We start from the raw sequence: 288,358 nt of genomic DNA on the forward strand, positions 1-288,358 counted from the left end.
TTTGCATGGGCAAAGAAAGGGTCTCACTTGAAGCTTCCATCAAAAGACAGAACCCTCAAACTATCTGAGCATGAAATTGATACAAATCTTCTATATACATGTGGAAGGTTTACTTATATACTTTTAAAGAGTATGTGAAAGATAACAGAATTAGGTTACTTTATTTATCCCTTGGATCAACTAGATGAGATGTCTTTCCATAGCAGTGATGAGCAAAACCTTAAACTGGGTATTTAGAGACGCAGATTACTGGAGGTGAACTTGATCCCGTCATCCACATCATCAATAAAGATATTAAACAGGACTGGCACAAATACTAGGCCCTGGTGAACCCTGCTAGTGCCTGTAAATAAACAAACAAAACAAAACAAACCAAAACAAAAAAAAACAACCCAACCCAAGCCAACAAAAAAATAAACAAAAACCCAAACAACAACCAAAAAAACCCCACAAAACCCAAAAACCCAAACAAAGCAAAAAATCCTACACCCAAAGAGCAGTTTTATCAGGAGCAGTTCCTGCACTAAAGAAGACTTAAGAAATCCAAACTGGAAAACATTTCTGCATAAGAATGCTGTACATCTTTCTTCCTATTCTCTTTATTACTATAAAAGGAAGACTCTTGGACAAAAGGCATATGCTGATGATTCACATGTGTCTAGGAATGGTAAGGGCCTATTTTCACTGATTAGAATCAATTATTGAAGCAGAGAGATGGAACTGTCCACAATAAATCAGAAATGAATACTGTAGTGCAGCTCCTAAAAGATGCTGTGTATCATCTAACTGCCTCTGTAGCATAACTGAGGCATTGGTACCTCCAAAGCAAGCTTCATAGAACATATTAGACATCTCTCAGTGATGGATGGCTATTTCAGTGATTTCATAATGCAAAGACAAGCCACAGAGGCTCATGTATATTAATCTCCTTAGCAAAAGCAATGCCATCATCAGTAGATGTCATTATCATCAGAAGAAAGGACAGCAAATCCATCAGCTGGTTACACCAAAGTAAAAATAGTAGGTAAGAAAACAGAAACCTGATAGCTGAAGTATGAAATGGGGAAAAAAAAAAGATAGCTCTTTAATGGTATCAAAGATATCAAGATTTAAAATTGATTTACTGTCAAATGAGGTACATGTTTCTTGCAGTGCTTTGTACCTAAATGATTATTTATGAGTCCAAGCCATGTTGCAAATAAGCACATATTTTTTGAATACACGACAAGTGTGGTGCTGTGATCCTGCTTCTAGTACAGTCAAAAAGATTATGTTTAATGGTTTCATGCAAACATGACAGTGTTTCATTTATTTAAAAACAATAGAGATAGAAACCTAAAACAAAAACTAGCAGATGATAAATTCAAAACAAGGAAAATAAAACAAGTTTTTGTCTCTGTATGTAGGTAAGGCAAGGAAATCCTTCCTGAAGGAGTGTTACATATTTTCAAGACTTCAAAAATCAGCTAAAGTTTGCTGAAGAAAATCCACACCAGACCTCTAAATACAAAAATATGACCTCTGATTTATGGAATCTTTGAACTGCAGATGGATGTAACCCAGGATGCTGTCCTCACCAGAGAACTGATATTTCTGCCTACCTGCTCATAATGCCTTCTGCAAGTTTCTGCTACTGCTATGATCAAAAAATGAATATTATATCTGATAGGCTTTTCACCTGATTTAATGAAACTGGTTTCAAATTTCTCTATAATATAAGTGATACCTTCCAAAACATACCAATACTTTAAGACTCTATTAATATAGTCTGTAGTGGACAAAAAAAAATATTCCAATTTGCAGTAAGGACATGGATATATGAAGCAATTCTCTGAAGTACTAAGAACTTTCCATAGTTAAGCAACTCACCCCATAAATTAACTGTTTTAATACTGTCTATAATTGCAGCAGCACCAAGACCATGCTTGATAGTAATATTAACTATGGAATATGGTATCACACAATTAACTCTGGAGAGCAATAAATGACAAGAGAAATTTTGCTGGTAGAAGTCCTTCATAGAGAAAAAGAATAAGGACTTTCCAGGGCAAAGATCCTACAGAGATTATTTAGACAGTTTCTCAGTTTATTTTGATAGCAGAGCAGACCCTGTGGCTTTTTCCTCAGCAATAGGCTAAAAGAGATTACATTTCCCCTCTTTTTTTTCCCTCTGAGATTCAAAGCTTTCTTTTGAAAAAAGTCAGTTCTGGTTGATTTTCTGGTGATGTCCTGTGCTTGAATTATCCAAAAGAGGCAATATCTAGGAGGCAGTAGCAAGCTGAATATGGCATAGAATTAGTTACAATTTTTTTAACAAAAAACACTTTCAGTTACAATTGTTCATACCAAGAGAGGCTCCTACTGTTACAGCAGATCTAGCATAGTGTGAACATCTGAATTTACTCTTTCCTAATGCTTTGGTAATTGCTATTGTATATCTGATAAATCTTGTACAAACTGTGAGACCTTGAACAGAGAAATCAGCAGAGTTATAAGAATCTACCTAACTGAAATTAATGCTCTAGCTAACTCCATGTTGCTCTGTGACCAGTCATGCATTCTAACCAGACGTCTGCCAGAGCCATATGTCCTATCATTTGTATTAATTTTCCTTAATTGGTCATAATATTAACTTACAAGTACCTGCTGTAGGTGATGCTGAGGGTAGAGTGTCCTATAACATAAAGTATTAACCTTCACTCTTGTCAGAGAGAATATGTGGCCTAAAATCCCTTCCCTTTATTTGGACTCCCAGAAAATCCATGCATATCGTTTTAAAATGACAGTTTTTAACCGTTTCATTTGAATTTAAATTCAAATGGAAAATGGAAGTGCACCTTTTGCTTTTCTTTGTAACCTTAATAATCAAGACAAATAACAGTGCTCATGTCACACATTTCAGTTAAAACCTTCAGGACATTACCAGAATTCAATCTCAGGATTCCACTTTTGTTTCTAGAGTAATAGCACCATGTAAACTACATAGAGTTTCAGGTTGTATCTGTACAGTATTCAATCATTGGATTTGTATTTCTGAGAGGCAGTTTCTTTCTCATACTTTTTCTTGTGTTTCTTAGTACCAAATTCACCCACAAACTTGCTCGTAGCAGTTCTTTGTCTTTGAAAGCATAACCTGGAAAAGTATTACTGTATCTGTTCAATTAATTTTATGAGCTATATGTGATTTAGAAAGGAGAAGGTTTTTGGACTCTTCAAAATGTCCTTGATAATATGAATCTTACATGACTGCTTTTAAGTCAGTTTTTCAGCACTATGAATGTATCAAAGCACTTAATGCTGGTACTGTGAAGATGATGTTATCACCTAGGATTTTGATAACAGAAAAGCATATTCTAGGGGGTTTGGAAAGTATTTTACACTCTGGGAAACTTTGTAATAAAGATGATGGCCAATTTACAGCTATGAACTTGCCTTGGAGGAAAGATGGCTAGCAAAACTGAATTTGATTAAAGAATGACCTGCCAAGATATTGTTTGGTCGTTAGGAAGCAAAAGACCTATTCTACATCTGGTAAAATATGCAGATATGGATCTACATAGTATATTACTTGCTTAGCAAGCAAGAAGTAGTAATTACTCTGCCGGTGAACTTATTATTCTGTGTCTTCAACAGTTATTCAAGTTACAAATATTCTTACCCTGTAGTCTATAATTAGTAAAATCAAAATGTAATAAAAACACCAAACAAAACACCCAGGACTACAGTATTTGCATAGTTAATTGAAGCATGCATATTTAGTGGCATAATATGATTAGTGAGTGAAGGAAACTAATATTATACTCAGAATATATCACCTTGACTTTTAACTGAGAATTTTTAAAGCAAAGTAGAGGCTATAGGAATGCCAGCAGTTTATCTCCTCAAAGTAGTTTTAGCTTTAGAGAGAAACTGGTGCTGAAAAGTTTCTTTTGAGTCTGTAACATAAAAATTACTATCTTTTAATGACTAATTTAGACTATCTGTCTTGAAATGAAGAAAAAAGTTTAGGATTCTAAAAATATACATGCATGTATTAAAGCATGTGAGAGTACATAACTAGAATCCGAGACATTTGTATGCAATATACCAATTACAGTATAGTGAGAGAAGTCTGATAGTCTTACATTTGTGGGGATGAGAGTGTTTGTGGGACCATGTTGCAACCCAGCACTGTAGGAAGGCTTGGGGAAATGTTGATGTGCTCCTTCAGCCTTTCTACCTTCCTCAACAGGGTGTAAAGGATCAATGGGTTGCCCCAGGCACACTCCAGGTGTGGAAAGTTGGGGATTTGGCACTCTGGGGCTTGCCAAGAGACCCTGGGGCCTTTCAACTGCTTGAAATCCTGCTTTCCCAGTAGAAGTATTCACGTGGCTATAAAGAAGAAACTCTGTTCAACTCCTACTGAAAAAAAAAACAACCCAAAACATTTATCCAGAGTAATTTTCATTCAGCCTGTATTGCTTGCACTTAGCAATAATAATGACTAGCAAGAATGAGTTTTCAAGCTTTGGTGGAACAGTTAAGGATATTAAAATATATTAATCTGTAAACCACTATAAAAGTATTCCTTTGTAAGTCCCTCTAAAAGAGAGAGAGAGAATTTCAGTTAAAAAAGGGATGTTGAATTTACCTGAAAAAGCCAAGGATTTGGTGTGAAATGGATAATGGGTTCAACTGGATAATTCATTTTTTTCCTATGAGCTATCTTGAAATATTGAAGTTAAATATTAATCAGGATTCAATCTTCAGTGTGGTTTTACTTTGATGGGGCACTTGAATACACGGTAAATGCAAAATTATTGAAACAATAGAAAACAGCCTCTGCTTATTGCTCTCTGATATTTTTTGGGGAATATTATGGAAAACCAGCAACTTCTTGCAGTCCTTTCTTAACTTTATTTAAAGCTGCATATCTAGCCAGAACTAAATATTTCCTTGTGAAACTTTCTTAAAGTATAACAGAAATAATTCTCAGAGCTTCATGACAGAGAAGGGGAAGGCAAAGCTATAACAGCTGTGTGCATGGTTGATAGATTCTTGATCATTATTTAATTTGACTTGCAGTTCCCAAAAGGCAGATCACTCCGTTTATTTGGAAAAGTCAAAATAGCCCTACTTGTCACCAAAATCTTTGTGTTTAGATGTAGATATTTATATTTGAGTAGGTTTTTATAAAGTAAGCATATTTTTAATATATTTATATATAATCCAGCACCCGAGAGTACATATGAATATACATAAGTCTGTATACAACCATTGCACTAAAACAGAATCACAAAAATGTCATGATTCATATCTCACTTAGACTCTACTCAAGTTTAAAATACTGTTTAAATCAGTTTTGACTCTTCTTAATGCCATTCCTGACTGGTGCTGTGACAGAGCAGAGAAAAACAGAGAACTCTACCAGATAAATTTACTATATTTTTAAAATCTTAGAAAACAGGTGCATTAAGTTTTGGGTGATGTTTTTTATAACTGGTTATCTCCACTCAACAAAAGCCCTAGCTGATATGACTTTTATATTAGCTGTGATTAGGACTCCTTCATTACTTCATTATTATATTCCTTGTTCCCTTTTCATAACTTAAGAGCCAGTTCATAAAGGGCAAGTAATGTACCAATGCACAGCTAACATCACTGAATTTTTAGGTGCTACTGCCTACTGGAAATGACAACTCAAGTCCTAGACAGATAAGGTAGGTGGAGAGCATGGAAAAAAGGCATCATGTCTATTGGAAAAGTGACCCAGCTGCAGTTATTGATAATGAATAATTGTTTAAAAAATGTTTTAAATTTCTGTAGAATATGAAATGTTTTCATATTGAGGTGTGGATAGAACTGTTACCAAACAGATTTGTGTAGAGGTGGGTTTTCAAGTTTGCTCTGATAGAACATAGAGTCCGCAAACCCCACAAAAAAAAGTTCTATGGACTGTGGTCTGTGGTAGTCTACTGGAGGGACGAGGAGGCTCAAACCTGAGAAAATTGTTTTTATGTGTGTTACCCTGTGTGGAGCAGCTGAAAGTGAGAGGATCCAATGGCTAGTTACTCAGTAGACTGGGTGCCTAAGGCCAGTTAGCCAAGGTGTCTCTATTATATAGTTGTACATGTTTCCCACTAACAGGTCTTATCATGACCAGCGAGAGAGGGGGCCAGGATGATGCTTGTTGGTGTTGTTGGCATTAGCCCAAATGCTGAGAGTGTGTGTGTTGATCATCCTGTTGGTCTCTTGCACCTGTGCTGTTTAGGTTGCTTTTTTATGAATGTTTATTGGCAATTCCTGCTCAGATGTACGACTGGCTGGATTTTGGGATGTCAGGTTATGGCAGTCCTGCCTCTATGAGGGTACCAGATTCAGCAACTCCTAACACTTAGTACTTCACGGGAGCCTTGGGGAAAATAAAAATATTAAACTGTGAGGTATTTTACTTATATCAAATCTGAGGGAAAATGACAGGGTTTCTGACATGTTCATATCAGTGCAATCAAAAGTGAGCAAAGCTTTTGACATCATTGCACTTTATATTGTATTAGATCTCTTCTATCTGAACATCAGTTTCAAGTTTATTCCATATCAATAAAGTCAAACTGATCTTATGTGTGTCTGTTTAATTCATGGCTCAGTGAGATGGAAGCAGAAAGTGTGACAGGTCTGTTGTTTAACACTCCAGTGTTTCAAATGACAGCAAGTTGGATGCAGAGTATTGTACTTGACTACCTGGACTATACCAGATGAAATCTGAGAAATAGGCTTGCAGATATGACCATCTGCTCCCTCATCTACCTCTCAAGGTCAAATCTGCAGGATCATCTTATAGTTGCATCTGTAGGGACAAGAGCACCTCAGTTCCTCAAATCTCAGATGCTGACTAATATGCCGGAGTCCTGGAATTCCTGAACAAAGGAAAAGGACACTTTGGATGTCAGCTGACAAAGAAAAGCAGCATAAAAATGCATATACAATTCCCATGCACGGCAAGGCATTCAATAGAATTATGGTCTGATCCACCCCCATCCAGTTGTGTAAAATCCACATGCATTAGTAAGAATCCAGACAATCCATACCAAGTAAGATCATTTAGGTTCTAAATGACATTTAAGATCATTGAGTTCAGTTGTTTACCCAGCACTGCCAAATGCACTAAATCACATCCCCAAATGTCACATCTACATGTCTTTTAAATACTTCCAAAATTGTGATGCAAAAACTTTTCCTTGGCAGCCTGTACCAATACATGACAACCCTTTTAACATCACCACTCTCATGACCATCCAGCCAATTTTTTACCCACCTTGCAGTACACCCATTCAAGCCATGACCAGCCAGTTTCTCCAAGAGAATTCTGTGGGAAATTGTCTCAATGGCTTTACAAAAGTCCAGGTAGATTCCATCCACAACCTTACCCTCATCCACATGTAGCTGGACTATGTGTATGCAGGCTCCCCAAAAAAGATAGGATGTCTCTGCCTAGATGAGATAAGTAGAGAATACTTAACCTAATGAGCAAATTATGGCCATAAGACAGATGAAGATTGTTTGGTTTATAAATATTTTCTTATTAGATGCATAACTAAGTTACTTTGGCAGAATTATGTAGTTCTCTGTGCGCTTACCTGGAGAATTCAAAAAGACCCATGACACAAGGTTTCTTAAAAAGTGTTGTAAAACAACTTAGTTTTGAGAGAACATCAAAGATTCATACCTCAAGGTTAAGATGAATGATCAGTGTCATCCAGCACCAGGGGACAGATGTATAACACAGAAAACAGGTTTCTTTATCCAACCAGTCTTCTGCTCCTTCCTAAATGTTAATATTTGCTGGAGGACTGATTCTCACTCTTGAAAATTTTAATGAGCTAATTCCCCTATGAGAGAGGGAGGGAGGGAATTTATTTTAATTAAATATCATATACATTGAAACTATAAGATCACAAGGAACCAGATGCTCTGTTCATTCCAATTAATTATGCTTTGGGATTTCTGATATGCAGAAAGGACCTTGAATAGATCATCCTTAATTATAAACTTACATTGCTAATGGTGAAAAGAATGAAGAGAGTGGTCCAGAGATGCAAACAGTTGCTGAGAGTATGGTGTCCTTCTACAGTTTATTAATGACAGAAAAGTAGAGTAACAATGTTTCTCGAAGTTCATTGCCTACAGCTATTGATATGACATTTAAAGATTATGGCAGGTGTTGGGAAATTATTATTTTCAATTACTAGTTCCTCGTTTTTCTCATAACATCTCCAAAGATATAAGATAACCTTGATGAACAAGAAACAAAGTACAAATATAACAAATGTTATATTACTTGTATACATAACTAATTGAGAAATATGCTTAAGAGAACAACAAGCTGAAATATAGTTTATTAGTCATTACAAAATAAAAAAGTAATTACTCTGTATTGCAATCTGGGACAGCTTTCTGCAATAGAGGGATTTGGTGATTCATGTTTTAATGATTGACACCATGTCTATTATGCTTCCTAGGACCTTCATTTCTTTTTTTCAGGGTAAATATAAAGTGATTCCCAGCTATTCTATGGCTGTCATTGTCTGTGCACGAGCATTTTTACAGCCATCTAAAAAAACAGATAGAGACACTATACTCAAAAGCATCACCTATTGTATTCCTTGATATTTATTAATCTGAATCAGATTCTCACTTATTAACAATCAGAATTTCTTCAAAATTGCAAATGTATTTACAATTTTGGAAATTGATAGCAGAAAGAATAAAAAAGTTACAGTATCAACATGTAAAATTTTTCCAGCCTCTTCCTAAGTAATCCTTAGAGAGCACTGAAAAATATGGTCTGGCAAGAAGTATCTCACTCATATTTTGCAACACATATCAGACAGAAAGTGTATTAGGCCAAATGATGTTTTATGAATACATCACCTGCCTATGTCAATGTGGAATTTGTATACTGTTTTTCTTAATCTGTGTACACTAAAATTACACTTGTCAGATATAGCCTGGCGTTTATCAGATAGAAAAACACAATATTAATGTATTTCTCTTTATCCAGCATTTTCATTATGATTAGAATAGTTTCCTCTAATAGCTATAATCTGACTTTCTACCTTAATCTGAGTAGTACTCTACTAAAAAAATGGACCTAAATGTAATCAATATTACTGATATTTCTTAAGAAAACTTCATATATAATCTGTTACAGATGTTATTGCTTCATGGAGAACAGAATTGAGTGGTGTCAGTACCAGGCAGGTAACGTGTGAAGACAACTTTGTTCTAAGTTGAGTGAAGTGAGCTGAACTTCACTTTTAATGTCCACCAAGGACGAAGAGGTTAAAAAAGAGGAGGGAAGGACTTATGTTCCTTGTTCTTTCTGTTGTAAACTGTGTTTAGGAAGAAATAGCATTAGCATCAGCCTTTGTAAGACTGAGATATGCTACTCCTAGGTGTCACTCCTTTTTTTTCCTTTTTAAATCTGTTTAAGAGCCTAGTTTTTGGAAATAATATAATAGATATGACCAAAACTTTACTGATTTGAAATAAAATGGATTCGCAACAATGGTTTATGGGCAAATGAATAAATATCAATGATGTTGCATTACAATAAAATAAGCAAGAATTCAGGTTGAAAACATTTTCTCAGATTTTATGTGTATATATGTGCGTTCATTTCAGTAATTCTATTCTGATTTTTGAATATTAGGCTTTTAAAAATGATTGTGGAGTAATTAGTCTCTCTCTTTCTGCTCATATCCTTGTGATTCCAGAAAATACAGTAATAATTCCTTCTCAAGATAGCTGGACCTTTTAATTCTCAGTATTGCTCCAGTGCTTGAAGATACTTAGGAAAGATATTTCTCCACTTAATTTATTCAGTGAAAATGTGATTTAAAGCTGGAGAAGTTAATTCTTCAATCACTTATTGCTGAAAGGTCATTCAATTAACACCACATTATGGTTGTTAACTGTCAGTGTAAAACTGACATCATTACCTAGACATGAAAATTGGAAGATAGATATTATAAGAATATCCTCTGTTCAATTAGAAGCACACACATGGCTAGAGCTGCTTTTGTAGTTTTAATGACTAGAACAATGAAATGAGCAGACTACTACATCATTCTTCTTACTAATGTTTGCAACAAAGAGAACACATCTTCTCGTTTAAAAGGTTAAAGAAAAACACCTTGCTATTCCTATTTTCCTGTTATCCAAGCAAACACATTCTTTATTGCTTATGGATGATAGTCCTAAAGGAATTAATGTTAGTCAAGCATATAGACACTGTTTTCTATTTGCATCTAAGCCCAGACTTTTTATACTCCAGTTATATATATTAGAGTGGTATCACTGTAAACTCTAACAAATATTGATTTTTTTAATTTCAAAATTTTGGATGAAATGGTTACTAAAGTAAGGATACAAGAAGAGTCTTCAGCTCTGGGTTCTATTTTTTTTTTGTGTGTTCTTTTTTTGGTTTTTTTTTTGGTTTTTTGAGTGTGTGTGTGTTTTGTTTTGGGGTTTTCTTGTGTTGTTTGTTTGGTTTTTTTGTTGTTTGTTTGGGTTATTTTTGTTTTGTTTTGATTTCAATTTTTCTCACAATCTTTAGTGAGTCCTATAAAATCTGTACCAATGAAGACATAAGTATACTGGACTGAGATCTACACAAACATGCATGTTGAAACTCATGGGGATGGTATCTTTTCAATTGTATTCAGTCATTCTCTTAGCAGAGCATTCAGGATGTAGAAAACGGCAATTTATCTTCCTTTGCTTCCTGAAGAGATTCAAAACTGACCTTTCCAAACCTCTCAATTCTGGATAAATATGTTTGAGCAACTAAAGGAACAGGTACTAGAATTTATAAACAGTCCACATTCTCCCAGGCCTCTCTTTGTTATTCCATTGGATTCCTTTAGAAATTCTGATTCTCCAATAACAGAAGTAGGAAAAGATTGTACTTGAAAAAAATTTGCTCAGTGTGGCAGTTGCACATACATTTGAATCATAATTAAAGCATCGGAATATCAGAAGGCTGGATTACAAATGATGAGAATTTAATAAGATAAAGTTTCATTTATTTACCTTCAAGTTTCTTCATTTCAAGATCTTGTTTGCGGGCAGGAAGATGGAAATCTATCTCTCAAAAATAATTTCTACTATTTTCAGTGATCAAAAAAACTTAGATACTGATTTTTAAGAGGCATAAAACAAATTCTAAATAAAATACTGTGAGAGAAATGCTAAAAATCTCAAACCTGATGGCTTTTTTTTTATTCAGAGGCCAGGAATTATCTGTGGAATCAGAAACGGTGTCATCCATTTTAGAGTTATTACTTTACGATTTGGAGCAATTTCATTCATTTTATATAATTTGGTAACTGTCATGTAAAAAATACCCTTAAAAGGGTTTTTTTCATATAATCTGTGTTAAATATTATTGCATCATATAAAATTGCCACATTTTCTTTCAATTATAATTTTAAGCTCTTCCTAGGACTTCAGTAACCACTCTCCTCAATTTATTGTCTGAAATAATTCCATAACTTCCATTTTCTTTAGTAGAAAAGTAATCTCTAAGTGTAAATAAATCTCTTAAATACAATCCTTTAAACAGACAATTTTTTCTAGAATTTATTTTCTTTTTCATAAAGCATAGATTTCTACTCAATATGATGGTTTTCCTCAAGCGAGAAATTTTTATTTCTCCCTAGACTCTTAATTTTTGTTTCATTCTAAGAATATTTTGTAACCATGCTCTTTGTTTTGACTACATAAAGTAAAATCAATCTCATCTATCTTCTGTTCTACAAAATTTAAGTTTTTTGTCTTTATTAGTGAAATGGAATTGTCAAGATATTTTGAAAAAGAATGGAACACATGTGTCCTTTTCTTGATTTATTTCAGAGAATATAGACAATTACCCAGACTAGACGTCTAACTTCTAAACAAGTGTACTTTGGTGGCATGAATCCCTTCTCAAGTATGATTACAACTTCTGGGCACTTCCTAAAAATATGGGTTCAAAATTCTTTCAATGCCTGTAACCATGATATGGAAAATAAGTAATTTCAACCTGCTCTTTCAAGTGCTAAAATCCACATCCAAAACCACAGTGATCACAGAAGTCTAGGACATATACTTTTCACTGTGTTATTTATATGTCATATATTTTTGGTAAATGACAATGTCGGAAGAAAGTAGCCTGGGCTTGTTTTTGTTCTATTAAAATTAATTAATTTAATCTGATCTATAATCAGAAAAGGAACTACAGGATTGAAATAGACCCAAAATTTTCATTGCTGACCATTCATTCTTGTGATCAGTTCTTTGGGGTTTTATGGGTGCTTTTGCAGAATTTGGATTGGTTATCTCCTGAGATTTCTGCCAGACTGAACAATTACTATGCCGCTTACTGAAATATGAATTATTTATATATAAGAGTATCTTGAGTTCAGCTTTCCACAATAATTGCCTTAACAAATTAAAAGTTTAGGCAATCACCAACCATATAAAGATTAACAAGAGGAAGCTCTGGATTCTGCACTTGGGATGGAGCAACCCCGGATGTACAGACAGACTGTGGAACAAGAGGCTGGAGACTGGCACTATGAAAGGGACCTGGGCATCCTGGTCAATGGAAAGTTAATTATGAGCCAGAAGTGCCCTGGCAGCCAGGAGGGCCAACCTTGTCCTGGGGGCATCAGGCACAGCATCACCAGCCAGGCAAGGGAGGGGATTGTCCTGCTCTGCTCTGAGCTGGGGCAGCCTCACCTCCAGTGCTGGGGTCAGCTTTGGGTGCCACAATATAAAAAAGACATTAAACTATAGGAGAATGTCCATAGAAGGGCAACAAAGATGGTGAAGGGTCTGGAGGGGAAGCTGTATGAGGAGCTGCTGAGGACACTTGGTCTGTTCAGCCTGGAGGAGACTGAGGGGAGCCCTCACTGCAGTCACAGCTTCCTCATGAGGGGAAGCAGAGTAGTAGGCACTAATGTTTTCCCTCTCATAATCCATGACAGATCTCAAAGGAATGGCATGAAGCTGTCAGGGGAGGTTTAGGTTGGCTATCAGGAAAAGATTTTTCATCCAGAGCATGGTTGGGCACTGGAGCAGGCTACCCAGGGAAGTGGTCACAGCATCAAGTCTGACAGTATTTAAAAAGCCTTTGGACAATGCCCTCAGGCACAAGGTTGTAGCGACACATATTGAGAAAGCAAGAAAATTACAGCCTCAAAAATATTCCAGGCCGGAGCTTTTCAGCTCTGTTCTCAGCTGATAAGCTGGTCCAGCTGAAAGTTAGGGAGAATTTCTCCCAGGGTGATAATTTGGTCAAAATAAAAAGGAATTAATAACAAAGATAGAACACCTGTTGTGGTGTGTGACCAGGCCCTGGGAATGGGGTGCCTTCTCTCTGAACCAATCACCTTTTCTCTACTCTTGGAATTGCGAGTCATGCTATAAAACCAAATGTGTTCCTGAATAAACTTGTCTCTTTCTATCATGAAAGGTGACCATGTAGCTGTGCATCTTATTTCTGCCACCCTTAAAGGGTTAAAACCCCTTTCCACGGCTACATTTAGAGGCCTCCACCGAGCTACACATGGTGAGACTTTTTGGGATGGTTCTGTGCAGGAACAGGAGTTGGATTTCATTATCCTTGTGGGTTCCTTCCAACTCAGCATATTATGTGATCCCATGATAACTGTAGAATTAGAATCCTACCTCTTAAAGCTATTAAGAATATATTGTAATTGATATAAAACTGATTAGTTACACCTTTCTGGGAGACACTACTGGGACTCATCCATTGCAGTTAGTCTTGGAAATAAAAGCAATAAAGGTTAAGCTATATCTGTGAATTCTTTTCAGTAAGGTAAGAATTATTGTGATGGAGCTCTGCTAAACTCTAAACTATGTCTTATCACTAGTGAACAGGTTAAGCCAAAGGGGAAGATGGTGCACTTGATCAATTGCCTGAAGATCTTTGTATAATACTTTCTCACATATGTGATGTAAAATAGAAAATGAAAAGAAAATAAAATTGTGATACTAAATCTTTTCATATGAACTTTTTCTTTTTTTTTCTGATCCAGAACATTTTTTCCTGGGCTTGTTTATTTCCTTAACTTCATTTAAAGACATAAGCCACCACCCTACTTTTTATACTTGTATCTTTTAAAGGAGTTTTAGCTCATGAAATCTGGGTTCTATATGAAAATCAGGGATTCATTTTTCCCGTCTTGTCATGCTGCTAAGACATGTGCTCCTCTAAGGGTCTTGTAGCTTGACAACCTTTAGATCAGTTGTACTGTTGCAAACTCAGGTTTACTACGATTTTCCATTATGCTTATGGGCTTACACTTATGCTATTATGACTCAATAACCAAATTTCATAATCCTCTATTGTGCTTTTTCATAATCTAGATTGTGGGTTTTTTTTACCTTCTTTCATTGTACTGCAGAACTTTTCACAATGTTTTCTACATTGTGAAAGCTAGTAGAGAGAATTTCTCTGGGACAGAACAAACTCAGGATAGGTTTTTGCAGACTGTTGTTTTTCTACTTTGTATAAGAAACATATGACTTTCAGGACTGGTAGTCACCTGTCATCTCCTTAACAATAATATTGTGAGAGAGTTACTGAAAATTCATGCATGCATTGATTTGACAAGGTATCAAAGTGAGAGCGTGAATTTCCCTGAGCTGAAGAACAAATTAAACACATGCCCTATGGGCTCACATCTCAGATTTCCTTGGCATTGATGCTAATGATATCGTAGTTGTAGCTGGCTGTTGTGGATTTTTGTGTTAGGTAATGTATAAGTTTTATTTCTCTTGTAAATTGTCTGACATATGAGTGTTTTCATCCATCCTTTTTTACAAAACTTGTAGTTTTATTGTCAATAAGGCTTCTATCCAGTTGCCCCATTTGGCTGAAATGCACCAATAGATTAACATGTTAAGAGAATGAGTCAAGATTTTACACATATGTAAGATAATTACATACATTTCGCTTCCATGAGAAACCAGGATCAAATTGTCTCACTTTCCTAAGTAAATAAAAAAATATAATTAAATTTTAAACATAATTGCAACCTTTGATATGTTTAATAAAAATAGCTTAACAATAAAAGGATCAAGAATTTTCAGATTAAAACCTGGGCATTTATTTATACATGTACTACTGAAATCTACTGGTAAATATTCAGAAATATCTCTTATGAATTGTTTTCTAAGAAAAAACTGAAAAAATCCCTATTCCAGATTTTTACATAAAAATTATAGCTTTCTATACCACTTGTCTGGCAAAGCCAAGGTTCAGGAAAGTAGACAGCTTTGTGAATTATATTTATTTTGCATATTTTAGAATTATGATGTCAAAGGAATGGTCAAGTATGCAGGTGCAGATTACTATAACCACAAGACACTTGCCTGATGAATAGGCTAATTAGTCGAGATGTAGAAAAATTAGGACATTGCAGTACTCGTAATGTAAAAATCTAGTGCTCAAACCAGCATGAGACTGGCTGTTCTAATGGCAAAATCATCCAGGAATAATAGAACTATTTTCACCTCCTCCCTGATTTTCAAAAGCAGTGTTTTATACAAAGTACCATAGCTGGCTCTCCAAAGACAGTTTATATTTAAGCTTCTGTGGGATTCCTAAGGCTTTTTCCCTGTTTTGTGATTAAAAGTTGTTGTTGAAGCATTTTCAAAATATTGTAATTAATTTAATTTGTCTACATGACTAGAGTAGGTAGTGCAGCCAATTAAGACCTAGTATTTTGGCCCTAGGGCTTCAGTCTGAAACATTGTTTAGACAGGAACTAATGCAATTATCCTTATCTGAATGCTCTGAAGGAGATAGGAAGCAAATGCCAATTTGATTTCTTTACATGGCAAAGAAACACTTCTCAACACGTAATCAAAGTGGAAACATTTTCAATAATACATGCAGCCTAATTAAAACAGTTGAAACAACTATAAGGATCTTTATAGATGAACTTTATGAAAGACTATTTTTGCTGATAAAGTTTAGCACTCAGAGAAATGTTATAAAATTATAACATTTATGCATAAATCCCTTTTTCTTTTAACTTGAAGCTGCTCAGTCTTACTGCTTTATTTTAAAAAAATGATTGCATTAGGGAAACTATCTTCTTTTTAATCCTAGTACTTCTTTCCACATGGCTGTTTTAAAATTACTCTGAAGAGGTTTCTTAGGCATTCTTATATTTTACAAACTATCAAAGTATTCTACACTGGCACTAAGTTAAATCTTCATTTCTTCAGCCTTCAATTGTTACTGAAATCAGTCCAACGTGTTTTTCCAAGGTTATTGGACTGACAGTTAGCACCATATTATCTTAGACTGTCTAACCAATGCTGTTCTAAGGTATTGTTCTGGATTTTCAGGACTATTTTAGGTCCTCATTTCTTTTAATTAATAGTCGGAAATTGACTTTATGCAGTACCTCCAGTTTTAGGGAAGGAAAGCAAAGTTTGGTTGTTCTGTACTGACCTTAGTTTTCAGATTCCAAAATTCAATACTCAAGATCATATCAGAAGTATATCAAGTTCTTTAAAATTATTGCAATGGCCTGGATAATACTGAGGTGTTTTTACTTAAAGGCACAAACACGTCCCAAATAACCATGAGAAACATAAGAATATTCATCCTTCTCCGTTCAGTATCGTTTAGTTCCAAAATGACATTTGTTTGAACTTTACTGATCAAGAAGTGGTTAAGAACAAATCTGATTCATCAGAAGAACTTGTTAGCTCAGAAACAAGCGAAAAATATGTCCAAATGTTTTACTGTTCTGTCAGTCTGGGGCATTGGGAATAATTTCATATGTTTTGCAGTTTTTAAATCAACTAATTTAGACAGATTATCCAACTAACCTTTTTATTTTTTTTTAATATGAAGGACAGATTACCTTGGAGGACAGTAGGAGAAATTATAATCATTGACGTTTTTCCATCAAATATGAATAAGTGTGATTTGCTGTACTTTGGACTACCTCTGGATTCAGGGCCAAACCTCAAGATAATTTTCTTTCACTTTTATTTTTGCAGTGGTTTATAATTCCACTGCCTTGTAGTGGTCTGTTTACTCTGAGCAGAAATAAACTGCAAAATTTAACTTTAACAGTTCCATGTACATAAAAGCTTAGTTTAAGATATTGCAGTCTTTCCTGAAAGGTCTTCATTCCTTTGAGTGGTCTGAAAAACTGGGGACATCTAGGAAAGTCAGAGGTTGGACTCAAACCTCTCCACAGCTTTACCCCTTGTTTTTTTCAGGCAGAATTAATTTTTTGACTAAAAACAGGGCTATTGATGTTCAGTGTTTATAACCTCAACCTTTGAGCCTTAAGCCCTGCAGTAAAAAGCATTTGTTAAGCAGGTATGGATTTATAAGTTAAGCTAAAAAGGGTCATGGTTGAGTGCTGCCAAATAAATTACACAAGTTCATGAAGACAAGGTATGGAAGAGGACATTCTGTCAATCCTATGGACAGTTTTATTGCACTTGCATTGGCTAAGATGAGTGTCTATTATTTACACTTGTTTCTTTCCCTGTGCAAACTTAAAAGATCATTAAGGTCAGACAGACCCTTTAAATACAGTACAGAATCAGGTGGTCTGGGGAAGCCTTATGAAATCTTCAACACAAAGGTATTTTCCTGAGCACAGTTTCAGACTTCTTACATCAGCATTTAATTACCAGACATTCTAAAGTTGGTCAATACAGCATTATTACTTGGCTGTGAGAAAGTACAAACACAATGTCTGAACTTTCACTGTCATATCTACTTTGGTTTTTGAATGATGATTTGGACAAGATAATTATGAGAAAATTTTTTCCCTAGTTTGTCATATTCAATTCCTTATATGATAATAATTGCACTATTTATATATGGAAATGTCAAGTTTCTTTCACTTTTTCCTAGATAAAGTGTCTGGTTTCATCCTTTTTATCCAGATGAGAAAAACATGAAACAAACTTATAAGATTTTTTGGTGAGTAGAACAACTAATAGCATAGTTACAAACAGAATTAAAGAAGCCCACTTTTTCAGTATCATGGAATGATAAAAAGTTCGTCTTGGAGGCAACCTTGCAGATCATCTAGCTCCAATCCCTCTGCCATTAGACTTGGCTGCTCAGGACCCCATTCAACCTGGCCTTGAACACTTTCAGGGATGAGGCCTCTACAATTTCCCTGGGCCTCCAGTGCCTCACCACTCTCACAGTAAATAATTTCTTCCTAGTATGCAATCTAAACCTACTCTCAGCTTAAAGTAATTTCCCTTTATCCTGCCACTATCTACCTTTATTAAAAGTCCCTCTCCAGATTTCTTATGGGCTCCCTTCAGGTACCAGAAAGCCCCAGTATGGTCTCCCAAAATCTCCTCTTCTTCAGGCTGAGCAACTCCAATTCTCTCTGCTTTTCATCATAAGAAAGATGCTCCATTCTTCTATTCACCTTGGTGTCCCTCCCCTGCACCCACTTCAGTAAGTCCCTGTCCTCCCTGTGCTGGGACCCCAGAGCTGATGCAGCACTGCAGGTGGGCTCTCACCAGAGCAGAGCAGAGAGGCAGAATCCCCTCCCTGCCCTGCTGCCCACTCTGCTTTGGATGCAGCCCAGGACACGTTTGGTTTCTGGGCTCTCAGTGCCCATGGCTGGGTCATGTCCAGCCTCTCATCCACCAGCACCCCCAAGTCCTTCTGGGCAGGGCTGCTCTGGATCTGTTCATCCTCCAGCCTGTGCTGGTACTTGGGGTTACCCTGACCCAGGTGCAGCACCTTGCACTTGGTCTTGTTAAACCTCGTGAGATTCCCATGGGCCCTCCTTGAGCTTGTCCAGGTCCCTCTGATGGCATCCCATCCTTCAGGTGTTTCAGCCACACCACTCAGCTTAGTGTCATCTGCCAATTTGCAGAGGGTATACTTCCTTGTGTTAGAAAAATATCCATTTCACACTTTATATTGTTTTTTCTTTCTTATTCTTTTCTGCTCTTAATCCACTTGTTCATTTTGGCACTTTACCCACGTTCTGGGATTTCCTTATAACTTTTTTGTGCAATTATTTTTCTGTTCCTTCCATTGTTTTTACTAATTCTTTTTATCTCCTTTTAATCTGGAAATATGTTCATGATCTCTCTCGTTCATGCTTTTCCTTCTTGAAACTAAAACATGTTAATTATTTTTTCAGCACAGTGATATCTCCAAGAGGAGAGGCTGGAGATGTTTTTGTTATATTGTATAATTTGAGAGTATCCATTAACACTTTGAGTACATACCTTGCAAAACAGAATCCCATAATAATATGAGGAAGAGAAACAGGTAGTTTGGGGATCCAACACAAGATCACTGATGAATTGGTCTGCTAAGCACTACTTAAGCCTTGAGGTTTCTCTGAAGACTGCTAAAGAAAGCTCTGAACAGTTTCGACATAAAATGGAGCAAGATACCAATAAGGGGTTCTGCACTTACATGGTTATTTAAATGTGAGGATTTGTTTCAAGTAAACTTAAGAATAGACACCAACTGTTCTAGAATTTAAAGATTTAATTCTGAAAATCCCCATATTAGTTTTAGATTCCTTATTATGGTGCTACATTTGCAGCCATTTGAGCAATTATGTGGAAACAATGACCCTCTTTTGATAAATGAGCTTAAGGTGTGAGTCAAAACACAAACACATCTGGCTTGCACAGGCAAGGTCTTTCCTGAGACAAGGAGAGACTAAATATTAATTCCTAAGCTGATATTCAGCAGAATGTGCTCAGTAAAATCAATGAAAATTGGCTATATAATACCAGTTTAAGATTTTTTGCTTATCTGATCTATTTTTATTGCTATTTTTGCTGTTGTTATTATTACTACTATTGTTATTATGTCCATGTGATATATAAAGCATACCAAACCATTTATAGGCTATTTCAATGGGTTTACATTTTGGCACTTTAATACTTTGAGTTTACAGATGTACATATTTTCCCCTGGCAATTTCCTTTTTTGGAATTTCCCATTCACATATTATATTTTACATAAAACAGAATCCTTAAAGCTACCTTTTAGGATCTATTACAAGCAGTCTACAGTTCCACTGGATTCTGACCACGAGTTGAAAATGGAAATACTAGCAATACTTTTGGCTATGTTAAAATACCTAATTACACACATGAAACTGGAAGCAGCAAAACTTAAAATAGTGTCCATCTTACACTATTTTATCCATTGGCACAGTTAGTGGTACCTGATATTTTTTCTGTGTCAGTACAGACTTATCAACATTCAGCCCTTGTAACAATAGTTTCCTGGGGATTGTTTGTTTGGTGTGGTGTTTGGTGTGGTGTTTTAGGTTTGTTTTTTTTTTTTTAGATGAAGGGTCTAGATGCTACTAGATGCTAGGTCATCTAGATGCTACTTCTGCCAAGAAATCCCCTATGCTGGCTAGAGCACTATACCATAATCACAGATACGTTAAGTTGAAAGATACAGATCTGATTGACTTATGGTGGTTGGGAAAAAAAAATTGATTTTTTAAAGGAAGGTCTCAGAAAACAGGAATTTCCAGTGCTGTCTGCTTACAAGAATAGGTGTGGATGATCTGATTACACCATGGCTAGACATTTATCAGGCTTCACAGGGACACACAAGTAATTCTCTCCATCTGAACTCAAAGCTATTCAGCTCTTCAGTATGAGTCTGTGTCATATGAAGATACCAGACTTACACCACACAAACTCTATTAGAGTCTACTATTTAGGTTCTGGGTAATATTACTTAGTAAATAAGTGTGTTAAGAATGGAGTTTCTCAACCCCCAGTAGTAAATTTACACTGCCAGTGGGCTCTTTACATGACCTTTGAAATTAACAGCAAGGTTTCTGATTATTGTTTATTGGAAAAGAGATGTCCAGTGTTTAATGGCTTTGCTTTATTTACAGTTAGTAGGGTTCAAGAGAGTGTAAATTGTCTCTAAATAGAAGCTTCCTTTTCCTGCCATGTTTCTTCTACAGGAGCTTCTGTCATTTGTGCTAAACATGCCACTACCGATGGTTCTTTAACTCCCCACTACAAGAAAGAGACACTAGTTCTCCTCAATGACCTCCTGGCTGAATATTCAGTCATTGGTATTAACAGTGAGATGGGATAGTTTCCTACTAATGGAAAACTGTGGATAATCGTGGGTCTTGGCGCTGGAAGGCTTCTTGATGGATACAATGTACTTTTGCTGGTAGAAATAGATATGCTTAGCATGAAACGAGCTACTCTTCTCTGAGGCAGAATTGCACCGTCTTTCTTTTAGATGTGTACTGTATTATCTAAGACACATTAAAGCTGTTTTTTTTTTTTTTTTTTTTAAACCACCCTATTACAGCTATGAGAGAAATGTGCATTTTTTCTTACACAGACACACAGCTACCATTTGGATCCATCCCTGAAGAATTATGGGTGATTACCATTCATAGATATTTGCACACAAATTACAACTGATAGATCAGAAAAGCCCCCAAACCTGGATTAAAAATGTCTACAGAATTTTGGACTCTTGTTTCAGATACTTGGGGTTCTCTTTCTGTACTTCATCTGTTAGATTACAGAGGCATGCTATCTTTAGTACAAAAGGACAATTGTTTATCATGAAGCTGGAAGGGCTGGAGGTGTGGCTTTCCTGGGGTAGAGTGGGAAGAGAAAGGAAATATCATTGGTGCTCAACACCTGAGTTTCTGTTGAGCTGAAACATAGCTGGCTGCTGCTGCACAGAATTGAAAAGCTTAATTAGTTTTCAGCTGCTTTCTGAATCAGGTTGGACTAGAGTAGAAACTCATTTTTTTCCATGCTCTTCTCAGGTTTGCTAGGCATGACTCCAGAGTATGTGGAGTATAAGGCTGCAGCACTGGCTGAAATTTAAGGTATTTTTGACTTCATTTATGAAGAATGGACCAGGAAAAAAAGACACATAATGCACTACAAGGATGTTACTGAGCGGATATGGATATTTGCAGACTCACTGTTGGTCATACAAAACCTACAGAAAGATTGGACTATTGTATGCATAGAGCCAGATTTTCAGTTTGCCAGCCACTAACAGTCTGAATGTAAGTGGAATTGTGGGTGTTCAATATCCTTGCAAATTAGTTCCAGATGTTTCTAGTTTGATATGTAAATATGAAGGCAATAAATACAGTGAGTATTTGGATCTATAATTTAATATATCCTCTTCCATCAATCTTGTAGACCTGGAAGCTCTTCTTTATATAATTTTTGAATGGGCCACAAGAAAATTTCTAAACTGGCTAATGTCATTGTGAAAAGTGAGTATATCACATGAAACGCAAATTAAAGAAGCAGATGAGATTTTTTTACAATATTTTAAAACCTACTTTATTGTGAAGTTAAAGCTTTATATTTCATAATATATTACATACTACTCTATGAAACATATACATGCTTTATTTGAAAGCAGGGTGGGAAGTGTGGTATTATGCATAAAGCAAGTGCAGTGACCCTAGAAGAGACCTATCAGGTTCAGTAAGACTTTTAAAATGTGTTATTTAAGTATGAGTCATTGTCATTATCATGCATTCTCTACAAGGTGACCTGGGAAATACTAGGGGGTTTATTTACCGTTAATGTCAGGTGCGCTTGCTAAGTGTGCGTCAAGCTAAAATTTAATCTCAAAGCTAAAACCAAGAATTGAAATCAGGGGAGAATTTAAATTCAAGGCTTTAGGAAGGTCGTGAGCAAGGTTTGAATAAGCAAATTCAGACATACACAGAGGGCACTTTTCATCAACTGAATGAGACAATTATGAGGATGCCTTCAGCTCTTGAATATAAATCTGAGGAAAGAGAGCTATATGTATAGGTAGGTTTTTCAGCATCAGGACCACGGATTGAACACTACTTTTTATAGGATGTGGTACTGCTCAGATGTGTCTGATTAACCTTTATAGTAATTTTTTTTTCACATTGGAAATTTCAGGATAGCTGTCTAGCATTCAAGATATCAACGGTGATTCTTACCTCTCCTGATCTCCATGGTAGGTTTTATTCCAGCTGGAATATCTGCCCTAGACTGACACCAGTGTAAATTTTCACAGATCTTCTGAACAATATTGGGTAATACCTGGACTGTTAAATTCTGATGTCAAATTAATATGGGTTGCTTTCTTAAAGTCAACAAGCAATCTCTATCAGTGTGCATAGAAAGCATAAGTCTCTATCAAGATTACAGTTCAATGAATACAAAACCAACTGATTTATAAATACAATTATGCATTTTTTTACAATCCATCATCTACTTCATATACTTCTTATGTATGTCCCAGAAGATTAATATAGATATGTAAATTAAATTGCATTCTAAAGTTTATTTTGTTTTCTTTTTGGTTTGCTTTACTAAATTTGTATTGCAGTCTTTTTCAGCAGATGGTTAGTTCTAGTCCCTTTCATGTTCCCATTCTGCTATGTTTGTAAAAGACCCAGCTGCCAAATGATAATATTTTACTGCTGAATTTATCACGTGTGATATAATTGCTCATTATGTGCTTTGCAATAAAGTTAAAGAACTATCAACACAGTTGTTTCTAACTCCAAACAAGTTTAAAAAATAGTTATTTTTAATATCCATAATTCTCAGCTGATGCTTAGTTATTTTAGAAGTCTACTTTTTGCAACAGATTCTCCTATTTTGTCAGGTCTTGATTTTGAAAAGTTCCATATTCAAGAAAAGCAATGAGAATTATCTCTGGTATTAAACATATTGTTAAGTCTGAAGGACCTGTTTTCACATACTTGCACCTTAGATAGAGTAACACAATCTGAACTTTTGCATGAAGGTTTTATTTAGGAATAATACTCAATAGTCAAAGATTTCTAACTGTATTACATAGTCTAATGCATATCCAGAAAAAATTATGGGCTGTCATCACAGCAACAATGAATCACTGGATGCTAATTCTCTTTTTTTTTTTTTTTAAGATTCTGAAACATTTTAAAAGGCAACCAGAATGTAATAAATATATATCCTTACAAAATGATATTACTATTTTCAGTAAAATGTAGGGTATATTACACTGCATATGATGACTAAGGAAGTCCTTGCTAATGTTTTCTGGAATTCTGTGGGTGGAGAACTTGTCTACAAGCCTAATAAAATTGTCATGATTTGTCAGCAATATCTCGGGGTTTTTGGAGACTGCAGTAAAAGAAGTGATATATTTCCCAAAGAACTCTGCATCAATTATGTATATACAGGAACTTTAACCACAAAATCAGAAACAAAAATCTGAAATTAAAAATGGAAAGGAACTGTCAATCAATAAGCCCTGCAATTTCAAAGATGTTTCAATATATTTTCAAAGATAAGAGAACACGTACTTCTAAATTTGAATCTTTAGTCAGCTTCATTATTCCTGACAAGAGAAGTTCATAACCTTTGTGATTTCTCTTTATGCAAGTCTCTGTTGGGTAAAAAGGCCTCACACTTTTGTTTACCAGTGTATAGATAATAAGCTAACCCATGTTAAATGCTAATTCTGTGTCAGTTTTAAGTGATCTAGCAAAAGACTTCTTTCCCTCAAGGAAGCATATTTAGGGATTTAGAAAAAATGTTCAGTACCCTTCTCCATTCTTGCTTCTAACAATAGATGAAGGCTAATATGAGCTCATAAAAGTATAAAGTAGTCCAAGCTATCTAATAATAAACTTGAACTCCATATCAAATGCTCAAAGCATTTATTGAAAAACTCATGTTTTCTTTGCCCCTTTTTCATTACACTGAGACTTTGTTCAGAAAAAGCAGTCCAGCATATTTAATAAGGGACATTTCCTGCTCACTTAATCTTGCTTTACACTGGTATATGCACATTTCCATCAGCTTTCAAAATCTGTACCTTTTTTTAATGGGTCAAAGCACCAAGACCCCCTATGGACAATATGACTTTTATATTACTTTTCCTTGGTAGGTTTACAGCTTTCACTCTTAGGTCAGTCATAACATTTTAAGCTCTTCCAAAGCACAGACAAAAGGAAAATGTTTCATCGTACTGCAAGTAAGATATTTTATTTTTTATTTGTGTTTCTTGACTCTGTTTTTTAAATTCATCCTGTTGTACATTCAGATTGTCGACATATCAAATGAGATGATTTTAGAATTTTGTATGTAATTATAAAAGAATTGATAAGCCTGTATTAACCATGATTGTATATTAAATGTTGGTTGTCTTCTGTTAATAACGTTAAGGGATAAAATCATGTAGGTCATTATGAATATTCAGAAAATAATACAGCTTGGTTAACAATACTTACAGTAACTGTGAAATTCTAAATAAATTTTCCCTGAATAAATTTTACCCTTTCAGGGCATCATAGTAGGTTATATAAACTAATAAAGAAATAATTATCTAACATCAAATTGTGACAAAAGAGCAGAACATTTTCTATGGACCATGTAGAATTTTGCATGTCTTTTGCCAAACAGAAAGCATTCCTGTTCTTATTACAATGCTGGATATTTATTTCTGTGCATATGAGGCTAAAAAGTTGGCATAAATATATGGGAAATAATGTTCTAGAAGTATTTCCACCTTCTTAATGGCTCAATCAACACTATAAAAACATGTGAGCTAGAAAGGAAAAGGTAATTAAAATTTTGCTGGAGTGGGCCTGGCTTTAGGGGGGATAAATTCTTCCATTTGCTCTTTCAGAAAAAAACCCAAACAAACAAACAAAACAAGAAATTGTCAACATCTGATTTAAGGAAGGCAAGAACACACATCAAAGTACAGGGTTAACAGGCTTATTATTCATCGAATTCTGTATACAGAAATATAGCCCTTACATGTTTAATGATTTATGTGATTTTCTGGAAAAAGAAAAATCACTTTTAGAAGGTTATTTTGCATCAATGCTCCTTCTCTATTTTGACAAACCACCAAAATGGCTTCAAAGAAACTTCCTTTTGAAAATCCAAGGTGACCTCTAGAAAAAAAAAATGTAGTCTTGGTGTTCTGACAGTTATTTTGGTTGTAAGCTATTACTAAGGGTCAAAGACCATGACATGCATATAATTACATGAAAATTTAAGCAATTGGTGATTATAATTGCATATACAAATAAGTGTTTTGAATATGAAAACACAAAGATGCCTTTCATACCAAAGCATTTCAGTCCAAAACAGTTTTTCAATGATTATAACAGGTAGTTTGTCAGGACTTAATAGATGTGAAGAACCCAATTTTTCTATTTGTGCAAGATGACACAAATGTGACTGCTGCTGCATGGTCTATATTAGATTTCTCACTGCAGAACAACACTGTGAACTTTTGCCCTTTTGATTAATTATTCTTAAAGGAAGAGTACTTTCAGTGAAGATTATGGCCTACATTTTCCCCCTACATATTCCCCAATATGTGTATACATATGAATATAGCTGTAAATAAAATATTAAAGATAAAAATTGGCAAGTGAAATATGATCTTTAGTGGGTTAGGATGCAAAGAAGATAAAATTACAATTATTTAGGCTTATCTTTCTTATTTTTAAGTGCCTCCAGTACCATGTATACAAATATGGTCAGAAGTAAACTATACATCTGTCATGTTGACATCAGTTGATCTCATCATGACCATTCATGATAAAAGTCTTATTTTAAGCTTCAACCACAAATATATAAATCTCTTAGGTACAAATATAACTGTGTTACCAAAACTGTCCAGAATGTTGAATCAGAATGAATCACAATCTTTTAGTTGTGTAAACCATCACTATGCCAGTATAATGTGAACATGAGATTATGAAATTCTCACTGACAGAGGAAAATCAAAAAACATTATAATGTAGTTAATGAGATCAATATGAAAATTATATTTGAATGTATCAAAAGCATCTGCAAGTCATATGTGAGACAGTAGACATTTTTAATATTGGAGTTTGAAATTCAATCTTTATTAATATACCTAAACCCCAAAGAAAACTGTTTTTGTGTATTCTATCCAACTTCTCTGTTAAAATATCATACCACTCATTGAGGATTTTACTTCTCATTTAGAAGCAATCTCAGAGAAATCTGGAGGCACCAGCTTTGCCTCTTTCAGCTGTTAAGCTCATTCCAAAAAGGTTTCTATCATAGTATGCAACGTACATAGCTTAAGACATTATATTTAGTGGGAAGGGAAAAAGGATGTTCCTTAAGAATGTCAAATGCCATCTATTCCTCAAGGTGGAAGGTATTGAAAGATGTGAGCACAGGAACAACCTCCAGATATTAACATAAGCAAGAGGAGATATCTGTTGGAATGGAGTTGGGATAGAGAAACTAGAATGCAGACAACTGTATACCAGAACTGTTACTAATTGTCAGATGTTTCTAGTACTCCCTAGACATTAATTTGACTGTGGAGAACATATTGCTTGTCAGTGTCCAGAGTTTTCTTAATACTGCTGGATGCAGCACTCCAGTTGGGGTTTCAGCAGAGAAGAACAGAGCAGAGAAGAGAGGCAGAATTCCCTACCACATTCTACTGGTCATGCTGCTTTGGATGCAGCCCAGGACACGTTTGGTTTCTGGGCTCTCAGTGCCCATGGCTGGGTCATGCCCAGCCTCTCATCCACCAGCACCCCCAAGTCCTTCTGGGCAGGGCTGCTCTGGATTTGTTCACTCTCCAGTCTGTGCTGGTACTGGGGGTTGCCCAGACCCAGGTGCAGCACCTTGCACTTGGTCTTATTAAATCTCATGAGATTCCCGTGGGCTCACTTCTCAAGCTATGTCCTTGTATACAAAGTTTCTTGTGTGTCATCCCATCCTTCAGGTGTGGCAGCTGCGCCATTCAGCTTGATGTCATCTGCAAATTTATTGCAGGTGTTAAACCTAGTATGGAGAATAAGACAACGTAAAACAGACTTCTTACCATGTCAGTATTAGAAAAATAACTAAAATAAGCTGAGATAAGCATTAAAACTGAAATCCACTTTTTAAAGTACATCTTCACTTCTCCCAAGTAACAGGATGAGAGGAAGCAATCTCAAATTGTGCCAATGGAGATTTAGATTCAGTATTATGAAAAATGTCTTGCTGAAAGAGCAGTCAGACTTTGAAGCAAGGAAGAAACTGAATCACCAACTCTGGAAGCTTTCAAAAGATGTGTGAATGAGGCACTTAAAGACATGGTTTAGCCGTGAACACAACACTGCTGTTTTAAAGGTTGGATTTGATGATCCTAGAGGTCTTTTCCAACCTGGATGTGTCTATGATTCTGTGATTGAAATACAGAAACTTTAGATAAAATATTGATACTGTGAAGCTTTAGATACTCTAGAGAAGGGCTAGAAGTAGAGTTTGAGGAATTTGAGAGCATTTAAAGCAAAAATAATAATAATAATAAAAGAGTTAGATATCAGTTTTGATGGAAGATGAGTAAACTTTTTGACAACCAGAGTCTGGGACTGCAAGCTAGGTGAAGTAAGCATATCAGTCTTTTTGTGGCAATCAGCCTAGCTGCAGTAATCTATACAGTGTGTTTAAGCATATTATTATTTCAGGCTAAAATTCAAACTTTCAACATTATTTTTAATTGTCAAAAGACTGAGGGCATTAATAATTTTAAAAGTAAATGAGCAGAAACCAGAACAAAAGAGAAGACTAAATTAATGAAGAAAGTAATTTCCGCCCCCTTCTTAGACATTTGTCTTGAACAAGATTTTTCTTAAATTTGTTTTGCAGCTATGTCAGTATGTTAATGTTTTTCACATGTACCTAAAAAACGTTGGTGAGACTAGAAGTCATGTGCACATGTGATGTACTCATCAGAGAACCAAAATGAATCTGATCCTAAGAACTGTGAATTTTCACTTGATTTGGTGGTGCTATATGGAGGCACAGAAGACACAAAAGGAGCTTGTGGCAAGCACTGGGGAATAGAAATGTAACTTGATAAGTGCAGGTGAGGCAGGGAAATGAATTTGGCTCATTTTCCTGGCTATCTAGGAGATGGACGTTCATAGAAATTCAGCAAAAATTACTAAAATTTTATCTGTAGTTGCCCTCTTCACACTAATATATTTGCTGGCTGCTACTATAGTACAAATCAAAACCAATAATCACAGTTAAGCTGTCTTTACATATCCTATGAGGCCACAATATGATGCAGTCTTTTTTAAAGGTTTATTGGTTGGTTTTTTAACTTTAGAGACAATAATGATATATAGAAAAATGTATACTGGCTAAAGAAACAAATCAGAATCCATCATCCAACGATTCAGGACATATTTGCAGATGCAAATGGAGAACTAATGAAAGACCTGTAGAAAAAGAATCTTACAGCAAAAGGTCATAAATAAATCTTGTATATAACAAGACCTGGCAAGAACATAATTTCTTACCAGTTCGACTGCTAAATGTAATACTGAGGGAGCTCATAGCTTATAGCTGGCACATCTATGCATCCCTCGTCCCCAAAACTGCAATCTAGAGACAAAAAAATAATGGGAAGACACTCACTTTGGAGATCATCTTCTATTTAGGGAATAATGCCATGTTGTGTTAAATTGTGTTTGTTTTAAAAAATACATTTGTGTTGACTCATTTATGTAACAAACATTGCTAGAGGCTGGTGTTGCTCTGACTTTTACAACTATCCAACCTAATTACCTAATGAACTGAAAGAAAACCTTCCAGGACACAGAGAATTTTGATATAATGATTGGCAAGACAAAGCAACGTCAAGTAAATTATTTATAGCGTGCTTTTTAACCGCATATAAACCTAGCTGGACAATACATAACAAAACACAACAAGGGTATTCAAAAATAAACATCTAAATAAGACCACTGAAAGAGTCATTAGAGTGGTTGTAGTTTCTGCAGGGCAGAATTTACCTTGCTTTCTACGTGCTTCATCTCTCTTTCACAGCAGTTAAAGTGGAAGTATGAAAGGGGAATAGCTAGAGTCAAGGTGATATAGGATTTTTTATGTGTTTTCATCCAACCTTAACCTGAGAAGTAACCCAGGTATACTTCCTGGAATCTGGTAAATATCTCATCCTGCACTGCAGGTAACAATTATGGCCTTGATAGATGTATTTAAGCATGTGCATCTACATCGTGCCCTATGAAGATGAACATTTTCAAACTAACCCTAACAGCTCTGACCATATATATGACCACTGGAAGTAAACTAGAGAGCTTCTTTAGTGAAAACCAAAACATTTGCATGACTTTTTTTTTTTTTTACTGTGAGGGAGTTATTTTTCCTGTAGACTATGCATGATATATTGTCTTGGTAATGAAAAAGAGATTTTTCTTGCTATTCATGTCAGTCATGACTAGACCCTGCTCTTAAATCTCAATTTCAATTTGCATATTAAGTTGACTTTAAATTATTATTTTATAGGCACTAAAAGCAGTAAGCTAAAAGTTTTTACATTTTCAAAAAATGCTTTAAAAATGTTTAAATGGAAATTTACAGTGTTGCAGCTATTTTTTTTAACCTTAGAAGTCTCTTTTTCATTAAATGTTATCATCTAAGAGACACTTTCAAGGCACTTGATTTCATGGGATTTCTCTCCTTTCATTCTTGTTTGAAACTTAGTAATAGTGAGCTAAATATTTTGACAATAAATTCATCCATTTGAGATGAGGAAGTTATTAACCTCCCTTCTGAGAGAGAATTGGAATTTATTTAATGAAGATTTATCAGCTTTTCAGACTAACACAGACATTTGACTTTCAGACATTTTATAAAACTTAGTAGTTCATTGCATAAAATGATGTCTCTCAAGAAGATAATTGCTCAGAAATTATCCAAGAAGAGATTTTTGACAATATTTATTCTTATCAGGGAATGTTCTCATCACCATTTTGTATTAGAAACATTACAGAAGCATAAAGGTGCTGTTACTAAATTGCTGGAAATATTTGATTTTAATCCTTAGTATCTAACTTTTCTTGGAATTTGATTAGAAAATAGCACTTATATAGCTATTCTACTTTAAAAAGATATTTTTTCCCTCTTTTCCCATTTATTCCCATTTTTCTCTTTCTTAATATTGTCTCAGTCTGGTAAGTAGCTCTTGGTGATTTTATTAAGTTTATGTCCAGTTACACTTTGAGGAATTTTCTTTAGAGGGTTGCATTTATATAAAATATATCATATGTAATCTATATAATTTACTTCTAGAAGTTATCTAGCTCTTCAAATAAAATTATTCAATGCTCCTTTATCAAGGTAAAAAGCATAACCGTACAAACGTATGAATGTAGAGTATCTTCCTCAGTATAAGTCAACTTCTCTTAATACTATTTCCAACATATCAGGTCATTGATGAACAAAATTATATTTTAGAAGACTGTGTGTCAAGGAAACCTTTCTGTCACTGAAAGATTTTGTAGAAGAAAGACCAGATACACAGAGAGAACTCACCTAACCTCATTGATTCCAAACACTGTCAATAATTCACACAGGCATTCAGAGATGAACACTGTGAAACAGAGAACATTGCAGCTTTTCAAGAAATACTTTTTATAACCCTTATACAAGTGTTCTGAGTCTCTAATATCATATCTTCAAACAATCTTCATGTTGACTGATAATATATTATGGGTGGGTTTGGCTCTGTTTTCAATTTCCTTTTAATACGAGTCTTCGTTTTAATAGGATTTCTACTCCAGAAAATACACATCCTTTTATATATTATTTGAAAGAAAATATTATGTTAGAAATTCATAATGATAACTCACTAAACAGAAATATCTACACATCCAAACCACATGCTTTGAGGATTTGGTACTCCTGGATTTTTTTCCCCTCTAATTTATTTGTCAATGTTAATATACAGAGCTGTTTTTTCATACTTTTTAATTTCTTTTTAAAATTTTTTTTTTCTAAGGCAGAAGAATATCCCCCCTCATGTCAGACATCAGTTACATTTCTGGAAGGTTAAATCATGAGGTCTTTCAAATCACCAGAAATATGTTTGAAGTTTTAAAAAAATATATATTTTGTCTAAACTTTGATTTTCTTAGATTCTTTAATTAGATTTGAGGATATTCTCATCAGACACCATTCTAAAAAAGGGTCAGGAGAAGGAGACCTGCGCCATTCCTATTTTAGCAGACTATAAAACAGTGTGGAGTATTATGGAGAGTTTCCTGTGTATCTCAGTTTCTTTAGTATATTTCCCTTGAAAAAAATCCCTAAAATTAGATATTTTGTCTGAGATGGAAATTACAGTGTTGTTTTGGGCAAAGTTCTACATAATATGCAAAGCAGAAGGTTCAAATTCTCTAGCAAGATTTATTCCAGCTTCACCTCTCTAGCACAGTTAGTTGAAAATTTCCAGAGAGGTGACTTAAAGTGAAAAGCAACTTTTTTTTAATGATAACATTGCCAAATTAATGGCAATAAGGCAGAAGATTTAATATTTATGAAGAAGACATTCATAAGAGAACTATTTGTTGTAAAGTCGTTAAAGCCTGAGTATTCACTTTTAGTTCTCCTTTCTAGCCTTCAGGTGAACCTGCTCCTGTCCTGACCTACTTAAATGTGTATTTACATACTCTCTTCTAAGGTGAAAAAAACACAGTTCACCTTCTTTTACATTTTTAAGATTGTGGCTACAGTAATTGTGAAACTCTAAATAGCGAATATGACAAACCTCTTACCACATAATTGAGTAGTCTCACCCGTTTCTGCCAATGTGGTCATTTCCACTTATGTTCAGATATACCTACAAAAAGCAAATGTTAAAAACTGTTTATGGAGTAAAGGATTATTGCAACTATGTTTTGCAGGTATTGAGAGGAGTAAAGTAATTGTATAGGTACAAAAGAACTAGGAGGCTCTGAATTTTCTCATAGCATGGTTTCTTTGGCATTGTGTTCTCCCCTGCATATCCATTATTGACCATCAGCATCTCCAGGCTGGACTACATGGTGGTTTTTAAATGAACTGGCATGTCTGCCAATAAAATGAAAGGAAAAATAGACAAGAAAGAACAAACCTCAGAAGCTCCTGTTAATCTGTTTAAGACTCCTGCTTCATTTTCCACAAGCAAAGAATAGGTAAACACAGTTGTGCAGCCTTGTAGCAGAAACATGGCAGGGGTTACACGACAGCTTTGTCAATACCCAGTTTGCATTACTCACCAGTCCTTCTATTTTTGCTGCCTTTCCTTGATCTAAGACCACAGCAAAGATTGACTCGGGCTGATTTCTGAGCAGTCACAATGTGAAGCTCAAGCTGCCTGCTGATGTGCTGCAGTCATTTCGGTTCTCATGAGCTGAAATCTCGGCTAATCATCTGACTTGGCCAATAACTCATGAAAGAAATTCATTATGATATGGCATAGAGTACAAATGTGCCCACATGCAAATAGCAAAAAAGTTTTGCCAGTTAAGAATGTCTCTCAATTTTCCACAGAGTACTGTCGAGTCATACTTTTCTCCAATCTGAAAGGTAAAATTTGAAATTTTCTGTTTCCTAAACATGGAGGCTTTATAACTTTTGCAATACTTATTTATTAAATATTCTAGTTCAGAACAGTAAATATGGGTCTTTTTAATTTTAATGTCTCGACAAACTTTGTTTAGTTTGTTTACTGATCTTATCTAGTCTTACTGGAGATTTTGCATATCCTCTAAGCTATTAGAAGGGAAAAAGAAAGGGAAAAGGAAATTATGCACTCCTGTGGTCCTTTATACGGTCCTAATGATCAAAGTAACTCAATGCCTGGCTTTCTTTAATCGTTTTAGCTTATAACTCTTTTCAAAATCCAGAAAACTGCTTTTTTTTTTTTTTTTTTTTTTTTACCTGTAGGGTAACATATATGACTTGTCTTAAATCACACAAGAAAGTTGTCATTGAAAAGTCAACTGTATTTGACCAGACAACCTGAGGCAAACACATGAAACATTTCCTATTGTCTCTGAAGCTAAAAAACTAGATGGGCATTATTTCAGAGCATGTTCTAATCTAAAAATATCTAATGTGACTATTGTGACTCTTAAAACATTCTCTTAATAAACGTCTAAGGATGGTGATGCTGAAGAATTGTAAATTCATCCAAGAAAGTAAAAATATAAGCTATGTCAATTTGTCTTCATCTTTGGTATACATCATATGTTCAAAATTAATGAAATATTCCCCTCTGGTTTTAAAAATCAAAGTAATACATTTACAGATGGGATGTTGAAAAAACTTCTTTCCTGGTTGTTGATGAAAAACTGAGATTACTGAGGTGTTTTTCACAAGGTAAAATTTCTTCTAAGATATCTATAGACACATTCAAATTCTTTAAAACAAAAAAAAAGTAATAAAAAAAATAGAATTAAATAAAAACCTCAAAATGCATTACTCTTTAAAAATGTAGAGATACTGCTAAAATAACAATTCATAAGCAAGAGAGATTTCTAATCCATGTTAGAAATGTAAAAATCCTTCAGATGTCCACTCATATATTCTGTAATGCTGCAAAGAGCTGACAGTTCTGACTTCAGCACTACACAACATTCAAAATATTAATAAAACACCAAAACAGTCAATTAACTCATGCCTGGAAAATGAGGCTTAAATAAAAGTATGTCCAATTGGTACAACTCCCTCAGCCTAACCTTCTCTTTAGCAGATTCTCACCATAGACAGACATGGAAAGTTACCTCAGAGCTATACATAATAGAAAATCAAGGGTCACAAAGTGAAGGAAGAAAATATAAGCCACAACATGCAATGGAAGCTATGAAATGAATGACAGTGTAATTAACATAACAGAGAGAAGATGGAACCTTGTCAGAAATTGCTGCATGGCTGCTCAGGTTTGATAGGAGTGTGGAATTGATTTCTTCACACAATCTCTTAGAAAAAAGATTTCAATCAAGAAGTGAGGGAATGAAACTTGTGTGTATATACACTTCTCTCTGTGCTTGTTTATGTATGTGTGAGTCCTCGTATGTGAGTTGATAGCAGAGCAAGGAGCTCAGCAAAGCTGTTAGATCATGCAGACAGTGGGAAAATGACCCACAGTTGAGACCATGAGAGGCAATAATTAAAGGAAAGCACTTATGAGGACTTTGCACTGGCTTTTGGCCATTGGAGAAAGACTTTAATGTTATTATAAAGAAGTTAGACAATTATTCCGAAGAAAACAGGATAAATGTGTTAAATTTTTTAGCTGAAACTAAAACTGAACCTTATCAGCAACAATTCACTCTGTGTCTGCTGTGAAGAAACTAGGACTAAGTAGATCCCATAAGAATGGAGATGGGAAGTTGTTTTTGCCTGTGCTGTGAATCTGAATTCAGATGTTAGCCACTCTGCTCAAAAGCTCTCTTGCAAAAGAAATTAAGTCTCTGTACTTTCCATCAAGAAAAGCACTATTCATAGCTCTCCAGAAATGACTGTTGGAAGCCTTGAGGGAAATACACAGCAAAAAACCTTTAACTGAGCAATGGCAGACATTTGGACATCTCTCCCAAAGTTCCATCAGGCATAACATGCAAATTAAAAGAAAGGGGGGAAAATTGCTCAAAGAACTTACCTTTATGAACTGAACTACTGCTTCAATCTCTAACAGTTCAGACAGAATATGTAAGGGGCAAAGTGTGCTGGAGTAAAAATCTCTCTCATTATCCAACCTAGAAGAGAACTAATGAGTATTTTAGTTTCTGATGAGCTGTAACAACAACTATGTTGGAAAGTATCAACTTGTTATTGTCTAATCTGTACCAGGTTGGCTGTAGAACAGAAGATGACAGACATACTATCTGAAAGTGTCTGGTCACTGAAAGAAAAGGACCAATCAATAGATTAGAAAATACTGATCCCAATAGTTCTTTGCTGAATCTGCTGTTTAATGCTTAGAGCTGAAGGAGAGGGAAAAAGGGAGAGAAAGGAACGTAGGATTTAATTATGTATTTCTACTTTTAATCTTGGTTCAGGGATGTTCACTGCTTCCACATAAAAGCTGAAGGCATAGGTACGTTTTCCAGATTTTGAAAACTACCCTAACTAAAGACTGGAGATACAGATCAGCTGGTGTTATCAGATCTCCATTTTGTCCTATGATGACATTTGACAATACTTGCTTAAGAGATTGCAAACATAATTAAATTTAAGTGATTGAGAGAATTTTTTTATTTAACAAAAAAAATGGAAGCAGGAAAGGAAGGAAGGAAGGAAGGAAGGAAGGAAGGAAGGAAGGAAGGAAGGAAGGAAGGAAGGAAGGAAGGAAGGAAGGAAGGAAGAAAGAAAGAAAGAAAGAAAGAAAGAAAGAAAGAAAGAAAGAAAGAAAGAAAGAAAGAAAGAAAGAAAGAAAGAAAGAAAGAAAGAAAGAAAGAAAGAAAGAAAGAAAGAAAGAAAGAAAGAAAGAAAGAAAGAAAGAAGATGGTCCTCACATTAAGATGCAAATATAATGGTCAGGTAACAGCATATTTTTGTTTAAATTTGACTCAGTACAGCCTTAACATTTGCTGGGTTATTTTTGTTTCTCTTTCCACGCTTGTTTCCAAAGCATTGTGGTTTTGGTTTTTGTGGGGTTTTTACGTAGCAGAAAATACATGTGATGCTGTGTTATGCTATATGCCATTATAGTATATAATGTATAGTTGTATGTAACTATATATATATGTATGTAGAGTTCAACTCCATATAAATGGCATCAGGTTTCAACAAATTAAATAAATTGTTGTTTCTTCTGTTCTTTTCAGGAGCCAGTAGGGAGCTATTGAATTTCTTGCTTATACGTTTTGAATCAGGTGACATGCTCACAGTATGTTCCTTGGTTATTATAAATTTTGCAGAAAATGCACTTTTGCACTGAAATGTTCACATTTCCTGGGCACACTTCATTGTGCTTTGTAAGTTGTGTCTGCCTTCAAACTCAGAGTTTTCAAGGCTAAATTGTACTCTGCATTAGATTTTAGTGATGATTCGAGACTAACAAGCTGGCTTAGCCATCTTATAAACTCAAAAACTCAGTATATTTGCCCAGCCTTACAAAAAGCAGTAGATGCAGTTCCTGCACCACAGTTGTACACCAAGTAACTGTGAACCATTCTCTGAATCAAAATCTTCTGACACTTCAATGGAAAAGGAAAAAAATATGCTCACGTCACTGCTGCTATTTAGAAAAAGAGTTCTAAGTCATTGTTTCCAAATGTAAATCTCTGCATCCTCAGCAGACTCAGAGAAAATATATTCCAAAATGAAGAAGTGCAGAAGGAATACTTCTGCTCTCATTTTCATCATTGAAAAAAAAAAAAAAAAACAAACCAAAAAAACAAAAAAAAAAAAACAAACCAAACCACTAAAAAACCTGCTTTATTAAGTCTTGCAAATCTGAACTCTGGTCTAAGATATATCAATCTCTTATATTGCTCTATCTTCTTTTTTGGATCATCTGCTATTCTAAGTGAGGTCAAGAATGATCTGAGCATCAGAGTATTCCATGTAACCTTTGACATAGTGTTCCCAAGTCAACTTTTACAAGCCAAAGATGTGGCATGATTAGATGTCATACGTGAAAATGTGGTGTGAAGACTACCTAGGATTATTGTGCTATGCTTCTCAACTTTTGGATGCAGGCCTCCAGCTGATGTCCAGTTGATTAAAAGTTGTCTTAAGACCAGCTGTGCTCAAAAGATGTAGATTTTATTATCAACTTTAAGTGTATTTTCTCAGTGAAGTCTTGGATATTTTTTCAACTGAAATGTTACATTCACATCAAGATGGTTATGATCAGAAGCAGGGAAAATCGTGTTTCCAACTACCACCCTTTTTCCCACTAGATGTCATTAAAAATATAAGTATTAATTAAACATCCCTCCTCTTATGCAGCTGCTCATATACTGCCTCGATGGAAACACCAAAGATGCTAAGTCTTCCTTTTTGCCAACTGCCGTGTGGCACAGAGAGACTGACGAGCAGAACTGCACACCATCTTTTTTCTTATCTACCAGATCTTGGTAGCCAATCCCACCATGGCTTCTCTCTTTAGATGACAGAAGAGGAAAGTCTGAGAGCAATACTCAGCATCAGATCTAGTTTGAAAGACACAGAGAATATCCCCAGCTGATGAAAGGCTCCAAATGACTGGAGACAATCTCATTTTTGCATCTCTAGCACCTTGTAAGGCCCTTTCAGGGTATCAGGGTAACAACTGCAGGCCACTGCTCAGTGCATTTTGAGGAATTCTTCATCACTGGGGTGGTGTACCCTGCTCTCTCCAAGTCTTTTCTCTTCCATATGTACTTTAGAAAAATTTTAAGGAAGCATTTGACTTCCAAGATGTAAAGGGTATTTTTTATATGATAAGTACAGGAGTCATTTGAGCAATAACAACTGCAGGAAAGATTTTTCAGATAAATGAAATGCATTTCCTGTCTCTTAGTCTATTGTTTTGACTGTCTAGCCTAAGGTCATGTGATCTTATAGGCTGTAATATGGTGGTGGATAGTAATTCAGTCTAAGGTTTAAACAATAAATTAAACCTCAATTGCTGAAGAATATAAAAAATAAGATTTTTTTTCATCAGACATATATGTGTTTTATTTTTGACTAATATAACCAACTGAAAAATCCCTTGCTTTTTCTTTAAATGAAATTTCTGTGAAGGAACTGATTGCTAAAAGAAAAGTCCCCTTCAGCCATATATTGATTTTAAGTGTCTGGATTCAAACTTGTTATACAACATCTTTTGGAAAGATGAGGCTAACATAACTTTTCAAAGAATAAATCTTTACAATTGTTCTTGACAATTAGCAAGAAATAGTGATCAATTTTATTGGATAAAAAGCAAACAAATCCAAAGCAAGTATTCTGAGTAGCTGGAATTTTGCAAAATTGCAAAAAGTAACATATGTTTATTTCTCTGGAAATGAAATTAAAATTTTATACCCCTTTTTCTGTTCCTTAAGACTGTATCTCTAGCAGCAAATAAGGGAGGTTAAAAATTGGTAATATAATTTTAAAATGCAGATTAATGTTGATATGTGAATAGCAGAATTTTTCCAAGGAAAATTTCATTTGAAAGTTTACCTGCAAAACTCAGATTGATGTTCATTGGAGCTTTATATTGAAAACCTCCTGAGAAAACCCAGACCCAGTATTTTGGCAATTTGCAGAAAATTGTTTTTTAAACATGACAAATAAAGTGAATGCCAGATGTTTTAAAACAATTAATTTTTAATACTTTTTTTTCTATAAGAAGAATACTTCAGAGAGTAAAAGAACTTCATATTTCCTTATCTGTCAAGGTACTTTTATTTCACTACACTTTAAATAATAAGTAGTAATTAGAAGTCCTTAAATTCTCCTGTGTATTATTTGAATGCTACATAACAGTTCATCATTTCATGTGAATGAATTGTGTGTCTGCATTGCACTTTCACTTTCCAACACAAGCAAATGTGAAGCAATAGAAAATCAATACTTTAGAGGAGTAAATGGTAAATGAAACCAACAGACCAATGACTCTTTCTGACTTTTTCTACTTAGAAGCTCCAATCTGTGAGCTGATGATTTACAGAACCTGAAAGTAACCTCACATGTTGTTATAACTTCTTTTAGGACAGCATCCTCCTTTACTCAGTGGTTCCAAATCATAGGTTTAGTCCTAGGCAGAAGCAGATGTCATCTCTTTCAGATGTAACTGTAACTGTAATTAAGTCTTTATCAGACCCATTTTAGGTTCTTTATATTGTAAATGAGCTTCTTAATCCATTAGGCTGATTATGCAAAGCATAATCCAGGGCCAGTCTTTCAAAGTTCATTTTATAAATGGAACATGGCTATCTCACTTTTAAAGATTTCTGAAAAACGATTGCCAATTCCACACATTTGGGTGGAACTCTGATGGGAAATGTAAATGGAGTTGATAATGATTGCAGAATGTCGGGAACTGCATGAAGTTTTTATTAACTTTGACAAGTTATACAATATGCAGATGGGCAGTCTGCTAGTTCCATCCTTTTTAACCTTGGAAAAGAATAAGAAGCTCTTTGACACAAGTCACATGGACAGATCTTTCCTTAACCATAAAACATCCAATAAATCAAAACAACCCCTACAAAAAACCCCAAAACATCAACCCCCCAAAAACCCAGCTTCTCTCAGGATTCCATTTTTGCTCTTTTCACATTTTCTCTCCGTGAAGACAACTTTCAGAGGAGTACTGGTGACAGTAATCTTTCACCATGCCAAATCTTCTGACAAGTATATTTGGAAGAGCTGGGATAAAATATACTCACGCATACATTTATCAGATCACAAGTACAGATATTTCAGGAATCAAGTGATATTTTCCCGGGCTGCTGTGCAATTTATAAAGTCATGCAAATGGGACTAATTCAGCTACTCAAGGTCAGATGGCATTATTAGTTCACGTGGGATATTGGGATAAAAATGCTTCCATTGCTCCCACTAGTGTGTCTGCATGAACAAGGATAACAGTTGACACAGAGAGATGCCCAAGGGATTACCTATGTGACACCAGGTTTTGTGCTTCTGCAGCAGAGTTAGAATGTAAGTTATCTAGGTGCTGTATCACACCAATGAAATGGAGGAAATTATACTTATAAGAAAACTTTTTTGCTAACCTATCACAAAATTAATAATAAGAAACTTATGCTTTTAAGCAGAAAACATGTATATTTATATTTTTATTTTTATTTTTATATTTACATTTACATTTATATTTATTTATTAATTTCATTTATATTTTGATTTTGATTTCGATTTTGGTTTATATATATATGATTGTATACAGTAACCTTTATTACTACATGAAATCACTTTTCGATTAACTAGAAAGTGCTGCTCAACTTTCTCCTCTTACCACTGCATTTAAAATACATAGTACAAAATTAAGGTAGAGAATAAGAAGTTCTATGAAGGTAACACAATTGGAAACAAGCTCATAAAGAAATACACACAGATAAGTACAGCTTTGTAGTTATTCAGCTACCATTTCTCAGATTTTGTTTCTAGTCAGCTAACATAACAATAATTTAAAAATATCCATGGAAGTGAACAGTTTAAATGAATAGGAGGAAAGTAAACTCCATTTTTCCTTAAAACACTGATCAGTGGTTATGGACTTATGGCAGCATGTCTTAAAATGATCATTGAGTCCATAAGTAAAGCATTGACAACATTGACTGTATTGCTTTTATGTATTCTTCTTGTAAAAACAAATATGAAAATTTTGTATAACACTGGCATACAAAATCTGACAGCTAAATAATTAGAAAATTACTTTTTTAAAGGCCAACAATTATAGAGTTATGACAGTGAGTTCTATGAATTTCATGTTTTATATACCCATGTATAATAATAGATATATATATATATATAGTGTATTAATCAATTTCAAAGAAATTTCCTTTGTAAGGAAATCAACACTGCACAACAAACAAAGTTCTGCATTTTCTGTAGTATTTCCATGCATACTTTTGTTTACCACAAGTGCAACACATCAACCTGGATGATTGGAATGATCCATAGCTCAAGGTGATATCTGTGCTAGGGTAATGGAAGTAAAAATCAATTTTTTCCTCCTTGATTAAAGTCTACTAAAATATTATTTTTTAATGAAAAATAAATTTAAGCTAGGATCATCAACAACCAAATATTAAAAAAATGGTCTGCATTACTCACTTGGCTGGGCAGACGTGTGTGTATTTGGATGTGAAGAGGATCTCAAGCACTAGGCTGAAATAGAGGAGAGGGGGTGAAATTATAATTCGTTACTGTACACAATTTTTTACATTTTAGAACTGCTAAGATTTTCATCATCTTTCACTCCATCCCAAGCTAAAAATAATAAATAATACTAGAAATTCATTATATTCTTTACATTTCGCCTTGATCATTTTCATGAAAAGAAGAGTCAGGTCACACATTTAGATTTGAAGGGATACAATCAGAGAAATTTTGGAAGATCTCACATCTTTCCAAGACACTAGGCCAGGTCATGCTATTTTTACTAGTCACATATAAAATTACACCTTATCACAGAATACAGTAATATTGTCCACTTGTTTGTATCACTCTCTTATGCTTTGTTCCATACTTTTTATCTGCATGTAAAAAAGACCGAAGATCTAATAATCTGCACCACAGCTTTGTAAAGTCATATAGTAATAATTACACCTGCAATGCAGAAATGTCTTACTATTATTATTGCTGTTATTTTTAGCTTAATATTCATCATTATTGTTATTGATGTTGTTATTATTAATTCAAATTTTGTCAGAATTCATCTATGCTTTGCCATTATTTGTTGAAGGTCTTTTTAAATCCATCAGACCTGACTGTTATGATGTAGAGTTATGCAGGTATTTTATGGTTTTGTTTGTACTTGTAGGCTTGGACACGACTGACAGCCTTGGCTCCTGAATAGGAAGAGTTTGGCTCCACTATCCATACAAACTGCCTGTCTTTCTTTCTTTCTTTCTTTCTTTCTTTCTTTCTTTCTTTCTTTCTTTCTTTCTTTCTTTCTTTCTTTCTTTCTTTCTTTCTTTCTTTCTTTCTTTCTTTCTTTCTTTCTTTCTTTCTTTCTTTCTTTCTTTCTTTCTTTCTTTCTTTCTTTCTTTCTTTCTTTCTTTCTTTCTTTCTTTCTTTCTTTCTTTCTTTCTTTCTTTCTTTCTTTCTTTCTTTCTTTCTTTCTTTCTTTCTTTCTTTCTTTCTTTCTTTCTTTCTTTCTTTCTTTCTTTCTTTCTTTCTTTCTTTCTTTCTTTCTTTCTTTCTTTCTTTTTCTCTCTTTCTTTCTCTCTTTCTCTCTCTCTTTCTCTCTCTCTCTTTCTCTCTTTCTTTCTTTTCTTCTTTCTCTCTCCCAAATGGGAAATAAAATAGAGCAACATACTCAAAAGTGTCCCTGATACTGTTTTTTAATTTAATTTGTATCCATTGCATATCTGTGGCTGAAAGACCTTCATCACTTTCTGAATATATTTGTTTGTTTGTTTGTGTCTGGGTTGTTGTTTGTTTGTGTTTTTTTTTTTTTTTTTTCCCAAAAAGACCTCTTCAGCAGCCTCAGATACACGGCTAGTGCAAGATCAGGCAGTCCTAGATCTTTCTTTCCCCTCAGGAAGCTTCTGCTTCTTTCCTGGCCGTTTTGATTACTGTTGAATTTAATATTTGTAAGTGCAAGAGCGTGTGAATGACTTGCTATGCCTCCTAACTTTCCTGTTTGTTGAGTTAGTTTGCTAGCCTTCGAGCTATATGACCTTCATATTTTGTCTGGAAGAAAAATTTTGGGGATAGGATACAGGATATACATACAGACCAGGCTCCTATTGGTAGTTCAGAGTCCTTTAGTTCTATATTAAAGACAATTTTTCTCTGTAATAATGCATATATTCCTACTGAAGTGATTCAGTCCCATCATAGAATCCTGGGGTCACTAACACCTGGGAAATTATGAAAACAGAAAATTTTCTTGACTAACAACCTCCAACTTAGCTTCAAACCTATGGCTTGTTAACCATTTGTGTCACTGCCTAGTTCTTCAGTGAGGAAGATGTAAAAGTAACTCCATTTATTTAGCCATTGTGCAATCTGACTTTCTCAGAGACATAATTTTCCTCTGTATAGCACCAAGATCCTCTTTTTCCTCAAACAATGAGCCTTTTGAACAGTGGTTAAAAAGGTGTTTTGGAAAGTTGGGCTTTTGAAGGGCAAGACATTTCAGTGAAATATGCCAATTTAATGCAGGCTCCAAGAGCTCCATGACACAGCTCCATGTGTCTATTTTTGCAAACAGACAGCTCAACCACGGTACTACTGATAGAACCAATGGAGGTATTCCTTGACTGCATCCTCCCTCTTTTTGAACCCACAACATTTAAAACTTTTAGAGGAAATGTCCATGGATGGTTTGGGAGATGTCTAGTTCAGAGACCAATACAACAGATGGTATGGACAAGTTTTAACATTTATATTGTTCTCCAATTTGTGTGGCACTCCATCACTATTCCATAATATATTTTTGAGATTCAAGCATAATTTTTGAATGCCCCAAGGCATGCAATGTGGATTAATGCTGTAAAACCCCAGACCCACTCCTCTCCAGGGGCAGCAGTGCAGCTAGCATTATTTCATACAGTAATAAATTTAAAAATTTCCTCTCCCTGCCCCATTTCCTTGGGTAACTACTTGTGCTCTAGGGGTAATCCAACAGCAAGACTTAGGTAGCCTGAATCCAGTTAGCATGAGACCCTGTAAACTCAATGCTATGAAAAATTTCCTGACTCTCTATGTTTTAAGATCTTTATGTGTATGTAATTAGGGTCAGAGTTTAGGTCCTCAGATCAGAGCTCTGAGAAAGGACATGGCTGTTTTCAGGCTTTTCAAGATTTCCATTAAAGATCTGGAAAACAGTAAAGGCTTTCTGGCCTTCTGATCTCCATGCCACAAAGGAAATGCAGACAAATTGAAACCTTTGTTTTACTGAAATATTTTTAAAATTAGAATAATCTATTATTTCCTCTCTTCAGGAACTTCTCAAATTTGGCATTACATTCCAAAATGGGTCATTTTTTGCCCCAAAAATTTCTTAGTTCTAAGGAGTCTGTGTAGCTTATTACACAAGTATACTAGGACTGGGCATTTTGTCTTTGCATTTTTGTTCCTTTTTCACTCTTTGTCTTTTCTTTTATGTTCCAAAAGGTATACATTTATTTCTATACAACCTAAAGTCAGTTTTAAATGGGTAACAACAAGGCATATTTCACTGTGTACTTATAATGCTACTCATTATTCTTCACTGATCACACCTATATTTCTATTTATTATGGGTTATCAATATATTCCTAAGTCGTGACACCCAGAATCCTTATAACATGTGCCATAGAATCATTTCCATTCCAATGTTTCCCCCTTTTTTTCCATTAACTTAAAATGCAAACATTTCCTAATATTTCTTTGAGTAAAAATGATTTATGCAAGACTTCAACGCTGGTGACTAAACAACGTAGTGCAGCTGTTCAAACTTCCACTGTAAATTTTTCAACTCAAGGGCATAAACGTGGCCTCTATCATCTTGCTTGCACATTATGCTGTTGCACTTCTACAGTGTTCATCGTGCAACCCTTTTCAGCAATTTGTCAGCACAGGCCACTGTGGAGATTGTAGACAAACGCTCATTTGGAGAACATTGTAGACCATCTGCAAGGTTTAAATCACAGCACATCAGGGACTAGAAACACACAGCACAGGGGGACAACAAACAATCAAGCAAAATTATGAACGATTATTCCTGGGTAGCTACTCCTGACCAGGTGTTGGTAGTAGGTACCCAGCAAGATGCAATGATGGGACCCAGCCCTGGTGGCTGGGAGGGAGCTGGGTGGGAGTAAACGCCTCTCTGGCTCAGGGATGCTGAAGCTCAGACCTTGGTCATGTCCAGCACTGCTTGCCAGGCTCAGTGTAACAGGGCTGTAGCCTGAGGGTAAATGCCTCACTTCATCCTTAAGAAATAATAAAGTCATGAAAGAATGAGTATCGCTAAGGAAATGCATTTTAAATTCTTCATGTAGCATCATTGATTTCTGTGATTCAGTGATTTCTTAACATTTGCCATCTCAGATGTTAGTGTGTCCCAAAAAAGGCAGAGTAAATTTACTGTAGTCCACGAAACAGAATATAAAGCTTTTTCCTCCCTTTATTCACATTCATGTTAAAAAATTTTCACTTTTTCTTTGCATAGAACTTATATAGTTTCAGAAGTGATTCAGTCTACCCCTCCTTATTTTATGGGAAGGATAACTATATTCCTGTTTGTTTCAATCTGGTTTATAATCCTTTTGACAGGTTTTTTTAGTACTCCTAGACCTTCTAAACCAATGCTTCATTTTCATTAGCTTGGTTTTGCTTTTCTGTCTTCCTACTCAGAATATTAGCACACTAAACATTCCAAGATATGAATATTCTAAATTTTCCTACTGTTCCACCATTTTCTCATAATATTGGGATTTTAATTATTGCATCCTACCCCAACACAAACTCTTAACTTTCTTCGATCTTTTCCTCTATAAATGGTTTTTACCATTTTGCTCTTATGATATTTACTTAGCTTGGCTAAACAATTCCTTTACTATTCCCCACTAATCTCTCATTATAAGACTCTTAGTGTTATTCTCCTTCACTTTTTAAAAAGGTACATAGATTGTACAATGGACACAGATGGACACAGCTAACAGCAGATAATCACCCAAAGTAGAGGACAATTTTATTTTTTTAATATTTTACCCTTTTCTTCTCTCAGGTGAAGTCAACCAGTTCCAGGATGCAAAAATATACCCTTTTTTTTACCCATTTTATTTTCAGTTTCACTGTGATTTACTTTTGTCTGAATGTAGAGTAGGAGCGAATTTTTTTTTACTGTATGTTTTTCTTTTAAATTTGTATATTGCATAAAAGCTGTGGAACCCCTATATTGACTGTGTAGATTTGAATTTTTGTCATAAGAGATGTCCCAACACATAATCTGGCATTTCAAATGCTCTCTGCATGGACATGGGGAGTTATGGTCCCTGTAGAAACTTTCTGAAACAAGTCCCAGAGCCCGTGTCTCTCCTGAGATTTAGGAGTGCAGATACATCACAGTATTTGAAATCTCATAAGAAAAGACAAAATGCAAAAATACCACAGTAAAGCAGGATATCTAGGAAAGAAGAAAAAGAAAAAACCCAAACCAAACAAAATAATCCCCAACAACCCACCTCCCAAATATTTAAAAAATGATTTTCCGCTTCTCAAAAAGTAGCAATGGTAATTTAATATCAACATGAATCAGGCTATGAAGGGTTTATTGACAGAGTAATACAAAATATATTTGAACCATGTGGTTTTTCATTTATTCTAGGTTCTTTCATATCTGCATTCAAATTAGGTTATGACTTCATATGTCTGTTGAACAGGGATAGATGCACCAGTCACTCCAGTAAGTACCTACACAACAAAGGATAATGCAGTACAGCACAGGACAGCCTGCAATACCAGAACTCTACTCAGAGTCACTCAGAAATCCTCATGTGTGCATAATCTTGCATGACTTTTGTAATTTTCAGAGATATGTTTTTCATTGGTGCACTGCAATTATTCAGGGTAAGCACAATTTCTGTAATATTTTTTAAATTTAACATATTACAGAAAACATGGATTTCTCCCCAAAATAATCTGAAAAAATAAGTCTGTATGCTCAATTGATTTCATTATAATGTTAACTGGAGAAACAGATACTCTTATCTGCAGGATTTAAAATATACCTTGATGACCTGACTTTTCTCACACTCGAAGAACCTTTTTTTTTCCCTCTTTATTTCTCTCCTATCACCCATAACTTAAAGTATAATTTTTATTACTGAGCTGGTATTTTAAATGCACCACCGGCATCAGCAAAATTTGAAATTTCCTCATCTTCAGCTGTTGAGTTTTAGCCAGTTTGTTTGCCCAAATGCTGCATAGCAGAATTATGACTCAGTAACTGATAATCTCTAAACAGGAATCTAGTGCAAGGCAGATACTAGTTCTCTCTGATATGTCAAAGGCATTGATGACTAGAACTGATTGAATTTTTTTCCAACATACTTATTATTCAGTATCCATATAATTCTAGTTTTCATCAATTTGCATGCTTACTAAATTTTTGTCACTCTTTAGTCAACTTATTTATAGAATAGTCAATCAATAACTCTTCTAATGACTAAAATTATCTGTAAACTACTTGTAAAAGTAACATACCTTCATGTTCAGTGACTGTTAGAGTGTCCTGCTAGACTGTTTATAACAACTTCCTATCTTTGATTGCTCCATTTGAAGCAAAGCCCCAAAATGTCAAGCATAGATGTTTAGCAGACCTTCCAGAAGTCCCTTATAATAGAGATTTAATACATATAGTAAGATTCTAAACAAGAACCAGGGGGATCACTATAAAAACAGAAGTCCTAGCTGATGAGAACCCAAAAACATGGCTTGTGGGAATCACTGCAGCAGAATGGAGAATGAATTGTGACTGGTGGATTCAGTGTACCTACAGTTTGTTGCATGAAATTCCAAGGAAGAGGAACCAAGCCTGTATCTGGTAAAATGTACTTCTAAATACACTGTGACCTAGACATAGCTTTGAATTGCTTAGGAAAACATACATGCACACATGCACACTCCTCTAGGATTTAGCATTTTTAAGAGTGCAGAGTAAAAGAGGATTTGTTTAGTCTTACAGACCCAGCTTTGTGTTTCCCTTACACATCTGACAATAAAAATTAGAAATTCAGATGAAACATGAAAGGAGGAAACAATTTTGGCAAGCTGACCCTTTTAACCATGAAGAAAAAAGGGAAAAGAACACATTCAGTTGCTCTCACTGACAAGAGGATTAAATACCCAGCCAGAACAAGCAAAGGCAAAAATTGCTGCTGGACCTAAGGAATCATCTGCCAATTTGTTGATTCCTGAAGGTACTGCAGAGCAGGAGGGAGAAAGTTTCTAACTGTGACCAGACCTATCACCTTGCATTTCTAGATTCACACCTGGGAAAGGATTTGGAAACAATTCACCTGGTGTGCACTGATAAGTAGTTTGTCCTTAGGAGAAAAGAAAATGCAACTATATCTAGAATAAGGTACAGAACTGTCTGGTGGGTTTTGTTCCTGCTGAAGATAGCAATCTGAGTCTTCATTTCAAATCATTAAAACAGTTCAGTGAAACTCCTAGCACCACTTACTGGATTAAAGGAATCCTAAAGATACTTATACCATTTTTAAGGCATACACTTTATTTATATAGTCAAATAGAAAAACACAGCTCCTCTGCCCTTGGAACCAGATGCACTAATCACCTCCCTAAAAAAATAATATTTATGTATGTGCTCAACTATCTCCATGTCATGGTCCAAATGCTCTGATACTTAAAATAGCATAAATTCCTCTGGCAATATCAAAAGTAACTGTCAGGCACTACAAAGCTAATTTCAGACAGCAATAAAATTTGGAGAGTGGTGGATATATCCAGACCTGGAGCTGGACAAACCTGGCTTTATGGGCAATCTTCTTAAATTCAGAGATGATGAATGACCCAATATACTGATAATTTACTGCAACACTCCTCCTCCCCCACCACCTTCTTCTTCAATCAGATGAAACCACTGGCCTCAGGAACCAAAGCAGGGGAAGGGTGGACACCATCCCAGGAAAGATACAGAAACCAAAAAGTATGGATGTAACAACCTAAACATCTTATTCTTATTGAGATTTTTCCTGTATGAAAGCATTCTAACTGTAGAATTCTATTTTTTACAGCAACTAATAGACAATTTGTCTAGACAAATAATGATTAGAATTTGATTAGGATTTTAAGACTTCAATTATAGTGACATTACATTCTTGACTTTATGTGTATGTATATATTTATACCATAAATAAATAAATAAATAAATAAATGTGTGTATATATATATATGATGTTCTTCATCTTTGCTCATCAAGACATTGCTACACCATAAGATAAGGGTTGAATGTGGAGTTTTGCAGGAACATAAACTCTTAGACTATGAAGAGAGTTTCTCTAAGGCAAGTAGTCTATTTAAGAAAAGAAAAACCTACAAGTGTTTTCCTGCTAACATGAAATATGGGCACTCTACTAAAGCTAATAATTTCTGACCCTCTGGGTGGTGATTCTGTGACTCAGATCTTTTATTCCATGCACTCTTTAAATATTGTCTCCAGCTTTTACAAGGTATTATAAAATATGTAAATGTAAATGGTGCTACATAATTTCATCTTATATATACCAACAAAAGGAATCCTCAGACTCTTGTTTTGACAGATATCACAGAAGATTATTTGTTCTTACCACACAAAGAAGCAACAGAAACAGCTGGAGGATGCTAGTTTAATCAGATTGACATTAAATGCAGGAAACCAAAACTTTTTTTTTTCAAGCTGAGGGAGAACATCCTCACCTAGTGATAAAGAGCTAGATGACATGAAGACTCTTATTACTTTGGATGTGCTATGTTTTGAAACTCTAAGCAGATAATTTCACCCGCTTGATACTCTGTTCCTCTCCTACTTACTTAAATATTTTGTTCACTTCAATTATAGGTTTTTAAGGCCATGACTGTCTCTCATTATTTGCATTTGATGCTAGTAAAGTATAAAGTTAATAGATTCCTAATCTGGATTGAGGTATCTTGCTGTGACCATGGCACACAATGACAAGAAAGCTTCTGTGAGGAGGCAAGAAGGTTTTCCAGTGAATAAAAAAAAAGATACTTTTCTTTTTTTTAATAAGGAAGAATAAACTAAGTATCAGAAACACATAGGCAGCTTTATTTAATATTTAATATATCTGCAGGCAAAAGTACCAGCTCAAGTACACATAATGCATTTAAGATGCTGCTCTGGGGTGATGCTGATAGTTTGTAACTATTTTATCTTCAGATAGAGAAGAGCAGTTTCAGATCAAGTCTTTACCTACTGACACTGAGCAAATGCTGGATTGCTTTCTCTGCTGTGTCACTTGTAATGAGTGACTTTAATATCTATGCTAATAAAGCTTGCTGCATCTCCTGTATAAGCTTGACACAGGCCCCAGTGGCAAAGAAGGAACAGGTATCTAAATTAAACTGAATATGTCTTGATTGAAAATGAAGGAAATTATATTAACCCGTCACCTGTGGGTACATGTTATATGCTACCCTGTGCTGAGTTTGCTGGTATGAGTGTCTGGCGTACAAATTCATGTCAAGTTTTGACAAAGCAGATAAGGAGCATCTCTGTCACTGAGAGGAGACAGACTGGCACTCCATCTTTAGCAGTTCACTAAAATCTTTCTTTTGCTGCTAGCAATTTGCTTTGCTGCAGACCTTTTGTCTGACATGAGATGGGGCTCATCCAATCATTTTCTACAAACAGCACTAAAGTTCATGACAGATATAATCCTCAGATAACATATGAAATTGGTTCCAACCAGAGGCAGAGTAAAGTACTGAAGAGGCTTAGAGGTGGCTTGAGTTAGGCAAACCCAGGTTTTACTAAATTAGAATCTTTATTTACATGTAGAGAAATAATTGGGTGATAATTCTGTAAGAATTATATACCAGTGTCTTATGTCTTCATAGTGCCATAAATGGGTTTTTAAGAGTGCCCAGATGCCTTAATTACAGAGTAGGATAAAAGCATTGTTTAGTTGTAAAATACAGCATAATAAGGTCAACATATGCAGGTGGCCCAGGAGACAAGAAACACAAAAGGACAAATACTCTAATTCTCTTTTTCAGCCATGAAATTCGTCTTCTGCCTGATATTTTTCCTGCCATAATTTCTTTCTAGAGTTGTAGACAAGAACTGAATTTATTTTCCCGATAGAGTATTACAAAACCATAAGATAAAGTAATGATGGAATGGATTGGGCCACATATTATATCTCAAACTTTTCCCAAACTATATCCCAAACAAGTTGAATCTGACCAGCTACAATTTTGTGCTGAGCAGAGATGCTCCTGGAATAGGGGACACACCACAGTGAAATGGTTCAAATAGAAGTATCTGGCTGTGTAAACCTATTTTTTACTCTGTCTTCTTCAGGTTGTCTTCTCTTTAGTGGGATTAGTCAGGCTTTAAGTGAATATGGGAATTACATCCAAGAAGGGCAATGATTTGGGATGCTGCTGCATTGTAAGGCAGACCAGTGCCAAGATGGGTGAGAGGGATAGAAAAGACAGACATTAGAATCTACTTTAAACAGACATAGCAAAAGGTTCTCAGGCAAAGAAAATCTAGTACACGTTCAACCTCTTATCAGTAGTCTGAAGAAAATTAGTCTCTTCACTATGGCATAGAAAGAAATATTAATTTCTAGCTCTTTGTCTATAGTTATTCAGCCAGAAACTTTAGAGAGAATAAGAAAAATCTTGCTTAATTATATAGAAAAAATGATGATGCATTGCATTCTTATGGAACTTCTTTAGTCCTGTGCTACCTTTATCATATCTTGTGGTATAACGTTTACATCCCACAGCATATTAGTTTTCTTTAGGAATATTGTTGCATTTCAAATAAAGCAATAGGAAAAGAGTAAGGGAAGATTTATTTTTATTAGTAACCCAGAGTTTGTTTTTAAAACATTATGATCCTTCAAAGCAGGACATTTTAGAGTTTATTATAATCTAGTATGCAGTTCAATTTTTCTAAATTGAACTATACAAACTATTATAATTGGCAAAAACAACTAATCATGGAATTATTCCAAAAAACTCAGCTAGATCTGAATTCAGATTATAATGTTTATGAAACCTCATAGAAAATCTTACCAGGAAGGAGAAAGTCATTGGAAATGAATTAATTTGAAAGTATAGGATAAAATGAACATAAAGATTCCTGGAATCATCAGGGTAATGCAATATGTGCTCATGAGGAAACCAACATTCAATGCAAATTGTAAATGTACACTTAATAGATGACTTATCATAGGTACATACTTTATTAAACCTCCAACTTATGACTTGGGTTATTTCTTACAAATTAATGTTGAGATTTGCTTCTGAACAGGTGAAAGTCATTTTTTAAATACTTTGAAGTGTTCTAAATTGACAAAAAACATTTGCAGTATAAAATGATAAAGATGTGCTTCAGCATCAAAATAGATTTTTAAGTGAGAATCAAGTTTAGAATCTATCTTTGTCCTGTGTTTACCTCTGTGCATTTTTGTCAGAACGAGAACTTTTAACTTTTTGCTCTGTGTTGCAAAAAGTGATTGCAATTCTTGAAAAATAATTTTAATGTTTATGCAATTTCCTTATCTTCTAGGCTTCCTGATCTTTGTATTGCCCTGCTCACTAGCACAGAATCCCAGAACTGCTGAGGTTGAAAAAGAATTACAAAGCCATCAAGCCCAGCCTGTGACCAATCCCCACTTTTTTTAACCACACCAGACCACTGAGTGCCACGTCCAGTCCTTCCTTGGACACCTCTGGGGATGGAGACCCTGTCACCTTCCTGTGAAGCCCTTTCCAGTGCCTGATCACCCTTTCCATGAAAAAATTCCTCCAAGTGTCCAACCTAACACAAAGCAGAGAGGCGCTCCCAGCCAGCATTCAATATATTTTTTTCTAAAGAAGCCTTCTAAAAGTTTGTTTTTTGGTAGATACTAGTTCTGCAATCAAATGCAGGCTCATGCATTTTATGTTAGACCAAGTGCTCATTTGAAGTAGGATGTCTGCCAGGATATTGCATAGGGTTAAACTGGAAACTAATGCAAGGCAAGTGCAGGTAGGGATTTAGAGAGCCTGAGTTCTGGCAATAGTCCGTGCCTTCTTGCTGAGTTTACTCATTTCTCACTAACTGAAACTCCTCATTATTTCACTTAGAGTAAGGCTGTATCCATGAGTTATCTTACCCCATGATAATTTAGTCCATATAGCTCTCAGTCTGTCTTATACAACATATATAAACAAGATATATATATAAACAAGAATCTTCAGACACAATTGTGCCCACAAAATAGATGATATTAAGGCCACATTAATAATTAGATAAAAACTTGGTGTTCTTCCTCAAAATCGGATTAATTTTTATTTATATTTTTCCTAACATTAGGAACAAAACACTTCTCCAAAATAATCTGAATTTATCTTCATATCTTATAGTCTGAACACACTTGTAAACAAGTTTATAAACATGTTCTGAAATTCATTAAATGATATTAGGCTAGAAATCCCTGGAGTCAGAATAAGGAAACTGAGTAGAGAGGACTGCCTAGCTGAAAAGCAGTGAAAGCAGGCCCACTTGTATAATGCTTGTTTCTGTAATAAAATTTTCTTCTAAACTCTGTTGCTTACGTGGTGAAAATCTTGGTTTAGGGCATGGGGGAAATGAAGAGAGTTAGTACAAACAGAGGGGGATATTATCTTTAATAAAGCACGTAGTAGAACAACAGTATTTCTTGTACCTTCCTTTGAGTACTTAGAGGTATTACAACCATCCAGTTCATCATATTTACAATAGTACGCTTTGCTGCAATGATTGAATTTTTCCAATTTTCCTGTCTTTGTAATCTATTTCAGGATGCATTTGTGTCTGTTTCACGCTGCAAATATCACATTTATCACATTTAGCATTACAGTGGAAAATAAAGGCACAGATTAAATTCTGGGAAGATACCAAACACAGGTCAGAAGTACTGACAAAATAGCAAAGCCAGATTTAATATGCTCTAGTGATTTAGAAGTGTTTACAGAAACTACCCAGTTTCCTGGCCCCATGTAGTCAGCTGCTCTCATGATCAGAAGGACCTACTGGAACACAGTAAAACATGATGGATGAATATTTGTTTTTCAGCAGAGAAGAGGGACACCTGTTTGGAAGGGACTCTGATGACAGGATGCAGGGTGTGGTTCCAACAAATTGTTCTTGACAGCTTCGATGTACTTAACTTCAGTAATAAAAAAAGATGGTCAATCGTATCTGACAAGCTCTTGACATTAAGGTCATTCTTCGATGAGATTTTCATTCTATTCTTGTTTCTGTTGATCATTTGACACTGTAAGAGTAATTTCAGAAATAATCGTCTGAGTGATGTATGTTATGAAACCTCTCTTTTTCTTTTTTTTATTTTTTCCCTCTTTTTTGGATGGAAAATAGGATTGTATTATTTTTATTTCTGTTTTCTATTAAAACATGCCAATATTCTAAAAATTAGTTACAAATAGAAAAGATATAAACCAAATAGTACAGTAACTCCAAAATGTGGGGATTAAACAAGATACATGGTATAAACTAATGTGGGTTGAATAACAGGTGTTTCAAAGACCTATGGTGTTGCCAGCAGTCTCAGCAGAGTATGTCAACAGAGAGTCTGACAGCAAAGCTATATCAGAGGTGTTTTTATGTCTCCTTTTAAAGGAATAGTGTTTTTCCATTTCACTGCCAAGAGATGCAAAATATCCCTCCTGTAAATACAGGTTGTTTGGAGTAGTTATTACCTATGTTCCTGCTGAGTAACTGGGTTAGGATGTTTGTGTGCTTGCTTGTTTTGAGTTGTTACATACCTGGAATTTTACTTTTTGCAGTTGCAACCACAGTATTATCTCATGATTGTGCCTGTGTTGGCTTTAATTGTGTTGGGATCTGGAGCCAGCCTTGTGTGATGCATCATGAGCAAGGTGCATTCAGTTTTTTTCCTGAGCTTTGCAACAACCTATCCATTCCTCATTTCATAAAAACATAGGAATTGTACCCATCTGTGTTATACTGAATGACAGCAAAGGTAGTCCCGAGAATTATAATACATGCATTAGAGTTGATCTATCCTTCACATACAACTCTTTTAAGCTGCTAATTTCTGGTAGCTCAGGGACCAACCTTTTTCATGGGCTTTCGACATTTTATTAACAATGTTCAGAGAATGCTTTCTACTGCCTAAGTGCTTGGAAAATGTTTTAATATCATAGGCATCTGTTAATCCGAATACTTTTTTTCATATTTTGTCTTTCTGTGAAATGGTGCAAGGGAAAATGCTAAAGAAATTTCACTTCTGGGATTCTGTATTACTTTCACATCAGACCTTTGTCATTTTGTGGTCTTGCACTGCAGACTTCTCAGTACAGAGTGCATCAAGTTGTCAGAAATGTCCTCTAAGGAGCAGTGATCTTCTCCAGCTTGTACTTGGTGTCCGAGCAAGATGTACACTGTATACTCATGAGACTTCTGTAACTGTGGCAAATACTGCTTTTTTGCTCTCAGTTTAATTTCATTTCACTACTGTCATTGATATTGAGGTCAGCTGGTCTCTGTCCCCCAATAACTCTTGTGTTGCTTTATTGTCATCTGATTTTAAAGTGACAGTTCCTGTTGAGGGGGAACTAAACTGATGCTACACTGTTTCTTGCTTCTGCTTTTTCAACTCCAGAAACATCACATAATTTGTCTAATCTCAGTATTGATCTTGATTAAATCACATCCATCATGCATGTTAATGTTTTTGGGTTTTTTTTGAGAAAAGTTTTTAAATTGTTTGGATGTTTCACTTCATTCAGGTCATATCTGATGCCTTCTGGCTTTAGTAGGTGACCAGTGGGACTTGCTCAATACAAACTTCCAGCCTGTTGTGAATCAATCTCTGTCTCTGCTGCTTTAGTTCTCCTATTAGGAACCTTTTTCTTAAAAGTTTATTTTTATCCAAATCAATTTCAATTGAAAAAAAAAGTTAAGAAAAAAAAAACATGACTCTGTGGATATTATATATACTGCATAGTGACAGTCTAGTCTTCCCACTAGGATTTAAAATATTTTGCAAAGAATATAGAGATTATTTCCAACTTTACTGCAGTCACATAATAGAAGATTGATATAAAATAACTACTGGAAGAAGTGCTGGGGAAACTTTTAAAAAGTATGCTTTTAAGTTATTTACTTTGCATAGGGTGCATTCCAACATAACTAACCATCAAAAAAGAAGGAAAAAAGACTGGTGGGAGTGTTTTTATATTAGATTAAAAAAAAATTAATTTCTTAAATCATATGGTGAGGTAAAATGTGGCTCACTTCTATGCTTTCAGTGGAAAAAAAAGAGACAGTATTTTAAAGCATACTCTGAGTAAAGGAGTTATTTCTGTTAAACCTTTCTCTCTAAAGTAATTTTTCTGTGGTCTAAGAACTAGACTGCCTTTAGCAGAAAGCTTTATTTGTTATCACAACAGCATTTCTTTCTTTATATAGTTTCAACAGAGCTTCTCTTATATGTTTTTTATAGAACATAACACTCTATAGCAGAGAAAGCACCCCTCTTGGAATCTATGATCAGAAATTTCTATTTAAATGTATTTTTTTTTTCAGTGGACTTCTCCACACAATTCTGTTTTATATATACCCATGTACTCAAATACGTAGGAAAAAACAAGGATTTTACGTTTATTTTTCTGCTTACACTTGAAAAAATGTGGTTGAATCTCCACGTAAAAGCTTTTTATGCCACTGGTAGTGTCAGTAATGTGTTCCCTAATAGAACACAGATATTTTCAAGCATATGTTTTGAACATTCAAATGCTACATCTCTAATCTGAGTATATATAGCAGATACTTTTTTTCTGTGAACCAAAGCATTCAACAAAATGCCTAACTCACTTTCACGTTTTCAAGTGACTGCTAAAAATAAACAAAAGGAAAAGAAATCTTTCTTTTTAGAAAATAAAATTATATTAAAAAAAACCTAGTTAGTATGATGTTACAGAGAAAATCAGAACATAATTCACAGGAGAAATTATTTGGATTTTCTCATGTAAAATTATGGAGGTACAAAAGTCAGAGATCAAGTGAGAAATAGCTGTGCAAAGCAATTGAAATCCTAATGGCCATTCTCTACGTCTTGTAAAGATGGAAATGAGAGAAAGAATAACAGTTTAAATCTGCAGCTGTGATTACTGAATGTACTGGTGTTAATTCTGGAGAGAGGTTTCCTGATATGTTTGGGGCTTTTTACCCCCTTGGATTTTACATTCCCTTAAGGAATTTCCTTATGTTGTTTCCGCAGCATGGCTGTGGATCAGTTTAAGATGACCTAAAGAAAGTAGAAACTGCCTTTTGTTGTTTCTCTTATACCAGGGAATTGAGTAGCTGGCAAATGGCAATAATGATATGTTTCCTTGTGAATTTTCCTGCAGTGTCTGTATGGTTTTAATTTTGCTCCCTTTCCTTCATTATATCACATAGTATTCATGCATTTTAACTATCTCCTGCAGAACACATTTTTTTTCAGGTGATTAGAAGTTGTTGCCTTTCCTCAGAAGCAGTGCAACTGACATAATCTGTATTAGACCATTCAATGACAGAAAAAGAGAATATTTTCTGCATCTATAAAGACCTTGTTTTGCAAAGCCTACTTTTGGCATGTTGAGTTTGAATATATGCAGCTATGAAAAACAATAAGTAGGGAAATACTCAATGGAAAAACACTTTCTACTGTGTCATATTTCAGTTACACAATCCTTAACCAGTGTTCATATGTGCAAAGCATATTTTTCCTTCTGAATCAGGTGCTCAAGTGGCAAAACGACATGTGTTAGCTTCCTGTGTGAAACATTTTTTTGCTTAGGTATGTTAGGTGTATGCATTCCCATTTTTGATGCAAGGTATGTAAGCCTCAAATTTTACAGTCTAATGCACTCTAAAATATGTTAAGGTCACACCAATGTGTTCATTAATTACACCTTCTTGGACAGTTTTCTTCCAAAGAAAGCAAATAATTTCATTTCTTTGTATCATTAAGAGCTTTAAAATGACCCCTCATGTACACAACACAGTTTTACTCTGCTAGAAATTTTGAATTGTTACAATCAACAGTAACTTAACAGAACAAACAAATGAATTTTTCCATTTCTTAAAGCAATTTTTGAGCATAAAATTCAGATTAACCAGATAATAATCTCCATTACTTGGCCTTTTCTCTCTTTCCAATAAATATCAACAGTGAAGTACTTGCCTTAGCAGCAGGTGTGTTCTTTCTTTTCAATGACCATTCAAAAGGTAGCCTAAATGAAATATTTATCTGTCAAAATAATTTCTGTTCTATAGTTGCAGTCAGTTTTCTAAAAAACGTACGAGTAAAATGTGTAATGATTAAACACCAATTATGGTGAAGAGCAAAGATGAGGATTTTTTTTCCTTTTTGTTAATGATAGTGTCACAAACGAAAAGTCTGACAGACAAAAGTCAGAGACACTATGAAATTCTTCACTCAATTTGTCTGCTTCACTGGGCCTGATTCAAAATCTCTGAACAATATTGCTAGTTGTGGGCAGCAAACCCCAGGAATCAGGAAACAAATCCTTAAAATTATTCCTGTACTGAATCACTATAACAAAGGTATTCTATTTCCACACTGGAATGTCAGTTCTCTGGAAAGTAGCCAGAAACTTTACCAGATTCAAGAGCTAATTACAGTTGCTTTTATAGCTGGTTTCAAAAAAGTAAAATAACACAGACTTATGTTTTTCATTAATTATGTATGGCGGTTTTAACACCAGCTGGAAATAAACTCCAAATAGGCCACTTCTCTCCCCCTATCCCTTCCCATAAGAGGAAAGGGACAAAAACATGGACTATGAGTTGAAATAACTACTTACTGAAAGCACAAAGTAATGGAAGAAGAATTGCGCAGTGACAATATTAATAACCAAAGTGTACAAAAAATGAAGGTGTTTTACCCACAGAAATATTTTCACCACCTCGAATAATTAGAAAATTAGGAAATTTCTCATATCTTTCAGCTACTAAGGTGCTTCTCTTAATTTTAATAATTCATTGCTATTTCCATTTTTATTGCAGATTTTCATTTTTATCCACTCATTTCTCTAGTAAGGAAAGGTTTCATTTTGGAAAAGGTTCACAAAAACGCACTGGCTGTTTTTATATTGGTACAGTTTTTCTTTAAGTTTCTATTTTTGAGGTGTGCCTCTCCTGAATATAGTTTCAAACAGTATAGCAAATCACATCAATAATGAGCTAGCTCATGTGCAACATACAGTCGACTTGGTTCACACAAGTATTTTCTGGGCAGTCACACAAAGCAGTTTCACAAATATTTGTGGCTTGAATATTCAGCTTCATACTCAGTATAGGTTTCAAGGGGTTTTTTGGGTTTCCATAAGCTCTGTTTTAAGTCTCTTACAAACCGATTTGCATGAGCACTTTACTGCCTCACTGTCCATTATTATATTTATTTTGTGAACAAGATAAAAATGGGTCATAAACCTTCCATTGCTCTTGTTAACTTAGAGCATCTGCTCTAGTAATAGGCACTTGGTTGGATAACGTTGACATCTGTGAATCTCTCAGTTGATAGACTTGCCCTTACTGAGTATGCCAGAAGAGGTGATGAAAACATTATTAGATCTATTTCACAGACTTTTTTTTAGTAGTCGTATATACCTTTGCCAAAGTTCAAGTCTGGTTGTGTGGCACATTATTTCTTATTTTTACAGATCTAAGTTTTATTTTGTAGCACCTACCAAAACCAGATACATACCTCTGATGTTTTCATGAAAAGCCATAAAGAATATATTTGCTAGTGATACACAGGTTTCAAGGAACTGGAATACAAGGAGACTTTGACAGGCAGCTGAACAGCAGTGCTCTTTAATTATGCATTATGCTCCTGATAAACGTGAGTGCCAAAAGGTTTGTAGCACCATACTGACAAGTAACACTTGAAGGACTACATGCCTTTAATGAAAAAAAGCAGAGTGGAAGCTCACAGGTTTCAAACAAAACTATGTCACAGGATTTAGGGACAGCTTCAGATAATTATGATTTTTGTCCAGAAAATATGCAAAAAAGAAAGAAACAGTAGAAGTAATAAAGCTTTATCCCCTGCCAGAATTCTTTGTTTGTTTTGATAATATCATCTCTCATTTATCTACAAACATTTGCAAACCAGTTTGAAAAGATAAAAAGCAGACAAGCTATATTACAGTTGTCACTTCTGGGAATTTTTATTCTTCCCTGAGACAAAGACCCTCTTCTACATGTAATTTTGAATCAGTGAAGTGAGCAGATATGTAATCTTTGATTACAGCTATAATTTAAATGTGTGTATATGTACATGTGTTTTGAGTGAGTGTGTGAGGGAGTTTCGTGTGCTCCTACCTATACCTGTCTTAATATGTTTATGTAGAGAAATACAATGCCAACTTCCACATTGAACCAAGTCAAGACACAATATTTTGGTTTGTGATCTCCAGGTAAAATACTTATTCTCTGCAACTAATTTTTAATAATATTTTTTCATCCTCTGGTTAGTTTCTCTTTAAATTTTTTGCCTTTAGGCAAAGGATTCATCTCTCAGACTGATATACTCTGAGTGTAATGCCAATGTAATCTTTTTTTAATTCTGTGAAAATTAAAGTTCTTGTTCTACAATTAATTCAAGTTTTGCATGATCTTGCTGCTTGTCTTACAAGTTAAAGTCCAAGCATTTCTAAATAGTATACCAATGAAATGTAAAATGCAATATGTTTTTTGTATACTCCATTGTAAGTTTTTTACTCAGTTTTGTCTACCTGACTATTGTGATGACAGAGAGCAGATATCAAAACTTGGTGGATTTTGACTACTTTAGATAGTCAGCTTACTTTGATTTTTCCATTAGATGGCTTATCTCAGAAAAGATTAATCCACTAGCTACTTTTTTAAAGGATATGATGTGAATTTAATGCACGGAAATGTTGTGATGGAACAAATACCGCTCAGAATGAAGCCAACATTTCTGACTTTGGAGTTGTATATATCAACATGTCCCAAAGGAATTTAAAAGTAGCTGGATTGCAAGGGCAATGCCTTGCTTTTTCTTTTATTATTCCTGAAGCTCTCTACCTAATGCTTTCATATCTTGGGTTATAAATACAAAACCATTACATAAAAGGTCTTCTGACATGCTTTTAAGAAATTATTCTCCCAAATTTGTGGGCAAAGTTCAATTGATTAAGTATGCTGAAGGGAGATATTGAAGGATAGATCCCACATTTTAAAGGACTTGCTTTTGAAGATTAGTATCAAAATAGGAATTCATTGTGTCTATTATTCAAAAACTGCCTAACTAAAAGTTAAATTTTGGAGGTGTCTCATTATCTGACAAACTGCTACTGATAACTACTGAAGTCAGTACAGAAAAACAGACCTTCCAGAGTTGTACTCCCTCTCAGCAGGAATTCTACAAGCAAAAGCACAGTCACCCAATGGAAATTGTTCTTTTTTCTCTATTAACTCAAGAAAATTGTAGCAGACTAGACAGCACTTGAATTTTTAGAATAGAGAAGATCCATCCACTTGTCATTTGTACCATGTAAGGATTTGGTTCTGAATTTTTAATCAGAGCAAGATTTTTTCACTCTTGACTTTTCTTCAGACATTTTACACTTTTAAGCTGATGAGTATTCGCCAACATTTATAACATGAAAATAGTCTATATCCAAACCCAAGCAAACAAACCCACCCACCTGAATGATTATCATAAGTTCCAATTATTTAATGGCAGTAAATAAAAACACAAAATTCAATGAGAGAGGGAAATGAAGATTGCCTAGATTTGTTTAAAAAAATTAATTAATGATTTCATACCCAAACACTGTTACACAGACTCATGCATTACTTTCACGTAATACTTTACTCAAAGAAAGTAAATGTCAATATACCAACTTTAATTATTCTACATGGAAGGTTTGTTTTGTTGTTTTGTTTGGTTTTTTTGCAAACCAGCCACATATATTTCAGGTACTGTACAAAATCATACACAACGTAGCAGTTAAAATGGTAGTATTATTCTTGAATAAATACATTTTTTTCAAGCCATTTAAGAAAAGGAAATTATTAGGAGAAGCAATTGCTTATCATATAGTCAACTGACAGAGTACACACTCATGAATTAACCCTTTAATTAAAGGTATTAATTCACCCATAAAGGAGCTTTCACTCTTTCACATTCCTTTACCATCAGTACTTCCAAAGGAATATTATCAATACAATTTTAAACCCTGTTAAAATGTTTCAGAATGTTCCATTTAGCCTTTTCATGCATTAATAAATGTGCCAATATTATATTTATGCATACTATACAGTATATGGTGTATTTGATTAGATATTTGCATATTTTCCTATACTTTGAGCTATGCTGAACAAAGATTGTCCTAATCAAACAAAAATCAAATATGACATACAGTGAGTTTCATTCTAAAATACAGATTGATAGGGAAAAAAATTGCTTCCTATAGCAGCCTAGTAGCAGGTGTATTTTCAGCAATAAGATTATAATTGTATTTTCATGTTTATTTGTATTATTATCTGCAGAAAACAAAAAACAATCAACCAAAGAAAATGTAGCTAAATCTAAATAACTAAGAAGAGAGAAATCACTGCAATCTAACCATCAAATTATCCTGCAAGATGTGATTGGTGATGATTCTGTGATACAGAATCTAAATTCTCTTGAAGTGCTAAATGAGAACTTGCACATATCACACTAAAGTATCTTTGGGATTTCACCTTTATTTATTGTATACAGCTGATTTCTCATATTTAAGAGACTCTCAGTTCTAAACAATCTTATTCTCACACGTATCAGGAGAAAGTTAACTACAGATTGACATAAGGTAGGAGGGAGGAATGCATTATGTATTCGCTTTTCAGCAAACAATTAGTTAGCAATGTAGCCGTAGGCTAGGAACTACACCTAAGGCTGCCTTATCAATGCCTTTATATTTCAGAAATGAATGCTGAAACTCTTAAGAGTTCTATACAACAAAATTCAAACAGAAACATCAATGCCTGAGTGATTAAATAAGTTTAAACCAGCAGCATTCTTTATGGGCCCCCTTATCCTGACAAGTTCATTGAAAGTTGAAATTATTGAAGCATATAGATGTGAGGAATCTCACTGAAAGTGTGTACTACTGGGGGGTACTCAGAATGTCTGAACCAGAAATGGGAAAATAGAAAAATAAAATACTGGAAAGAACATGAGGATTTAAAAATAGGAGACAAAAGGTGAAGCCTTTTTTTTTGATTCATGCATTTTATGAAAATTCCATATATTTTTTCATGTGGAATGAAATTATTTTAAAAATTCCCAGAAGACAAGCAGAATAAAAACAAAAACACAAAGCATCACAAAATGTATAAATGTTCTGCCAATAAATTTAAAATATAAGGTATTTTACAGCAAATGCATTAGATGCATTTTGCAAATAACTGTTTGAAAATAATTTGAGCATGAAAATTGCATTAATATATCTTTATAATAATTTAGATTCTGTCTGTTTCTAGCTGCTTTTATTTCGTCCCAACACACAACACTTTGAGCTGAAATACACCCTGAAATGTACATCAGGCACCATGAAATAGCAATCTACTTAACCAGGACTTATGTGTAACAAGAACAGAATACTGCTTTTTAAACTGGTCTTCTCACATTTTTTCCTTTAAATTGACTATATTTTCATTATTTCATCTATTCATTCTTTAATATATTCATTCTTACACACATTTCCAATTTTCATTGTGGCACAGACCAAAACAGAAGTCAGTAACTGCCAGGTGTAAACAGAGCAGACACCATGGGCAGTGCGAGTGTGCTGTGTCAGAGAGCATTTGACCATTATTCATACAAAGCCAAGCAGGAGGATACAAGTCAATTCTTGCTACGTTTCATAGCCTATATCTTGGCATAACGGCCTCTGCTCTGATCAATACTTTCAATTGTACTAGGCTCCTATAGGTGACATTAAAGTGAATGAGGATTATTTTGGGATATAACCATATTGACCAAACAATTATCTTGTGGAAACAGTGAATCATTACGACCACTTTCCTTCCTAAATAACTAATTCAGCACTTGAAACATGGTCCTACTTCAGTGTCTTGCTACAATGGCCTCCAAGCTCTCTACAAATCATTTTCGTAGAACCACTTTTTCTTTTGCTTATGAAAGAAAAATTTGAAATGTGTAAATTGCATTGTCATTTTCCTACTGTTTTGTTACATTTGCAATTAATTTACTTTTTAAATTGCTTACTAATTTTATATCAAAATTACCTTTTCAGTTGCATCTTAAATTTGTCTTAAATTTGGTTTTATTCTGGAGTCAGATTAGTGAATCATAGAATCATTAAGGCTGGAAAAGACCTCTAAGATCATGAAGTCCAACTGCTGATCAAGAATAAAGCTACAGGAAAAAGTTTACATTCTTCTTCAGCTTTTAGCCACATTATTATGAGGCTTATCTGAATTACTAACTCATATTTCACAATGAATATTTTCAAAGCTGCATATCTAAAAACTTTGATCATTCCTTTTCATTGCAGAGCTGAAAAACCAATGCATTTTTCTACTTACTGAAGACAATGAGAAGTTAAAATGTTTGATTCATCTGAAATGCAGGCTTTTGAAAGGCTGAAATACAGTTTTAGGATCCTAAAGCAAACTCTGACAACTTTTACTACGCAGATTGAGGCTCTACATGAAGATGTGCAATTTGAGAGTACGAATCAATTGGTTTGTTTTTTGGCTAATATACACAGACAGCAACTAGAGCTGATTAACTACCAGCTGAAGCATAAATATTCTCACCCCTCCCAGACACAAAAAGTCTTTGTTGGTCAGACAGCCCTTGAGGATCAGAAATGTGATTTTTGTTGTACCTTGAAGTTGGCTCATCCTCAGTGTTGCTGAGTTGCAACCTTCTGATTCTGATTTTCTTGTGTCAGAAATTTTTTCCTCCAGAATCCTTAGCTGCCCCCATGACAATCTCAACAATTACACTCAATAATTACAATCTCAACTGTTATGAGTTTTCACAGCATAACCGAATTGAACCAACACCTGGAACACAGAAACACCAGGCTGAAGGCCACGTTAACAACCTCTAGCTGGTTGGAAGATAAACTGAGTATCCATCCTATCTAGAGGCTTAAATTAAATGTCAGTGTGGTTGTGGGAGGGGTGTGGAGAAAAAGTAAATTGGGTCCTGCTAGGAAGAAGCCTAGTTGTCATTCGAGGCTCCTGGTTTCTGTGAGCCTGCAGGAGAATATGTTTGCCATTTCTGATGGGGACATCCCAGCTTCCCATTTACACTGGACATCTCTCCCTTAAGTCCATTCTTATATATATATATATAAAACTCCTATATATATAATCCATTCCTGTATCTGTGCATAAACACAGATGCAGTAACGTAGGTTTAGAGTTTTCCAGATTTTGTTTTAAACATTTTATTTCTACTTTTATATAGATGCAATTCAAAATTTATATTCATTTTCAAAAAAATGATATTATGACAAGAAGAAATTATTATTTCTGAGATTTGGAAAAACAAAACCTGTTACTAAAATTCAAAACTATTTATTGAGAAGAACCCATACCTTTTATTACCAGAGTCTGAACTTACTTTATGCACTGATTTTAGTCAAGATTTATTAGTGAAAGGATCTGTGCTTGGTCGTGGAAACAAAAAGGGTTATGGTAGGGTCTTAGTGCAAGGACTTGTTCAGTGGTTCAAGTAGAAAGTGGTTCAGCCTGAAGAGAGAGACCTACTTCATCATATCTTTTGTTGCCTTGAGAAACACCTCTTTCTTCTAGAAAATTTCTCACTTAGAGAGGAACTTTGAAATGCCCGAGTTTGTTGTAAACTGAAACAACATTTTCCAACATACTCTGCTGATAATAGGTTCTGTATTCATATGCTGACAGATATATTTTCTTGCAGTCACTTCATAATAATTTTAAGCATTATAAGCATGACAATGACACTGATCTAATGAGAGAGGTGGAAAAGAAGAGCAGGGATGAAATGCACAAATTAAGGAAGATTAAATATTGATGCCATTAAAAGTTTAAAGTAGCATTTTCACTCTTTCAGATAGAAATATGTGTTTTAAGATTTCCATGGAAAATTTACCTTTCTGATTAAATGTTACAAGTAATGAGAAAGAGAACCATCTAACACTAAGGAACATTTAAATCAAATATCTTAGTTTTTTCAATTGCTACTAACATATTATAAAATGACTATATTTGTGCTTGTGTGGCATATATATATATATATATACATATATAATAGCTTTTATAATCAGATTCAAAGTGTTTTCTCATTAGTAGCTGACGGATCACTATTTCTAAACTGCTATTTCTTTAAAATAGATTATGAATTTAGTTCTATTATGTCATCTTCCCACAGAATTTCCAAACGCTGGAAAACTGGAATAGATAATAGAAATAATATTGTGGCCTTCAAATATCATTTAAATAAACAATTGTTTTAATAATCAAATAATGATTTGCTTACATATATAGATATATTAAAATATATATGTATATTTAGATACAGGTATACAGGCACATAAATTGAATACATATCTATGTGAGTATGTTTTTTTGTTTATTTTTTAAATCCCCTTTTGTCTCAAAGAAGTTTTGAAGATAATGGAAAAGTTACTTTCTTATTTCTTCCTTTAAGCCTGTTTAATCTATTTCTTGACAATGCTCAGTCTTCATCAGTTATTTTTCATCCATTTTCTAGCACTTATACCTGATGCTATTGCTGGGAAATGATGCAGTCAGTGTTTCTTGTCAATGTAAAGTAGAAGTGCCTGACGTGCACTTTCAATTGCTGGTACCTATAAATGGCCTCATATCTCCCAGTAGTTTAAAAACTAGGGAGGGCAACTTGGCACCATGGGACTCTGCAGAATAAATTGCTAGGAAATAAATGAATGTGATTGAATCCAACATCATTGATGTCTGCATCTATTTCTGGCCACCAACATGCCAATCCTTTGTCTGCCACAGTAAATATCCCGGAGATTCTGGACTGCAGCCGTGGGTAGGGCAATATGGTAATAACCCTTTGTTAATTTTTCGTAGTGTCTGATCCATCCATGTAATCTATCTAACGCATCTATTCTGTAATCCTTTACAAATTCATGAGTATCCATGTACGTTTATATGCTTTGACACTACACAGCAGGGAGACAGGTAGTTTAGCTAATCAATCAGTTGATCATGGGAAAAAACATATCTGTGTTCAAAAAGCATAAGAACTAATCCCCTGATGAGTGCTAGATTTCAGTGAGATACAAATATTAAAAAAAAGGAAGCTGCGTCTCCTTTCTCATATGCAATGAGTTCTGTAACATGATACTGCATAAATCTGAAATAAGGAAGTAATGCTCAAATTGCAATCATTTATTAAAAATTGAAAGAGGAAAAAAAAATCCAACAGTCAGACAAGACTTGGTAGTACTTTTAAAAAGTACTGTGAACTAATGAGTTGTAGTCCTTTCTGTGAATTGAACTGCTATTTCTAAGATATATTGGTCTTTCCTGAAATGAATGTAAATGATTTATAGTTGAATGACCTGGACATGTCATGCCTGAGTTGGCTGCTGCTGCTATCTCTGGCATGGCTGAACTTGAGTCTGAGTAGTCTTGTGCAGTTTATCTAATTGTATACCTGATATTTTTGCTTTGTCATCTTTGAGAAATATCTTTGTAGAAGTACATTATTTTTTAGACACTTTTCAAGGAGAATTTTGGACTAAGAAATGTGTTAATCTATTTTTGGTATATGCAGTGTCACAAAATAAAAATCACGACAGAAAATAGTGTTTACTCTTGAAATTAATCATACTTTCTGTTCCTTTTGTAAGGACTTAAAGAGTAGTTGCCTGTCTCAAATACAATCAAGACCACAGAAGGAATTTTCTGTAAGATAAGGAGAAATTTGTGAAAAGGTGGTGCTAATTCCAGGTGTGATGGAGGTGAAATTTGATCAGCAAACCCTGTTTAATATACACAGACAAAAATTTTCACTGTGAAAAAGGAAGCAATTGCTCATGCACATACCACTCCAAGTTACAAAAGTGGCACCCATGACCATGCAGAATTTGGATTATATAAAGGTGTTACTCCCAGAAGAATGACTCAGGGAACCCACCCACCCACCATTGAGAAGCCCAGGGTGAAGGACCAACAGGATGCCGCTGGCTCCACAGGTGGGGACTGTCTTCTGCTTGATCTCTCTTTCCTTCTCTCCCCCCTCCCTCTCTCTTCTACTGTTTTCTCTCTCTACCCCGCATTTACTATTAAATAAAATCCATACTATTGACTTCAGCATATGGTCTTGTTTGTACTTTAATTCAGGCAGAGACATCTCTTATAATCAGATTTGAACACCTTCTCCTGGTAAAACTACAACCCGTGGTGCTGGGAGGATTAATCCATTGGCAAATGAGGTTGATGGTGTCACCACAGAGTTTCTTCTAAAAAACTTTTATCTTGGGAAGCAGCTATTATTAAACTAGTGCAAACCAGCCATAATAAGATTCCCTTTACTTTTTATCTAGACACTATATGAGCAAAGAACATTCAGAAAAAAATCAAGAAATGACTTTTTAATTTCTACAGCTACTGTCAACAAAATAAAACAAAAAAGAATCCTTGTTTGCAACCAAGTCCCAATGCCTACAATCGATATGCATTGTTTGGAACAAAATGTCTGTCGTCCTAATCAGCTTTCTTTTCCAGCTCAGGTTAACCATTCAAAGGATTCCTCATGCCTTTTCAGCGTGCTACTCAAAGGTTGAGAATTGCTCATTTATGGTTCTGTGGCATCAGGAAGTCACTGTGGTGGTAGTCTATCAAGAAAGTAGATGTAATTTATGGGTGAAGTGAGCTCTGAATGTTATCTCAGTATTTGTTGTTAAAAAGAATAATGTATAACTGAAGATATTGGAGGGACAAGCAACCTTAATGAGCTCTTAGACATACTGTCACAAGAAAGTGGTCATAGGCTGCTAATTATCAATGGCTATATTCCTCCAGAACTTCTAATGCATCATGTAATTTACTCCTCACCTTTTCTAAAAGCTCTTCAGAGATGATTAGGAGTTCAGCCTTCGGAGTTCAGTTTTCACAAAAGTGCCTGGTACTAGGCAGCAGGTTTGAAAACATCAGCAAAAAATTGTTCTTCAGTGTATTTTCATGTTAAATAAATGTTCTTATTGGAAATAAATTTCCCATTGCCAGTTTAATTTGTCTCTCCCTTATCTTCAATCTCAGAAATTATGAGAAAGTATCTGATGTGAGAAACTCTTAGAATATTTTTATATCTACTTTGGAAAAGCATGTTTTCTTTTTGTTTTCCTTTATTTTTCTCTCAGAAAGTGATAAAATACTCTACATCATATTAGTAGTGTGAGTCATTTGAATAGATGAAAAAGACTGTTCTGTTAGCCAGTGACCCCGACCTACAACTCTCCCCTCCTCACAGGCATGTGTACTTTCTTCCCACACCCTCAGTAGTTTTAGTGCAAGCAGAGGATATTTACTAGCTATGTCTAACCACTGGGCACATACTGCAATTGTTGGGGTAAGTTGAAATAAAAGAATAGATGACCAAGGCTTAAAGCCATGGGAAAACCCTTGCAGTAAGAGTGAGTGAAAAATCACCCCTAGAATCCTCCTGTTCAGTATGTTAATCATTGCCAGAAAGTTCCCCATTCTCCTTGTTGTCATTGGTTCTTTCTTGGTGCAAAAGTTTTAATCTTCCTAATCACCCTTCCCTATTGGATCCCCTCCCTAAACTCCACCATACCTTCTCTCCTCCTCCAAATTTATTAATACCCTTTTTTTGCCCTTGCCCTTGCTTTTGCCATCACCCTAGTGTATGAAATTGACCTCCCTGTACCACCTTTCTCAGTTCATTCAATAAAAACTGTTTGGATTACAGTTTGTTGGTTTTGTATTACTAATGCTTTTTAGTTCTAGAACAATTGGGTCAGGTTTTCTTTCTGCACAAAGTCACTGAGTTCCATGAAGCCACTGTTCCCAATATCCAGGCTAGGATAGGCTGCTGCTTCATGCCATCCCAAAAAAAAGCAGTCCTGATCAATGAGTATTGAGGTCCAGCAGTTCATTAGCCTGTGCCTAATTTCTCAAGGTTTGAAGTCAGAAGAACTGAGCAGCCGATTTGATCAGTAGCCACAGACGTGCAAATCTCTGGGAAACCCAGACTGGAGTGTCTACTTGCTGCATTTCCAAATGTTGTCCTATGAGCAATAGGATGAGAGAAATGCAGAGCAGTCCCTCTCTGAGACCAAAACCAAAACTCCCATTGACTTCCCAGAGCATGATCTTTTTGAGAGAGAGAGAGACCGATTTTCCTGAAGCAAAAATCTTTCTCTTTCAGATTTAAAAACAATAAAGAAGCTTTGGAGGCTTCAGATCAAATGAAAGAACACCACACGAAGAAGTTTCAGAGTTGGAAGGGTCAGTGAATCTATATTCTGCAGCTGTTCTTTAATTCTGTACTGTGAAAAGCTCTTCAGGTCATGCAAAACTGGTCACACACACTTCCATGTTACACACAGAATGAGTAAAAAAGTATTTTCAGATGCCTAAAAACATCACTGTCATCTCTCAATAGATGTTCCCTCTTAACTGAAAAATGTAGCCTTCACTAGTGGATAAGCCAGTGTTTAAAAGTTCTTTAAATGATTGTTGTAGATCACTGAAGCCCAACTTTCTTCTTTATAGGAAGGCACTCTTCCATGAACAATTTGTGATGCAGTGCTGAGGAGGCTCATATGCAAAACTACATCATCCAATTCACTACCACAAAGTGGAAGATGGCAAAGGAAAACAGAAAAATGTCTTTAAATCAGTGACAATGTCTAAAAAAGTATTTATTTAGGAGAAAAGGACCATTGTTGTTCAATTGTTAATTGAATTTGTTGTTTATCCTTTGAGCAGTGCTGGCAGTTAAAACAAATATATCATGAACATTAAAGAAAATGAGGATCTAAATTGGGGTAGTTCTAACGAAGTTAATGGTTCTTGGTCAGTTACAACTATAAACAATTTAAATTTTCAACCAATTTCACCACGTTTTACAATTTTAATTATACAACGTAATCTTTGCCTGTCAAATTGACTATATAATGGTTGAGATCCCAAGTATTATATTTTCCCTCCTGTACTCTAATATGTTTTATTGATTTAGAATCATAGAATCATTTAGTTATTAAAATACCTTTAAAATCATCAAGTCCAACCAGAAAACTCTTAATCCTTGACCAAGTTAACCCTTGCATATCTACCTGCTGAATTAAATTATTTATCACCAAATTCTGTTAAAAAATTTCAAAAATGTCATTTGGCTAGGAGCTTAATTTCTCTGATTCAATTTAGCAGGACTCTATGAACATAGAGTCATGAACTCACAGACATTAATTCTAGGAGAAACTGCATTATTATCTTATCTGATATCATTCTCTCATCATCAAGACAAAGTATTTCATTAAAGAGCACTTTTCAGAAAGCATCTTAGCCAGTGCAGGGTATTTTTCACTGATGATGTTGTAAAAACATTATAATTAAGTTGATTTTTTAGCTCCATTTAGGATAGATTAAGTACATTTAGGCTTAAAGATTTTTCTTCATCAGGCATTTTCTTCAACCCCTTATTCACATCTGGGTCTTTTCTCTCTAGTGTCTCCAAATATTCAGTTCTTTGTTTAAAAGGGAGACAGTAAAACTGAAATGAGTTTTTCCACATATTTTTCACCAGTATTGTATTCAGAGATAACTTTAAATGCACTAGTTTTGTATTTACTGCAGTGGGTTTCATTTTGAGTTGTTTAATAAGTTCATGTGTTCATGGATAACCTCTAAAGTGACTGCCCAAGGACCAATCTTTCACAATCCATGGCAAACCCATGTGCCTCACCAAAGTTTAAGAAAAGTGACCTGACTTCCATTTTCCCCAAACCAAGAAAGTCTTTGCCTTTGTGAATTGCAAGGACTCCAGCTTCTATTTAAATCACAAATCAGCAGTAGAATCTAGCTTTTTTTTAAAATAACAAGACTGATTCCCAAACACTATATCTCACTGGGCAAAATATTAGACAAACTTGCTCATAGTGAGCAGGGCTGAATTTGTCACAAAACCAATACCATATTGTATGCAGCTAGGAGACATGGATTTTCAAAAATGCAGTAGCATTTCCTCATAAGATCAGCAAAGTTTGATAAAGAGGGCCTGAAAACCCTGTCTTGAAGAAATTAAGATAGCTCAATACCGGGTAAGGAGTGAAGATAATGAGTAGAAGCTAGCTCTAGTTATGGACTTGAGACCTGACTACTTCTAGGTGGCACCCAGACACTTTCCCATTCAGGCTGTAGAGATGTAGGAATCGGATCTGGGAGCCTCTGTGCTGTCTAATCTGCATGTAGAGACAGAGTTTATTAAACCTTAATCCTATTCAAAGTATTCCCTGCTGTAGCCCCCTATTCTATCACAAAAGCCTTCTCTCTTTGTTTTCACATTTCTTTTGCAATTGCCTTTATAATTCATTTTCATATGAACTGAATATATTTTAGAAATTGTTCATATTTTATTCTGTTCTTGTTCTGTCCTCATTATTACTATCCTTCTGCTAAATCGTATATAATCCACACACATCATCTTGAGATACATATTTACAAACAGATGCCTACATGTAATTTCCTAAATTTCCATCATGTTTCAAATAAATTTTACTGATTTTTGAAATGCTTTAGACAGAAATATCTACTTAACAAAAATGTACACACAATACATATATACATACAAACATGCATGCTTCATTTCATGTATGCATGTATGTATATGTTAGTTAAGTAGTTGAGTTAGAAGGTAAAAATTATATTTAGACATGTTAAATATTTAGTGAGAAAGAAAAAAATCATTAATTATAGAAACATTGTACATAATTCTAACCATAATTTATTGAGAAAAAATAAATCAGCTTTGATGAGCATTCTATGCAAGAAATAATCTTTCAGATTAGTGTTTGCATTCAACAAACAGCAAGTGAGTTAAAATCAGAGCCCCAAATTATAGTAGAATCAAAAACATTGTCAAATTTTTGCAATCCTCCTAAAGATATATTACTCAAGACAGGCAGCCACTTTTCTGAGTGGTATCAACTGCTTAGCAAAAAGCAGATCAACTAAAGGATCAATTAATTAAATTTTTCACTTTATTCCTGGAAAACATATTGTGATATTGTCAACAGTATCCACAGGATCTGACTTCAGAAGAGGAGACGTAATACTGGTGCCATAGGGATTTCTGAGTTCAGTTAGCATTTGGATATTATCTTTCAAACAACCCCAGAAGTAATAGCCCCTGAACATAAGATGCAAAAGTCTTTTGTAAACTCAATTAATAAAAGGAATGGTGAAACTCTATTCTGGAAATACAACAGAAACGATCCCATGTCTAAGGTGCAATTAATTGTTCTAAAAGAGGGTCTGCAGATACCTTATAAGAATAACAGAAGAGAGAGTAAGAGCTCCCATAGGTATAAAGGGTGAAGCAATGAGACAGGGCTAGGGCCAGCCAAGCATAAAGATAAAAACTAGGAGCCTGCAGAAAACACCCATCCAGTGGTTAGAAAAATCAACAAATTCACAAGTGGGGTGTCAGCAGCTATAGCATGTTCAGTAACACCACTCTCAGCAACGTGAATCTGATTGTTTCCTGTGGTATTAATTTTGTGGCTATCTTACATCCTCTTTCTTTTTGACTCAGGTTAGGCAGAAAAAGAAAAGTTCAGCTGGTTTTATCTGTGGAAGCAGTCAGAGCCCTGTTAGGGTTAAACTCAACAACAGCAGTATTTTGCCAACTTTTTTATCCCGTGTTGAAGCCAAACTTAGTGTAATGCCTGCTATAAAGCTTTGCATGCATATGTTATACGACAGAGGTCAGATCCAAGTTCTGATCAATAAGTCAGGTTAGGTAATCCCTACCCTATGTCTCAATATATTTCAAATATTTTAAAATAGATGTTAGAGGAAATTGAGTTAACATTAATATTTCAAGCATCCAACTGCAAGCATAAGTTTATGTACTAATTCATGTGTTTGACAAAAGACCAACTTCTGATGAGAGTGTTATCAAGGAAGGAGGATGTATGAATAGTTTCCATTTTATTTATTACCTCTATCTTATTTATCTATACCCAGCAGTTCTATCTAGATAGCGGGCTCTATCTCTGACTGCAGAGATAAAAGTCTGAGATGCAGGTCCTTGTGTAGGTTTAATATGAAAAGGATATATTCCCAATGTGTCCTGGAAATTATATGGGCCACATGTTCCTTTTGTGCCTTAGAATGAACTCAGTTGACTCGAGTGGAGCTCTCCTTTGCTTGTCAATTTGCTTATGATAATGCATTCATGAAGGTACACTATGGCATGGAAGTAAAACTGTGAGAAAAAATACTGGGGAATTTTTTTAATCAGGTGGTCCATAACAAAGATGCATATTTCACATATGATACTGGAAGTGAGTTGTCTCCTTACCTCTTCTACATATGGTGTAAAATAAAAGTTATCTTGAAAAAAAGCTCTAATAAATTCCATCTGAAAGTACTGTTCAATTTAAAAAAAAATTGGTTTTAAATATATGAAAACTGACATGTGTGAGTAGAAATAAAGGAAAGTGTAAATTGAACAGCTCTGTTTGTTACATAAAAAGGACCAATTTAACCGCCTTGTTTTTTCTGGATCTATTTTAATAAACGACATGTATGATGACTTTTAACTAAAAATTTTATTTGTTTGTAACCAAAACTCTCTAAAAAGTTATTTGGATAAGCTGAAAATCAGAAAAGCTTTTTGCAGCTTCAAGTCAATGAGATTATCCAGAGTACAATTCTAGTCAATTGTAGATAACTGAAGGAGTTGCTAAGTTCAGCTTTCCATATATTTTTCCTGTTTCTCTTTAAATGGGTGTCGCTAAGTTCCTCAAATGTGTTTGTGTGCTTCTCAATGTTCAACCATCTAATTTTGTTATTTGGAAGTCGGGGAAACAGGTCTTTTTAGATTCAGGAGCAGTTGGATAAATACTTTTTTGAGTGCAACATCTGAATTCATCTGTCTGCAACCTCTTCAAAAACTGGCTACATATTGACTTAACTGAACAGCAATATTTGTACTACATGCTTCATACTGTGCCAAGGAAGTCACCAAGGCACTCAGTACAAGTTTTGCTGTCCACACATCTGTTGTTTGCCATAGCAAGTTTGACATTAACACACCCAGGAGTCCTCAGTGGAGCTGTGAAGCAGATTGTGCCATACTGAGAACACAAAGGAATGTCAGATGATTGGCAAGTCTTTAACACCTTTTTCAAAATTCAGAGATTGTTGGAGGGTGTGTCTAAAAGTTCCCTAAAGATTTCCAGTTTAGAAATTGATTCTGATCATAATTATAGGAATTTCACATGGATACAGCTCCATTTGGTTTGAAGGAATTACTCATCACTGTGAGTGCTGTAAAGAACAGAGCTCAAAGAGAGTCAAGTGATTATGGTGGAACAGTTCTGAAGGGATGAATTTGAAGAAGTTGTCCATATTAAGCTGTATCTGTATCCAGATTCTAGCTTAAGTTCAGCAGATGACGCTGAGAAGATTGTAGAAACTCGTTACAAAAAGACAGAGGTGAAATTCTCTTGTAAATATAAAACACATGACTGACATATGGTAAAAGTGACAAAAGATTATACTATTATAACTAATCAATCTCTGTTTTAAATAAGATTAAGATAAATTTCAATTTTATATCAACTGCTTTTTAAAAAATTTTTCCCAAACACTTTACAAAAACTGGGTAAGAAAAATTTAGAGCAAAACATCCTTGTTGGTTTTCATCTGACCAAATTGCTCTTTTCTCAAACCTTGGAAACATGTGTACATTAATTTTGACAGAATATGATACTTCTCTAAAATAATAGAAAATAATATTTTAGGCATGATTTCCAATTTTGATATTATGATTTTCTGTTTGGAAACCATTTTCCTTTGCAACGTGCAGTTACTTTAAAAGAGAGAATTTGCATCCTCTGACTTCTTCTGCCCTGTCAGCAGAGACATACTTTCATAAATTTTTGTAATGGTCACACAGACTAGGGGACTTTTGTAATCAGATTACATAGTGCCAGGATAGCATTAACACACAAGAGTATTGTGATGCAACATTACATGAGGCCACTGGACTCCCAACACTCATTTCCAAGTCTGCTCAAGCCTTATGAATGGCTTGGTGTGGACACCCTCAGCAGAGATTCCCTGGTGTGTCCTCAAGACATAATTCCACTCTTCACTTTGATTATGATGAAGATGTTTAGTTCAAAACTGGAATATAAGATGAAGAATTTCTTCTTAAAGTGGGAAGGATATATGTCTGGTGCCCTAAGGAAATACTTCTGAGTCATTCTGCTTTTCATTTTGGTAATATTGTCTTCCCTGCTACTAAATAAATACAGAGTGCCTAGAATTTCCCTTAATATGAGAAACCATCTTGGTGTTCCTGGGTTGTTTTCTTTTATTGATTTTTAATCTGGAAAATAGATTGATCCTCCCTTAAAGTAGCATGACCCTGTCCACCTGAGAAAAAGGAGGGTTTTAAAATTATTAAATCGCAAAAGCTACACATCTGCTGGAATGTGAATCTATTCACATGTTCTTTGTGATTAATGACAAGCTATAAGTAGAGTTTTAGAAACCATTTGCAGAATAGTAAAAAGAAAATGGGGTAATTTGTATTAGCATTCCAGATATGGTATGCTACAACGTGATATATAGGTTTCTTAGGTAAGACTGAGAAATAGTGCTTAAGTGCTAAAACAATGACTCTGCGAGATTAATTGCCAGTTTTGAATGTTCAGAGAGTTATCTCTACTTTTACCATTGATTAAAAAAAATTCCCATAATTCTTTGTAATATAAAGGTAGCTATGCATCACAGAAAAAGTACCAGAAGTTTTGTGTCTGCATTAAGAGGAGCCCAAGTACAGAGAAGGATGCTGGCATTCCTGTTGTGCCTCTAGATTTAATATGCACAAAATTTCCTCAACTGGTAGGGAGTGGAAGCTTTGCTTTCAAAGATGTTATGAGGTCAATTTGAAAACAGATCCAAAAAGAATGTTGTTGGAGTGCATGCTGTGTATATATGCACTGTTCATGGATATTTTTGATGCCTCTTCTGTGCAGATGTGTCCAGATGGGAGTACCTAATTTCTGAGGTTTCAGGATATGTCAGAGCAGCCTGCATGTAAGGATTTACTCAGGTCCATCCAGCTCCAATCAGCTTTATTTTCCAAAAGTTAGAACCTCAATGCCATATTTTGATCTCAAGTACTATATAATGTTGCAGTTATTGGAGGGCATTATGAAGGGTTCAAATGGAAGCTGGGTAAGATATTAAAGTGCAAATTATTTTTTTCACTTACTTGCTTCCCATTATAGAAACTTGTTTTCTTCCAAATCTATTTTGTGAGGTCTGGGTTAGGCTTGCCTAGGCTCCTATGAAATAGTTTTAAATATTCGATTCTTTCCATTTTTTATTATTGTTTATATTCCTGTTATGCAGACTCTAGACTTATTTTTTCATGATAAAATCTTTGCACAATGTTTCTTGGATTCAAAATGATATCAAGGAATGTCATAAAGCACCTGAGGGAAAAATACCCAAAATTCTTGCCAATCAAAATTGCAATAAATCTATAGGTATCACCTCTAACAAGATGCAGTTTCTAGTGTAAAAAGTCATAAATTCTTGTTAACGCAGATAATAAATATATCAAGACATCAACAGATTGGCAGAAAAAATTAAGACTGACATTTAAGAGTGATATTACTAAATGTCTTTTAATCTGTAACTCTATCAAGAATGGTCGATAAGGGAAATAAGAATATTATTTTAAAGCAAAATTCAGCTATTACTTTCAATTGAAATATCATAATGTGATAGAGTTTGCATGTATATGTGTATAGATAAATATGTATGTTGTAATGTGCAAAAGTGTCCTGTGTGTGACTTGTGGATATACACAAAGGTCACACATTGAACAGTGGGAATGTTAGCCATACCAAATTAACAGTAGTGTTCTAAAATTGATTAATTTCATTTATTCATAATCTAACCCATATATATAATATGCTTTTATAACAGTGTGTCTCAGTGGCCTGTTAAACTGTGGAGTGATTGCAAAGATTATCTTATATTAGAAAGTTCCCACTCTCACTAACCAAGCCATAATCAATTGGTGTTTGTACCAATTGATTGCTTGAGGTTAATTGTATTATACAGGGATTTAATTAAAAGACAACTGAATATAAATATAATTAGAATCCTAAGGTATTGAGTAAAATTCTATTACATAATTTCTCTGACATCAAGAGCCCAATTCAGAACCCAAAGGCTCTGAAGACAATACTTTTAAAAGTTTTCGACACTTTCAATTACCCTTAAAAAGATTTATCAATCTAAAGTATTCATGTCCTCACAGACTTAATTAAACACCACTATCCAGCATAAGACTTTCACATAGTTTAACAATATGAAGGCGTATAAAAAATATTTTCCTAATTTCCTAGAGTGACTCCCAAATTTGCCATAAACCAGGACACTTAATCACATAGAAGTGAAAATAAGAATGATGATGAAGTGGGTTATAGCATCAACTTGCGTTTCAGAAAAAACTATGTTTCAATCTCTCTTCTGTCATATGTTTCTTTTAAGGGCCAGAACCATGACAGCACTTAAATTGAAATTTTTAACCTTTACATGTCTGGTCCTCAGAGCAGAAGGCACTGCAGTTTCTAGTCATCCCTTTTATATTATCTTTAAAAGTTCAGGAACAGTCTTATGTTTTGGGTGTTTTTTAATGTTATAATAAAATTAAAGAGAGAAAATTAGGATTCTTTTTCATTCCCTTCTGTACTGAAAAATAATACTGTTTCAACAAAGGTAAAATGTTGTCCTTCCCTTCATGATTTATAAGCCTTATTTATAATGGAGAAATATCTCACATGAAAAGCTTATAGAGCTATTCCAGTTGCTATTTTTTTACTCCAGTCACAAGATGTTCAACTAAAGATTAACCTCCCCCTTCTAAGTATTCACATCTCACTCTCCTTTATCTTCAGTACAACACTGGCCATGAGAAGAGGCTGCACATATGGCTAGGGAAAGGGAATTTTTGTTGAAGAGGCATATAAGCTCTAACTTATATGCAGCAAAGAGAAGGATGCAGGGCTTCCTGGTTGATGTTGCTTATAAGTGTGCATTAGTGTCCACGGAATTTAAGACAGAGCCATATCTTGAAGGCAATTATAAAGCAGCTAAACAAATCTATAGAGTAGAGTAGATCTTCTAAAAAGAGATGCCATTGATTTTGAACTTCCCTTTCAAGTGCTGGTTGCTTTCTGAGTCCATGTGAAAGAAGGCATGACTAAGCAAGAATAAGTATTTAAAAACAAAAAAAAGTGGTTCTTTGATTAATGTTCTTTGTGCTTTACTTTTGACAAGTATACTAAAAAAATTGAAAAAAAATTTGCTAAATCCAGATTTCCATTTATGTGGAAAACCCACACTTCCTGACATGAGCTTTGCACTTGCATTTTCTTTCAAAAAATTTAGTATCTCTAAACTGGGATGACATTTATGAAAAAATCAATACACTATGAAAGAGAATTCTCAAAATTTCCCCACCTAGAATTTATGAAACAGCACAGCTGGGTTTCTCTCTCAGCAAGGCCATCAGGTTTTCATTCCATAAGAACACTGAAATCATTGCTAATTTCCTTCATTATGTCTCCTTTATAAATTGGGAACTATTTCTAATGAAGGTAGTCAGTAAGTATGAATATTTCTTGTAAGGAGATTATATATAAAATATTGGAGTTTTTTCTACTTTTTTTGTTTGTTTGTTTGTTTCAGATAATTAAAATTAAGTTGCTAAACAATATTGTTCAGAATTCAGTATACTTTCACTATTCACTTCTACATACTAGGAGGAAAGCTGAGTGACAATTTAATGTGATTTGACTTTGTCTCATGAGAAATGTCCGCAATGATATCACCCCCCAAAAAAGGGGAGGGAGGAAAGTGCAAAAAGTAAGGCTTAGAAGTCGTCCTCTGCTCTTTCAGCCACCAGTTCATGGGACATACATAGGAACAATGATTACAGGAATAACATGCATGTTCTTCCCTTCTAAGTACATTGCCTTGGCTAATCAGTTTAGTCTGGACATTTTTACACTGCAGAACTTGTCTCTCCCTTTTGGTGTATATCATTAATAATCTCTTGATTTCTATATAACTTCAGCAGAATTTTCTAAATATCTTTTCTCATGTCTAACCCATGGGAAAACAGAATCCTGTAATTTGTGGCTAAGACATGCCATGAAAGTGATTAAACTCCTGTGAAGAAGCATAAAATGTAGTTCAAATGTAAAATTTGAAATTCAGAAGAGAAATTGAATATATTTTAATTGCCTGAATGTTTTGTATGGTTGTATTAATTCTGTCAAGTGTTCAGATAAAACCTGTGACTGTAACCTGTTAAATGAAGATTGACCTTAGAATGCTCAGACGACTTATCATTACATTGAACTTTCTAACATATAGAGATCAAACTCTGAATTTCAGGATAAAACAAATACAGGATAGATAATACTGATTGCTTATTGATTGTCTTACAGGTACGAACAAGAACTGAGTATTTGTGGCTTCTTATCTCTAGAAACCCTTTCAGTGTTTGTGAAACAGATGAGTCAATAAGAAAAGGGGAATGAGTTTTTTTGACTTGCTTTGGACTAATCATGCAACTTTTTACTTTAGTGCACTTGGGTACCATGTTTATTAGAAGTCATTTACCTGTGACTTCTGTCCTCCAGTGAACTTCTGCAGTGACAAATTTTTTCCTGAAAGCCTTAGTCTTCCAGTTTACTTGCTTATCTTCAATGGGTAAAGATGGAAGAATAAGATTCTTAGAAACAATCAAATTTCACTACTAGTGTCTTTGTGAAGATTAAATATCTACTAAATATATTTATATTATCCCAAATACATTTTTAATGTTCTGATGACCCTACCCTGAAAAGATGGAGGGCTTTTCTTGCCAAACAGGAACTAAGAGAGGAGAAAAAAAAAAAAAAAAAAAAAAAAAAAAAAAAAAAAAAAAAAAGACAACTTAGAACTTAGTAAGACTACATTTTGCCAGAAAGTGAGTAGCATATAATTTCAGTAATAGAGGGTCATATACTGCCACTGTCTCCTTCTGAACTGTTTTTCCATAGTGAAATACCTCACATTCATCCATAAAACTTATTTCTCTACGTGCTCTGTGCCCAACTCTGTTTTAATTCATTCACATTGGAAGTGTCATAACTGCCCTCTAGAACAGTTCATTCTGCTCTGAGTCTCAGGCAGATTATTCCACTACAGGCAATCCCTCCCAACTGTTCTGCATTTGCATTTCATTCAGCCTGTCTGGGTACCTGCTTCTGCAGCTTTGCAGTCATCTTGATTACATGACACTTTAAAAGCTCTGACAGGCAGGATCCTTTTGTTACTCCTTTTGTAGAAAATCACATACCTTTGAAAAAATAGCCATATTTAGTTCCATTTGTAAATGGCAGTAAAATTCCTTTCCCTCTCAGTATTTTTAACTCAGCTGTTCTAATTGTGATATTTTATCCTTTCCTCTTTCCTTCTTAACCCTTCTTTTTAACCTCTGTAAAAGCTGGGATATATTCTTACATCCCCAAGAGCTGAATGTTTAAATTAAATATCAGGTATCACAAGACTCATGATATAATCACCTCATAAGGGTGAAAAGCACCATGGAATTCAAGACAGTATATACTTTAGTCATCAGAGCAAACTAAAGTCATATTCACCTCAAGGTAGATCTGCAATATGATGCATGGCCTAAAGAAACCCTAACAAAAAAAAATTAATCATTTGCAGGAAGATGTTGAATTTTATCAAATTTTTGCATTTGCATTTTTACATTTTTATATATTTAGCATGAATGACTAATTTTCTAAAATGAATGAAAGACGTGTATTCATTAAAGCACAGTCAGGATGATTTTCTCTTCTCTCTGTCTCCTTTCTTCATTTTCAGAGTATACATAAACAGATATACTTTTTTCCCATGGCATTTAACCTTGATATTCTGAAGACACCAATGAGAACTGGTGAGTTTTTTTAGAACTGCAGATGGACTTGAATGGAGACATCTACTTGGATGCCAAAAAAGTATATTTTTAATTTAAATTTTGCCAAATTCGTAAAAATATATGTGTATTTGCTCTGATTTTCCTTTATTCTTGGCTTGTTCTGGCCCCATAGACTGAAGAAGATGAGAAAAAATTTCTTCTGCCATAATATATGTAGAAAAAAATGCCTGAACATGCCAGAGAATGCTAATATCTTATAAGATTCCATATATTTCATGTGATTATATTTTCTAAATATTTCAGATTGTCAATGATATTGCTTCAATGGTCATTGTTCTGAAGGATGGCTTACTGAACTATATTCTTTAATTGAAAGACAGGGCATAGAGACAGAGCTATAATTAAAATCACAGACCACCAAAATTCTAGGGCAAAGACCTGTTTTATGATTAGGGCAGCTAGAAGTTACTTGGCATCCTGTGGAGTTCTGCAGTATCAGTGGTTATTATCACTTGACATGCTCCGTTTTTTCATCCATAAAAAATTAATCATAGTGAAAAAATTAAAACATAAGATCTCTTTCCTGGTAAGAATTTTTAGAAGTTCTCATGGCAGTGTCTAAAAAGACTAAAGAGTTGTCTAAACAGACTTTGAAAGCCAATAACACTAAGAAACTAAACTACCTTTTCTTTTCAAAAATGAAATCCATGCCTCTTCTTACACAATTAACCAGAATAAAAATCCAAAAGTCCAGGAGCATAAATAGTAAGTCCATATCTTGCAATTACACATGCTTAGCATTTTACTCTGTCTATTGAGATTGCTTTAAAACTTGCATGAAGGATCAAAAATAATGAATCAACTGTCCAAAATATGAGCCTTCTAATTCTACATATTTTTAATTTTATGTATGGTATTATTTTTGTTTGATTGTTTTTTTCTAGAAATGTCAAAGTCCTTTTAAAACTTCTCTTTACAATCAGGAGGTCCACAAGGTGATGTTAAACAGAAAGACAGATGCATTTGTTTTGTTTAAATGCCTAGAAATTAAAGTATTAATAGGATACAAAGAAGAGAATGAAGTGGAAAGAAATATTAATTGTAGTAATTTATATGTCTTATAACTTAAAATGGAGATGTACAGAAAGGCTTCATTATAAGTCTATCTTTTTTCTCATCAAGCATTGATATTTATATTTAACTCTCAACATGTGCCAATGCTACATGTGTTTTGCAAATATTTATCTACAGAAGAGATACTATATATTGAAACTTATCTTAAAATCATATGTAATATACAAAACATTCCTCATCCACCAGAATAAATAGGACCAATTGATGAATTTTTTGTTCCAGTGTCTCAAAAGTAATTTTGGGTAAATGATTAAAGTATTTCTTCTAATTTTCTACTTTTGAGATATTTGAGTTATTTTCCTACTGCAACTTTTTTTTTTTTTTTTTTTGCTGTTTTTCATCATTCTTCTTTGCACCCCTTTCTTCTGCTTCTACATTTTATTATTTTTCCTTGGTTTATCTGTTGTGCCTTCATTTCCCTGCATATTCTCAGCCTGAACTACTTCCTTCTCAATAGAGTACTATTTGGTAGATTCTGGTCCAAGTTTTTTTCCCCACCCCTCTATCAGAGGATGATTTACTGAGGATCACTTTTGTTGTAGTTCTGTTACTGTCCACAGACGGTTTCCCCTGTTCTTACTTTTTTCCTACACACAGGCACATGTTCTGCCTGCAGTCACTGTATTTTATGGCCAAACTACTTTACTACAGTTGCCAAATACTTTCTTTTCCTCCCAGTATAAAGAAACAAAAGACCACCCAACAAGGTTTTGGTCAGGAATTTTGTTTGTTTGTTTGTTTTGGTTTTTTTGTTTTGTTTTTTGGGTTTTTTGTTTGTTTGGTTTGTTGTTTTTTTTTTAATTTGTTTACTTTTGTTGTTGTTGTTGTTGCTGTTGTTGCTTACTTTTTTCCCAAAGAGGAAAAAAAAATTTGATTCCCAAAACAATAGCTGAATAAATTCTAGTTTTATTAGGAGAATAGAAACGGAAAAAAGGTTGCAAGCTTAGCACAAGATATATTAATCGATACTGGATTGTCCATGGATTTTTCACATCCTGTACATGTGAAAACGGAAAAATAAATCTCAAAAAAAGTTTAAACACTGAGAAAAAATATTTATGAAGTCATGAGAAGCTTCATGGTCTTTCATTCTGACTTTGAATTGCTTCATAAGCATGATTATTTTTTTCTACAGAAATAAATGTAGTTTCTTTTTTCAGTGCCCAAGATCCATGCACTAGTTAACTATATAGAATAATTCTCATTGGTTAGACTAGAAACTGAAGAACAGGGATCATAAGCTAAAAAATAGCAATAATTATTTTAATAGTCCTGTTGTTTCCTTACTAGAAAAGTTTAAAAACCATGAATGTGTACCTGTAGTACCAGTATTATCAATACGAAACATATTTATCACAGGGGAAAAAAATACATTCAGATTTTTCTAAAGAAATCCTGCATTTCATTATCAGCACATTTTTATCAATTTATCAATTTTATCATATTTTTATCAATTTTATTATACCAAGGCCTATTTTCCAGTTTCTATAATTTTGTTTATTTGTTTTGTTTAAGACATACTTGAAATAATGGTTACCTCCTCTGCTTATTGGACATGTAACTCATTATTTAACTAATAAAATATTTTTTGTGAGAAGGCAGTTTGCTTCGGCTTTGTAAAATCTGAGTTCAAATTGCTTCCAATCTGCAATGAAGGTAAATAGGATAGAAAAAGGAAGAAAGACTGAATCCTGGATTTAGACAGTGGATGCTTATAGTTCAGATTCTCACCTTTTATTTTATTACATTTTTATTCATCATGTGACCTCAATAACACTGACAATTAACAAAATCTGTAACTATCTGTTTATCATCCATATTGAGTGATCTTACTGTGACTATATGTGCATATAATTCTTATGCCAATAACTTTTATTTTAGGCATGTCTAAACAAACGTCTTCACTTTAAATGGATTGAACTGCAAATGAGCCAATTAATTTCTGAGAAATAAGTTAGAAAAGCTCATTTAAAACAAAATGAAAATCAAACTCAAGCCTTGGAACACAGAGCCCTGGATTTCATTGATTTGTGTTCTGCTTATAAATCAGACCAGTAATTTTTTTATAGTGTAAAAAAGACAAACCCCTAAAACCTGTCACTTAAAATTCTGGACAGATATGTCTGTGATATAAACCCTCCCTCGAGCCAAACCAGGAATTAATAAATAAAATATAACTGAAAATGCCTTTAGATGCCATCATATATCTGTGCTTGTTAAAACCCAGACTCTGAAAAGATCACTTTTTATATGCAACTTTCAGGCTGTAGTAATTAAAAATCTTGTTATATCACTGCCACTGAAAAGATAGTGTGATCCATGCTTCTGTGTATAGGTCTGCACATTCTATAATATTCTGACATCTCTCACACTACTTTTTGCGTCTAAGAAAAATAATGCACCTTACCTGATACTAATCTCACATGACAATACGAATCAGTAGGAGCATAGGTGTATGAAGAACAGTAGAAAATGAAAATGCTGCGTGTTAAGGATTCTAAAAAAGCTGTTTTCATTCAGTTCTATTCCTAGTCCCTTTCATGATATCCTCAAATCTTTGCACACCCAGAAGTATGACCTCAACGATAGCCTTTTGTGGTTGTACTTACATGAAGCATTTTCATGTATTGAATGATGTCTTTAAGCTGTAGAATGGAATAATAAGCCATTCATCTTTGCTTTGTTTTCCACTCTAACTTCTTAAAGTGAACCTGGCATACTAGGGCTTTTCTTAGCCCTAAATGGAAGCTGTCATATACACAGCATAATGCAGATAACAGATGTCAAGTTTTAGTGAACATAAACATTTAATATTTTGAAAAGCACAAATATTTTTCTCAACAGTTTAGCCCACAAATATTGCAAACAACAACAAACTTTTGGTGATTTATTTCTTCATGGACTTATTGCTGGACATAGAAATCCAATTTTGAACTCAATTATGTTCAAGTTGAAAAAAACAAACAACTCCTCATACCACTGATATTTCTCCAGAATTGAAGGACTGCTATTGAAAAATTAGTTTCGCCTGCAGCAGATTTCTACCTTGAAGTAAGGATGTTCAACTACTAATGATGTTTTTGTATGAATTATCTTTTTATTTAACTATGTAAGTTTATGATACAGAATAATTATCAATATAACACACAGTTTTCTGCAGTGAAAGACATATCTTTCTAGCAAGACTGTACCTGACTGTTTTTCATCACTTTCCAATCTCTGCATTACAGCTACTCTCTTGCATTTTACAGAAGAGAAAGTGAATTTGTTTCTGGTCCTCAAACATTTATTTCTTCATGCTGGTGTCTTCTAAATGATACTCTTGAAAATAGGAACAGGAACAGTGCAGCAATCAACCTGAAAAGCATGTACAATCACTTGAAGTGTCTGAACCCAGACCTAAAAAGAAGGGCTCAAACCCATTTCTTCAGCAGATGTGCCATTTTTCTTTTTTTTTTCTTGGGGTTGAAGAAACATATTAAAAACATATTTATATGAACATTTATCAATGCAAACAGCATTATTTATCAAAAACATTATCTGCTTTACCTACATAGAGAAGCTTTGTTTCCCTTTCCTAAAGACAGTGAAAATTTTTGGACAGGAAACTGAAAAGGCTTGGGCACAGCAGTAACTGTGCTGAAGCACAACTATGTTACTGGGGTGACCACTCATACAGACCAACCCATCAGTAATCAGGAGTTTAACTAGTGAAGTCTCTAGAAACTGGATCTCTGTCTTGGATAGAATAAAAGTTTCATGAAGCTTCTCCTTCTTCACAGACTTTTGCCCAGAACTGTCCAGAACTATATAGCTGAAGTATAAAAATTCCTTCAATGTAACAAATTGGATCAGTACTACAAGAACATTTTAATGGAGCTCATTCATAAGCCTGCACTGTTATGTGATAATTTTCACATCAGTGACACCACTTACAATAACTTTCAGGAAGGGTTTTAATACATAAATCCCTATGATGTATTGTTATAATAACACAGGCAAAATATCAGAATGTATGCCCAGACCTTTGTAAGGAGAATAAAGGCATATCTATTCCAGCTTTCACATATTCCAGTTCTTATTCCTCACAGAAGCCTTCCTGCACATTTTTAGTGAAATGGAATTCTTCTGAATTAAGTGGTCAAGAAAATAAGAAGTGAACGTCTGTATGTCCATTTTCTGTCCTAAGCAGAATATTTACCTAAAATGATGAAGATCTGCAGGACAGTACCCTGCACAGCCAGCTGATCCTTCTTTGCTGTGCAGAAGACCAACACGAGTTTAGACCTGTAAGTGGTGCCAGATTTGAAAAGCATTAACCTCTACCTTGTTCAAGTGAAATAATTCTAGGTCACACAGCCCACACCTTCAATTGTTAAGGAATGTGCTATTTTTGTCCCTCAGCATGGCTGCTGACCGCCTTCCTCCTGACAGCCTGCCCAGAGTGACATCGGCAGCAGCATAGGCTGCGAGCTTCCCATGCTATCCACACCAGGCACAATTCCCTCATACATCTCTACTCCTGGTGGAGCCAAGGTGCCACACAACTCTTACATTCCACAGGCATTTGCATGGTTGGCTGCTGCTGCCAGATGAGCCAGGGTCCCACTCACCCCAATCATAAGTGGAGTGTTGACATCACTTATGGTTCCATGTTTGCTGTAGGTGGTTGAGTGGGCACGCTGTTACTCTTCTTTCTTTTTGTATTACTAAAACTTTGTTTTATAATGTATTGTCACTTACAGACCTTACACTTCAGACCACATTTGCTCAATCAGCCTGGTAAAAGCACACCAGCACATACCATAAGGAACTCCAGTATCTTTGCATCCTTCTCTACCATTTCTGCTGCAGTCACAAATGCATTTGTTAAATGATGTTTACCAGATTAAAAAAGACAAATGAAGAAAGAAGTTTTTCGTCAGCTAAGGAAAAAATTGCTGCAACAGTTGTATTGAATTTGTCAAAGCTGTTTCATGAAACTTGCTTTGTAGTGGATTTCACTAGAAGCTAAGGCATTAGGAACATAAGTTTCATAGGACAAAAAAAAGTCATTCTTGTATAGTGAAATGTCACTACAAGAAAGCTAAGAAAAGTGAATGGATTCTTTAAGATATCATAGAATTTATTGGGGATTTTTGAGATCAAATCTCTTGGCATCTGAATTGTTGCTTTATCTATTTCCAGACATACACTGGGAAATCAGTGCTTGTTTTCCTTTTGCTAAGTAGATACCATGTATGAAAAGAGATAGTGTTTGGCAATTGCTCAGTTAACACAAAGAAATTTACCACTGTGATGTCATAGAACAAAAAACAGCCACTTTTTTATTTTTTTTATGTTTTTTTCTTTGGAGGGGGGAGTTGGGTAGGTTTTATTGTGGGCTATTTTTTTCCCTGATGCTCTGTTCAGAAATACCTACAGTAGCTTGTCATACAGAAATTCAGCTTTGAGGGATGGAAGGTACTTCAGGGCATTTTTTCAGACTAGATGTAATTACATTTTTATGAATTCATCTTTCCTTGACAGAAAGATTTAGATGTACTTGATTTTTGATTGTGCTGTAGATTGTGGTATAAGTTCACGGAATATTAAGAAACCAGCTGAGAGACAAACCTCACAAAAAAGCTCAGTCAAAGTGAACTGAGATGAAAAAAGAGAAGGGTGAGAAAAAATCATGCAAAAAATCTGATGATTGGGAGAGCGAACTCATTTGCTTGTTAAATCTGAATGATCCCATCCAACTGTACTTTGGAAAAGTAAGGAATTAATTCCATTTGATATTGAATTTTTTCCTTTCTTTTCCCCAAAATATGGTGTACCTGAGAGATGCACTATTCATTTGTATATCTGAGTTTTTCAGCTTTGGGCTAGCTGAACAAACCACAAGGGACTGAAAAAAAAATCAGTTTTACTTAATGATACAGAATGTCTGGCAGTAAATAGAATACCAGATTCATGGAGCAAGCAGTGCAAAAAAATTGAAACAAAGTATTGGTTTTGGTTCACTAGTGAAGATACACTTTAAAATTACCCTGGTTACAATTCTTTTGGGACAAACAGAAACAACATTTCAGCTTTCCCACAGGAAGAAAAAATTGAAAGAAATTTGCTCTTGACCATGCAATAGTGAACTGAACTAAAAGATTTTAGTTTGTTATCGAGGAACCTTTTATTTTCAGATGGAAGAAAAAAGTAAAATTAGTTATGTTTTCAATCTAAATTTAGTCAACTAAATAATAATAATTTAAAAAAACCCTAAACATATTGCAAATAATAAGGCTAAATAATGACAACAAACTTAAATTGGTATTGCAAATATGAAGTAACTTACTTTCATTTTCCCCCTAGGATTATATTGATTGAAATAATCTTACAAATTAAACTCAAATTCTTTAACACTCTTTATTGCCCAAAAAAGCATTTTATAGCCAAAAAAAAAAAAAAAATCTGTCACCTGCTAACTGCTACCCATTCTCTTCAAAAAAATGCTTTTAAAATAGCCTTATCCAGCAATACATAACATTAATTGCAAGACCAAGCACATGGCAGCTTCTAATTGATACTTCTGATCCTCTAAATTTATCCAAGTCTCTTGATCAACTAATCTGTTCTTTGCAGCTTGTATTTGTCTCCTCCATTTTCTTTTGCCTTAGGATAATATACTCCCTGAGAATGCTTGTTCAGTACTTACCCAACCTGGCCCTTCCTGGCAGAAGAACCTGCCACAAATTCTGCTTATGGCAGAATTTACCCTCTGTTTAGAGGGTAAATAATGGAACAATAACAGTGGCGATGTACTATGAACAAAGAATTTGTCATGATTTTAAATAATTTCTTGCTACAGTCATGTAAAAAGAGAGTCTACAGCTTCATTTGAAAAGAGAGTTTGGAACTTTTCTTGCATTCATGAATGGTATTTTTTTGGATTGGAAACTAGTGTCCTCTGCCTGTCTGAACATCTTCAATTACTTTACTGTCAATTATGGTCACAGTAGAAGTAAACACCTTCAGCAAGAAGTTCCTGCAGACTGACAGCATCTTAAATGTCCTGGTTGAAGGACAGAAACATAATAAAATCCTGAACACTGATTGAAAATCTTAACAGTGTAGATGAAAGCCTAGAAGATCCAAATAAGTAGTTTGGATTTATATGCTTTACTGTTTAATATGAGATTAATTCTTGCCCTTGCCAGAGAATGAGTTTACAGAGAGAATCCTAACTGTTAAAGCAATTGCAATAGAAAACAAACATTTAATTGTATCCTAAATGTTATTCAAAATGCTTGTTTTTATTACTGGAAGACTGTTGATCTGCACATAGGGTTTAGAATACCTAATACTGAAGCTCTTATACACTGGACAAGGGTGAAAGGGAAGGAGAAAGTACCTTAATTTGACATTATATAATTTTTGAATACTAATAGTTTTTCTGATGATTGCCAAGTTGGGATCCACTTGAAACTCCTCAGCATTTTTATAATGCCTTGCTAACCTTGTTTGCTGAGATTGTGTGGCTGGCCAAATTAGATATAATGGTAAAACTTTCTTTGGGGACTGTAGATGTGCTGGAATATGTACATTTACTGCAGTTTAATGAAAATAATGAATATTCTTTTCTTATAAACAACACCCTCAGATGAGAGCTCCTAGAGGATGTCAGGAAAATGAGCCTTTTTGAACAATTTCTGCATTTTATGCTTCCCAGTACAAATATAAATCTCCTTGAGAATGAGACATCTAACATTCCTTGTACTACCAAGTTTCTGACTATGAGAAACTCTGAGGACTTTTGGTTTTGTTGCTAAAGATCAGTTCATTTTTGCCCCTCATTAGACATCCAGTTCAAATTTTTTAGTGCATGTGTCAATGCAAAGCACTAAAATTCTATCATAAATAAATTATAGAACTCTGTGTATATCTTCAGATCTCACAGCAATTAAGTAACAAAAGATCAAACTATCATAGTTTGTAGCTGAAAAGTAGCATCTCATCCAGCAGGAGCCTCCAAAAAAAAAAAAAAAAAAAAAGCTAGAATGAAAGTATAGTAGCCCTCATAGCCCTCATCTTTGATGGATTTATCTTGTGACAGCACTTAAAGGGAGTGATTCACTGCAATATTACCTTAGTAGTTGTTTTTTTCCCCAGATAATTAGAAATATTTTCCTTTTTGTTTTTTGGTTGTTTTTTTTTTTTTTTTTTCTCCTTAGAAAGGGACTTAAATCCTCCTGCCGTCTATTCATCGTGCAAGTACTTCATCGTTACATCACAATGTGTGTTCAAATAGGGGAGGGAAAGAAGTCTTAGTAAAAGATGATATTACAAAAGTGCATTTTTGAAAAAAGCTACCTTGTAAAACAGACACACATTTATTTTAGCCGAAATACTATCTTCTTCATTTTTAACACATTAGATAGCTTATCATTGCCTGAAGTTGGTGTTAAATTTCAACATTGACTATTGGAATTCACAGAAAGTATCTGGAGACAATCTCTATAAGGAAGATTATTGGCATAAATAACTAATTACAATCACTAATGGAGACACGGAATTCTGATACACAATTGTATAAATATGCCTAGACAAGATTTTTCAGCAAGAACTGTTTTGCAGAGTTTTCCATCTCTTCAAATTTTCCATGCAAAATTGCATTGGCACTGAGTCTCCAGCCACAGCCAGCAAACATTCACTAGAGTTAATTTAAGAGGACTGTAAAGGTGACTTTTAGACCCTGCTGCATCTCTCCTGCAGTTCTGCCCTGTCTGGCAGCTCTTACTCACGCTTGTTGCCAGTGTGACAAAAATGTTGTTAAAAATCAGGGATCACAGTGCATAAAGAGAGTCTTTGTCCTGCCATGTTCTGGGGATTTGGGCAATGTGGAAACAAGTATTTCTAAAACACACTTGTGGCAAAAAGTTTTCTTTGACAGTCACTGGTGAAATTTAGGAAATTTGACTTTTCTGTCACCCCACACCTGCAAAGCATATTTTCTTGTACAGGACAAGCTAAGTTGTGTGTTAATTCTACTTTTCAGGTAGTATCACTTAATTTTCTTTCATTTCTAGAAATCCATTAAAATTACAGCTTAGGCTTCCCTTTTTGTCTATACAGTGTTGAACCAGATTTCCTAGCTGGTCCTCAAAGGAAGATAACTGCACCAGTCCAATAAAACAGCACCACTACAATACAACTCTCTAGTAACACCTACCTGAATATTAGTGGAATATAAAATATCAATGGCCAATTCTGCCTACTTGCTTAGGAAGGAGAGGGACACTTGTGCAGGTCAGTGAGATCTGTTACAGTCTTACATACTCAATCTAGAGGCAGCCTCACCAATACTACCAGATACTGTCAACTTTGATGATTCCATGTAGAAAAAATTAGTGATCTCTGAACAAGTTTAACAGCTTTTCCCACAGTTTTTTCTTTTATTATTACTATTATTATTATTATTATTATTATTATTATTATTTTAAAATAAGGCAGCAATTTAGTGGACTATATGTGAATGTATACTTTTGCCAACTATCCATTCCCTGAAGTTTCTATTTCAGATCTTGACAAAATGTATTTTCATATCCAATTTTTGAATCATACATCAGGTTATTTCTTTTTTTTTTCAGGTGAAAATTTATATTATTGGGAAATATAGTGAGGTACTTAAACTGACTTGCTTGTTTTTAGCCTATAGAAGACTAGTAAATGATTTATTATGAAAACCTAAAAACAATTCTATGAAATCAGTGTGTTTGAATTCTTTTCCCTTAAACAAAAAAATGGGGTAGATATGAATGAAAATATTCTCCTCTCTCAAGATATCGATATTCAATTCATTAACAGCCAGCTGGCTAAACAATAAACATGAAGAATCTACAAATTTTATATTACACAGGGTATGTGTAGACAATGTCTAGATCATATGTGCTATCTGCAGCTGGGAATATAACCCTATTGCTGGACCTCAGTGTCTCCTGTGGCTTCATCTCTTTTTCTCTTGGTATGAATCCCCAGTATACACAAATATTTGTGCTAGCACAAAAGAAGATATAAGTGGATGGAAGGCAGGACTGTGTCTATTTATCTATGTTACCTTAGTTCCTACAGTATGAAATTGTTCATGCTACTGAACAAACATACAGTATGAGGAGAGACCTTGCCACAAAGAGATGGCAAGTGGATGCATCATTGTCACACAAGGAAAATGTAAAAACTCATGTTAGAGAATGAACACATGCTCTAAATATGCTAAGCAAAACAAACAAACAAAAAAAAAGCAAAGGAAAATAGTTGTTCAAATTGCTATGGAGTCCGGTCACTCTATTCATTACATTATATGGTGCTAAAAAAGAAGTTTTGCATTTGAGAAAAAAGGGTTAAGTCCCCTCTTCTGTGATACCAGCTGGTAGTACTGAACTCTTTTATCTTAGAAATAAAGTATCAAATCACTTCAACATTGAACATTTGGCCTTAGAAAATCCAGTGATCATTTTGAAGTCCTTAGATATTTCTGAACTAGACATATAGACTTTATTTCTCATTAATAATCTCATTTGTATGTTCCCCTTTTATTTATTTCATCCCATAATTTTGCCTATTACTCTCAACAAAACCGAAAATAAAGCCTCACTAACTTTCAGTATTCATATGCATTTAAAAAGTGGTATTTCAGTTTTAACACCGACACTTATTAGGATCTTTTCAATGAAATCTGAGTGTTTCACCTGAGAACTCTAAAGTACAATAATATTGTTTTGTACATGAAGGCAGCTTTGGCATATTTGAAAAATAGGCTTGAATAAAATATACTCCGCTGTTGGTTTGTGTGTAAAAGTAGTGTAAATCTGGATATTTGTTGCAATGTTTTACTGGGGAGAGAATATTTTCTCCTTTATGACTGTTTTTTAAACTTCCCATATCTTTTTTTTTTGTGTGAAATCTATCTCTGCTGACCGTATAGTTATTATAGACTAGGTTTTTCTTGTCCTATTATTGCATGACACCTAGGAATAACAAGTGGTCAATTATCTTTTACTGAGCACCATCAGAAAGGAAATTCAATTTGCCTGCATCTTCTCTCATCACAGTACAAAGAACATTTCCTAACCTCAACGACACTTTAATTAGCATGATGCTGGTAAGAGGTATTTTCCGTCATTAGGTGGTTTAAGGATTTTAGTGTATAAATCATAGTTTTCTATTACAGTTTGAATGGGTTAGATAATATTCTTCCCATGATGCAATGAAGCAGACAGTTTTCATCTCTCACAAGTTTGAATCCCATAACTGAAATGTGCACTAGAAAAGACATATTTGCCCATGTCATTTCAAGTTAATTCTATTTTAAACTGCATAATTTAGTAGTATTTAGAGTCTCAGAATGCAGATATTCAAGAGACTGTCTCATGTTTCAAATGTGGACAAAATAGTGATGTAAAATCTGTTCAAAACACTGGTTGTTGTTGGCTTTACTTTGTGGCATCTTATTATGCATCTTTCTTTTTAATTTTCAAAATTGTTTACACCCTGTGATCAGTATTTTGTGATGTACATCTCATTCAAAATGTATAAAAGAGGAAAAGAAACCGTTTTGACTGCTTGGGCTTTACAGTTAAGGAAAAGCAGATTCTCAGACCTACCTTGCAGACAAGACATACAAGAAGAGAGCCCAAGACAGAAAATGAGAGCTGGGAAAACCAATTCGAAAGATGAATCGATACACAAACAGTGCTGGTAGAGTTGTTATTTCTTATGCAGCCTCATTACTTTCACTTGCAAGAACATTTCAAGGCAGATATTTTTAGGAAATTAGAAGTAGTTCTGACAAGCATGTTTAAAAGATTGATAGTTCATGCCTGTTTTGAACCTCAAGACCACTTTACTGTATCAATATTCAGTAAGAATACACATTGACAGTTGCTACCAATCATTATCACTATGTACCCAGAACAATTTGTCCTTAACAAATCCATCCTAAATCTGCAGTTAGTACACAGTCACAGAACTCCCTTGTAGTTAGCATTGATGTGCATCATCTGTGATGGTCCTTAGTTGATGAGATCAAGTGTACCAGGCTTGTGACTTCATGAAATAGGAAAACCAGGGCCTGAGTGGCTGCGACCTTTCTTCTCTTTCTGTCCTCACTTATTGTTGATGTTTTGTGCTGCTCTGAACAAAGTGCTAAAAAAGGTAGGGTGTTATTTGATAATACAAAATTAGGCTCAGATAAATATCTAATTACATTTTATTTCATGAAGAGACAGGCATTCTGATAATAAGTCATGCTAAACTTTTCATGAAGGACAGAAATTATTCCAAAAGGTTTCAGTCTAAGAGTCTTTCCATCCCTCTTGCCTCAGGTAATGATTAATAGTGTCTGAAACCCCTGAACGCCCTTTTCCATTGTCTGCTAAAAATACCCATATGAAAGACGCGTTCTGTGAAACTCTATTACAGCTCTGAATTAGCTGCTAGATTGGGCAATTCATGAATGCTCCCGTTCTTTCTGTCTGAATGTTTCTTCAGTGGTTCAAAGTTTTGTATATAAATACAGTGATCATACCAAGTAGACATATGAGACAACTATAAATCTTCATGTCCACTTCATGTCAACATCAGGAGATGTGATGTATTGGCATTGGTTGGCTCTGGTGACACTGAAAAATGCATGTTAAAGTCAATTTAAATAGTGTTTTGTTAATAAATAGACTATTTCTAAATGTGTCTCCCTTTTCTAAGCCATCTTTCTTAGACATTTGTGAAACAGTGTAATGCTGTGCTATCCTGTAAGGATGGAGCACAGAAAGGGAAGAAAGGACAGGAGAAAAAAATCAGCCTTGGGAAATCTCGGGTTCCTGTATAGTTCTGATCAATCAACCTGGACATGCGTTCAGAGTCTCCAAATCCCAGCTGTGGAAGCTACCCAGAAACACAATCAGTCTGCATCAGTCAACTATAAAGAAATAGGCAGCAGTACTACACTTTTTCTTGTGTTTTCTCTTGATGACATACAGAAGCATTATTTCTTTTTAGAAAATGGGAAACTGAGGTGGAAGACAAGTTCAGTGATTTCCACATGAGTGCATTCAAAGGTTATAATTAAACAGGGAAGTGAGTCTGGAGCTCTAAATTTCTAGTTTAGTGCTTTTAAGACCTTACAGTGGACCCATTTCTTTGTTTGTTCATTAGTCCTACTGTAATTATATTTTTTCAATAACATATTAAAAACCCAATGAGAATGGCCATGCTGTTCAGATCATGATTAACCATAATGGACATACACAGAGAATAATGAGAACAGTGCAAGTATATTTCCTGCCTAGTTGCTGCTCAGCCACTAACCACTATCTGCATGGTTTCTGATCAAGACATCTTGATTCAGGTATGGCCTGTCAGCTTAGCAATCCTTACATGTGTTTCTGCTATGTACTTGCTCAGTCTGCTCTTGTAAAAGATGAGTTTCTAATGTTCATCTAGCTCCCTGGAAATGAAGCTACTAGCCATTATGAAGAGAAATACCTCCTGTAATTTTCATTTTTAGGCTAAAGGCAACTAGAAACAAGGCATCATCTAAGCCATGACTTTGCTGATAGTCAAAGGAGAATTAGACAAGCTAATTTAAAATTAAGTTTTGTTTTCTCTAACATCTCCTCTATTTTTTTTTAATTCAGTAACTATTTTGCATTGATCTAACTGTTTTCTCAAGGTCTAAGGTACCTGAGACATAATATTGAGTCTGAGTTGGTTTTTCCTTTAATTTCTAATGGTCTTTTATTTGCCAATTTTTGTGCATCACTAGGTAGAAAAATATCAGTTAAGTATGGAAATAAAACCAGTAAAAACACAATGGCCTTCAAAACTTATTTCAAACTACAAATGTAGAGATTAATCTCTATTTGGTATAAACTGATGAAGGTCCTTAAAAAGAAATGAAACAGACATTTTAACAAAAACTGAGGTTCTCACTCTATGCCTATAGATATCAGACAAATTCTTTTGTCTTGAATTGTTTTATTCAGCATCATCCCAGTTGTCTGGCTGAACAAGAAATTTAACTCTGTTAAGATAAACATGTTTTTTTCCTCTATCTTGGTGAAAACTAATTCATAAGAATTGTGGGAGCTCTGACCAGTTCTTAGATCTCTTTAACATTCTCATTTTACTAGTTGTTGAATTTAAATGCCTTTAAAATAATTGTATGACTTACATTTAGTAGGAATTCTAAGAATAGATCACATGATGATTTTTCTCTTTGAAATGGCAATTTTATTGATTTTTTTTAAAAAACAAATTGGCTTATATTTCAGTTCAGTTCTTCTGTGAATTGAGACATAGCCTTCACTTAACACTTTAGATGAGTAGTGGCTTCTACCTATAATGAAAATTTCCGATCTATTTCGTCAGGCAGTTTTTCACCAAAAATTGAGCTGTAGCCCAATAAATAAACTGTAGAATCTGTAGAAACCAATATAACATTTGAATGTACTAGCAACACTCCAGAAAGGTCTGGAAATTAAATGTTTTAAATAGAACAGAATTCAAAGCTGACATCTCACCATCTTACCGACCAATTAAATGAACAGAGAAATCCATCCAAAATAGAATTCATCATCATTCACATGATGACCCTCAAACCACTAACAACCCAGTCTTCATCCATGCTCAGTGGATATTAAAGGTGATTCCAAGAAATCATGCTAGAAAACCTTAACCTTCAAAACTTTAACCTGCAGAGAGATGTCTAAAATTAAGGAACAAGTTGATATCTGGAGGTTTTATCTCTCTCTGAGGTAGTGTTTAAGGTAGATTAATTACAAATTTTTGTATTGTACATGGGGGAATATGATATGTCACACAGTTTTATTCAATTGTTGTGGACTAGGATGGGAAAAGTGACAGACCTGGCATGCTACACAGACCTTCACTTTCACAGATTTATGAAGGTGAAGCCGAATTCTTGAAGAAGGGAAAATGATGCAATGATATGTTGTAAGTGGTAGATATTATGGCAGTGGCTGAAGAATTGTAGAGCAAACTTACAAGACTATTGCTGTGGCAGGGAAATGGAAAGGGAAACTTACAGTAGGTGAAGGTCAAGAAATGAAACTAAGGAAAAAATTATGCAGGAAGTGGTGAATCTTAAAATGGTAATTGCCATTCTGGAATTATATCTTAGTGTTAGCACAGTCTGCCACCTGAAAATATCTTCAATAGAACTTAGTAGGTTTGAAAAACAAGCACTCCAGATGATAAGAAGTATTAAAAAACAAACAGAAAATAAAACAGAATAATTATTCTACTGAATAATCCATGGCAAATCAAAAAACCTACTCCTTTGATACTCTGTCTCTGTAGTCCTCTGATCTAATAGAAAGGAGATAGCAGGAATTGGAAAGATTCAGGGGAAAAGAAAGATTACGAAACTTAAAATTGCTTTCATGTGAGAAACAATTGATGATGAAAGGACCATTTCACCTGGGGGAAAAAAACCAACAAAAACAAACAACAACCAACCAACCAACCAAAAACAAACTCAAAACAAAAAAAAAAAAATCACACTAATGTCATGTTCCATACTCAAGGAATTACGTGATCTTGATGGACACTGATCAGCTGTTAAAATCTAGAAGTGAAACTATTAGCCTAAAAGAGTCATTATCAATTTAGAACATTTGACTTCATTTTTTTTTTCAAGCAAACTTCAAATAAGGTTAGAATATTCTTTCTAAAATAAGAAACAGTTATTCATAGCCATATTTCATTGGGTGAAATACTGATAGAAAAGCTGAAGTCATATGAACAGAAACAGTATTATTTCTTCTTCTTTCCCTTCTGGGGAGTTAAAATGGATTGTCAATGAAAAGTCAGGCAGACACAAGGTGAGCTTTTCATGTAAGTGCTCATCATGTTACATATGTAATTAAAATGACATTGTATTATAATTGCTTAGGCTTAAACAACTTAGCAAATGCCTTAATTCTATCATGAAGAGATCCACTCTCTTGCATAGATTATGGCTTGTGCAAAACTACAAAAGCAGCGTTTACTGGTATCTATTTAAACTAATAACATCAAAATTAAAGCAGTTATAAAATGGTCCCAAAAGTGATAGTATCTGGATTTTTCAAACAACATTTTAATAGGAAATAAATCAATAAATAAATGAGACAATTGCTGTTTCCTTTAGTGCAGTAGTAACCATAGAAACCAAACCCAGGGGTTATTTTCATTTACAAAACATTTTTGTGTCAAAGCTAGGAATTCTCTGAACAAATTGGCGGGTTTGATCCTGCAAGGTGCAGATGCAGTGTTCCAGATGCAGTGACCAGGGTACTTGCCAGTGCTGCCCAGCTATCAAACAACCACTGGAGGAAAAAGGGGAAGGCAAGGGGTGTCCAGGTCATCCACTGATGAGGTAGATGGTACTGTGGGTGTGGTGGAGTTTCCCAGATCTGGGTTCAGTGCCAGGCAAGATCCTGTCCCTGCTGAGGACAGTTCCAACCTGCAGCTCACACCAGTTTTATGGGAGCTGCTGTCTGTCCCACCTCTGCCTCCAGGGATAGAAGAAACAAATGGCCACGGTCACTGATGTCAAGCTATCCTTGGTGCAACAAAGCCATGCCTTCCCAAACAACGTGGATTTCTTGACTACAGTCCCTCCTGCAGCTGGAAGCAAATGACTCCATTACTTCCAGAAGATTGCAGCAAAGTGGGGGTCAGCCTCTTCTCTCAGGCAACTGTTCCTCTTGTCCTGACACTGGGACAAAAGGAAATGGCCTCAAGGTTTGCCACAGGAGTTTCTAGTTGAACATCAGGAAGAATTTTTTCATTGAAAGAGTGATTAAACATAGGAATAGGATGTCCAAAGAGCTGGTGGAGTCATCATCCCTGGAATTATGCTAGAAACAGGGACGTGGCATTTGTTGCTTTGGTTTAGTTGTCAAGGTGGTGGTCATTTAAAGGTTGGGTCAGTTATGTTGGATGTCTTTTTCAACTTTAATGATTCTATGATTCTACAAATAAAACAGGTCCAGAACTGTCTAGAAAGGGACAATCTTCTAAAAGTTACTTGGCATGGAGTATGACCTAAACTACTCTGAAATGCTGAAATATAGAGCTGATTTATAATGGTTTATTCACAATATAGGAAAAATATTGCAATTAAACACTGGATCGGAAAACAAGAAATCAGTGCAAATATTTGTGTTTGGAATTTATTTTCTTTTTATTTCTTAGGGAAGAAAGTTCTAAGTTTATGATTTTGAGTTTGATGTTTATAAAAAGAGGAATGGTTCTTCTCCCTGTGGTTTTAAGCAAAATAAGAGTTATGGTTTATCGGGAACATATGTAGGCTGAGTGCATTCGTGGAGCTTTTTGGTTCTTTTGCAATGCACATACTAAACAATGTTTTAAATATTTAATATGTTTTAAAATAGCATGTTGAATGCCAATATTTTTGCTTCATTAGCTGAAACAAAATGTTCATGTGTCTCCATACATAGTCATGCTGTGCCAAAATAAATTGCAGGAAAATAAAATCAATGAAAATCACAGTCCAGTGGACTGAAAATGCCATCATTTCTGCTTTCCCCCTTTTCCAGTTCCTAAGACTACGATTGGCTGGGGTATCAATGGGATAATGAGATATTACACACTAATTCAATTTTATATGTGTATATATGTTTATTATCAGAGATGCAGGAATTACCACAAAATCTAAAAATGCATGACTTATTTAAACTGATCTTCCATGCCACATAAGGATGTAATTTATTCCTTGTTGCATACTGACTTTTTCCTTTTTATTATAGTCATGTATGCATCAAAATACCTCTCTCATCACAGAATCTTGAGAATATCAATCCTTTTTATGCCCATGCCTAAAGCTGATGCATAGACAGAAAAGATATGGAAAACTGTGGGTTTGACTATGAACTGTGGTCATGCAATTCTTTAGTTAGAATTGCTTGAGTTGGACTTGAATGCAATAAGGATTATGCAGTGCCAACTAATTTTAGCATTGTAGAAATTCATAATTAATTAGCTGAAAGTCTTCTCTTATAAAACATAAAGCCTCTCCAATTCTGTTTTATATAGTGAATAAAACATTGTTCCATCAATTTCTTTTTGATCTCTTGAAAGATGAAAAATTGTTCATTAGATCATAAAAATATCGATGAGTTTTGTCCTAAAATCTACAATCCACATCATTATGGATTCAGGCATTAACTGATGCTTTCATTACATTCCTGTGAGATTACAATCAGAACTGCAGTCCTGTACCCATCGATTTATTACATCCACTTTGACTATTTGAAAAATATTTCGTTCAATCAGCCTCTGAATGTCACTACTTGTTAATTACTAGTTTTGATGACTAAATATATTCTAACAACAAAGAATTCTATGCATAGAGTATTAGAGGAGGTAAAAATAAATATAGTTTACTTATAATTTTATAAACTATTTCACAAAAATATATGGCTACTTAATAGAAAATGTAGCAAATTATAATATAACGTGCTTTGAAACCTTATGAAATTATACTTTACTCTCAGGAATAAAGAAGACAATTTTTTTTTCATCTATCTATGAATAGATAATTTTTGGAGTTTTTTCCAAATCCGCTTTACTTATAGTAATTTTATTAATTAATTATTAATTATTAAATTTTATTAGCACCTCTTAGTAATTAATCTATCTTTTTCTGTTAAATGTTTCAGAAAATAATTTATTTAAACTGAAAATCCCCTAAACTCACACATTGAATACTTGTAATTAAATATTTTAAGGAAGTTTGTAGTAGAAAGGAAAAAATTGGCAGTCACAATGTTCTGTAGTATTAATGGAAGGAAAATGGAACCAAATATGTTTTAATCCTAAGGACATCTTGAATAAATAGAAAAAAAAAATAAAGTAGTCAAAAACTGAAGCATGCACCTGAACAGCTTTGATGGAAAACAGCACTACCTCCCCAAGGTAGTCTGTGATGATGGCTTGAAAATGTGATAAATCCATATTTAGGATACATGGTAGCATATGGTCCAACAGTCCAACAGCCACATGACATTGAATGAAGTTTATCTGCACTCTTTTTTGCAACTTTTAATAAAAAAAAAAGCTTTTCTCTTACCATCCCTATGTCTCTGTCTCACTCAATAAGTGATCAGATACTACAAGATACCCTGAGGGACCTAAACACTGAATTCTATGTGTTTTAGTTAAACAAACATATATTTAATGTTGACATATCACATCCAGATTTAGGGTAGGCCTCAGTGGGGACATGTACCCCACAGATCTGACAAGAACTATTATGGAACCACAGAAAACCAATCTGAGGGTGGCAACATACTTCAATGATCCTAGCTAAGCTCCAGTGAAGACAGCTACCTGCCAGATATCACAGAATTGAATGATATGACATGATATGACAGTGGAGTAAGTGAACTAAAACACACAGATTATTAAAACTCAGGTGACTTATATCCAGTGTGATGTTAGAACAAAACCATAATTGTATAAATTGATGGGATACTTCAAGCCTTAAATGCCGCTTAAGTCATTACAGGATTTTTTTTTTTTGTTGGATGCAGGTGAGTTTGAGACAAAACAGCTAAATTCTGAATGAAATGCAGTTTTATTTAAACCTATGTAAATTCTACACCTCCAGTATGCCAGACTGAAATGCAGAATTGCAGGCAATTTCTGTTTATAAAATACATCCTGTTGTCTCTCTTGAACTCATAGGCAAAATGACAACAGACTTCAGCAGAACCAATGTTTTTTTCACACTATCCCATAATTTACCCCTTAGCTTTGTACATTGCTGAAATTTTTAAGGACAAATTCTTGACTTGGGAAATATAATGACAGAACTCACATAAACCTAAATAAATCTAAGATTTAATCCTAAAAGTTCAAGCAGAAAATTCTGGGTGATGCATCAGTGAATGTCAGACCAATTATAGGCTTGGGCAGATATGTTGCTTGTTACTTTTGGTGACTATTGGCAAGTAGAGGCTATAAAAAAAAAAACAAACAAAACTAATTACAAGTTTAATTAGCTCAAATAACACAGCAGAATAGTGGCAAAATAATTTGAATGGGTTTTTTTTTCCCCTAGAATTGCACTCTCAGAATAGTATACTTTCAAATCTCCTGTACCAGTCATTCTGTATTTATCTGTGGGAGGAAACATGTACTTAGAACAGCATACACAGTGCACTTTCATTTACTAAGTATAACATTGCAAAATAATATCTATCTGCTTTTCATACAAAGTTGATATTTGAAAGAGAGCTACTGAGTAGATTTCTCATCATTAGAAAGCTATAGTAGCCCAGACTTCTTCAGGAAGTGGCTGATCTGTTTACCAAGTCACATGTAAAAAAAAAAAAAAAAAAAAAGGAAAGCTGAGAAACAAGTGGAAAAAAATAGTGCATACTGGGAACTGAAATAACTAGATTAAACATTGAACAAACCTGTGTTATGGGAGAGGTAGCTCAGATAAGACTGGTGTAAGCCCTGGTCCTGCAGAAATGTCAAAACCCTCATTATTTTTTTAAAAAGTGACAGTTTCACATCAGATTTTATCAACAAAGCAGGGCTAGAATATAGTTCTGACTTTCAAAATAACCCAATGGAATGAGAGACAAATATAACCTGGACCTTGTACCCAATCTGCTAAATTCACATGAGATGTGAAGAAAGGGTCAGTGTTCTGGTCATGAACATATATTTGCTGTTATGAAGACAATGTTTGGGGTTTGAACAACCTTGTAAAAGAGTTAAGCAAATATATCTACTTTCAGAAGCTTCTTGTTTGCTCAAATTTTCATTGCATCTGCAGTTAACTAGGGCTGCCCTGCAATGTCAGTCCAGAACATACTGCACTGTGCAATGTCTTTGGTGTTATCTTTGACTTGAACTCAGCCTTTGTAATATAGTGTATGCTCCAGGTGCTAAGTTAACAGATAACCTTTTCAGGTGCTACACACTTAGATTTGTAGTTGGTATTATTCAAGTTTATTGCTTTAAATTAATCCTGTGCATTCCAGCAGATTTACTAGGATTATTTTTGAATTCTGTTTTCATTTCTCTTTTTCTCTTTTCTCCATTTATTTTTTTGTAGACTTGCACTAGTGATATAGGAATAAATTACTCAAATTTTAATCCCAGCTATTTTAATATTAAAATAATTATTTTTCTCTTGTATTACACTTTACTGGGGAACTCTAACTTGTCTTAGTTCCCAGGCAGACATTTAAGGAAATCTTATTATTCTTAAGGTTTAAAGTGCAGATAGATGAGTGGAGCCCCATATTGTTTAAGATGTTTAATTTGAAAAACAAAACAAAACAAAACCAAAAACAAAAAACATACCAAAACCTAAATCTTTTATGCCAGTTCTGAAAAATGCAGAATTGATTGTGTCACTTGTTATCAAATACGGTAAGATAATCCCCAGTGATATTAAACTTTGTAACCTTACAACCTGCATTACTTATAAAACAGATGTTTAAACTTCTTGATGCACACAAGTGTGTGTAGAGTCACACCATTTTAAATCCAATTAGTGTTTAATAAGCCATTGGAAATATTGTCATTCAGCTCTTACAAATTAATCCTGATCTCTTAACGCATGCTGATATTTTGAACCAGTAATTATTACAAAACAAAAAAGGAGCCTGGGTTAATCTGAATTAACATAAACAGCTCCCATGATTATTTTATGTGCTTCCAGCAGAGAGGTGTTAATAGTCTTCTCATGGTTTGACAGGGAAAACGCTGTAACAGTGGGTTTGAAAATCATTTTGCATGATGGTCAGCACAACTAATAGAGATCAGACCAGAAGAAAGAACCACAGAGCTTTTAGAATGGCAGTCTGAGCTACAGTGATGCACCTTTTTTGCTAGTAAATTATATGCAAACTGAACCTGGAATCTGCTAATAAATCTGGGTTCTTTCCAGCTCACATATTGGCAATTAAGATTCCATGCTGGAAACAATTGACAATTCTGTCAGTAATGCCTGTATGAAAGGGAAAGTCAGTCAGTTTTCCAGAGCTGGACTCTGTATGTACTACTAAGAAGAGCAATAATTATTCACACTCGGAGATATATATGAATAGATACACACTTAAAAACATTTCAATGTATATATGCATATGCATATACATATATATAATTATATAAAAACTCATGTAGGAGTAATCTAGAAAGAAGCTGGAATACAATTGACAGGTATCTATGTGTCAAGGTTTTGGAGCAATTAGCTGCAAACAGAACATAAAACTTGCTCGTGTGCAACAGCCCTGTTCTCACCACAGGCTTGGAAAGTGAAAAGACTTCACAGATGTGCTGTCTCAGTCCTGATTTCCTTTAAAACAGTGAGGGGAATGGCTAGAATGAGGACAATAAATTAAACTCAATAGTCACCATCAAATAGTAAGCACAATAATTTTCAATATTACTTCACTGACATCAGCAAAATTATAATTTTTCTTTCAATTCTTTGCATGATTCTGGAAAAAGATGAGGAAATGACAATATTGGTATTTGATGTCTAATTTTGAATAATAAATGAAGGTTTCTTCAAACTAATTGTTGAAACGCATAAGAAACAAAATTAATCTACTCATGGCAGATGACTTTAGCAGCTCACAAGAAAGAAAAATTGTGAGGCTCAAAGGATTGGGAAACTCTGAGAAAAATCTGTGACCCACAAAGCTTTGAGTCAAATATATACTTTGAGTCAAATTTTCTTTTTTCAATTAAAATTTGATTGCTATCTAATAACTGCATAGTAGTTTGTCCTCTTTCATTGCCTTCCCAATAAGGTGGAACACAGGATAAAATGAGCTGGAGCAACAAAACTAAGCTCCCATGCCAAAAGATCAGAAACAGATGGCAAGAGATTTTGTGTGTGCAGATTCAGAGGAGGCCTAGTTATACAGAACATATGAACACTAGAAAACGAGCAGCTGATCCAAACTTCATTGAAGACTGAGTTGTCAGTGACAGACAGATTCGACCAGGGCATGAGTACAGCTGCCAGTACTGCTTGGTTTCCTCGTCACTTTTAAATGATCTTACAAAAAATCTATCTTATAATAAGATTTTGGAAGTTAAGTAATTCCAGAATGTACAGCTGTTGCAGTCTATGGACTAGTGGAGAAAATGTGTCAGAACCTGGTTTTAATTTTTCCCAACGTAGTTTCCATCAGTATTACCTTAATGGACTTTTATCTACCAAGTAGCTGTTTCCAGCCAAGGAAGTTTGCCAGAAGAAAGAATCACTTTGGATTTCTAAGATACAAAGCTGCTTACCTCAAAAGGATTGAGGCACTATTGAAACAAGAATTGCTTAGCCTTTTGTGTAACACATGACAGCACTGCACATCTAAAAGTTTGAACAGATGCTGCCACACTTGATTGGAATCAGAGCACACCCATGGATCTCCTGAGCAGTAGAGACCAAGAGCTCTAGTTCTGAACTACCAGTGCGTTGGCTTCAATTCTGATGAGTAAAGGAAGCCAAAGGATCTAAATTAAGGGAAGTTAAAAATGATCCAGTGGTTGACCCAGGAGCATCTTTCTACACTTTTTTCTTTACATTTTTTACACTTTCTTATTTACATTTTTTACACTTTCATGAAGACATAATACTGATTTCACTACTTAATTGCATTAAAACTCATCTATCTGACCACTGTGTAAGCTCCAGTGGTAACAGAAAGAGTAAATACAGTTCATGAAAAAAGGTTCATCACACCCCTCTTTCTGTTAGAGGTCTTCAGTGGCCTCTTCTAAAAGGTAAGTCTGAAATGTGCAACTTGTCTTTCTCTTCTATTCCCTCATTTCTTGAAATAAAATGTTATTGCATCAAGAAACAGATGTGAAAGGTTACAAAAGGAAAACATTTTTCAAATATTTGGCAGTAGATAAAGAAGTTAATCATATGCACTACTGATTTGAGGCATGTAAGAGGAGCTCTAATATCTAGATATTTACAGAGAAGCAAAGTGATACTTGAACAGACCAAGCAACTGAGAAATTAGGAGAAGAGTTGAAATGAATGATTTAAATCCACCTGTATCAATCCTGAGCAGGAGTTACTGAAGCTCCCTGACATCTGTGAAATGAGTAATGGTTTTGTTTCATTTGCCAGAACACCAGAATAATAGTTTTCAGCCAATAAAGAAAAAAAAATAATCTGTGTGCAGAATCACTGTAAACCCCATAGCAGCTGGTTTGGGTTTTCTTTTGTGTAGTTTAAGCATGCAGTGCAATGTCAAGTTTAAGCCACTGTTGCTCTGAGGCAAAATGAAGTTAAAGAGAAAGTTATCATTCAGTATGCATGAGGGCTACTCACGAGATTAATTAATAAAGGTCTTGTGGCTCTTGCCTGGGATTTCAGTATCCTTTGATTATTTTTAAATTAAGATTAACGATTGCAATATATAATCTTTTCTGATCAATTAAATTTACTTTAAATTCATGTAAATATCAGCATTTATTCTCATTACAATTGTCAGTGCATTCATTCATCCATGGCAGCACTGCTCATAAACATATTTGACAACATTCCATTCCATTTTGAGTGAGCACTAAGAGTAACACTGAGTACCAAACAGTGCTGGAGGGAATTCAGCTTTCTGCTTGCATCTGTTGCTGAACCAAAAAAAGCTTCTGAACTCTTCATTCAGTAAATAATAGTGACTGGGAACTCCAGGTGAAAAAAAATACTATTTCTGACTGTAGACTGTGAATGCAAAGTTCAGTGAGTAACTGGAAGTAATAATAAGAGTGCACCATGTATGTAGATGTTGATGGAATCCTGCTGTAACATTTGGATTTTTCATAGCCCTTCATTCAAGTTCAGAATTGGTGTAAAGGAGAGTACCTTAGTAAGAAGTGTATCAATGGTTCTGAATAAACCTTTTGCAGAAGAAAACCCCAGTGTATTACTCAGAAAAATGTGATTTTGCATGTCTTTTTAGTGAAGTAAGGCATCAGAGGGTAGTTTAGTCATGGCACTCCTCAAGTCTCAGTTCTGAAAAAAGTATGATTTAATATTTTCTTCAAAGAGAGATGTACAAAGAGATAAATATACTGGTGACATTTTAAATACTGATTTGAGAAGATTTGAGAAACATCATCCATAGCATGAAAAATCAGGACATTTATACAGATTAACCAGACAACTGAAATGGTTTTAATAGCAGAAGCAGGAAAACTTTGTCAGGTCAAAGTTCAAAAACATGAGGTTGAAGGCTAATAATAGTAATTTTTCATGCAATTTGGGGATATGTAGTAGGAGTAGCAGCAAAGAAGATTTTGTATGCACTAGATGATCAGAAGATGAAAACAATTCCCATATAATCTACCAACAGGAAGATAAATTAGAGAAAAAAGTAAGACATTGTACTTGTTACTGGTATTTTTTATATATTAAATATTCCATACAATTCTCATAATTCCTATAGAAAGAATTCAAAACTAAATAAAGTCATCATTGTTTCCTGTCAGTAGAAAAGACTGTTAGTAGGTTATGTCTGTACTCTGCTTATCGGATTAGCCACACTAGTAAAAAAAAACATAGCTTTTCTTATTTAACAGTTTAACAGGATTAAAGAGTCAAAATGGACAAATGTGTTTCATTTGGAAAGAAGATAATGGAAAGAAAATATCCTCTAAATCTTGTGCACACAGTGGGTAGTGTCTGTTGAAGCATATAAATCTGCTTATGTGATAGTGAAGGCCAGAGTTAGGTTTTTGTTAAAAAATTCTGTTAACAATATCAAGTATTAACCTCTTAAAAATCTTTTTTCTGGAGGTGTAACCCTTTTCTGAAGGATATATACCTTCATCTATATATTCACCTGCTCACTTTTCTTTCTACAGATAAGAAAAACTGTGACTGAGGTTTCAAAATGTTTTAAGCTTCTTGAACTCGTAATAGTCTGATTAGTCAAGATTCCTTTGGGAATCTTGTCTAAAACTCTGGCAGTCTGAAAGGTGCACAGTGTACTGCGGTTTGATAAGCTTTTCAAAAGTGACCATTGATCCAGTATTTTAAGCAGTTTTCCCATTTATTTAGAATGACCTACATTTACTTATGGGTGCAATGGCTTGCCTGTAAATTGATTTAGGGAAGAAAAATGACTCCTTAAAGGAAACTAAAAATAGATAATAAGAGTAGTGATTAGGTACTACATGGATTCCCAGTCTACTGCTAATTGAAAAAGAAAAAATCTAATTAAAAGATTTTCCTTGGTATTTTATTGAATTTTAAATTCTTACAGTGCTCAATACATGGAATAATTAACAGCATCTCTTATTTGATGAGGGAAGGAGAAAACACTTCTTAGTTCAATCCCAGGACGCAATTCACAAGGAGGATTCCCTAGTTGTCCCCTCACATATAATTCTGTTTTGTAATTAACCTACTGCTTAATTAACAGAGCTTAGAAAATAGCTGTTGAATAATTTATTTGATGAATTTAGCTTTTTTTTTTCCTTTTCATAAACTGAATCAGAAGAGAATGGAAATTTTCTGAAGATATATTTTATTAGTCAATGTTTACAGACAACCATGTTAAATAATTCTAGGTTTGTGGTTAATATTACTTAAGTAAATGCTAGTATTTCTAATAACTTAGGTATCTGCTTTAACAAGTTTATTTTTTAAAAATGTAAGTGACCATGGTGTATATAGCTAAAACCAACAGACTGATAGTTTGAGGGTTTTTTCTAAGTTGTAATATTCATAGTTTATAATACAAATTGTCTTGTAATTAGTTCACCAATTAAGTGAGAAGCAGCAAAATAATAAATAACAATCATAGTTACAAGGTAAAAATTCTGAATAATTAACAGTCAAATAATTTGAAATATATGATGCAACATATCTATATGTAACACACTATCCATACATGCACTTTTTTACTCCTTGAAAGCATATGTGGGACCATCAACATGATAGAAAAGAAACATTTAAAACTCTTTTAATTGGTCTATAATCTGAAGTGTATTTTACCCATGAGCTCAGTAATGCATAGTATCACTGCATCCAAAGCCTGCTGAAGTCTTTGGAGAAACCTCCACTGGCTTCAGTCTTGTTTGGCTTACACTATTAAACTGGAAGTATCATCTTCCTGATTTAGAGGCAGTGGAAAGATATATTCTCATAATATGGAACTCAATAATAATGAATAGATGTGTGACTTCAACAGGACTGCACTTTGATCCTGTGTTAATGATTCACTGCCTACTTCCTCTCTAAACTGTAGATGAAAATTCACTCTCTCTCCAAGTGGTGAGTCAATTCCCAGTGTTCAGAACTACATGGGAGACTGTTTATGCCTGAAGATGTCATTGACGTGTGCCCAAACCACATGTTCAGCAGGAGAAGTGAAGATTGTCAAGCCTCGGAAGGAAGGAAGGAAGGAAGGAAGGAAGGAAGGAAGGAAGGAAGGAAGGAAGGAAGGTAGGAACTCAGTCCTTGGGTTTCTAGTACCTAACAAGAATGAGAAAAAAATATACAAACTTTGGAGTACTGGAAAAGTCATCAGATAGGTACTTCAGTTGTCATGGGGAGCAGATAGGCTAAGTTAGAAGTATGTCTGTGGTCTGATTTTTAAGAAACAATCTTGCTTTAATCTGACTTTTTGAATCATAATTATTTTTTCCTGAGTTATCTTATGACTCACCCATATTGGTTGGAGATGGATATTATGTGAAATATGACTCACAGAAATTCCTATTCTACAGTTTATGTCAGATCTTTCAGCTGCAATGGATTTGCTCTGGAAAAACAATTAAATCTCTTAAATCCATAGCTGATGTGATTATTAATTATACAGCTCTGTGATAGAGCTGCATCTATTTGGGTTTGCCTATCACATTTTTTTTCCTTATAGAAGAAGACGTGTAGCTGTCAGTTAGGGTATTTAACCCTTTAGATGTGGCGAAAATAAAACACAGCTACATGGTCCCTCTCAGGATAGGAAAGAGAGACAACTTTATTCAGAAACACACTTGCTTAAGTAGAATGACTTGCAACTCCAAGAACAGAATACAGATGATTGATTCAGAGAAAGGAACACCTCTTTCCCAGGCCTGGTCACTCACAGAAACAGGTGTTCATCTGATGTTGTTAATTCCATTCTATTTTGACCATATTATCATCCTGGGAGAAAATCTCCCAAACTGAAGCTGAACATGCTATCAGCCTGGGAACGGAGCTAAGAGAGCAGGAGAAGCTCCAGCCTGAGAGTGATTTTCCAGGCTGTAATTTTCCCAGCTCTCTAACAACGTGTCCACAAAGACGTACTTGATATTTTGTCTGCTCTAGGTATCTACCAAATGTCCTGAGTTCCAGGAGAAAGACCATCCTGTACCTGCAGAACAACTTAAAACCCGGCGTTCTGGGAACCCTGACTCTTCCATACACATTACATTATAAATCAAATGTATCAGAATCCATTATCAATGACACAAGACCTTTTTCTCATATTTATAGCACTAATTTCAGCAATGTTTTATGTACAAGTTCCCCAGAAGTATTTTATTTGTCAGTTGCTTATTCATTGATATATCTAAAATCTAGAGTCAGCAAAGCTTCTGCTGATAGCTTTCCCTGTGCATCCTGTCATGCACTGGTCATGTCCTGGTAAGAGAATCTTCTTTTCAATTGTCTGCATTTGCATCTGATCTAGGTGCTACAAAGCCTGGTTTTATGCTGGAGCTAGTTTCTAGCAAAGAGACGAGGATAACTGAAAGTTTCTTGTACAATCCCTTAAGCATAGCTGCATTTCCTTGCTACTGTCAAAGTAGAGATCTGATGGATGCATTTATTCCCTATTCCTCTTTGCAGATAGATATCTTCTTTCTTAAGTTAAATTCTGGGAATCGTTTCCACTTACCTAAAGCTATGTTCCCCTTCATGCCCAGAAACAGTGCTTTTTTCATCTAAATGATTAATTCTTCCTCAGACATGACTGAGATTCACACCATAAGATTACCTGCAGGCTCCAAATCTGTGTACCTTCTCACTGCTGACTCTCTTGAGTTTGGCTTTGCCTGTGATAAATTATAGTGCTGTTTCATCCAACACTGTGGTTTGAGAACTCATTAGCAGGAGGGGATCCAATTCACTTCTTTCTACTTTAGCTATTCTTCTACCTTCCTGAGAAATATCCTCCCTGTCTGTCTATAAACAACCCTAGGGAGGTCCCTTAGTCCTTTCCCATATTCCTGGATTAAGATGTTATCACATATAATTAAAATTTAATATTAAAATGTAATAGGTTCAAATGCCCTAAAGAAGAAGATGACTAGACCTCAGGTCTGTTGCTGACAAATGTTTACTGTTAACTTTGTGTTAACTATGAAGCTGCTTAGGAAATTATCTAATTTCTCTGCTGCGTCAGAGTGTATGGAGGGGACATACATTGAGACCTAAGAGCTCAGAATCATGAAATCTCATCTGAGGTAAGTGCCTTTTTGAGACCTAAGGTAATGTTCTTATGCTTTTGAACACATTTTGCATATTTTTCAAGCCAATTTTTCCTCTAGGCCTTTAACTGACTCCCCGTTTAGTTCCTTGATCCTGTTTGACACCTGGAAATATTCCTCTCTGTTATGCAGAGAATCACAACGCAGACCCAGAGGCTGGACTCACAGCTTGATGTTTTAAAGATGCAATATTCTGTATTGAACCCCTCAGCTTTTGACAGAACTAGCCCAGCGGCTCTGTTTTGTGTCTGTATCATTACTCCACAGCAGTTGTTCAGCACAGTATTTTCCCAGTGCTGGGATTTCATACTACATTAGAAATGCACTTTGCAGTAGGTGCCAAGTAGCAGGGATCCAAACTCTCATACTCAATTGTCCAAAACCTGTCCCAGGACACTTAGATGCCCCCAGGGGAATGCTCTCAGAACCCTAACGTGTAATATTCTGCATATTGCCATGCATGGTGTCACAGTTAAAAAGAGAAAGCGGTGGACTTTTTTGGTGCTGGCTACTCAATATCACCTAGATCACAGCTAGGGACATGATTCTTCATCAGGAAAGGCTGGGGTACCCAGCCAAAAGTGCACCATTTCTTTTTGCCTCACTTGTTCCAGCAGAGGGACCTGCAGATCCCATCCCCTCCTCCCCATCAGTCCCTGCTCCTCCTTACACTCCCCGGCACAGTGGACTGGTGGTAACTGAACTCAGCAGAGACAAAAACATTCTGTCTTTTGTCCCACCCTTTTTTTTTTTTTTTTTTTTTTTTTTTTTTTTTTTTTTTTTTAATATTGTTGTGTTTACTACAATGTCTTCAATAAACTGTGATCCCAGTCTATAATCTCTCTCAGTATTTTTTCCCTTGGGGGATGTTTGAGTCCTAATTTCCCTGCTGATTTTTAAAACCAGCATAATGTCTTAAAAGACTTGCAGTCGTTTCCTATATCTGTCATATAACCACAAGCCACGGGAACAACTAAAATAAGAAACAGACAGAGACTGAGGAAAAGAGGACAAAAAGGGAGACAATTTGAAATCTGAAGTAAAAAAATCAGATGCATTTTATTGTTATTGCCAAGAGTCGTCTGAATTTAATAGCAAAATCTTACCAGACTTTTGAATTGCTGAGATCCTTTGGAAACTGCATGTAAAGTCGAGTGTATTGAAATTAATTTAAAATGTGGATGTAAATGTAGGAGAAATTAATGTCGTTTTAATTAGTACCATTGACACTAATGTACTTGTAGGCATCTCTATCTGCAAGAGAAATAAATACATATAAACAAGTCCTTCCTTTCAATAACGTTTAAAAAAAACCACACAGAAACTCAGTGAAAGATAATAATAGTGGTGGAACATTCCTAGTAGGGGTTTTATATTCAAAAGCATTTCAAAGATAAATTTTCTAAAGCAGGCAGTAGCCCTGAGACATGAAGAACTAAATTTTTTGAAATCTGCGCATAGTGTAAAGATTATCAGAAAACAAGCATGAGGTGGAAGTTTTTTTCCCAACTGTGGTTAAAGAATAGACCTTTCTGTAAACCTTCTATGAGAGAAGAAAATGATAATTTTGTTGCAAGCACTTGTTAAAAACATTCATATTTATGTTTTGGTCTGGAAATCAATATTATCTTGCTTTTCACTGCAGAGATTTCACTAAGCAAAAGAGCATGCATACCCAATGACATTGTTTTGTGTACCATTTATATATGTTAAATGGGGCTGGCCCCAGTAGCACATTTTATAATAATTAATAATTAATTATAATTAATATTTCCAGGTAGTTCTCATTACAAAACACATCTACAAATTACAAATGTTTTATTTTCTGAGCATTTTTGTTGTCCTCTACTCTTGGTTCCCTGTGTGTTTTGGAACAAACATCGAGTTCTATCCAATGCATGTACCATATTTTACCTGCATTCTTCCTATGGTTCAAGGTGCACATATACCCTCTGAAATATTTATCTTTGTAAGGAGAGATAAGAGGAATGGATGGGGCTGAGATTATCCTTGTAGTACCTGGAAATTCCAGGGTTTCATCCATTGTCATCTGAATCTTCGTCTGTAATTGATGGTTATATCTGTTTTTCTGCTCCAAAGGACCACTGTGCAGTGGTAGTTACACTAAGATTGAGGAGTGCTAGAGCAGCCGATAAAAATCAGTGTAATTCAGGGTGTAGTGGAGAATATTGAAGTTAGGTGTCACACTGGTGGTTTTAGTGGGAAGTATGGATAACAGGGTAGGATGTATTCCCAAGGGAGTCTGGAAAGATGATCCTCATGGTGGTCTTAAGTCTGTAGGCTATGCTTAATGTTAGGGACAAGGAATTAAGGGAAGCTGGAGATAACACTACTTAGGTCAATTCTTTGTATGATCTTCTGTTGTAAACATGGGTGAGTCATCACACCCTGCTTGGGTACTGGTCTAGAGAAAATCCTAAAAACCAGCAACCTTGACCCAGAAAATCTCTTAGCTATAGCCCTAGCCTGGAGAGCATGGTGTGTAGACAAGAAAATGGGTTTTCATGCACCTTCCCTAATTTCATTGCTAATTTTACTTCCTTTGGAAGGGTAAGTTGGTTTTATCTTACTGTCATGAAGTTTTTGAGTTATAAGCAACTACATTTAATTACCAGCCCACAAAATTTGATTAATCATTTAATGTCAGTATTTGACCCTAAACTAGGACACATAACAGGGAAAGTTGATTTTGCTTTGATTTTCCAAATCAAGAACAGTTTGCTTTAAAAGCTTCCAAAAAAGAGTGACTGAGTAATCTTGGCCTATTACACAATTTCTATTTATAATACATTTTATTTGCTATGAAGTTCAAGGTTAACTGTTTCATATAGAATCATCTAGACCATAGGTCATATATTACTGATGGCAATGTAATTTTTTCATTCAGAGATATTTTCTTACAGGTGTCATAAGGTCTCTGAATCAAAACAATGTTATAATATAGCTAAAAAAATAAAATTAAAAAAATTGCTGATACACTCTTATGCTTAAATACTATCATTAGAATCACCTGCATCTCAGTTTACATTCGTCAGAAAAACTCACAAAATGTGTTGACTAATTAACAGAAGAAATAGCACTAGAAAATTTTATGACTGCATTCAACAGGCAGATCTGACAAAAGAAAAAATAATTTGAAAATGTGGAATTTATACCTCTAATACAGAAAATTACAATCCATGAAATTCAGTAGACATCATCTGGAGGTTTAATTGTCTTTGGATTTAAAGAAGTGGGTTTCCAGAGACCTATTGTCAGTTTGTGAAAGTGCTGAAAATTCAGCTTGGAGGGGTACACTGGGATCATGCACATAGTTGTTTATGGCTTTTTCCTTCAGCAATTTCATCCATAAACTTTACCTGCTGTTCAGTTATATAGGCAGCAGGGGTTTTGAAAGACTATCTATATATAAATATTGGTGGGAGAATTGGACATATATCTTAAAAGTAAATTCTTGTTTTGAAAATGGGTAAAAGTTTAAGAAGTGTTACATGAAATACAGTGGAAAATTGATGATGAAAATGAATAGTTATTTTGGTGCTTTTTAAAAGGAAAATATATAGTTATCTTAAATATCACAGAAAAGACCTAAAGAGCCGGGCAAGACTTAGTAGAAACCTCCTATTCACTAGAAATGTATTTCATATTATATTAGTTGGATTATGTCTATTTTGACTGTTAAAAAAGGTCACAAAATATGGAAAAAATATTTCATTCTATATGAAAAATATCTTTTAGATATTTTAGATATTTTTTATATTATAGGGATTTAATATTGAAAATCTGATAACCTTTCTTGGTTATTTATGCAACATAAAAACGTATAAATGCCTCCTATTCCTACCAAGTATCTCAAAACCATTTCTGATTGAGTAAACCATACGGTATATCAGAAAACAGTTTTTTAATGTAGATTTTACTTGGCTTGTAGAATAAGGTTTTTAACTAAAAAAAAATTATAAGGATACCATATCCTGGTGAAAATCATGAAGATGGAGAATGCAATAGATGATAATTTCACTGTAGCTGTTGCTGTCAACTGTAAATTTCCTTTGTTTCAGGTAGGCTGCCAAACCTCATTTATTGAGTCTCAAAATAGCTAGTAGAATTGGTGCATTTAAAATGAATTCAAAGCCTTTCAAGATCCTAGGTCCAAAGTAAGTGATCTGGGTATGATGAATAGAACTGAATTCCTCTGCTTAAGAAGTAACTTTTAGATATTATCCCCACAACCCTTCTGAGTTGTGCATTTGCATTTTGCTGTATGGTTCGCATTGAGATATAGATGATATTTGCTGGACCTAGTGCTTGCTGTCCCTACAAAGTCATGCTATCAGCATTTCACATGCCTCTGCTATTTACCAACTCATTCTTTATGCTGAGTAAACTGATATAAGACTCCATGAGCTTCATCTTCAGTACTCTGCCCTGTCTCTCTTCCCTAGGCTACCTCCAGGACTGGGTGGCCTGGGATGCTGATGGTGTTGAGCCTTCCTAGATCTAAAGCAATTAATACAGACAAAACCTGTCCCTTATGGCCTGTTTTCTGGCCATTGCTGATCTTTGTGTTCTATCTTTTAAAAGTGCAGGGAGGTAAATAAGAACAATAGCTATGAAAGTGATAAGAACACAGACAGGAATTTTCTGTCCATAGATAGCAATCTAAATTCCATCTTTTCTTGAAAATAGATAGCAAAGACATTCTTTCAGAGACCCATTTCAGTTTTGTGGCAGTTCCTGCCACAAAAATAAATCAAGAGCTATTCTGCTTCTATCATTCCGTCCAAACACTGCCCTCAGTTTGCTATGACTTGATGCTGCTACACTCCATATACCCTGAAAGTGGGTAGAATACAACAATCCTTTTTCTGCTTATGCTAACTTGCAATAGCACCACTTTCTGGGATGTTAACCATCCAATTTACATTTTGTTTCTCAGCCTATTAACAGCAGCTGTTTGCTGGGTCTCAGAAAAAGTATATTTTTTTTTCTAAGAGCAACAATGAGAGCAGCAGTGTGAATGTCAAACAGATGAAAAAGATCTTTACTTAAAACTCCCACCAGAAATCTTAGAGATCTTAAATTATTTGGATTATTAATTTACTTAATGGGTTTGCCATTCTAATCATCGGTCAACAAATATTTCTGTCTTGCAGGAAATCTCAGAGAAAGAAAATTGTTTTCAATCCCTGAATTTTAATTAATCTTAGCTTACATGCATAACAAATCTCTATTTTGTTGCATAAAAAATGTATTTTGAAAGTGTTGTTGTTCCAATTCCGTCTATTGATGACTGAAAGAGAGGTTTTTTCCAAGGAAAATGTACGTACCTATTTGTGTATTTACGGCATTTTTAGAAATCTCTTTCACTGATAAACCAACAATGATTTATGCACTGTGTTTCAGAGTATTTATAAATAATGGCATGAGATGGGAGACTTAAAAGGAGCAGGTGTTCAAGCTCTTAAAGCTGTTAGAATGCATATGAGCATAGATCTTTCCTGGAAAAAGGGACTTGGAGAGTTATAAAACTAGAGCTGTGTAAGCTTGGGACTACCTGCTCTTCTATCAAGTTCAGAAAACTGACAAGGAATCTGCCAAGCTTGACAAGTGTGCTGTGACTCAAAGGAAGTTAGATAGTATTTTTTAATTGCCCACAAGGTTATTTAGAGGGTTGAATACATTAGGAAAGTGAGTTATCTTATTATACTGTAAGATGACACAAAAATACATTCTGTCTCTACTTACACCAATGTTTCTTGTTTGCTTGCTCATTCTCCTGGATACATACACACACATGAGAGTATAAATATCATATTCAAACCATAGGAAAAGGTGATATGGAAGGGAATATGCCTGAAAAGTATAAAAGCGCATTGGAACAAACAGAAAATTGCAAAATTTAATTTTTTTTTAGTATAAATTATTTTGTTCTGGCAATGCATGTTTAGTTAGATATTTGAGTCAAAGATTCATATGGTTGCCATTCCTTGGCTTGCACAGTAAGAGATGTGGCTGACAGCCACACCCTAGTGACAGCCTCAGGCCATCACCTACACAAATGAACTACAGTGGCAAACTCTTGCGTTCCTGTAGGTGGGGAAAAGAGATGGTTGACACTGGGTATTGCAGTACCCAATGCTTCCACTCTGTACATTTCACCTACCAGCAGACAGTGACTATTACTCTCTCTTTATCAAAATAATATTTTTTTATAAATTTGATGAATTAGTAATAAAACTTTTTAATCTAGTGCTAGATTATTTTGAATACTTATAGTAGTTAGGAATTCATGCATCTACCTGATGCTATAGGTATTTTATTGTATGGAGATACAGAAGGTTAATTTAATAATTTAAATAAACAAGTAAACTTGTTTAAACATAATATTAGCATAGACAAAAAATTATTTACTAGAACTTCCCAGATTCAGCAGTTGTTAACAAAAGTCAGCTACCTTAGACATGAGTTTCTAAGCACTTTCATGCAAACTTGAACTAGAGAATCTAAATTAATACTTCAAGGTATGACTTCATTTAGAATTAAAATTCCAGCAGTTGTTTGTTGCTATATTCCTAGTTTGTTCAAAAATTACATCAGAGTAAAAAAAAAAAAAAAAAAGAAAACATTAAAGTCTTTTAGACATACCTCAGCAACAGCTTTACATCACTTCAGTAGTAACACGTAAGGAAGGTGGTAGAGCATTAGGATTTCTACATGGATTACAAAAATGCTTCTCAAAGACTGATTGAATCTACTCTGGAAGGGTCCTTTCACAGTTAGTAAGAGGTTATTGGAAATTGTTTCTATAAAAAAGCTGCATGAAGTCGTTAAGTCCTTTATCTTTTAAGTCCTTTGAGACCTGGAGCTATCATGAACAAATAATGTAACTTTCAGGAAGTACAGCATGAAAAGAAAGTGAATTAGATGCTAAGAGCTTGGGGACTCTGAAAACAACTGTAATTTGTGTCTGGAAGCACTGAGTTGATAAAAAGAATTGACTTGGCATTGGTTATACCTTTGCTTTGAGTCTGGAAAAAAATCCAGAAAAAAAAAATAAACCAGTGGAAAAAAAATTAAAAAGCCAGGGTACTCTATGAAAATCAATGGCAGTTTTGTCTCTTGCTTCATTGTACCGTCTTTCTCCACAGATGATTTGTCAGGTATAGGTGGAAAAATCACCACAAATTTTTGTTGTGGATCCATAGACAATAAAGTGAAACACAGTTGTTGATGTAATACACCACCTGAAAAGCCAGCTCTTGACAGATGTACCTTGAATAAAATTTTTTCCAGGTGCTATGCCAATGATTTCTCTGATAATATTTCACTGTGTAACATAAATAGAAATATTGATTAAAATAGTGGCATACAGAACTAACATATAAATAGCTGTAAACTTGCCCTTTCCTTAATTTCCCTTCCTCATTAGTTCAGAAATATTTTTCATGTTGCTGTCATTACCAGAAGCTATTTCTTATAATACACCATCTTTCACCAGAAACTACAGCTGAACAAACCTTGCATGTTGCTCCATTGCTTTGAAATTTGTATACTTTTCTCTAGAGAAAAGGACTTTGTAAGTTTGTAAGAAAACAATCAATGATTCAACAATATAGGAGGAGAAATACATGAATGTTCCCTGAAACTTGAAACCTCTCTTTATTTCATATGGTTGGAAAAAGATCAAAAGCTGAGTTTCATGTAAAGGTATACTGGGATAAAACTGTTAAAGGTCATTGGAATTTTAAAAACAGAAATTATTTATTTATGACAGGATCACACTTAAAGAGATTGTCTGTTTCTATCTGCATGTAAAAATATGTGGTTTAAGTGCAGTTGTAAGAAATTTTATTGATTTTTTTCCTAAGACAACTTCATCTATTTATCTATATGTGATATATTTTCATAAGGTTTTATAATTTCATGCCTTATGAATGATTTTGTAATACATTATTCTGTAATGTATGAGAGTGTAAAAACATCTTTGTGATACTAGATCTTCCAGCAAAAATCACACCACAGATTTAATTAAACATTATACTTTCAAATAAGTCACCAAAATGTCAAAATTGGAGTATAGATTTAGCTGCAAGATCAAGATAATGTAAAATTTTCTTCAGGTAATTAGCTGGTGGGATCCTTGTTATACTTTTCAAAAAAGCCTGCTTTAGAAGAAAAAGGAATAACATTCTTTCTGCTTAAAAAAAGTTATGGAAACATGTAAAACTCTCTTTCCTCACCAAAGCAAATTATCGTAGAGGTATCAGTCTTTGAGTTCCTTGCACACCTATGAAAGCAACTCATTCTTAACCCCAGTGAAAATAACAAAGGAATTTTTTCTGGGCTGGTGTGATCTTGAAAAGCCAGGATTTATTTCACTTAATATGCAATATTTTTTAAGCAGCAGAAGATACAACCTTAGATGTTTTTACTCTTATGGAAAAAGAGGAAGTGTGACAGTAAAAGCAAAGTAACATTGAAACATTAAAAACCAAGCAAACCATTTAACTTCATGCATTTTATAAAAACTGACATAACAATCTATCAACGATGTTATTTGTTAATTTTAGTTATAATTTCACTACCCTGGTTTTCATTGTACAACCCTTCGTAATTTTTAACAAGGATAATGCATCTTCTTTTCTTGATATAGAAGGATATAGAAACCTAACTTTCATGATCAGTTACTCTTCTGAAATGAATTCAAGGGAAATAATTTTGTTATATGTCATAAGTACATTTCTAAGGACTTTTTCCCTTTCTTTGAATATAGTAAAACTTTGAACCAATGAAGCCTTATACCCTATTGAATGATGTTTTTTTCTACTAATTGAGGTACAAAATGCCTGAATACAAAACATCTGATATATCATAGCTTGAGCAAAAGATTATTCATCCTGTATCACTTTTTCCTAAGCAAATTATCTGCTTTTCTGAGGATGGGCCAGAAGAAGTAAGAATTAAGGGTAAAAAAACAACAGAAAGCAGGAAGAAACAAATATGAACATTAATATATTATGAGAGAGAAAACTGTTGTGCTGCAAAATATTCCTTCTACACTTTGGGGTCTTCTACCTTCTTTCTACCTAGACAAAGAATAGCTAACATTTGTTTAACTACTTCCATATCAGCTTTTGTGTGTTGCTACAGAATATTGCAGCACGCATGTTTGTCTGCAGAGTAGTTTTGCCAGCAGTAATTTTCATTTCTAAAAATTCTGTATCTGCTGTTTCTTCAGTTGAATAGTATGTGGTTACACTGAATTTTTCAGGTACCAGTTTAGTCTCACAAGAACAATAAGTACCTGAGCCCTAGGCATTTTGAAAATATCCTCCCTGGATCCTACAGAGATTTCAAGAGAAAAAAAAGTCTTAGGATCACAGACTCCACTCATGTTCTGTAGGTCTATGCTTCTAGTTGCTTCTATATTTTCAAAAATCAATTTTTCAGCATAAAATATCACAGCTATCTGACATGTCAAAAGAATTTAATGAAAAGAGCTATAAGCTTCAGGAAAAAAAATTATGCATAAGCAATGTTTTTTCTTGAACTTATTTTGTTTATATTTTATCATGTTGGTAACACACCCATTTTTCTGTATCTCTAACACATCTCATTGCAACACAATATATATTTAAAAAGAAGGGAGTAGTCAGAAAAAAAGTGTATTCATTGACATCGCATTTCAGAGTTTTTGCTACAAATCAAGTACCAAAGCTATACCAAGTAACTTCCATCAACATTTGAATTTTCTATAAAGTGTATTCTTTTCATACATTAACTCCAGGGACATATGACCCAATTTTATATATCTGAGAAGGAAGATCATGTCCTTCCCCCAAATTTACTATATCTCCCACTAGATAGCAGTCTACATTAGTTATGTGTTTAGAAAGGTCTTCTGAAATCAGTAATTTTGTGTGAATTTATCCTCTGCTAAAGTTGTGTCACTAAATAATTAATTTCTGAAGTGCCATGATGTATTAAAATTTCAATATTATAAATAGTTTGCTTTGACCAATAAGTATGATGAAAAAGGGAAGAGTCAAAACCTAATAGGTTAAAAGGAAAGAATTGGGCTGTCATCTGAATAAGGGTTTCTTGTTCCCTATTGTGATGATAGATTTAAGTGAAAACTATAGGTGGAAACTAAAATTTTAATGTTGAAACTTATACATAATCTTTCACAAAGTTTTCTTGGTGTTAAGAAAAAAAAAAGTATCTTTATTTTGTTTGTTTGTTTTTACATCTCAACCACAAAGACTTATCTTTCTTATATACAACAAAGAGGCTTTTTTTAACATAAAAATCTTGTTACTCTTGAAACAGAGAAACCAAAACTTTGCATGGAGAAAATAATGATTTGCAGAAGACAATAAATATTGATAGGGGTAGATGTTGCTTTTTTGTTTGCAGTTTTTTGATTAAGGATGAAGAAATGTTAGCCGTATGCTGATTCCATATCTGTCACAGATATGCTAACAAAATGCTGAAATAATTGAGTTAAACTAATATTAAACACAGTTTCTTCAAAGGATAAATGGGGGAAAAGCTTTTTTCTGAAGTTTCAGAGTAGTTATGTAAGAATCTTATACTTATTACACTATTTACAACATTTTGAAAGTGAGTTTAAAAAACTTCAGTTAATAGCTCTTAGAGGGATACTAACCTGGGGTGGACTTTAATGGCCTATTGTGTTGTTTTCACAAGAACACAATTCGGCAGGATAACTTTGATATGCCAAATGCCTTTTTGCATTTATTGTTTGTAGTACAATTTTTGAACCAAAGGCACTTCTGTTATAGGCCTACTTTTTCTAAAAATACTTCCATTTGAATTAAAGTAAGAGCACATTTACACAAAAAAAACCCCATGTGCTCATGTTTGTGATGTTGAAATAAAGCTCCTTTTCTCATCCTGGGAAACTGTAATCTAGTTTTATTTTCTGCAATAACACCAAGTCTCTTTCATGTGTCCTTCTTAGCCTAAAACAAGGCCTGGATTCTTTTATGAAATCAGCCCACTTTACCCTATTGTTGTTCATTCAGCACTAATATGACTACAGCCATTAGCTCAAACTTTGTGATTTATGTTCAATATATACTGTATGACAAAGTACTTTTGGGGAACCTTACTGGTTTTGAAGCTTATGCAAATCCTGTGGGCTAATAGAGCTTGAAAAATCTTTAAAAATATGTATTTGCCTAAGTGTGAATACGCAAAAAAAAGTCAAGCATATTATTCAAGAAGTATTTAAGGTTTGTCTTCAGAAGGCAGTAATAAGGCTCTTACCTTTCTTAGTTATAAAAGCTTCTCATGTTCTGGGACTTTCAATGTATGTTCTGGCATACAAGTGAGATTCAATCAGTCAAGAGTTTTGACAGAGCTCACAGGTTTAACTTTTTTTTTTCATTACAAACCAATAGTGAACAATTAAATCTAATGTCTTCTGCTATCTTCCGTGTGATACAATAAGATCTGATAACTTTTATACATCCAAGGTGATACACCTTTCATCTTGTTGGGTATCCATGTCCTTGGCCTTGTAAACATCTCTATTTACAATGCTTTGGTGTTTACTTTTGTAGAGCTTGCTTGAAGAAAAAAATACCTGTCTGGCTTTCATTTTGGCCCTGACACTACTCTAGTTTGCCCCAGTTTCTGAAGTGGGAGCAGCTTTCTGGATGAAGTCTCTTTCTTCTTCATCTCATTACCTTGTTTCTAAATGCCAGAAATTAAAACTTCTTTAGGTAATGTGCTCTTACATCTTGGGGCTTATCCATGGAAATAAATACTTTTATTCCACTAAAGGAACTCTTTGTACTTGTCAAGATGGTGCCAAAGACTCGTTAGCCAAGAACTTTTAAGAGAGGACCAGAAAGCAATTTTTAATATTGATGCCTTCTTTTCATTTTCTAACGTCTACAGAATTTCTATTTTTGAACACATTTGAAGTTCTCCAAGTTTTCTTTTTTCCTGTGGAAGCTCAGGTAGAAATTAAATTAGCTATAAGATAGTCTACAATAAAGTTTTCTCTATCCAGTACTAGATCTTCCCCATTTGTGATACTGTGTAAGGCTGGTTTTGCACATTCCCTGATTTTCTACTGTATATCTCATTGGATTTCCAGCCTCTTTAGTTTTATATACTGCACCTATATAACATCGTTAACCCCTATGGCCTGTTGGGCAGTAAGTTGTGAAAGATATATAACAAAGGGTAAGTGAGAAAATGGAGTTCAATATTTCAGAATTTTATCTGAATATATTAAAAACATCATTCTTTGTACTGTAGAAAAAGCCTGTTTAAATTAATACTTAGTATATTGCATCTAATTTTTTAAAATTTAATTTCCCTTGGTCAGTAATCTTGCTATTTATTATTTTAAAGTTTGAAGTAAAGAGGCATTGATCTAAAAAATTTAGGTTAAATATCATCATTAAACAGGAACAAAAAGGATACAAATGTTATTAAATAAGATCACCAATTTAGCATGCATTTGTTACAAGGCTTAAATATAATATGTGTTTAAATGTCATCCCTCCACCTCTTCATTAGCTTTTAAATGGATTTTTCATAATGGGTGCTAAGATTCAGGAGGAAATATTGCACCTCAGCATTCAATAATTAATTTATAGGTGTTAGTTCAAACACATTATGGCATGATATCAGATGCTATACCAAACATCTAACATCAGAGATACCTAATAACCAGAAAGGGACCAAGAGTATGTTTTAATCTGCCCCTGAGGGTGAGGTCAGCTCATGTTCTTGTTTATAGATCCACTGGGACAGGTTAGAGTGAAATGAACCTGAATGGTTGATATTTTGGTTGTTATTATATTTAGTAACATAGCAATTCAAAGACATAAAGAATAACACTGAAGAAAATGTATAAGGAGAAGAAAGAAAAACAATGGATAAGAGTAGAAAGGTATGACCATCTATAGATCTCATAACAAGACTTGCTTGTTGCAATTCAGATGTCCTTTGGTCAAAATGGGAAAGAAGGACAGTAAAGGGTGACTGACACAAGGAAGAAAAAAGGCTATAAAGAAGTACACATCAAGTCAGAAATAAGTTTCTAATCATCACAACAGTGAGGGTTTAGGACAGCTTTCCAGTAGTGTTTGTGCAAGTAAGAGTTTATTAACATTTAGATGGTCCTGATGCTGTGTATGAGAAAAATTTTATGACTGATTGACTGTGATTAAAATCTTCTAGCCTATACTTTTTATCCGCCTTTTGGAATCTGGAATCTGCTGGCAAAAAAAATACACTGTTAAAAAGGTAAAAGTTATACTTTCAAAAGTCACTTTCTCAAAAACCAGTTTATTTTATTTCCACAGGCACTATAAAACACTTATTTGGCAGGAAAGATGAGGGTAAATAGAAAGGGCTTTGCCAAATTAAAGTGCAAGAGAGCTAACATTCAAAAAGACATGACCTATATGCACATCCTGGGTTGCAGTTTCTGGGTAGGTAACTAGGACGCTGGTGTCCAGATAACAAGAGAGGAAGACAATTTCTGAATGATGAGTTCAGAAATCCCAGCTGGTCTTAATTTAGATTATATTTTAGTTTCATGGGCTTTCCAACGTTCCATTATCCCAGACCTTCAATATAAACTTCTGAGGGAATTAAATATTGTGTGGCAAATCCCCTTATCATGGCTTTGAAATCCTTTAGAGATGTCAAATTTCAAATACCATTAAAAAGATCAGATTATTTTCCTGAACCCCTGTAAGATCACAATTAATATAAAAGTGACATTTCTAAATGTATTCATTTCCTGATGCCAATTACATATTTGAAAGGGGCCAACTCCATTCTAGTTAGCATGGTTTTATGCATGTAGAGTGACTTCTTTGTTTAACACAATTTGCTATAGATTTATTTTCGTGAACGAAACAAATGACATATCTAATATACTAGTTTGCTTTCTGTGCTCAGAATTGGAGTCCCATTTAGAAGTCAAGAAAGAGAGTTTATGTATATTTTTTTTCCTGGCTCCAAGATCCATCAAGACCTGCTTTGTCTTGGTCAAAAATTCTTTTCCCATATGTGAATCGAATTGAGATTATGTTTTGCTCTGAGTTACAATTAACTCCCTCTAATGTCAACATCTTCTATTCATGATTACATTGGTATAAAATGAGTAAAAATTCACTTAAGTGAATGCAGTTCTGTGCTGCCTTGCTCAAAGTAATAAAAAGTGACTATGTTTTGACTGTCCATTGCAGTTCTGCTTTAGCTCAGACAGAAATGATTAAACACAACAAAAAAACTGATACTGAGGATCCCAAGGCTGATAAAATTTTCTTTAAGAATATAATTCACTTTGGGTTTTCAGTCACTCACATTTAACTATTTAGTGCTATTTCTGATGACTAGGGTATTTCACCTGGAATCTAACCAGTGGTTAGGAAAGATGTAATATATTTTGTTGCAGTTCTTTGTGGATGTCTTATGTCTCCTTATTATCTTTTTATCAATTTTTACCAATTTTTTATCATGTGTGAAACAGCATCAGGCCATGTATTTGTGTAAGATAATATTCTACATTAAGAAAGAAAAAATGTCAAAGGAAAATCTGTTGTGGATTGAATACAATAATGCAGCAAAAATAAGCTGCAGCTCAGAAAGCATTTAATGTTTTCATTAAAAGTGTGTGGGGTGGGAAATAGCTACAGGAATACTTGAAGATTTAAAATGGTCACTTAAGGTACATAGATGGAGATGGACTGCGGATAGTATGGGTAACAGCACTGCACAGAAGATCCTTTTAATAATTTTCATTGCTAATATAATCTTTATTCAAGCAATAGAATATATCTTGAACTTGAGTCTGCTTTCCATTGCATGCAGTAGCTAACTCTATTTAAGTAATTTGGGATTCTACTAACATAAAATTGATGCAAAAATTTAATCAGGACTATTACATCCTCTGGCTGTAAACCAAATATGCCTTTAGATTTTCTTGTTGGAATTCCAGGAGGACTATCATTAACAGCAAACAAACAAACAAACCTCCAGAACTATTCCCCCCAAAAAGCCCTTCCAAACCCACCCCCACACATAATGAACTATGGAGATTAATCAAAATCCTGTAGCATCTTTTCATTCTCTCTCTGTTCAGTCTGTTTTCAGATGTAGAAAACTCAATAATAAATTAATTTCTTTTTGTTTAGTCAATTGAATATAATCTTGCACTCCTGAATTAATATTCCAGTAGTCAAGCTGCTCAAAGATTTGAGATTTTAGATAGCTTACACACAAAAGAAAACATATGAAACAACCTGCAAAGATAAAAGTAGAAATACATTATCAGATTCAGTCTTAACTGTACTTAATAAGGAAAAGTCTGGGTAGATCACTGTTGTATGTCTAAAATCCACAGCTATTTTATGTCTCTTAGGAAACTTCCAGGAATTTTCTTTTTCATTTCTATTGCTCTTAGAACTTTCCAGAGGCAACTAGAACTTTATATAAGTTTACAGCAGGATTTTATGCTCTGTGAAAATTAGTGCCAGTCATTTGTTGTATTGAAGCAGCACTGTGCTATGCACTGCCAAAACACAGTGGGGTACAAACCTCATATATAAACGTCTTTTGGGCTAGGCAAGCAAGACAAAGGCAAAATGCGAGAAGATTAACAGCACTGAAAAGGTAAATCATTTGCATGCAGCCAGGACTGTGGCAGAGGCTTTGAAAAAAAATCCAAACGTCCCTGAGGATACCTGAGACTGTGGGACTAGCTCTGTCTCTCTCTTCTGCTCATTCTTCTTAGCAGATCAGCTGTGAAATTTTTAACAGATCTCTGGTAGACACTTTTCCAGCAACCATGGGTGCTGACAACAGTTCTCAGCTCTTCTATGCCTCTTCAAACATTTTTCCCAAATGTATTGTTTTTTCTTCTAATGTTTCTTTTTTGTACAATCATTTCCATGCTGAGATAAATTTTGTAAATCTGTTAAGAACAAAATCTGAGTCTTCTGACTGATCCCTAAGTGTCCTGCTCAGTAAAGCAGTTCTTTAATTTAACCTCCACACTTGAATTATTTCATGGGAAATAGCTCTTTGCAAATCAACGTTGTAAATTGATACTCACATGGGAAGCCAGTCTCGCTCCTCCAGTGTTTGCCAGTTCAAGTGCATTGAGGCAGATTTGCTTCACGATCATATAGGTTGGATCTCCTGCAGGAAGCAAATTGCCTTTGTGCTTGGCAATCTCAGGAGGATGGTGCCATCTGACTTTCTCTAGGATTTTTTGGGAACTGGACTTAATCTTATTTAATTGAGTGTTTCAATTCTGTTTCTTTTGTTTCTAATTTTTTAAATGAATTTTAATGCCAATGTTTTTTTCTCCAGATCACAAGTCTTTTAGAGCACAACTATCACTATCTCAACTATTTCATGTCTATCTTTGCTTTTACATTTGTAATCTCTCATCTACTAACATCCCTCTATCTGAAGGGTGGGTATCAAGAGGATAGATCCAGGCTTTTCTCAGTGGTGCCCAGCAGTAGGACAAGAGGTAACAGGCAGAAACTGATGCACACTAAACTCTACCTGAACATGAGGAAGAACTTCATTCCTGTGCAGGTGACTGAGAACTGGAATAGGTCGCTCAGAGAGGCTGTGGATTCTCCCTCACAGGAAATATTCAAAAACTGTCAGAGACAATTCTGTGTTCTGGGATGACCAGAATCATTAGGTAGGGAGATTGGACCATACAACCCACTAGTCCCTTCCAACCTGACCCATTCCGTGATTCTGTGAAACTCTTACAAATCAGTATTACACTTCAGAAAGGCTAAATGAAGGTCAGATAGCTGTGTCACATAAAACTGGCTGCGTTACACCAAGTTGTTGCACAGCAAAGCTTAGGATACCATAACCTTTATTTTCACTGTTTGTAGGCAAGATTCATTCCATCTCCTTTAGCCAAATAAATTCAAAGATCAATTACGTGGAGTGTGATGTCCCATCCTTAAGGAGAGGAAGTGCCTAAAACTCATAAATGCTTGTGTCTGAAAGGAAGGACAAAGTCAGAGGATCCAAAAACAATAGGAGAGTTTTTTAGTAAATTGAACACTTGGCATGGAAATTACTGTGTTTGCCTCTGCCACATATATGAACACACAGCAGTGGGTTTTGGATAAAAATGTAGTGTGAAATGGAAGACAGAAAGGAAAAGATGAACTAAAGAGGGAGAGCGAAAAAGAGAAAGTGAGAAAAAGAGAGAAAAAGAGATCACCAATCCTGGTTCCAGTGTCGATCTAGCTGATGGGATGTCAGTCCTGGCTTCAGTGTCAATCCAGCTAATTGGATGACAATCCTGGCTCCAGCATGGATCCAGCTGCATCAGTCCCACTGATGGGATGTGCAGGGTCCTGGGGCCACCACCCAGGCTTGGTGGGGTACATTTTCATGAGTAGGTTTCTCTGCCTTGAAGACAGGCTTCTTGCTTTCTATGCAAATTAGTTATCATTGAAAGTTCATTGTTTCAGAGAGTTCTGGAAGTGAGTAAGAGGGCTTTGGGATTCTTGGGTATTCTTGATATTCCCCCTACAGTCTGTTCCCACTTCTTGGCCTCATTCCTACACTTCTACTGTCTTGTTTTTTGTTGTCTCTCTTGGACTAGAACAAGAATGTTTGTCCCAGAATAGTGCTGCTCTATCTCTGCATGACCCGCCCCCCTTCTCCAGCCACACTTGTTCTTTCTCACATCATGTTAATTTTAACAGTCCTTTCTTATTGCTAACAATTCTTGTCTGTCATTAACAACAGTCTTTGGTTGACTCCACAGTCATCTGGCTGTGGGCGTTTGAGACATAAAAATTAGGCTCTCATCTTCTGTGATTGTACATGGAGTGAGAAGGGTGTTCTCCTGAAAGTAATTCATCCTGACAAAAGATGGTTTTCCAAGCAAAGTGAGATGAATCAGACCCAGAGCTTCTGTTATCACTTCATTGATTTTGAAAGGAGTCTAAGTTACTGGTTTTGGCCAAAAAGTTACCTGCTTTGGGGTTGGAGGAAGGATGTTAGAGATAATTATCATTCTGCGATCAGAAAGATTTTGTTGTTGTTATGAAGAAATGGAAATACAGCAAATCGAAAATAGCTGCATTGCTACCTCTGATAATTCGAAAAGGAACAACTTATAAAAACAACTTATGAAATAAACCAAGAATCAAGCTTTTTTATTCTGAATACCTTTCCCCCCCTTCTTTCTCTCATGCCTACAGGTCTACTTTTTAAAAAGTATTTTCAAAAAAATGAAATCAAATATCTTACTTAATCTATGTTCATTTATATGACATTTAGGAAAGCACAAGCCAATAATTTATCTGACTATAAAAGTGGATGACAAAGAGAGGATGACAAGTGAAGAATTAGATCAGCAGATTGAAAAGTGTTTGGATGCCATCTCATTTACTCCAAAGATCTAATTGAATCAAAAAAAACCTCTACAAAAGAACATTTATGAAGTTGATCAATAGAGTTTATTTAAAATCAAGGATTAATTATTTGAACTGGACTAGAAAGACTCCTTTGAAAATAGATAACATTCACCTCTCAAAATTGGATTTACTTGCAGATGATGACTAATTAAAAGTAAAGAATGTCTCTTTGCACTGCAGACCAAAAAAAACCATTCCTCTAATACATATTGAAAGCCAAAGTGCTCCTGACAACAACACAGAGTGAAACCACTATGTGATAGTGCTGCAGTATGCCCTGTCCTGTAGAGAGCTGAGTTCATGATCAAACAGGAATTTTGCTTTGTAGACTGATGGAGGTTGGGAGGCTGTTGAGATGTAATGAAAAGATTTTCCTCTGGGAGGTTGCTGCTCATGTGCAGATGTCTATCACCCACTGTGAGATAATTCAGAGTGACATGAATCAATAACTTCACATCATAGAGACTTTGTGCTACTTGGTGAGCACTGGTGGTGGAGCATTGTAAAAGAGGTATCAACTCACTATACAATGGGATGTAAAAATGGCTTCTCTTAAGAAGGGGCATAATTGCATATAACTGTAACCTAAAGAAAAAATAAAGTATGAAAAGCAACTAGTAATGGAAAAAAAATATTCCCATTTAGTAGGTACTCTTATACACATTTCTCATGCTTCTAATAGGTGAGTGAATCACCTATTTTTGCTACATGGCAATCTGTAAATAATGTGTCCATAGGAAAAAATGCAGAAACTTTACTCAAAGGAAACAAAAAGCTGCAAGTCATGTGGTGTGGTATAGCAAGCTATTCTCAGTATCTATTCAGTAATTCTCCTTAAAGATGATATGTTGGAACAATTAAATTTTGATCTAATCAAATTTCCTAACTCTGCATCACATCCCAAAAATACTGGTAGTGTAAGCTACATCTGTGATATGAGGATTTGCACTATAGGTAAGATTAAGAGTTAATGTTGAATGTTAAAATATAACATTAAAGAGCTGGTCTGACATAACTTTAAATGCCTTTGAGCCAGGTGATATTTGCTACTGTGAAAACCTCTTGACTCTATTCAGTCAAAAGGAGACAAATTGAGAGGCGTTTATTAACTTACATTACTAAAGTTACATAATTGACCAAAAAACATACTTCTAACATGCTAGTAGCCTTCCTGAAGGTTTTATGGGAGCTAGAAATTATATAGGCCTTGTAAGAGAAGAAAGCTGTGACTTCTTGTTTTCCTGTTTAGCACTTTTCCTCTCCTTAAACATGGAGCTGCTCCTACCATCCCGGAATAGACAATGAGTATAGCAAGGGCAGGGATGAATATCAGTGTCCCAAAACCTGGTTGACACACTAGAAAACAACCCAGTTTATTTCCTTGTTCTAGGATGCTTTATTTATCTGCTTTATACAAGTCAGTTGTTGACTGGGGTATCTTAGCTCCTTTTTCCATTGTGTTCTCCCCTTCTTCCCTATTCTCTTCTCAGCTTTTCACTTCCAGTATAGCAGAATCAACCTCATTCTTTCCAAGGCAGATGTTCCAAATATTGTGTCCAAATAGGCTACAAAGGCATAGCCCTTTGTTCTGACCTTGCTTACTATTTTCAATTAATTCTCTAAAGCAACTTAGCTTTAAAAAGAGCAACTGGCCTACTCATCAAATGGTTACTCTGCATGGTTTCAGTTAACACCTCAATTATATCTCAAAAAAGAGCCATCCCAGGAATTCCATGCTTTTGCACTTTCTGTACATAGCCATTTTGTCAACCATCTTAATCCCAGCCCTTTTTTCTTTTCTTCCCGCAGTTCAATTACACGTGTCATTCTCCAACAGTCACACCAGGCCAGGAATGGTGGCTGGGATGAGAAAGCAAGTCTCAAAGAAAGTTATGTTTCAAAAAAAGAACACTTTCATGCCCTGAACACTAGCCCAATTATGTATTTTTCAGATTTTGAAATGCTATAATAGCACTTCAGAGGTTTTGCCGTCACCAACCTCACGTTTGTGAGGCAAGTGGTATGATAAAAGCTCTCTAAAACATTTAACTGAGAAATTATTTAATGTTTGAATAGAAATATTACTAACCCAAATTAGCTGGCCTGATTTGCTGGCTTAACCCACTCACTACTACTAATGATAACACCTTCTGCCAAAATGGCGAAAAATATTTGGTCTTTTTAGGTTTCTTTTCATCTACTTCCAGAGTTCACTCTGTAATGGGAAATTTAGGTTTCTCTTTGCAGAGCTTAAGTGTTAAGACCTTCCCCACCTTTTACATTATACTGTCATTTTTAAAGCTGCTGAAGGGGGAGGTGATACAGGATGCTCCAATCTAGCTCTTTAATTAGAAATTAAATTTTATAACATCTTAGTTACCTGAGTTTACTGTGCACAACAGAAGGATCTTGGAATCTGGATGATTTTGCTTTAAAAATTCTCTGTCTATTACAGTGTAAATTGTTTAGAAATGATGGAAAGAGCTTATTTTTGTATCTCTTCTATGTATTTCCCTGTTTCATTTCCATAACACTCGCAAGAAATACATCCTGAGATCCACATTATGTAGCAGGGAAATTTCATTGCTCCTGTGTTTCATAGAAGAATTGAACTCCTGTTCTAGCATTAATTTCTTACCTATGGTTTATATGTTATATTTTCTATCACAAGTATTGCTATGGGCATGAATCTGCAAAAGTCATTTAGAAACTTAGTATTTGGCAAACATTCGCTTGGGTTTCAGGATACCAGGCTTCAGTTCCCAGTTCTGTTGCTGTTTTTTTGGATAAACGCATTCATCTCTTTCTGCACCCTAATTCCACATTTGTGAAATGAAGATGGTCACTGAACCACAGCTGTAGAGGAGGCTAAGACAACAGAAAATAAATATGTTTATTAAGATTAACATATCTTAATATTTGATTAGATATACCTTTGGCCTGGATAAGATATTACTTCAAACCTAAGAGAGATCCCCTCTTAAGAAGAGGGGGGGGTTCAGCTCTTTTTGTGTTTTGTCTGTGATTCAAAGACCCCACGAGGAACAAAGAATGATTGGGTGGACACTGACTCATAAAAACAAAACCAAAACCCATGAAGCCCTGTCACACATGAGTGTTTTCCACTGCTTAAAGAATCATCAAATCTTTTGTCAAGAAACAGGTTTTAGTATGAAGTTAGTGTGAATTTGTGACTATAACAAAGTTATCTTTCTCTGCCAGTGTGTTCCCAATCAATTCATCCCCTAGCCTGAGCTGATACTGGGGATGGCCCTGATCCAGATGCAGCAGTTTATCATAGTGTCATTTGCAAACTTGCTAAGGATGAAGAATTTTACTAAAAATGCCATTGATGAAGACTTTATATAATATTCATTCCAGTATGGACCTTTGAAAGATATTCCCTTATCCCTGTGCTCTGTGAACTTCATCAAAAATTCCAAGATAATCTGTTCCATAATCTTGCCAGGCAGAGATTAAGACGGCAGTTCCCAGAGTATTTTTTACTATCTTTTTTGATATTGGTTATAATATCCTCTTTTCTCCCAGTCACCAGGGACTTCACCTGACTGCCACAACTTTCCAAATGTGATAGAGTAGCTTAATGACGACATCTGTCAATTTTCCTGAGACCTTGGGATTCATCTTGTCAAGTCCCATGGACTTGTGTGTGTTCAGGTTTCTCAGGTTATATTGAAACTGCTCTTCTTCTATTACCAGAGATTTAGAGACATGAGAAGAGTGATTGCCAGTAAAATCTCAGGCAACAAAAATTGAATACTTATATTGCTGTATAAAGATAGAACAGATTTCACTGAATCCTGTGTCACACAAAGAAGTAGAAATCTGAAATTAGAAGCAAGTTGACTTTTTAGTGTATGAAGTACACAACAATAATGAAAAACAAATTAGAGTGTTTGTTGAGAAATATATTTCAAAATATACATGAGCAGAGTGGCATAATATTTATGAAGTGCAGAAAAAGAATTTTGTCACCCTCTGCATGAGAAGTCTATATCTAGACATTTAAATAGTTTCATAAATCAGTTTTTCAAAATAATCCTCTTGATTTCAACATTAGCAAAATAAAATTATGATTGTCATAAGTTTATAAAAGTCTGAGTTAAATCCAGCTCTTTCCAGTTTCCATACAGCAAAGGTGCAACTATCTCATGGTCAGAGGTCTAGCTTCTCACATAGGGACACTCAACTTTCTGAGAATTAATCAATTTCTCTTGTGTTCTAGTTTAACTTCAGGTGGCAAGCACACCCCATGCAGCTGCTCATTCACTCCCCCACCAGTGGAATGGAGAGAGAATCAGAAGAGTAAAAGTGAGACAATTTGGGAGTTGAGATTAAAAACCCCTTTTAATGGGGAAAGAAAAAGCTGACCATGCAAGCAAAGTAAAACAAAGAATTCATTCACCACTTCCCAGAGGCAGGAAAGTTTTCTGCTATCCCTAGGGACTCTGATCCATTATGTGTAACAAAGTCACATGCCATCACTCTAAACATCTACCTCACTCTTCCCCCATCTTTTATTTGCTGCAGACAACATCATATGACATGGAACATTCCTTAGGTCAGTTGGAGCATTCTGTGTTCCCTCCCAACTACTTGGGCACACAGAGCTTAGTCTCTGCTGGGGTGGTGTCAGAGGCAGAAAAGACCTCGAGTCTCTGTAAGCTCTGCTCAGCTGTAACAAGAACATCTCTGTGTCACCAATTCTCTTTCCAGAACATGCCCAAAAGATGACCGCATATCAGTTAGTATGAAGAAAAATTATATCCACCTTGGCCAAAACTAGTATATCTTGAAAGTTTGTGTTTGCTGGATTTAAAATACAAATAAGACCCTGCAAATAAGAACCAAAATTCAGTTAAAAGGACACTCTGTAAACCACAAAAAACCAAAACTAATAGCTTTGAGACATCTAAGTGCCTTTACTTCTCTCAGCAGAGGGCTAATTTGGGAAAATATGTATGTTTATTCAAGCTTGTCACTGGTCACCACAGCATTTCTTCTCATGACCAGGGACTGTGTCTATTATCAGCTAGTTGTTATTCTCCTCTATGTACAAAAAAGACTGCAAATGGTCCTTACCTGAAATAAATAAATAAATATTTCTTCTTTGCCCTGGCATATTCGACAGTGCAATTATATAGCACTTCAACCAAATATAGGAAATGTGAGGAGCCTATGTCCTTGGCACTATGTAAGTCAGAAGAAGAAATAAAAAGGCCAAACCAAAGCAATAATATTAAACTTCCTCATTTGGATAGAAAAGACAAAAGGGACATAATAATCTGTCTAAGGGAGAGGCTTGGATTGTTTTTTTATTTTGGAGCAATAGTTGTCCTGCAACCACACATGTAGCTTGGTACAGCTGAATGCCTCTATCTCTTCTTTGTGAATTTCTGACCCATTGAAGATAAGCAGAATTTTATTAAAGATCCAAACCCCTGTTTTGATGAAATCCTAAAAGTGCTTTCACTTTTGGGGTTTTCTCTCACCGGCTTTGTCTGAATTTCCTGGCAACTTTGTGTAAGAGAGTTCTGGACTTGGATATGATACATCAGCATTATTTGGCAGAGGGTTAGCACCCAATGCTTAACATAAAGAAGATGTGACCAGCTATAGAGGACCAGCATCTGGTACCAGCTCTGCTAATGGATGTCTGAAGGACAATCAGGACAATCTGCTAGAACCAGGTTCCATGTACACTCTAAGTGTATTTTACCTGCTTTCAGACTCAAGCCTTCAACCTTGTTATCTTCTACATTATATAAGTATTGTTACTGAACTCAATGAAACTAGAAAAAAAATCAAAAAATAATGAAATTAAGTATCATACTGTACTGCGGGGAAAGTGTTGTCAAGGAATTTCTTTTAAAAAGAAATCTCATTATAATTGTACCTTTGGATATCAAGACAGTGGTTCATCATGATCAGCTTAGCAGCGCAAATGCATATAGGACACTCATGATAAAAAATGGAATTGAAAGAGAGAATGATTGCTTGCAACTACAAGTTCTACATGACCTTGAAAATGGAAGATCACAAAGAATTCTAATATATGATGCAACATAGAAAAGATTTAAAATACTCTTAAAAGAAACAGCTGTAGCAAGATGAGAAGAAAACAGATAATTGACACCAGATGTCCCTCTCAGACAGTGATGAAAGAGTAATTACAGAGGGAGAGATAGCATCCTGCAGAGAGCAGATGAGCTTTACCAGCAGCTCTACAAGAATACATAGAGACAAACATGACAAGTTTCACCACCTCCTATGACATAAAGAGACATGAAGAAAAAAAATCTTATCTTATGCCTTCAAAAAGAAGATAAAGTTGTGAAATCTTAAAGAGGAAAAATACCTGGAACAGATGGCATCACTAGTAATATCATAAAAGTTGGAGGGAAACCAGTAACCCAGCCAGAAAAGCTAATCAACTTGAACTATAGTGAACAAAGTGTCAAAGGACTGGAATTATATTATAATCACTCTTCTGCACTGTAAAAATGCCAAAGGTGTTAAGAGACATGCATTCTTCTTATAGACTTCCAGCCATTTCTTATATTGTTGAGCACATTAGCTGAGCAATTGACTTTTGTAACAGCTACAGTTCAACTACCCTAAAATAGATAAAAATACTTAATAAAGCATATTTTATATTCATCTAGTAAACTCCTAAATACACATCATTTCATGAGATAAATACTCTCTGTCAGACTGTCTACACGCCTAAGTAATGATATAGCAATGTGTGAAAAATAAATTCCTCCAAATCAAACTCTAACAAAATGACTCAGTGCTCTACACACACTCCCTAGGGAGAGAATGAGAGGGATCATGAACTATATGTGACAGATGTTATCAGAGTGCTTAAAGCTCTACTGGAAAGCGATTGCATTATAGTGATCAGGGTGACTTGAGAATCTACAGAGAGGAGAAAATTATGAGCAAAAATAACCTCTGAATATGTCTACATATACCTTCTGCATAAATTTTAATATTGATAAGAACGTTTTCAATATATAACAGACATTGTAAAATTTAAGCCTAATATTTTTAAAAGAATTTTTGAAGTTACTTTAGAGAAAGTGTTCAGAACCAATTATTAGATTTGTTCAGTACCTGAAATTATATAAAGATCCTTAATTCTTAGACACTTAACAACATGCATCTTTAATAAACTCATCTGTATTTCATAGTTGCTGATTAATACTGCTACCCTATCATGTGTCTGTATCTTATATTACTTTTTGGATACTGAAGAAAACAGCTTTCAAATGAGCTTTTACATTATGATTTTTTTCCTAATTTGATTCTAATCTGCTAACACTGTGTTAGTCCAAAAACTCAATAAATTATTTAGTTGTTCTAAAAACCAGAATTAGTTTTGAATAATATGTTCATGACAAATACGATCTTCTATTTCCTTGGAATGTTTTAGCTAAGTTTTTTTTAATCAGCTAATATATTTTGGAACATAGAAAGGTTAAAGCATGCTTGAGCTTTTTTGTTACACTGTCAAAATACTTCCCGAGGAACTCTAATGTTAACACTATATTTCTAAGATACTCTGGTAAGAATAGTGACAGGACAGTGAGTGAAGAATTTAAATGTAGCTTCAGGTTAACTTCCTAATAGATTAGAAATATGGGAAATTTTCCCTCATGGGAAAGTTGAAACATTATAAAATTACACAAAGGAATGATTCAGTCCTCACTAAGAGTGCATTTATGCTTTAATATTAAATTATTGTGTTCAGAAATAAATCTTAATTGGAGGGAGAATGCCTTATCAGTACAGATAACATATTTGTTGGTAGATGAAGGCATAATTGTATCTATTCAATGAACTTTGGATTAGAGCCATGGCTCTAGTATGTACCAAGTAGGTACAAGTACATTGGTTCTTATTAACTGGTTTCTTAAAAAACACTGGTAAAATAATTTACGTGTCAGTTTAACACTTATAATTTCTTGAAAAATTGAATTGATAAGGCGCTTCTGCACTCAAGAAAAGCTTGATACTATTGCTATATTTGTGGTTTCCAGCGGTGGAAATTTCAAAGGGAAAATTAAAAACCTACAAAATATGTTTTCAATGAAGGCATGAATGTTTCACATAGGGAGCTTATGGGCTTGAATAACACCATTGGGTGCACTCCATCAAGACAACTGGCAGTCCAAACAAAGAACATTACCAAACACGTGAAATTATAATTATGCAACTGTCAATAGTCAAAACAGCAGGTGGTGGAAGAAAACTCTAAGTGACAGATGGAAACATTCTTTTTCTTTTCCTTTCTCCATTTCCATTTCCTTCCCTCTCTCTGCCTAGATGAGACATTTTGTATATTAGAATTTCCTGGGAAAGTAGGGCATTAAAAATAAAGATTAATCACTTTCTCTTAACTTGAATTTTGAACTGCTTTGTGAATTTGTCCAAAACAGGTAAATAATGAACAATATTGTTCTCTGATGGACTCTGTTTTCCTCTGTTCAGAGTAAATATACATGAAATCATTCTATGTCAGGTTTTGCGTAGAGAAAGACAAAAGTAATTGTAGAAATAGAACCAAGCAGCATTTTCTGTAGGGAGTTATATGATTATATGAAAGGGACTAATGTCTTTCTGAAGTAAAAATCTCTGCTGAGATTACTCCCTAGCTAGTTTACAATTGTATTTCCTTTTAATAATGTAACTCATTCCTCTAGAAAGCAATAATGCTTTCAATGGAACTATTTACATTTAAGCACAAGTTTTTAGGTGTTTTCCCAGATCAGGACCTCATAATATTATCAATTCTCTCTTAGTTACCACAATAGATAGGAGAAATTATAAGACTTGAGTGAATAGTCTCTAGAAAATCATAAAAACATAAAGCAAACCTTTTCAAAGTTTGCTGTTCCCAAAAGGATTAAACTATCAAAGCAGTTTTTGAAATTCTGGTTTTGGTATATACTTGATCCAACAGAATTGTAAACTATTAGATTGCTAGGAATCCAAAGGAAAATAAAGAAATTCAAAATGTCTGAGGGTTTTTTATAATACGTGGCCCATTTTCCAAACACAGTAATCTTCATATAAACTCCAACAGATTTAGAAATTTTTTTCTATATTAAAATTAAAACTCAAACTGTTAATTATCACAACTCACTCCCAGTGTTTCCACTTGAGTCCATTACAAAAATCAATATTAAAGTGTGCCAGTATAAGCTTTATGGAATTCTCCCCTGCTCTATTACACACTCATAAACTAGGGGCAGAAACCTGAGAAATGTATTTATTTGATTTTCTAATATTTTCATGTTTTTAAAGGTAAAGAGAGAAGCAAAAGATGCTCAGCAGAAATAATAAGTATGTAAGTAAATAATATGTAGATGAAAATCACACCACTAGAAAGATTTTCTTTTCATTCAGAAAAGAATCATTATATAGAATATTATATATTATATAGAATCATTGAGTTATACAATAGTTTGATTTGTAAGGGATCTTTTGAAGGTCATCCAGTCCAATCCTCCGGCAATGAATAGGGACATCTTCAAATAGATCACGTTGCTCAGAGTCTCATTCAACTTGACCTTGAATGGTCCAGAGTTGGGGCATCCACCACCTCCCTGAGCAACTTGTTTCATTGTTTCACCATAGTCATAAAAAAAAAATCTTTCTTAATTTAATTATATGTTCACTCAGATTAAAAACTTTCCCACTATTCCGATCACAACAGGACTTGCTAAAAAGTTTGTCTCATCTTTCCTCTAGGCTCCCATCAAGTACTGAAAATTCTCAGTAAGAGCTATTCTTCTTCTCTTCTCTCTTCTCTTCTCTTCTCTTCTCTTCTCTTCTCTTCTCTTCTCTTCTCTTCTCTTCTCTTCTCTTCTCTTCTCTTCTCTTCTCTTCCTGCTGCTGGCCACACTACTTTGAATGCAGCCCAGGACACAATTGGCTTTCTGGACTGTAAATGCACATTGTTGGGTCACGTACAGCCTCTCATCCACTGGCTGTCTCACGGCCTTCTCAGCAAGGATGCTCTGAATCCCTTCATCCCACAGTCTGGGTTGATAATGGGGTCTCCCTGACGCAGGTGCAGCACCTGGCACCATGGCCCCACAAATTAAGCTTGTCCCGTCCACATCACGCTGTCCTTCAGGAGTGTCAGATGCACTTCTCAGCCTGGTGTTGTCTGCAAACTCAAAACTCAGTCACTTTTCTGTGTCTGACATTACGGAGCACTGTTCCCAATACGGATCCTTGAGGGTCAGCACTTGCCAGCAGTGTCCATCGGGACACTTAGCCATTGCCCAATATCTTCTGGTGTGACTGTCCAATCAATATGCAGCCAAATAGGGTGAGGCACTTGGATTACCTCTGAAGGTCATCTGGTCCAACTCCATTGAAGGCCTTGTCCTTTCCAGGATTACTAACCCAGATTCAGTGACTGAAGTTCCAAGGGAGGTAATGGAAAATTTTTCATTGATTTCAATATGTCCTTCACACCTCTCAGAAAGCATGATTTGAAGTCAGTGTGAGAACAGTAAGTGTTAAAGAAGTTTTGATGAGAGAAGTTTTGGTGAGCTGTGGAAACATTCAAAACCAGGACCATTTTCAGGGGGCTTCCTATAAATTTTCATTTAATTTTGGCCAAGTTTTATTGATGTATCCTTCTCAAAACTTAGATTTTTGTTAATACTTCTTTTTCTTAGAAACTCATCAAAAAAATCACTGTATAGCTGATTTTTAAAATCTGTCTTCTGTGGGTAGATACAAGAGCACAAAACCAAATCTATATGGTGAATACGAAGGAGATAGTATAATTTTCATTGTTACCTCTATGTAGCATTATGGAAATAATAGCTATAGATTTATTTTCCACCTCTTCCTTCCCCACTTAAAAAAGCACATATGTGCCTACAGGCAGGGACATTAGCAACAGAGATCAGAAATTTGATTTTTCTTTTTCAATGTCTACATATATTGGAGACATTCATGCATTGATACAACATTAATTTTTAGCTATTATTAAACATACTGCTTCTTATTCACTCTTAAGTTTTGTGGGAAAGGAACATGAATGTTTATTCCAATCTAAAAATACCCACAGCATGCAGTTGTTTCAGATTGCAATAATTACTTTCTAATGCTTCTTTTATGTTGCTTGCTGATATCTAGAAGCTGTATACTTATTTAGGATCAGTACTCATCTAAGGGACTGAAATGGAGAGGTGACAGTATTTTTGATATAAAAATGTAATGATGACTCAATTTTTAAAATAGTCTTTATAGGCTATACTTTAAGACAAAAAATATTAGTAAAGTACTCAACATTAAACATAAAAAGCAAATATATTACTTTTTAAAATTATAATTGCTGCTCCATATTTTTCTAAATATATAAATATACTTGTAGCAGAATAAACATATTTTCTAAGATAGCTCTGAATATTAGATCAAATAATGTTTCAGGAAACATAACTGATCTCTGTATCACAGCAGTATGGTGTTATACATCTTATTTCTTTATTCATGTTCATAAACTAATGAAGTAGGAGGAAAATTACTGGATGACTTGCCTGAATATTTGGCTGAATCGACCTATGGCTGATTGGAGAGGTGGATTTATTGATTTTTTTTTGTCATTTCAGACACCTCAGAGAGCTGCTAAAGATGACATTAGATCTCAGAGTGTCAGGACAAAAATTAGAGCTGACAGAGTGATCTATCTCCTGCCCTGATTTATGTACTGAAATTTTCAAATAGATTAAGAACAATATTAAGAAATTGTTGCAATTTTGGTTTGCATTACTTCAGTTAGTTTCTTAGCAGGTTACCTAGAATTTTAGTATGATTTAATTATTAGTTTATTGCCACACATTTTTTACATACCTAAGTATAAAACAGCAGTAAGCATCTTCCTGAACATTTAGATGTCTTCTCAGTGAATCAACCCAATATTTCATTTATCCATTATAAAATTATATTCCAAATTATTTTATATCTTCCTTTTCATGAGTTTATTTTGGAGTCAAGTCAGTTTCTTATACAACACGAGTGTTTTATTTTAAGTTTATATATAGTTCCTTTGATAACTGAGGTGTAGAATGCCTACTAAACCTAACATATTATGTGTGGTTTAGGTCATAGTCTTGTTGTAAAAAATACTCTTTGAATCATTTTTGACAGTTTTATAAGCCTTCTTATATCAAAGCCATCAATGAAGCACGCCTCATTAATTGTGTGAACATCTATTGCCCTTCATGTATAATTTTCAAAGTTAGAATTCAGGTTTTTCCTTCCTGCAGTGGCATGAAGGTACTTGTCTTTCTAGCAAGTGATGCTCCAAAGGAAAATGATTCATAGCTTTTCCACAGCTTTCTGAGAAGTTACTTTTACATCATTTTAAAAAATGCAATTGACTTATGCAGTTAAGAAGGAAAATTGTGAAAAATAATTGCCCATTATTCACCAATTGAAAAAGAAAAGCTGAAGTGCATCCCAGAGTGCAGGCCTAACTTTGGAATGTCAGCTAAACTTCATCCTCCTGTGGGGATAAGACAACATGGCTGTAGACCCCAAAGCTGAGAAGCCCTGTTACATCCCATAGTCAAGGCTGGGAAGACATCAGGAGTAGAATAATTCTAGGAATGAAGAATCCATCCCACTAAATATTTGAAACACTCTTAGAGCTAGAAAATTAAAGAGCAAGTTGTCTCAGTAGTGATTGCAAATTATGCTCTTTCTTAAGAAATAACTAAGAATAGGTAAAAATACAGTGTAGTATAAATCAATGTAATATAGCATAAATATAGGTAGGATGAGAAAATTGGGAAGAAGATACTATCAGTTTAATCAGGCACTTTAAAAGAGATTTGAAATATCTAAAATTATAGATTCATACCTATTTTTAATAAAATATCTGATAGCTTAAACTGAGAGGAATAACTAGTAAACACTATTACTTTCTAAATGCAACCAAAACCTCAAATTCCTTTAAATTACAGCAAATTGCATAGAAATAGCAAATAGTGACAGCAATAATTATTGAATTTCTATATTCATAGAAAATGGGGACTTCATAAATATCAAATAATTTCCTAAACCATATACAACCACAGTGTATGCCAGTTTTCAATAGCTATAAATTCAACAATTATATCCACTTATCCTTTTTTTAACCTTTGTCATTATAAATAAACAGAAAAGCAGAAAACATATATTAGAGTTGAAAAAATGCTGAAAACCTACCATTTATTTATAAAGAAGGAGTTGAACAGATTATACTGCACCCTTTGCTTCTTCAGATAGATACCTCGATTCTTTTTCCTCATATATTTGAGACAGGACATAAAAACATTTCTGCCTTTAGTGAAACTGTATGCACTAAATTCCACAATTATTTCACGTCTCAGAGTGGTTTAATTGAAATGAATCTACATATAAAAGCATGAGATAATCATTACTATCTTCAGTGGAATTAAAAAATATTCAGATCTGGTTCAAAATATAAATACTGTTGGTATTTCTGAACAAATATAAGAAAATGTATGAGTCATTTGATGTTCAGAATAAATTAAATAAAGGAGAATCATAAAATTGTGGGAAACAAAACATAGGCTAACATAACATGCAGGGCAAAAGGCTGCAATTTCTGTAAGTTACTTATCATGTCTTTTTAATTAATATAGCTTGTTTACCATGATAAATGTAATATAAGGTTTGAAGCTTTTCCCAACCTTTTAAAAAATGAGACAGAAGGCTGTGGCCATTTATAGCTGTTTCACAACTAGATAACCAATAAGTTTTACACTTAGCTTGACTGTATGGAAGATCTGTCTTCCTCCATGCTTCCAAAAAATTTGCCACCAAACTCAAGCAAATAGACATCCAGGTGATGTGCTCAGAGGAGACCCAAAGCCTGCCCTGCAATGTGCTGTTCTGACCATTTGGAGATAATGACATTCCCTTTTGGAGATCTGACTCGAGTAAAAGATGCTGCCTAAAGATGTTACAGGTTTGAATAGTCAAAATTGGGAGGCATGACATAGAGTGCTGAGACCTTTGATACAATTGTCTCTGGATAGAAGGGCTATTCTCTCTCTCGGGGTTCAATTTGAGAGGGGAAGTCTCTTAGAAACCAGTATAACTGCATCTTGTCCTTATTGCAGTAATGAAAACTAATTTCTTCTTTAAATAAGCCTTGAGAAAATGTCAGTCTTCATCTAGTAAACAAATTATTGAATTATTTATTATTATTTTTGTCTGTTTTGTCTGGTTGGTTGGTTGGGTTTTTTTGGTTTTTTTTTTTGTTTTTTTTTTTTGTTTGTTTGTTTGTTTGTTTGTTTTATTTGCTTTGCTTTCTTTTGTTGTTTGCTTGTTTTGCTTGTTTCTTTTTGCTTTTTTTTTTTTTTTGGCAATATTTATTTCATTAAAGAACTTTTCCATTTTGTTTGTGCGTAAAGAAAATAGTCATTTGGCAGAAAATAAGCCTACTGAATCACCAGGGAAATGCAGAAAGGATTTATGCTGTCTAAATCACACACTCTCAGTCAAAAGGTATGAATATGAATGCAGCTTGTAAAACACCAAGTGGAACTTGGGAAGTAAATGCATATTGAAGGCTAGTGGAGTCAAAGGCTAACACTATTAAAACAGATGTTTAGAGCTGATTTTTTTAAAGGTTTTAGTAGTGTAAATATTTTTTATACCTGTAAAGAATATGGTGGTAGCATCTTACTCCTCAAAGGAATGACTGACAGATGTAATAAAACACCGTAAGTGAAGAAAACTTTCTGTTAGCACTATGGAAGCATACTTTAGAAAATCAAAAACAGTACTTGTTCATATGGCACTTTGCTTGACCTCTGGTAGCTTCACTTCTCTTATAGAGTGCTCTCTCAGTCTATGTAAAGGGGATTTCTATCTATGAAAAAAGGATTCCTTTCCCCCCATAGAAGGCTGCAAGTCTATTCTGATTTAATGGCAAAGAGAAGTGAGATAAACGATTTTGCTCTCACAGTGGATGCTGGCTTGACATTCTCCCAGGGCTTTGTTTCAGCCTAAAAAAAGCAGTATTCAAGAAAGGAATGCTTTTTATAAAATGCCCCCATATTTTACCAAGATGATTCAAACTAGGAAAACAAGAAGATTGGTGTTGAGAATACAGAATGAGTATTGCTCTGAACACTGATTTTTTTTCTATGATATTATTTTTCTTATAATTACTTTGGAGTTTCCAACTATTGAGTAATGTCCAATTTCCACAGTAATCCTGGCTAACCTAACATTTTAGCTTGCTTAGTGCATAGAGTGAAAGTCTAGAGCTGTATTAAATTTGATGGAAGGAAAAGGTGCTTTCAAGAGAAAATAGTTTGAACTCCGTCATGAGAAACAGGAAAAACAGAGATGCTCTTACTTTAAATCAATGGCTCAGTTTGTATATTTTAAATCTAAGGATATATTTTAAACACCTACTGGGGTTGGACTGTCTCATGAAAAGACAGGTTAAGTCTATGAATCTAAGAAAGTCTTTGCGTTTGGTCCTTTGGGAACTCTTGGCCCATTGAATTCATAATAAACAAACAGGGCACTGTTAAGTGCAAAACGGCTGTTCTACATTTAATTAGCAACCTGAGCTTTCTGAAGCTGGTTTAGTGGAAAAACAGGAGAGAAAGTTATTGATCAGCTAGCAGGTAAGTACTCCCATGACCACGTAATGAACACACCAAAGCTTTAAGACTGGTCTCTTAAAGTCTTCAAGAGTATCTGCAGGTCAGCTTTCAATGACTAATTCAAAGTGAAGGTGCACAATTGCATACGGATATATTAAAATGGATTCAGATGAAAAATACATCCGAATGACAGGGATATGGACATGTTGCAGAAGGGCAAGAAACTAACTCAGAAGAATACTATATTCTTTGTAAATTATTCACTCAAATGCAGTCAGTATGAAATAGTGTTGCAACATCCAATGTGCCAATATCCCACAGGCTGCAGAAGAAATATTTCACTTGAGTTGGGTAGTGGCAAGTGAATACTTTATTTTGACTGTTTGCAGTTACTGAAAAAAAGAAAGTATTGATCAAAGATAGCTAGTTCAAGTAAATTTTAGAAAAGTTTTCTTTGTGTTTACTTAAAAAAAAGCTTTATATTTCTCCTGCAATCATTAAACGGTATCTTGTTATTGAACAGAAAATCAGATATACCAAAACTGAAGTGGACTACTGGAAAAAGATTTAGTAAACAATTGCATTTTTAGTTATTCTCCTCCAGGAAATTATGCATAACACAAATTTGCTGAAGTCCCATAACCCTGCCTAAAGAGATTAAGCTTTCCTGTAGTTTTCACTACACAAAGAATAACTACACTTTTTATGATAATATTATGCCTAATACTGCAGCAGATCAGATTGGGATATTTTATTATTCATATGACATCCTACAATTTTCAGAAGAGTTGTTTTTCATAACCATTATGTCATGCACTCTTCCTAATTTGTTTGGAGGAAATATCTTTCCACCATTAAAATGAAATTCACTACTTGACTGAGCATCTACATTTTGAACTAAAACAGATGGAACCTGTTCTACCACCCATGAGTGTCTTTCTCCCCAACTAGAATAGCATGCAAAGCTTATTTGATGCTCATAAGATCACTTGAATGGCTGCATTGATCCTTCTAGCTTGATAAAGACACTTACAAGAAAACATTATCATTCTTAGTTTCAGTCCTGAAACCAACAGCTTTCCATCTCTTCAGGCCCTATAAAAAGCCAGGACCAGAAAACAGCAAAATATTGTTTCCAGTCTACTGTCCCTTCTTCAGATGCAGTGACATACAGGCTCATAAATCCCACAGAAGTGACAGAAACAATTAGGACATCTCAAAACGGTAATTCGTTTTTGATATGGCACAGATCTTGAAAGCTGGGTTTTTTTGGTAAATCAATATTTGAAGACATACAAATCTGTCTTGGACATGTAGGTACATTTCTTAAAGATTTCTAGATTTCACGAGAGGCAGATTGTACAGCTGCCTATTTAGACAATCTGATGGAGAAAATTTCACCTTGGTGCTGAGTTGAGCTTCAGGTTTAGCTAGGTTCAGGAGCACTGCATGAAAATATTTAATGGACTGGCAACCACTGATGTAAGCAGGGACTGCTTTCTGGTCATGGTGGAATCAAGGGAATGTGAGGTTTTCATTACTTTGCAGTGCCAAGATATTGATTTGCAGATAATGGCAACAGAAGAAATACAGCAATTTATTTTGCTGTAATTTAATTCTTGGCCTCAAAACAAAATAGTTAAATTATATCAGATCTAAGTAGAAGTTAGATGGCTAATCTATTGTGTGTTTTATTCTCTGTATTGCATTCTTGCTGTCCTATTTTTCTTAAACATGCTTAGAATATGAAATACAGTTCTCTAGAGCTATTTCACTTTTGACTTTCAGTTGCTGGAATTTTATCTTCAGTTTTTAATATTTTAATAAGGCAGACTGATTTTAAAATATCTGTCCTAATAATATCTATCTAATCTGTGAGAACAATGACCTTGACTAACAACAGCATGTTGGATATTCACTATCTGAGTTGAGTTCTGATGTAATTGCATTTAAATCTAAGAGGATTTTCTCAGTCTTCTTTTGGTTTCGCTCTATACTATCCTTTTTGTATCTGTAATTATGTCTACTTGATTCAAATTTACTACAATTTATTTCTTTTTTATCTATCATAGTTATGTGGAAGAGATGAAGAATATTTAAGACTGAACTTGTTATTTAAAATGTAGTAAGAAAGCACAGGTGTGGTTTAATCACATAAATATGAAACTAGAGTTTGTATGTGTCATTGGTATGGGCACAGCAGCTTCTCTCTACCTATCTGGACGATTTAACCATATATATCCTCTTTCCCTGCAAATTTACAGTCAGAATGACATTGAAATAAATGGCATCATTAAGGATGGTATGTTTTATTTCATTATCATCTAAATACCAGAAGGTTTCTTCTTCAACATCAAGATATATTTAGACATTCTTCTAAATCCATGAATTTCTGCTGTGCTCTTTTATAGTCACCAGCCTGTTAGAGCACGCAGCAAGTGTGTTTTCGTGGTATTCTCATGGTGAGAATACTGTGGATAGTTCTGTATCAATAAAGGGATTTAGACTTTCTGAAGGATCTTATAGAAACATAAGATTTGCAGTTTAGGGATGCAAACAATATTCAGCCCAAATCCAGGGTCCTGTACACTGAAAAAATATTCCTGTGTAATTGGTTGACACTTCTCAGTCTCTGAGTTAACCTAATCTCAGTTAAACCTTCTGGCTTTCTGCAATATATTATCTTGTGAATAAAATTAATATGAGTCTTAATATACACTTAAGGAGCACCCATAGCATTAGCAGCTGAAAAGTTCACTTGAAAGTCCAGTGTTTATGGAGTAAGGACAAAACAGGGGAAAATAAAAACAACAAAAACAAAAGAAAAACCAAACAATCAGAAAACAAAAAAAACCCCAAATCCTATTTTTTTGATGCAGTAAGAATGGAAAAAAAAAAAAAAAATCAAGGAAAGGACAAGAGCGAAATTAAAATCTCTACAGAAAGGTAAGGGGCTAAAAGTGATCTTCAATCTTCTACACACACAAGTCCTTCCTAGCTACTCTTTATGGGTGAAATAAGTCAAAGGAGAAGACTGAACATTGTGATACAGAGCACTGGCCTCTACAACTCAGCTTGATCAAATACAAAGTTAGTCTATTTACAGGTGAAGGATGGTGCAGACTGTTTCATCAGAGTATGTGAAAAAGTGAGGCTCATCCTGAGAGTATGTTGTGAGGAAAGTATATATTCTTGCTCAGTGCCATGAGATTTGTTTCATGGCTAAATCAGTGATACAAAGTTTTCTACAAATGCAGCAAGTGATCTAATTTTACTTTTGTGTGTGAGTGTGTTTGGTTTGCTTCTGCTGAGCTAGAATTGTCAGAATCTTTTTACTAATACTGACATTGAAGTAACCATAGAAACCATCAATGTACTGGAAAACTTCAGGACAGAATTTGAAAGGCTTCAGTAATCATATCTCATGTAACATAATATTAATGTGCAAAAGGTAGGCAATTTCTACCTCTGCTGCATTCTGAAAAAATCCACAGATTTTGAGTGGACACAACACTGAACATATCAGACTATCCAAACTGAGTACAAATCTGTTAATCTACAACGGCTGTGAGATGAGCATGCGCTCATCACCTCTATCTTATTCATGGAAAAAAAACTCCAAACTCCACAGTCATACAATTTTGCAAAATAATTAAGACATGCCAAAGAGTTGATAACAGAATCATAGGATCAGTGATAAAATTCCTGGGTTTGCTGTAGTTTTTAGTTTTGACACCAAGAATTAAAAACTCCTGATAAATCAAGGTAGTGCAAGCCATTTGTGATGTGATGCATATTGCATAAAAAGCAAATCCTCTATGCATAGAAAGATTAAGAATTCTTCACAACTCAAAGATAATGTCACATCACTGGTTGTCACACTGACTTGTCTATATGCCATGGGAGGCCTCCCTTCCATTAGCTCATTAATTGTAGAGATTGTCAAGTTTTTAGCTCCTGTTTATAAATGAAATCACATTAGCTTCATAACTTGAATGTAAACACAGTTTCTCACCTGATACTTTGGCATTTCCTTCTTTTTCCTTCTGTAGATTTTTTTATGATGAGAAAATGAACAATTATATTTACTAAATATACTCTGGAATTTATACTGACATTATATCACAGAAACTTTGTGGCAAATTAAACACCTTGTGTTATCAGGGTTAGTTAAGAAGAGAGAACAAAAGAGAAAGAAGCAAATGGTTCTAAGAACAAAGAATACAGATGTTATGTCATGAAAAATGAAAATGCATTAATTGTTTAACTAACTTGTATAAGAATCACATCTTTGTTTTGGGCTGATGAGAAAAAAACAAACAAAACAAAACAAAACAAAACAAACAAACAAACAAAAAACTACCAGAAAAGTATTGAATACAAGAAAGAAAAAAGTAGCCATTAATGTGTACTCTGTAAATTGAACGTAGACATTTAAATACATTCTCTTCTTAAAAACAGATGGGGAAAAGCAGTTGAAAATGTTCTAGGTGTTTTCTGCCACTGACCTATGCCCTTTTTGCTAACCTGCCTTGCCCATGTATTTAATTCTGTTCTACCTCAATTTCCAATATATAGACTTGAAGAAAATAAATATATAAGGTTGTGATCTCTGGAGGGCTCTCTCTTGGCTGTTTGATTGTCATGCTTTAGGAATACTAACGCTATTTCCTCCCTCAACCCCATTTTTCACTCAATTCTTGCTTTACGTCTTCACCAACCAGTGTTGTTGGGAGTTAATAAAACTGCAGGATTGACACCACAAACATTGAAAACTATGATACAAACAACAGTCTTAAAATCATATAATAATGGAATTAAATTTGAGTTCCTTTTAGTTGACCTCTGGTGTTCAGATTTTCAGGATAGACCTGGGTTATTTTTCTGTACAGAAAGAGGCATTTCAGAAAATAGCTTTGTGCAGTATTTATGAATTGCACATATTGTGATGTTAGCTGCTTTTGAATTTTTTGTGTGTGTGTGTGTGTGTAAATCCTTCTGATGTTCTTGTTGTTAGAAAGGTTAAATTGAACTGCAAATGGAAATATTTATTTTAAAATCCCATTAAAATATGCCAAGTCATCTTCAATGTCAGAGCTCCCATAGCTGTCCTGGTGTCATTGAGTGGCAACACCACCTCCTCAGAGACAATGAGGGAAGTTCCCAGGCATCCTCACACACATTCACCCTCACAGCATAAGGATGAGTCTGAAGTAGGTGTGGAAAGGCAGCTACAGCTCATCTTTACTCGGGTGAAGTAGCAGAGACTTTCTTCTGTCCTGGTGACTCTCTGATCTTACCCCACAGCTGATCTGAGTGCCACTCTTCATACTTCTTACAAGTGACCTATATACTGCCTGGAAAAACCCTTCAATGACTGCAGATGTGATCCAACAGGAAAGATGCAGCATATTAAAATGAAAGAGCTATCACAGATGCATGTAAGAGAATTAGAAAACAAATACTAGGCACACATACCTCAATTTTCTCATTTTCATCTTCACAAAATACACTGCTCTTCTTTTTAATTTTTTTTTTCTTTGTTTCTTTAGAGAGCACCTGGAAAGCAAAAATGAGATATTCTTCTAGTGATTAACTGGCAACCAGACAAAATTACTCACAAAAGTTTTTGAAAATATCTTTTGATTTCATACATCTCTGTTCTTGAGATCCAATTTGATATTCCTCAGAAGACCATGTTTTCAGAATCTTGAACATTTCTTCTCATAAAGAGGCCTTAATATGCCTCTTAGATCACCTAAAGGTGCTTTTATTTGTGTATGAGAAAATGAAAGCATCCAAAATCAAAGAGAGAGCAAAGACTAAGCTGTGACGCTCAAAGCTTGCAGCGTGATTGCTACTTCTCTCTGTTCAAGAAAAGAAAGAAGGATTGGCAGTGATTTTTCTAATGCAGGTTTTTTAAATCCTGTGCATCTCTTTCAGATGTGTTGTTCAGATGCAGATGCAGAATCTGTTTGCCCTTACTGTTTACTTAATAGTAATTTATTTTGTGGTGTGATTGATTTTCACCACTTTATATCTGCTGTCAATATTCCTCCCAGGTTTGCTGTGGAATGATGGATGGACAGATGTAATCTATTGTATACTGAGCTGAAGTCAGACTTGAGTACATACTATTGTGCACTGTGCAGTCATTTAAATTGTAGGTGAGTCATGAAACCACTTTTTCTTGTAAAAAACAGGTATATTTCTTACAATTACTTCATTGAGTAATTTGCTTTTCTGCACTAATGAGCACTTAAATATTCTGAAACAAGAGAAATAAAATTTGCAATTCATGAACAACCATGCCTTTCAGGACAAAAAGCTAAGAATTTAGGAGGCCAGATTATGGATCTTTTATTAATACTGCAAAGTATCTATTTATGGAAGTTACTAGGTCTTCTCAGCTGAGCATATGCACACAGGGGTAGAACCTACATTGTTTAAGTAATGTCAGTCTGCCCCTGCAATTTTAAAGGTTATTATACAGCTAATGAGGACTAGCAAGTCATGATGTGACAGCAGTCTTTTGCTCTGCAGCTGACATTAACTTGCCAAAAGGTACTTGATTAATTATAACATTGTAAGATAATGCCTTGTGAGCTCATACCAGGCAAATTACTCTTCACGGAGCACTGACAGTGCATCCCTCTTCCACCTATGTAATTTATTCTAAGTGTAATAGTCACAGGAAACACACAGCCTCCGAAAATTATAGCTGCAAAATGACAAACACAAAGCAAACTAGATTGCAAGCTTGAAACCATTTCTCATGGGGTGTAATTATAATCACACATCAATCCCCCAGAAGGAATAACATGCTATGGAAAAACCAATGCAAAACTTTGTTATCTGTCACCTACGCTAAAGCATACTTCACCTTCTCTGATTACCATTGTTTCCTTTCTCATATATTTGTAAAAAAACCCTACAACAGTGCATACCTTGCAGCAATGTTTCTGTGTTGTAACCTGTGCTACGCCTGCACTGGTTTCCAACAGCGTTCTACTATAAGGCTTCAATTTTAAAAGTAATATGTAATGGCAGTGCCGTATTTTCAGAACATAGGAAGTTTCTGTAATTCAGCATTTAAAAATAAAAAACACCCCCCCTCTGAAATAAAACCAGAAAAGAACCTGAGAAAGATATTGTTATGACATCTTACTGCAATCTAATTTTCTAGCAAGGCAGAATGACCTCCCCAATTCAAAAATGAAAAGAAAAACTCAGTATACCCAGTGTATTCAAAGCTACTAAAATAACATTTAAAGCCTCTAGAAATGAAAAGGATAAGACATCTCTTATGTCACTATTACTAAGAAACATAATTTTTATTAGATGGCCTAAGAAGGAGTAGACCCTTGGGGTGAAGCTGAAGTAATAATTTTTTTTAGTAATGAATTACTTCCCTTCATGAAGTACATCTGGATACCAAGAATCATATTATTTCTAGTCATAAGTATTAATTTTCTCAGTGTGAGATGTCTGCAATATGGCAATTGAGCAGGAGAAAATTTTGTATAAGATCACAAAACAGCTGTACCATCACTAGGCATCTAGAGACTTTTCACCACCGAACTCCTTCATGCTGAAGAGGTCCAAAGACTTCTATAAAAGAAGGGAGAAGACTAAACCACTAGAAAAAATGCTAGATATGCTTTGCAAATTAAAGATTAATTTGTTGGGTAACAGCACTCAGAAAAAGTATAAAGGACCTTGCAAAAGGAAACATAATAACACAAAAAACCCTATCAGAAATCCAAACAAGTAAAGAAAGAAAGAGAAATGAGATTTGACTCTAAGCTTATTCAGTATAACAGTGAGTTTATTGAAATTGATTTATCTCAGATCTTAGGTAGTGGAAAAAATTTTAATATGAACATTAAAGAACTACAATGCGATTAAAAACCTTTTCTAAATCTGCTTCAATTCACAAGCCACACGGACTATTTTGTGCTCCAGTGACAACAGACATTGTTCTAACAATGAGTACCTACCTTACTAGGAGGTGTAATTGCCCATAGTTCCACTTAGAAGGAGAATCTAATGGAAATATTTGAGTGGATTAAATAGTTTCTCTTGGTATTAAAACACAGCAAGCAGTCAATGAAGGTAAACATGTGAGAAAGGTTAAATAACATGTAGACCTAACCAGTGCATAGCTATTAAATTCACAGGCCACTCAATTCTTGCAAAAGAAAATAAAATATTTTCTAGAGTTTATGACATGGTAGTCGAGCTATACTCCTGTGTTCATTATTTTCAGATTATAGTCTCTAGTTAATACATCATTGGTGATAAAGTGTCATGTAACATTCTCAGCTGTAGATCGCATTAACAAGACCAATCTTTTGCTAATGTAGAAGTACTCTCAGAAATAGAGATAAATGATCCCTGGAAAAACACAGGGCTTAGGTGCTAGATGTGTATATTCCAAGGGTTTTTCTTAAGTACCATAGCAGTATTGACAAAATTTGTCATTAAAACCACCCTCAGATACCTTTAACTCTGTGGAGGACTTCAGACAATGTGGCTGACATTTCCTACATTTTTTCTCTGGGAATTTCAGCACATATCATTCATTATAGAAATGGATAAGTAAAATAAACAATTCAATATTTAAAGCTATGCATGATTTCCTGGAACTACCATGGTCTGGCAGCTGAAATTTGTCACAGACATAGGCCTCACTGAAAAATCTACAGTCTTGTTTTAGGAAGAAAATGTTTTGGCCAAGGTCTGGGGATCTGAGAACTGTAGTCTGTGCATGCATATTATGGACTGTGCTTTAAGTGAAAAAGATTGACCAAGAAGCAATATTATCCTAGGAGTACAATTAGAAAGACATCTAGTAAGAAGTTTGCATACACCAAAATAGAAAAGGATTTATTTTTTTTTTATGCTAAAGGAGTATTTCGAGCAAGTATGTATGTTCTTTTTTTGCAGAATTACTTGCATCATGTACTTGCAGACTAGTTTTACCAAGTTGCACACAAAATTGCACATGTGGCCATGTACCTGTCTCATCCACAAAAAGAAATTACTTGCTTTTTTTGACCTTGTTTTTAGGGAATTCTCTGACAAGAAGATATTTCTCTGACTCTATAATCAGGTCATGCAAGAGTGTGATACTTAAATGGCAAAAGCTTTTGCCAAATTTCAACCCATACGCTCCTTTCTCCAAGTTTCTCTCATTTGCATCATCTCAGGGAGTATGGAGATCCATTTTGAAAATAGAAAGAAAGTATTTGAAGGAACAGGATACCTGATGGGAGATTCAGCTACCATCTTCTTGGATAGAATACCCTAGCTGCCTCTAGAATATGTGGAAATTGACATCCAGTTGCATAGCTGTGCATGCTTCATCAAAAGGGACTTGTACCTGCAAGTTGCACAAAAAGCCCTTTTGATGGTACCTTATTTTTAAAAGAGAAAGGTTCAAATTCAAAAAGAATTTTAGAATGGCTTCAATAAAACAGGCAGGGCTGGGTGAAGAAGGGAAAGAAAGAGGTCACAGAAATGACAAGTTATTCACTAAGATGCCATGAATCTCAGGGAAAAAATGTTCAGGTTACATGCTTTGACTCCAGTCAACATCAAAACTCGATTTCTACATCTATGAATAGAACATAATTAGCAAGCAGTCAGTGAACAATAGTTTCAAGATCAATTTCTGCAACTCTGTGGATAAACCAGCCCACAAGACTCTTACAAAATGTTAGTAAACACATTTTATTAGTATTCTGCTAGGAGTAATCTGCCCAGACTCTGCTCCAGCCGACGCAGTCAGAGCTCTGCACTCCCTTTGCTCTCATACAGCCTCACCCAGTCCCTTCTCCAGATAGGATGGATTGCCCCATTTATCCTGCTCCCAAGGCCTCTCCAGCCTAGCATATGCCCCTGCAGCTGACCAGAACCCACAAACTTGCTGGTGGGAAAGCCCCTGTGCCCCCAAGACTCTGGGGGGTGGAGGTCCCACATGTTGCTGCACGCTGCCATCAGCTGATTGTCATCTTCCTCATTAATAACTTCCTCAGAGAGTGGTTGAGTTTGGTGTAAATATACTCATGGGTGAGAATTTTGGGCGCTGCAGCCAGGCAGAGGGCCTGCCCTCCCCCTCCTGCCATGCCAGATGCTGTTCCCAGTCTCTGCCACCCGGAGGATGAGGTATGGGTGGTGCCCACTGCCACCCAGGGCTCCCAGGCTGCTTGCACAGCTATCAGGAAATTGTGGGCATCAGGGAAAAATGGAGGGAAATGGATTGAGAGCAGCCCATTTTGATGGAGACAGAAACTACTCACTCTCAAAGCAGATAAAAAACAACAGAGATGAAAGCAATAGCTATAAAGAATTTTCAGAGCTTCATTTTATAATTATTTTGAAATCTTAGATAACAGTAAAAACAAAAGAGAGATACAGAAGCTGTCCACATTCATTACAAGGATGGGTTAATTCTGTCCCTATGATGTACCTTATCAGACTTTCACAAAAATACCTTTCTATACAGAAATGTCACCCCTCAAGAAAATAAAAGTCAGCTGACAAGCTCTGTCTTTTTAATACAGGATCTTTAATTCTTTTTAATCCTCTGATTTTATTTAAATAAAGTGATATATATAATTGTCTGTCGTTTTCTTCTTTTCTACACTTCTGCCTTTAATTGGATAAAGATCCACACCAATCAACAACCAAAGGAATTTGAATAGTCTGCAAATTTTCAAAGAAACATGGTATTTGCTGTTTCTATGTACTGGCTAATATGCTACAAATGTAGAGGTATATACTGGATAATCTAAAAAATGTACAAATTATGCATAACATGCATTATTAATACTGATGGCAATAGCAATCCTTTATTTTGCTCTTCCCCATTGTTTCCTCTGATTCTTTAAAGTGAAAGTTTTATCCTCTGCTTCGCAAATTCTGTAGGTTTTTTTCTGGCATAAATAGTTTGCCTCTCTGTCTCCAAGCCAGATGCCACATCTCCACTCCACATTAAGACAATACACAGTTACACACTATCCTTATGCCAACTTTATCCTTCAGGGAAGAGATGTTGGTACGTGACTCTGGAAGGGACCCAGAGCTCAGAGCTGGGGACTGGACACATGCTGCAGCTGCACCTGCAGTGAGGTTTAGATGTTGTCCAGCTGTCCAAGAATTCAGAAAGAAAAGCACAAAGAATCTCTAAATTCTTTTCAGAAAGTGTGTTTGTACTTTTTTGGTGCTCTAGAGCCCAAAGACAAAGTCCATTTAACCACTGAAAAGGAATAAACAAGGGATATATACCTAGGAACTCCAGCAGAACTACAGAAGGTTTAAAAGGCTGCAGGTACACTTCAATATCCACCATTAACCTGATTTAAAGAAAAAAAACCACAACTTTTCAGTTATGTGTATAGGATGAGTTTGAGTGGTACTTGCCCACTTATCCATTTGCAATTTTATCTTCACATTCTTATTTACAGTTTACATTGTAAGTAATATGCTTGAATTCCTTCTATGCCACGTAAAAGTAAAAGATAAAAATATACTAAAAAAATATGTTTTCTTGAAAAATATCAGAAGTTACATCTTTAGAAAGCCTGAAAATCATCTGAACAAATGATTTGCAAGAAATAACTGACTTGATTTTTTTTTGTCATTCTGGAGACGAACACAAAACTGTAGAATATGCTCAATAATATACATAACTCACTGAGTGCTTCACAAAAATGTTTTTTATTGCAGGGAACATTCACACCAAATTGCAGTCATTACTACTGTATGTGCAATTAAGACTGTGTAAATTTATATTACTTATGTTACAAAAAAATATGTATTGCATTTTATTTCCATATTCTCATACAATCCTCATTGGCTACCATAAGAGAAATAAAATCCAGAATGAGATGCGAAGCTACCTGATCCTTGGGATGGGTTGAATTATCAGTTTCACAATTCAACATTAAAGGCTGAATTTATCGTAGATGCAATGTATGTGCAGGCTGGTTGTTATTCATGATAGCCACATTTCTGTTTCAGATGCCATGTTACCCATGGCAGCTGTAAGTTCATAGGAAGAAAAAGGATACTGACAATTCAAAAATTTTTTCAAGTTTAAAATTAAAATAAAATCTTTTTTTTTTTTCCACTTTACTTCTCCTGAATTTCTCCTAAATATATGTAATATTTATTACACTTATTACACAAGTAGAAGAGCCAAAACAAAGATCTTTTTCTCAGGGTCACACAGAAATCTATAGCATTGCTGGAAAAAAGAAAATTTTGATTTATCTCGTTTCTAACTAGAAGTAAGAAAGAAATATACTAAATGAAAATACAAATTATGCATTGGATTATCAAAACAACTAATGAAACCATAGGTAAGCAAGTTAAGCACATAGGTATAACAAAATTTGAAAGCAAAACTTGGCTGCAGAGTCCTACAAAGTGTCCATTCCTCTGTAGATGTGAAAAGCTGTGATGTTCATGCTGTTAGAAGAACTGGCAGGGTTATTCTACAACCAAGTTGACCATCATGTGTGTAATGAAGACCTAAAGTGCTTCAGAATATTTATGAATTATTTTTTGCTGGAGTACTGCACAACTACATTTTCAAGTGTCATCAGAAGAGTTAAATAAAAATATATGTTTGGAAAAATTCAACTTCCACTGACCCAAGTCACCATCCTAAACCAACTGTTCTCCATGAATTGCATGCAAATATAACGTGCATACCAAACATGGTTTTTTAAATTACAGGTCTTACCCATTTCCTTATAATGCACTAAGTCAGAGTTTGGAACTATTTTAAGAACATTGGGTTATAACCACTGTTTGCTTTTAGATGTGTTAATGCCCACTGTACATCACCTGACAAAACCCTTGCTCCCTAATGAAGACTTTTACCTTGAATGATGCAGCTGGACTCCCTTTGCTGGAAAAAAAATCAACTGTATACATGTCAAATTAAAAAAAAATAAAAAAACCCCCATCATTTGAGAGGGGGAAGAGGCTATAAACAGTAAAAATGACATGGAGAGGGATGGGAGAGTGTTTAATCTAATGCATAGAGGTATCTTTTCTGCTTTGACATTTCAATTCAGAATTCTTAATCTCAGCCAGGTTTCTGCTGTCTCACAAACCACTGCTACAAAGAGCTGGATATTTTACTGAAACCCTTGGGAAAAAAGAAAGCCATTATGAAATTATTGGATATTCTTTGTGCTTTCTGTAGTCTTTCATCCTATATCTGTATTACAGAGCTCAGTATATTGTCTCCTCGACTTCAGCAAGGCTTTTGACGCTGTCACCTATAATATCCTCAAAGGTAAGCTCAGGAAATGCAATTAGATGAAAGGAGAGTGAGGTGGATCAAGAACTGGCTGAATTGCAAAGCTGAGAGTGTTGTAATCAGCAAAGCAAATTCCAGCTGGACGTGTGTAGTCAGTGATGTTTCCCGGGGATCTATACTGGCTCCAGTTTTATTTAAGCTGTTTATCAATGACCTGGGCAAAGGGATAGAAAATACCCTGAGCATGTCCACTGATGCCACAAAACTCAGGGATATGACTGATACACCTGAGGGCTGTGCTGCCATTCAGCAGGACCTAGATTGGCTGAATTGTTGGGAAGGGAGAAACCCAGTGAGGTTCAACAAGGGCCAGTGCAGGGTGCTGCACCTGGGGAGAAATAACCCCAAGCACCAGCACAGGTTGGGGCTCAGCCTACTGGAGAGTAGCTCTGCAGAGAAGGTTCTGGGGGTTTTGGTGTTTTGCAAGCTGACCATGAGCCAGCAGTGGTCCTGTGGCCAGGAGGGCCAATGGTACTTTGGGGTGCAGCAGGAAGCAGGTGGTCAGCAGGTGAAGGAAGTTGATCTTGCCCCTCTGCTTGGCCTGAATAAGGCCACATCTGAAATACTGTGTCCAGTTCTGGACCCCTCAGTAAAAGACTTAAAGAGAGACTGTCCAGCAGAGGGTCACAAATATATTGAGGGATCTGGAGCATCTCTTGTTTGAGCAGAGACAGAGGGAGCTGGGCCTGTTTAGTCTAGAGAACAGACCTTATTTATGCAAATACATATCTTGAAGGTGAGCGTTAAGAGAATACTGCAAGACTTCTCAGTGGTGTGCAGTGACAGGATGAGGAGCAATGACCATAAACTAAACCACAAGTAGTTCTACTTCAGCATGAGGAAGAATTTCTTTACCTTTACCCTGCATGGGGGTTGGATTAGATGATCTCTAAGATCCATTAGATGAGGTCCCCTGCCAACCCTAATGATTCTGGGATTCTGTGACATGCACTACTCTCAGAGTATTTCCTGCGCCCCAGTCTTCACAGGAGGAAAACAACCCACTTCTGTTCTGAGTAGCAGCCACAGTGTACTGCTTTAATACGTGTCCATGCAGGATAAACAGGAGACCCTCTAAGACAGGATCTGCATTAGGAGATAAATGATGGCTTGGAAGATCCTCTCTGTCACCAGATTTGTTCCCAAAAGATGTTTGGGCTTGACTACATAAAGTGTTCACTCTATAAGTCTTGCTCTATAATCCAGCTCTACTGTCCAGTACAACAGCTTTAACAACAGCTTTAATAAGAAAGAAATTTATGAGATGACAATCTCAGAGAATGGAAAAAAGTGTTTCTCTTTTATACATTGGAGAAAAATAGCTAGAACATGAGGAAAAATCAAAGTGAAAAAGAATTCAAAGTTATAATTATTTCATTGGAAATGTCCAAACACTGTTAATTAACAAGTCACATCACTAAAGCCTAGAATGCTGGCTGTTGCCTCACTGTTGATGACCACTTCATAAACCTTCTTGTGGCCCATTTCATGGCTCAGCCTGGTGCACTGCTGGCTGGGACAAGTCAAAAGCCTCTTCCTTGTGTAAATAAGAAGAATAAGGCTCATATTTGAAGTTGCAATTTTTTTCCCAATCTCCAGTAAATTATCTTAGAAAAATAAGCACACAGTATCAAGTAAAACTTATTTTATGCTTCTTTACTGAACAATGCAAAAGGAATGGTAAGTTTTATTCTAACTTAACTGAGACCCCACTGGTAACAGAGCTGTTAAGCAGAGCTATCTGGAAGTCATTTACAGTCCTCACAGGGGGTCTGTCTGCAGACTTAATTTCATTTGAACATGTTGTATCAGTTTATGCCTTTTAAACAATCTTCTGATAAACTCAACAGAAAGAATCTTTTGTACAAAAAGTAAGTTGTAACATATCTTTGGGAATTATTGTTTTTGCAAGGGTTTGTGTTCTAGGGATCTTAGTGGGAAACGATGGTTATTACATTCCAGCAGTTACAGATCATGCAAGTAAAATCTGATTGAAAAATTAAATAGTGTTTTAATATATTTTAACATTGTTTTATATGTTTTTCTTACACGAGCCGTCTGAAGACAGAAATATAACAAAAGAAATAAAAGTATCCACAAAAAAATCTTCAGCACAATTGAAAATTCTTTCTTTGTGCGATCATTTTTCCCTAAAATATTCCTTTCTCCTTTTAAACTAACTTGTCTATGGAGAAAAAAAAATACACATTGTTCTGTTCAGCTCTCTCTTAATAGTAATGACATAATGAATATGATGGTGCTATTATTAGTATTATGTTGGTACCTAAGAGCCAATTCAAACAGGTTTGAATTCCAAATAGGTAATTGTACTTCTTTAAAGAGCTTAAAAAGCAAAAAAAGTTTTAAAAAAATAAAGGAAGAAATTAGTATAACTGGGAAGAATGTATATCCAAACATGTTGACAATGATTTTTAATGGTATATCAATATATTTAGCAGATACAGGGGGACATAAAAAACAGAAAAAAAGCAAATGAGACACACAAATGATTGTGGTAAACATGTAATGGGAAAGAGTAGTCTTGGTTTCTTTGGTAATAAAACACTACAAAAACTTTATCCTGAACCAATTCTTTGAGACAAGTCAAGACACAGATATGTCAAGAAACACCTTTCTGGTATGTTAATATCTTCTTTCAATACTTCTTCCTCTTTATTTTACCCGTTGGTCTCTAGGTGAGTGTGGACACACTGTTAGAGACCTAGGAAAATTACAGCCAGGAAAATCATTCCCAGGCTGGAGTTTCTCCTGGTTCTCTCACAGATCCATTCCCAAGCTGATAGCTTGTTCAGCACCAGTTAGGGAGATTTTCCCCCAGGATGAGAATTTGGTCAAAATAGAATGGAATTAATAACATTAGATTAACACCTGGTACTGACCATGGGACTCATCCTGAACTTCTGTCCCAGAGGCGTTTTCTCAATTATCCAATGAGCTACTGTCTTGTCTTAACTCTGTGGAAGATCCTATAAGTACTCATGGTGCTTTCAATAAAGTTGTCTCTTTCCTATCATGAGAGGGACCATGTAGCTGTGTGCCTTATTTCCACCACTCCAAAGAGTTAAATCGCAAACCCTCAGCTACAGATGAGTACATCTAGGAGGATTCTTGACTTTGCAGTGGTGGATGGTGGTGTTCCATGTCTGAGTACAAAGATATATATATATATATATATATATATATATATATATATATATATATATATACACATACATATATACACATTTGCCAGAAATTATTAGAGAGTGGAAAGTAGAATTACCATGATTTATATCTATACAGATATGTATAGTGACATTGCAAGAACTGCTATACTGTCTAGTCAATGGAAACATTAACATATTTTTTCTAATTTTAGGTCAAAACAATTATGCAAGACTTAAAATTGCCATGATAAATCAGAAGATGACACAGGACTAAAACATATCCTCTTCAAGAGTGATACTTCAGAACAATTTTCCTTAAAGAACACTAATGTTAAAAATTATCATTTCTCAATTAAGGTGATAGCCGATTATAAAAGTTCATTATGCATAAAAAGGATTTTTTAAAAATCCTGCGTAAGTGGAAAAGAAACCTCTGACGAATAATTTACACTTTAAAACAAAAGACTTAAGGAGATTGCCTGGGATTAATTAGAAGAAAAATAGTCATTTATAAAACCAAAACTTGTTTTAGGAAAGGAAACTATGAATAAAGTTTTTAAGTGGAGTTAGAATAGTTCAGAGCTCTCAAACTTCAGGTATTCTTTGTAGTGACACTTCCCAAGAGCCTGCGGACTCAAAGTTGAAGCAAAAAAGATGATGTTTGGAAAAGTTATTATTAATTTATACCATAAGCTGAGTGCTGTTAGAAAAAAGAGAAAATTAGACATTATACACTATATAAGACCTCATATTTTTCTAGATCCTTCTTGTATGTACTACTATAAACATTATTCATCATACTTATCTTGAAACATTAAAAAATCCCCTCACTTTTCTTACTTCGCAAATTTGTAGAATTGCAGAATCACAGAATAAGTTGAATGGGAAGGGACCCACAATGATCATTGAAGTCCAAGTCCTGGCCCTACAAAGCACCATCCTCAAGTCATACCATATGACTGAGCTTCTTGAACACTGTCTGGCTGGTGCTGTGACCACTTCCCTGGGGAGCTGCTCCAGTGCCCAACCACCCCCGGGGTGAAAAACCTTTTTCTAATTTCCAACGTAAACCTCCCCTGACACAACTTCAGCCCATTCCCTTGGGTCGTGTAGCTAGTCACCACAGAGAACAGATCAGTGTCCGCCTCTCCTCTTCCCCTTATGAGGAAGCTGTGACTGCAATGAGGTCTCCCCTCAGTCTCCTCCTGGCTGAACAGACCAAGTGACCTCAGCTCCTCCTCATACAGCTTCCCCTCCAGACCCTTCACCATCCTCATTGCCCTCCTTTGGACACTCCCTAATAGTTTAATGTCTTTTTTGTATTGTGGCACCCAAAGCTGCCCCCAGCACTGGAGGTGAGGCTGCCCCAGGTCAGAGCAGAGCAGGACAATCCCCTCCCTTGCCTGGCTGGTGATGCTGTGCCTGATGCCCCCAGGACAGGTTGGCTCTCCTGGCTTCCAGGGCACTGCTGGCTCATGAACTTGCCATGGACCAGGATCCTCAGGTCACTTTCTAGTACACTGCTCTCCAGTATACATCCAGGGTGCTCTGTCCATACATCCAGGGTTGTCCCATCCCAGGTGAAAATCCAACCGTTTTCCTTGTTAAACTTCAAATGGTTGGTGATTATCCAGTTTAATTTGTCCAGGTCTCTCTGCAGGGCCTCCCTGCCCTCAAGAGAGTAAGCAGCTCCTCCCAGCTTTCATCATCTGCAAGCTAGCTCAGTATCCATTCCAGTCCTGCATCCAAGTAATTTATGAAGTTGTTGACGAGCACATGGCTGAGGATGGAGCCCTGCTGAACCCCAGCAGTGACGCAGTCTGATGTGACCCCATTCACTGTAACCCTTTGACCTGAGCTGTGAGCCAGTCACATGATGTGCTTATCCAGCTGTGAGATGGACATTCCATCTAGATGGATCCTGTGGAAGACAGTATTAAAATCCAAAATCATTACATCAAATGGATTCCCTTGAAGTGAGTTACCTTGTCATAAAAGGAGATCAGGTTTGATAAGCAGGACTTTCCTCTCATGAAGCTGTGCTGGCCATGATCAATGACTGCATTGTCTCTCAGGTGTTTCTCAATACCTCCCAGAATAATCTTCTCCATAAGTTTACCAGCTGCTGTAGTGAGACTGACAGGCCTGTTGTTTCTGTGATCCTCCTCCATACCCTTCTTGAAAACCAGGAAAATGTTTTCAAGCTTCCAGTTATGTGGGACTTCTCTGGATTCCCAAGACGGGTGTCTTCAAAGTGTTCCTTGGTTCCTTAAAGAATAATTTGTCAGCATTAGTGTCCTGGCTAGGAGGGCTATACTAAACTCCCATAATGACATCTGTATTGTTTGTCCATTCTTATCCAGGTGCTCTCAACAGTGCCATTGCCAGTTTTGAGCTTCATGCATTCTACACCTTCTATTACATGCAAAGTCATTCTTCTGCCCCTTCTGTCCTGCCTATCCCTCCTGAGGAACCTGTAACCATCCAACAGGGTACTCTAGTCACTGGACTCATCCCATCAGGTTTCATTTATGCCAGGGATATCCTATCTCTGGGACCAGACCAAAGCCTCAAGCTCCTCTTGTTTGTTCCCCAAACTGCAAGAATTGGTGTAGAAACATTTCAGGTGTGGTACTTTATAGTCAACACAGCCAACACTTCGTGAAAAAAAATTGAGGGATTCCATCAGTTCTTGTTTCTTCAAATTTTAGCAAACCATTCCACCACTCATCACTGGCAAACCTTGTTTGTCTCTTCCCTTCTTCCAAGCGAGTTTACAGCTCTGTCAATGAGCCCTGCTAGCTCTTGTGCTAGAACTCTTTTTCTCTTCTGAGGCAGGTGCATCCTTTCAGATATCAGTTCATCAGGTGTTAAATAGATCATTCCATGGTCAACAAACCCAAATTTTTTCCATCGACATTAACCTCATAGCCATGCATTGATTGGATAGGTCTGCTTATTCCTACCAATATTATTCCTTGTTCCTGAGGAATCGAGAAAATCACTACCTGTGATTTTCCCTCCTGATCCCTCTACCAATCATTCCATGGCCCTGAAGTCTCTTTTGATTACCCCTGGACTTGTCTTTGGTATGGTCAGTTGGAACAACAAATAGTGGATAGTAATCAGAAGGCCTTGGTAAACCGAAGAGTTTTCCAGTGTCCCTTATCCATGCTCCTAGGAGACAGCAGACTTCCCTGTGAGTTGTGTCCTGTCTTCAAACTGGGCCCTTTGTTCCCCTGGGAGGGAGTTTCATTTTACAACCACCCTTCTTTTCCTGTCGACAGTTGAGGCCTTGATGCTGGGTACTTGCTAATTTAATGAAAATATAAGTAATTTGAACTACTTAAAAACATTTCCAATTATCATACAAGAATTTTTGGAATGTAACTTGCCATAAAAAACATCCAAGATTTCTCTTTTGTTATATATGTAAACAATTCGAAATACCAGGGGACGTATAAGTTGTCCAGAGTTTTCCAGACTTTCCTGTTCTATTTCATGTGCTGGGACATATATACTGTCCAGAGTTTTCCCAACTTTTTCTTCCTATTTCATGTGCTTCTGAGCAATATGCATGTCAGCAGCATTGTCTTCCTGCCTGTTCTTGTTGATGTTGGCTGCCTCTTTGAATGCCCTGAAAGGTTTTTGGGCATGAGGGGGGAGGGGGAGGAATGTTTTATGGTTTTGCATTCTAAGTTTTAACATTACAGTGATGCTTTGAGCAGGAAGTTCTCACACTGCCATGGCACCTGCCACAATCTGTTGTGTTCAGCATGTTTTCTGTAAGGGCAAACTTTCAGAGAATTGATCTGATCCATTACAAAAACAGATACTTTAAAATTATATGCATTTCAAGTTTGTTCATACATTTTTTATTTGTCCCATGCCAATGTAGAGTTGTAAAAGAAAAAAAAAAGTCTCTCCAATTGATAATTTTGAGTCTGACATTTGATAAAGTTCTTGAATTTTCATTTTTATTCCTTTCCCTGTCCCAGGACTACAATTTGGTAAGTCTATATTTCCCAGTGGATAAATAAATAGATAGCTATCATCCATCATTGTTACAGAGCAGTACCACTGTCAGAGAGAAGTGTAATAAAGTGGCAAATATTTATCTAAACTGCAAGGAAAGTATCAGTCTTACCTAATATTTGCCAGAATTTAGATGATTACTTTCCTAGGTATTTTTCAAACATATCTTTGGACAGGGATCCTTAAAAAATTAATTTTACTTCTCTTTTTACTTGCTTCTGTGAACAATAGATTAGAAAACCATCAGCAGTTTGGTAAATCACTATTATTTTACTGAGAAGGATTAAATGATTTATGTTACTTTCTAAAACCAATAAAGTTAAGTTTAATCAGATTAGCCTAATGCTTCTCACCAAGCAGTATTATCTTTTTACTAGTGGCATGTATATTTTTCCAAATTGCAGTCTACTGCAGTGTAATCTTTCATTTAGCTTTTAAAATGGAATTCATGTCTGTGATTACATAATTCCATTTTGCTGTTGTGTAATGAAATTGTATTGGAAGTGATGTAGACTCTGGAATGCAAGCCCATGTATAACATCTTTGGGAGAGATCCAGAAATAGCTTAATACTTATTTAGATTGGCTATTTGGAAAAATTTCTTCACAGAAAGGGCTATCAAGTCTGAGGGAGTTGATGAGTCACCATCCATGGAGGTATTTGTGTACATAGGGCACTGAGGTACATGGTTTAGTGGTGAACTTGGCAGTGCTGAGTTAACAGTTGGACTGGGTCAACTCAAAGATCTTTTCCAACTTAATGCTATGATTCTCTGATTCTATATGTTTTGTCAGGCTTTTTTGTTATATCTGGTATCTGGTGGGGAGGAAGTGAAAGCATGAGTGGGATACAGGCTTTACTACTGTGCGTCCAGGTTTTAGAGATAGATGCTTAAGAATATTTCCCATACAAATCTATTTTCTCCAGAATATGCATAGGTGAGAAGTACATAGTTCTGATGCAAGAACTTGAAGACTTTGGATAAAAGCATGCCTCTCACTGGTACGTCTGCTGATTCTGTATTTGTCCCCAGAAATTTTATGACCAGGGGATAGTGATTTAGTACTAAATTTGTTTTTAAAATTGGCAGTTTAAAACAGTATATAGAAATGTGCTTTCAGAGCCCAGAGTAACTTCTCAACATCCCCCACCTTTGCCACACCCTTTGAAGCATCAGGGATGTTTCAGTAGAACTGGGAGTGAGGGTGGCTTACGAGCCCCTAAATATGCAGTCATTGAATTACTCAACCAGGGATCATATATGAAGCCTCAGATAGTGAAAAGAGAGCCTGGGAGGAGTCAGAATTTGCTTCTATTAAATGCTTAATTTTCACCAAGTTGATAGTAGCAGAGGCCAGAGAGACTCTTCACCTTCAGAGTAGTCCTGCAGTCACAGATTTTGTTACTCTTCTTCTGTCCATGTCTGTAACATTTTATTGCTATCTACATTCAAACCTTTGGAAATTTGCAGGAGTAATTGCATCTGACTGCCTCATATCCTGAGTAAGTGAATATAACTGTTTCTGTCACTGTGTAGGTAAAAAAAACCCCAAAAAACGAAACCATACCCAGACAGATTGTCTTCATGTTTAAAATAATGGCTTTTAAAAAATAATAATAAAAAAATCTGACAGAGCCCTTCTGTGGGGGTTGCAAAAAGGATTCCTAGGGAAGTCTTGCCTGCTGCATTCTCAGTCCAGGCAGGTTCATGTACTTAAGAACAATAAGATTAAAAGTACTCAGCAGTTCTCACTGCTGAATACTTTCTTGGTCCCTGTTGGCAAGAAGGGGTTAAAAGCAGAAGAGTGGTGAGAAGGATGGTAGATTTGTTCAAGTGACCTTGAAGCTGAGGTTGCCAAGGCCTGGAGAATAACAGTGTGGAAAACCCCATGTGGTATGCCTACTGGTCTTTATGCTCCCTGTTTTGAGAAGTAAAATCTTTGCATATAGATAGCATGGATGATGTTTGGAGAGACTTGGAGGCACTCTCATGGACATGCTTGAGCTCTCTGTCTTAGGAGAGAGAAGATCAAAGCTCAGATCATAAAAAGGCTCATAAAAGAGGATATCACAGTATGGTGGTGAGCCTTTGATGAATTTGTGCAAGGGCCCATCTCCTCACCAGGATCGACTGAGGCTGATGGTGCCTGCATTGCTATTTGTGCGCCAGCTCTGGAATCCTCTGCTTGGCAAGGCAGTGAAACAAATTGGGCCTTTACATTCCAGCCAGGGTTTTGTGGCTGTTACAACTGCCTGCCTGTGTCAAGTCACACAGTCTTCTGCCCAACACTCTGGCCTGTGTATCTCTTTTGTAGGTGACAACTTTGTTAGCCACAGTGCCCTTTGGACAAAGGAGATAAAGCCCTTGTCTTGCAGGACAGGGGTCAGTAAAGCTGCAGTTGAGGACTGAAACACTTTATGGTTAAGACTTTCAGCACAGAAAAGTAACTTGTACCTCTATCAGTCCTACTAGATTGAATCCCAAGCGATAGGATTTTGACCTTGATGGGTTTGCAGTGGGTTAAACATTGCATGCTGACAGTATAGCCTGCTTTCAGATTCTTTTTTCAGCTTATTGATCAAGGGTACATGGTGAGGCTCAATCGTTGCTTTCCATGGCTTTGATACAAGTCAGGCAATGGCAACAAGAAAACAAGATTGTTCTTGAAGCATAAGTAGCAGCTTAGTAGGATATACTATGAAAGGGTTTTTTGGGCACACATTTTTCATAGGGTGTTTCATTAAAAACCTCATTAGGGAAAGAGATGATCAAAGCTTCTTCTGCCTTGGCCTTGGGAATTCATCTTCTTTCTTCACCCAGGCAGTTCAGAAAATACAGTGGAATCTTATTACCCTGGACCTAGCCTACATGAGTCTCAGGTAGCTGAAAACTACTGCTGCTGTCTCTTCTGTTTACTGATTCCAACAATTGTCCTGTTCAGTGTATACAGTTTATGTGTTCTGTTAAAGTTCTCATTTTTGATTAAAAAAAAGGAAAGCAGTCATGCAATTTATTTGTGAAATATACACCTGTATGAAGAGTTACTTCAGTGGGGCTATGGAAGCTGTGACAGGCTATCACACAGATGTAATAAGGGTTGAACATTGTCGGTAGCTGTCATGTTCCAACCTTGCATGTACAGCCTCAGTACCAGCAGAAGGTAGGACAGGAACAGGATCTTACCTTTGCTTTTAACTGGTTACAAAAACTGTCTATGGTGGTATATGCCTCAAAGATGACAATACTGTAGAGGAAGACAACCATCAGCAGAGTCAAACAGTTCCAAGGGAATTACCATGGAGGAGGAGCCTGTTCCTGCAGCTGATGTGAGTGTGTTTATGTGTGAGTGTGCAGGGCTCTGAGTGTGCCTATGGGATTAAAGCTTTTGGGAAATATCTGAAGATGGAAATTCTACCTCTCTGGGCAACCTGTGCTGGTATTTTACCATGGTAAAATTGTAAAAGTGTTTCCTCTGTTCAGAAGGAACCTTTTGTGCTTCATTTGGTGCCTGTTGCCTTTGAGCACCACTGAAAAGAGTCTAGGTCTGTCTTCTGTGCACCATTCTCTAAGGTATTTACCTGAGATATTTATACACTTTGATGAGATTCACTGTCTTAAGAAGGCTCCTAAGCCTTCTCCAGGGCGAACAGTCCCAGCTCGCTCGTCCTCATATATGAGAGGCTTCAGGTCCTCTAATGATTCTGGCAGCCCTTTGTTGGATTCTTTCCAATATGTCCATGTCTCCTTTGTACTGAGGCTTCCCAGAAATGGCCTCCAACTAGACTTTGTGCCACTGATCATCACCCTCAGGTCCTAGCTGTTTAGATAGTTTTCAATTAACCTTACTGCTCATCCTGCCCACATTTTGTCATTTTCTCTAAGTGGATCTTACCAGACAGGGTCAGGGGCCTGACTGAATTCCAAGTAAACAGTATCCACTTCTTTGTCCTCACCTATCAGCAAGTAATTTTTTCATAGAAGGTTAGTAATTATCCAGCAATCCCAAGCAACAATAGAGGTTTGGGGAAGAGAGGCTGAAAAACTGCTGAGAGGAAAATGGTGCAGATCAACAGCTTGCTGAACATGAGCCAGCGTATGCCCAGGTGGCCAAGAAGGACAATGACATCCTGTATCAAAATTAGTGCAGCCATCAGGAATAGGAGAGTGACCACCCCTCTGTATTCAGCACTGGTAAGGTCACACCTTAAATCCTTTCTTCAGCTTTGAGCCCCTCAGTACAAGAAGATTAAGGTGTTGAAGTGTGTCCAGAGAAGAGCAACAGAGCTGGTGAATGGTCTGGAGCCCAAATTTTATAAGGAATATCTGTGGGAACTAAGTAGTTTAGCTTGCAAAAAAAGGATACTCAGGGAGATCTTATCACTCTCTACAATTACTTGAAAGTAAGTTTCAGTGAGGAGGGGGGTGGTCTGTTTTCACAAGTGTCCTGGGGTGACTTTATGATGCTTGTATCCCCAATCGTCTGTTCTGATAGTGTTGAATATTGAGTTCTGCAGCTTCTATGAGTGGTTCATGGTTCCATGAGTGAAGGGGGAGAGAAGAGGTGCAGAGTTTGTTATCAAAGATTGCACTTGCTCCCCCATATCCTTCACACAGACTGTGCTGTCTGCAGCGGACAGCAGGAGAGAGCTCTCCTTTGCTCTTGGTTAGTTTCTGGCTAGCTGAGGCAGAGAAGCTCCTTGGACTGTGTTTTTTTTTCCCCTTTTTCCTGGAACTGTTTGAACCTGTTCTGGACTGAAAACCCAGAATAACACCAGGAGCTCACACCTGTGGCCCACTGGGTCTGGCCTGGGCTGTGGCATTTCCCAGCACGGGAAGGACTGAGAACAGACTGAGTGAGCCAGGCAGCCTGCAGAAAGAACTCTTCTAAATCTGTCATCTCTTCTGAGCAGCGAGTTTTGCTGTTTAGTATTGTACTGGGAAGTGTTTTGCCTGTTAAATAAAGAGTTGTTTGGGTTTTTTTCCACTTCTCTCTGAGGAAATATTTCCCTGAACCAGCTGGGGGAGTGACTGCTTGAATCTGTTTCCTAGAAGGACCCAATTCAGAGGTTTTCTCCCAAATTTGCCCTAAACCAGGACAACAAAGTAACAAAGTATAGGTAAAGAGGAAACATACTCAAGCTGTACTCCAGGAAGTCTGCACTGAAGATTAGGAAAATTTTCTTCACTGAAAGGATCATCAAGCATTGAAACAGGCTGCCCAGGGAAGTGGGAAGTCATCACCCCCTTGGAGATATTTAAAACATGTGGAGACGTGGTGCTTAGGGAAATGATTTCATAGTGCTAGGTTGACAGTTGGACTCAATGACCCTTTCCTAATCCAATTTATTCTATGATTCTATGATTGGTCAAGCATAACTTCTCCCTGGTAAAACCAGGCTGACTACTCCTCATCATCTGTTTGTCCTTCATGTGTCTAGAAATTAATTTCAGGATTAGCTGCTCCATCACTTATCCAGGAATCAAGATGAATCTGATTGGCTTGTAATTCCCTAGATCCTCCTTTTTGCCTTTCATGAAGATAAGGGTGACATTTTCTTTCTTCTAGTCCTTACACATCTCTCTAGGAGCCTTCAAAAATAATTGAATGTTGCCTCATAATGACATCAGCCAGCTCCCTCAGAATTCATGGTTGCACCTGATCAGGACCCATGAACTACTACCCTTAAGTCAAATTTTCCTGCTTGGTTTAGACTGTGTGAACTTAGCTGTTTTTCTCTTCAGCACACAGTTCTTTGTGCAATTATAACTATAACTTGGAAATGAAACTGAGAATAAGTGGAATACACCTCTGATTTTTCCCAGAAAACTGTGAATAATCTGTTTATTTGTTAAAGAGATTGAAGTTTAAAAGAAGAATACATATGCATGTCTTTTAAAAATGTAATTAAATATTAAATTATAGGCACTCCCAGGCTTCTATCTTAGTTATTACATCAAGGTATTTCAATATGAACATTTTGTTCCAGGAATTGCATATTGTAACATTAATTCAATAAAAAAACCCTCCACCAATTATTTGATTTCAGTCCCTGGACTAAAAAGGAAATAAAACACAACCAAACCAAAAACCAAACAAATAAAAAAACCAAACAAAAACAAAAAAAAACCAAACAAAAATAAACAAACAAAACAACAAAAACAAAAACAACCCCACAAAAGTGTTATTTTACATTATACTTTTCCAACACAATTTTGGAAATGCACATAATTTTTGATGTAATATTCAGTAAATTGAATCAGAAAGTACTTAGCTGCATGGCTGTTCTCTAAACTATTTGAATTCTGCTTCCATTAATTTTAAGAAATATTGATTTGTTTTTCATTTTGTCTATGGCTTTTGACAAGATATGTCCAGTTAATATCCTACAAATTGGGTGAGATATATTGATACTGAGTGATGTTCATCTATATGAAAATAATCACAGTGAGTCAGAGTTAAGAATTAGAGAAATGTTAAATACCGTTTTTCTGTCCTTTAAATTCGTTTTTGATTTGTCTTTATTGTGTGTGCACGTTTCATCTTTCCACCTTTGCTGTTCAGGTCCTTTGCATGCTAAGTAGAAAACCATCATATTTAGCTATTTTCCTACTAGTCATGCTTTTCTATATGCGGAAACACTAGGTGAAATCTCAGCCATGGAAACAACTGGAAATAGAGGCTGCAGCGTTGATAATTAGTAAGAATAAATCATCCAGAAATCCCCAGTAGAGTTGCACCAGTATTGATTTTTCAGTTTAAGAGTAGAGAGCTTTTACGTCCCCAACAGGTCCTTCCTAAATCACTAATATCATCTGCCAGAATTGCAGCATCACAACATAAATCTTCTAGATAAGCCCTGTGCATGTCAAGAACAAGACAGAAAAAGGCCACACAGCATATTGCAAAAAGGTCTTCTGGAGAAACTTTCTTCCAAAATCTAGTAGTGATCCACAGAACTCCTTGTGAGGATCCAGTATGCCTGATTTTAAAAGGAGTGGAAAGACAGACCCCAGAATTAATGTCTCGCCCTTTCAAGCTTCCTACATTTATCACACATCTTACAGGAACAGGAATCAGTCACAGAAAGCAATGGGTATTTCCCCAGCTCACCCTTAGCTTCTGGTATGCAGACATCTGTGGCTGCTGAGAAAGTCTGGGTCTTACATTCATCATGACTCAGAGAAACAGCAGAAGCCTCAGGCAGTACAGGAAAACATTTTTTTTCTGTCTTCCTTTCCTCTTTCCAATATATTGTTCCACATGCAGAAAAGAAAATCTTGTCTTAAACTAACTAATCAAGCATTTCTCTTGGGATATTTTTCTACAAGATTTAAAGGAAGTTAGTGGTCAATTCTTACTCTTATGATAGCTGTGTCTTAAGAATGATGAAAATAATTCCAAAGAGATCTGTTTAGGTTTATATACCTTCCCTAAGGATATCACTTAATTACAAAATATTTAATATTCATTTTATGATGAACTTTGAGCTCTTACAAGCACAACAGTACAGTGATGAGTACTGTCTCTGATGTTGTACTATTCTTTCATACACTAAATTTCTGGTAAATTTGCTGGTTTGATTCATAACAGAAATAAAGGAAGACCAGATTCCTTCTTGCTATTGAAGTTCCTTTTCCTTCTGGAAAAAATAATAATTTCAGGAAAAGACCAATAAATTTCTCAAGGTTGCAATATCAACTCACTAGAGTTTTAATGTAAGTTTTAGAAATAATCCAAGCTAGAAAGGTCCTAAGCTGTGCTGATACTGCATTTAATGATAAACTACAAACTGAAAATGCACAATATGTCATGTTACTCTAAAGATATGGAGTTGTCAAATTTATGAGCTACTAAATATCTGAAAGTGGAAACCTTTGCAAAATTCAGGAGAATGTACAGAAGAAACACATTTTGCTCAGGAATGCAATACATAGGCCTTTTCCCATTCATATCACGATTCTGAGAAAGTTTTCATTTCCAATTAAGTTGTCTGAGAAAGAAAAATTATGTGTCCACCCTACCTATTTTTAGGTATAGAATAGCTTGCAAATATGAAGGTTGTTTGTTTTCCTTGATTACCTTCTTGCTTCCTTCCCGACATCAGGGAAGTAAGTTAAATCTGTTAGTCTTGTGTTTCTGGTCTACATTTCTTCTCAAAAAATCCCCAATATATTGTGTTTTATAGACATTTATTTTCTTTCCCTATGGATTAGTATGTATCTGGCTTTTGAAAAATTAGGTAGCTAGAAGAGCAAAGTAAAACAAAAGAACAAAACACAAACCATAACTCCCTCATGTAAGTGGTATTCCAAAGAGGAACTGAAAGATTGAAATCAGAAAATCTTTCTCCCTATATATATTTAATTCAGAGAGATTGACACTTTTTCCACAAAGAAGAGTTTTTTTGTTATACCAAATTGGATCTGATGAATAATCAGTACTCACATACAGAAAGAGGAACACGGTAAAGTAGAGCAAAAGTGATATTTAGGGCATCAGCATTTCAGAAAGCTGAGTACTAAAAAAGCTGAATCTTAGTATTGCATTCATCGTTTTACTACATGTGGAATTTAAGAAACTCAGATATGATTCTGTGTATCTGCTTTTTTTCTTTTTGAAGCAGAGCTAAACAAAGGTAGAAGACTGCAGAGGTTTCTCTGTGTCATATGATTCAATAATGTTCCATTTGGCTGTGGAATTCCTGGAAATAATTACAAAATAGTTAATAATATAAGTTTATCATAAAATATCTGACATAGTTCAGGGATTCATCAGACTTATGTAAAGAATGAGACTCTTCTTTCAGAAACCAAGAACATAATGAGGTATGCCCATGACACAAGGAAGACTTTTTTTTCTTAAGTCTTGCTGAGTAGTTCCAAATATATCAGTTTGTCTTTGATGAAGATGAATATCCTGAAATTGTGTTTCCTCTGTATTGCAACAGACAAAATATCTTCCTGAAACTATAAATTGACTTAAAGATGGCTCAAAAAGCTAGAGACTCCCCATTTAATGTGATAGTCCTGATATTTTTTCAAAAAGCAGAAACATTCTTCCCATTTTACATCTGTTTTACAATCAGTTCTGAACTTCCATTTCCCTCTCTCCTTTGGCCTTTAATGCATAAATCTTCTGGCCCCTGTGTGATCCCCATGCAACTGGCTTTGTTAACCTCTCTGAGCATCCTTTCACTCATTCCAGGTTACCAGTCCTCTATTTTACTCTATATCCCAGTCAAGACTCTTCTTAATTTCCAAAAATCTGAATTTTCTATGGTTACCTTGGCCATGAACAGTAATTCACAATAAAAATGGGATAAAAATCCTACTTTCATTTTTATCTTCCAGAGTAGCTGCTGTTCTCATTTCTTGTGCTGGGAAGAAAATCTACGGGGAAGAAAGTAACTTCAGTCCAGTTGTACTAACACAGGGTAGTACCAGAGTACTGGAGCAAGTGTTATAAGGCTCCTTGCTCCCCCAGTTCAGGAAAATGAACCTACATTAGTCTACTTTTCTTACTAATTATATTGAGTCCTTCCCTTAAATTTACTAACCTTAAGTTTCTTGAAGGTTGATATTTAATGGGCATAAACTGTAAACTTAAAATATCAGTGGGAAAATGATTCAGTAATTGCTTTTAAAACTGTTATTATGTTTATTTCTTTATGACCTGATTCTCAGGGAAATAAGGTCTTTCATTGCCTTGATTCCCTAAATTGAAAGAAGTATTTTTAATATGAATTAAGCTTTCCTGACTCATTGCATTAAGAAGTTTTGCAGCAATTTCTGCTTTTCATTGACTCATTCTCTCCAAGATAAATTCTTGAGGATAATTTCTTCCTATTTTTCTTCCAACTTTCCCTTTCCTATTTTCAGTTGTATAGTTTAAAATCAGGAATGGGGTTTAAGGTGGGGTGTCTTCATGGCTCAACAATCTAGGCTTTGGGGCATGGCTTAAACACTTAACAATGTATGGCATAGTTATCCTCAGTATATTCTTGATGATTGTGATATGTATCCCATGTATTTTATATCATGTGCAATGAATGATCAATAGTAGTCTTGATAAGATAATGGCTTTACTGGTGCAGACAGTATTAGCTGTACAACACATAAAGGAAGAAGGGAGAATTGTTATAGGTAAGGCTTTATAGAGGGAGGGCCTGGTAACACAGCTCTGGCCTGTTACTTAGCCTAAGTAGAGGGGAACTATGGTAGAGTGGCTCAGCTGGAATAGGTGTAGAGAGATGTGAGAGATGTGAGAGGTGTGAGAGATGTGAGGGACGTGAGACATGTGCTGTGTAACTGCTGCATGTCCACAATGTGGTGTATGGTGCTTGGTTGGGCTTGTTGTGCCTTGAAATGATGCAAACTGATAACCAGCTAACTGATTGAAAAGGCTTTTGGCAATAAGGAGAACTCCTTTGCACCTGCCTGGGGTCCCTGTATTGCTCATTACTGCAACAATGCACCATCCCATTTATTTTTGTCTCTTTAAGCAAAATGCATAAATCATTGCTTTTGGGATTTAAATTTTGGATAATTTGTCTTGTACTATTGTGAGTAACTTTCCCCAGGAAAAGAATTTTTCAGGCTTTCAATAATAACAGTATAGAAAGCAGACCCATAGACCAAGACATCATAATTTTTAGGGTGATACTTTTTTGTCACACATAATGTGGGTGTACAACACATAATACCTGTGACTAGAATAAGTCATACACACTTAATACACACCTTCAAAAGTCACAACATTCATCTCACTAAAATGTATTAAAACTCCTGTGATACGAGTGTTGATTGATTTATTTTTTATAGGGACCTGTAACTTAATTATGTTGCTTTTCTTACTTAAGAAATTAGAGAAATATGTAAAACTAATATTACATAATTAGAAATGAAATTACAGAAAATAACTATATAAAAATGGAACAGAACTTAGTACAATGTAGAAATCAAATGAGACAAGTTAAAAGAATGTAGCATATTTTTGGTATGTTAAATTAATTCTAATTCAAAGTAATCCAATCAACAAAATACTTCTATGAATATAAGCTCGTTTTTTTCATGCCAAAGCCTTTTCCAAACAAACTGTATCTAGGACATGCAACACTTTATCAAGACAAACACAAAGGTCTAGTAAGAGACTTTTACACAATCACATAAAAATGACAAGATATTTAGAGCAGAGTTATAGTTTATGAGGGCTGAAACAGAAGGCTTTCTGACCCCAGCGGTCACAGGTGGATGTTTGCCTGTCTCTCCTTTCTCTGTTACCAAGATCACAAAATGGGAGTGATGCCAGGGTAGACATAAAGGAGCCTGCTGCATCCAGTGCTAATGAAAATGTTTGCCAATGTCCTCAGCTCAGGCCGTGCATCAGGCATTGATTGAGTGTCATCCAGTCTGTCTGATCAATTCATAACACTGCAGTCAACCACCAAAATATAAATTTGATTGAGAAACTCCTGGCCTCCATTACTGCACTGTATTTTTCTACATTTACAGATTAAGGAACTAGAAAACCTTTCATATAAGGAAAGAGACGTGAGACTCTTTAGCCTAATGTCAGAGCCCTGTAACCAGACTGTTTTAGGTATTTCAGAAATTCTGAGTATGATGTTTAATATGAGATTTACCTATCTGAAGAATGTTGATATCATCCAGGATTTCTGTTTTAACACTTGTGAAAATACAATATAAATTTAAGTTACACATAGAAAATTATAGCAATTGCAATACAGAGTTAGATCACAATGTGAATATGACTCTTGCTGTATCATAGAATATGCTCATCACCACAATTCTGGGTGTCCTCTTTCACCAGAAAGGAATATGCTCTCCCTCGCATGTTGGTCTTGGTAACTCGGGGAGATATTCACACTGTTGTAATAAACTCAGGGAGAAATATTTGTACCACCTGTTGATCCACTCAACTGTTATATCTGTTTTTCTAAAAGAAAGGCTGCATTAGGTCCCTTTTTAATTGAGAAAAAGTTGTCTCTTATATAGCTGTGGTCAGTCATACATTTCCTGGTCTTCATGGGATCATCACCCTTTCCCACCTCCTCTGAGCTTTCTTTTATTTGAGTGGTTTATTTGTCACACCTAAAGAAAAGGACTCAAGGAATTCTATGAATGCTCATACATACCTGAAAGGATGGTGCAAAGAAGACAGATCCAGACTCTTTTCAGTGGCAGAACCATTTCCAATGGTCTTGAACCAGAAACAAGAGGATCTCTCTGAGCACAAGGAACTACTTTTTCACTGTGTTGGTGACAGAACACCCACCCAAGTTCCCCAGATAGGATATAGAGTCTCAATTTTCAGTTATACACAAATATATAACTGTATAGAGTTATATACAAATCTGGGCATGGTCTTGTGGTGCTGCTCTACATGGCCCTGCTTGAACAAGGGGTTCAACCAGGCGACCTCCAGAGGCTCCTTCCAAGTTCAACCATTATTTGATTGTAATTCCTGTGTAACAATACGTCTGTGTTGAGTGCTGGTAGTGATACAGTGTGCTGATGTCTCCTGTACAGCAAATGACAGGGTTATAGGAAGAGTTAGAGAAACATGTGAGCTGGTGTATTTCTGAACACTAATTCTGGTGTAAAATCTCTATGTTAGTCTCTTTATTAATCCCTCGTGTGAGTATCAGAAGGCTTCAGACACAGAAGTAATTTCATGACACATTCAGCTTGTTGGTATGGATGCTGACACTCAGTCTGTTCCTTTGTGATCCCAAGTAGCTATTCAGCTCCATAGAAAGACTTTCATAATTTCTGTCCAAATTCCTAATGTCATAATTTCAAACACTGGAAAGTTAAGCATCTACTCTAAAATGCCATCTAATTACAATCCCCTTCAGTCAATGAGAAACTAATATCTCCAGAAGCTAAATTGCCTATCCAGTTTCAGAACCTTGTCTAAAATCAGGTAAATCTCTCACCTCTGATGATAGAAGAAGCCTTAATGAATGACTTGGATTAAATATTAAACTTCAGAAGCTTTTAGGCATTTTAGGCAAGATAAATCTTGCCCTTGGGACCAGAAAACCTTCCCTCCACCCACTGAAACCACAGAGAAATCCTCTCTTTGCCAACATACTTAAAGATCTTTAGAACAAAAGGCCAAACACATAAAAACACCATAAATATGCCAGCAGAAGGAAGCAGAGAAGATCAGACACAATCTTATAAAACTTAAAGAAGTAGAGGTGTCTCTGCTAAACATATCCACCTGATTCCAAAGAGTCGTGGACATTATGTTGCATAATCCAATTGAAGGTTTGTTTTTTCCCCTGATTAATTGGGTCTTGCTGATCTGCAAGTATTTCTCCTGTTATGGATAGTGACTGGTTTCCTAAAAACTTTCTTTTAGTCCATTCTCTTAGTAGTCCACTATTATATTTCCAGATAGCTGAACATCTTCCCTTTTTACTGCCTTGCCTTGTGATTTCCCTTATTGTTTGGGAAAAGACAGCTTTTCTCCAAGCATTCCTTAAACAAAAATTATCTTCTCAGTGTTGTGAACTCTGATTTGTGAAGTATTTTGATTGTAGGCCATATTTAATATTTGGTGGCCTTTTAGTGCATTCTATGTGTTCTGAAATAATCTATCTGAATACTTAATTACTTTGTTTAAAGATTTTCAGAATATTTATATTTATGGATTTAGTTTCATCTAAAGGAGTATGATTTAAATAAACAGAATTCAGACATCTAAGAATTTCCATGTGTGCTATCACAAGTAGCAATTTCACACCTCTCGTAGAAAGGCTTTAGTACTTGTTCTTCACAGGTGAGAAAAACTAAGGTATAAAGAGAAGATGCTAGCAATTTGTTATACTGAATTTAGTTAGGATACCAGCTGGCAATGAAATAAAATCTGTTGAGTACGAAGCTTTAAAATTATTCTTGATTCTCAGCAGACATAAACACTAACAGATATTTCTTTGCAAAGAGTATATAAAGATTGCAAAGTGTTTTAGAAAGGTACATTTTGTCTCAGAAGGAATATGAACACTTGTTTGAGTACTGTCTAAGAACCACAGGTAACCTGTCCCACAAGCTACCTTTACAATAAAAAAGTATTAAAACTTAATTCTTGATCATATTTTAATTAAATTAGTCAATGTAATTAATCAGTATGCATAATCAACTCATGACATGATTCATAATAAATTTTTTAAAAAGCCCAAAAGCCATTGACTCTTTAAACATCAGTTTCTTCAGGTAACCTAGGGTCAAAAGTACTAAAAGCCTTGCTCCTGAATTTGTCATTATTTCATGACATGCCTAGGGAATATGCTTTTTAAAAATCCTTATTAAATATACAGGATCTCAACCATCTTTACTTCCTTTGAGCAGTGCATAAATTTAATTCAAAAATTGAATGTTTCAGTAAGTCATGAGCATGAAAAACTTCATTTTTACATGAAAATGTTTTTGCATCCATTTTATGACACATGGTAGCATTTTCTCACTAAACGCATTGTACTAAATACATATACAGAGTATAAAGTCACATGTATATATATACATGTGTATATGCATATGTATATATGTATATACATATGCAGAGTATAAAGTCACAGTTGTTCAAATCAAAACATTTTGTATGAAATTGTATCTAAGTTTGTTTCTAAATTTGTGTCTAAGTATCTTCCATATGTACGTATACAGCATGGGAAACATAACGTATGCACTTAACTCGAACCTCTGGTTGGTCCCTTGGATGATTTTTGTGCCTAGAACAAAAGCACTAGCACACTTCCTAGTATTTGTATCTGCAAAAGCAGAATTCAACTGTATGGATGATATTCCTGTAAATTTAATGATGAGTTATGTAATAACTCTACAGTGCAATTTATTTCAGTAAGTAATAGCTATAAAATGATGGGGAAAAAGACCTATCCTACTCATTACCCTCCCAAAAAAACCCCACAAACAAAGATTAAAAAAACAAAAAACAAAAATCCCCAAACAAAACCATAGAAAAAAGAATACAAGCAAAACCAGCAGCCTCAGAACTAGACTAATTTTAGATATAGCTGTATAGGGATCTCAATAAGAGAAAGAAATACATAATATGTAGTTTATGACTGGACATTGTTTATATTCAAAGTGGAAGGTGTAACTAGTATGTCTGATGTCTGACAGAAGCACATATTGTGTGTAAACACAAAAAACGTGGAAAGCAAATCTCTCAAGACAGTCAATTTTTAAACTTTTACTATACTAGGGATTTTTTTCAGTAAGCAGAAGATGTTTATGTGATCAATAATCAATAATTAAATAAATAGCTTTAAGACTGTGATAGCATAGGGCTTATTCAGTAGCATGACTTGGTGTATGATGGATTCAAACACCAATCTGTTGGTTTTGATCATGTAAGTTTGTCAAAGACAGTTTGTAAATCTCTAATCTGAAACAACAATATTACTGTGAGGAATGTAGGTTTCAAATTCTGCATATAAGAATATATCATAAACACAGATTTAGACACAGATTAATAATCCTTTTCCACCAATACTGTACTTTTGATTGGTTCTTGCTTGGCTATATCATTACAATAGAGTATGATATTGTTCCTAAGAGGGACTTTAAAAACTGAGAGGGTCATACTATCAAGCTCACATAATATATCTCTTGTTCAGCTAAGTTTTTGACATTTTCTCCAATGTATTTTATATTATCTTCTTAGTAAATCAAACTGTTTTAAAAGGCTAATTCCCTATTATTGATAATTTTTTCTCTTCATTCAAATATATTTCGTATTTTCAAATGTCACTTGCTTATCTCATCTTCCACAGATCTTTGCTGTCTTGTCTCTATAGAAATATAAATTATACTTCAGGAAAGAAAGTAATAAATACTCCCCCACTTCAGTCTCCTGAAACATAGAGAAGAGCTATTTTAAAACAAAGTGTTTTTTACATAATCTCATTTTCTCTGTTTCTGTTTAGGGGAAGTTTTGAGAACATTCGTTTTCAGCTGTGCTTAAACAAAGCTCCAAGTCATAGCTGCTATGTATCTATTTGTGTTTTTTTTATCCAAACGCTAGTGACTGGATATGGAGGAAGAGAAAAAAAAAAAACCTGTCAAAGAACAGTACAAATGCATAGCCATATACATTTACAGAACTCCAGTATGGGTCTGAGGGGAAGAGAAGACAAAAAGTAGGAAAAACTAATAGCAGCAGGCTTTATGCTCACTTTCCTACGAAAGTTAAATCAAGCCAGTTTCAAAGTCATCCTTTGTATTTGAGTATAAAATACATTTCTCTATATGTGAGAAATGTGAAAATGTGATGAATGTGAAAATGCAAAATATGTGAGAAATGTGAAATGTGTGATGTACTGCCTGAAAAAGCATTATTCTAGTCAAGGCTCCCTTGAAGATTTCAGCTAGGTGCTACAAATCTCAGTTTCTAAAAGTACTTTGAGCCAGTGTTCCTTAATCTAAGATGACAGTAAAGATTGCTCGATTGGTGGGAATAGTTGCATTTTTTTCTAACACCACAGAAGGGACCTATTTTGTCATAGAACAAAAGTGGAACAAATGAAGTCTCATAGCTGAAATGCTTATGTGTTTCTCCAAAGATCCTAAATCTCTTCCTGTTCTTAAATCTTCTTGGAAGTTATAGTGACATAAGACAACTCTTCTTTACTTTGAGATACTCAGGTGAACATCCCTGAACTTTTCATCTTCCTTCCTTTCCTTTTCCATTCTCATTTCCCCTCCTAGAAGTATTTTTCACTTGTGAAATGATCAAGTAGAGAGCAATAACACAACTGATTCACAAAGGTATCGTGTTCAAACCCAACATCTAAGGAAGGCTAATCCCTAATCACTTCAATGTTGCAAACAAACCCCACAAAACCATACCAATCAAACAAAACACAGCCAAACACCTTTGCAGCTAATTGAGAAGGAAGTATCTGAAATTATTTGCCAGACAGATTTCTTTGAGGCCTAGTAAAACACTTAGAGGTTTTAGGAGAATTCTCTCTTGCAGGAACCTCTACATTTCAGCTGTCAATGTAGTTTAAGACCTCCATTCACTTATCTGACATATCTCTCCTGCAGACATCTGGATAGTGATATTAACCAAAAATCACATTTCCATTTACATTGAGTCTGGCATGTCTCCATTATGTCCTCCTCTTGCCTCCCAGTCTTGATCTTAGCTATTTACCACTTTTAAGATGAATTTCTGCAGTACAGCCACAGATAAGACTGACTCCCCAAAAAGAAAACTGCCAGCATCAGAATTAAGAGTTCAGTGACAGTATGCCACTCTCCCAGATTTTATACAGGCTCCACTAGTAATTGCATAAAGCCCTTTCCCTCTGCAAAGGAAGCTCTTGTACAGACCCGTTGGGGTTAAACCCTTTAAAATCATGATGGCATTATCATATTATTACTGTCAAAATATAACTAATTTCAATTTGGAAATTCTGTTTCCAGGAAAAAAATAATCACGGAAAGCTTGCACAGTGCCGAAAGGAAGGATTTCATAATAACCTTATATCATTCCCAAAGCTGAATGAGGTTTGATGCTGAGCATGTAGTTAATGCATGCAAGATTCTGTTCCAGTTAAAATGATTCAGTGTTTTCAAAGAGCAATAAGAAGGTGAATATTTCCCTAGAGAATAGAATAAAAAAGCTTTGAAGAGAGTCCTTAGTTACTTTCCTCTTTCCCTTACTCCTTGCTTCCAAATTCACTTGTGAATACGTATGTGTCAACACATACCCACTCACACACACACACACACAATCTCATGTATGTCTTAACACTAAATGATAAAGTATACTTGATGATATCTATTGGGTGAAAGTCCTCTTAAAATTTCTACCTTGAGTGTGGATGTGATTAATATGATCCATTACTTTGCACACAAAAATACTTAGCAAACCAGATATCTTTCTTTTATAGAAGTTGAAAACCATTTACCATTCTCTTCTCCCCGGCTTCAGTAGCATCTGTAAAAAGCAATGCATCTTTGAAATCATGGGATATAAATCTTTTTGTGATTAGAGACTGCAGCTTACAGGACACTGCTAGTGTAATAGATCTTCTACGTCTTCAAAGATCTTTTTTTTTCTTTTTAAAATAAAATTTTTGTGCTTACAAAGATTCAGAATGAGGATATCAGAAAAATCTTTATTACTATAAATCCCTTTATCTATTTCAGATATATAGTGAAAGTAATGTAGTTTAAACTTCCTTAAACTAAGATACCGAAGTTGCCTGAAAATCTTCAGTAGACCAATGCTGGGAAGCTAACAATGATCATCTAAAGGGATGAACTTTTTTTAAAAAATAAAAACGTCAGCTTGAGGCCTATTTACCTTAATGTGGAAGTCAGAAGACAAAGACATCATATTTTCTACATGGGTTTATTTTTCATAAGTAGGACTTCTAGAACAAAGAGAAAACCAGGTGAGACTTTGTAGTGCGGCATTTATGATACTCAAATATTTTCTGTTCTGATCCATTCAACCCCGTGCCTGTGTTGGTACTGGGAGTTGCCTTGGCCTTGCTATGGCACCTTGCACTTGGTCTTGTTAAACCATATGAAATTCCCTTTGAACCCGCTTCTTGATTTTGTCCAGATCCCTCTGGATGGCATCCCATCACTTATGTGTGTCAACTGCGCCACTCAGCTTGGAGTTCACCTGCCAAATTGCTAAGTATGCACTTGATCCCATATCTTTGTCATTGATGGAGACACTAAACAGTACTTGTCACAGTACTGATCTTTTAAACTTATGGAGAAAAAAATTGAGTTCTTAGGAGAAAAATAGATTGTAAACAGAACTTGTCTCAAATGAATAATATTATGTAAGAGACCTAAATTACTCTGACACCTCTTTCAACCTATTCCCTACACTCAAAGAAGGAAATCAAAGCAGCTGTCTGGACTGCATGGTCCAATTAGAAAAATATCTAAAGAAAAGATTATGTATCTTTTGTTTTAAATAAAAGACCATTTCATTATATGAAAAGCTAAGGAGACCATTTGTCTCCATAAAAGTTGGAGCCTGTCACTTAAATTATCTTCTAGGTTTTGTATTTCATACTTTGAGCAAGTCTCACAGCACTTTTAAAGGATAGTCAGACATCATCTTTCACCTTCACTCTTTACTGCTGGTATGAAAAACATAGGACGAAAAGATTTTGAAAAGACAATAAAAATAAATGGAAGCCTGGAGAACATACATAAGGGACAGAAGTTCAAGAAGTTTCAATAGTGTCTTTTGGAGGCACAGTACAAGGTTATCAGAAATAATTTGAGAATCCTGTAGTTTATTTTGTGTAAAAACCGTTTACAAATGTAGTCAGTCTGCAGTGAGGTTGCCTGTACATTCAAGTTGTTCAGGGTTGGCCATTAATCCTGCTAAGGGCAGGGATGACACATACAGCTGTGTTACATTTGTGAAGTGCCCCGGGGCCCCCACTGATAAATGATGTGTGTTTATGCCAAAGGACAGAAAAAATCTATGTTGCTGGCTAATCCCACATCCCACACACAGAAAAATAAGAAGTATAATGTTGTGAATAATAGAATAATATTCCATTCTCCGTGTTCCCTTTACACCTTGGCATGTTTATGGTACTCATTATCGCTGAGAACCAGGGTTAGTAAGTGTCAGAGATATTCCAACTTCAAAGGATGCAGAGCTGTTTCTGTGGTACACAGTAGCTAGGCCTTTGTTCCCCCCATTCTTTTCTTTTCATAAGGAGGGATGTTTTAAGTCAATGATGCCTTACAGCTCTGATTCTCTAGCAGCAGTCATAAAGGTTTCAAAATATAAAAGTGGTTCTCTAGCATGGTTCATTGGCAACACTGAAGTACAACCTCCCTGAAAAGATTTTGTTCAATGCTTTCAGTGATTGCTCATTTATGATGAAGAACACATAGTGTAGTAGGACAGGAAGAAATCTTTCTGATTGAATGAGCTTGAGCATGTAAAAGTTAGCAGGGTCTGAACTAAAAAATCCTTATGACATTCTGCAGAATTAATTTTAGGATACAAAAATTCATCTGTCTCTAGTGTGAATTGAGTGATTGAAAACTGGGATCATGAGAACAGTTAGTGCTTTAAAAAGAACTTTCTTGTTTGTACAGACAGGAACTACCTGCTATCTATGTCTCAGACTGAATAAAAGTGTCTCACAGGAGATGGTTTAGCTCTTTGTTTTCCTGTACTGTGAATAACAGGCCAAACAAATACAGACTTGTTTTTTCTCCAAGACCATGGACTCAGGAAAAGAAAATTCCCAAATCCTTCATGATTTTTTGGTTTGCATGCAGTCTTTAGATTTACATGCAACTCCTCTAAATTATGACAAACAAGTCCTGGAATCAAGTTCATGCCTCCCCCGCTCCCTCTTTCTTGTTTTAAAGTACTATCATAATAAAGTAAAAACAAACTTTTTCTAGAGTCTTAAAAAATTCAGAATTATTTTGCTCCCAGAAGTGAGAAATCACTCTGACTTTTGAATGCTAAAAACTTTGCATTTTTTGTCCACAGTGAGGCTTTTTTCCCTATATAATGTAGTAAGGACAATAAGAAGTTGAAAAACAATTCTATGTAATGTACAGTGTGTGTTCACATTATTTATGGTGCTGTAAGTGAAAATTTATAATAGAAATGTAATTCAGGAGGTCTACTTTATACAAAGTAGTTTTGGGTTGCTATTTCTGCCAATTTTCTTGGCTGTGTAAGATTAAATAAAGTGCACAGTGGAGTCTTCAGAGAATTCATTAGGGTTTTTAATCTTTGTATTTTCTCTTAAAACCAATATTCAGAATCTATAATTCTTACTGTTTCTTATTGCTTTTTCCTCAAACAAATAAGTTCAATAATACACAGGAGAGTGCATTATTTTTTTGAACTTTTTTTTTTAACTACTTTTATGAACTCAGTAGAGAATAATTGGGTAGAAATTACAGAATGTTATTCGGAAGTTGGTTTTTCCTTTCAATTGACTCCTCTCGGAATGCTTCATGCAACTACTTCACCTCTAAAACCAGGCTGAGAGTATTGGGGCTATTTGGCCTGGAAAACATTCTGGAGAGACTTTAGAACACCTTCCAGTACCTAAAGAAGAGCTATAAAAAAATTGGAGAGGGACTTTACAAGGTCATGTAGTGACAGGATAAGTGATGAAGGCTTGGAACTGAAAGGGGGTAGGTTTATGTTAGATATCAGGAGGACATTTTTTACCGTGAGCGTGGTGAGGCACTGGAACAGGTTGCCTAGAAAAACTGTGAGTGTCCCATTCCTGGAAGGATTTAAGGCCAGGTTGGATGGGGCCCTGCATCACCAACTTGACGTAATGGAAGATATCCCTGCCCATGGAAGAGGAGTTTGAACTAAAAGATTTTTAAGGTCCCTTCAACACTAGACATTCTATGATCCTGTAATTCTATGAATTATTCCCATCCTATTATTCACATTCCACATTCAAAAAATGGTCAAACCAGGACAAAAGAAGTAAAAAAATAATATTTTAAAACATAGTTGCCTGAAGTTATGGTGGTGAGCTATGCTCTTTTTTTGTGCAACAACAAATACAAGTGACTTGTAAGCTAGTTCTCTGTGATCTGTTACTGGGCTTTGTGTTTTGTTTTGGTTTGTTTTTTTTCTGCAAAGAAGAAACACCAATATGGATATGTATGCACATAGAACATTGTAGTACCATTTTTTAAAATTTTATAAAAATAAAATTTAGAATGTTTTTAAGTTTTCTACTATGCTAGTAAATGCTTTTTTGTAGTCATCTCATTATTAACTAAGGTATATGCGAAACGGAAGTATTTTCCTGAAATTTCTTAGTGTTCCTCAAAGTAGGTGTCCGGCACCAAAATGAAAAAAGAGAATTCAGGCACAGATTAATCTCAATGACATTGTCAAGAGTACAGATTTTAATCAGTTAGGGTATAATATGTGCTGATATTCAAAAGTATGCGGAACAAGTTACCTGGAGAAATTTTGGAGCCTTATGTTCAGTAATATTTAAAGCATAACTTACATGGTTCTGGGCAATCTGCTGTAGCTGACCTTGAGCAGAGGAGTCAGTCTAGACTTTCCAACCTCATTTATTCAGCAATTTAAGCAATTTAATTGTAAATTATCCTGGTGAACACTACATGAAAAAGATTAACAGAGTAACATACTCAAACACATTATATTATTGGATAACTACAGGCTCTTACATTTTAAAGAAAGAGCAATAGATTCATACAGTGTCCTCTGACAGAATCTTAAAGATTATTTCTAGTGCTAAAAAATTTACCACAAAACAATATTTCCTTGTTCCCATATAATCTTGACAAGAAGTGGATTTGGACTACATGAGACTTCACGTTAATATTAACTTTTCCTTCCTGTATCTTTCCATCATGGAGGGTGTCATGTCCCATAGGCTTGAGCTGTGTAAATTCATAGCTCTGCAGCAAATTAAAAAAAAAAAAAGACAAACACGATCACCAGAAAACCACAAACTCAGTAACCTGCCCCCTAAAATCCCAAACCATTTCTTCACTATTTTTTAATCTCTTTGCTAAGTGGGATAAAACAAAACTTCACAATTTCACCTTTATTGACAAATTATTTGCACAGCTTTGCTATTTTTTAATTATGCAACCTTGATATTCCTCAAATTTGTGATGATTGCAGCAGATAATTTTATAATCAGACTCCACTGATTTGATAGAAGAAAAAGATGAATAAATTTCAGCCAATTACAAAAAATAAAGCTTCATCTAATTTTGCTGTTAATATCACCTAGAAAATCCCTGTATCAGTAGAGATTTCACTGAAAGTCACACACCCTGATCGACTGCAGAAGTTCTGTAGAGGAAATGGTCAGTGCTCTCTGATCTTGTCCATGTCAAATACTGAAACAAATGTACATTAGTAATAATAACTGTCTATTTGTTTCACCTTGCCAAATGTCACTTGAATTATTACTCTGGTCCACAAAGAATTTTAACTTTATGTCTCCTAGGGGAAAAAGAATGATCTATTCTTTGTTCGGCCTCCACAAATAGAAGCATGGCATTTGTCTTTTCATTGGTAACATTAAGGCTGTCTGATCTGAGTGATAAAAAGCAGAGATTATCTATTCCTGTCTGTCATTTTTGGCAAACTTGTGAACTTTTCATAAAAACAGAAAGATAAATCACAGCAGCTATTATTGTCTTTGTCTTAATCTTTCTAATGGATCAGTGTAATTTTTGGTTTCCTCTGGTAGGTCAGGGAGGTCATCACTGTAGGAGAACAGCCTTGTCTACTTACTGAATGCTAAATAGTGGTCTCTCACACAAATCCAGATAAAGACTTTGCACAGGGGATTAAGCTACTGGCAAAGCAGAGGAGTCCTGTGGATCTGCTCAGCTGCTGCTAACAGACTTCTCTGATTTTTAGCAGTCCCTCCAAGGTGAGGGCTGGAGCCACACAGCTTAGGGACAACATTCCTGATCCTAATTCCCAAAGTATTCAGTGTGAATTTACAAATGCTTAATTACAAAACTGACATGCAAGCACAAACATTAAAACATTTCACCATCATACTGCCCATAGTTTCTGATCAAGATAGACAGGAGAATTGCAATTATATTGTGGATAAAGTTAAAAATGTCGCTGCAGACAGAGGAAATATCCATTATTTTAAAATTATTTGTGTAATCTGTGTCAATGTTTTCTTCTTCCTTTCAAAGGAGAGGAGAGGAGAGGAGAGGAGAGGAGAGGAGAGGAGAGGAGAGGAGAGGAGAGGAGAGGAGAGGAGAGGAGAGGAGAGGAGAGGAGAGGAGAGGAGAGGAGAGGAGAGGAGAGGAGAGGAGAGGAGAGGAGAGGAGAGGAGAGGAGAGGAGAGGAGAGGAGAGGAGAGGAGAGGAGAGGAGAGGAGAGGAGAGGAGAGGAGAGGAGAGGAGAGGAGAGGAGAGGAGAGGAGAGGAGAGGAGAGGAGAGGAGAGGAGAGGAGTAGTGGGTAAATGACTAGGGAAACTCCTAGTAGGTAAATTACTAGGTTAATACCCATTGCTAAATCAAAATATGTTTCGAATATCAGTGATCAAAGAAAGGTTCAAACCATTCAAGACTCTCAAGAACTTCAATTTCCAGGAGCTTTTTGTTTAAGCAGGAAGAATAAGGTACATGACTAGATTCTCCTTCCTCTCAAAATGATATCGATTTTGACAAATAAGTGTGGAAAATGCAGAAGTAAAAGAAAAAGCAGAGGGAGAAATGGTGGAATATTTATGAAGACAGATATAAAGAAAAAGAGATTACTTTGAATAAAAAGAAAAGAAATGAAATACAAAAATAAAATGCTGGCACATTGCAAATAACTGGTCTGACCAGCTGTCTTTAATTCTGTCATTTCTATCCCTCTTTTTTGTTTTATTCTATTCTTCCCACCCCCTCCCCTGAGTATCTGAGCTTATTTTCTCCCTTTCACTTGCTCTGCATATCTTGAAGAACAAAATCATACTCTAAGCCCCTTTCTTTGCATTTCCTCATAAAAGCAAATCTACCACCATCTTCATTCCATATGCATGTCATTCTGTCTAAGCAAAATCTCTCTCAGATGGATTTAACCTAAGAGATTATAAACATCAGATGGAGAGATAGGAAGCTATTTTAGCCTGACCTTTCAGACCAAATTTGATCACACTACAGCCTGATTGAATAGGTTTTAATCAGCTTCGTCAGTGTTGAAATTTAAGCTCTTGTGTAATTGAATATCGTTTCAGCTGATTTAACAACAAAAAAGAATATGCTCATGTAGACAACAAATGCTCTTTTAAAAATTATTTGCAAGTCCAATCAAAATTAAAAAGAAAAAGCCAACAGAGTAGTTTTTTATAATTTTAAGCAGAAAAGTTTAAAATAATTTTATGTACACCTGAAAATATTTATTACGTACATACATACTGTCATTTTAAGGAAAAGTTAAACTTCAGAGTACTTAGATCTCAACTTTCAAACATACAGCTACACATTTTCACAATTGCCAAAAGAGTAGACATTATTTGTATTATTTCTATGTCTATACAAAGAGGAAGGAATACAAAACAAGCCTACGGTGTGTTTGAACATTGTTGGACAGATCAGTCTGACAGATAAGGTGCTCATCAAAATGGATTCTAAAAATATAAAAATCGTTCTTCAGGCATAATTGCCTACAAGCAAACAAAAAACCCAAAATAACTACCATTTATCTCAAGGGTCCAATACCATTAGGATGTTTTTTTTCCCTGAGATCCTCACAGTATTTTCAGACTACATTTCCTTCATTGTGTAATGCACATACATTCAATGAAGACTTTGTTGACGATTTCTATGCAGGTAGGATTTCACGCCGAGAACAAAAAAGAAGTCTTCAAGGTCTGAAGCCACGGGAATTATAATACTGGAAATATGTTCAAGGGCTGAAAGAGATTTCCATTCCCTAGGATAGAATATTAATGTATTTATAATTTATTATAAATTTATTTATTTATAAATATTTATATTTATATTTATTTAATATAATTAATTTTATTATTTAATATTATTTAATATATTTAATATTATTTAATTATTAATTAAATATTATTTAATTAATTAATTTAATATATATTTATTTATTTATTAATAAATTATTTATTAATAAATAATTTATTTAATTTATTATTATTTATTATTGTTATTTAATATATACATACTTACAGACTTCCATACACAGATCCTCCATGTAAGACAAATATGTTGGCTTATCTATGTTTTCATTTTCTAGTATACACTTTTCACTTCAAGAAAGTTCAAATCAGTCCATTATCTTGACACTGATTATAACAACATCTTATTCTTATTTACTCTCATAAATTAATTAGATTTTTTTTCCTTTTGAGACAATTAGCTTGGAGGATCACATTACCATGAAAAGGCCTGGGAAAATGAACTAACTTTTTTCCATATTCTTCTATTCTGTAGTGTACTTTTCAAGGCATTATCAGCTTTATTTCTAGAAAATTACAAAAAACCAAAACAATTCCATTGCCTGATTTAGCAATTTTGTCATTTGGCTGAAGTTTTTTAATTAAAAAGACTGAAAATTGGCAACCGATTTTCCTTAGAAACTGACTACCAAGGAAAAAAGTATTTCAAGAGAATTACTAAACAGCTTGGGAAAAGGATGTACATTTTTTTTCTCCAATTAAACCAAGTTCATCCAAAACATTTCTGTTTCTTCTTATATTTATTAGTTCCATGTAGCCTCATCTATGTAAAGTTAAAATTTCCTTTTGAGATATAATTGTTAAATCCTGCCTTTTAGAATACTAAACTCAAAAGTCAGCAATGAGGTAGGCAGTTTAGAGAAAATTTCCCTACCTCGTTGCAGTATGTCTAATGATTTACCCTTCTCATTTCTGAATGCTGCCTACTTGGTAAAGATCTGACAGAGTTTTTTGCCTGTTCTGAAGAACAAAAATGGTCTTTGGTGACATTGGCCAAAGCATGCTAGACAAGATAAAAGACTGAAATGGACATGATAATTATCAAGTCTCAATTCCTGCAATTGCAGGCTAGCCTCTTCGACCCAGGCATTCTAAGTCAGCAACAATGTGATGCTTTCAGCTATGTAGTGGCAGAATTTTTTCTATATTTCTTTCTCCTTGTGGGGTTTTAGCTATTAGAGCCCTTATATCTAGTTTTGTAGATTTAGATATTTCAGCTGGAGGCAGTATTGTGACTAAGCATGGATATGAAAACTGAAGAAAACTTGGATATAAAAACTGAAAATAACTAGAAAGATGTCCTTGTGCCTTTGTGTCTAAAGTAGTGAGCCAGTGCATGCAAGCCTTGTACTCTTTAATGCAGTGAACATCACTTCAAAACCTAGTGACCCTAATGGACAGACAGGTTGAGGACTGAATAATCCACTGATGTACCCCTTTGCACTGGTCAGCAGGGTAATGTTTCTCCTCCTTTTTTATAGACATACATGCTGCATATCCTCACCTATTTCTGCCAGTAGGTCAAGAAATTTGCTGTAGTCCTTTGTGCATCATTGAAGATGAATCTCCCATCTAAGAAAATGTAGCATATAGATACAGGAAGGAGACTGGTATCGTGTGCCAATTTTCCCTTTTCTGTTAGAAAACTGGGGTGCAGGCCAGAGTTGGGAGCAAAAGTGGGGAAAAGCTTTTCTACCATGTTCATGGATCATTGCATAACCATCAGAAAGTTCATATCATCAAATCATCATCATCGTCATGAAACACTATACTTAAAATATAGACACGGCATAATTGCATTTTTAAACACAAATTAATAATGATTGAGTCAAAGTAGTAGAACTTGTGTTTTTGTGGCTTGCCTTGGTCATCTTACATCCCTGTAATTTTACATTGGTCAAAAATAAGAGGATTGGACATTTTTTAATAATACGAAATATCCAATGTGTGTACTGCTGCAAGAAAAAAAACTCATTGTTTTCATGGGCAGGGAAGAAAAATGAGGTATTTTGTATTAAACCAGATTCGACTCACCTAATCCTTTCACGTGTAAGCAACTTGTGGCCTCTATCTTCTCAGTGGACTTGAGTATATTTGTGTCAAAGAAAACCTTGGTACTCACATAAATTCAAAGGAACTACATTTTCCTTGTCCTGCTCTCTCTGATTTTTAAAGCTAAAATGCTTGTGTGTTACAAGCTGCCCCTGAAGGCAAGGGCAATTGAGCTCCTTAATAGATCAGATTACATAGGGTAGGTTAGAGTGGTATGATGCTGAATAACCAGTCCCTTTACATAAATATGCATATATGTACATGTAGGGTCTATTTTAGAACAATTTGGTTGCAATGAAAAGAGGTATGCAGCCCTTTTTGTTTTTATCTATAGAAATATAGCAATATAAAAACTTAAAAATACCATTTAAGAAAATGTATAAGGAAGAGAAAGAAGAGATAAGAGTAGAAGGATAGAAAAGAAGAAAGATATCACTTCCTGTGGACCCAAAGACAAGACTTGATTGTTGCAATTTCAATGTTGGTTGAATTGATGGTTGAAGACTTGATACATTAGGGGTAGGAGAAGCCCATGAAACACAAAGTTCCGTGGGTTAATAAATGCTCGTGTTCAGGTGGGAACACGTGAAGGGAGGAGTTCAACACTGTTACCACAGTGTGGATCATGCACAGTCTCTGGTGAAGGGCCCAGGTATGAGTGTATAATCAGGGGTCTTTGATGTGATGGTTTAAGACCCCTTGTAAGAGACGAGCGCTGCCTCTCACGCCAGCACAGCCGAGCCACTCGTGCCCCATCAGAAGGGATGAACACCTTCAGGGCTGTGTATGAATGTCCTGATACTTCCCCTGGGATGTAGAGGGAGATTTACAGGGAGCCAGTTTTTAAGGGAGAACACTGGCTTAATGAAAAGCACTATCCCATTTCGCAGGATCTGCATCTTATCTTCCTCTTTCCTTATCTGGCTCAAAACTCAGCTTGTAGCTTCAGTGGTGAGCACACACCCCCTCTGCACCTGGATGTTTCCTTGCACATCACACTCTCTTGCTTTGAAAATGGCCAATTGTTTGAGATATTAACCATCAGCTTTTCAGTCAATCACGTTGTCTTTGCACCATATGAGCAAATATGTAAAGGAAAACCAGATAATGATTTCAGTCCCAATTTCATAGTTCAACATTTTTGTGAAAACTCAGAATTAAAATGGGTTCCTAGATTAGAGTGTCAGCAGCTAAATTTGCCAACTCTTTGTTTCCTCTTTGAAACTCTCCAAGAACCACTTCAATCTTCATCTTTGACTCTATTTTTAAAAGTAACAATCTTTAAATTGTAAAAATATTCTATGTAAATCATTTCTTCGAAATTATCTTCAGTCTAAAAGTCTTTGTGCTGAAAATCACATTTAAGTTCAGACTGATATTGCTATTCAGAATTACTGTCAGATAGTTTCATCTTTCTGTACTTCACTCATCTAGCAAAAAATGCAAACAATAATACTTGTCCTCACTCAGACTATTTTCATGAGGTTCCATACATTTCTGCTCATGAATTGTTGCACTATGTTCACTTGGGTTAATTGTGAAGAGTAAAATAGCTGAGAGAATAGGATGCAAATGAAACACAAGGTATTGAGAATCTACATTTTTCTAAAATGAAAGTAAATACAGAATAAATACAGAACAGCTGAGAGCTCTGCTTATACTTTGGTTGGACTACACAAAAATGATGTCCTTTTTTTTTTAAAACGAGAAAATGCTTCTACTATTAATTGCTAACTAATTGCAAAGTAATGGAAAAGAGCAAAAGTGCAGTAGCATATCAGACAGCTGCTGTAATTTAGAGAACTCTCACTCAGTGTCATAATTAAAGTTTTGTCACAAAGATTCAAGAGAAACTAAGTTAAGAGCAACACACAACTCCATATAGTGGTGGTATCCAAAATCTGAATTAAAAATTCCCTGGACTGGAAATGCTACTAAGATTATTATTATTATTATTATTATTATTATTATTATTATTATTATTATTATTATTATTATTATTATTTTATTTAATTTCTTTTTTTTACTCTGAGGATGACCTAATTCTGTGGTAACAAAGAAATATCTCTTTACTTCTGCATAAAAGCATATGTAATGTGCAACATTATCTTTCCTAAAATCAGCAACTTAACACTACTGATGCATTACTTTTTATTCTGTGTTGGTTCAACATTCTTAGCAGCAATTGTTAGTTGCTAAAACGTGTAATACATTTCTACAAAATGTGTTGAACTGCTTTGTAGAGATCTGTTGTATAGTACTTTATTATATATATATATTTTATACTGTGATTTTTGTGTTATTATGTTGTTATTAACTATCTATTTTGGTAGTTCTGTAAGAATTCCCTTAAATCTTTATGGTCTAAGAATCTGAACGCCTTGGCTTACAAACTTACCATACTTGTCCTGTGCTTTTATCATTTGGATTAAATTTGGATTTTTTTCATCAAGAAATTTTGAATTCTTTGTATTTTCACTTGTTTATTCTGAAGATCAACTCCAATGTATATTGCTGCTCTCAGTAAGTTCCATACTGATAGATGAATGATAGAATTTTTTTAAGTATTTTAAATCACATTTGCTTAATGGGCATGACTAAAAACTCTATGATCATTCAAAAGCTTCCGGGGTCAAATTTTTTATGTATTAAAAACAGGTTTTCTCTGAAATTTGTAGCTGGATTTCATTGTAACTCAGAAGTAAAGCTTTCTCTTGCTGAAATGAGATTTATTAAGTCTGCTTATTTATTAAGATTTATTAAGTAATGCTGGAACTTGCTTTTTCTCAGAGTTCTAATATTCCCATTGATACTATTCTGTCGGCTCTGAAGTCCAAGTAGGTTCGGAAGCAGACACCAAGAAACATCTATTCAGGGATTTATTGAACCTACAGGTAAACAACTGTCATCAGCTATTAGCAGTTCAGTTTCATGCCAGCCCTGGCACTCAGGGAGATATCCTTATTTTGGGACATATTGCTTAACATAGCTTGTTGTTGGATATTTGACTCTTAAGACAGAAGGGAAGAACACAGATAGAAAAGTATTTTTGTATCATAGCAATACATTAACTTTTTGCTTCTGAATTCACATCTGCATGTTTTCAACATCTACCTATGCTGCCTCTACTTATTTATTTTACTTGAAAATGTCTTTTCAAGTTTGTGTATACACAGCTGATTTAGATTCTGCTTAATGTAGAAATACCTCACTTGAGAGAACAAAAAATAAATGAATTAAGAGGAACTGTATGGTTGTATGTACAATATATTGAAGTTTCTGTGGACCATTGGTGGTCTAACTGCCCTGTGTGATTCATTAACTTTTGAGTTGCAGGCTGTGCAACCTACATAGGTAGATAAATTATCAAAATACAATTTCAAGCTGGGTTTTGCCCTTAAGTGTGCAAATAACTGGAACAAATTTATTTTTTTAACTGTAAAATTATTTTTGCTAACCACGCAGAGTAAGCTTTCATAACTACTAAGTTCCTAGCAATACTATTACATTTCTTGCAAGTGTTTAGCAGACTATAAACAACTGGACCTTGAAAATGAATACGTTGTAATTTTTATAGTATGCAAATGTCATTTCATTTTTCAGGTTAGTTTCGTTAAAAAAAATCATGCAAAGATCAGTAATACAGAGCAAATGTGTTATACTTTTTTTTGTTCATGTTTACTGTATTCTCACAGCAGAAGACAGAAAATGTGTAGCATGCCTTGAAGATGTCTACAAAGAGAATTGAGAATAGTGGTGAAATGGAAAATAGATGCTCAGAATCATGAATGGACTAACTTACAAATATCTGTTGTTATGAGAAGAATAAAAGAAACAACCAAAACAGAATTTATATTATAAAAAACCTACAAGAAGATTAATATTTCATACTATGGAGCAGTGTGTAAGCGAAAAAGTTCTATTTTCTTCCAGTGTTCCTGTGGTTTTTGTTCCATACTTTTTTCAATCTATCAAATTTGCATAATGTCAAATCATGGTCAGAGAATTTGCAAACAAGCCAGTCTTAATCCAGGATGGGAGAAACGTAGGTATAGGGAAACAGCTTAGGTAACAGCCCTTCAGAAAGGGTTCAAATAATGTAGTTTCAAATATTCTCTACCTCTCACCTCAACAAAGCATGTATTTACAAAAATAAAGCAAAGTACAGTAAGTTCTGCATGTCTCCATGATTTGACTTCAGACACAGTTCTTACATGTCAATTTTATAAAAGACATCAGAGCACAACTTCTGCGGGTATATAGGGCATTTTCCCTTTATTCTTGAATGCTTTAATGAATTTGCATTAGCAGTAGTAACAGGCTGAGACGAAAATGTAACTTTTCAGCCACTATGATTCCAATGCATGTTTGAGTATCCCCTGGAGACAAATAGCTGTGTTTGAACTCGGAGTTTGTGAACAAGACAGAGATACAGATGAGTAGTGTTTCTGATCACTGCTCTAATGAGCAATCCCTTAAGTTCATTTTCAAGGTTTGCATTGTCTATATACTTGAATTTAATCTGCAGTAAAACTTAGCTGTGCATATATGTGAGAGCTGCTTCGAGAATTAACCTCTGTTAATATAAAAAGATAATGACATAAAAAAAAATCATTGAGATTTAGTCAGTTACCAGAAGATACCAGGCACCTTGAGGTAGAAAACATTGTACTAACAGAAAGCAAGCTGGTTATATTTACATTACAGTGAGCTTGCAGCACTGAAGTTGTTACTTCATATTTCTCTTACTGCACTTAGAAAATGGCTTTCAGCCACCTGTTTCACATAGATAAACAGAGCACAGAAAAGAAGCTGCAGCAATAACTTTTGTCCTGAACTTGTTTCTGGAAATCTCATGTTATGATCTATTCCTTCTTACTAACTGGGCTTCCAGGGCTGCATCCAAACTATAGTGGCTGACTGAAGAAGATGGGGAGTGGAGCAATCCTTAAGTAGTCTGAAGCCCTCAGCTGGAGAGATGATAGGTGACAAGTTCGGTATTTGAATTTATACTCAACAATGCATTTTCTGCTTTTCTCCTGAAGAAAGTTGTTATGCTGACAGCCACGCTTGTCATTGGCTGTTATTTCAGAAAGAAACATAATATTGGCCTCCATGAGTGTAAAGCTGTGAAATTGCAGTCAGAAGGTTGAGAAGAATTTGTTATATTGTATATAGTGGGCTCCTATTTGAACCTTGGAAAATAGCTTGTATTTTATATCGTTGTGTACACTGATAAGCACAGCTTAAAAGAATCAATGTGTCCCGAGCATGTACAAACCTCTAAAATCACTATCTGCTCGGAGAGGAGACATTCAGATACCTAACAGAAGTTTTCATGGTTGAATAAAAACTCTGAATAAAGACTGAAACTGAAATACAAGGAATAATTTTTCCAGTCATCTGACCAGTATAATTATGACATGATACAACTGGAAGAAATTATCAGCTTCAGTACCTTTAAGTCAATTTAACACTTTTGTTAATAAAAGTGAGAGGATTTATGAAAAAAAATATAGGAAAAGAGTTAAGCGTGTGATGTTTCAATTGTTGCAAGCCACAAAAATGCTGATCACTTCTAATCCCCCAGGTTGGCAAGAATAATTATAGATCTGTGATAATGGGGTCAAAGAGAGATGTAGCAACATTACCTATCCTTTTATTAAGTTCTGATATAAAGGAGAGAGCAAGGAGACTGTAGAGAAGCCAACAATTCTAATGTGCAAAATTCTGATGAGGTATTAAGAAAAAAACTCTCATAAAAGGGCAGCTTAATTTTCCACCTTCATTGACTGACACGAATGATGAAAATTGACCACTGGATGCAAGTAAGGAGTTTCAAGAGGCACCTTCCTAGCTTTTACAACCTAAATGCACCTTTAGGATCATATATTCAGCTTAATTGTCTATTACATGCTGGACCACCTTATCTAGAAGTTTCTGTATGAAGCTCGTAGTTGTTTAAAGCCTTAGTTCATTTAAGAGTCTTTTAAATATCTATAGTATATTCCAGCACAACTGTTTGAGTGGTTAATTATCCTGTCTGCCAAAAATCTCCACTTTATGTCTACCTATATGGCATCTTACTTCAATTTCCCACCTGCCACTGTCACTGAGCCTTCCCTCTGGAAAAACGAGTCATCACCAACAAAAACGTTTTCCCAGTATATCTCTGGGAAACATGATCATATTAGCTATGACAGTGATATTATTAGGTTCAGACAAAAGCAGTTGGTCTCTTATCTCTTATTTTCATACACCTTCCCCTGCGCAGCTTGCACATACATCCGTTTAAGTAGGAATGTTCCTGCCATACATGGGTAGAAAAGAGTCTGTGATCCTTCCTGGATCCATCTGAGGTACATGAGCTGCTGCACAAAAGAGAAACCCTTTCCTCCATGCACTGCTGGAATGAAGGATATGCTCTTAGGAGTGGATTTAGATTGTCTTAAGTGGCAAATACCCATTACGTATTCTCACCCAAAACTTCCCAACTCTCCTAGTATCCTTAACCTTCCATATCAGCTCCACTCATATGGTTACCCATGAAGTAGCAGACCCCTGTCCCCTTGCACCCCCCAATTTCTCAGCTCTTCATGAACAGGCAGAGGTCACGACACAGGTGTTCAAATTCAAGGATTTTTCTGTAATTTGAATTTGTAGTAAGAAACTGGCTTTCATGACAATCTGGTGAGCACCCATTCAGTACTGAGTGCTGGATGTCCAACATCTCAGATGGTTATGCTTCAGCAGAAGCAGCAGGTAACATCTCAGTAATTATGGCAGAAGACATCACTACATCTGTGTGTGTCTGGGCAGCAACACCACATCACAGAACATCTTCTAATATGCAGGCAGACAGAGCCCACAACTCCTACACAGCAGGCTGTAGAAGATATAGCAAGGGAGTGTCATGACTTTAGTGATTTTCTTACAGTATAAGCCGTGCACACTGGCCCTCTTCCAGACCCAAAAACACAGTGCTGCCAAGATAAACCTGTTTTCTGATGTGGACCTGCCCTCAGAGGACCATCAGTCCTTAAAATTTGGGAGACATTCACCAAATTTTGCCTTGATCATGCCTCCAGGCATGATCCATGTCCAAGGACATTATCTGCAAAGGAAGACCCTCAGATCCTTACATCCAATGAGCAGGCCAGTAGTAACATCAAAAGCTGTCTCGATCATGAACATTACCAGCAAATGTAGAGGTGATAAAAATGAAAGAAGTCACAAAAATGACAGAAGTACCAACACCAATCTGCTATGCAAAAACCTAAACGGAGAATAAAAAGGCATTTTGCCCTTTGTGGGTACACTACATGAAAGCTGTGCATGGTGCAAACTTGTGCACAGATAAAATGCCCATGTGATATCCACCGAGCCATACATGCAGACAGACAGCTTTGGAGGCAAGGAAGGTGAAAGAGATCTTGTAAATGTGAGTTCAATACACTCACTGGGCCTTGGGAGCCAGGCATTCTTTATTGAGCCTATTTTATTAAGCAGTATAGGCCTAGACAAAGCTTCCTTCTCCAGAAACAGTAAACAAAGATTTATTCTGTCAGGAATAAACCGTTATAATTACAGTAGAAATTACATTGAGGTCAAGTTACTTGTAACATATTTGCATAAAATAATGACAGGTCAATTGGGCAGTAAGAAGAGAGAAAAGATTACATAAAATGGTACCATAAAGATAAGAAAGTTTACCAAAAAAGAGAGAGATCTTTAATCCAAGCTTCCTTACAGAAATAATTTCTAGTTTTGACACTAAACTGTCATTATATGAAACATGCACACAGTTTGGGAAGTAGACATATATCGCCACCTAACTCTTACTATGGTCACTCTTCCAAGTGTGATTTAAAAATAAAGCTTCTTTCTGGTGTCATGAAAAATATGTCAAGAATATGTAAAAAAAAATAAACCCAAACTCCACACTGACACTATTTTAATGAAATCTAAGGCATTTTCCAATGGTGTTGGGTAGAACCTTGATGTGCCAGAGAATTTGATGTTGCTGAGATAAACAGTTTCTATTACCTTATTTAGGGCTGCTAATCATTCAAACTTAAAGCTTTTCTGATTTCTATTCCGTGATGACTGACCCATTCTTTTGCTCTCAATAGAGAGCCTAGCTGTTTTTTTCAGAGCTGCCAGTCAGGTGCCTACATACTTAATGAATAGAGGCCTATGTCCAATTTTCTTGATATTGGTGGCTACCAGCTCTCCCAGCTTTTATATATTACACCTTTCGTAAAACTGACACATTAGCTTTTCCTTTTCTGTATGTTTTCAAGGTGCAAAGTAGAATATTTATGCAATATTTGTATGATTTGTGAATTTTGCTTAGTCATTTTAGTACCTTTAGTTAATATCAGCTTTTGATACTGCAGATTTTACATTTCATTTGTTCTCAGTAAATTTATAAAATTTGTTCTTATCATTCTTAACTCTAAAGGATATACATAGACTGTGGTGCTGCTACAGCATTCCAGAATCTTTGGTCTCTTCTGAATGCTTCTCTTTTTCCTGCATGTTGTAGTTCTGGGAAAAAAAAAAAAATATTGCCATTTTCACATCTCGGTTTAACTAAGGTGGTTCTTTTGCTGAAGTAGTTTTTCATGACCATAAAATTGCGGGAGGCTTTGACATTTCATAAAGTATTTTTAAATAATTCCCAATCATAATTCATGCTTTTATGTTTCAGTATTTCCTCCCACTTGATTTTGTCCATAACTGATTTCAGCTGTGTAAAATTACCCTTTCCAAAGAATCAGGTCTATGTGTTAACTAGTCAGGATATTGCTTTGCTACTATTCATTTTCAGTCTGAACTCAATCTATTGTCTCAGAAGATTGCCTTTTAGCGGAGATCGAAGCCATAGAGAGAGAACAAGGACTCTTTAGAATGATGTAATATGTGATACTTCATATGCTGTGTTCATAGTGTGAGACAGCTCTTAGGGGCATGTTCTTTCAGTCAACACAGAATATATTTATTCCAAACAAATTGTAAACTGATAATTGAGTGCAATACTATTGTTGAGAGGAACAGATTTTGAATTTGTTGGCATGAAGTGTACTGTTTGGGAGCATCTTTATTTAAAAGATGTCTCACTTATACCACTGATTAATAAGCTTTAATTAGGAAATCCTTAACACCTTCCATTGATGCTAAAAAATGCAATAGCATTTGTATATTTTTTTTAAATCCACCGTGTCCTGAGGTTTTACATACAGCCCTAGGAAGTGGGAAATCTGTGTGCATAAATCAAAGTTAAATAACTTGTTTTTTTAAATAGTTAAATTTCTTTTGCCTAAGGTGTTTCCTACTTTAAATTCTCACCTTAGAGCTCCGTCTGTAGAGCCCGAAAAAGAAATATTTTGAATATCTGAGTCTTTATCCCCATTCACTTCATGTGATTTTGGTTCTTGAATAACATTAATAAAAATCTGAAATCTTTTAATCATGCAAATATAAAATGAAAATTCAGTCCTGATTCAGTTCTTGGGTACGCACAGTAGGACGACCTGCATCCTACTGGGCCCTGCATCTCAAGATGCACCATTAGCACATAGCCAATTAGCAGAAGGCTAGAGGATTTTCTGGTCCTTTTCCTGTCATTTTGGTAGGTGGACAACCAGGATGGTAGGGAAGAGATGCTTAAAGCTTAGACCTGATGATAGTGATACTTCTTAAGACTGGGAAAAGTTAGGAGATACCAGGACCTGCCTGTCTATCTTGCTATTATATGAAGACTGATTAGTTTATCATGTGAGGATATGTGATGATTCAGCTAGCCAGCCAGTTTGAATTCCCAAACTTAGCAGGGGAAGAAGTTGCTAAGGGGAAACCACTGTGTAAATTGGCCATTCATTCATCCAGTTCCTTTTCTTTTACCTGCTTAGAAACCATTCTCTATTACAAATCCACTTACCTTAACTCCATCTCCAGCCACAGAGCATGACATTAATCTTGGTCCTTAACCATCTGCTCTCACCCTACTGCAAGCAAGGTATACCAGGAGCACAACCCTTCTCTGCTGATTTCCAGGGCACAAGCAGGTCCCCAGGGTCCTGTGAACCACTGTAAGGCTCCTTCTGATAGATGAAATGTGAAAGAGGCAGACTGCAGAAGATAAGTATCAGAAATGGGCCATTAAGCAGGTGAAAGATGCAGGAGGGTTTCTACCATGAAACTATGTCAAGTTCAACAAGGTGAAGTGCTGGGTCCTGCTCAGGGATTGTGAGACTAATGGCTAATAGCAAGTCACAGTGTAGGAAAACACCTAGAAGCTCTCAAGAATTTAAATATTTACTTTCCTTTTTTAAAAATTATTTTCTAGTAGTGACAAAACCTCCTTATTTGTAGTTCCACTCTCAGTCCTTCTCTGTTGAGGCAAGAGAAAGTCAAAGAAGGCTGCCAAGCTACCTAGTCCTAGGATACGCTTCCTTGAGGGCATGCTGCAGCAGATAAAGAAGGTACCTTATGGAGAAATAGACAACACAATACCTCACAACTCATGAATTTGTCCAGAAAAAGTACTTAAAGTTACTAGATGTGGAAGAGAGCCATATTTATATCTGGAGGATCATGCAGTATCGTGCTACCACAGTGCCAATGGTGATACAGGTGACACAAAAGTACAACACAGTCCCATTGACAGGTCTTTATGCATCATCATCCCAGGCTGATGAGAGACTATTTGTGGAGGACTGAGTGTAGGAGAAGGGATTACAGGCAGACATTCCCAGGATGAGTCACATCTGTGTTAATTGCCAAAACCAGCCTTGCCCTTAATAAGTCACAGTTATATTCAGTAAGGATGAGTGGGATAAAAGGGTAGATTTGCCCGTCAGGGGAGGATCTGGAGGAACAGATCCAGAGGAAGACTAAGAGGAGAAGAAGGATAGATTAAATGGGAGAGAGAATTGCTGCTGTGAGGTTAGCCTAGATCTGCTGTTGGAGCCTATAGTCGGAGTCTGCAAAAGAAGCCTATAAGTGGGAGCTTGCAGAGTCAATGAAGAGTTGGAGTCTGTATGATGAGTTGTGAAGAAAAATAAATGAGGATCCTTCTCCTGTTGTTGAACAAGAGTGTGTCCTATCCCATTTCTATCCCCAACACGATCCCTGCTGCAACACGGAGCTCTCCCACTGTCTCTGCATATGGATCATCAAGGACAATATTGGTGTCCAAGGACCTGACATCATCAGCTTTTCTCCCTTTTCCCCTCTGTATGAAAGCCTGAACCTGTCTAGTATTCCTTCACCAGCCACCATCAGTAACAGAAAAATGACTTTGCAGGCTGAGATTTGGAAGCAAATTTAGGCAGGACCTTGGAGGAACTAAAAACCATATTGATACCATATAGATGTGGATTAGGAGAGAGCACATAAGAACTGAAAGAAATCAAACATTTTGTTATTTTAGAGAATATCTTTGTTAGTTAGTATGTAACTCTATTATAACCCAGTTGTATCACCGTGTACAGTGCTGTATGTGTACCCTGACCATAGGACTCCTTTGACAGGGAAGGGATGGCATCCTGGACACAGGCAACCTCCCAGGTGCGCTGGAAGAGAATGTGTGGAGGCTGGAGGTGTGGGGAGGGAGCAAGGCACATAGAGTTTGTGAGTTTGTCCCCAGAGTCATTCTTTCGAAGCTCATCCATGCTAGCTGTAAACCTGATATAAACATAGTACACAGGGAGGAGAGGGGAAAAGTAGGATATATGCAGTTAAAACCATTTTTTCCCCCTTTCTCAAAACAGCTGTACACGTGCAAGTAAATATACCTGAATTAAACAGGCACAGTGCATATTGCTTCTGCTGAAACATGTTGGTTTGTAGAATAGATGTGCTTAAATAATTTATTCTCAACTTTATAGAATTATTTAAATCAGGCCTATGGTCTAACTGGAAACCATCCTTAAGTGCTATGCATTGTATGTTGTTGTTCTGTCATCTTCTAAATATATTCACTTATACCATACAAATAAGAATAGGTTATTCTAGAGCTTGCTATCACAATTAATTTCTATGTTGTAAAGATGTTACAGAATCTGAACATTTCTCATCATTCAGAAGCTGAATATTACAAGATTTATGCTAATTAAATAGATACCAATAGAAATTAACTAACAACTGGAATTTGAGTGTTGGATTACGAACCATATTTAAAAGTTTCCAAATTGAGTTATATTTGTGTCTGAACATGCAAAAACACTTGGAAATTACAATTTCAAAGAGAAACAATATTTCAAATATGTAAGTGGAAAAGTTGCACTTTATAGTTTCCAAGTTATGCAAAAAGAAAGAGGCTGGTAAATACTCTTATTTATTGATGTTGTCTGAAAAGATGTCTAGATCAAGATAGGATGCTTTTTAAATCTTTACCAATAACTAGATTTATAGAGTTAGAATAAATGTGTATTACTTTTAGGTATTTTTTATCACTGACTCTTGTATGATTACTACTAAATCTTGAAAGTGTCCCTATGAGTTTACATATATGCAAGCACAAGAAACTTACTTTCCCAAAACTCCACTACACACATATAGATAAAAGACTGGTTTGTTCTCTATATGGTTTATCTTGTCTAGGTATGAAAATTCTATGTTAAATGAAACCAAATTCTGGCATTTTTTTTAAAGCACCTGAGTAACTGAACTATTATATCAGAACTTAAGCCTGGCTTTTTCCCCCTTGAAATTACAAGTCCTTTCAAAAGATGATCAAAATCTGTATTTCAGGGATAAATGAGTAGGAAGTTTAATATGAACAATGTGAAACAAAGCTAAATCTGTCACACAGAAATCAAAATGACTACAAATGAGTCTGATTTAATGATATAAGCTGAAATGAAAATGTGGGAAAGAAGAAGGCAGAGGGAAATTAATTTTATAAAGTTGATTCTACTTGAAGTTTTAGAAGAAGGCTTTTGTACAAAAGTATTGTGAGTGAACCCTTCTGAATTGTTTAAGAAATGAAAGTTTGAAAAAGTTTTTTCTAAAATTCCAGCTAAAATGTTAATGAAGAGTTACATATTGATTGTGTTTCAATAATGTCAAATTCTGACATTGTTTTGTGTAAACATGAAAAATAAATAAAAGCTGGCTCCAAAATCTGAACCTAGACTTCTAATTCAAAGTATCTTATTGTTGGATGATTCAACATACAAAGAACGAAGGAATTAAATCAGCTGCTGCTGGTAATGCATGAAGTGGTACAAACCATAATTTTATTCACCCCCTTTTCTGAAGTACTAAAACTTATTGAAAGAACCAAAAACCTCTTTGTATCGCTAACAGATTATGGCAAAATATGTATATATTAGTAGCACAATTGACTAGAAAAAATCCATTTCATATATTCACAACCTGAGAGTTTAATACCTGCTTTTTTTGAATGATAATAACTTATTTCCAAGCACATATTTCAGTGGAGCTGAAAGTAAGAAATATGATTTGTGTTCTTTTGCAGATTATTAGTATTTATTATAGGTCTAAGAATTATTCTCCTGGAAAAATACACAATCTTCTTAATTCCAAATATATTTTGGATTGTTGCTTTACTGCTACCACCAATACAGTGCAGTGCAGAGGAATTCAAATTTTTTGACAGCAAAAAAGAAGCAACATTTAAATTAGGGCCCAAACCCCTGAAGGGACCCCAACCCAGCTTCTCAAAGAAGATATGCACCATGCTCCCATTTTATCAATTTGCAAATAGAAAATAGTCACTGATGTAAGAAAATGGCCACTAATGACTGATAAAAGCTGTAATTATTCTATAATCTCTGTGGAACAAAAACAGAAAGCTTGCAATATTTTGCACAAATTATAGAAAAAAGTTAGACTAATTTGTGGCCAATGAAAATGTTGTTTTTAGAAAAATAAGCTGTGATGGGAACAAATCAATCTGTTTCCAGTAGTTCTCACAATAAGTAAACTATGCATTTGTCTTTTAAGGAGAAAGTGAGTCTTGCATAGAATGCAGAAACAAAGCTGGAAAAAATAATAAACCCACAAGGACAGAAGAGTTTCAGAAAATAATTATTTTTGATAAATACTTTAAAAAAAATTATAAAAATATTCCATACATCAAAAGTACTCCAAATGAGATGTGGCAAAATTCTTTTGAAGATCTTTTCCTCTGATACGCTCTTAAGAACACTAACATGATAAAACTTGAAGTTCTTCTCTAATTTGTACCTTTGTATGTCACATACAATGTTGGATACAAGCCAAAAATATTAGAAAGACGGAATTCATCCTTGATCCCCCAAGAATTGCTTCAGATGAAATTCTCAAGAAAAGTAATGATGAGGCATGGGTTCTCTTTCAATTTCAAAGTCTCAGTCTCTCAATTCAATCTTCCTATTTTTTTTTGTTTTGTTCCTTTTGCCATAATGTTTATATTACACAATATTTTCTCAACACACTCCACATCCAAAATCTAGTCAATATCTTTTGGAGCACAGAAATCATGAGTGTCTGAAAATTTCATGCAAAAGCAGCAAAAAAAAAATCTCTTTTCCTTACTTTCTCCCTTGTAGCCAGTTTTTTTTTCCCAAATCCTAACACGCAATCTTTTGCATCCATGGTGATGTCTGAAAAATTAACAGGAGTCTCTGTAGTAACTGATGAATGAAAAAAATCATGTAGCTTTCTACAAGGACCTGTAAAATCCAAAAATTGTTTCTTTGTGGCTGAACCTACTTAATATAAATATACTTTCTCACTTTTGCAGCCTTCTTTTCCCCTGCATCATCATGCATAGATGCCCAGCAAGCACAACTTTTACTATTGCATAGTTCTGATTACAACATTTCTTTTTCCGTGGTTTAACCCCAACTGGTAACTAAACACCAGATAGGCAATCACATTGCTCACTCCCTCTCACTGGGATGGGGGAAGAGAATTGAAAGGGTAAAAGTGAGAAAACTCATGGGCTGAGATAAGAATTTCAGCATTTTAATAATAATGATGAAAATAATATTGCAAGGAAAATGAAAACAACAAAGATAAATAGATAGAGCCCAAGAAAAACATTTGACAAAAATGAAAACAGTTGCTCCCCACCAGACATCGGATGCTCAGCCAGTCCCTGAGCTCCAACAGTGTTACCATTCCCTACTTAGCAATGCAACAGAACAAGGAATAACTTGTTTTGCTGCAAAAAACTAGCAATACTTATTGGATAGTTACTAACCAAGAAATCATCATTGCATTAACTTCCTGTATTATTTTTGAGGGATTCATCTAAAGCAATGGTAGGAATATAAAATTCATATATACACAAAAAACAGATAAAAGGTGCTAATTATATGTCTTTAATCCTGTGTTTCAAGAATAGGCATAGATTTTAATTGCCCTGGTGTCTTCTGTATTCTTGGCGGCTCCTGATGAAGAACTATTTCCAGCCTGCATCTTTAGACACCAATTTATACACCAAACTCAGATGCAGAGTGAAACTCACAAGGAGCTCTGTGGAGTCAGGGAAGGACTTTCTGGCTTCTCCAGAAAACAGATCAGAACAGACACTTGACTGTGGTGCTCATTTTCATTGTGAATGAAAACACCTCCCTCTCTCTCTTCCCTGCTTGTCATAAGAGCAGTATGACATACTGATAAAAGTATGTATAGCCAACCAATACAAATCTCTCTCATGTGTTATTTTAGGACTTTTTATCTACAATCCTTTACTTTTAATAATAAATAATAATAATAATCTCTTTAACCTTCATTGTGGGGAAAAATCCCAAGTGCAATGATATGTAATTACCAAATATTTAATGTCTCTTTTTTGTATTGTTACCCAATTATTTCTGAGCTCCTTTCACTCAAATCCCTCCAAGTAATTTCTAACCTTCCAATTCCTAATTCCAAGCTATACAATTTAAATATCTAAAATGTGAACGTATTAAGTATTCCTAAGGAAAATGAATCAGAAAGAGAGGAAGGAGAGGGGTAGGGAACTGGGAATAAGGACAAGGAGTCAGAGAAAGAGGGACCTGGGAGAGAGAGAGGAAAAAGGGAGAGGGAAACAGCTGGTTATATGATGCAGCTGAACATCAGATGTTGGAGTCTGTTTGAAAACAGGCAGAACACCAGACATGCACTCTGGAAGCTTTCCAGTTGCCTGGAGGCCACAGATCCTAATTATTACATTCCATCATCAGCATGCTCACTTCACTTCTATCATGGTCTGATAACTTAGATGGGAAGCATTATAAGGTTAACAAATTTTCTTCACTTGGAATGCAGTAAAATTTGTGCACTTGTGGGAGAAAGCTTTCAGAACTGATGGGATTTGAACTTTCACATGTAACCTATATGTTGGAATGACCAGATTCTATATACTTATATGTCTCAAGTAAGGCATTTCAAACCTAGGACTCAGAACAATTATTTTTTAAAAATGCAGTTCAGCTGTATAAGGAATAATAATTTGAAAAGAAAATTACTCCAAGTTGTTGGTTTTTTTCATAGTTATCATAACTAAAAATATAAACTCATTAAAAAAAAAAGAAATAAAAAAATACAAAAATTATGTGTAGAAAATAAGACTATGAATTAAGAACTTTCTGAAGCTATCCAGAAAATCCAAGAGTCCAAAGAATTTTTCAAGTTAGTCAATCGAATTTGCCATGCAAAATGAAAACACCTGTAGAAGGGAAATATTTTTAAGATTCAGAGAAGGCAAATAATTGTTATGCTGTAACTACTCATTTTGATCAAACATGCTTCAAAAATCTTCTGAGAGGATATCTCCCTAGAACTCTTCAGGCTATATTCACTCATCTAAACTCCACGCTACATCTACACTCTCCTTTACTTTGAGAGAGTAAAATAACCTAAACATATAAAATTATATTTAGAAAAAAATTATATTTTGTATCATATATAAGGAATATACCAATTCTAAGTCAATGAGGAATGAAAAAATATCATGATTATGCATTTATGTATTTTTGTTAGCATTTCTGAAGGGAAATGGAACCTTCTTCCTTCAGAGACATTGTTATCATATTTGAGAAAAACTAGTTTTGAATGAGACTTTTATTTATAACCTATAGAAACTTTTTAGCAATTTACAAGTAATCCAAGTAATACATAGGAATGAATGGTTTGATGCCAACCTCTCAAATATAGGTAATTAATTCAACAATTAATTTTCTGCATTCTACAGTTCATGCTCAGGAACAGATATCTTTCTCTATTCTTAATGCTAAACTGTCAACTATCCTCATTAATGGCATTTGATGCCATTCTTTTATTTGTCTTATGAAGGTTTTGATAATGGAAGGGCAAGAGAAGATTTATTCTATCAGTCTGCTCCTCAAACACATTTAAAACAACAATTTAGATTCTCTGAAGACACAAAACATTAATGAATGTAATTCATTTGGTGGGAAACTATAAAGGTCAATGTAAAACATATTAGTTTCTTCAGGTAAGTGAGAGAATTCAAACTCAAGTTTCCAGGCAATTACACACCATCAAATATTCCCACTCTACGTTTCTGAAGAGCAATGAAGACAAAGTATTCTGTCAAAAATGTCATAAGAGCTGTCAGGATAGCAGGATGATCATGGGGTTTCTTGCCTTTTTTTTTTCTTTTTTTTTTTTTTTTACTTCAGTTATTGGTCAGAGAAACACAATGAAAAACTTTTCCCCAGACTTTGGAATAATGTATTGCTTTTACTACACACAAGTTCTCAGATCACATGGCTAACAGATATATATCATAAAAAGTCTTATTCTGTGTAACTTCATCATTAATAACAGTAATAGTAATAATAATAATTATAATTTGCAAAGTTTGTGTCTGTACCTTAAACAACAACACTCTTTGAGACAATAAATTTATATTCAGGAGTTTAAAATAAAGAAAGAAAGAAAAAGCCTTTCACTATTAAGTTTCATTTAATCAGATATAGCAACCCACTCTTGGAGGAATTATCTGCATGTAGGATAATATAATGACATAACTGCAAGATATTTTGGATGATTTTTTTTTAATTAATATTCTCAAAAATATATATAATTTACAGAAGAAATAACCAAGCTGTTTCTTCATTCCTATTCTGGATAGTCTTTGTACAATAAAGCCATGGCAGGGCAAATTGCTCTCACCTGCTAGAAGTTTCTTTGGCATCACTCCTTCCTGGTAATGGCTTAGAAAAACTTTTTGGAGTCAATACTGTGCTTTTTTTGTGCACAAAGGTATCAAGCACACTCTCCCTTGATCTCCCACTCAGCAGCCCTGGCCTACCTGGGAGGTCAACTGCAATCACCTGGACAGCTGTGGGACCTTCATTTGATGTGCTTTCCTTAGAATTCCCACAGAGGTTGCACTAATAAGCACACACAGTAGTGATTTGCCCTGGCCGCCAAGACTCACACCTGTTCCTTCTGCTTCTAAAGAGGTATTTCCTTTTTTTGGCATTGGCTCCTAAAATGACATTCTTCTCTCCTTTACCTCCTTGCACCATTCAGGGAATAAAAACCCACCTGGGTTTTTAGGGACCCTATAGATTTCAGGAAAAGAAAAGAAAAGAAAAGAAAAGAAAAGAAAAGAAAAGAAAAGAAAAGAAAAGAAAAGAAAAGAAAAGAAAAGAAAAGAAAAGAAAAGAAAAACCTATCCTCACTTCATTCACTGCAATGTTATCATGTTATCTCCTCTGCCTCCTACCTAGAGCAACACAAAGGGAAAGGGTACTACTGATAATAACTATGACTGATGGCTTCTGGCATAGCTCCTGATTTTTTCCCCTTAACTAGAGATGAAAATCTATTAATCTCTGGCCACAGTGTTTAAACACATAATTTGGCCATCATTCTCTTGAGTAAGTTCTTTAAATGTGTTAAAGATAATTTTAACATACTGAAATTGTAATATGGCATTGTCTCTTACTGATTCTGATTAGACAGTTTACATGACATAAAAATCCTGTTGGAAAGACAGTTATATTTCCCATGCCAAAAAATGCATGGAAGCATGGATCAGGTATTATGGTTAATAATCATCTGGAAAAAGTTAAAAATAAGGGGAGAAAAGCAGTTAAGAGGAAGAAGATAAAGAAACCAAAAACCTTACAAAAACAACAGAAAGCTGTCATGTTTACTGAAAACCTAGTTGTCCTACTGCTGCATCAAAATAGATAATTAGCTAGAAAATCTGCACTCTGACATCTTCCCACCTTTCTTTTCAAACCAGTATTGATGAAACTTACAGAATGGGAATTCTAAGTTCACTCACTTTCCAAAGCTTTGTGAAAAATATGATGCCTTTCTTGAGATCAGCATCTCATTTTTCAATTAGTATGAAAAAGGCTGAAGGATATGATTTACTGAAAAACATCAAACAGCAAATTGTAACTGGATTTAGGCACTTGGAATGAAACTCTTTTATGGTGAATCACTTTAGGAATCATATTGGCTGAAGATTTAATAAAATTATTACAAAAGATATTTTAATTCTGATAGAAGAAGCTTACTTCATGCAACATTTGTCTAAAAAAAATGCAATTGAAATCATCCCCAGGACAAGCCAGAAAAGAGGTATTTTGTTTAATTTTCATAATATATCCATTTTCCCTGTGACATGACTTTAAATTAAGAAAACAGACAGTGCAGTATAACCTAAAAGAAAGGGGTGATTATTACAGAATAGTCCCCTGCAATTTCTGTAGCAATGGTTGGTTTCTTTCATAGAATGTTTTTAAGCTGATGATTTCTATAAACTCAGGGGGCTTTATCTAATTTGGGACATATTTCATAAGACAAACTTTCCTATGTAACTTTATAACCCAATTTTAAGCTGGTTCACAATTATTTATATAGGATCAGAATTTCAAAAGAAGTGGAAACTAACACAAAATGCAGGGAAATCATCAGCATAACTCATTAAAAGAACGGAGTCACTAGTTAGTGTGTTTCAAAACCATAATTCAAACCAACAGGAGTAATATTCCAAGTGCAAATGCAGTCAATTAGACCAAAATATTTTTATTTGTTAAAAAATAAATCCAATGACACGCTGTTTAATATTTAAATAAGTTTCCATGGTCCTCCTTACCACATCTACTACTGTGAAATAGCTTATATTTGTTCTCAACTTTCAAATCAGTACCTTGCATTAACAATAAATTAAAAAAAAAACAAAACTGAGTAGCTTTCAGAAGTTTATCCTCTCCCTTTATTTTGAGATATTTATGGTATAACTACATTCAAAATCCTATAGATACCCATAGAGATGAACTACAGCATATTAGACCAAAAGCTGTCAGATAAAACCAAACAGTTTTATTTTACATACAGTATTCTTGAGAATTTTTGGCACAAAGATACCCATTTGTATTTTAGAAACAAATTTTTGCCACAAAGGTGCTCATATTGAATTTAGAAAGCAATAGAGCAAGACTGTCTGTTTTCTAGCCTCTGCAGTGTTTTCTTCTTTGTCACGTAGAGCCAAATTGCTTGAGCCTTTCCATGAATCCCATTGTTTGCTTCCTCATAATTCAGCAGCATTGTTCTGCTTCTGGTAAGGCTACCCACAGCTTTGTCTTGCCTCCCATGAGCTGAGCATGAAGGTGCTGCCTCGCAGCCACTCATCCATTCCCTGCCGATCTGCAAGAATTTGTAAGCAAGAGGAGGGCCAGCCTACAGAGAGTGCACCACGGGCACAGCGCCCTTCTCTGTGTGTCCTCTGGGTGCATGCAGAGCCCTGCACAAAGCCTGCTTTAGGTCTTTATTTATTTATATCAAGGGCCCGAATTCTACGTCAACAGCATAAGAAACATTCAAGAGAAATCTTTGATAATGGTGCAAAGGGAAAGGTAAATAAAGCACTTGCTTTCATAGGGTCTTCTTTCGATCAGCCATGAATTATCACATATGCTAATGGAATCACTTTAATTTGATCATATGATCATTTCATAGGCACTCAAGTAAAATTTTAGTCTCATGTATTTTCTTTTAAGCTTTGTTGAATACTGAAGACAAATGATTTGAATGTTATAGTGTGACTCTAAAATATTATGTGTACAGATAGTAGAGAAATAAAACAACGTAGAGTTTTGTGATTATCTTAATATAGATCTATTCAGATCCATTTACAGAAGCAGGGACCTGAAATAATATGAAAATATTTTTTGGTTAATAAAAAAGAATCAAGTACTGGGTGTCTTTTTGACAATGTATTTGAGTCTGTATGAACAAATATGACTTGGGCATAATAAATAATTTGCAAGTTATTATAGATAGGCTCTTATATCTTACATAATATGTATATGCATACTACAAAAATGGGAAGAGATAAACAAACATTAATGTCCATTGTCATGCAATGCTTCATCAGTAATAAAATAAAATTGTGGGTTTTTAGGTTGCCCCCAGTAATTTTAAACTTGACACAGGCAAAGTATACATTTGTATTATTTTACATTCCTATATTTACTGACAATAAATTTACCTAATCTCTCCACTTCAGCAACTAAACATTTTAAATATTATTTATGAATAATGCCACTAAATAATTTTGAGAAGTGAGTCTGCTCTAAATCCCTCTGATTGGTTATTTAAAATGAAATATTTACTGAGTTACAGTATGGGTCCTTCCAATTCGGCATGACACTAGAAGTATCTTTAAAATATATCCACTATTTTTCTGTCCAAGAGTATGAACAAAACTGAGTATATCTAAGCCTGAGAATTTAATAAAAGAGAATAGAGTGTTAACTCTTAAGGGATAAAAATTTCTGATGCTAGCTAGGTAGGTGGTAATGTGTTGAACTATTCAGGACAACACGTGTGTGCAGCTGGTGTAGCAAACTATAATTTGACACCTTCTTTATTTTTTCTTGGCAGGTCTACATTCCTTAGTAATGCTACAAGGATTGTTAGATATCAACAGCAAAGAGAAACAATGACAACTTTCCAGAAGAAAGTATCACCTGGATGCAATTACAGAATTAACAAAAAAAAAAAATTTATGAGCCAATGTGTTCGATGAGCAAGGTTCATATAAGGTGAAAGGAAGGATAACCACTATGCCATCTTCCTTTATGCTAAAGGAAAAGGAGACATTACAGCTAATGGGAAATGCTAGCAGACTCCGGGAAAACGAATAATACTGTAAGATTTTCAATTCAGGAATTGTTCCTTTTTCTATTTGTAGAATATCATATTTCTGGCAACTACTGAAATATAAATAATAATAAAAAAAAAGCTCCTGCATGTGTTAAGAAGCTGAATTCATACTGAAAACAGCAATTTCTTCCCTAGGTCAGGTGAGACAGCAGACCATGCAATTGAAGAGACAGTATCCTAAAGAATAATTTCATACCTAAAAAGTCTTGGTTTATTTAAAATAAAATAAATACTCATACCCCTATAATCCTAGGTTTAGAAAATAGAAAATATTGCAAATATAAATCAATTTGTACTAAAGATTGAAAAGCAAGAAGGCAAATATAACCAAGCTGTAAAGAAAACTCTACTCTCATTTTGTTAACTTATTTTGTTGTTTAGGGGATCTGGATTGCAAATGCTGAATACTTGGAGCTTGATATATTTTATGTGAACCAAATTTTTCATATAGATATTGAAAATTGTCTTACCCAGTTTATGAAAAATTCAATCATTTCCACACCAAGAAATTTCTCCCAAGATTAAAAACTCAAGTTCCCTCTTTTAAAATAGACTGGAATGGTATGAAAAATAATACTAAGTAGAAAAAGTAAATTGAATTAGTAGTATTATCTCTATTTAAACCTTGGGTTGTGGAGCAGGTAACACATTAGAATATTACAGCTATTAATCAGCATCTATATGTTTTAAAATGAACATAAAGAGTCTGCATCAAGAAATTATCTATTTCATTTTTTCTGCACACCCAACTAAACATCCTTTTATTCTGCCAAAATTAGGTCTTTGTCACTCAGCACTCTGGTGTTAATATGTCCTGAAGATCTATGAGCTCTGGTGATGATTTTCTTCTCCTATTGGCTAGAAGCCACAGATGCCCCTCACAGAGTGACTGCAGAAGGACTTCCCACTGCCTCAGCACCTTCAGGCCATTGGGACACCCAAGGGTTCTCTGTAATCTACGACAAAAGTTGCCATGATCCTCTGTCACATCATTTCTGGCTGTGGGCTGATGAAGTTTCCTCCCTGAAGAGTTGGGTGGTGGTGTTTGCTCTTGCTTCCTTCTTTCTAGGCATGGCAGCTGACATCCTCAGCTGAAAGTCGTACCCAGGCATCTTCAATGGCCACTTGCCCTTCACATGAAAAGTGACCAACAAGAACCTGTGCGTAAACCCAAAAAACTGTGAAATTCTAGGTCAATTCTCCTTGATGACATTAAAACACAGCATGACAGCTGCTCAGATTATTTTTATGGAGCAGAGAGAAACAACAAAGATTAATTAAACACAAGCAGTCTCCACAAATTTTCAAGAATAAATTCAAATTTTGTTCATAAGGCTGCAATGGAAGCTATAAATACAGAGCTTCCTAAACCATACCAGGAGATATCTTCAGGGCCCTGTGGGCTGCAAACCCTCCCGTCCCTGCCCTCCTCCCCTAGGACTCCCTTATCCTGCCCAGAACCCCATATCTTCTCCACAGAAGCCACCACTCCCTGCCCTTATGCCAATAAAGAGTTAAAAGGCTGAGTATGAGATCAAAGTCATCACAATGTAAATGTTGAATGAAGCGGTATTTTTTAGAAGAAACTAATACAGATATAAATAGAAAAGAGGGCACATTTCTCACAAGTTATAGCAATCAAGGTGAAATATAGTGAAGAACAAAAGATCTGAACATGGCTAATATTAATGCTGAGTATCTCCTGCTGTGCCCATTTAATATAAAAACTCTATGACAGGTACATCCTATAGGAATTTCAACATTATTTGAACAAGATATGTTATGTACAGCTTATTTGTCAACCAGGCACAAGATGATATTTTTAAAAGTAAAGGAACTCTGACAATGGCTTATCATGCAAAACAAATTACTAATACATATAATTGTTCTACTTGTAGAAGTGTAACAGATCAATTTTTATTATATAAACAAAAAAAATATGGAGCTATTAGAAATAAATACACAAACTTATACAATTACAGAATTTTAAAACCATGTCTAATTCTGGTATGCTGGATCTATAAGTACTTGTACTAGAATTGTGCTCTTACAGTACAAGAGTAATTTAAACATTTTAGAGAAAAATCTAATAGATACACCAGTAGATTCAATGTTTTTATTAAAATTACTAATCAGACATTTGTGAATTTGTTTTTCCTATGTAACAGATTCTTTCCTCTGCTTTCTAGACTTCTACTGAGACTTCTGAACAACTTTCAACATTTAAAACACTCTTGATCACTCTCTTACACTTAAGGCCTTTAGCAATTTGGAGGATGAAGTAGGTTAAGAATACTCTGGTGAATGGAAAGGAATCTAATTTGACTTGTAAGAAGAGATAAAAAACACCACAGGTAACTGGCCAGATGTGGTGAATGTTATAATTTCCTCAGCAAGAAGTACTAACTTGCACATAGTAAATGTGCAAGTAAATATTTCTCTGGTAATTCTTCCTGCTTCTGATACCTAAAGAATCTAGGTGGACAAATACGAAAATTCACTGGCTACCAAGGAAAACCTGCATCTATAACAAATGTTCTCAAGCGTCAGAGACACTGCCTGACTTGTGCAGTAAACTTCTTGACAGCTAATATCCAAATAACAAAACAAAGCTCTATTGTAATTTCTAGGGTCTATAGCATGATCTGGCTGAATTAGGATATTGCACTTTCAGTATGAAGCACATCTATCAACCTTGTCAATGATTGTAGTATATTAGTGCTTGTCATAGGCCTCCTAGTGCTATCAAGACAAAAAAAAAAAAAAAAACAAACAGAAAATGTGATTATTTCTTTGCAATCAGAGGTTTTTTATGGAGTCACACTGATGTGTCTGACAGGACTTTACAATCTGGAAAGACTTGCTTCTCAATGCTTCATCCTGCTTATAAAATTTACATATCAATTTCTGTAGTGGCTATCTATTTCTGATTGAGGATTTATTTTCCTGCTATTATAATCAATGTCATAAATATCAAGTCACAAGTCTAGATTTGTGCATGTCTAGTCCTTTACCTGACTTAATATCTAGGTGAGTCAGTCAACACTGAGACCTCTATCTCCCTCTTCAGTGGACTTCTAGCTGTGGGCACAAATAAATCCCCAAGTTGGTCCATTTCTGCTGCTCCCACTCTAAAATACTAAGCCACAGAGGTGCATTTTCTGCTATTGTTACCCATTCCAGCACTGGGCTACTCTTCTTGGATGCTGCAAAGGCAACTGATCAGCCTTTGGGCCTGGATTTATTTGAAGAAAGACCCTTTAAGCTTAATTCCCAGTACAATAAAAATCTTGAAGCCAGGAGGCTAAATAGCAATCTGTTGCTGCGTTTCGTGAGCCATGCTCCTGGGCCATAGTTCTGAGACTTTTAAAAAGCTGAATAAAACAAGTATCTCATAGAATACAGCTTTGAGTCAATTTGTGCTCTACTTGAGCTTCCTTTGGGCAGGACAGATGGATAAGCATCCTAAATCCCATATGCTCATTTTAAAGCCACAGTTCCAACTAGGAGACTCATAGACCCTCAGATGGCAACATGGTGAATGGACCGTGTAGCTAAGTTGCTCATTATTTTTGAAGTGCTGTTTCCTCCAGACTCGATCCTGATTTTTGTTTCTGCACAGCAAACTGAGGTTTTAAAAGCTTTGTAAATAGAGAGTATACACGAAAAAAATTCTTACTAGTAAAAGCATTGTACCCTGTATCCTATGGAAGACATTTGTCTGGTTTCCAAGATCAAACTGGGTAAGAAAATAGTTATAGTTTGATGATATCTGTCTTGAGGGTGGTAATTTTTCCTTTGCTTTTTCATTCTGCCCCTTGTTCTCACAGTTGTTTGAGGAAAAATGTTTACTTTTCCACAACTGACAAAACAGGAGATAAATAGATGGGTGGGAAGACACAGTCTTTAATTAAAATTGTAATGTATATATATATATACACATACATATCTTTTCCATAGGTTATTTTTTCTAAAGTAGCTCCCGACCTTCCCTGCAGTTTTTAATCTATGTCTCTAATTATACAGAACTACCTGTCCCTTATTTAAATCCTTATTGCCTTTCTGCTATTTCTTCTCATGAAAAAGACTGTGATGCTATTTTGAACCTTTATTTCAACACCATTTATGTTTTATTGTCACTGACGTGTGAAAGTTGAAAGCAGTCAGCAAATTGCTGAGGGAACCAGCCCACTACGTAACCTCATATTAGGAACCATTTTTCTTTAATAACAACTGTCCAGGGTTTTTTCTTCCCTGTCAGTAAAAGCATTTCTATACTGGCCTTCATCCAAATCCTGTCTCTCTGTAACTTGGTTAGTGGTGAAATAGAACACAGGGTCTGCCTTCATTAATGACTCCCAGGCTGAGGAACTCCAGGGCAAGGGAGTTAAGAAGAAACCATATTTGGAAAGCATAATAGTTTTAATGCTTATGATCATTACTTTCTTTTCCTGAGTTTGTACCATGTCTCCAAGGTTTACTTATATCTGGATGTGACCATCTTGAAAAGCTGTCCTCTCAGCTTAATGCATAAAATATGCAATCATTAAAGCTACTGACTGTCTGAATAGAATGAAAATACCAGTAGAATGAATATGGTCAAAAGGAAGAAGGAGAAAACCAAATCTGGCATGCCTTTTGCAGCCCCCAGGTCCCTGCAGCTGTAGGCTCAGTGGCTCTCTGACCTCTAACCCTAAACTTAATGTCAGCTGGGATTTGAGGCTGAGGTCACCAGCATCTTGGGTGGTCCAGATGGAAAAGCTGTGGAGAGAGAAATGTTGGTGCAGTGCCTCAACTCCCTTGGCATTCCTTTTGCTGCCACAATGCACCTTGACTGTGTCTCTCTGAATCATAAAGCTAACACCTACCCTAGAGGAAGCTTGAGGAGAGATATCTAGTATGCTGTATGACTAAATTAGAAAGAGGGAGCAATGTTTGTACAGTGCCTTGATCCCCTTGGTATGCCTTTTGCAGCCCAATCTCCCTGTAGGTGCAGGTTTGAGGTTCTCTAAACCCTAAATTTGACCTGAATGGCAGCCTGGGGCTGAGGCTGAGGAGCCCAGCACCATGTGTGTCCCAGATGAGAAATATGTCGAGGGACACTTGAACTGTCTAGTAACTGGACTGCCTTATGACAAAAGTAGAGGCTAAAAGATTTATAAAGTAATGTCTTTGGTGTTTGTTTTCTCCAGTAGGTACCATTAAAGCATCTGGGCAGGACCCTTCCCTGATGGAACAAGGTGGCTCCGCTGTCCTAGCAAGATTTACTTTGAAGAAGCAAAAGAAGTTCTAATTTTTCACAATTTCAAGACTTCAGATAAACTACCTACCTTTACAAATTCCACTTCATGACAGGTCCTCTCTGAAAGGTAGCTTGGATTATCAGCCTTATCTTCATAAAAGGTGAAGTCACTCTGAAGTCTTGTATAAAATATATATATGTTGTGTGTGTGTGTGTGTATGTATATACAACATAACATGAATTCCATAAGTTGAAACAAATCATTTGACAAAGTACTAAATCCGCTTTAAAAATGGATGTCAAAAACGTCCCTGATGTATGAATAAGTACCTGACTTAGATTCACATGCTGCCTGAATGGTAATTTCAATTACTGGTTAAAAACCAAAGTCACAAAACCCCACATTCTATTTCAGTTTACTAACATCAGCTGGAGTTTTGTTTTTTGGGTTTTTTTTGTATTTTTTTTGCAAATACAAATACTATTTAAATCCATTTCTCACAAAAGAGATACACAGTTCTAAATTTCTTGAATGTTTATTAAAGTACCATTTTCACAGGGAATAAGTGATTGATATATGAATAACCTATAAAACTCCAAAATCTTACATGACAATAATGGAATACTTCACAAACAACTAGTGGCAACCACAGGACCATAAACAAGGCAGGATAATGAGTCCCAAATAGGGAAGAGCCTTCATCATATTTTGAATAGCAGTGCACCTAAACTGAATCTAAAAAAAAGATGGTCAGGATCCACCTGCCAATTTGTATCATTAAATATGAGAAATATGACTGTTCCCTCACATTAAACACTTTGTATAAATTCTCAAAATGTCTGTGCAGAAGAGTTCAATGAGCTCAATTAATACACAAATGTTTGAAAATAGAAAAATGAAAATTTTAGTGAAGAGCTGCTCTGGAAATTCCTTGTCAAGGAAAAAAAAAAAAGAAACAAAAAAACCCAAACCAAATTCCCTGTGCTACACATGAAAGCAAATACACAGAATTGATGGTCTAGCAAGAAGCATTTCCAAATGTCATATACTGTTTTGATATCTCCAGAAAGCCCCAAAATATCTTTTCCACATTTCTCCAAGAGCCTGAAAACATTGTGTCTGAAGATGGTTTGGCGGATCATAATGATGGTATCTACACACTCCCGGTTGAGAGCTGCCACTACAGCATTTTGGGATAAAAATATTTTTGAAACGACACACACAAATATTCATGGCATTAGAAGCTTCTGAGCTTGCTTCAGCTGTTGTGATAATGAAGCACAGAGAGTGAGACGTGGAAGTTTTCTCCCTGGTATCTGCAGTTCAGATCTGCCATTCAGAGCTGTCCATTACCACAAGTTGCAGTTCTATATTTTCTTTATTTGGAGGGCTCTTGTATTGCTTACACTTGAAGTATATAAAATACCAGTAAGAGATGATGTAGATACTTCTGTAAGATTTCAGCTCACTGTGATAGTCCACCTTTTGCACAATATATAGCAATTTATATAGGCAGCTGAGACATGTTAACAAAGGTCGTTGAATAAAGTTCACCATGTCTGCATAGCTCTGGTGATACATTAGTAAAGAAAACAGCGTAACCTATCTATCTTATAGTTGCTTTAGTTCAAGACTACTACTGACTTTGAGCTGAGAACAGTTTCTCTCCTAAATTAAGTTATTTTCTCATGAGGTGGTTGCCTATAAAACAAACAGACATTTTTAGCATAGTCTCTTTTGGAGTATGTCAGTGTCTTGGTTTAGAGAGAATTTTAGGAGAAAATGCCCTGAAATGAGTGTTTCCTCTAAAGAGCAGGGCTTCAGTAATCCCATTTGCCCATGAGAGAAATGAATATCAGTGGGTGAAAGTGGCACAGAAAAGGATTAAATAAATACTAGATATTGAAATTTCTAAACCTTAACCCTCATCCCACACCAGACTACGTGGCTGGGAGGCTGCCCTCTTTGTCTCAGGCTGAGAGGAGCAGGAGTTTGTGCAGCCACTTGGGCTGAATAGATGGGAACCTTTCTGGTGCTAGTCTCCTCCTCACAGCAGGAGAAGCTTCTGGGTTCTAGAATCTTTTCTTGTGCTGGTTCGGCTTCTCTGAGGTCTCAGGTCTGGTGTGGCCTCCCCACCAGCTCCCAGGCCTGGGGAAAAAAAAGAGAAAAAGCCAAGCTGAAATAATTCAAGGCAAAAAATAGCCACAAAGAGGATTCCTGGTACAGCCTCCAGGCTAGGGGAAGGAAAAAAAACAAAGAAAAAGAAAACCTCTTGCTTCAAGCTAGCAAAAATTTAATCCAACTAAAGAATAATGTAACATCCTGGTCCCAGCTGCAGCCTGAGCATGCTGGAAAGAGTTTGAACCAAACCATGCAGGAGCCCAAAGCTCTCTGCTCCACCCCTAAAGCTACAGAGTTTATCTTAAAACTGCAGCAGCCATTTCTGGGCATAAAGCAGACAATTAGGAAATAAAGTATAATCATAAAATCACCCCAAGGCAGTCAGTAACTGGTGACAAAACTTTCTGCAGTACATATAACTTCCAGGGTCCAAGAGGCCACCTGTTGTTCTCAAACTATCTTTCTACCAGGTTTCATTATTCTTGAACTTGACATATTTTGAGCTTAGTTAATCAAAATCTAAATCTGCTTCCACAGTCTTTCAACCGCAGACCTTAATTGCACTATGCACAACTAGGTAAGAGCTGTTAATTTATTTCATAAGGGACACTCTGAAAGAGCCAATTTTAAGGTCTGTTAGGGCAGTGAAGAGGTATGTAAAATCTTCAGGACTAACAACCTATGGACAAAATGTTAGTGCAACCTTAAGAGAAGCAAAAAATTTTGAGAAATATGAGAGAAAAACTTTACCTCTTACTTTCTCATGACTGAACTGGGTTTTCTAGTTGCCAGTATTTGTGCAGGTATGCAGTGCAATCCAGAATTCCTATGAGGTAAGGCTAAAGTCTGCTAAAGTCTTTCTTAAGTCTGTCTCAAGATCTCCCAACTTACTTGAATGGAAGTGCATTTGGTTCTTCTGCCAAATGATGAGACAAAGAGGATACTGAAACATTCTTATGGGGAATATTTTTGGTCTACCTAAGTCCTAACCTTCCCTGTACCTAGTGCTGCTGTGCAATGGGCCTGTTACCTGGGAAAAGGGACAGCGTGGGCTGTGCTGGCTGTTGTAACATCACAGCTGCACAGGGGAGGTATAACCAAGAAGTGAGAAAGCTGGAATGAGGCAGGACAAGCTGCAGGACAACCCTGAACACTGGAACAGAGTGGGGAGAAGAGACTGAGGGAAACTAAAGCTTGCAGGTCCCCATCAGGATGATCCTCTCCAAAAGATGGCTAGACATGTGTCAGGGATTTTAATGCTTCCAGTCACTGGATACTGCACATACAATAAACTAGCTTGAAAATCAAGAAATATCTATTTAGAGGAAAACTTTATGTGTTTTATATATTATCTAATATCTGTTATAGTTCTTGGTATTGCAAGTACAAGAGGAAAGAAAAAAGTCTTGAACAGGTGCCTGACTTCTACTTGCTGTATATTCCTAAATATACATGGATTTAATAGATTTTTAATGGATATCTGGAGATTAAAATAACTTAATGCATCATGCAATATTATATATATCAATTCACATTGCAAAATTCAATGAAATAGTTCAAGTAGCCAGAAAAATACCTAAGATTTTTTGTCTTTTTGAACAAATAAATAAAAATTCCATATGTCAAATTCCAGTAGAAGATATATTGGGGAAAAATATCCATGGGTTTAATTTCCTAGTTCTGTGCTTTTTGGAATTCAGCGTGCTTCAATATCCAGAGCATAGCTGAAACATATGAACTTAAGGGGCACCAAATTTTCCCCAAGACTGACAACAGTATTTTTCATTACCTGATTAAATTACAGGCATTTTTTTAAACTCTGCAAAACAACAATGCCAAAGAGAAAGCACATTTGAATTCCACATTTTGTGCCAACAGCGTTACATAATGAGATAAACATTGGTAATTGTGTTTAGTTCAATAACACTTTTAATTATAGTTGAGATCTCCTTTAAAGTGTATGGATTTTACTGACGCAAAGTAAACAGCTGAAAGCCAAATGAAGGCAATCTCATAGATTTCTACTGTCTAATTAAACTATAGAAACATTGCTTAACCAATTCATGCATTTAGAAGAAAAAGAAAAAAAAAACCCTGCTTGCACATTTGATACACATTTTAATTATTGCAAGATCTCACATAATAAAGTTTGTACTAAACCAAACCAAAAGATCTCTAGCATGGGAATTTAGCCTCTCATTCTTGTTAAGAAGGGCAAACAATTCATGAACAGTCTACAGTATTTGTATACATAAAGACAGATCATCAAGGAAGTCCCGCTACATTCCCTGAGGCCTCGTTTCAGCAATATACTAATTCCCATTGCTAAACTTTAATCTTGTTAGCAGGTCCTACTAAACTTTAAAAATTCCACCTGCACACTTTTTGTTTTAGTTGAATTAAGGTTTAACTTTTGCCAAGCAAGCTGCAGAAGACAGGCAGAATTCTCATCTTCTTATCCTGGGTGTGAAATTTCATATGGTTCCTTGCTATTGTGAAGAGATTCTGTAGCATTCCACATGCAGAATTATCATGCCTGGCACCATATACAAGTTACGCACCAAACATTCCTTTAAAATGACAAATTGCTTATAAAAATATTATGAGCCTTTTATATGAAGAGGAAAAGTAATATCCAAGGTATTGATCAGCAGTATGAATGTTTACAAAAGGCATTTTAGATTAACCCCAAAAAGTAGTTTTTGTTATCAGGTGAGAAGACATTTAACCCAGAACACCATCTAATTTGTCTCACCAGTAACAATAATGTGTCAGCAACCTAGAATATCCAATATTCAGAGTGAATTAAACGTGATCAACCTCCTCTGGCTCTTCCTAAACTAGTAAATTAAACAGTGTCCAATTCCTGCCTACAAGAAAGACCATTGCTTATAAATGATTACAGCAATCTCTGTATCTAGTTTGATGCATCTGAAAGCCCCAAAACAATTCCCAGCACATGCCAAAAAATATTTCCATTAGCAGTTTAGATAATGCTTTATATATTTGCATGCCTGTTCTGGCTCAGTTCCCCAGCATTAAGCTAGCAGTCTCATCTCCGTATTATCCCTTCTTTCCTCTTCAGCCTATGACTTGCATCACCCAATGCCATAGTAAGGAAAAGAACATTATTGAGGTCTGCAAAGGCCTCTAGACTTGACAATAGGGTGAGTTATAATACACTTGCAACAAAAAACAACCAGGTGCTCCTCATAAACTGAAAGAGATTTGCCTGAGAGCTAGGGAGATTTGGGGGATCATAAATTCAGCCTAAGTAAAAAGAGAGCACATGTAGAGCTTATTAAATAGGAAAAATTATAAAAAGGCAAAGCCTTACAAAAAGGCTTTTGCCCTGGTGCTGATTCTGTTCTAAACATCTGTGCAAGTCAGTTTCCACCATCTCCCAGTCTTCAAGGTTTAACTGGGCCATTAACTTTGAGGGTTTTGGTCAGTGTCTGCAGTCTAAGCCTTTTATAGTCCCTGCATGATGGTCTGTTACTTGTACCTTGAGGGCAGTGACTTTCAGTTACCAGTCTTTTTGGAAAGGTTCTGTGCAGTGAATTGCTCTATCACGTCTTCGTCCTACCCAGGATGCCTTTGATGGATGCAGCCCGAATCTGTCTGCTTGAATCAATATTTGTCCTAGCCCTGTCAAAATTTCATCACTGTATTCTTTTCAGCGGAATTTCAGTTTTGTTGAATGGAAACCCTTGCTACTGGTAACGATGCTATGTAACTGCTGGAGCTAAAAATATGATCTTTTTCTTTCTTAGTGCTTTGCACATAATTGCTTGTAGACTGCTGTTCTGTTTCAAATATATGGTGAGGGATAGGCAGGAATGATCACAAGAACAAACTGCATTATGGCTTCCGTTGCACCATAAACATACAAACTACAGAAGAATGAATTCCATGTATTTAATATTGCTAGTTCTAATGTCAAATACTGTCAGCAATTTTTAAGAATAATGTTAGAATTGTTTGAAGAGGGAGTTATAAAGACAGGCTGGTTTTGCACTGGATTCACAGGGGAGCTCTTAATTAGTAGTGTCACACTGAGCAATGTAAAACAACTTGGGGATAGAAAATGAGTGAGTAGTGAGCAAGGAATTAAGCTCAGTGAAACTGAAGATCTGTTAGAGGAAACTGAGATTCCCTGTGAAACAGGAGATAGTTATGATTTATTGGGCAAATTTTTGAGGAGCTAATCCAAACACAGGATTGGTTTTGTAAGTGTTCAGCGTATCTCTACAAACAGGAAAAGATCTTTATTTCCAAAAAAAGAAGTAGCTGAAAGATGAACTACAGTGACCAGATGCCTCTGACCATTTAGGCACCCTAAAGTAACCAGGAATATAGGTCTAAATCGATTTTGGTTTCAGCAGCTATTACAATAATCCATGACCTGCTTCATAAGATAAGATGCTTTTATACTTTTCTGGGTACTCCAATCAGTCTTTTTTCGGAAGAGTAAAGTCAAGGTTGGAGCCAAAATTCATTAGTCAAACATATTTTAGATTGTAATTCCGAAAACCCCATCAAAATAAGTTATAAAAGATTAGCTGTGATCAGTGATTAGTAATCCTAAAGTGTTTGATAATCCAACATGTGGTTATTGTACTCAGTAAAACAAGATTGCAGAACAAGACATAGGACAAATAACCTAAGATGAGGAACGATAATTCTGCACCTTTACATGGGTAAAACATCTGTATCCTTTTTTTCCTTAAGTTTTGTGGGTTTGGGGTTTTTGTGGAGTTTCGTGTGTGTATGTGTGAGAGAGGGTTTTGCTTGGGTTTTATTGTTTGTTTGTGGGGGTTTTTGTTTGTTTGGGGGGGTTGTGGGTTTTGTTAAGGGGTTTTGGGTTTTTGGTTTTTTTTTCTTTAATTCAGGCGTTGCTCTGATTCAAATTAGAAAATAAATGGTAAAAAAGAGTGAAAACAGTAATTTGAAAAAATTACTGAGCTCCATATTTTCTTTAGCTGTCTTCAGGAACATAATTAATTTATGTTTCATTTATGGAAGGTGTACAGTCAAAATTAGTTCTCAGTATTGTATACCTTCATCTGCAAGAAAGAAAAGTGTCATATCTGGACTCTCACTTTATCTCACTGTAAGTGAAAACAACCCTAAACTCCAAACCTGAAAATAAGCTTGCAGCAGGTTTTTCAAATTAAAAAAAATATTGCAATAATTCACCCCACTTAAAAAGTGAAGTTGGACATTTTTATTACTCCTGTAATCCAGATTGGTACACTGCATTACTTTCTCTTCAAGGACATCTTTTCTTTGGCAGTTTCCTGTGCCATGTCCAGAAAAGTGCAATGAAAACTTTAGGAAAAAACTTTGTAATCCAAAACAATAGTGTGAATGTTGAAACTAGACTGCAAGAATGAAGTACCACACATGCTAATGTGAAGGAAAAGAAAACCTAGAAAAACTTTCCTATGCGTGCTAAATCCTTTTGGTGTATAATTCCAGTGCTGGAATCATGGAAATAAAAGAATGTTCAGATCTTCAAGCTTGAATATGAGGAAACTGGTGAAATTCCTTGGAAGGAAAACCCCCTGGTTTTCAAATGAGATAAAGAGCAGCATGACTATTTCAGAAAAACCTCTGAGATCCATCCTAGATCTCACTAGCAGAATAATTAGAAGAATTATAGAATGCATAAAGAGAACCTCTTAAGGATCTTTTGATTTTTTTTTTTTGCATGGATTTTAGGCTTTTACTCTTCTCTTTGACAGAGGGAAAAATATAATTTTAAATTCTAGTATTAAACAGGAAACCTTGCAATAATAAAGCTATTCAGCTGCAGGAGGGAGAATCCTAGAGGAGTCCTGCTGTGCTGAGATAATTAGGACATTAATCAACTCCCTGGATAGAGCGAAGCTGACATTAATAAATGCCTAATGCTGGTTCTCAATTCTTTTTGCTTCTAACACTAATAAAGCTGTATCATGGTCATGCTCAAATCTTCTCTCCCCACTTGGCTGCCACCTACAGCACCAGTGTGCCCACAGTACAAAGACTGATGGGCACCAGAGGTTAAGCAATTGCAAGCCCTTGGAAAGACACGCTGAGGTTTGGAGCCTGAAGGATGGTGGAGGGCACAGCTCAGCCCGGGCAGACTCTGCCAGTGCTCGTGATTGATTGCTCTTTGCTGCTCTGCTAACACTCCATGTCTAACCTCGCAGCTTCATCTGGAACTAGCTTGATTCAAATCCCTCTGCTGTCCCCAGATGCCCCGTACTGTTTCAGGTCTTGGTCTTGGCAGAGGACAAACGAGCTAGTTCCAGACAGCAGTGAAGCAGGTGTCCTGCTCCCACTGTGATCGCTTTCTAATGGGGACACGCTGTGCTCAACCCACAGGTGGCTCCTTTCAGGAAGAGTAATTAAGGACCATCTCTCTCCACCTTTTCCTATTAGTCACAACAGATTATTTATCTTATGAGCCACACTCCCTCACAGACTTTTATTCTTTGTGCAGGCAGTGCTGGTTTCACCTTGTACGTCATCTTGAATGTTAAAAGCTGCAGTCCTAAAATTCAAGAAGTTTTGTGTTACGAGCATATTCTCATTTGCAGCATGATGGTTAAAGACATATCTGTTTTTAGTGTCTGCTTAGAATTGCAGACTAATATACCAGGTGAATGCAGTTAGAGGAAAGAAAGAGAAACCTGAACTGTGGGATTTATCACTAGAGAGAAGAAAGCACAGCTGATCATCTCAGCCTGGAAATTTCCTGGGGAAGAGGTGCAATGCACTGCTTTTCTTACCAAAAATGTCAATGCACTTACTGACAGAATCAGAGGTGACTAAAAAATAAGAACATGTGTCACTGAGCTCACTTCCAAGTGTGAAAAAAGAAAAAAATATCCTGATCACATTAAAATCCTGTAGAGAGGTGCCCTGTGTGTCAAGGAGGGTGGTCTGTTTGTAGCATGCTGAAACAGTGATACTTGTGTAGGGGAGGTGTGCTGTGAAAAATGGGAAGAAGAAAATGAAACAAAAGAGGAAAGTCTGTTTCTGAATACTCATATAGAAATGCGAAGTCATCTGAATGTCTCCTAAGAGACTTAAGTGGTGAAAGTAGTAGTGAGAAAGGTAGACAAAGGGGGAGTTGCACTCTCTCCAAGAATAATCTAAAGGCCAGATTGTTTCCCAAACCCTTTGGCACTAAACTCCACACTCAATATGTCAAGTATCTACAGTTTACTGTTTCAATATAATCAACAGAGTTCATAACAGATCAGTTCTGCTACAGCAAGAGATTGAAAACCCACTATTATGTACTGTCTACTCTGATGGAAATTAGGCACTGACAGCAGCCAAAGGTAGCTAGCAGTTTCCTGGATAGAATAAATGTGTGCAGCCAATATGTAATGTTTTTCTCATTCTTCACTACCAGGAAAAAAGATCTACTGTGGACTTAGGGAACTGAACTGCTACTGACTGTTGCTAACAGTTGGAAATCCCCTTTGAGTTCTTTTATAGCCCACAGTTTGAGAAACATTGATCTATAGGACCTAACTAGAGGCTGCCGTAGAGCAGTTAATGACAGGGGAAGAGGGAGCATTTAAGTGCACTTCATTTAACTCAGCTGAAGGCTCAACTGCAATGAATAATCACATACACCTAAGCTGACTAGCAGCACCAATTGCAAACCTCAGTCAAAACAGGATTTTGAAAGACTTTGTTCCTAATGACGGATGAAAGTTTTGAATAATGCAGAGAGACATGGTGACTATTAAACAATCATGGAGTTTTCCATTTTCCACACATAAGACATAGAAACTATATTGTTACCATTTCAGCTCTTATTTCAGTGACAAATGCTCCACTATTTCCCACCTGTCAGATCACATCAAAAAGAATGCAAACAATGAAATTAAAGCAAAAATTCTTCTACATAACTTTCCCTCCCCAGAACACTGAAAACCTCATCACATTACCATCAGAATGATGCAGAATCTTCATTACTATCTAAATAAGAGATTGTAATTCTTTCCATAGCTGTTATTGAGATCTGCTTCCCCAAAATTGCTGGGAAATTTTCTCATTGTTAATAGATCTTTCAATTTTAAATACTCTGCCAACCTTGAAATATGTAGTTTAACTTATTTCCATAACTACATCCCTTTTCTTGAGAAAATGGGCTTAGTGATATAAGCTCTATCAGTCACTAAAGTACAATATGCAGTAGACATAATGACAATGTGTGAAACTTATCCACAGTCATTCTCTAAGGTATTAATGATCTTTAAAATAGGCTTGCCAAGGAGTTGTCTGATAAAGTTCACTGGTTTAATATGTACTTTTACTTTCACCTTAGACTAGGGACTTGAGTGTATCTTGTAACTCTGTGTCAAACTGTCTAATTACAAAATTCTAGCTAATTTTAGGATTAATTTACTTTAAATAGGTCATTGCTTCTTAAGTTTTAAGATAAGTATTGTTTTAAGTTGGTAAATTCTAAGATTAAGCTCCAGTTAGATACTAATTGTGCTTTTTTTTACCCTGTTGTTAATTAGAACTTTTCTACCGGGTTTGAATATTTAGAAAACTTTTCTAATTACAGAAATAAACTTAGTCATGAGTAATTTGCACCTACATTTGCTAGTAGGTTAAACCATTTATTCACGTATTTGTACTCCAGAGCAAGATAGGCTTTGGCATATTCTTATTTGTGGTTACGCAAGATTAGTTCTTTTAATTTGTCATCAAAAGTTAGAGGCTGTACTTCTCCAGTCATTCCAGCTGTTCTTGAGTATATCTGTCTCAGAGTGATTTACTCATTGTTGAACGTGTTGTGAACATATCAGTACAGCATCATCAGTGTTTGCAGCAGGTGCATGTAAGTAAATTTCTTTTTGGAACCTCTGCATTTGCCTTTTTTCTTATCTCAAAAAAAAACAAACCTCATAAACATTTCTTAAACAGGTAACACACACACTTTTTTTTCTGAATTTTTCCAAAATGAAAAATGTTTAGTTTACAGCCCTTGCTTGTGCTTTTTCCTTTTCCTCAAAATAAAGTGAAAAACATGGAAGTGCGACTGGAGGACAGTTTCAACCATATTTGTCACTGCACATCCTCCAGATCCTCTCTTTATTTATGATATCTTAAAACTTTGTACTGCTATCTTTTAAAGTACTTACTGGTTTTCCAAAGGTTTTTAACAATGACATATAGGGTGATAGAAAAATAAAAACCAATTAGAATTTTGTGGGGACAAGTTAATGGTGTGGGTTTTTTAAATAACGAATATGAGTATAACAGAAAAAGCATTTAACTGGTTGCCTTAAACATTACAGAGACTGTTTATGTTAATGATGTAATGAAATTTTTTGAGGTATGAATTTGTCAGTATTTTCAGTACAATGACAACAATGATATCCCACTATGCCAACATGGAACATTTAAACAGACATGCTTGTATAAACTCTCTGATAATAATTCCTTTTGATATCCTCATGCTTCACTAATCCCTGAAGTGATATATGTGTGATGTTAGACAATTCATTAAAGTTTCTCCGTTACATATTATGGGGAAAGTGATTATTATATATTTCAGATTACTTTGGAAGTCAAGTTACTATCTTTACGATCTGCTCTCTTTCAGAATTTGTATGCCTCTGTTAATGCTTGGAATTTGTGGCATCTAGCAATATATACTGGACATTTAACTATCTGCTCCATAGGTATTGAAAAGTTGCATTTTCCCTCATCACAGTGGTTGTCTCAGTGGCACTCTTGGTTTTGGTACTTACTCTGGGTGTGCCTCCACCAATATACTAATGTAAATACACCTGATGACGTGCAATGTAAGAAGTCAGAGATTTTACTTTTAGAGCTTTCTCAGAGTGATTCTTTGCAGACTTCTTTTTGATTACCTTGATGTTTTTCTACCACTTGAATAAACACTAAATTAGTCACACATTTACCAATGGTCTTTGCTGAATTAATTAACAAAAGTTGAACTCTCATGGTTTGATACACATTCATTTGCCTAATGGATGGCTGAGCAGGCACCTCTGCAGAAAATAACATAATACCACCCACACAACAATCATCTTGAGATAACTGCATGCTAGTCAGTAACTTCCAGCTTAGAAAGACTACCAGCATCTTTCTCTGCTGCCAGATGAGGAGCACAAAAGGATGGTTGGAATTTGCATGTACAAAGAGCAGATAACATGAGGTGCTCTTGCTGTGAGCCTTGGCATAGTGCAGCCCATCCCATAGTTCTGCAAGAATGATAGAGATCCTCAGCACCAGTCTAAAGGGATCTGTTGTCAGTATTTTACAGCACCATTACAATAAGAGATGTTGTTTTAGGTGATCAAAATGACAGCAAAAGAAAGATAAGGGCAGCAGAAACTGTTGCTAATGATCACATATTCTATATGTCTATACCAAAATATAATCTGTATTTTAGTAATTTACACTGGTGTTAAATATGCCTGTTTACTGATTTGCACAAAAAAAACCCCAAAAAACAAAAAACAAAAAAAACCCAAGCAAAAACCAAAAAATCCAAAAACAACAAACCAACATTGAACAGTCCCTTGGGTATGTACTCTCCTTTTTTATTGGGTAGTATGGAGCTCGTCAGAAATTTCTTCTGTCTTTCTGCTCTGGAGGAGCCTATTGTCTTTTGATGCTATGTTGTTGATCTGGTTATTCACTTTAGGTCCTACATACCTATGTATAATGTATGATGAGCCTTAGCAGGATAAGTGTATTTGGCAAATAATAAAACCATCTTAGTTTCAGGTCACTTTCCTATAATCATAATGAAGTTTCATAGCAAAAAAAATGTTTCATTTCAAGAATAGATACATAGAAATCTTATAAATCAGCAAAAGATACTTTGCACCCATGAAAAAGAAAATTTAAAATTTTAACAGCTTATGTTGCAAACATGCATGTGTTAGCCTGTGTGGAGGTGCCCACTTATTTGAGGTTTATATAGGTGTATATATTTTCATTAGGCATATATAATTCTGGCAATGTTACATCTATTTAGTGAACTAGCTGAGGATGCCATCATAAAAATGTTACCCATATTCTGTGCAGAAGCAGTAAGAGTTCTATATTGCTCTCTAGGCAGACTGAAAGGAGTTGCTGGTATTTGTGGCACCAGACTACAAAGCTGACACTCATTTCTGGATCATATACATTTTATGGAGCCTCTGCACTCCCTAAGAAGGAATTGTCAATTGCAGATTAATTGGTATTGTAGTGTAACATTCTTTGGCAGAACAGCAATCAAACCCTCAGAAGGATCTACAGTAAACCAAAATAGTATCACCCATTCCCTTTTACAGATTTAAAGGGGGAAGGGAACCAGCATGACATAGTGGAAATAGTACCAATTACAGGTGTCCCAGATGCTGAAACAATTTTAGCTTGCAGATAGTCCCTTTTTATAATTTTACAAGGCAGATATCCGTTTAAGTTGCAGTTGCAGCTGACATCTGTGTCTTTCTTCTTCATTTGGGAAGCTAGCAAACCAGGGCAGAGTGTTAAGGCAACAGGTGGTGAGACAATGTGTGGAAGGAAGCAATCTGTCCTTGTCAGCTTGGCAACATCATTGTTATCTTGCATCTCTGCATCTCGAAGAGTGTCTACAGAACAGCAAATTACAACCTGAGTTTGGCTGGATATGTAGGCATAAGTGCACCTCAACATCTCTCCATTCTCATCTGGCTCCTGGTTACCAAAGGGAAGAGTAAAAGCATCCCAAAACTGGTAAAGAGATCCTAAATCCAAGCAAGTTCTCAGTTGTGAATGAGGGGCTCAATGTCATATAACAGATTCAAACCAAAGGGCAGAATTTGCTCGAGGCTTCTGTCTCTACACATGGAGAGGTCAGAGGATGCGTTAGGTTATCAGCTCAGCTTTAAGTAGTGATGGGTAAAAACGCACAAAAAAAGTTAATCACCTGGTGCTGCTAAGTCCTAGTGGTGAGCATATGTATAGCACATGCTCCTTTCTAGTAGTTTGTTTGAGATGGAAATATCAGGTCATGAAATAAACTGCAAACTGTGAAGCAACAGGTCAGCAAACAAGCCAAGTGCTCTCTCGAATGCATGGGGAGAAAATGTAAACTGTTTGCTAATAAAATGTGTAGCTGTAGCCCTAGTTGTACTGAGAGAAAGGAACACAGGAGTAGTGTTAAACCACTATAAGGGATATTTGAAAAATAGTTGAGCTTTCTAGTACAGTACATACATTCCTCTAAGAGGAAATGCATCAGAAGCTTATGACGTCCTGGGTACCGTGACAGCTAGCAGAAGATAATGGAGGGAGGAAAAATTTTAGCTTAAGTACTTGTTCTTAATGAGCATAGTCTGGGTAGAGAGTTCACTTCCTTGCAGAGTGAAAAAGCAGAATTAAATTGCCTTGATATCATTGGATTTGATAGAACATAATGTCATCCCCTGACCGTGCAGTGAGATGACCAAATGCACAATTCTCCTCCATCCATCCTTTAGCAGGCAATGCTTGGCTGAACAACCCATATGACCTGAGCAGTCCAGGGTTTATCTCTCCAGCATGGGATAGACAGCATTTCTCAGGATTCCTATAGGCATTCAGACTTGTTAAGAGATCTGATTCATACAGCAAGATGAGGTTACTAGCATCCCTCATATTTTCAGTTTTCCAGAAAACATGAGTGTTATGAGGTCAGGCAATAAAGCTATCAATGAAATGATTAAATCTCCCTTGATGTTCCCCAAGCCTTGTGTGACCATAGAGCAGGAGTGGTTTTAGTGTGCACAGTGAAAGTTCAGAGGGCAAGAATGCAAAACCTGCAAATGGCATCAGGATGGAGGTTTGTGTGACTCAGTGCTCCCCAAGGGTACCTTTTTTTATGAGGCAGAACTGACTGACAGCCCAGAGACCTCAATTGCCACCTTTCCAGCAGTAGGTTGTTGCAGCCCAGAGAGATTAATGACTGACAGAAGTCAGAATAGGTGCACAAAAAAAGGCTGCAGTACATTATTATCACAGTTCTCATGACAGTCTCAGGTGTCTGGAATACGATGAGCTAATGACATTGGGAAAGCATTAGGTCTTGGCAGAGAGCTCTGGATGTCAGTACTCCAAAAAAAATTGTGCTCACACACAATTGTTTATAACTGGCCTATAGGACAATCCATAGGTCCTACAGGACTGCGATGTCTCTGCAGTTCAGAATAGTATTATATGCTGTTTTACACAACCTCAGCATAACTGGAGAAGGTGAATTCTTCCAGAGGTTGAAGTTCTGATAAGAAGTCTATATGAATGCTTCAATATTGTTTAAATTTGCAAGCTGTGCATAGTAAATGCATGTTCTCTCCTGGCAACTAATCTTTAATACTGAATTATCAAGCTGCATTCAGTCAAGGAATTCAGACACAATGAGCTTGATTCAACTGGAATAAAATAAGCATTCACAATGAAGATCTTAATTTCTCGTTTTAGATATCTTTGTTTATGAATTACCTTAATTTTTTTTTAAAAAATGGGTTGGGGAGCAGGGGAGGGTTATTTATTTATTCTATTTACAGTTTTTTATTAAACCAGTATTTTATTAGTATTACAATCACATTTCTCAAAAGTGTAACCTATGTAATGTGAGAAGCACATTCATCAATTCTCCACACCACCTAATGAACAACACATTTAAAGACAGCAGAAAACAAAACTCAAAGGCTCTGAGTACACCAGGAACCCTGTAGGCTATTCCAGTCTGAATGTAGGGTGTATATGTGTGTTTTTGCGGAAAAGGAATTATTATGTGCTCACTCTGCCCATACTGCCAAGCAGACAAAGTTGTAGTTTTAGGTCAATGACTGGCATGCTTCTGTTCCAGTGGCCACTCAACATCTTCATGTTAAGGCTGTCAATCTGCCTAATGTGATAATGGCAAAATTTTAGAAGAAGGTTTTCTACCATTTTCATAAAATTAAATGTATTTAATTTCTCAGATAGCTATAAATCTTATTTGAAATGAGTTTTTTCATCTTAACACCAGTCTTATTCATGGAAGAAGCACATTTGCGGAGGTAATCCCACACTGAATACACAGCTGGATGTACAGCTACTGAGAGGTTTTTTGCCCTCAGGAGTACAAATTTATTTCTGACAGATTTAGACAGAAAAAAAAAACAACCAAAACTGATTGCTGAGAACTGTACACAAATGTTAAGATGAGTGGTTTAGCTAGTCTTACTATTTTCAAAAGATAATTCAATAGTGATATATGGTCTTTAAATAGGAGGCAAATATTGTGATTTTTGTCAAGGCAACCACACATTAATCTTCCTATGGAACTTCCAGCACAAAGGACTTCAGAAGTAAATTGTATGGTCCTTAATGAGACAACAGTTTCAAATTATTTTAAAGTCCCTTTGTTCTAGCTAAAAATAAAGCCTACAGAGGTAGCAAAAGGTATTTGCTCATCAAGCTAGTACATAGATGGCCAGATAGACATATTGTTGCTGTCTTTTGTCTGGCCAATCCTCAAATACAGATCTGTAAAGCTGTAGCCAAAAGCCTTTTACTGTCAAGGGATACCGACTTCTTATTAAAGAGTGGAGCTAGCTAATTCTGAAGCTCAAAGAAACCAAGAGAAGGATTACTTTTTGTGCTTATTATACTTCTTGTTAGATCTTGAGAAAGACTGGTGTTATGTAAAAGAGGTGAGCAAAAATCTATCCATACTTGGGAGGGGTTATTCAGAATTGTAACTGAGCAAATTCAGGTGAGGACATTTTTCCTGCAGTTATTCTGTCCTCGATACCAGGGCTCATTCCCATATGTAGATTTTGTAAAAGTTATCTAAAGATCCCTCTGGAAGAATGGTGCCTACCTGCTTTCCTTGAATACACCTCTGATGGCCTATTGCCTTGCAATTTAGGTAAAACAAATTGCACATAAAAACTGCATTTCCCTCATGCACCAGTTTGCATTTCCTGTCTAATCTTAACAAATCAAAGTTGAACAGATTTTGCCACGAGAGAACCTGACATTTCTGTAAGAGAATTGCTACCTGTTTGTCCTGAAATTATCATTCCTATTATTTCGCTGAGGGTCTCAGTGGAATAAAATTTCTGGTTCACCTTTAGCAGGGAATTCAGCTGGCTACAGGAGGTACCATGGTTATGGCATGTTTTAAAGTTTGCCATCACATAAACTTTTCATACTTGAGACAAAATACAGGCAGCAAGCTAAGAGAAGGACTTAGAGACCTAGAGGGAATTTGGGCAGGAATGATCAAGACTATGTTAAAGCAAGATAGAAAAACACATAGGGATGTAGACAGCAAAGTTGTATTTTAAAAATCTTGATCAGATGTTCTGCCTTGGCAGGGAAGTGTTAAGGCAGGCAAAAAGGCACCCAGAAGCAGTGAAACTGTATCTTCACTGGATAAAGATTCTTATTTTTTCTAAAGAAATTATATTTCACTTGTTTTGCAGATAAACTGTATTTCTCTTATATCAATACAGCTGAAAATAATCCTACTTGCAGTTTTTCTTGGCAAGAGAAAAACAACAAAATCAATTAAAATATGGGAAATAACTAGATTGTCTATGTCAGCAAGTAAATCAAGAATCTTACTTCTAAGATATTTCCATCTCAGCAACCACTTAGTGGTAAGTTGGCTTCATAGGTTGGCTTCCCCTGTTCTAGAAATGCCACTACAAGGTAGTGCAATGCAGTATGATAAAAAAGCTGAAGAGGTAGATATAAATATTACCATTACTTCTTTTCAGACAACATTAGGATGTAATAATTTTGAGGTTAGGTCTGTCACATTAGTTTTCTATCTTGAAAAATATTTTTATTCAAATTCATGCCGTCAGATGCAACACAAAATATGGTGGCCCATGCAAATTTTTTCAGTCAGAATAACATAAGGAATGCCTTTCAAAATAAAGTTTGTGACATTTTTTGCCTTTAATGAAGAACAACTGCAACTTGTTTTGTTCAAGAATCATTTTACATAATCTGTTAGATTATTCTTTCCATAACTTTAAATAGCTCTTATTTGTGTGCATTTCATATACTTTAAATGTACTCTGTTGTAACCTGTGTATTTTGAATTCTTTTATATGGAAATAAGGAACTTCTAGCATTACAAAAAACTTTCGGAATTGAGGTTTCTCATTCATTTTACAGCATTTGTTTTTTAGCCTGAGCTTTTGCTTATTCTGTGAGACGCGATTGTGGGATTCTGAAATAATGTAATACAAAATAAGCAAAAATACAAAACTTGCTTATGCATGTTTGGTAAAAGAAAATACATTTGTTTCACAGTGGCACACACTATAGGCAGAAACTGTGTATTTGATATTCTTTAATTCCAGTATATATTACAGATTACACTGACAACTTTGATCATTATGAAGCCTTGGTGTGAAGAAATCCCACTGAAATTGACAGGAGTTCTAGATATTTATCGAGTAGGGTCTAAGAACAACATACAAAAGGGCAGAGATTGAAGGGGAAAAAATGATGCAAACTGAATGAAAAGTGAAGAGAAAAGCAGTTTAAAATGATGTTCTGAACAACTGAAATACACCTTCCAAAACAGGGTATCTAAATTTTAAAGAAAAGAAGCCCTTTATAGAATGCTACTGACATAGGTTCTAAGTTTGAAGTAAATATGTCCTCCACTTTAATGGGAAATGAGCACATTTCCCATCCCCATAAATATAAGAAAAGGAAAGAAGTCACTTTACTTGTTTGTTTTAAAGAAATACTGAGTCAAATAATGTGGCAATATTTATCACTCAAATTAACCACTAACCATCAGGTTGACCCAACAACAGATAAGAACAGATCATAGCTTTAATTGGTCTTCCATGCATATATATCCTAAAATGAGGCATTTACTCTTAACACGGTCCATATGTTCAGGCTGAATCTAGTCTGTGAGGAACAATTGCACCAAGAAAATTAATTTTTGTAGGATGCTAGAAAGGTTTTCCATGAATCTCCAAACATCTCTTTTTCAACACTGTATTAGCAGGTGCAGAGTACTTAAGGAAGTTTTCCCAGTTAGTTTTACCATTAGTTACCTAATGGCAGCTTTGGATTTTATTTTCCCTTGAATAGAATCAAGTAGTTCCTCTGGAATCATAAATCATATATTCTTCTTATCATACCAGTTTTATCATGGAAAAAACATACTATAAGACTACAAAGTCATAGTGCATGTTGAACACAAACTATTAACATCTATGCCACTAAATCAAATGTGAAAATAACCTTGTAGCAACTTTGGAAGTTAATATAGCTAGCAGGCTATAGTGGTTTAGGTTCATCAATTTGAGATCTTCCTGGCCAACGCAACAATTTATGTGGTGGGTCTAGCACTGGCCAAATCACCAGTGCACCCACTAGAATTATTTACTCATTTCCTGCTGTGAGATAGGATTAGGAAGAAGGCAAAGCAAGCTCAAAATTTAATGAATATAAAGAAAAATTTTATTAGCAGAAATTAAAAAAAAAACCCCAAAACAACAACAACAACAACAAAAAAAACTTCAGGACACTTCTCCTCCCCCCTACACCCTCTTTTCTTTCCCACTGACAAATTACAGAAACAAATCAGTCAATCACCTCTAGAATAATTTTTCTCCAGTTCACTTTGGGAAAGGATCTTGTCATGCTATGGAAACTTTTCCACAAGAAAACAGTTCTCTTATGGCTTTTAACTTCCACGAATAGCAGCTGCCTGGGAATCTGCAAACATGAAGTCCCTCCCACCTTTCACATGTCAGCTTATGGGGTACTATTTTAAGGATGAGCTGTTCAAAAGCAAAGGTGCTCTTCATCTGTCTCTGAGATCACCTTCATCTCTGGGAACAGAGGTCTTCTTCTTCCCTGGGGCAAAGGGTCTTCATCACTCTTCTCTCTCTCTGTTCAAGCTTCTCATCAAATCACAGCTACTTCAACATCTGCTTGTTCAGCACTGGTGCCTCTGCTCATGGCTGTGGTTAGAACACGTCATCCCCCCAAATGCATTCCATGAGTTACAGGGAAAAATAGTCTGATCTATCTATCTACCTATCTATCTATCTATCTATCTATCTATCTATCTATCTATCTATCTATCTTTCACCAAAGCTTTACAAGAGATTTTCAGTCCAAAACTAAGGCATCTCCTCATTTTTCCTCCCATCTGGCATTTGACTCTTTCTTACTGACTTCAGTGTCTTCAAGTTGTCCTCTACATGTCTTCAATCTCTCCTTTTCTCTCACTTGAGAGAGGATGGAAGGTCTGTAAGTCTCATCTGTGCACTGAAAGTATTTATATCTTTCCCTGGCAGCAGCTCGAGCAGTCTGGGTGGAGTATTTCAGGCCACACTGGAGGCCTGGGCCAGGGTAGCAGGGCCCGGCCCAGAATGGCAGTGGCTGCTCTGGGAGGGGACAGCTAGGATCTCGAGAGCCAGCGTAGAACTCAGTGACAGCACCCATGGGCCGACGGCTTCTCCTCCCCCTTGCCCGGTGGTTTCTGGCAAAGCTCAGCAGTGACAGCATTCCAGCCACACCACGGGCAGGTCTGGCCATGCTGGAGGGGGAACCCAGCCCAGCCAGCGCTGCAGCAGAGGCAGGGCCCGGCTCAGGGGCCATGCAGGGCCTGGCCCACCCAGACTAGTCACCAGTTGAGAAGCCAAAACCAAAAGAGAGATTCCTGGGGTTTTTGCACTTTTACATGTGTGTTCACAAAGGCCCATCTAACTTTTCATTGGGGTAACAATGTGTCAATATTAAAAATCAGCCACTGATTGGTTTTGGTCAGGTCTAAAGGAAGCTGCCAAGGCCCTTAAAGGGAATTATTTCCATAACTAGTTCCTTTCCTTCCTTACCAAAAAATAAATTAATACAAACCAGCACAAAGGCAAACTCAGAATAAGAACACAGATAATTTTGTGAAAGAGAATAGCAGCTGCAATTGGGATGGAATCGATTGTTTATACTGCAAAAGAAACTTCCCACCTCTAAATATGCTCAGATTTCTCGGCTTTTAATGGCTTTTCCTCTGGAAAACTTTGATCTTCTCAGCTATCTCTAGGGTTCAAATAAGGTAACATACAATTGTTCAAGAGATTACACTCAGTGTCACTTTATTATGCCATGCATGTTTTAAGCAAACATATAACTAAGCAGAAGAGATGGTGCGGTGTCTAATTTCAGCACAAGAAAGTACTATGAAGCTCAAAATTTAAATAACATCTCCCACACCCTACCAATAGCATCCTTACTCAATGTAATTTGAGTCTTTTTTTAATCAGGACTATGACAGGAACCAGGAAGCTCATGGTCCTGTTGTCTGACTCAGAAGTGCACAGATGTTTTCAGAGTGGGAAGCTAAAATTAGGACCATTTACTTCACTAGGCAGTATCATCATATGATGAGTAGAGAATCTCTTTATTCTTGAAAAAATCAAGGGATCCCACTGCCCAGCTGCCTTGCTTTACCCTTTGCCTCTTTGGGCAACTAAGTGTCTGAACATCTTACTTAAGGGAAAAAGTCAATGGGTGCTTTTGACCACAAAATAAGTTGAGATCAATATACATCATAAACAGTTGTTGATATTGGTCTCTGTTCCTAATTCCTCTATTTGAGAAATGCAACTGATGCTCACACTATTTTGATATGAAGGGTACTATTAAGAAGTTCCGTCGTTCTTGTCTGGGCATTCTTTAATCAGCATTAACAGAAACAAGTTGTTCTCCTTTGACAGCAAAAGGCATATGCAGGTAGCCTGAGAAATTTTTTTTCTTGTTTGTCTTCATCAGGTGCAAGGTTGCTTAAAAGATATCCCCAAACAATTCCCACTGCACCCAACTTTATATTCTTCCAAATTAACATCCCAGAGCTGTTTAATCTTTTTCTATTGTTTCCAGTTCTGTTATTTATTTTATATTTATGGTAGCCCCACTATCTTCTGCATCTGTCAGCAATTTTATTGAGCTGTTATCTTAAATATTTTGTTATCTACAATGCTTCTGAATTATTTTCACATATAGATATCACCCTAACAGATAATTTTACTCTATGTTAGTGATTTTCTCTGAACCTGCCAAGTACATGCCTTGTGCTGCTTCCCTGTGGTCAGAGCTCTGGACATTTCATCTGGTGGCCTTCCTAAATCGTAGTGGACTGAGTGTACTGTCTCACATGTTAAAAAATATATAAAAAAATAAAAAAGTGGAAAGGCAGGAAAGGCAGTTTTGCCGTCTTTTAATTAAAATCATTTCTATAGCATAGTGCCTGTGTCTAGTGAGGCCTTGGGTGCAGTCTGGCAGGCATAAAGCTTGAAAGACACCCTAAGTAGCAACAGCCTCGTAGTTCAAAATGACATGATAATATCTATTTTAGTAAACAGAAATATTCCTGAAATGTGAACTGGATTTAGGAAAAGTACTACCTGTTTGGAAAAAGTTTTGCCAGGGAAAAACTTACTAGAATGTTCATGTTCTACTGTTAAAAAATGTTCCTGCTAATGCTTAATTTACTAGAATAGACACAGCCCCAAGGGAGGCTTTAATAATTAAACTTGTTTTCCTCTAGCTTTCCCTCTGGTACTTTCCCTTCCGTGATTTCCCTTCAGTAAAATCAAGATTTGGAGTGTAGAATGACAGTGGATAGCATGATTTCAGTAAAGTAAAAGCAAAGGAAAGGAAGAGCTTTCATATTAGAAGTTGTTATTGGAATGCTCCTCTGTTTATCAGGGATCAGGAAAACATGAAAGTGGTATAGCCTGTGTGGGTATAGACCTGTGGAGTGATCACCTCAAGTGTTGTGTGCTGTTTTGGGTGCTAGAATTTAAGGAAGACATAAAGCATAAAGCTGTTATAGAGTGTCCAAAGGAGGGCCACAAGGATGGTGGAGAGTTTAGAGGTGAAGCTGTATGAGTAACAGCTGTTCAGCCTGGAGAAGAGGAGGCTGAGGGGAGACCTCATGGCAATCTACATCTTAGTCATAAGAGGGAGTGGAGGCACAGACACTGACCTCTTCTCTGGTGACTGGACCAGAAGAAATAACATGAAGCTGTGACAGGGCAGATTTATCTTAGATATTATGAAAAGGTTCTTCATTCAGGTAGTGGTTGGCCACTGGAACAGGCTCCTTAGGGGAGTGGTAACAGCAGCAGCCTGGCAGTGTTCAAGAAGCATTTGGACAACGTTCACAGGCACATTTTTGGAGTGGTCTTGTTCAGGGCCAATAGTTGGACTTGATGATCCTTGTGGGTCCCTTCCAACACAGGATATTCTATGATTTTATGATCAAGATAATAGAAATTTACTGTTTAAAAAAGATGTGGTCAATCAATTTTCAACCCCATCCCAGAAATAGAATGCTATCTCAACCCTAGCACAGGTGCAAAAGCTCACCAGAATCTGCTTTTATACCACGATTTTCTTCAATTGCTGCTGTCTTCAACAAGTCATCTTTTGATAGAGTGTTTTATCTCTCGAGTTTTGAAATAATAAAGCATTGGTAGACCACAGGTAGCAAATAAACCCTGATAAATCAATGACTTTCATTATGCAGCACAAATAGCAGTAGAAATATTAACAAAACATTCATGGATGTGAATAGAGAAACCGTTCCCTTGCTGTTACTGACAGCTGTGAAACAAGGAAGGATTCAGAGTTCTGTTGCAATTGCCACCATTTTTAGGAGTGCTATTTTACTTCCAATTTAAAGACAACGCTCTGCTTTTGTATACCCTTTTATTTCTAGGATGATAAATCCTCTTTTCATTTAGGACAGTATTGAGACTGAGATATTGCTTTTTATTTTCCTTGTAAAACGCAGTTTTCCTTCATCAGGTACTTGATCACTTTACAAAGCCGTGATCTTGGACAGTAACATCACCAATAATTCTGCGTCTGGAGAAAATGGTTTGTTAATTGCACTAATAGAGTTGCTACCCATTTCATGAAGCCCCTATTTGTTCTTATCAGTGATGGAAGCAATAGTCCAGGTGATGAGAAGGAAGTTATTGTAACAGCTAGAGACTGACATAAATATTGTAATTCCAGTAACTATAATTTCACATTTCTGAACAGGTCAAAACAAGCAAAGGTGGCATAGCTAGAGACTATTATATGCAGCGGTGGTTTGTAAAGAAAAAAAAACCTGTACTCTCTAATGTAAATCAAATAAAAGCATGCAGCTAGCTTTGGTTGTGGTTGTCACTTTGCAGATCAAAGTTTCTAGCAGTTGGTTGCACCGACTAAAGTATGTGACTGGTGACTATGGCCCTATTGAAAAGGAAATAAAAATTTCAAGAGGAATGATTCTAAGGTGATGATGTTTTACATTTTTACTGTCTCTGCCTCTCAAGCAAGCTTCAACAAATACATTATGATGGTGTTGTGCAAACAAAATGTGAAATCTTCCTACAAGATGCCAAGTATTTTCCCGAGTCAATTTGCAAATTCTATGATGTATAGCATTTATAAAAAGTTTCTGCTTCATCGGCATAAATTTTATATTAAAACTGTTGCCTGAGAAATGGAAATTAGAAGTCTCAATCAAGTTTAGAACTAATTCAAATTTACCAGCATTTTTATGTGTATATCATCAAATGAGAATACTGCAGAGTCTTGTTTAGATCAAAGCACCCCTAAAGGCTTACCCAGCTGCAAAACCAGTCTCAGCACAAGTCATGTTCAGAATACTGCAAAAGTATTTCACCTGGATTCTAATATTTGCATGAATATTAGTTTGATTTTGATCGATGCAGGGAATTTACTGAATTTATTTTCCAAGAGGACTAAAATGCCTGCAATTTCTTATCATATTTCACAGTTCAAACTTTAAGTCATGTGTGACACATTGCTTGCCAAAAAGTGGTGATTCTTACTTTGTCTTCACCCTGACAACTTACTGACTTGAAAAGATATTTCAAGTGGCAACAATTCCACATACTGTACACTAAACAGAACCTAGAAATAGTATTTTAGCCATCCTAAATATCTTACAAGTTAGAGATTTCTTTTTCTTACCATCAGATCATCAAACTGAAGAGAACTCTTAAATCTTATGATCAGCAGTATATTATCAGAATGGAAAAGTATCTGTCAGAATTTTTCCCACAATACCGCTAAATATGCTCAGAGTTCACTTAACACAATTTCAAGCATAGTTCTTCTTAAGTCTTCAAGTCAAAATCTTAATGCAAGAAAATTCTGATAGTCAAAACACTAATCTTGATATGAGCTCCAATTCCTCTACTGTTAGGTCTCTTAATTTATTCTTGACAAAAGATATAACAACATTTTTTTGCAAAGGATTCTAAATGAGACAGTACACGTACCATAACATTTCCAGAATTCGTTCTTTAATCAGTATCTCTTCAGCACCTAGCAGAACTTCAACAGTGTCCTCTGCAATTAACATACTCTTTGCTTCCTTCACAGGAGAATCAGTTTCCTCATCTAGATCAGTGGTCTGAATCCTTTGATATGAATTCAAATAATCTCCAGTTGTCTCATACTGCTTCAGGTCTCAGCAATTTTATTTTATACACTTGAGTTTCTTCACAGGAAACCAGATCTGAAAATAACATGTGTGAACACATTTCCACTTAATCAAAACTTTATGTGGGTGTGAAGTACCAGAAATCCTTTGTTAGGCACAGAGCATGCATGACCTATTTGACAGTCATGGCACTGGGTACAGGTGCTAGTAGAGCAAACCTTTCAGCTGATCTGTGGACTGTACAGAGAAAGAAGTGCTGAGAGTAGCATTCCATTTACCCTCCAGCACCAAACATCTACAAATTCATTTCTTGGACAATCCTGACCTTACAGCTGCTTGTATCTCTTTAGATATTTTGCATCTTTAAATTATATTCCTGTTTACTTTGCCTTCTCTGCATTGTATTTCTGCATATGTTGTTGTTGGTTTTTTTTTGGTTTTGTTTTTTGGGTTTTTTTAATATATATTAACCCGAGGAGCAAGTCCCAGCCACGAGACTAATACTAACTAGCTACTAGCAGGACTCTTGGCAGATGCAACTTCATTGTTCACAGAAATGTGCAGAGTGCAATTTTTTATCTCAAAAAGCAGTCCTTGGGAAAAAGGTAATTTCCTCCTTGCTGTTGGACATTTCAGAGTCAGCTAAAACTTTTGAATTCACATAAATTACAAGCTTAGTTTGAAAATTCAACATAATCTCTGTACAGAAGTAACATGACTGACTTCTCTGATTGGCTGGCCCAGGAGTTAACACAATACAAACATATGTAACAGAAAGAAGTTATTTTTATTTCTTGAATTAGCTATCCAGCATTAATTAGGAAGTTTTGTGACTAGTTTGGGTAGTGTGATAATAACTTCACCAATACTTTATCCTAACATTTTGAAATTATTTATGCCCACTCTCTCTAAGTTTCATTTTTCTTGTATTTCACTTCAAAAAAATATTCTATTCACATGCTTGTGTCTAAAGTTCACTTTTCTGTTTTGTAAAAACAATTAAATTACCCGTGTTTAAATAAGCAATAGCTAAATATGTAGCCAGCAGGCTTTTTACTGATTTTACCTGTAAACATTGCCCTGTAGGTTTTCAAGCGCTCTCATTTCAGAAATTTCTTTTTTTGCAACTAGACAGAGATTACAAAAATAATTTCCATTTCAAGTGAATTGTTTTCTTACAAGCAAGTCTTTTCAATATATTTTCAAAGTGTTTCAACCGTTTTGGGACTAGAGGAAAATCTCTCATATAAATGTACAGAAACATTTTCTTTTTAAAAACTATTTGAAAGAATTTAAAAAATGAAGGCTTTTTTTACTCAACTGAAACAAAAATAAATTTGAAATTTTTTAAAATTTATGTTTTCCATATTGTCTTCCTGCATATTTCTAAGATTTTATTGACCAATACACACCAGTGATCTCAGAAGAATGTAAGCATTACCAAATGTGCATTTAGTGCTCTTCAAGCTTACATATATATTATTTTTAAGACCCAAAGAAGTTGAAGTTTTTATGCAATATTTTTGTAAAGAAGCAATAATAAATATTCAGCATATTTATAAAGACTATACATATTTCTGGTATACAGAAATATCAGTGATCAGATCATGCTGTTAAACACTCATTTGTCAGCTATGTATTTCCTGCAATTTTGTGTATAAACAAAATTCAGATCCAGATATAAAATCCATTAAAGCACTATTCTGAAGTCTTCTACCTACTCAGTGGCCACACTGCCTTGAAGCAGTCTAGAATCTGATGTTAGCTTCAACATATTCTGGTGCTTCAAGTTTGTCCATGTTTGTCAAGACCAATGTATTGAGTGAAGTTTTGAGATGCTCAGCCTTCATTTCAGACCATATTCACCAGTGCAGCACAAAAGGCTTAATCTGATTTTTGCTTCCCAAAATTTGTTCAAAGAAATGCAACCTGTCTGGCAGAACAGTGTCCACATACTCCAGCAGGAACTGATATGGACTGAATGGTGATTTATTCTTGTTAGTAATACAAACTCTATTTTTTCTCTCTTTTCAACATATTGTTCATATTCTTACATGATTAAAAACACAAAGAGAATGGTGTACATATTTTCTTTCTTTCAATTTAGTTTTCTCACTAGTGTGTTGTTTTCCGTTCGTTGCTTAAACATGGTTTTAACCATTTCTTCACTTGTGCAAAACTTTTGGTCTTGTTCATTTTTTTTATTCCTAACTTGGTGATTTTTTAAATTAGAATAACACTTTTTGAAATTAGAGGCTAGGAATTTTGCTTACAGGTACTTATCAATAGTTGTTGCATCAGTCCTTACAACTGTGCATGATAGTTTACAAACTACCCATGAAAGTTTACAAATAGATCTTTAAAAGTCGAGAATTAAAATGAACTCATATTGTTTTAAAAAGTTGTTCCTTGTAATTACCAAAAACTGCTGTTTTTTACTTGTTGGTGCTGCCAATTCACACATCTCAAAAAGATCAATTTGTAGTTACTTAAAAAGTTTGCTTCTCTTTATGTAAAAAATACATATAACTCCCAAGAGAAAAAAAAAATCTCTTAGTTTGACAATCTTTATTCCAAGCTAATAAAAATCATAGCATTATAAAACAAAATCATATTCTTAATCGATATTATATGCACTGGGAAGATTGAGGGGGCGGTTATTGACTTTTCAATTGAAGCAATGGGAGACTGATCAACTGACTGAACTATTTGTCAAAGACCAAAGTTAATGCAAAAAACCTATTTCATGTTAGAGATTAACAACATGCAAAAGAGAGGAAATACATCCCAAACTAAACAAATTGGCAGATGATGCATAAATATGTGTGCAATATGGATAAACCAACTAGAGATCTGAGTAAAATTATACAGATTATAGATGTCTGTCAAAAAACCCAATACAGAATTTAAAAAAAAACCAAACATATATAACATAATAGAGAAAATAAAGTTGTTTTAAACTCAAGAAGAATTAAACCAGCATGTACTTTGTTTTGCCTTAAGCATTCACTGATAAGACAGTATGCTTATTTGTACAACACTAAAATATATTTTGTTAGTTGTGCCTCATAATTAGTTTTCTGTTGTATTTATCCTCTAGAAAGCAAAAGAAAAAGCTGTGTTAAAAAAAGATGAGAAAAACTAAGAATGAGTTGTCGAGCTATACAGTCCTTAATTGTCCTGGCAGTTATAGGAAGATATCAGATTCTCCAACAAGATGGTCTAATTGGCAAAATGAGCAGAAAAAGAGAGCGCTTCAGTTGGTGAACCTGTGAGAAGGTATACTGATATTTATAAATTCAGCAGAAAATAAACCTGGGGCAAGTCAGTCCTTCAGACTCTAAATAATGCTAAGAGAAGAGATTAGTTTTAAATTCATAACTGTTTTTTTTAAAAAGGACAGCCTTAAAGTACAATTTGACAGGTTGAAAGTCATCAATTTTGCAAAATTATCTCAAATTCTACCTCCAGACCGAGGTAAATTTTTTTCCTGTTAATCCTCTCACAAAATAAGTCCTTCTGCAAGTGTGACCTATCACCATCAATTTAGCACTATAGCTATACTCTAATGAGATAACATTTCCTGGTTTTATTTTATTTTCTCCTGCTATCATAAAGGGGAAGAAGAGAATTCCACAAGCCATGTCTGGTAAAGAAGGCCATGTCTGGTAACCTCTGCCTATGACTTCACGTCTATGCATGAGAGGCAGCCCTCAGCAAGTGAAGTGGCCACCATGGGATCTTTGAACTCTTGAAGAAGCTCCATTAATGAACCTTTTTTCTTGTGAGCCACATCCATCATTCAAGATGATACCCGATACTTGTTGTTTAGTTCCACTTAATAATGTCTTTTTCAGTAAATTTTATGTAATAGACCTGAAAACAAATGGAAACAAGCTAAATTTCACAGAATCACAAGATATTCTGAGTTGTAAGGGATCCACAAGGATCGAGTCCAACTCTGAAGTGAATGATCTGTATGTGAATTGAACCTGCAACCTTGCTGTTATTAGCACCACGCTCATCCAATTGAGCTGATCTCATTGTCCAAAGAATGAATATTGGAAAAAAGTACAAAATGGGGAAAAAAAAGTGTTTGGAAAAATGTCTAGGTCTTTTTAAGTACAATCAGATGAATATAGGAATAAGAAGATATTTTCATTAAGCTTTGTTAACTACCAAATTTCTCAGTCTGCATTAATCTGTTGTGGTTCAGGTCATTGGCTGCATTTGCAGTTACTGAGTGTTGGTTGTACAGCCTGGTATATGTCTTGAGATAATTTAAAGTAGAAGCTTTTTATTTAGAAATATTAATGTAAAACTATTTTGTATATATCTAAAAAACAGTTATTTATATAGGACATTAAAATTTGCAATGGATTGATAGAACAATGTACAGGCTAATCAAATCATGTCAATACTTCATCTTTATTGGTGGCAAAGAACACCTTTCGTATTTTGATGTCAGATGTAAACAAGAAAGCTGGAATTGTCAACATGAATCTGTTATACCTGCTGTAAATTTGTATTTTGAAGCAGACTTACTTTAAAAAGAAAAACTTCAGGCTAACAAAGGAAATTCAGAAAAAAAAATACGCAGACAGGGATGTCAAAGCAGAGGGAAGGAGAGGAACATCAAATAACATGACTTGCTAAGTTCAATTTATTGGGTAGACCACATGAGTGCTGTTGGGGAAAGGTATCATCTTCTCAAAATCATGCTCACACATTCACAGCATCATCTGAACCATCAAATGAACCCTACCATGGTGAGGGGAGACAGAATGCTGCCCTGAACACAGGGCAATCGTCCAGCCCAGCAGCATGATCATGGTCCCACCTTGAGCATTCTGTGTTTAGGCTGTGACAAAACACCCTGTGGCAATATTCTGATCTCTGCCAGTAGTGGGACACTGCAGCCAGACCTGTCAATCAGATCCATCTTTAATGAAATCACAGCTCACCTTTTCAAGTATTATTAATCATCTTGCAGTTTTTGATTTCTAGCTTGTGTCAAGGCTCATTGCATTGAATTTGTGATTGCAAACTCAAAGCAAGCAAATTATTTCCAAGGACATAACTTCTATAATTTCTATAAATAGCATATAGAATTTAATGCTTTTAACGTGGTAGGTAAAACAAAAAGCAGAATTGGTGAAAATACAACAGAATAATAGAATGGTTAAGGCTGGAAGGGACCACAGGAAGTCATCTGGTCTGAGCTCAATGCTCAAGCAGGCTCCCATATAGTGTGTTACTTTGGATTGTGTTCAGATGTCTCTTGAGTATCTTGAGGAAAGGAAACTCCAGAGCCTTTCAGGGCAGCCAGTTTCAGTTCTCAGTCATCTGCACAGTAAAGAAATTCTTCCTCATATCCAGGTAAAGCTTAATGTGTATGTTTCTGCCCATTGCCTCTTATCCTATTGCTTGGCACCACAAGAAGAGCATATCCTCTTAACACCCTCCCTTCAGATACTTACAGACATTTTTGAGGTCTCCTCTCAATTGTGTCTTCTCAAGACTAAACAGGCCCAGGTCCCTCAGCCTTTCCTCATAAGAGAGGTGTACCAGTCCCTAAATCTGACTGTGGTTCCCTGGGATCTGCCATTCAGCCAGTTCTCAATCCACCTCGCTGTTCACTCATCCAGTGCTAGCTTTCTGAGTTTGTCTGTGAGGGCATTGTGAGGACATTGTGTCAAAAGCCTTGTTAAGATAGATGATATCCACTGCTCTCCTCTCATCTAGGTAGTTTTTCTTCATTGTAAAAAGCAATCAGATTGATCAAGCATGATTTACCTTCAGAGAATCCACGCTGCCTATTCCCCATCACCTCCTTGTCATCCATGTGCTTAGACATGGCCTTCGGAATGAGGTGCTTTGTCACCTTTCCAAGGGTTGAGGTGAGACTGACTAGATGGTACTGCCCTGGGTCCTTCTTCTTGCCATTTTGAAGACTGGGGTGACATTTGCTTTCTTCTAGTCTTCAGGCAAATTAGAAATCAATACTCAAATCAGAGAGTCCAGACATATGAGGAAAAATTGAAAAGTTTATGAGGCAGCAGGGTTCCTTTTTAGGAACAAACCTTATATTTGTTGTAAATTTAGTGTAATATATACTGGGGGGGGGGGGGGTCTGTGTCAGTTTATGCTATCTCAAACTAAAGCACCAAGTAAAAGTATAAAACTTCGTGTTTAGTAATGTGTCTACTGCTACCTCAAAGTAGGAAAAGATTTGAAGAATGCTGGATATATATATCTTACTGAGGCTGGAGAGTAAATCTTGTAATGACAACATACTACCTACTATTAATAAAGCACCTAGAAGTCAAAAACAATAACTAAAAGAAAAGTACTTGGTATTGACTTACCCTAAATAATCTAAGGAGTTTGGAAATAAACTCATCTTTGAGCCCTTCAAAACTTAAATTCAGATTCGTACCATAATTTTTGTTATTATGCAGTGATTTAGGCTTTCTGTTTCTAAATTGAACTAAGGGCAGAATTTAAGTTTGGGAGAAAATCATAGGTAACATCCTTATTATATACTACATCTAAATTTCTGCTGATTCTTCTGAACTGAGAAACTACTGGACTCGTTTTAAGATAATAGCAATATGGAACTCTAATCTCTGACAACCAACAGTAAAAGTGAGTAACAACAGGAGAAACACAGAATATTTTTTTTTTATTTTGTGTGTCTTTTCCTGCTAGAAGTATCTAAGGTATTTATGATTAAAATTAGATGATAAAATTGATTGCTTACATAGATCCTGATTATTTTGAGTTGACCATTTAAAAATCTCTCCTGAAAGATTTCCATATACTTTGATTCTAGCTCTGTTACTGGAAACTGTTCACACCATGTACAAATTCACAGTACATTTTAAGTCCTGATGTGAATAAGAGTTTAAGTCTCATTGGTATTTTTCACATGGAGAACATTTGTAACAACATAACTGTGGGACCCTTTTCTGTGACTTAAATAGTATGCAGGATCTGAAGGGAAATTTTGCTCCAAAAAGAGTGAAATTTCAGCATTTCTTCTAAATTAAACTAACTATCACATAAGTTTCAAACTCTATAAAATAAATAATTCACACTCTTCAAAGAGAATATTGAGTTCCTCCAGGTTAAGTATTATCATAAGTATCATTAGATGCTAAAATTCAATGTAACCACCTCAGTACTTTAGAAAATATTGTATTTTAAATGAACAACATAAAATTATTTAAACCTGATTAAGAATACAAAAGTTAAATAAATACCAAAGTCTGTGTATTTAGAGAAAGGGTTGAGAATTTTATTCTCTCGGTAGCTTTTAGAGCATATTCTTCATTCTTTCCCCACTTGCAAAAGCATATCCAGCTTCTGAACATCTTTCTGATAAATTAGGTTTGTATGAAAATTTTATACGTATCATTATAAATTTAAACTAAAATAATTTAACAGACTATTCAGATGCATTGATTCCTGTATCATGGCTGAAATGACATTATAAAATATATGCTGTTTTCCTTTTTTTTTTTTCAAAATTGTTCTTTCAGATACAATTTGGACTTTCTTTTTTATTTTATAAACAGTATTAAATATCATTTCAAGAATATTTTTTTACACATTTTCTCGATACTCACCTACAGATAGGGGACTGATTTTGTAAAACTGGCTTTTAAATTAGAACATCATCACAGAAATATACTCTTCCACCTGAAGTGTGTTTAGCTTTGTCAGAGCACGATTTCAGCCACTAGTTCTTACATTTTTCAGTATGATATCAATTGACAGTGTTTCTTAGCTGTGTCCTTGGCTTTCAGCCTTGATAATATCATGTTGTACCAGTGGATTTTTTTTCTCTGCAAAAATAGAAATTCTCCGAAAAGCAAACTCTGCTTATTTCTATATCTTACTGTATTTCATTGTTGCAATTCTTAATAACTTTTTGCTCTTTTTTTTTCTCTGCATATATTAACTTCATACATTTTTCAGGATAAAAGTATTGAACCCTTTAGGAAACCACCAAGACAACAAGCTGTTTCTGCTACATCCCTACTATGTTTTTATTCATATATAATAAATTACTGATAGAAATATAAGCACCAATTTAAGATCATACATGGCTATATTCTTAAATGTAAACTTTTTTTAAGAAGATGGTTTTAAAGTGGAACATTATAAACTGCCATCACTTCCCTCTGTGTGGCAAAGTTGAGGGATTTTTTGCATAGTAAAATTCTAAATTCTCCTGCTGATGATCCCCTTTTACTTTCACAGGCATGACAGATACAAGGGATATTAGCTTCTATTTTCAACCAGTATGCCCTTTTCCTCCTGCCCTCATTCCACCACTGATTATCATGATAATGCAAAAATGCAATTGTATACGGAGAGATTATACATAAGATTGATATTATCTTGTATAGATTTTTCTGCATACATAAATTCAAATTCTTAGTGTGATAGAAACTGATTTTGAAAAGATATGAAATACCAGATAATTGACTAACTTTTTGCCAAAGATTAAAAGGGTGTTTATTTGTTGGATTTTCTTTCATTTTATGCCAATCACTTGTCAATGTCCTGATGGTGCTTAATTGCCGTGATCAGCTTCAGTCAGGACCCTCACCCATTCCCTGTGTCCATCACTCTGGAACCACCATTTAAGTTCAGACCTGACTTTAGTTCCATCATACATAGAGGTAGATAGTACGCTATTTCTGCTCTCTTGATCCTTGGATGGATTTGATTAAGTTCTTTCCCTGATGGATACTTGAAAAAGCACAACTTGTGGGGAGTGGGGGCTATTTTTGTAGGATGTCAAAGAGGGTTATTTATATCAAAGGTTTTTGGAGTAAAGGAAGAACTTTATTGTTTCGATTAATCTTTTAGCTTGAGAGCTTAAAATTTATTTTCTTCTGCTCTGATTCCGCTGACTTCTCCTGAAACCTGTATGTTTGAAGTTGTTAAGTGGAAACACCTTTCTCTGGTGATTGTTTTTGAGAATCTTTCTAACTTAAACAAAAGATCACAGCAATGTTGCTTTTCTCATCTTCTATAATGTTGCTAGACTTATTTATTAGTATAATAACTACTAGCTAATCTATTATTTGAAATTCCATGGGAATTTATAACTGGATTTGTTAGATGTAGCCAAGTGATGCAGCTGGAAGAAAGAAACATTTTATGGCTCCATATTAAATTATGAAGGCTTTTGAAGAGTAGGATTCTTGGAAGCAATAGGTAGTGAATGTTCTTGGTGAGTCCTGAATCTGAGTAGAATTGTCTAAACTGTAAAGGGTTCACTTTAAAAACATAAGTGAATTGCAACCCTGAGTGGGACATATGGATGTATGTGGCAGCATGTGGCCAATGACAGAAATCAGGCTTTCTGTTGAAATACCACAAAGCTGTTTTGAGTAGTGCAATGCCTGGGAAAAGAAACAATCATGCTCTTACCTGTGCTCTGTCTTCCCCTGTTTTCAGACTCTTTCTAAGGAGCCACATGGGCTCAGCAAGGGAATAAATTTTCCTGTCCAGTTACTTAGCCTGGTGACTAATGTATCATAGTGTTGTGGCTTGAATCTGGCTACATGGGCCTACTTAGTGCTCCCAATATCTGTAAATTGTATTTAAAGGCTGATAGCTAATGATATACTTTAAACTAGAGTTTTACACTGATGATGTACAATATTGCACACACAGTACTCCAAGACATAGATCATGTTTTTACTTTTTTAAATCTCCACACATTACGGCTATATTATGTGAGTTTGTATGCCATGTATTCAGTCAGCAGTTTTCACCCCCAGATAGCTATTGCTCATAAGATTGTCTAATTGCCAGTAATGAATGGCACATTTATTCCAGTCAGATGTTTGTATCAGATTTCATATTTTTTTCTGTTTTAAGGGTGTTTGATGCATGAGTACAGATAAATGGAAAAGAGAATGAAAGAACTGAGGTAAGGAGAAATTTCACTGGCTTATTTAGTTGTCTAACATATGCAGCCCTGGTCTCCATGGCCAGCCCTGCTTCTTCATCAACAGGAAGGGCTTTTCCTGTTGTGTGCTCATGTCAATTGCAGATAATTGCAGCATCCTTACTGCCATTGATGACAGGTGCTCTGTGACACTGTGAGGAACCCATGTGTTTTGTAATTCCCAGTCTGGCTGGGACTAACATGAATACTCTTTGCATTTGGTGTAGAGCCTAATGAGATCAGCCACCTCTTTCCCTTGATGATCCTGCTCACTTGCTGCCAAGCTGCCTCATTAAGCTGTTCATTGGCAGCTTCTCCTTTGTCCCAGAAATCTCCCTCATCTCTCTAGCTATCTAACTGGTGCTAGGTTTTTGATGTCCAAAGAAGAAAATTGGACCTTGGCTATGCATTATACCAGGGAAAATAAGCTATTCTAAATAAGGTGAAAGTCAGAGTCTGTGATGGCTGAAGTATACCAACTATGTTTCTGAGGAAAGATGAGATATGTCAGAAAGTCTACTTGGGCCAGACAGAGACCCTTTAAAGAAGTAGAAATGGTCATTGCTCACCTTAGGTGGAAAGGTCATATATCTTAGTTTAGCAAGATTGGACCCAGTTATTTTTCTGTGGGCAATAGTTGTCTGGCAATATTATATTATTCAGGAAAAGAATGTTTCAGATACAGTCTGTTTTAGACAGATTCTGTTGGGTGGATGAAGAACTGTTTAAAAATCCTCTTTTAGTTGTGCTTGGTGGAGACACAGGTGTTTCCTTTGAATGGAAGCTTGAAGGCAGTGTGATGTGAATATGAGAGGAAGTAATACTTTGTCATACTGCTTACAAGGTCTCATTTACAACTTTGGCTACTACAAGCACAAAGTAAGCCATAACCCTTTCGTTTGCTTTGCTGGCATTGCAATCAAGCAGCAGAATAACTTATAATAACACTTTAATTCAAACAAACCAAAACCACCTAAACTCAGGTCAGCAATTCAACATAAAGCAGCTCATATGCAGGTGGTTCAGCACACCCACTGTTTTCATTAACCAGAAGAGCAAAGGCTGTATGTATCAAGGTATCAGTGTAGGCTGTTGCAGTTTCATAGCTTACTTTCACAGAATACTGCGGGAACTTTGGGGACGCTAGTTATGTCAAATGTTTGTGTAAGCCATATTTATAGTGATTTTTCCCATCATAATCAAATGCTCATCAACTATCTCACCAAATACAGAACCCAGAGTGCCAACTTCCATTTGCAATAATTTTACAGCACCACAGCTAAAGCTAACCTCCAGTACTGAGAGACCTGATGAGGAGCTGTTAAATTCTGTAGACATACCAATTACACTGAATTTCATTCCATTACAGAACTGTACTATTGCTTTAGAAAAGGTTGAATGAATTGGTTCTAGTAATGTAAGTGTCTTGCTATACTGTCAAAACCAAACTAAAATCTTGAAGCCATGGGCCTGGATGACATCCTGACAGTCTAGATGAAACTAACCACTGATTTTCAGGCATTTAAAGAATGAAACTGCAATTAGTTTGGACATGACTCCTTGCCTTGTGTCTCAAGACAAATGCAGTACTAAAAATGTAGACATCCTCATTTTTTGGCACTGTATGTGCCATAATCTCTTCTGTATTGACCATAGTCACTTAACTTAGATCAACAGTATTTCCAGTTTTAAGACATTTAAGGAGAGCAGGTTTGGTTGTGGGATAACAAAAGCAAGCATGGGAGTGTTAAGTTTAGAAGGAAGTTTTGGGCAAAGTATGTAAATCTTGCAATTTCCCAAGCCTGAGAACAGACACAGCTAAAAGCATAACTTCTTTTGCCTTGATTCTTTTAGAGTGCAGACTATCTGTATCAGGTATTTTTCATTTTCACACTCAAATTCCTCAGATGGTAGGCTACACCCAAAGCATGTCTTTTCCTATCACCTCTTCAGAAGGAGCTGTTTATCCTCACTGAAATGAAAGCTTTGACAGACAAACAAGAAACCAAAAAAAGCAAACAAAAAAACAAATAAAAAAACCCCCAAAGACAACAACAACAACAAAAAAGCAAAACAAAAAAACAAAACAAACAAACAAACAAAAAAGAACTCAAAAAAAACAACCAATTAAAAAGAAGAAAGGTATTTAGTGATGGCAAACTGGATTTGGGCATCACAGTTCCTCAGGCTGCACTGTGAGATGGCCTTTTCAGGGTCTACACCCCTGCACCACATTTGACAGTCTTGGCCTTTGATTCTTTCTTTTCTTTTGTAAAATCAAGTCACTTCCTTAGTGGGAAAGCAAATTTACTGCTAGAGTTGACTGCTCCTATCCTGGCTAAAGCTCTTAGGAGGGAGATATTATGTTTTATAAAAAACACAAGACTCTCTATGCTTGTTCTTGTTTCTGCTAAGTTTTAGTTAGTGCTGTCTCCAAGATCTGAATAAAAGTGAGCCTACCATCCTGACAATGCTACTATTCTGCTATAGTCTAATTTCCAGGCTCTCAGCTCAACTGCCCTACCTTCTCACAAACTCTCAAGAACAAAATCTCATTACATTGTGGGAAGAAATGGGATACTCTTGGTGCTGAAAACATGCCCTGAGGTGTTTAAACAGTAACTTTTCCTGTAGTAGCAACTTTCACAAGGTACCATCTTTTGTAACTCTAGGCTGACTCAACAGCTGTAGCTGTCAAAGGGTAGAGACTGTGAACATAGATTCAAGGAAGTCCTGGTGAATAATTTAATTATATTATCCTTGTAGTCAAGCCGAGGTTTCTTTAGTACAAGCAGCTGGTTGCATTGTATCTGTACATCCTGAGCAAGGAGGAGTGGTCAACAATACTCTATGTTCTCCCTTGCTAAAGTGTACCCTTCTATGAAATTAAGCTTTGCTTTGCATTGAGCAATTTGAACTGCACTATATTTTTTTCTGTAAAATACTTCCATAAGAGCATGTAACAACACCAAACAGTAAATATTTATCCTTAGTAATTAAGTATCACTACTATAGTATTTCTGTTGTGACCCAAAGTACTGTCTTATTTAGTAGTCTATGTACAAATTACTTTATTTATTGAACTATGACATTGCATCATCTTGGAGTAATCTTGGCTCTTTCCAGCTCACGAATGAAAAACCTCTTCATGCAGGAATATTTACATTTTTCTGGCAGTAGAATGCATTTGAAAATAAGGCAGTTAATCAGTGGCTGAATTTTGACTCCACAATGAATATGTCCTGACTTTGAAGTTCTGTCCCACACTTATCTGTGCCTCATTTTCATGAACCTATTACGTTTGCATGACAGAGAAGCGTGCTTATCACAGAACATCACAGAGCAGGCTGCATATACAGCAATGCCAAACAATCAGTTTACCTACCTGTGTCAGAACTCTTCAAACTCTTCTGTGAAAAGGAAGAAAACTGAGGTAGTGGTATGCAAGCACATCAGGACCAGATCTATTTTTTAATATTTTGATCTTTATATTGGTTTGGTTCTACAGAGTGGGCTGAAAGAGCCTCAATGACTGACTTTTGTTATACAATAGAATGGCATGAATCATGAATATCTGCCTACAGCTACTTATGTGTCTATCACCTGCCACGTTTGGATTGGGTTTCATGACCTGGCATTGAGTGTTACTGGGGATTGCAATGACAGTGATACACCACTGTTGGCATGTGCTAGCATGAACCTGGGCAGTAACACATATTGCCTACCATGTGACAATAATTTCCATCTGCTTTATGGTTCAAAACACTGTTTAAAGATACTGCAGCTTCCTGTTTTATCCAATACATAACATTTCCTAATCTCTGCTTAGGAAAAAAATATGAGGGTTTATAATGATGCAGCCATTCTTAGGGACAAGAGATTCTCACTAATGTCTAGAGGACTGGACTTGAATCCAGGAAGCTTTACTTGATTATCATTCCAAAAATCTCTAGAAAGAAGAAGGGAAAAGTATATTGTCTTTTTCATAACAAAATTGTTTGGAACAAAGCAGGTTTTTCTTGTTGAAGAACACCAATGAATTTGGGACTTGCACTAAATGTGTTTCATTTGGAAAAAAAACCCAATGTTTTTCCTTTATCAACAGAGTTGAAACATTTTCTATATAACCTCACCAATAGTGAATGAGTCCTCTGGAGAGTGCAGTCATAATTTTAATTAATTTAAAACTAGGTTACTTGATCTTAAAGATAAATTCTACTGATTCTCTAACACTTTGAAAATTCAGTCATTTATCAAGAACTGGGTGAAGTTGAAATGATATCCATCATTAATTAAATAACCTCCACCATCTTTTTATTTCAGGGTCCAAATTCTCATATTTTTTAAAGAACTTTATAGCCAATCTAACATAGCATGCTTTTGATTGTGAACAGTTGCTAATTGGGAGAATTATTATTGCAGTTCATGTTCAGAAGACTCAATGCTGTATGCTTTTGTTCCCTGCTGTTTTCAATTTTCTTTATATTCCTTTCTCAGCTGGCTAGTTCACTGCTTAATATTATTATTCCAGATATGTTCTCTGTTTACTTGAAATTATTTGAAAACCTTAAAACCCATGTTGAAATTCAGTTTAGCTTAATAAGTTAGTCTGATAACTGGCTGCTCATGAGCAGATCTGACCCTCTTGCCTTGGGGTGGTGACAGCTGTCAGAGGCACAGATGAAAGCCAAGGGCTCATTCCCACTTCATTTATCTGCTTTTAATTTAACAGAAATCTGCTAGAGAAGGAATTCAAATCAGTGTTGCAACACAGTCACCTGCTCAAAACAGAAGGATTCTGTCATTTGTGTAGCCCAACAATTCCATGAGACTGTGAATTGTTAACAGAGCACTCTTGGAGTAAAAGCTTTTCTTCTGAAGCAGGTCAGGTGGATGGAAGGATCTGGTAATTCTTTCTTACATTGTATTTGATCTAGAAAAGTCTTTTAAAGCACTAGAGAGCTTGAACTAGGGAAAATAAAAGGTATTACATTTAGTTTTCTACTGATATTTACAGTGTTTATTCTACTTTATATTAGTTAGGCTTCTTCACGAGACGCTTTGCCTTTTGTCTGAGTGAAAAGCAGACTTTTTCGACAAATAAAATCAGTGTTCTTCCTATTCTGAAAATGCTTTCCACTTTCATTGGTGTCTTTTGCAGTAGGAACAGAAGGACTAAACAATCATACTGAATGTTGGTCTTCCTCATTCTATATAGGGAAGTACTTAGCCAAGGGAACTTTAGTTGCAGTGTTACCAAATTATGAAACAGAAAAACTCTTCATCTGTCTGACTATGCAAACAGCTGTGCAATCATGTTTAGTAGCATTTTGGAAGACTTTTACATGTTCTTGGCTTATCTGCTAAGAGAAGCTGTCTTTCTGTTTATATATTAAGATTAGCTGTGTTCATTCCCTAGTGCAATGTACCGTAAGGTGTGAGCTTTAAAAAAATACAGCTTGGGTACCAAAAGATGTCTGGTTACAACAGCATGGAAATTTGTGTGCTGATTTACTCTTCCCTCTGGCCAGTGCTTCCTAATGAAAGTCTTATAAATAATGTCAAACAAGCATTTAATTTCTCTTAGGGAGAAATCACTCTGAGAAGAGCAGCATTTGCGTAATGCACTGGAAAGCATTTGTCTTATAAATAAAATCCAAATGAAGACATACACATTCATCAGCTGAGATATGTAAAACACAGTCTGGCAATGCATCTGAATACAACAAAGACTAGAAAATCATTAGCTCTTTTTTTTTTTTTTTTTTCTCCAATGGGATTAACTGTGCAAAAAAAGGCTGTATTGTTTGGAGCTTCTGTTTTGTAACCAGGTTTATTGATGAAGAACCCCATGGTTGAAGGAATCTTAAAGAACAGAAATAGCTATTAATCCTCTGTGTGAAAATTTTTCACTTTCATTTGGGGCTTGTGGAATGGCAAAAAATGGCAAAAATAAACTAATCTTTTTCTCCTCACACAAAACTCTAATTGTAAAATTAAAACAACATAATAAGTACATATACCTATAAATGGTGAAAAAATTCCAGGAATTATGTGAGCTAAGCAAAACTAAGTTATTTTGAAACTAATAAGCACTTAACATGGAACAACAGAATGAATTGTTTAATGGTCTCTGTTTAACAGAACTGTCAGACAAATTAGACTCGCTGGTTTTGATTTTTTTATTCCTTAATCATAATTAGCTTTAGTCTAATTTCAGGCATTTAATCATAATTTTCTGTCTACTTTTCTTGGGATACATTGTTTAAAAAAAAATAGTTTATGTAATTTTGCTTAAAATAATTTCCATACCTAGTTTCTTTATGATCATCTTTCTAGTGAAAATCCTTAATTAAAGAGTGTTTTTTTTCCCAATGTGTTTTTTATATTTAGTATCATTTGTTTCCACAAAAGTTGCCTTATTAGGGAAAATTTTCTCTTAAAAGTACTTGGAAAACTTATCTTAGAATCTACTGCCTTCCAAACACTGCTTAAAAGAATTCTATTAAGAAATTGAAATAAAAGGAACATATAGAGAATTTTCTGGTTTTTGCTGATGGCTCTTCTGTGTGCATTCTTTGCGTTGGGAATGTGAGTCTCTATAGATAGGGTTTTTTTTGCTTTATTTTATTTTGTTTTTAACCAGAGACACTGAATATATGGAGAGAACTGTTACCTGATTCCAAACTTTCTTTAAATTGTTTGTCTTCATTTGCAGAAAAAAAAAATAATTAAAATTAGAGAATCATTCACAATAGGCTTTTTAAATGCTGTTGCTACAGATTTCTCATGTTAAAACCAGAGAAGAATGAAATTGCTAGAGATGTTTTTGCAAGTTACAAATTTTTTGTAAAATACTACATTGGAAGGAGGAAAAATTTCTCTTGACCAATCTTGGTGTGAGAGTCTTACTGTTATGTTTGGCCATGCAAGAGAATGTCAGCACCTGTTCTGTCAAGCACACTAAAGAAATAATATTTTTAAAAGAATGCACCAAATGGCTGTAATTTTTCACATCTTAATTCACTTGGGTAGGTGGGAAGGCATTTATTATCTGTGTGACCATTTGGCAATAGCTGATTCCAGCTAGTTGCAGATTAATTTTTAAATTGTTTTCTTTTTATCTTTTCACACAGTTTTCCTGAGGCTCATCTCATGAATCTGAAACACAGATTTCTTGGTTTCATATGTATCAAATTTTTTTCTGTGCTTTTAGTTTTTTGAGTGCATTTCTATAAACAGCACTTAATGCCATTTTGATGGTCACTACACTGCCAAATATGTATTTTCTTCATATTCCCATTTATTTTCTTACATTTTGAACAGTTATTCCTCTTGGGAAAAATATGGCTTTTGAATAGTGTTAGACTAAAAGATGATATGTGAAGGCAGCTTATGGCCACCTGCTGTCAGGCAGCATTACACTAACTACAGCTTCTCATTTCCTGTCATGATCACTTGCATCTGTTTCCTTCCCATTTTGGAAACTGAGATTGCTCTGCATGATGAAATACATAATAATCTGGTCAGCTCTGCCCCACATGGTACTGCTTGTTACAGCAAGCTGTCAACAAAACAAGGAATTATAAAAGCTTATTTTTTTAATTTATTGCATATAAAAAATTTCCTTCCATTGATAAACCTTCCCACCTCACCTTCAGTCTCACTTGACAATATTGAGGAGCGTTTAAATTCATTTTCACAATATTCATCATATATTCCTCCTTGACTGAGAGGGCAGATGGGGAGTGTATTCTAATTTGAGAAACACTTGATGCTGCTCTCAGGAGTAAACAGGTTTGTCTATCCTATAAATATTCTTCCTTGAGTTGGATTAGAACACTGACTTAGAGGAGCTATTGCCAAGTGTCCTCTTCCTATGATAAAGATGGAGGAGGTATCTTGCAAACAGTGTTGACTGGCCTTGAATAATACACTCTGCTGTGAACAATAAAATAAACAAAGTTTTTCAACAAAACTCCATTTCCAGAAGCTGCTGTCTTGGTAGAAGGCTCTTGCTTTGTCTTGTAGAAGTGACATGAACACATTGGTGCTCATGGGAGAACCTTAGGCTAAACGAGCTTCAAAAAGCTCTTCTTTTTGCAACAATGCTGAAAAAATTGCACCTTCAATTCAGAACACAGCTTCCAATTCCCTCTAAGCTTAGAATATATGCATGTGTGAGCATAACCATTCTCAGAAGAATGTGCAACTTTTTTATGGGTCTATTTAGCAAATATCAGAAGAAAAGAAGAATTACAAAAGAAAAGACAAAGCCAACAAGAAGCAGTTCTACTAGTAGTCTAATAGAGAAAAATAAGTACAATTGAATTTAAAATCATGGCTTTTTGACCACTGCTGTCAACAGCATTTAAAATTCTCTGTGGGCTGGCAACTGCTAACTAGCTAAAACTTAATAAAAATGAAGTAAATTTTTATGTGTTAGAGTGTGATGCAAAAAGCACCCACAAAAGTTGGGTCTGTTACATCACTGACACGCAATGTTTGAAAACAGATTTACCCTGAACATTATATTTGATTCAATTTCATTTAAATATTAACGTCTTTACCATTTACTGTAGTTTTTCTATGATCTTTGTTTTATTGTAGTAGCATGCGAACTTTGGGTCTTCCTAAGGAGGTAAAAGACAATTCTACTGCAGCCTTATGGGGCTGGACCAACTAATGTTAGACAAGGACAATATGACTAGGAATTGCTAGAGCATTAACTGGATTGCCAGACTACCTGTGAAATGCTCAGCTTATTTGTCTTTCCTTAACTCTATTGCTTTGATTCTTGTAGCATCTAGAAGTCCTAGTCATGGATAAAGTCCTATTACAACAGCTCCAGCTGTGCAAGCATCAGAATAAAAACATGGTTCTCTCTTGTACAGTTTCTAACTAAAAGTCATTAGAGTCTAAATCTGAAAACATACACTTTATTGCCATACATGACGTAATGAATGCTAATACAATATAATAGTACAATAAGCTCTGATTTTATTGTGAGGTTGAATGAGATGAACTTGAAGGTTAATCCTAAATTAAATTATTCCATGATTTAGAAAAGAAAACATCCCCTTGCGGCTTCAGTAAGAGCTTAGTCTGAATAAAGATAGATATTAATGGCTCCATTCTGTTGCCTAAGCATTGTTATAACTACATTGCAAGCAAGGCTCAAAGGCAGTGCCAGATCAAATAGAAGCAATAAACATGTTTCTCTTTAAAAATTAAAATCCTCTGTCATTCATAGCATCAGTGCTGTAGGATGCCAGACTGAACATCTATACTCATACATCTGAAGTAATGTGACAGGGCAACTATATTGCATCCTTAGTGTATATGAACTTGCTTAGATGATTGGAAGACAGCATTGCCATTGCTGTCAGTTATTTAAACTTCAGAGGTTTGGGTTTTGCAGTTCTGTACATGATATAATTAAGTAACCTCTGCAATAATCCCAGAAAATTCTGAACCAGAAGGTTTCCCTCTTTCCTTATCTTTCAAGATGCATGGTTCCTTTCAACTGGTTATTCCAGTTTCTCTCAACACTCCCCAGAATATGCCTTTCTAACAATATAAATAATAGCGTCACCCACACAACTCCGCCATAAATAAATCCATTTTATGCCCTAAAGCTTATTTCTTTGTAAGGTGTGCTCCAGACTGGATAATCAAAGTGGCCATGCATTTTAAATATTCATATATACAAAGGCATAGACTATGTAAAAATCAAGCTTATTCCCTCTTATGTACAGACCTTTCAGTACTGTAGGCTGAATACTATATGCCAAGCTTTCTGTATGGTTTTCAACTCCTTATGGAGACAGATTGTTTTATGCAAGCCAGCTCCTTTTTTTCTGAGCCCAGGACAGTCTTGTTTCTTATAGAAACAAGTATTTCTCTTCAAATATGGATAAACCTTCATGATGAAGTGCTAGGCTTCTGTTTCAATTACATAGCTGGAGACAAAGAACCAAACTGATATGGATGAAGTAGAAGTATGAAGTAGTAGTAGTTAAGTGAGTGCTGATAACACAGTTCTGGTTTTGGAGGTGTATTTGCTACAGGTAATCATATTCATTTGCCTTACCATCATAGTGAAACACCCTTGTTTCTCTGATTAGTGAGAGTGATACCTCTTTCTATGTTTTTACTTTTCCTCCAGTTTCTAATATATGTCCATGAATATGACCTCTGTATACTCTTGTGACATATTGTTCCAAGCTTGACTGATACTGAAATGCTTAGAATTGTCTCATGTTCTGGCTCTGAATCCTTCTGACTTTCAGAATAATTTTTTCAGATACTAGATTTAAATAGATTTAATATTATAAGGGATTTAACCTACCCATATCTCTTTAAGATATTGAGATCCTAATTCCAGTTTTTAGTCTGTTTCTAATATTAAGTCAATCATTCCAATACAAGTTTCTGCCTTAATTTCATAGATCTCATTATCCATGAGGGTTTACATTCACTAGTCATCTGACTAGACAGAGTACCTTTAATAAGGTACCTCTTCATGTTCTGCTTCTTATCTACAGAGTTTACCTGGAACAGGAGATTAATTTTTAGGCCACTGAGATGAATCTACTTGCCCAGTCTTCTCATAGTTTAATAAGATTAATAACAATAATTTGCATTATTTTTATTATTGTTTCTGAAAGAAATGCTTATAGGGCAAATTCTTAAGGAATAATGCCTAGTCTAGGACAGGCAATATAGATTATGCCAATGAGTTTGAAGTGTTAGTGGCTAGAGTTGTTATTTTTATTAGAGCTTTTAAACTAATTTTTAGTTAGAGTCGTTCTTTCTTCCTTTTCTCTTTCTGCATCTCTAACACCAACACCACCACCCCTCACTAGTCAGAAATCAATCTTGGAGCAGTGACTTCTTGTTGAAAGAGGTTGCTTAATCTAATTTGACAAAAGGTATATTTACTGCAATGCCATGAAAGGAGAACTGAGTAGATGTGATAACAGCAGTGGAACTGTACTAGCAACTGTCTGAAACACTAGTTGTCAGTACCTGTCATGGATTTAGCACTGGCCAAATTTCCAGTGCACCCGCGAGGATTATTTACTCATTTCCTGCTATGAGATAGGATATGAGATAGGAGGAAGGCAAAGCAGGCTCAAACTTTAGAGGGTACAAAGAAAAACTTTATTACTAGAAACTATAAGGAAAAATAATAATCAGAATAAAACTTTCAAGACACTTCTCCCCCTACAACTTCTTTTCTTTCACACTGACTATGTACAGACACAAATCAGTCAGTTTATTATCTCTAAAAGAAAGTCTTTCACCAATTTAGGAAGGATGAGACTTCTCTTCAGTCTATGGAGATTTCTACAGAAGAAACAGTTTTCTCGTGGCCTCGATGTCAGAGTGGTCTGCTCCCTGGAAGAACCGAAATCTGATCACTGTGTAAAAATTCCTTCCTCGACTGACAGTCTTTTCACAACTGTTATTGAGGACCATGTCAACTTATGGGGCACACTGTAAGATTATAACAGTTCAAACAAAAGATCTCTTTGCCTTTGAAAACAGAGATCTTTCTTCTTCTCTTCCCTGGGTGGGCAACAGGGGTCTTCTCTCTATTCAAACTTCTCATGGGATCACAGCCATTTCAACATCTGCTTATTCTAACACCAATGCTTCCACTCATTTTTACAGTTAGAACATTTCATCCACCCCATAATGCATTTCTATGAGTTATAGCCAAACAAGATTCTCTTCTCCACAGCTTAAAAAAAAGAGAAATTTCAGTCCAAGAGTGAGGCATCTCCATCAATCCCTTCCATCTGGGATCTTGACTTCTCCTTTTGCCTGACCTCGGTGTTTTCATGCTGTTTCTGTGCGTATCTTCATCTTGGTGCTTTTCTTTCACTCAGGAGAGAGAGCAAAGTATCTGCAAATCTCATTTTGGGCAATGAAAGACTTAATGCCTTGCCTAGGCCTGCAGATGGTTATGTGATTCCTGCCGAATTGTGACCGGAGCTATTTTACAATGGAAACTTTCTGGTGGCTGCACTGGGAGCCTGGGCCAGGATAGCAGGAACCTGGACCAGAATGGCAGTGGCTGCTCTGGGAAGGGATGGCTAGGATCTCCACAGCCAGCACCCATGGGTGCTGGACCCATGGTCCAGCTGGACCCTCTCTTCCCCCGGCCTGGCCACGCAGAGGGGCCAGCCAGGCTGTTATCTGTACTGTGGCCAGAAGGAAAGAAAGCTTTCCTGGGGATTTTTCATCTTCACATGTGTGTCTCACAAAAGCGCATAAGCCTTCTCATAGGTCTAAAAAATGTGCCAATATTAAAAATCAAACAGCAATTGGTCCTTGTCATATCCATTGGAGCCTGCCCAGGTCCTGACAGAGAATTATTTCAGGGAATTTATACAAAATACCACAATACCTGTGGGAGCTATTTACAGTATTAATAACTATTCACCCTATTTCATAAACTGTGGCAGCTTGAAATCTCTGTTACAATAGAAAATTTTTTAAACTTCAGTCATTCTGACTATTTCGTTTTTCCAAGTCAAAGTATTTGACCTTCCAAACGAAGGGAATGTTCACCTGTGATAAACTAGTACAACCTAGCTGCTCTTAAAATGGATCCCTAATTTCTGCTAGGCAGATTTGCTGTCTTCTCTGTGAAACTCTCTCCAATGAATTCGCCAAGTTTAAGAAAGAGCTGTGAGAACAGCTGATCTTGTCTTTTTCCCCAAAAATTTGACAGGTTCAAATTTAAAATTTCTCCTAGTATCTGCTCGTAATTAGTTCAGGACACCCTCCTCTACCTAGACATACAAACATTTCCATAAAGAAAACCAACAGAGAGCTTTCATTAGGCACTGAATGCAACAAGTCATTAAAACAAGTAAGCCAATTAAGCATAGGGTACTGCACTTTCAGGTGTGGAACTGCTTTATAAAAATGGATATAAGTCCACGATTTGTGAATCATAATAGTGCCAGGCCAGCAAGATCAGAAAGATCAGAAATTGTTCAAATTTCTCATTGTCAATTTTAATTTTGAATATTACAAATTGCTTTAAGAAGCTGTTACAGAGCACTAACTGATTAGTTGAATTAATTGATTCTAAGTGATCAGATAACGTACTTCAAGAGAGCTTAATCTGCTTCAGAATTGACAAATGACTGTTGTGTATGCCCATTTTTTAAGAATGAAAATATATTTATATCTAAAAATAATTATCAAAGCTTATAGATTAAAAGGTCTTATTTATTTTTCTATGGTTTAAAATTCAACCTTGTTATTCTTTTAGCACTGTCAGGATAAGATTCATATAGCATTGCTTTTCAGTTACTTCTGCTAGGGAAATGCCTTCAAGAATTCATTTGTTTAGAATGAATTTGTTGAGAATGAATCAAGACTTCATTTCTTTGATAGCAGAGTACTAATATTGAGATACTAAAATGAAACATTCAGTGAGTGCAGTTTTTCAGAGGTATTTTGCTATGACAGGATACCATTGTGATGGAAGTCATTGTTGGCATGTTGTACATTGTTGATCTTCCTCCCCTATTCTTTCTGTTGGAGAAAATCTGCTTGTACGTCAGAGCACATAATTACTCTTTGCAGAAGAAATTTCTTTGCTATTACAGGCTTCCTGTTCTTTTGTCCGACAACTTCTATTTATAGAACACTCCGGGTGATCTTCATTTTGAGTCATCAAGTAGTGTAGATGTACTCTATGTAGTTCTCTTGAAATTTCCTTCTGACCTAATGATGTACAACAGCCTTAACTTTACTGCTTGTCTATTTAATACTCTTAATATTGGATTAGTTATACTAATTTCTCTCTCACTCCTGTTGTTCTATTTTAGTATAAAAGATTTTGCTTTTCTTAAGAAAAGTTTGCTCAAAATTGTGAATTATAGGTATACAAAAATGTGCACGCTATGTAGTAAGAGTAGTAAAGAGATGACAGTTGACCTTTTACAGAGGTAAGCTTAAAATACAATCTGTCAAGTCTCAGCATGATGTTAAGTATGGCCCAAATTTTGAGATCATAATCTGAGGTTAGAATCTCAGAATTCTTCTGCCTTGTCACATCTCGTTTTAAGCAAGAAGCAATCATGGATGCTATGACTTTTTCTCCTCTCAAGCCTGAAGAATCTGAAACTGTGTGAATGATCATATGAAGTAATCTACTCACAAGATGAAAATACTGAAAAGAATTTTCCTCTGCAGGTGATAGGCAACTGATTAATAAGCTAGTACATTGGGCTTGGTCAATGTTCTTACATTAGCAAAGTTTAATTTCCTTGTCTAGAAGATAATCCAAAGATCTCAGAAAAATACCCCTGAACATCTGAAAACACAATATCTAGGCTTCCTGTCATTTGCCTTTAAAAGACTAACAGTAGTAATGAGACAAGTTTGTAGAGATCCTGGATTGTTCTTTGTTAAAAAGAAAAAGGTTAGCTGGAAAATTACAGATTGCACTAACCTTGCAATAGGTGTTTTAGAAATTTCACCTCCACATGTTGATCCAAACCACAGGAATGTATCTACCAGTTCTAGCTGGAATCTGCAGAAGCAATAACTGCTGTCTGTTCCAATATTTTACTTCTCCAGTATCCAGGCAAGATTAATACTGTTATAGGACCTGTGAATGGACTTCTCTTTCTTTGCACATTTTCTTTGCATAAAGAGAACAAAACTTTTTATGCCACTGCTCCATGAAGTAGGCAAGGAACCAATCTGCCTGAAGTAGATTTTTTTGGGCTACTTCTTTTAGTCAGAAAGATTCTTTGGTCAAGTTCAAAACACAGCCTCACAGACATCAATATGCTATATGGAAGGCAAAATTACACAATGCAATTGCTGCTTATATATTCTTCAATTGTATCCTGCATGCCACTATACTCTATGCACATGCCTCTCTAAAGACATCAGTTTCCTGTGTCCTTTTGATGCCTTGCAAGGCTACCTAGAACAGAGGCTAGACAGTGTTAAAGGAATAAACTAGGTATTTATTAAAAGGCCTTCAAACGATACACCTTGGGCAGTACAGAGCTCAGCTGTGGCTACACCCAAGATGGACCCCGAGTCATGAGTTTTCACACTTCTATAAGTTTTGGTCTATTTACATATTGGGGTTAATTGCCCAGTGACAGCTTCAGGTTGTGAAGTCCCATCCTCCCAGATTGCTCTCCTCAATTCACCATCATTTATACATTTTGGACCTGAAGCTGCAACGGAGTCTTTGGTTCTCAGGCTGGAGTTTCACCATCCTTCACAGCCTTTTCTATGACTGCATTTCCTCTCTCTGCTAGAGGAAGTCCCAAAAACCTTTTCTTCCAAGGGCACAGAAGTATTCACACTGTTTTTCAAGTCATCCCTCATTGAACTACTACATCAATGCAGCAATACAGCTCAGGAAACATCTGTATATCTTGTCAGTTTATCAAGAAAGTTAGAAATAGATTTTAGAGGTAATGGAAGTTCAAGTGCTGCATTATGAACTCTGCACTGCGACAGAGCATTGCCAATAGCCATGCTATGATGTCCTTTAGGCCATGTAGAGCTACACTTTCAAAGTTCAGACTAACAGGAAGATTCTTGTCAGATGAAAAACAAAACCAAACACAAGTGCCAGCCTTTTGCACTACCCAACACCTGGCGCTTCTCCCTCATAATCCCGCCTGGCATTTCTCCATTGTAATCCCTCATGCTACTATTGCATCTTGTCACTCTGTTGCTTCTTCCCCCAAAAGGGACAGGGATCCCCACAGTCCCTCAGTCCTGTTGTTCACTTGCAGCACAATATAATTTGCAGAGATATCTGTGCTGCCCGGGGCTTAAAGCAAGGCAAGAAAATACTAGGGATATACTATGAAGAAACAAACAGTTCTGTTATTTGGATCTTCAGTTCCCAGGAGGATGCTGGTAGATGCACATTTTCTTTTTTAAAACTGCTGCCTTCCACAGCAGTTGACCCCACAGAGGAGTGTACTGGCTATCCCACACCTTCAGGTGCAGGTGTCTGGAAGAGAAGACACTTCCTTGAGATGCACATTCATTATTGCTCACAATTTGTGTTGCTCAGCAAAGACCTTGGCTCTGTCAAAATGCTTTGCTTGCTTTTTGCAAAAGCCTACTGCTGTCTTTCTCTGCAGACTGCAGCCATTCCCAGACCTCCACAGAATAATCTGAACTTTACTTTCCAGTGTCAACCAGAGCTAGCTGAATGTCACCAGTCAAGCACATCCTTGCCCTGGATTGTCTCCCCTTCTGGTTGCCAAAGTTCAGCATAGGTTTCTTCTGGCCAGGTACTTTAGTCTTTGTTACTCTGCAGAGCAGGAAAGTAGATCCAGACCCCAGTGCTGAGCTCTGAAACATCCCTTTTTGTTGCTGCACTCATTTTGAAGAGGACAGTTACTGATGTTGTCACTTTCTTCACTCTGCGGCAAAAGTTTGAGATCACCTTAAATTTAGAAGTGACATTTCTTTATCATATAGACTAGTCAGGAATTGTTCTATCTTTCCACTATTCCAAAAATTTATTATTAACATTTTATAAGTCTTTGTATTTTTTTTTCTTCACACATTCTAAATTCTTTTTGAGCTTTGTTTTTCTGAAAGCGAATCAAAAGATAATATGAAGATAATTGCCTTGAAATCTGAGTCTGACATCTATTGAATTCCACTTGCAACATTCAGAACCGGCAAAAAGCTCTGTGCATTTTGTATCATGTTTATTTTTCTTGTTTATTTAATATCAAATCTCCTATTTCATTATTTGTCTTTTTACAATTAGTGTTCTAACAAAATGAATATTTCTATTTTTCAGTGTCAAATATATGAGCCCTTTTTACCAATGTTATTCTACATTAAACATTTTCCAATCATAATTTTTCATTAATAGCCCAAACCTAATTAAAAAACACTTTTACACTAAAATATTTAAGACTATTAACTAAAATATAGGCAACAAATTTAACATAATAGCATTGGTTTTCACATTAGCTCAAGGTTGTTTATACACTAGGATAAATATAAGAATTTTATGCCTATATATCAACTCTATTAAATTAACTCTTCATTATGCATTTCTGAAGCCATGAAAATAACTTGAAAAGGCAAGACTCTGACTATAGACATTAGTTACTAAAAATTTGTAACTCGTAAGTCCATGCTCTGAAGCATGGTGATTTTCTTCAAAAGAAGTACACTGTGTTCTGCCACAGTCTCCCTGTCTAAGAGACTAATGCCACCCCTCTTCACCCATCACGAATGTACAACCCCCACCCTATCCTGAGGGGTAGATAAGTGCAGCACTGCAAAAAGCATGTAGTTGGTACCCTGTGGCTGCCCACTTACTCTGTTTGACGTGTCCTTTAGGGCTCTCTTCCCTCACTGGGTTTTTCAGAAGTCTGTGCATGCCCCTGAGTTTTTTTTCTATTTTTTGGTCCCTAATGAATATTCTCTAAAGTTTTTATGTGGGGTAACTTTAGTTTCTGAGATGCTTCCTCATTTATGACTTAAAATATAAATTTATGTTCTCAAATATATTGTGCTGTGAAATATTTTCTGAATAATCAGGGAAAATTCTTCCTTAATTTAGTCTCATTTTCTTCACACTTTTTGGTGTCATACTGAGTAAAATACACTAGATCATACTCTTTAGAAGCATTCAATATTTTTTTTAAATAAGATCAATTAATGTCTGACTTTCTTCCTTTATGCTGATAATATTTTCATGTTTCTGTCAGTTCTTTGCATTACATTTATTTCCTTCTTGTAACAAAACATTTAGAATGGAAAAGCATTTTCCCTTTGTCAATAACCTGGAATCAGAGAGGAGACTGTTACTTCTGCAGTACAGAGTGATTCCTTCCATATTTTGCACACCAAAGTTGTAATTGCCTTTGGTTGTGCTATTAAATGCACATTAGATGTCCTAGGATGATAAGTTACATATATGTAAAAACCTTGGTCTGGTGTCTCTCTGCACTTATCGTTATTAACGAGATACAACAGGAGTACTGAACTTAGCAGTAGTTAGTTGTAATTCCACATAACAACCACCAAGAATTTGAATAAGACAGAGCATTTTAACAGCTTCTTTCCATCACTGGTAAACACAAAGTCTGATTCCGTATCAACAGCACCTAAGATTTCATATAATTTTAAATATCTTTTTATAATCATAGTCTCATAAATAAGTAAATCTTCTAAGGCATTAACTGAAATAAATAACAAAATTAGCATTTATCCCCTGCTAGCTCCTTCTGTCAAACTATTTTAGAAACATCGAATTAAAAAAAAAAGTTTCAAGCATTGAAAAATTCATCATTTTACTGTATGCTTTGAATTACTGAAGACAACACTAACCGAATCTCTGTTCTTGTGAGAAATTGAAAAGATGGATACCCATATATATTTAATTCCCCAGGGTAATTCCAGTGATATTTTTGAAAAGCATTCATGTGGATTATGTTGCCTATACAGGCTAAATTTGTCTTTGCAAATAGACGGTTGTCAAAAATGGGATTTTGATAATGAACCTTGTCTTCATCATATAAAGATCAAATTTAAAAATATTTTTTTTTTTTTTACATTTAGGACATCCTGAAAGTCAGAAGGATTTCCCATGTTGGAAAGAAGGTCTTGATGTAACTGAGAATTCAGTATATTTTTCAGTAGAAAATGTGGTTTGAGGGGATTAAAGGGTGCAGTCTAATTCCTTGATGGGGGTCCAATAAAGATCATTGCTGACAGTGGTGTGGTTGCATTTATTTCAAACCTAGCGCTATACACAGATCAAAAGAACATTTTGTTTAGATGTGGATTTGTTGTTTGCTCTACCTAATCCCTTTATCCAGCCTCATTCCTGACTGCTCTTGGTGTTTAATTTCCTTTCTTTCTCAACCTTCTCTTTTCCCTTTTCATTTTGCTTTTTCTTCTCTAGTCTTCGGACTTTTTCCCTGTTCTAAGAAGTCTTTATTTTAGTCTACATGGGTCCACACTAGATCTGAGCAAGAACTCTATTATAACCTTGTTCATCTGTCAAGAGTTCACTACTTTTTTCACGTGTTCACAGATGGATCATTACCTTATCTACTACATTGTGCAGGTTTGAAAGTAAGCCAGTGTGGGACATGAATCACACAAATACCTTGAGAGATATTTCAGGTCAGAGTTACAATTTAATAGAAAGATTACAATAAATGCAATAATACAGAAAAACTGGCTTAAGCCCCCAGAGTACAACCTGGCACTCTGTTGCTCAGGATGGTGGTTGCAGTCTGATTTAGCAGTGGTTGCAGTCTTGTTGAAAGTGGTGGTCCTGTGGAAGGTCTGGTTCTCCTCTGAATCTGTTGCATGGTGTTGTTGTGGTGATCAAGATACCTCAAGATTGTATAAGCTCGGATTCAGGCAGGAATGCTCAGTACCTCCCCTCAGGTCGAGGAGTTTCACAGTGGAATGTTGTAATCTTGTAGTTATCATAGGATATTTTTTGAGTCCTTGATGGCCGTTGCAGCTGCCTCTTATGTTGGTGCTGTTGAGCCATTATGACCCATTAGCAGAGATGACCTCACTGGATATTTCTTCTCCCTGATCCCTGCTCAAGTAGACACATAGGCTTAGCAATTCATGGATAACCACAGGCTTCATAGAGCACTCTTGACAAGACATTACATACAGTTTGTCATAATAGGGTCAGACATGTCCTGGTCCTCCATGGCACCTGAATCCTGGCAGGCTACCTTTATTTTGCTGATAGCCATACAACAGGATAGACAAAGCTCTTTTATTTCCCATCCATGCACATCCACAATGGGTGAAATAGAGGCAGAACTACTCCTAGCCTTATGTTGTTCCCTAAATTTCTAAATTTTTTGGGAAGGGACTGGAGAATGTCCTCTGCTGAGAGACTATCTAAAATAACAAGAGGAGCTCTCTGTAACTAGTCACGAACATTTGGCAACTGAAAATTCCCTGAGCTGTCATACTCTTTAACTGCTCCAAGGTTCCATTTCAGAGAAAGGTAATTGGACTGTTCTGAGATCAGTGTGGGATTTGACCTAACAATACAGACTGTGAGTATCAAGGAGTTCATGTTCATGTAGCCAATTCTTGGTGTTATTTTATTTAGCAATGTTTGCAGCTGTAAATTGCTTTTTGGTTACAGTAGGTCATTCATTGCAAATGACTCTTTTTAATAATTTGTTAAATAGCCTGCTGTACCTTCTGCACATATTCAATTTGGATTGTGACTATTGTACAAGACTACCAGAGAATGTCTTATATCAGAATTTATAATGTTAACTTAGCATTTTGGCATTTCTGATGTCACATTCTTTCAAGTGCATTCAGCTCTTTCTTACATAAACAAGAATTTTAAGAGTGCAAATTAGATGCAAAATTAAGTATATTTGTTACTGAAAAGGACTGCCTGCCTGTACTGGAGCTGTAAATTTCTTGTTTTGAGGCAGAAATTTGTGTTTTTTCCCTGCTAGATACAGTCCAAGAGGTGTGTAATCAATTTGGTCTTTTGTCATCACAAATCGATTTTTAGAAACACGTTTTGAGGAATCCCAAAAATATCCTAGAGTTTTCTGTTTCTGTACTAATTATGATATATCCACAAGATTATTTGTTTATTATAGAAGGCAATGCTTGTTCTTACACATGAAACTAGTTCCCAATCTTAGACCACTGTGTTTACTTTTGGATTGAAGGATTTTGTTGTGCATATTTACAGATAAAAATAACAGGTTTTTCATCTCTTTTGATGATACTTTTTATAAGTATTTTTCAAGTTGCTTCTCTGGACAAGAATTGTTTGTATTTTATACATCTGTGCTCTCTATAGTAGTTTAAAAGAAACTCTTTGGAGTCTTTAAACACCCTGCAGAACTTTCCTATGTCCCAGTTTGTGAACCCATTCCAGCTATCTTTAAATAACAATTTTCTATTTTTTATCTGTAGAAAATTCACTTTATACTTTTTTTTGTTATATATTGGGTTTGCATGGCAAGGATTTGGTAGGGGGGTAGTTACAGGGGTGGCTTTTGTGAGAAGCTCCCAGAAGTTTCCCTCATGTCTTAAAGCCAATGTCAGACAATTTCAAGATGGACCCACTACTGTCCAATGCTGAGAGTAGCAGCATGTCATATATTTAAGAAGTGGAAAAAACTCTGTGCAACTACAGCTGGAGAGAAGAGTAGGAGTATGTGAGAAAAAAAAGCCCTGCAGGCACCAAGGTCAGTGAAGAATGATGGAGAGAAGGTACTCCAGGTGCTACAGCAGATTCCCCTGCAGCCTGTGGAGAAGACCATAGTGAGGCAGGCTGTGTCCCTGCAGACCATGGAGGTTCATGGTGGAGATACACCTGCAGTCCATGGAGGATCCCACACTAGAACAGGTGGATGCCCATGGGACCCAATGGGAAGCCTGTGCCGGAGCAGAATCCTGCATGGACACATGGATATAGACAGGAACTAAGGCTGGAGCAGGTTTTCTGGCAGGATTCATGATGCCATGGAGGTCCCATGCTGGAGCAGCCTGTACCTGGAGGACTGCAACCTGTGGAAGAGTTCCCACACAAGAAGTTAATGTAGAACTGCAGCTCATGAGAAAAATATATGTTGGTGAAGTTAGTAGAGAATTGTTTGAGGGACACCATGCAGGAACAGGGGGAGAGTGAGGAGTCCTCCCCCCGCAGAAGAGGGACTGGCAGAGATAACATATGATGAACTGACTGGATCCTCCTGTGCTGCTGTGGGGGAGGATGGAGAGAAAACTAGGGGTAAAATTGAGCCAGGCAAGAAGGGAGCTTGCTTTGCCATCTGTCTTGCCACCCTGTATTCTGAAACAGCTGTCTCTTTGACTAAGCAGCTGTGTGTGTCCTGTTGATGTTCCTCTGCTTTCACTGTACTGCAGATATGGCTCATTCCTAGTGCCCTATGTCCTTCTGCAGCCAACAGTATAAGATAATCGTGAAATAACCCAACCTCCTCAAATACATCATTCTTTTTCTAGTCACTGTTTGAACTAAATCCAAAATAAGGGCTGAGCATGTCTGTGGCTGATATTTTTACAACAGTGGGGAAGCACCATTTTCACCCAGAAGACTCCATTCCACTGACACGTTTTCTGTGGAATCATTCAATCCAGCTAAGTGGGAACAGGCTTGGTATTGCTCATACAAAGCTGAGGCTGCACATACTTTATCAACATGGGATTCATTAGAAGAGAAAGGTATTTGCTGTTGAAACTGTTGGACCATAGATGCCTAAGATCTGGTATTGAGTCAGTTTTGATGACACCAGAGTTCTACAGTAATAGTCAGTAATATTGGGCACAGAATTAACTCTAAGTCTGTAAATTTTTTCTTCCCTTGTGGTCTCAGCTTAGGTTGAAGTATACTCTTTCTAATATGACTTATTAGCACCCGCATGTCTTCTAAACATTTGAAATCAGTTTCCAAGTAAAATGTGCCACTAAAACCTCAGTATTTTAGAAGCAGTGGTTTATCTTCTTCCTCAGAATAACAGCTACAGGGCTCTCTGTTAGATTCTATTCCTTGAAGGTTCAGGACTTCCTTGAAAGATTAAACAGTCTATCTTCTTTAGGGTTCCCCTGGCACACTGCATTTTAATCTGCTCCTGACTCTCCCCATCTATTCATTTCCATCATGATTTCCTCCTTTTGCCTTAAAAAGTTTCTGAAAATGTGTTGCTCTTAGCAGATCTTTCTAATATCCTTTCCTGTAATGACATTCCATGTTCTCATCCTTCAATAGATTGCATATATCTTCTCCACAGGAAGCTGGCTGCATATAGGTCCTGTTTTAGCAGGGAAGCTAGCACACTTTTATGCTTTTTTTAATACAGCTTCTGACATTTCATATGTGTGTCTCTGTGGGTTTAATTGCTCTTTCCATTTGGCCCTGAAAAAGTAGCTGGCCCACCCATTGGATTTAATGATGTCTGTGATTGCTTGTGAATAAAGACTCTCCTGGTGGCAGTCATCAGCACTGTCAGCATGACAGGCTGTCATCCTCCATGTAGGTGTCAGTGTGTCTTACAGCAATCCAGAATGGCTGGGTTCTGAACCCATTATACTGTCGTGCTCAGTGGGGCCAGATTTCACAGCAAGAGCCTTAAAATTATCTGGCGACCTTAATTTATTCAAATGCTCATCTTCACTTTCATCTACTCTGTAAATTTTAATTCTTAGCTGGAAATAATACTGATAAGTAAATATTAGCAAATTTTATTTTTAGCTGAGATGTTCTGATATGATGCTAGATTTCACATCTTTGCTGTGCTCAGTGGAGTTAATATCATGGACTACAGAATTTGTAATGATACTTACAAATCATCTTAGGGTTTTATTTGTAATGGCGAAAAAACGAAAAAGCTTGTAACTCACTAGCTTTCACTTTATAAGGTCTCATCTGTTGTGCTGTTTTCCACACCCACAGAAGTCAAGTCCACTTTCCTCTACCCCTTGACTACAAGTTGGTCACTGGCCACGAGTTTTCCTCTTTGTTCTGGCTGTGTGAAATGGACAAAGGAACATACACGGTGCTCTGCTTTACCTCTTGGGAGAAAGCTGAAAACAGCAGGTGGCTGTCCCAGCAGAGCTAAAGACAAAGCCCAACTTAGCTTCCTGGTTACAGACAAATTAAGTCTTACTAAGAAACAAAATGAAATGAAATTAGATTAGATTAAATGAAACTACTTTGGAACTCACATGGATTTTTAGCTAAGGAAATCTGATACCTAGTATACAGCACGGAAGATGTTTATACTTTCTATAATATCAGAGAAGGCCTCTACCATTCACTTGCAACATGTTTTTTGTTATATGCTGAACCACTAATCCTGCCTGTGTTCACAAACCTGTTTCCTGAAATTCCGTTATTCTAAGAATTACTTTGAACAGAATACTGAAGTTATTTAGAAACATGTTTTCTTTGAGCTAGCACTACTTTTGTGTCTTTCACATGACTTTTGTACTTGCTGATGCTACTACAATCCAGGGAAATTCTGAACTTTTTTCTTCCAACTGTTTGAAGTTCTGACAATGGGACTAATCTTACTTATAATTTAATTGCTATCACAGTCCTCGCTTACAGGGGAAATTTTGCTTTTGGCTAGTCAATATCCTTGCTCTTTCATAGTTTTTAAATGACTGTTCTTTTGTGTTGTGTTAGATGTGTGTGGTTCTGATTGGGTGGTATATTTACCAGTAATAGCACATTTATTGTTCCATGAAGCATTTACAATTGTAATTCTTTCAAAAGAAACGCTCCTTTTATTTTTCTGAAATCCTTATATTGTCTGACAGTTTCCATGCCGTTGATTCTGAATGGCAGGAACAATAGCAGTGCATGCTTCATAATTTTTAACTGAAACAAAATCATAGTGGCTGAGAAAAGTAATGAAATTCACTCCTTCCATGGTCATCTGTGAATATTCTCAATTTCCCTGTGAGGACATAATGCTTCCCTTGAATATTAATACCCATTTGATTCTGCATGCAGTTTTGGATTCACATTCCTGAAGCAAGTTGTTAAACTAGCTATAGAAAACCCTATAAAAGAGTACCAGAAGTAAACTTGAGGTAGCAAAAATGTTTCCATACCTGCTATTTCCCCCACGTTGTTCAAGTGTTTGAAGAAAATAATTGATTCCTACTCCTGGGCATTGAGAACTTTGTCAGTCCCTGCCCTGTCTGCATCTCTCTCTCTTCTCACAAGCGCAGCACCAATGCTTCTCACAAGATTCTGTGAAGGAAACAGTGCTGTGTCAGGGAATTAACATAGCTGTTTACAAGCTCCATAACCATTCTGCATGTGAAACTTAATGAAGATTTACAAAATACTACAGGGATCACTTGACGGATTATTATGCTAAGTAGTAAACAGCATTTGACATGAATTCAAGCAAGAAAAAGGTAAAATTTTCTCTTTTCCCATTACATCTGCAAATTTGCTGTGGCAACCCTAATTACCTCCACAGATTAGCATTTCTTTACCAGAGCTGTCCCCAGACTACATCTACTATCCAGGCAGATTATCTGCCAAGTCAGAGATCCAGGTTTTTGCACTATCTCTTGCTGGTGACATACTTATGCAGCACAGCTACCATGATTGCAGTATTCCAAAGAATCCGTACTGTCAGTCCTTTTGCACAGTGGTGTTTTTTTGTTGTCGTTGTTGTTTTGTTTTTAATTAAATAATTTTACAATTGATTGTAATATTTTCTTTTTTTTTTTTTTCACTTATTTATTAGAGCCTTGGTCCTTTTAATGCCCACTGTACAGTTACCACACACTGTTCATGTATAGCAGTATTTGCTGATGTGATGCAGCTTTTTTATCACTGCTGTAACCCCTCCAGGGCTTGGTTTGTGTATATTTTCCTGTTGATTTTTCATAATAAGTTAATTCTCACAGAGAGGAATTGTCATGGCAATGAAATTCTTTCTCAGTAGGAATTCTGCAAACAAGGAATGGAAGAAAATCACAGTCCATGTGAAGGGTGTGGGAAAACATTGAGAGATGCAAATTCTTCATGCTTTTATATCCAATATTTTAGAATAGTATTTTAAAATGCAAAAGTTTTCTTGTTAGTGGAGTTTAAAGGAATTTTTTTCCTTGTTAATTTTGTTTGGTTCACAGAGACCATCTTGAAACTTCTGTCTCTTGAACTGCTAAGAATTCAAACTGAGAATTCTGGCCACCATATTAAGAAGAGATTTCTTCACGTCCTTGTCTAAATGCTTTAAATTTCACATGATGCCTGTTGCCAATAAAGTGTATCTTTCTCATCTAAAAATAACAAAAGTACAAAACCAGCTATAAAATCAATATAGAGGGCTACTTATGCATGTGCATATTAAAAAAGTCTACCTTCACTAAATCAGAAACTTTTGTTTCCTCTCTGTATAATCTTTGAAATTTAAGTACATAATCAAATTTATTTTGCCTGTATCTTTGGCAGAACATCCAGCAGATCTGATTGAATTAATTTCAGACAAAATACAGGTAAATGCTATAGTTTTTGATGACTCCTAGAATATAATGTTTATGTCATAAAGCTTTCTAGGTATGACAAAATAATATTTTAAGGCTGAAGCATTAAGAGCTTCTCTTGATCTCTCTTTAGGTTTGTAACACTGTTATGATATTTTATGTCAATATTGGTGCACTTGCTTTTGTTGATCTTATCTGACATGAGAATAATAGTGATATATTCCAATATGGCTAATTCATAGTCTCACCACTCTGAAATCAGAATCAGCCTCATTTTTGTTCTCAGACAATCTTTCTAGAGCATTTATCATAAAACCACTTTTTTCCTGTGTGGTATTTCCACATTTTCTCTGGCACAAACTAATGTGTATATTACATGGTTGTCTATTCTTAAATATTATTAATAGCTGTTTATCAACAGCTAAAAGTTGCATGCTGAGCCATAAATAAAAGTCTTGAACTCTATTATTGCTGCAAAGAAATAAGCAGCTGGAAGTCATAAACTAAATGTTTTTGGAGAAAAATAACTGCTTACTAGTTTGCTATATATTGCTACAAGATGTTCTGCATAGCTTTATTTATTTGAAGATAAATGCCCTATTCTAAGAAGCTCTAGGATTCTGTAGATACAAATGATCTCTCTATCTGGAAAGTTATTTCTAGCTGCTACTTCATATTATTTTCTAGTAAAGTGTTTTGTGGGAGCTGGGACTGGTTTGTCCTTGGATGTCAGTGATTTGGGAGTAAAATCTCTTCTTATTACTTTGGTTGACAGAATGAAGTCTGACACTTCATAGAAGTGTGATATTTCCTATAAGAAAAAGAATGAAGTAATGCAAGAGATGGAAAAGGGCTAAGGCTTATGTCCCATCTCCCTTTCTAGCAAGCAAAAGTAACACTCTGGGCAGGTGCAAGGTAAGCCTCAGCTCTGTACCACTGAGAACTGTGAAATAATTATTTCCTTTTTCCAGGCAGAAGGAAGAAAGATGTGGCCTACTCGGAGCTACCAGACTCTTTTGTATCTCCTTGTAGGCATTTCATTTTTCTACTTGGACAGCCTAATAGAAGTCTAGCCTACTGTTAACTTGTTAGTTAGTTCTCAAGTAGATATTTATTGTGGTTTTGTGATTGTTTATTAGTGTCATAATAAGGAGGCTTTCTTGCACTTCTGTGGCAGCTGCTCAAGATTATGATGTTCAACAAATTAAATGTGCAGCATGAGAAATGTCCCTTTAGAAACCTAAGAAACTATGCAGAAGCTGCCCTTACTTCCAAATATGGCTTCAGAGATTAAATCTACGCTCTGCTTTTCCTAGAAAAGTAATTTCTTTGTTAGTAAAATTTCCACTACTTTGATTATTCAGTGTTTCTTCATTGGAGTCCTAATCATAGAATCATAGAATGGTTAAATTTCTACAAACAGGGACACCTTTAACTGGACCAGATTTCTCAAATCCTCAACCAACCTAGCCTTGGCTTCCAGAGATGGGGTGTCACCAACATCTCTAGGCAATGACAGCTCTACCATTCTCTGTTCAGGGTGGCCTGTGGCCTGAGATCAGTGGATTGCTTTGCTTTGAAGCAAACAACAGTGATCTTGTACTGTAGGGTGGTATTTTGGCTCCAGTGAACATTATCTTTCAAGGATACTTCACATTTCTACTTCTTAGAAGAATTGTCTGCTTAGGTGAAAACTCAGAAAACTAAGATAGACCAACATTTATATTGGATTTTTACAGCTGAGTATGTAAGTGAATGCAGAAAAACGTTTTAATAAAGGGCTTGTGTGATTTGTTTTCTTAAGTTTCTAAGACCTCTGCCCCAAGTTTAGATCGGATGTTACACCCTAAAGCAGATCAAAAAGGTATTCTATTCACCTTCATTTGAATTTTAAATGATTGCTTTTGATTTTAAACAAACTTCCTCAGTGTTCCCGACCCTCCAAAAAGATGCTGTTATTTCAGTCCCATCTTGTATAGCACATACCAATTATCACTGCACCCCTAACAGGCTTTTCCATGAGCCATAGCCAGCACTCCACATTAGTGCCCTTTGTCATGTTTGGCACAATCTGCTCTGCTCTCAGTGTTGCCCTGTGCCAGTAACAGGCCATCAGGTTCGTACTGAGTTTGCACTGCCTTGGGACTGAAGGTTGCCAGGTCTGCTCTGCCTGAACCTTCCACTGAATTGCTTGCAGCTTATTTTGTTTACTCGTTGCTTCTGCAACAGCAATTTTCTAATTGACTAATTCTAATTTTCTAATTGGCTAACTTTCTCATCTTCATATGGTGTTGCCATGGTTTTGTGACTGTGATGCAATACTGAGAGGCACAGATCTGGTGAAGCAGTGGAGCCTTCCAAGAAGGGACAGAGGACACTGCACAGGAAGTACACATGTGAGATGTCAGGGTGGCACTGGCGACCACAGAGATGTATAAACGGACAAATGGTCTGCTGAAAGAGATGTAGATCTGGACAAACCTGGTTTGGGGATTTTTTTGTTCTTTGGGAGAACAAAGTGATAGTATTGGAACATGACATATGTGAAAGGCACTACATATACTAAATTTAGACATAACATGGGGCCGCAGGTCAGTGAGGAGAGAGCAAGGTGTGAAAGCATACAGCAATCATAGCAAAGACAAAAAGAAATCCAAGTAGATCCCAGAGTGGGAAAGAAATCACCAACATGAATGTGACATTCCTCCCAGTGTAAGACCCTAGGCACAAGCAACTGCCCATAAACCCAATGCAAAGATGAGAAATAAGTCACCAGCTGTCACAACTCATTGATAGGAGCCTGATATTTCCTGTAAGTTCTTGTCACGCTGAACAAAGACGTGTCAGGAGCTCTTATGTTTCATTTTACAGTTGTCTTAACTCTGCCAACATGCCCACTGCTTAGACTTGAAAGGTATTGGCTAACAACCCCTTAAATTCTTACAATACACTTCCACAAGAGTGTTGGATCCTACCCAAATTCAGAAAGAGTCAAAACTACTAGTCCATTATCAAACATCTTTCTTCTGCTAAAAATTGGTAATGAGTGCTACCCTACTAGTATTTTTTTTTTCATTATCATTGAAAATAAGTTTTGCTTTAATAATCTTTAGCCATAGATATTTTTTTAAAAATCTAAAAGAAAATTTAAAAGAAACCCATTTTTTCAGTTGTTAAATCAATCTACATTAAAATGACAATCTCTAAACTACAATCTCAGCATTAATATTGTCAGGACTAGAGCAGAATATTACTACTAATCCAAAAATTTTTACTTTTTCTCTAAGCATCCTAATAAAGCTGATGTGACTGTGATTAAACAAATGGCAAGGATTTTACAGGTTTCTTCCAAAAGCAAAAGAAAGTGAAAAGTTAATATATTGTGTAGGAAAAAAAAAAACCACAAAGAAAAGTAAAGCTGCAATAATGGATTAATTCTGATGGAATGCTAAAAGGAAATTAAAAGAAAAAAGGAAAAGGAAGGTCAAATTAAGGCAAAAGGGAATGAATTATTTATCTATATGTTCCATCCAGCCCAAACAAATTCCCTGAATGTCTACAGAATCTGTTCATTTTGAGACTCCCTTCTGGGTTTAATGTCGAGAGTACAATAATGAAAGTCAGATTAGATAGAATTTTACCTAAGGAATTTAGGAAGGGTTTTGGTTGTGGGGCTATAGATTTTAATTATACCCAAGGTCAGTAACACTAATAAAAATGCTTCCCATAATTAAGAAGTACAGTTGGGGTGTAACTTGTTGACCCTTTTCATTTTTTATTTCCCAGGGAGAGTAAGTACAGATGGTATAAAA

The 288,358-nt window shown here is 35.6% G+C and overlaps 1 long non-coding RNA gene across 3 annotated transcripts; it reads right to left on the reverse strand.

The window, feature by feature from the left end:
• Positions 1-22,473: 22,473 nt before the first annotated feature.
• Positions 22,474-153,487, reverse strand: LOC148225345 (uncharacterized). 3 transcript variants are annotated; one of them, XR_015806041.1, is made up of 7 exons: positions 153,039-153,487; positions 152,863-152,943; positions 41,653-41,706; positions 35,537-35,633; positions 32,667-32,731; positions 31,426-31,483; positions 22,474-27,876 (listed from the first exon to the last, which is right to left on the reverse strand). It is a non-coding gene; the product is annotated as an uncharacterized LOC148225345 (long non-coding RNA). The 3 variants fall into 3 exon arrangements; XR_015806040.1 differs by lacking the exon at positions 22,474-27,876 and adding an exon at positions 29,427-29,472; XR_015806042.1 differs by lacking the exon at positions 22,474-27,876 and adding an exon at positions 29,427-29,472 and having other exon boundaries at positions 35,537-35,644.
• Between the last annotated feature and the right edge of the window lie 134,871 nt (positions 153,488-288,358).

Source organism: Sturnus vulgaris, chromosome 1 (genome assembly GCF_052056855.1).
Source record: "Sturnus vulgaris isolate bStuVul1 chromosome 1, bStuVul1.hap1, whole genome shotgun sequence".
NCBI classification, from domain to species: Eukaryota; Metazoa; Chordata; class Aves; order Passeriformes; family Sturnidae; genus Sturnus; species Sturnus vulgaris.